Source organism: Schistocerca cancellata, chromosome 3 (assembly GCF_023864275.1).
Source record: "Schistocerca cancellata isolate TAMUIC-IGC-003103 chromosome 3, iqSchCanc2.1, whole genome shotgun sequence".
Classification (NCBI taxonomy): domain Eukaryota; kingdom Metazoa; phylum Arthropoda; class Insecta; order Orthoptera; family Acrididae; genus Schistocerca; species Schistocerca cancellata.
Genome location: NC_064628.1, coordinates 380,791,622 through 381,079,979, shown reverse-complemented (window position 1 = coordinate 381,079,979; position 288,358 = coordinate 380,791,622). Strand labels below are relative to the sequence as shown.

General features: G+C 41.7%; 2 protein-coding genes across 6 annotated transcripts; one reads left to right on the top strand and one right to left on the bottom strand.

Annotated features, from left to right (window-relative positions):
- Positions 1-5,947: 5,947 nt before the first annotated feature.
- Positions 5,948-91,774, bottom strand: LOC126175082 (uncharacterized). Of its 2 annotated transcripts, none has more exons than XM_049921617.1 (8): positions 91,547-91,774; positions 90,496-91,331; positions 70,475-70,548; positions 68,904-69,015; positions 68,754-68,816; positions 60,955-61,118; positions 45,901-46,076; positions 5,948-6,379 (listed from the first exon to the last, which is right to left on the bottom strand). In XM_049921617.1, exons 1-7 carry the CDS (start codon positions 91,749-91,751, stop codon positions 45,953-45,955), a joined length of 1,578 nt encoding a protein of 525 aa, XP_049777574.1. In that variant the 5' UTR covers positions 91,752-91,774; the 3' UTR covers positions 5,948-6,379; positions 45,901-45,952. The 2 variants fall into 2 exon arrangements, with proteins under 2 accessions (XP_049777574.1, XP_049777573.1); XM_049921616.1 differs by having other exon boundaries at positions 5,950-6,410.
- A 37,063-nt stretch (positions 91,775-128,837) lies between these two features.
- LOC126175080 (alanine--glyoxylate aminotransferase 2, mitochondrial-like) lies at positions 128,838-278,489 on the top strand. 4 transcript variants are annotated; one of them, XM_049921609.1, is made up of 10 exons: positions 128,838-128,927; positions 168,829-168,920; positions 173,976-174,160; positions 187,509-187,632; positions 214,984-215,172; positions 224,116-224,313; positions 233,317-233,409; positions 243,907-244,128; positions 264,042-264,290; positions 277,449-278,489. In XM_049921609.1, the coding sequence occupies exons 1-10, from the start codon at positions 128,909-128,911 to the stop codon at positions 277,572-277,574; spliced, it is 1,497 nt and encodes a 498-aa protein (XP_049777566.1). In that variant the 5' UTR covers positions 128,838-128,908; the 3' UTR covers positions 277,575-278,489. The 4 variants fall into 4 exon arrangements, with proteins under 4 accessions (XP_049777566.1, XP_049777567.1, XP_049777569.1 ...); XM_049921610.1 differs by lacking the exon at positions 128,838-128,927 and adding an exon at positions 161,943-162,097; XM_049921612.1 differs by lacking the exon at positions 128,838-128,927 and adding an exon at positions 162,054-162,097 and having other exon boundaries at positions 173,962-174,160.
- The last annotated feature ends 9,869 nt before the right edge of the window (positions 278,490-288,358 follow it).

The window sequence follows — 288,358 nt, the reverse complement described above, 5'->3', positions numbered from 1 at the left end:
GCAAACTATTAATGAGGCTTATCAAAAGTTAACCAATAGTGATCAGGCCATATTAACTGTGTAATACTGGGGGGTTGTGAACAGTGAAAGTAAAGAACTGTGAAACGCAGGTGTGCAACTGTCGGCTACATCATTTACAGTAGTCAGTGTTGAACTCCCCCCCCCCCCAAATTTTTAGCCAGGATAACAACGCAGTACGTCAATACCAAGGACTATCAACGAAGAAATAAAGCAGGTCAACATCACAAGATGTAGAAACATGCCTACCAGCGTTTGTTTATCTCATACAACTCCTTCTTGGTGTAGCAATTTTTTTTTCTGTCAGTGTATTTTAGCACTCTTGTTTGTTGTGCGTGTCTGCAACTCAGTGTCTCCTCTATGAGCTGAGTAGCAATCTATCTTTTCCTTATTGTTGTTCCATCCTGGACTTCCCACTGTTCTATCCTGTCACGGATTTCTTAATCATATTGGCCAGTGGCTTAGCAATAAAGTAAGTTAAAAAAAATTATTAATGTTTTTGAAATGCCATGTATCTCTGGGATTTTAGTGTTTTTCAATCAGCTTACGACTCTTGTAGTTACTTGGAATCAGATAAATGTCCTCTGTTAACTCATTTATAACATTAGCTGCTAGAGATGCGATAGTCCTTGTTAAGACTGTAATTAATAAATGCATTTGGTACTGAGTATGGTTTCCTTGGGGTTATTGTTTTTATGTTTTGCCTGTCTCAAGAGGATACTCAAGATGAGGGCAAGGGGGTTGTATACGTGGAAGAGGCCTGGAGACACTGGAAGATTTCAGATAGGTTATATAATGGTAATGCAGAGATTTTGGAACCAGGTTTTAAATTATAAGACATTTACAAGGGCAGATGTGGACTCTGACCACAATCTATTGGTTATGAACTCTATATTAAAACTGAAGAAAGTGCAAAAAGGTGGGAGGAGGAGGAGGAGGAGGGCAACTCATATTAATTTCTTGGCAAACCATGAAATAGTTTAGACATTTCATGATAAATGGATATGGGTATGCTTGCTACTAGTCACTATCCATCACATGGTCTGCCGTTCTTCAAACTGATACTGAATCAACACATCTGTTGGTGTGGTGGGGCAGTGTGTGAAGGTAGAGTGTGATAATGTTTTTCACTGTTGTGACTTACTTTCAACAGGAGAAGGGCTTTGCAATCAATGGAAATTACCAAATGTTTCCTTTCAGTGGTGGCACCCATCTTTTCTGAGGACAGGCCTCTGATCTTGAGAGCTGGCTGATGTGCCTTTCCTTTTTTAACACCTGCCCCCCTTCCAACCTATCCCTATCTCCTCTCTAAAGGAGTGTAACTAATAGTTTACTCAAGTCAAACCAGTTTCCTCTCTAAAGGAGTGTAACTAATAGTTTATTCAAGTCAAACCAGTTTTGTGTGTATTACCCATATTTGGTTGGCTTACACAGTTTCTTCAATGTCAGTAGCAATTGAAGCTTACAAAGTTGGTGCAGATGTACTTCTGTATCTACATACATATTTTGCATATGGTGTATGGAGAAGGCTACCATGAACCACTATTATTCATTTAATTTCCTTTCCTACTCTATTTGAAAATGTAGTGAAGGAAAAGCAACTGCCTATATGCCTCCGCACAAGCCCTAATTTCTCTGATCTTCATGGTTCTTACGTGAAATGAATATGGTGGCAGTAGAATCGTATGCAGTCAGCTAAAAATGCCTGTTCTCTAAATTTTCTCAATAGTAAAAAACCAAACAATGGAAAATCTAGGATGGAATGTAACAATAGTGTTTCACAAAAAGAAAGTAGTCTTCCCTCCAGTGATTCCCATTTGAGTTCACAAAAAATCTCTGTAACACTCACATGATGGTCAAATTTATTGGCAAAAAATTTAGTAGAATGCTCCTGAATTACTTTGAGGTCTTCCTTTAATCTGATCTGGTAGGCATCACAAACACTCTAGCAATCCTCAATAATGGGTAGCAAAAGTGTTCTTTATGCAGTCTCCTTTGCAGATGAGCTACACTTCCCTAACGCTCTCCCAATAAACTGAAGTCAACCATTCACCATTCAAATGTCATTTTCTCAAGCAGCACCCCAAGCATACTGTATTTGAATATTACAGAATTGTTTTGTTTTTCCTACTATATTAACTCACACTCTTCTACATTTAAAGCATGCTGCCATTCATCACACAAAATAGAAATTTTGTTAAGTCATCTTGTATCCTCCTATAGTCACTCAATTATGACACCTTCTGATTTGTCATCAGCAAAAAGCTATAAATTGCTGCTCATTCTGTCAGATAATTTATGTACATAAAAAAACGAGAGCAGTTCCATCACACTTCCTTGGGGCACTCCTGATAATACCCTTTGTCTCTGACTGACACTCGCTACTGAGGACAATGTACTCGGTTCTATTACTTAACAAGTCTTAGAGCCAATCACATATTGTGAACCTATTGTGTATGCTTGGATCATTGTTAGCAGTCTGCAGTGGGGCTCCATATCAAATGCTTTCTGGAAATCTAGAAATATGGGATCTGCCTGTTGTGCTTCACCCATTGTTTGCAGGATATCATGTGAGAAAAGGGTAAGCTGAGTTTCACTTGTGATTCTTTCTAAACCCACATGGATTTTTTTGACAAACTTTTCTGTCTCCGGAACATTCATTATATTTGAACTCAGAATACATTCAAAAGTTATGCAACATACCATTTTTAAGAATAAGGGTCTGTTTTTTCGCCCTTCTTACACAGGAATCACCTACGTATTTTTTCCAGTCACTTGGGACTTTGCACTGGGGCAGAGAGTCATGATAAATGCAAGCTAAGTAACGTGCCAGTGCCATAGAGAACACATTGTAAGAATGAATTGGGATGCTATCTGAAACTGGTGATTTGTTTGTTTTTAACTCTTTAATTTGTTTCTTAATGTCAGAGATACCTATTTCTACGCTCTCCGTATGAAAGTCTGTGCAATGGCAAACTATGGTGTGTCTGTATAACCCTTTTTGTGAATGATTTTTTAAATGCTAATTTGAAAGCTGTAGCTTTCATGTTGATGTCTTCTGTTGCCACACCAAACTAGTCGATGAGTGAGTGGATAGAGCCCTTTCACTCACTTAGTGATTTTATGAAGGAGTAGAATTTCCTCAGATTCTTGACAAGGTCCTCCACAAACATATGACAGTGAAACTTGTATGCTTTTCACAATGATCTTTTTATAGTTGCACAAATTTCTACTAACTTTTGCCTGCTGACATTTTCACATTCTCTTCTCATACTAGAGTGCAATCAATCTCTACTTCCTCAGCATTTTAAGAAGTCTGTTATTAACCACATTGGGTCATTTCCGTCCTTAATCCACTTACTTGGCCATACTTCTCCAGAGTGAAATTCACAATCAGAAAAAAAACATACTGACACTGAAACATGAATTGCAACTAAAAATGTTTTGGCCAGATACAATCCTCAACAGTTAGTGACTGGTTGCTGTCGTTAATAACACTGCACATTCAGTTACTAGTCACAGAGTTCTACTTATGAATTATGGAAAAAATGCAGGGATCTTCATATAAAAACTCCAATTTTGACTTTGTGTGGAAGTGTATTTCATGTCAGGCATTCTCTCAACAAAATACCATTGGAGCACGATGCTGATCTGTGATGTGGAAAGTAAGCACTGACAGAAAATAAGTGCTGCCCCCCACTGTCTTTACAATATGAATATACACTGATGAAAAAAATTGCAATGACAACAAATAATTAATGCTGGGTAATGAAATTTCAAGACTACATTTGTCTACATGATTAACACTGCAAGGTCACAGGTTAATGTAAGTGTGAGATAAGGTACTGTAAATGTGAAATACTAGTACATTAATAACTGATGTAACTGCCAAAATGTTGAATGCAAGCATGCAAACGTGCACGCATTGTTTTACTGGTGCTGGAAGTCGGTTTGTCGAATGGAGTTCTATGACTATAGCATTTGGCAGTCAATACAGGAATGGTTAATGCTGTTTGTGGATGACGCTGAAGTCATCTCTGATGAAGTTCCATATGGGCTCGACTGGAGACTTATCTGATGATTGCGCAGGGCAAGGGTTTGTGGCAACACCCTTATGGTAAGTCGGTAAAGGTAAATAGCTGAGATAGGATGTTTGGTGGCATAACCACCATGTGGAGTTTTAAACTGACCTCGTCCTAATTCTCATCCATATTTTTGTAAACTCAAGACTAAGTTCTCAAATCTATTTTTAATGTTGTTAAGGGTATACCAGTCAGAATTTTAGCCTGTATTCACATGAGAAAGAGGTTTGTAGTCCATACTAAACCTCTCCAAACTTTATCCCATTTTATTATGTAAAAATGCCCCTCTGTCTTGCTGGAGTGTTACATCCCTTTCATTAACTGCCTTGTGGCTCACAAGCAACCGGGTACATGCCATCTGCCACTAGCAGCTGTACTCTGACCTCTCTGCTGCAAGTGACTGCCTCGCCTTGCTGCTTCAACCTACCATGACCTCTGTTGCCTCAGGGTCAGTATGGCAACATTTATAAGATAAGACTAACTGAGATGCAAGAGAAAAAATATACAAGCCCCCTCTTGGCCCTTTGACCCCAACTCAATCAGGCAAAATGATTATTGCATACATATCCCTCGAAACACAAAATTATTTGCAAACATTTACTCTCCTTTAGCCTGTAACTTTTGTGAACATGAAACACAACTCCTGTGGGAAGGAAGATGAATGTGTGGTCGGTTACCTGTTAGGAGGGTATAAGGGGGAGGAGGGGAGAAGAAATTGTATTGTCCTGAGTTATTTAGTTGATGTTACTGCCTGTGGAGAGATAGCTCCCACAGCCACTGTCACAGCATGTGGTGGTGGTGGTTGGTTTTGATGGGCGCTCAACTGTGCGGTTATCAGTGCCCAGCTGCATTTGGTGCAAACACCATTCCCGGGGTGAGGGTTACTGATGAGAGGCAGCTATGAGAGCAATCCTCGACCAATAGGAGCTCACAGAGAACTGACATAGGCATTTGGACACTGGTGGCAGAGTGGCAAGCTGATATGAGGTCGCTCTCTGTTACAGACTCCTGACTCGACCAGAGATCTTTTCCTGCTCTCCTGAAAACATAAATATTTTTATGTTCCACACTATGGCTGCAATGAACATCTAGACATTCGGCACTTTGCCAGGTGGGCTTATGTACCAATTTTCAGGTTAATAAACATGTTTCTGTTGAACAAATTTTTTGTCTTTTATTTATGAAACATCACAATGGATGCTCACCAACCAGTCCTGACCACTCCCACCCTGCGCGTTGCTACAGTGGCAAGCCAAATTCCATCCATATTTACCACAAACCATAAAATCACAAGAGCACCACAGATGAATTTTAAATGTGATGTTTTCATCCTCCTCTGATTTATGAAGCAATTCAAAAGACAATTATTTATCAGCTGAAATCTTATTTCTGGCAAATTATTAGCTGTGTAGAATCTTCAAGGCATTTTAAAATTTTCTGCGTAAAGAAGGCACAAATCCTGCTTGGTGCTGGGATTGATTTTCCAACTAAACTATTCTAATACACTTAAAGAAATGACCTTCAAGGGCCAATCTGTTACTGCCTCTCTCCTGCTTACCTTAAAGCATTTACCCACACCTATAGACTGGTTTGCACATATAAACTGGGTGAAAAACTGCCAATATTTCCGTGTGTATATTAGTTAAAGCCTTTGAACTTTCATCGCTGGAATAAAAAGCACTGTTGAGTCATTACCAGATTATCCAAAACTGTGATAGTGGAACAGAACTTTTGGACTGTTAACTTGTTACTCATATGTCAATCAAGAAAACCTCTTACTGTTTCCATCAAGTAATTTTATTTACATTTTAATACATTATCAAAGTCTTAATTTTAAATACAATTACTACATTGGCCATAAAGTACAGCACACTTATGAAAACATATAAATAGAAAAAATAGAAAAGAGCTATATTACAAAAAATACACTCTCATTCATTCTAAAACACTAATAATGCAAGTGGGTGTTTTATTATTTTTGGATACAAAATTTTAAACCATAGTGTCACAAAAAATACAAGCAGAATAATCAGTTACATCAAAAGAATCCACTAAACTTGAATTAAAGCTTCTAAAAATATCTTTTACAAACTTTTGCGTATCTGCAGCTTACAAACAACAGTGCTTCACATTGTGTCAATGAAATGTAAGATGCCAGCAATTAACAAAATTCTGAAACTTTTATGAGATGCGAGGAACAGGCCACCTTGTTACATGTTTAGTTACTGGCCTAGAAATCTCAAAAATTTCAAATGATACTTTGTATGTATCTTTACCATCTGGAACAAACACATTTGATCAGCTGCTTATCTGAAAAAACAAAACAATTATATAATATACTGTAAAAACAACAAGTAGTCTGTGTTTCATTACTCTAGGAGGACTAGCAAACCACAAGGTTTTTCAATTATGCATCAGTGTTTTCATTCCTATAAATCAAAAAGCTGCCAAAGGAAAAAGAACACACATGAACTCACTCTTCATACAAAGTGTAACAAAATAATGTGCACATTCTTTGAAACATATAGCAATGCAATTTAATTAAGTAGTACTATGACAGTCTAACCCATACAGTCACAACACTTGTGTTCTTCCTTGTTATACTCTGTGACAGCAGTACTCCAAGCGGCTGGCAAGCTACACTTCTGAATACGACACTGGATGAGTGTAAATAGTATCATTTATACCAATTTGTAACATAGTTTTTACAATGGAGAGCGTATTTAGTGCCATAAAAATGGACAATAACTGAAAAAATGTAACCACATTGGTCTTTCCGTAGTTTCCATAGGACCCTGGGAGGTTGAAATGGTATTTTACAGGACAGCTTATTTATGATTCTCTTGCAACCTACAGACATCTATTGAATGTTTTCTCTTACGAACAAAAAAATTGAGTAGTAAACAGCAGGAAACTTGACCTTTTGGGGAAACATGTCATGTATCTACTCAACAAAACTGTTTCCCAACACAGAAGAAAGCAATTCCACTATTGTTGCTACATCTGAGTCACAAAAGGCACGAATCTTCAATACATTTACTTCTGAAGCAAAAGTAGTTAAATTATATATATATATATATTATACAGACATGAGCTGCTTGTGTCTGTGTGTGTGTGTGTGTGTGTGTGTGTGTGTTTCCGCTCCCGGGATTGGAATAATTCTTTACCCTCTCCCTTAAAACCCACATCCTTTCGTCTTTCCCTCTCCTTCCCTCTTTCCTGATGAAGCAACCGTGGGTTGCGAAAGCTTGAATTCTATGTGTGTCTATCAACATATCAACGCTTCCGTTTGGTACATTACATTATATATATATATACCTAAAAACAAAGATGATGTGACTTACCAAATGAAAGTGCTGGCAGGTCGACAGACACACAAACGAACACAAACATACACACAAAATTCAAGCTTTCGCAACAAACTGTTGCCTCATCAGGAAAGAGGGTAAGGAGTCATTCCAGTCCCGGGAGCGGAAAGACTTACCTTAGGGGGAAAAAGGGACGGGTATACACTCGCGCGCACACACACACATATCCATCCACACATCCCTAAGGTAAGTCTTTCCGCTCCCGGGACTGGAATGACTCCTTACCCTCTCCCTTAAAACCCACATCCTTTCGTCTTTCCCTCTTTCCTGATGAGGCAACAGTTTGTTGCGAAAGCTTGAATTTTGTGTGTATGTTTGTGTTCGTTTGTGTGTCTGTCGACCTGCCAGCACTTTCATTTGGTAAGTCACATCATCTTTGTTTTTAGGTACATTTTTCCTACGTGGAATGTCTCCTTCTATTATATATATACCTAAAAACAAAGATGATGTGACTTACCAAATGAAAGTGCTGGCAGGTCGACAGACACACAAACGAACACAAACATTTTGTGTGTATGTTTGTGTTCGTTTGTGTGTCTGTCGACCTGCCAGCACTTTCATTTGGTAAGTCACATCATCTTTGTTTTTAGGTATATTTTTCCTTCGTGGAGAGAGAGAGAGAGAGAGAGAGAGAGAGAGAGAGAGGGAAACATTCCACGTGGGAAAAATATATCTAAAAACAAAGATGATGAGACTTACCAAACAAAAGCGCTAGCAGGTCGATAGACACACAAACAAACACAGACAAACACAGACATACACACAAAATTCAAGCTTTCGCAACGAACGGTTGCTTCATCAGGAAAGAGGGAAGGACAGGGAAAGACGAAAGGATGTGGGTTTTAAGGGAGAGGGTAAGGAGTCATTCCAATCCCGGGAGCGGAAAGACTTACCTTAGGGGGAAAAAAGGACAGGTATACACTCGCGCACACACACACACACAACACACACACACACACACACACACACACACACACACACACACACACACACACATATATCCATCCGCACATACACAGACACAAGCAGACATTGAAAATGTCTGCTTGTGTCTGTGTATGTGCGGATGGATGTGTGTGTGTGTGTGTGTGTGTGTGTGTGTGTGTGTACCTGTCCTTTTTTCAACAGCAGCACACCCTGCCATTTTCAAGGAATAACTGGGCAATCATGCATTGCAAATGGTAGGATGTGTTCCTTTGGAAATATTGGCTGTTGTCGACATCATCATCCGCCTGCATTCCCGTAAGTTATTTGGACTCTCGTAGCATTCACCAGTGATGGCACAGGTAACAGGACCCGCAAGACTCCTCTACTAGAAAGAATACGGCCATACGATAAATGATGCTGTTAACCCACCCCATGCAGTCACCTTTGCTGCACTGGTTGATGTGTGTTCAGGTTTTCCATTGCCCATATCATGCAATTCTGTGTACTGACATGTCTTCTGGCATGGAAATGGGCTTTGTCTGTCTACAGAACGTTCTGCAACCATTCATTGTCCACTTCCCTACGAGCAAGAAATTGCAGAGTCTTTCTGACAGTTCAATAGGAAGCAACTGCTGAACCTGGGTGATTTTGTATCAATAGCAATGCAGGGTGGTTCATAGGATTTTATGCACCACGCTCACAGGCATGTCCAAAATTCGGGAAATTCCATGTGCACAGCATGTTTGCACACCACCACTCAACCCCTCCTGGAATGCTGCACTCACATCTTTAACAGACATCGGATCCTGCTTTCCAACCTCTGCTACACTGCATTTCAAAAGAAACTGTCTTTTCAAAATTTTTAATCATTTTCTCCAGATCGTTAACAGACTTTGGACCCACACCTTTTCTCATACCCCTGATCAGCCGAAGCTTCTGCAGGGCTACTAGCACACGGTTACCATTCTTGTAAAAGGTTTACCAGCAGCACGTGATCCTTCATGGAGAGTCACATTCGGCATCTTGAATGCAAACTGAGGAAAACCCATATGCTGTATGTATGGTGTGCATATTCCAACGCTTACAGCGCCACCTAAGAGTCAAATTTTCATTAATTTTATTTTTTTCTTTCCATGACATTTTCCCCGCACCAATAACATGTTGCTCAAATTTGACATCATTCTGAGCAGTGGTTTTCTTTTTCTTTCTACAGTATTTTGAAACTGGAACTTCAATTATGGACACCCTGTATATGATTCTCGTGGATGAAATGTGTGTTTATGTTCTCCTGATTTCAGCAGTATAAGCTACAGTTATACACACATTTGAAAGTATTTCTCCATGAATAAGTTGTAGCTTATGGAACTGAATCTGTGAGGTTTAGCTGTTTTTACATTTCTTTCACGATCATTCAAGTCTTGATAACTTGAAGCATTAGTAAATACAGAAACATAATAACTATTTCATTAATGAAGTAGCAAAAGATTAAAAATGAATGTTAATCTTAAGATTGCTTTCTAGGAGCACTAGTGCCATTTCAACGGTCAGATGGTAACAATTTTCACAGCAATGAGTGTCGCAACTGTATATACTAGACTGTGTTTACATAATTTCTTGTCTCAGAACAATGTGAACATTCTTTAAAATAGAATAATGTGTAAACTCTTTGTTATGGGACTGTAAACAAATACTGTGAAGGTATAGTTATCACTTGAACAACAGATCTCAGTAGTAAAGTGTTATTGAAAATAAAGAATGGGAGTGGGAGTCAGCTATATTTGAGAGTTGATGTTTGAACGTTAAAGAGTGGCAATCTGGCAATACTGCATCCACATGTATGGTGACTACCTCTGTCAGCCATATGGGTTGTACTGTGCAGTTGGTGCAATGTATAAAGTTTTGGCTTAGCATGCAGGAGATCAAGGGTTCAATCCTAGGTTGGGGTGCATATTCATGAGCAGCAACATCAGCCCGGTTATCAGATGCACCAAGGACCAGAGCATATCCACATATACATTGAAATTTCCTGGCAGATTAAAACTGTGTGCTGGACCGAGACTCGAACTCGGGACCTTTGCCTTTCGCAGGCAAGTGCTCTACCAACTGAGCTACCCAAGCACAGGTAACAGGCTAAGCCATGTCTCTGCAATATCCTTTCTTTCAGGAGTACTAGTTCTGCAAGGTTTGCAGGAGAGCTTCTGTGAAGTTTGGAAGGTAGGAGGCGAGGTACTGGCAGAAGTAAAGCTGTGAGGACAGGGTGTGAGCCGTGCTTGGGTAGCTCAGTTGGTAGAGCACTTGCCTGCGAAAGGCAAAGGTCCTGAGTTCGAGTCTTGGTCCGGCACACAGTTTTAATCTGCCAGGAAGTTTCATATCAGGGCACACTCCACTGCAGGGTGAAAAATCTCATTCATGTATACATTGTTTGTTCTATGCTGTATGTCTGCCACACTAGTCCCTGTCTGGTGGACAGTGCATACAGTATAAACACACCATCAGTCCTGTGTGCTGTTCCAACTAATGCACATTACCCTTCTGACAGATATTGTTCTGCTTGATTCATCCTGACACTGCTAATTGTCAAATGTTTGGCTTTGAATTACACTGTTTCTCTAATGGTAACAGATGTGATGTTTCCACAATCCTATTGATATAATAATAATAATAATAATAATAATAATAATAATAATAATGCATTGAGATATGCACTAAACAGCATGCAGTTACCAGACTCAGTGTTGAAAGGCATAATTAGTGGGACCATGGTGATAACACATACAAATAGTAATTGCATTTGGACATCATTCACAAAGCACGTTGCTAGTCCTACTGGTAACATAAGGCCCTAACGAATTGTAATGGAGGAAGGTACAAAGAAAACAGGTTTCACATCTAGTAGATGAAATGGTGTGATCAAATTCATGCCCACGATGTGGAAAGGGCTTCTTCCAAAGCTCACCAGTCTTCCATTTCTACGACTGTAGTATGTAAGTGCAAATGTTTTCTAGAGGACCCGCTGCAATCGGTGTTGACAATTAACGTGCCAGATACCATACCACTTGGACTACATTTACCAAATAAAAACGTATGCCTCAACTCAGGATTGAACCCTCGACTTCCTGCATGCTAACCCAAAACTTTATACACTGCACAGTACAACCAATATGTGCTGACAGAGGTAGTCATCATACATGTGGTTACAGTGTTGCCAGGTTGTCACTCTTTAACATCCTTTTTCTGCCAGATGTTTATCGCTGGCATGCGAGGTATCACACTGCGAAGCTCGAGTGCGCGCATTTTGCTTCACCCTGTATAATAAAGTGTGTGTGGGTACAGTTGACAATTCCTGCAAAACCAAACACCGTCAAACACAGGTTTTTGTGTCTGGTGGTGCCCTTGGTTCCCTCTCATGCATGTTATAATGCCTGTGCGGTGATAGTAGTACTGGTTGTGGAGGTATGAGTGTTCACATCATGGTGATCACCAGCAAATGTTATTTCTCTTTTAAATCAACATATTTTTCAGGGGGGGGGGGGGGGGGAGAATTCAAGATTATTCCATAAAGTTCTTAAGCTTTTATGAATATTCTCGAATGTTAACAAGTGTTTTAATGCACTAGAATATTCCCAGATGTTCTAGAATGAAACTTGCGCAACATGGTAAAGATAGAGGAACAACTAATCAAAAACCTGTATCCACTTACAGTGAGGAACTATGATAACAAAGAATGGTTGTCTGAGTGAACAATTTTAGCCACAAAAAATGTTTTAGTTCAACAAACTAATCAGCAAATACAGAATAAGATACCAGAGGATAAGAACAAAGATGAAAAAGCACACTTCCAAGATAATTCTTAAATTTGCTCAATGTACCCCGTATCCTCTCAGAAAAAAGCTTCTAACCAACTCCATAGAGCAGAAATGTTATTCAGAAAAGAAAAATCCATGTCAGTATTCACATCACACATTCCACCCTTTTCAACAAACTTACCGTTCAGCTCTAAAAGGCTCCACATCCAGTAAGATTAGTAAACCATATGACTGTGTATGAAGCAAAAAGGGCAAACATTCCAGTATTGTGGAGTGAATGTGAAAGGATTGTATTTTTTTTTTCACAGACAACTATAAGCAGCATCCAGAATGAGATTTTCACTCAGCAGCGGAGTGTGCGCTGATATGGAGACGAGATACTGGCAGAAATAAAGCTGTGAGGGCCGGGCGTGAGTCGTGCTTTGGTAGCTCAGTTGGTAGAGCACTTGCCCACGAAAGTCAAAGGTCCCGAGTTCGAGTCTCAGCCGGGCGCACAGTTTTAATTTGCCAGAAAGTTTTATAAGCAGCATGTTCGCAGGTTGGCAATCAAAAATCTCATTTGTCACTTCAAACACCACCACCACCACCACCACCACCACCACCACCACCACCACCAGTGTTCTGCCTAAAGGCAGGTTTTCACATGGTAGTTCTCCAGGCTGTCCGGTCTTCTGCCATCCTCTTCAGGTCTGCATAATTTCCTCTTCCCTTTATGTCGTCTATCACCTGGTATCTCCTTCTTCCTCTCAGTCTTCTCCCGCAAACCAATCCTTCCAAAGCATCTACTAGCAAGCACTCCCTTCTCAATGAATGTCCCAACCAGTTCTTTTTCCTTTCTCTTACAACATTCAGCAGACATCTCTCACCAACCCTTTCCAATACTCTTGCATTACTCACTCTTTCCATCCAGCTTATTCTCTCCATTCTCCTCCACATCCACATCTCAAATGCTTCTAACCTTTTTTCATCCTCTCGTCTCAGTGTCCATGTTTCTGCCCCATATAGCGCCACACTCCAGACAAAACATTTGCCAAGCCTTTTCCTTAGTCTTTTATCTAATTTGCCACATAAGTCTCCTCTTTCTGTTGAATGCCTCCTTCGCTATGGCAATTCGAGTTTTCACCTCCTGGTGACAACTCTAGTCTTCAGTTATTGTGCTTCCGAGACATTTAAATTCACTTACTTGGCTAATGGTAGAGTGTCCTATTTTAATATTGGACAGTCTGCGTCTTGCATTGATGACCACACTGTTTTTGCTGTGTTTATTTGCATCCCATATTCCACACAAGCTTCATTCAGATCTTTGGGCATGTTATTCACTGTCCTCCGCTCACTTTCTGCCACTAATACCATGTCATCAGCAAATCTTATACATTCTATTCTCTTTCCACCAATACATATTCCTCTTTTCCCATACAAACTATTCGCAATAATCTCTTCAAGGCATACGTTAAACAACAGTGGGGAAAGGCAACAATCTTGTCTAACGCCTCGTCCAATGCTGCTTCCTTCTGACATTTCATTTCCAATCCTTATCCTTACTTTCTGGTGTAAATATAGATTCTGTATCAGTCGTCTCTCTTTCCAATCTACTCCTTTCCTCTTCAATATATCCATCAGCTTGTTCCACTGAACTCTGTCAAAAGCCTTTTCTAAATCTATAAAAACAGCAAAGATTTCTCTACCCTTTTCCATATATCTTTCCCCTATAGTTCTTAGCAGGCCAATAGCATCTCTTGTTCCTTTTCCTCTTGTAAATCCGAACTGCTCTTCTGCAATCCCTCTATCCAGCTTGCCATATAACCTTCTATTCAACACTCTCAGCAAGACTTTGCCATTTTTCCATAAATCTGTTCTCCAAATCTGATGCCTTTCCTACCTCTGAGTCGTCTCTCTATGTTTAGTCTTTCCTTTGCTTTACCTCTCCAGACTTTTTTCAACTTCACTTGTATTTCTCCCATCACTAGGTTGTGGTCTGAATTTATATCCGTTCCTGGATAAGCTTTAGCATTCTTCAAACAGTTCCTAAACCTTTTTTGTATCAGGGTGTAGTCCAGCTGGTATCTTTCCCTATTCAAATTTGATATCCATGTGTAACGTCTCCTTTTCTGGTGTTCAAATAATGTGTTACCCACTACTAATGAATTTTCTTTACAGAAACTAATTAGTCATTCACCTCTCTCATTTCTTATTCCTAATCCAAATTTTCCTACTGTATCTTCATCTCTTCCTTCACTCACCACTGCATTCCAGTCCCCCATGATGATAATGCAGGCATTTCTATTTTCTTTCTCGATGAGTTCTTGTATTTTCTCATAATATTCTTCCACTTCCTCATCTCTGTGCTGGCTGGTTGGCACATATACCTGTATTAATACCAAATCTTTTGAACCACCCTTCAGTCGTATCATCATCAGTCTTCCATCAATATATTGTATCTTCATTACCTTATTTTTCAACTTTTGCCCTATCAATATTCCTACTCCGTTTTCACCACTCTTGATTTCTCCTGAGTAAAAGAGTTTATAATCTCCACTTTCTATCTCCCCATTCGCTCCCCATCTCATTTCACACAAACCGAGGGCATCTAATCTGTTCCTTTTCATATCCTGTTTTGCATTCCCTAGCTTTCCTGCTTGCAGAAGTGTCCTCACATTCCATGTTCCAATCTGTATCTTTCCTCCCTTCATTGTCCCTTTCTTCCTTTCAAATATGTCTACTCTCAATGTGTTCCCCTCCTGGAGATCCTAATGAGGGGAAGTTTTAACTCCGGAATCTTTCACATGGAGAGACATACCATGTACTGCTTGGGAATGTAATGTGCTAGTTTCAAACATAGTTTATAACAACAAGTTGGATGCTATAAAAATGAATTATTTAACCACAAATAATGGAAACTCCAGGTTGGAATACCAATAACGTAAGGAAAAGATGGGTTGATACTTAACGTAAAGATGACATGCTAAGTTCCAGATACACATGATTAAAATATACATGTAAGTTTTTAGCCACAGCCTTCGTTGGAAAATGAACGAGAAACACACACACATTTATTCAGACAAGCAAGCAATGGCATCCTGGCCCAAGCTGCCAGAGATGGCAGCCATGTGAGCATGAGGTGGGCTTACTTGTGTGAATGAATGTGTGTGTCCTCCTCTTTCATTTTCTAACAAAGGCTGTGGGTGATAGCTTGTATATAAGTGTCTTTCAATTGTGCCTGTCTTCAGCTTAACAGTCATCCTTATGGTAAGTAGCAATCTATCTTTTCCTTACATTGTTGACATTATTAAGCACACATTTTTTACAATTTAGAAAATCAAGGAAAAAAGGATCAAGCAAAGTGAATCATCAGATCTGAAATCTGCTCTCCACACACTGTCTGCTTTCTGGAAACTGATAATTTTTTAAATGCATAACAACATCATATTTCCGATGATGTGTGAAATGATGTAGGCAAAATCAGTTTTTTGAGTAAGATGAGATGTGAACAGTAGTAGCAACACTTCTGGTTTGCATCCAATTGCTGCAACAGCTACCAGAACATGAAGAACAAATAATATTTTTTTGTTTTCCTCCTTCCATTGGTCACAAATGAAAATGAGTGGATGCCAGAGTTATTTGTTCAAGTGAACATCTCATTGATATAAAAAGAAACACGAATGAAAAGATAATAAAGCAAATGCTACATTACAAGCATGAAACTAAACAGACTGTGTTATGCCAAAGCAAGTACTTAAAACCTAGAAAATGACAAACTGGGAATGGGAGCAGCAAAACCTGTGTACACTTACACAAAAACAAAGATTGTAAATATTATTTATGTTTCAGCTCCCAAAACCTGTTCTGCCATCCAATCTCAAAAACATCTGTATTCAGCAATGAATGCACTGCTACCCAATAGTGCGTGTCTAAGCACCAGAGATACATAAAATGGAACCAATTTTAATACAAAAGCGACAGATAAGGTTAATAAAATTAGCCTTAAAATACCTTTGTCAAATATTCGGAAACTATCATTTTAACAATGCATTTTTTGTGGGGAAATTGGTATTTGTATGGTAGTTACATATTATAATCTGATTATGAAGTACAGTTTTTTGCACAAAGAGTTTTATTGCTTTTAGACATAACAGCTAACTTAATCCATTTTTAGTTCAGATAAATATGTTGTACCTAAAGAAAACTAAAATCCTGATTTTTATGATAACAGAAACAACTTCTCTCTTCTTTTTGCCAGGCATCAACGACCTAAGTCCCTACTGCTCAAGCATTTCACTTTTTTGATCATTCTGGTTGAAATTGTTAATTCAGAAGACATCTGTGGTAACAACGACATTTTTGGAGCAAGTTTTAGCATTTGAAAATCTCAGCATCTGAATAAACACACAGTTTTTTGCTTCAACACTGTAGGCCACAGCATCAACAGAGCATCAGCATTGCTGATCATTAGATTTTTTTTGCTTCACAAATATGACTTTTTAATCTTCTGAATTTTATTATCAGACTTTCTGAAATTTTGGAGAAGAGTAGCCAAGAGTTTACAAATTCAAGTTGACATGACGAAGTATGGACGAAACAAATTTGATGTAAGCATTTCTGATGGCATGTTTACATATTCCAAATTCTGCAGTATCAACAAAGAACTGCTGCAATTCAGTAGAGGTGACAATAAGTAACCTTCCAACAGAAGTACTAAAGAACACTTGTATACTTTCTTCACAAAAAATTGCAATCACAAAATATGAGGGTGTGGTGAAAAGTAATGCTTCTGAATTTTTTATGTGAAAACTTTTAAAACTTTATAAATACAACAAATGCTATTAACATTCCACATTTTTATCCTTCATGTCTACATATTTGCATGTCTCTGCTGCTAGAGGGCTCCAAATTGTAGCATGTAACATAGCGGCGTGCAATGTATCTATGTTGGTGCATGGGAAACAGCATGCTGTAATCAAGTTTCGAATTCGAAGAGTTCGTCCACACATGAGGCATCTCTACCACACACGAGCGCTGTGACATCTTCAACAATCTGACACCTTGAGTTCACTGTCATCGACCTTTCACCATACAGTACTGACTTGGCCCAACCGATTTCCAACTGTTTCCAAAACTTAAGAAAACAATAGAGGACTTCATTTGGATAAAACGGCACAAGCAGAGGTGAGCTTGTGGCTTCCTCAACAGTCATACATTCTACTGTGATGGTATCATCCAACTCTTGTTTGGAGAAATGTGTTCATCGCCATGGTGCCTATGTTGATAAATAAATAAATATGTTGTGTGTCTATCGACCTGCCAGCGTTTTTGTTTGGTAAGTCTCATCATCTTTGTTTTTAGATATATTTTTCCCACGTGGAATGTTTCCCTCTATTATATTGATAAATAAATACGTAGACATGAAGTACAAAGATGTAGAATGTTAATAACAGCTGTTTTATTTAAAAAGCTTTAAGAGTTTTCACATAAACTCAAAGGCATTACTTTTCAACATGTCATTGATCCCCCCCAACGTTGCCCACACACTGCAGGGAAACAGTGAACGGATCAGCGTTTAAATTTTAACAGTGTGAAGAACATTAAATGTTGCATATCTCATACAACTATCTCACTTACATTACCACTAGCTTCAATTTTCATAAATGTGGCCAAAGCTGCCCTAAAGCTTGCACAACATTTTGCACTGAAATCCACGTAAAATCACGAAGTTTTTGCAAAAAAACTGGCCTTGGCAGCCAGAGACTTATGTGTGTGTGTGTGAGTTGCATTCATGCGTGCAAGTATGTGTTATTTGTCTAGTGTAGCCAAAAGCTTTTTTAAGTCTTTTTGTTGTACGTTATATTTGAAAGAAATGTACTTCCATACCGTGCTACTGACTGCAACGACAACCCACGTGTGTACTGACTTTTGATTCTCTTATTCACTTTGATAACAAGAAAAGTCATTTTGCCAGGGATCTAATCTGCTATCACCCTCTGCCCACATGTACAGCCACCTCTATGACAAAGATTCTGTGGAACATTGTACAATGGAACTTCTACTCTAAACTGCCGCCCTTCCAACCAGAACAACCAGCAACATGGATCACAATTACTGAATACAGAGCAATGGCATCTTTGACGGCATTTCCAAATTCATCGCTCTATTAAGCAACTTAAGAGAGCATGCCTGCACCATAAGTGACATTACACACGCGCGCACGTGCACGCGCACACGCACACTCTCTCTCTCTCTCTCTCTCTCTCTCTCTCTCTCTCTCTCTCTCTCTCTCCCTCTCCAGCTGACAGCAAATACACTCACTGCTGCCAAAGCAGCATTGCTTCGTTGGCTTGCTTGATACTGGACCAACAGTCACAAGAAATAATTTACAATGAACAATTAGGGAGCAGGACACCATCAACTCTGACAATGCCTTCAACTTGAATCTCATGCCCGATAATGTGGTATGGATGCTATGGCTCATCTCATCAAAATACCATTGCAGATACAACTGCCAATGATCTCACATGAGAGTGACATGATGGAATGCAGATTACTTCTGGCTGACAGACTGTTTGCTATTTGTCAACATCAATGATACCCAAATGTATCTGACAACAATGGTCACTGCCAGCACATTCCTGAAACAGGACACTGGCCACAACCATAAGCAGCTGACATGACTTAAGGAGTTCTGGACCCTTGTGGGATTGATGTCACTATAAGCCTCCACCACAAGGGTGGTGACCTCCGACCAGCCACAACAAACATGCTCCCAGCTGGCAGCAACATCTGGCTGGCAGGCAAAACAACAAGACCCCACCTGTGTTTGTTCCACACTTGTTTCGGTGGCTAAGTGGGCAACTGAACTACGCCATGCAATCACCCAAACATAAATCATGATCTGCGATAAATGCTCCGGATTGCCACAGTCGCTCAAGTCGCATACAATTTAAAACGTGGGGTCACACCAGTTTTGCCGAAGTTTTAACTGACAGTGGCAGACTATGTACAAGACCACTTAACAAATCAGTACAAACTGGTCAACTTCGGCTCAGCAGTGAGGACCATTCCAAGGGAGAATCCAGCAACACAGATTCCAACACTGGCCGTCCAACTGCATGCCACTATCAGCTCTCCTATCAAACTTTATTGGACTGTAACACACACCATAGATCTTGGTCTCCACAAAAAATTGTTGTGGCAGTTCTTGGTCGTGGATGTTCACGAACCAATCTTGGGCACGGATATGCTCTGTCACTTCAATCTCTCACTGGACATGACATGAGGAACCATTCACCAAACCAACAGTGGAGAATTTGTACAAGGGGTCATTGGTATTCACCACTACATGCACAAACGGCTTCAGAGGAGATCACTCGGCAAGCATTTTTCCAGTGTTTCACACATGACAATTGTGTAGAACTACTGAATGATTGCCAGACATTAGAATCAGAGATACAGAAGGTCACAGTGTCCATGAGTAAGTGAGAAAGGAGAAACACAGATTATTCAATGAGAATCTGAAACTGTGCACCATATTTCTTTTTTAGGAAGTGAGTTAGATGCCAGACGTTCCTATCTGCAACACCTAAAACATGAGAAGTGCCACTGTTCCAGCATAACTAACACAAATGAGACAGCAACAAGCAAAGCATTGGCAGCAGATGCCCATGCAGTTGAGGCAGAAGCAGAATGCTACTTATGACCCACTGCTCACACAGATCAGAACGATAATTTTTTCTTGCAGTACGCATGAGTCCTCAGTGTGTTTGTTACCCCTGCCTCCCAGGACTTGGGTGTGAAATTTCAGTAGAGAGGTATTCAGCATAAAACTGTGTATAAAATCAGTACTACAGCTGGCCCCCAGTCTGCCACAAAGTGCAAAGACTGCCCTCTGTTAGTCTGACAGCTCTTGGCCTTCGTCCATACATGTTGTTCCCAAAAGAGACAGAAATTATAGATTAGAGTATTTGGCAATTATCAGGCTCTCAATGCATGCACAATTCCTATTGCTGCCCAATATTGAACATTCAAGACCTTCATACCTTAGCAGGTGCTTCTGTATTCAGTGTTCTAGACTGCAGAAAAGTTTACCTGCAAAGTCCTATGACTATTGAGGCCATATCGAAGATAATAGTCATCATATTGTTTTGGTTCTATGATTTTTTGTTAATGCCTTACGGTTTGAGAAATGCAGCCCAAACATGGCAATGCTTCATCGACAGTATACTCTACAAGTTTTATTTCCGTTATCCACACTTGGATGATATTTTGCTTTTTTTCTGCCGCATCGCAGAAACACAAGGAACATAACTCTTTAACACTTTGGTGTAGTGATAAACGATGACAAATACCAACTTACAAAATCTGAAATAACGTTTCTGTGCCACTCTGTTAGACATAATGGCATTTGCCCCATGAACTACCACACCGAACTCATCTGAGAATTACACCAATTTCTCAGCATGATAAAATTTGTACAGGCATCACTTATCTCAACCAGCAGCATAGGCACCACTGACAAACGCATTGGCTGGCAAGCATAACCTCGAATGGACCCCTCAAATGTAACGAGCATTTAATCATATTAAACCCAGTTTATCACATGCTACAACATTACCGTATTTACTCGAATCTAAGCCGCACCTGAAAAATGAGACTTGAAATCAAGGGGGGGGGGGGGGGGGGGGGGGGGGGGGGGGGGGGGGGAAATTCCCGAATTTAAGCTGCACCTGAAATTTGAGACTCTAAATTCAAGGGGAGAGAAAAGTTTTAGGCCCCACCTCCAAATCGAAACAAAGTTGGTCCATTGTAATACGAGCCACAATTTAGGTCGAATGAATGACGATACAGCTACAGTACTTTGGTTCGAGTCGTAAGCTTAGCAGTTAAGCTTTACCAGGTAGCCATTGCTATGCGTCAGGCACTCTGTCCGTATTCATACGGGTACCCTTCCTTTTTCACGTGCTTCGTATGGTTCGCATTGATTGCTTATTTTTCTTTGATTTGATAAGTGCCGTTCTCTTTGTTATAGGTGTTTACGTCACTCGAAGCTGAGAATGCATTATTGTACTATGTCATGCATTGTATGTCGCATTCTGATAATGAGTGTTTATGACCTGTCGTCGCTCGTGGCATGGCTTGCTTTTGTGCACGCTACCGCCGCTTACAATTTTTTTTTAAAAAAAAAAAGAGGAATCGTCTCATTAGCGAAACAATGGCAAGAGACTGCTATCTGTTGTTACTTACACTGCTGCTTTCTTTGATAATGATCAACAAGAACCAAATAATAGACTGCGTATGATAGAAGATGTTCTGAACGAGAGTTTAGCGAAAATGTTTCTCCGTTTGAAAATCTTTGCAGACGCATCTTTAGTACATTACAGTCTGCACAGAAATTAGAGTCATCTTAGATTTAAAAATCTAGTCAATTGCTGTGCTTCATTTCTGACTGTATCACTATTAGGCATGAGAATAATACGAATATAAACATGACATGATATGAAATATTCTTCCACGTTTTCTGTTGTCTCACTCTAGTTTCGTAGTTTATCAGGCTGACAGGATTTAAATGAGATAGCAGCAAACAAGAAAAAATACATGGCAAAATGTTTATATTCGTATTATTCTTATGGTGAAGAGAAAACTGCACATGATTCACAATTCATAAAAGTTCCTATTAGCAACCATCTCTTCTCACAGGTAGGAAAAAATTCGGAACGTAGAGCTGGCCACACTGACAAACATTCCAAACAGTCTTGCCAGTCGGATTTTCGTAGTACATTGAAATGCTGCTACATTCAAAGATGAGCAATAAGGAATTTGTATTTACTTCGTTGGATAATGTATGAAAATGCAGTGGTCAAAACTCGGGGCGGAGAAAAAAGCTTGTCTTCCACCTTTTACTGATGCAGAGGTTTTGGCGTCAGTATTTATCTTTGTGCCTGCAAAGCATACCTGTGTAGCGCTACATATATTCAATGGCAGAAGTTACTTGTGGCGGCACCTACCTACATTTTTCAGAACTTTCGCTTAATTTGTACTCGATTCTAAGCCGCAGACAGTTTTTTGGATTACAAAAACCGGAAAAAAAGTGCGGCTTAGATTCGAATAAATACGATAACTCATCCACTCACAACAGCTCCCTCATCAATTACTTCCGACATAAGTGAAACTACAACTGGAGCAGCTTTTCAACAGATAGAAGAAGGTGACAACAACCATAATGTTTCTTCTCTCAACAGTTAACTGAATGTCAATGAAAATGGAGAGCTTATGATAGAGAATTACTTGCAGTATATGAAGCGGTGCAGTGTTTAGGAAGACAATATTTAGGGCAGCCTGCTTACTATTTATACTGAATACTGGTGGCTTCCATACGTAATCCAGCAAAGGACTGTTCTTCACATTATTTCTGACACCTAGATTACATTGCACAGTTTACGTCTGATGTACAACACCTCAATGATGTAAGATTGGACGGTACGCAAAGCAGCCACATGGTTGACACAATATACCTAATGGCCCGTTACATGTCCATCTTTATCTGGTCAGCCCCTCCAGAGTCAGAAGGCTTACAAGACGTTCTTTCTGCCATTGACCCTATCACCCGCAAGGTTGAAGCCAGTCCCTTGCCAAACATAATGGCACGAATGATGGTGAGAGCATTCATTCCATTGCGGGTATCATGGTTTGACTGCCCCGCCTCCATCACAAACAATCATGGTCGCCAAGTTGAAACTGCACTATTCTCCGAAATTTGTAACCTTTGGGGCATCCTGTGCTACCCTGCCACAACTTACCATGCACAAAGCAACAATTTAGTAAAATGCTGGCATTGGATGCTCAAGGCAGCACTTACATATCACAGCGGCTTGTGGACAGAATGGTTGCTCTGGGTGCTTTTAAGCTTACACCCTGCATGCAAGGAGGATCTCCATGCCTTTTTAGCAGAAATTCTGTACAGTAAACTGCTCACTCTGCCAGCAGACTTTGTTTCACTAGAGCAATGATAGTGACTCAGCAGAGTGAAACAACACATTGCACAGCTCACAATATCCCCACCACATGCACACAGCCCAACAAAAACTTCTGCACACAAAGAATGTGAATATATCATGTTGTGTGATGATACCAAGTGACCTGCATTGCAGCCACCACATATTCACACCCTCACTGGGTACTAAAATGAGGAAGTGAACCGCTTTAAACCTGCATGGATTTTCCGGGATACCACTGGCACACTGAACAAAGAAGCTGCATGGACTAACACCATTACTCACATCACTCTGGAGCATGACAGACCATCAGATATTTAAAGTCTGACCTACACATTCATACGACACCTGACATGCACCAATTTCAGCTGGAAGATATAAAAGTGAAACTGGTAGATGACTTCATCATGATCGAAGGACAACGCAAGGAACACGAACTTGACAATGGTTTTATTTCCCAACAGTTTACACACAGCTCCAAATTTTCCAGTGATGTCAACTGGCTATAGTTACATCAAGACCATCAGCTGACACGTTCTTAACAATCCCTACTCCTAGAAAATAACACTTAACTCCCAGCACTCAAGTGGATCTGGATGCCACTGCAGCTACTACCCTATCACCACCTCAGCCCACCACACTCCCACTGCCACTCAGTGAGCTCCACATGAGCCAACATTTCCACCACAGTTGCCCCCACTGACCTCCACCCTATCTCAGCCAACATAATGTGCACTGAGACAGGTCAAGGATCACAACTTCACATTATTTTTCTTTTCCCTCACCAAGAAACAGCCCAGTCGTGCCCTGTGTAGCAGTCAGCCACAGCATGGTCAGTCACGCTCACATGCGCGAAGACAATGTCAATATCTGTGCCCTCTGACATCATCTCTCTCAGTGCTCCGCACTCCTGAAGGGGGCACCTGCAGGGACTACACTACAGATAATGCAAGTGGGAGTGGATAAGAAGACTCTTTAGGCAGTGGGTTGTACTCCCACGTGGCAACTATCTTTTGACACTTTTAGTTTTTCAGTGAACAACTGTCTAGTATACAAGTGTTCAAGTTCCATCTCTGTGTAGTTAATACAGTGTATTACAATAGCATAAAATTGGTCTCTGCATTTCACTATGTGCTTCTCCTCAATGAAATTTCACACCTATAAAATACTCATGTAATGTGGGAAATTTATGAACATACTGCAACAGAGTGACAGCAAACAAACTATCACTTATAAATTCCTGATGCCAGTTGATGTTAATGGGATAAAAAGAGAGGGCTATTAATAAGAACAGTTTTACAACAAGAACACTTTAAGAATAAAGAAATAGGATGAAAATTCAGGAGAATGACTAAATTTAAGTAATTTTGGATGGTTTCATCATCGCTGTTGAATTATACTCTTACGTTTTTCTCTTCGAATTAAGATGCTGCACATTACTACTTCAAAATTTTGGTGGACATGACACGAAAAAATGATTTAGTCTGGCAATGAAAGACTAGTTTTAGCCAAAACATGAACTTTTTCTGACATAGTCCAGAAGATGAATGGGTACCTGTGAGACATAAGGCAGCGAAGACAGCAGAGGAAAAAAATTAGCAAAATGACAACATCCAATAGAAATTGTTTGACATCATATTAAGTTTCACATGGACACACAAACGAGGCTGACAGGACATAAAATATGAGACTCGCTATAGGAGAAATGCAAATCTGCAGAAGTTTGCATGATTATAAAAAAAAATTAATGATACTTTCGGAGAAAGCATAAGCAGCTGTAAGAACATCATGAGTTCAGATGAGAAGACAGTGTGAAGCAAAGAAGGAAAGGCTGATAGTTGGAAGGGATATTTAGAGGAAAGAAATTTGAAGACAATATTGTGAAAAAGGAAGAAATAGATGATGAGATGGTGATGTGATATTACAAGAAGAATTTGACAGAGCATTGAAAGATTTAAGTCTAAAAAGGCAACTGGAATACATGAAAATCCCCCAGTTCAGGAGGAAGAAATAAAATTTTCGGAATTGCTAATGACATTGTAATTCTAACAGTGATGTCAAAAGTGATGAAAGATCTGCTGAATGGAATGGATAATATCATGGAAAAGGATTATAACCTAAATATCAACAGAAGTAGGAGGAAGATAATGGAGTGAAGATGAATTAAAATGTGATCTTGAGGGAATTAGATTAGGAAATGAGACACTAAAAGTAGTACATGTGTTTAGCTATTTGTGTGGAAGTAATGAGGACATAAAGCACAGATGGGCAATAGCAAGAAAACATTTTCTGAATAAGAGGAGTATTTTAACATCTAATATAATTTTTAGTGACAGGAAGTCCTTTCCAAAACTATCTGTCTGGAATGCAGCCTTATACAAAAGTGAACATTGCTGATAAATAGCATAAACAAGAGAGTAGCAGATTTGTAAATGTAGTATTACAGAAGAATGTACGAGGGTCACTGCAAAAGAAATGCACACTATTTTTGTAAAAATAGTTTTCATTCTGCATGTGTGAAAGTTGTACAGTGTGTAGATACATCCTTCCTGCTTGTTTTCAAACTTAGTTCAACTTGTTCCTATGAGTGGCACTGCCACAGCATGTCTTCAAGGTGGCTGCTACATTTGATGTTCATCAGAAGCAACGTGCTGTCATAGAATTCCTGTGCTGTGAAGACGAGACAGTGGGAAACATCCACAAGAGGTTGAAAAACGTGTATGGAGATGCTGCTGTTGATCACAGTACAGTTAGTCAGTGGGCAAGCAGGTTATGTGATGAAAATTGGCACGGTGATATTGAGGATTGTCCTCGCAGTGGAAGGCCTCGTAATGCACACACTCAGACAATGTGCAGTGTTAACGAATTGGTGACTGCTGACAGACGCATCACAGTGAACAAATTGTCACGCGACATTGGGATAGGGGAAGGAAGTGTTTGCAGAATACTGAAAGTGTTGGCATTAAAAAAGGTTTGTGCCTAGTGGGTTCCCAGGATGTTGACAGTGGCTCACAAAGAAACAAGAAATCGGTATGCAGCGAACGTTTGGAACAGTATGAGAATGGTAGAGATGAGTTTCTTTGAAGAACTGTGACAGGTGATGAAACATGGCTCCATCATTTTTCACCAGAGACGAAGAGACTGTCAATGGAGTGGCATCATGCAAATTCACCCAAGAAATAAAAAAATTCAAAACCACACCTTCTGCTGGTGAAGTTATGGCTACGGTGTTTTTCGATTCCGAAGGACTCTTGCTTGTGGACATCATGCCAAGTGGAACCACCATAAATTCTGATACATATGTGATGACACTGAAGAAACTTCAAGCTCAACTGAGTCATGTTCGACCACATTGGCAAAAGCAGGATGTTCTGCTGTTGCACGACAATTCACGGCCACATGTCAGTCACAAAACCATGGAAGCGATCACAAAACTCAGATGGACAACACTGAAACACCCGCCTTACATTCCTCACCTGGCTCCATGTGACTATCATCTCTTTGGGAAACTGAAAGACACTCTTCGAGGAACAAGGTTTGAAGATGATGATTCCCTTGTGCACGCTGCCAAACAGTGGCTCCAACAGGTTGGTCCAGAATTTTACCGTCCGGGTATACAGGCGCTGGTTTCAAGATGGTGTAAGGCAATTGAGAGGGATGGAAATTACGTGGAGAAATGAAAATATTGTTCCTAAAGGATGTATCTACACACTGTAAAACTTACAAACACATAGAATAAAAGATGGATTTAAAAAAAATAGTGTGCATATCTTTTGGAGTGACCCTCATAGAAGCTTAGAAGGGCAGATCGAGTACCTAATGAAGAGGTATGACTATTCGATTCTTCCAGCATATTAGTTGATCACACAATCCACAGGAGTACTGTCAGCTCATAGCATCCAATGGGGACAATATTTCAGTGATCACACATGTTGCTATCATCATGTGCTCTTGCAAATACTGAACAAGTTCAATCCTTATAATCTCTTGAAGACTTTGGATGAATTTTTATTGCTGATTATCATTCCAAATAAATAGTTTAATGATGGTGTGGTATTCCAGTTCATTAGTTTCAACTAAACAGCTGATACTTAATTTACACTATTTCTGGTGTAAAACAAAATTCTACACTCCACAATACATTAAAGGATTCCGTAACTTTATTTTAATTACTTCTGAAATCTTGATATCTCCACGAAATGAACGTCCCTTAAACTTCAGAGAAATTACATAAAATTAAGAGTTTACAAAAACAACAACAAAGATTCTCTTTTTCATCTGTCATCCAAGTCTACCACACTACTTGTTCTCCTGTTTACATTGCCACAGAGCCCCCTCTGGCAGAGCTGAGTTCCTGGTTTATAGGAGTACTGAAGTCAAATTGTTCTGCCTGCATGCATTGGAAATGGTTCTGGTGGCATCACACACTGGTCTTCATCAGATTTGGGAGATCCTGAAGGCATTTGCACGTCTGTGGTGGTTGACACCATCAATGCAGTTGGTGAAGTAATAGCTGACTTAAGTGTTTGGTGCCATTGTTTCACTATGCCACTGCTGGCTAGATGGTAGCTGGTAGAATGATGATGAACGAAGTTGCACAGCTTCGCAAAAGCTCATTGAACAGGGCTGACTAAAAGGTCTACGTGCACATGTGAAAGATGACCTGCTGGCTTCCCACACAAATGAAACAGTTTATGAACATGACATCCTACTTTGGCTGCTTGACAAAGTAAGCATGTTTTAACCCATAAGCAGAAATCTTATTCTACCCTGGCCACACGTATCAGTCTGTCTCCCATGCTAATGGTTGCATTGGCTACTGAACTGGTAGCCCACAAACTTGGAGACACAAAGGAGTGAGGTTGGCTTTGAGACACGTCACACCAAATGAGAGTTTTGACCAGTGGTGGTCGTTTTAACTGCATCTCCATAATATGTATTGCCCAGAACCTCTGTAGTTCTCCATTTGTTTCCTGTGCCACAGCCATTTGTGTTTGATTCACATTTCCTGAGAGTGCATTGATTCTGGAGAAATAGTACATGCCCATGACCAATATAGGTTGTGAATTTTGCCACAAGCTCTAGTCACAAAACTGTCAAGAAGAAAGAAGTTTTGTGGGTTGTTAAATGCGAAGGAAACGGGTTTTTGATCTATGAAAATAGTGAACTGGCATGCCTCAACTTACGTTCGGAAATGCTTTATTGCTTCATAGACTGCCAAAAGTTCCTGGTCACATGTGCTCCATCTCATCTGTGCCTCAAACAACTTACGAGAGGGAAAAAAAAAAAAAACTGAGTGGCTGCCATAATCCATTTATCTTCTGCTGTAGCACTGCCCCTATAGCAGTCTGACTGGCATCGACATCCACTGCTAGCAGTGCTGAAGGCGTAGGATGAGCTAGAAATACCATTTCTCGCAAGAATGATTTAACTTTGAGAAATGCAGCTAACATCTCCGCAGCTGTGGCCTCGAAATGCAAGCTGTAAACACTGCGCTGGGCAGGGTCTGCACCTCAGCTGCCTGTGGTAGATCATATCTGTAAAAACTGGCCATTCCCGACAATTGGCATAACTGTTTGTGTGTTTCTGGAAGCAGTACTGCTTGCAATGAGTCTACTTTAGACTGTAAGGATTTAATTCCTTCCGGGGTTATTCAATGTCCTAATAAATCCACTACTTCTTTGCAAAGGACACACTTGCCTTTGTTTATCTGCAATCCATATTCAGCACATCTTACAAATATCATCTGTAAGTGGTTTTTGTGCTCAGAAGTAGAAGTAGAAAAGATCAGACTGTCTAAATATACAAAACAGAAGTTCAGGCCATATACGACCTCATCACATGGATAACGTTTTTCACAGCTGGTGCTACCGGAATCTGATGATATAACTTCTGAAAATCAATAATGCTGAAAAAAAGGTTTCTTGAAATACTGCAAACCAGTTTGTGTTTGTTTTGTTCACCCTGGAGCCTGCCACTGTGGTCATAAAATCATACAAGCACAGAACTGGACACCAATCTGGTGTGCTACATGCATCCAGGGCACAATAATCTCCACATGGACCCCATGACCCATTTTTCTTCTTTATTAGATTGAGAGGTGATGCCAAAGGGCTGTCAGAATGTCTGATAACCCCCACTGCAAGTAACTCCTCAAATTCTTTCTCTGCAGCTGCATACTTATCAGGGGCCAACTGATATGCCTTGTAAGCTACCAGGGGGCTCTGACATTGTAAGTATGTGGTGAACTGTATTATGCTGTACATGAACTTATGCTGTGGTATTTGTCAACAACGCAGCGTTTCGCTGCATCCTTCAATGTCCGTGTACCACTTCAGTGTCCCTATGCAACATAATGTCTTGTATAAACACAGTGATATGATAACAGTAAAAGAAATCAGCTCTGAGAATGGGTTCAGATATGTCAGCAATCAGGAAAGTCCATCTTAATTTTTGTGGAAAACCCAAACTCATAGTCAGTTCTTCATTGTCATGTATAGGAATCTTTAGTTCATTTGCTGCTGTTGGCCATGATTGTATGGAAAAGCAATTCATTATCATTGTCTGAAGGATGCTGACATCTGAGCCTGTATCAACTACACTCATGAGTTCATTGTACCTGTCTTTGAAGTAAAGCTGATGTGATGTGGAGGTACTGTGAAGTCAAAAGTGCTTGTTAGTCCATCTTGAGATAGATACATGCCCATGCTAGGCGCCACACGGTTGTGGCTTAATGGAGCGCTCTTATCATAACTCAGGTTATTTACGCACTGTCCACTGGAGGGATTGGCCATGTTTAAGTCCATTCACTGTATTCGTTTCAGTAAGCACATGGCTGATTATGTTTGTCTGCCAACTGCCCGAATCATACATACTGCCTGTTGGCTACCATCAACTTGTGTCCTGCATTGTCTTTCAGGCTGTGTGCCAATGAAAGTGCTTGGAACCACAGAGATTTGCCACTGCAGAGCGTCGAAGTTGCTTCGTAGCACACTCACCTGTTACTCTAGCAGGAGTTGCTAATCCTTATCGTCAACGTCTACACCTATACGCCTACCTATGTGCTGTCCAATTTGTGAAACTCTTCTCGTGTCTGAGATTGCTAGAGCTCGATGAATTTGGTCTGTGATTAGTAGCTGCGAGTCAAATGAAGAGTAAGTGCCAGAATCACTCCATTCTTGACCACGAAAGGTAACTAGCGCATCCAAACTTGCCCAAGTGCAGTGTCAGAAACCTCAGCTGCAGAAACCAGTGACCACAGGTATTGCCCCAAAAGACCAAAGCAACCTTGTCCCCCATTGTTTCTCCTTGCAGCACTAGCTGAATCCAAATGTCCACCTATTTGTGGACTTGTTGGAGTACATTGGTTTTGATGTGTGTATATTTCCTTTCTGGGAGCATATTGTAAACCACATCTGTTAGTAATAATAATGTTTGCGAGTTCAATGCTCCCACAGTGGTAATGAATTGCATGGTACTGTCCATGATCCAGCAGGCTTTGAAAGAGTGCTCAAGAAGATGGAATCCACGATCTGCCTGCTGCAGTACATAAGTGGCGCAATGAATTTACTACATGATGTGGAAGATGTGATGCAGCCAGTTGGTGAAATGTCCATGAATTGCTGGGACATAAACATTGTTTGTGGAACAGTTCCACAATCTTCTCCCACTCCTGACCTGCATTCCGCGAGTATAGAGCCTGCCCCATTAGCCGAACTGGTTCCACTATTAATTGATTTACCTTCTGCCATGGTTGAGGTCACTACTTGTGGGTACTACACTACACAATTGATTAAAAGGTTCCATAACTTTATTGTCTTTACAGTAATCACTTTTGAAATCTTGATATCTCCAAGAAATGCGCAAACTTCAAGGAAATTACATAAAATTACTAGTTTACAAAACAACAACAAAGATCCTCTTCTTTGTCCATTATCTAGATCCAGAGATGTTTTGCACAAATACTTACTCTCCTCTCTAAGTCGCAACACAGTGTTATCAGTTTAATCTTGACACAACTGAGATATTTTCTCCCTCCTTTATAGTACAGTCTGTTTTCATTTTTCACCTTCATATATATTGTTCATGATAAAATAGTCATTCAATGTATCTGGTATAAATTGCTCCCCTTTACATCACTATGCCAGAATTACAAATGATTTTAATTTTTTGCCATAGAAAAATAAATTTAACTGCACTTCATTCTGAACACAAGCTGATGATAAGATTATTTCTCCGATAGTGATAAAAAAAATTGTATCTGTGTAAGGCATATGATGATTTTATATGAAACATGGAACAGAATCTGCATATAAAAATTTAAATTTCCACTACAACTATTTTTTCCAGTTCAAGAGATGACGACGACGACGACGACGACAACGACAACAACAACAACAAAAGTGCCATTTTCACTTGATCAAGCAATGCAGAAAAAATTATCAAGAAAGACTTCCTTATGCAAGGCACAATCACACCACATGTTTTAAAGAAATGTCTACATTCTGATCTGAAATGAATTATCAGAAAGACATATCGACTGCTTCACGATCAGACACACCTTTCCTATTGTTATAGTTCATAAGATGCTATATCTTAAATTAAAAGAAATTTGTCTTCAAACTTGCTATATCTTCAGTTAATAATGGTTTATAGTGTAAAAAATGTGAATATACCGTGGATTTGGAGATTTTGTTATTGTTGTAAAACTATGTTCACAAACTATTTGTACTATGAGGGGCATTTGAAAAGTCTGTGCAAAAATAAAAACTACTTACATGTTTGGGGTAAACCTTTTTTATTTTTCAACAGGGTCTCCTTTTAGATTTGTACACTTCGTACAGAGCAGTTCTAATTTGTTTACCCCTTCTGAATAATAGGAATTGTCCAAGTCTGCAAAATAGCTATTAGTTGCTGCAATCACCTCCTTGGTTAAATAAAATGGTGGTGGTGGTTGTTGGGATGTTTAAGGGGACTAAACAGCGAAGGTCATCAGTCCCCCATTCCAAAATCAGGCGAGCCGAAAATCCACGGAGCAGGTAAAAACCAAAGGGGGAGGAGACGTCCCCCCAGGCACTAAAAGAGCACAAATGGAGCAACAAACATTACAGACAAGAACAGGACAGAGGAACACCAGACAGAAAGAAACAGAAGAAAGGAAGACGGCCGGAGACTGGTTGACTGACCACGAGAACAAAAAAGGGGAAAGAGCCAACCATCTCACGGCACACCAGAACAGCAACAGACACAAGGACAAAAGACACAGAAAAGGAAAGGTGCAGGACCTCCCTAAATCGAACCATAAAACGGACTACCACGGATAAAATTTAAAACGGCATCAGCCATGGAGGCATCGTCAGATAAAATCAAAGCCAAAGTGCCCGGGAGATTAAAAGATTGCCGGAGTGTGCGCAGTCGAGGACACTCCAGCAAAATGTGGCCGACCGTCAGCCGGGACCCACACCGACACAAGGGGGGATCCTCCTGACGCAACAGATGGCCGTGCGTCAGGTATGTATGGCCGATGCGCAGCCGACACAGGACTACCGAGTCCCTGCGAGAAGCCCGCAGGGAGGAACGCCACACATCGGTCGTCCCCTTGACAGCCCGCAGTTTATTCGGGGTTGTCATGCCACGCCACTCAGCAGCCCACACCCCAATCAGCTTACGGCGCAACACCATCTGCTGGTCGCGAGCCGTAAGGCCGACCTCCAAAGCCGGGGCGTCGATCGCCCCTTTGGCCAGCCTGTCTACACGTTCGTTCCCTGGGATGCCAACATGACCGGGCGTCCAAACCAGGACCACCGAACGACCAGAACGGGCAATGGCGGAAACACTCTCCTGAATGGAGGACACCAGAGGAGAGGAGGGATAACAGCGGTCGATGGCCTGAAGGCTGCTCAGGGAGTCACTGCAGATGACGACAGACCTACCTGAGCAGAAACGCATATGCTCAAGAGCGCGCAATATTGCCACCAGCTCTGCAGTAAAAACACTGCAGCCAGCCGGCAAGGAGCGCTGCTCAACATGAGCAGCATGAGCAAAAGAGTAGGCAGTGCGACCATCAACCAGGGAACCATCAGTGTAGACAGTCTCACAGTCCGAAAATGAGGCGAGGAGAGCAAGAAAACGGCGACGGAGGGCCACAGGCGGAACCGAGTCCTTGGGTCCCTGTGCCAAGTCCAGACGGACGGACGGCCGGGACAAACACCAGGGAGGCGTAGGTGCACAGACCCGGAAGGGAGGCGGAAGAGGGAATGAACCCAATTCCGACAGCAGGGACTGAACGCGGACAGCGACGGAAAGCCCAGACCTAGGTCGCCGTTCGGGCAGATGGAGGACCATAGCAGGGAAAAGCAGGCGACGATTGGGATGATCTGGCGAGCAATGAACGTGGACAGCATAGTCGACGAGCAGACGATGGCGGCGAATCCGCAGCGGGGGAACCCCGGCCTCCACCAGTAGACTATCCACGGGGCTGGTGCGAAAAGCGCCAGTGGCAAGCCTAACCCCACAGTGGTGTATGGGGTCTAACAACTTCAACACTGAGGGGGACGCAGACCCATAGGCCAGGCTCCCATAATCAAGCCGGGACTGCACAAGGGCTCGGTACAACCGCAGCAGCGTGCAGCGATCTGCACCCCAAGACGTGTGGCTAAGGCAGCGGAGGGCGTTGAGGTGCCGCCAGCATTTTTGCTTCAGCTGAGTAACATGAGGAACCCATGTGAGCCGGGCATCAAACACGAGTCCCAAGAAGCGGCAAGTGTCCACCACTTCAAGCAGGTGGCCGTCGAGGTAAAGTGCAGGATGAGGGTGGACCGTCCGACGCCTGCAGAAGTGCATAACTCGAGTCTTGGGTGCAGAGAACTGAAAACCGTGAGTCAGAGCCCATGATGCTGCCTTGCGAACGGCGACTTGCAGCCTGCGTTCGGCGACTCCCGTAGTCGTGGAGCTAAATGAGATGCAGAAGTCGTCGGCATACAAAGAAGGAGACACCGACGACCCCACTGCTGCTGCCAGACCATTAATGGCCACTAAAAATAAGGAGACGCTCAACACCGAGCCCTGCGGGACCCCATTTTCCTGTATGTAAGAGGAACTAGAGGTGGCACCGACTTGCACCCGGAAAGAGCGGTGCAATAGAAAGCTTTGAAGAAAAGCCGGGAGCCGACCACGAAGACCCCACTCATGCAATGTGGCGAGGATGTGATGCCTCCATGTGGTGTCATACGCCTTCCGCAGATCGAAAAACACGGCAACGAGATGCTGACGTCGGGCAAAGGCCGTACGGACAGCAGATTCCAGCCGTACCGAATTGTCCACTGCAGACCGGCCCCGGCGGAAGCCACCCTGGGATGGAGCGAGGAGACCGCGCGACTCAAGGACCCAACACAAACGCCGCCCCACCATACGTTCGAGTAATTTGCACAAAACGTTGGTGAGGGTAATGGGACGATAGCTGTCCACCGCCAGTGGGTCCGCACCGGGCTTCAAGATGGGGACAATAACACCCTCTCGCCATTGCGACGGGAACACGCCTTCGCTCCAAATGCGATTAAATATCGCGAGAATGTGTCTCTGGCAGTCCCTGGAGAGATGCTTCAGCATCTGTGCGTGGATGCAGTCCAGTCCTGGTGCTGTATCAGGGCAATCGGCGAGGGCAGCGAGGAATTCCGTCTCGCTGAAAGGAGCATTGTATGTTTCATAATGACGCGTGTGGAATGAGAACGGCGTCCGCTCGGCTCGCTCCTTTAGAGAGCGAAAGGCGGGGGGATAGGAAGCAGTCGCAGAGCTCTGAGCAAAGTGCGCGGCTAGCCGTTCAGCAATGGCGGCAGCGTCCGTGCAGACAGCGCCGTCCAAGGAGAGCCCAGGGACACCCATAGGGGTCTGGGAGCCATAAATCCGCCGGATCCGGGACCACACGTGCGAGGACGAGACACGGGAGCCCAGGGAGGAGACGTACCTCTCCCAGCACTCCTGCTTACGCCGTGCAATAAGACGGCGGGCGAAGGCACGGAGCCTCTTAAAGGCGATGAGGGTCTCCAGAGACGGGTGCCGCCTATGACGCTGGAGAGCCCGCCTACGGTCGCGAATAGCTTCAGCAATCTCCGGCGACCACCAGGGGACAGTCTTCCTCCGAGGGAGGCCAGAAGAACGGGGGATGGAAGCCTCGGCCGCTGAAATGATGGACGTGGTTAAAACACGAACCACCTCGTCAATGTCACCCTGTGGGGGAGACTCAATGGTTGCAGCGGAAGTAAAAGCTGGCCAGTCAGCCCTGTGGAGAGCCCAGCGGGGCAAGCGCCCAGAAGAATGACACTGGGGCAGTGACAAATAGATGGGAAAATGGTCACTACCACACAGGTCAGGGTGCACTCGCCAGTGGAGGGATGGGACAAGGCCAGGGCTGCAAATAGAGAGATCGATGGCCGAGAACGAGCCATGGGCCACACTGAAATGCGTGGGAGCACCGGTGTTCAAGAGGCTAAGGTCGAGCTGAGCCAACACATGCTCCACGGCCCGACCGCGAACATCGGAGACAGTCCCACCCCATAGAGGGTTGTGGGCATTGAAATCACCCAGCAGCAAAAAAGGTGGCGGCAGTTGGGCTATCAGAGCAGCCAAGACATGCTGTGCGACAGCACCATCAGGTGGAAGGTAAATACTGCAGACGGTGATAGCCTGTGGCGTCCACACCCGAACAGCGACAGCCTCTAAAGCTGTTTGTAGAGGTACAAACTCGCTGTGAAGAGAGTTAAGGACATAGATGCAGACGCCACCAGACACCCTTTCATAAGCTGCTCGGTTCTTAAAATAACCCCGATAGCCACGGAGGGCGGGGGTTCGCATTGCTGGAAACCAAGTTTCCTGCAGAGCAATGCAAAGGAAAGGATGACGGCTGAGAAGTTGGCGGAGCTCAGCTAGATGGTGGAAGAAACCGCTGCAGTTCCACTGAAGGATTGTATTAGCCATGGATGGGAAAGGCGTGAAGGGACTGGGGGGGCAGATTACGCCTCCGGGGCCCCTGCTGCTACTGAGTCACCACCTGGACAACAGCTATCCACTGCATCCGAGGGACTGGCGAGATCCATGTCCTCAGCGGACGCCAGGATCTCCACCTCATCCTCGGACGCAGAGGGAGAAGGTTGCGGTGGGACAGGTGCCACCGCAATTTCAGGATGCTTGGGAACCTTTTTCTTTGACTGCTTTGCGCGCTGAGCCTTAGGTGGTTCTGGCTGGGAGGGCCTCATTGGTCAGTCTCTGGGACTGAAGACGACCGTGACGCCCTACGACCAGCGACCGGTGGTTGTTTGACAACCTTGCGGGTGTCCACTTTGGCACTGGGCAAAGCCTGGGATGGGAGGGCCCCAAGGGACCCCTTCCGAGCGAGAGGAGCCGAAGAAGGCTCACGCTTCTCCGGCTGTGAAGGGGGAACAGATGTCCCCGGTGGTTGGGGTAGTGTTGCTCCTGAAGTAGATGGAGCAGGAGCAACAGGGAGTGAAGTGCCCCCCACAACCAAGGGGGCCGGTGAATGCTGACCGAGCTGAGATCGAACTGGTGTTGCAGCAGCGGCATAACTAGTTGGCATTGGCACAGGATGTAGCCGCTCAAATTTCCGCCTTGCCTCGGTGTAGGACAGGCGGTCCAGGGTCTTATATTCCATTATCTTCCTTTCTTTCTGGAAGATCCTACAGTCCGGCGAGCAGGGGGAATGGTGTTCTCCGCAGTTAACACAGATAGGAGGCGGGGCACATGGAGTATCAGGATGCGAAGGACGTCCACAATCCCGACACGTGATGCTGGAAGTACAGCGAGATGACATGTGCCCGAACTTCCAGCATTTAAAACACCGCATCGGAGGAGGGATATATGGCTTCACATCACAACGGTAAACCATCACCTTAACCTTTTCGGGTAAGACATCACCCTCAAAGGCCAAGATGAAGGCACCGGTGGCTACCTGATTATCCCTCGGACCCCGATGGACGCGCCGGACGAAGTGAACACCTCGTCGTTCGAGGTTGGCGCGTAATTCATCGTCGGACTGCAGAAGAAGATCCCTGTGGAATATTATACCCTGGACCATGTTCAGACTCTTATGCGGCGTGATGTTAACTGAAACATCCCCCAACTTGTCACAATTGAGCAACCTCCGTGACTGGGCAGAGGATGCCGTTTTGATGAGCACAGAACCAGAGCGCATCTTGGACAAGCCCTCCACCTCCCCGAACTTGTCCTCTAAATGCTCCACAAAAAACTGGGGCTTGGTTGACATAAACGATTCCCCATCAACTCGCGTACACACAAGGAACCGGGGTGAATAGTCTCCACTGCCTTCTTTTGCCATACGTTCCTCCCATGGAGTGGCCAGGGAGGGAAATGATCGTGGATCGTATTTCCTGCCGTTGAGGTTAGACCTCGATCGCTTAGAGACTGCTGGTGGTGGCCCACCAGCGAGAGATGATGTACCACGCTTCATTGCGGGTCATCCGCCCTGATGCCACCTACTCCGACCAAGGGCCCTCCCCACGGGCGCCACCCAGCCACAGCAAAGGCCACCTGGCAGGATGGCCATTGCCGGGAGTCCCGATGCCCCGGGGCGATGGGCATCTACTCCTTGGCATACGTGGGGAGTTAACGGCGCAGGCATCAGTAGAGCGATCCCTGTGTTGTCAGGGGGCTACAACCAAGAGGGTACATGGCGGCCCCACCACAACGGACTGGCTACCGTGCTGGATCTTAGGTGCAAAAAATGGCCAAGGTCGTCGTCGCAGTTAAAAGAAACGCTGCAGAGTGCAGTGTGGTAATCGCCCAAGAGATCGAAAACGAGCGGGACACCATTGCAACGACGAGAAAGACGGCTAAAGGTCTAATTGCACGACGGATACAGTGCACCATGTAAGGCGCCCTTCCCCAATTGGCTCGCTCTTCGGAATAATTTAGAAAGATGGAGGTCAAACCCGAGAGGGGACCATCACATAAGGCCGAAACATGTGAGACTCCTTTTAGTCGCCTCTTACGACAGGCAGGAATACCGCGGGCCTATTCTAACCCCCGAACCCGCAGGGGGGTGTTAAATAAAATCTTTGTCCTGCCGCCAATTTCTTCAATTTGGGGAACAAATAGTAATCCGAGGGAGCCAAGGTTGGAGAATAGGGGGGATGTGAAATGAGTTGGAATCCTATTTCCATTCATTTTGCAACCACAACTGCTGAGGTGTGTGCTGGTGCATTGTCATGATTGACAAGGACTTTTTTGTGGTCCAATCACCGGCATTTTTCTTGCAGCTTGGTTTTCATACGGTCCAATAATGGTGGTGGTTGTTGGGATGTTTAAGGGGGACGAAACAGCTAAGGCCATCAGTCCCCCATTCCAAAAACAGGTGAGACATACATTTGTGGAGCAGGTAAAAACCCCAAGGGGAAGGAGACTCCCCCCCAGGCACTGAAAGAACACAAATGCGGCAACGAACACTACAGACAAAAAGAGTACAGATGATCACCAGACAGAAAGAAACAGAAGAAAAGAAGATGGCCGGAGACTGGTTGACTGACCACGAGAACAAAAAAAGGGAAAGAGTCAACCATCCGACTACACACTAAAATCTGCAACCAAATATGAGAGACTCGAAGACAAGAGACACAGAAAGGGAAAGGTGCAGGACCTCCCTAAATGGAACCATACAAAGGACTACCACGGATAAAACTTAAAACGTCGTCAGCCATGGAGGCATCGTCGCATAAAACCGAAGGCAAAGTGCCCGGGAGATTAAAAGACTGCTGGAGGGTGCGCAGTCAGGAACACTCCAACAAAATGTGGGCGACCATCAGCCGGGACCCCACCGACACAGGGGGGGATCCTCCTGACGCAAAAGATGGCCGTGTGTCAGGTAGGTATGGCCGATGCGGAGCCGACACAGGATGACAGAGTCCCTGCGAGAAACCCGCAGGGAGGACCGCCACACATCGGTTGTCTCCTTAACAGCCTGCAGTTTATTCGGGGATGTCAGGCCACACCACTCATAAGCCCACATCCCAAGCACCTTACGGCGTAACACCAACTGCTGATCATGAGCCGGGAGGCCGATCTCCAAAGTTGGGGCGTCGATCGCCCCTTTGGCCAGCCTGTCGACACGTTCGTTCCCCGGGATGCCAACGTGACCTGGTGTCTAAACAAAGACCACCGAACGACCAGAGCGGGTAATGGCGGAAACAGACTTCTGAATAGAGGATACCAGAGGAGAAGAGGCATAGCAGCGGTCGATGGCCTGGAGGCTGCTCAGGGAGTCACTGCAGATGACGATGGACGTACCTGAGCAGGAACGCATATGCTCAAGAGCACGCAATATGGCCAACAGCTCTGCAGTAAAAATACTGCAGCCAGCCGACAAGGAGCGCTGTTCAACATGGGCAGCATGAGCAAAAGCATAGGCAGTGCGACCATCAACCAGGGAACCATCAGTGTAGACAGTCTCACAGCCCGAAAATGAGGCGAGGAGCGCAAGAAAACAGCGACGGAGGGCCACAGGCGGAACCGAGTCCTTGGGTCCCTGTGCCAAGTACAGACGGACGGACGGCCGGGGCAAACACCAGGGAGGCATAGGTGCACGGACCCGGAAGGGAGGCAGAAGAGGGAATGACCCCAGTTCAGACAGCAGGGACTGGACGCGGACAGCTATGGAAAGCCAAGACTGAGTTCGCCGTTCGGGCAGATGGAGGGCCATGGCAGGGAAAAGCAGGCGATGACTGGAATGGCCCGGCGAGCAATGAACGTGGACAGCATAGTCGGCGAGCAGTCGATGGCGGCGAATCCGCAGCGGGGGAACCCCGGCCTCCACCAGTAGACTATCCACGGGGCTCGTACGGAAAGCGCCAGTTGTAAGTCGAACCCCACAGTGGTGTATGGGGTCCAACAACGTCAACACTGAGGGTGATGCAGACCCATAGGCCAGGCTCCCATAATCAAGCCTGGACTGCACAAGGGCTCTGTACAATCGCAACAGCGTGCAGCGATCTGCACCCCAAGACGTGTGGCTCAGGCAGCGGAGGGCGATCAGGTGCCGCCAGCACTTTTGCTTCAGCTGAGTAATATGAGGAACCCACTTGAGCCGGGCATCAAAGACGAGTCCTAAGAAGCGGCAAGTGTCCACCACTTGAAGCAGGTGGCCGTCGAGGTAAAGTTCAGGATGAGGGTGGACCGTCTGATGCCTGCAGAAGTGCATAACTCAAGTCTTGGCTGCAGAGAACTGAAAATCATGAGTCAGAGCCCATGATGCTGCCTTGCGAATGGCTACTTGCAGCCTGCGTTCGGCGACTCCCGTAGTCGTGGAGCTAAAGGAGATGCAGAAGTCGTCGGCATACAAAGAAGGAGACACCAACGACCCCACGGCTGCAGCCAGACCATTAATGGCCACTAGAAATAAGGAGACGCTCAACACCGAGCCCTGCGGGACCCCATTTTCCTGTGTATAAGAGGAACTACAGGCGGCACCGACTTGCACCCAGAAAGAGCGGTGCAATAAAAAGGTTTGAAGAAAAGCCGGGAGCCGACCACCAAGACCCCACTCATGCAACGTAGCAAGGATGTGATGCTTCCATGTGGTGTCATACGCCTTCCGCAGATCAAAAAATACAGCAATGAGATGCTGACGAGGGCAAAGGCCGCACGGATAGCAGATTCCAGCCGCACCAAATTGTCCGCAGCAGATCGGCCCCGACGGAAGCCACCCTGGGATGGAGCGAGGAGACCGCGCAACTCAAGGACCCAGCACAAACGCCGCCCCACCATACGTTCGAGCAATTTGCACAAAACGTTGGTGAGGGTAATGGGACGATAGCTGTCCACCGCCAGTGGGTCCGCACCGGGCTTCAAGATGGGATCAATAACACCCTCTCGCCATTGCGACGGGAACACGCCCTCGCTCCAAATGTGGTTAAAGATGGTGAGGATGTGTCTCTGGCAGTCCGTGGAGAGATGCTTCAGCATCTGCGCGTGGATGCAGTCTGGTCCTGGTGCTGTATCAGGGCAATCGGCGAGGGCAGCGAGGAATTCCCTCTCGCTGAAAGGAGCATTGTATTTTTCAGAACGACGCGTGTGGAATGATAACGGCGTCTGCTCGACTTGCTTCTTGAGAGAGCGAAAGGCGCGGGGGGTGGGGGGGGGGGGGGGTGGGGGGGTAGTTGCAGTCAATGAGCGCTTAGCAAATGACCACACGAGTGAGGGGGAGACACGGGAGCCCAAGGATGAGACATACATCTCCCAGCACTCCTGCTTACGCCGGGCAATAAGACGACGGGCCAAAGCACGGAGCCTCTTAAAGGCGATGAGAGTCTCTAGAGACGGGTGCCGCCTATGACGCTGGAGAGCCCGCCTACGGTCGCGAATAGCCTCAGCAATCTCCGGCGACCACCAGGGTACAGCCTTCCTCCGAGGGAGTCCAGAAGAGCGGGGGATGGCAGCCTCGGCCGCCGAAATGATTGACGTGGTTAAGACATGGACCACCTCGTCAATGTTACCCTGTGGGGGAGACTCAATGGTTGCAGCGGAAGTAAAAGCCGGCCAGTCAGCCCTGTTGAGAGCCCAGCGGGGCAGACGCCCAGAAGAATGACACTGGGGCAGTGACAGATGGGAAAATGGTCACTACCACACAGGTCAGGATGCACTCTCCAGTGGAGGGATGGGACAAGTCCGGGGCTGCAAAGAGAGAGATCGATGGCCGAGAATGAGCCATGGGCCACACTGAAATGCGTGGGAGCACTGGTGTTCAAGAGGCTAAGGTCGAGCTGAGCCAACAAATGCTCCACGGCATGACCGCGGTCATCGGAGACAGTCCCACCCCATAGAGGGTTGTGGGCATTGAAATCGCCCAGTATCAAGAAAGGTGGCGGCAATTGGGCTATCAGTGCAGCCAGGACATGCAGCGTGACATCACCATCCGGTGGAAGGTGAAGACTGCAGACGGTAATAGCCTGTGGCGTCCACACCCTAACAGCGACAGCCTCTAAAGCTGTTTGTGGAGGGACAGACTCGCTGTGAAGAGAGTTAAGGACATAGATGCAGACGCCACCAGACACCCTTTCATATGCTGCTCGGTTCTTATAATAACCCCGATAGCCACGGAGGGCGCGGGTTCGGATTGCTGGAAACCAAGTTTCCTGCAGAGCAATGCAGAGGAAAGGATGAAGGCTGATAAGTTGGCGGAGCTCAGCTAGATGGTGGAAGAAACCGCTGCAGTTCCACTGGAGGATGGTGTTGTCCATGGCTGAGAAAGGCGTGAAGGGATGGGGAAGGCAATTTACGCCACTTGTTCACTCGCAGCCACCGATTCAGTACCTGTGCAAGTGACATCCATGGTGTCTGAGGGACCAGCGAGATCAAGGTCCTCAGCGGACACCAGAATCTCGACCTCATCCTCTCGAAAGGTGCGGTGCGGTCAGTGCCACCGCAAGTTCTTTGGCCTTAGAGGTCTTGCGCTTGGACTTCTCTTGCTGAACCTTAGGTTTCACCGGCTGGGAAGGCTTCACCGAATCAGTCTCCGGGACGGAGTTGGATTGCGAAGCCCTACGACCAGCCGCTGGTGGGGACTTATGCCAGTGTCGGGCGTCATTCTTCCCGCTGGTGGAAGCCTGGGAAGGGAGGGTCCCAAGGGAACCCTTACGGGCGAGAGCAGCCGAAGAAGTTAGACGCTTCTCCGGCTGAGAAATGGGGACGGACGTCCCCGATGGGTGGGAGGATGTTGCTCCTGAGGTAGGTGGTGCAGGAGCAATCGGTTGGGTAGAACCCCCCACGGGCAAGGGGGCAGGAGGAGTTGTACTGCTCATCGAGCTGGCTGGAATTCTCGAAACTGATGGGGCTAGCACAGTTGTTGTAGCAGCTGCGTAAGAAGATGTCAGTCTCACAGGATGGAGTCTGTCATATTTCCTTTTGGCCTCAGTATAGGTCAGTCGGTCCAGGGTCTTATATTCCATGATTTTTCGCTCTTTCTGAAAGACTTTGCAGTCCGGCGAGCAAGGTGAATGATGCTCCCCGCAGTTGACACAGATGGGAGGCGGGGCACATGGAGTATTGGGATGTGATGGGCATACGCAATCTCAACATGTGAGGCTGGAAGTGCAGCGAGAAGACATATGGCCGAACTTCCAGCACTTGAAGCACCGCATCAGGGGAGGGATATAGGGCTTGACGTCACAATGGTAGACCATCACCTTGACTTTCTCCGGTAATGTATCACCCTCGAAGGCCAAGATGAAGGCACCGGTAGCAACCTGATTGTCCCCCGGACCCCGATGAACGCGCCGGACGAAATGAACACCTCTACGCTCTAAGTTGGCGCGCAGCTCGTCATCAGACTGCAAAAGGAGGTCCCTATGGAAAATAACACCCTGGACCATATTCAAACTCTTATGTGGTGTAATGGTAACGTTAACATCCCCCAACTTGTCACAAGCAAGTAACCTGCGTGACTGGGCGGAGGATGCCATTTGTATCAGTACTGACCCAGAGAGCATTTTGGACAAGCCCTCCACCTCCCCAAACTTGTCCTCTAAATGCTCGACGAAGAACTGAGGCTTTGTGGATAGAAAAGACTCCCCATCAGCTCTCGTGCAAACTAAGAATCGGGGCGAATAACTGTGACCTCCATCCTAAGACTTACGCTCCTCCCACGGCGTGGCCAGTGAGGGGAACGTTTTCAGATCATACTTCTGAGCATTAAATTGAGCCCGAGAATGCTTAGAGACTGCTGGCGGCTGGCCGCCAGTGAGAGATGATGTACCATGCTTCATTGCGGGTCATCCGCCCTGATGCCACCTACTCCGACCAAGGGCCCTCCCCACGGGCACCACCCAGCCGCAGCAATAGCCAGCTGTCAGGATGGCCATTGCCGGGAGTCCTGATGCCCCAGGGAGATGGGCATCTACTCCTTGGCATACGTGGGAAGCTAACGGCGCAGTCATCAGTAGAGCAATCCCTGTGTTGTCAGGGGGCTACAACCAACAGGGTACATGGTGGCCCCACCACAACGAACTGGCTACCGTGCTGGATGTTAGGTGAATGTGGTCCATGGTCGCCGTCAGCGCAGAAAGTGGCACTGCACAGTGCAAGGTGGAAAGTGCACGCAGGAACATATCCATGCCCAAGAAATGGAGAGCGGGCAGGACTGCAATGCAACGACAAAGAAGCTGGCGAAAGGTCCGATCGCAAGATGGACACAATTCACCAAGTAAGGCGCCCTTCCCCAATCGGCTCGCTCTTCGGAAAAATTTTGAGACATGGAGTTCAAACCCAACAGGGGACCATCAAATACGGCCGAAAAGTTTGAGACTCCTTTTAGTCGCCTCTTACGGCAGGCAGGAATACCGCGGGCCTATTCTTACCCCCGAACCTGCAGGGGGCGGTCCAATAATGATGAATAATATGCACCTGTAATAATTTTACCTCTTTCCAGATAGTCGATGAGGATTATCCCTTGCAAATCACAAAAGACAGTCACCATAAACTTTCCGGCCGAAGGAATGGTCTTCGCCTTTTTTGGTGCAGATTCTCCCTTGGTAACCCATTGTTTAGATTGTTGTTTGGTCTCAGGAGTATAGTAATGTATTCATTTTTCATCCACAGTGACGAAACGATGCTTAGAGTCCTGCCAATTCTTCCTGAACAGCTGCAAACCATCCTTGCAGCACTTCACACGAATCTGGTTTTGGCCAAGCATGTGCAATCGTGGAACCCATCTTGCGGATAGCTTTCTCATGTCCAAATGTTTATGCAAAATATTATGTATCCATTCATTCGAGATGCCCACAGCACTAGCAATCTCACGCACCTTAACTCTTCTGTCATCCACCACCATATCATGGATTTTATCAACAATTTCTGGAGTTGTAACCTCCTCAGGGCGTCCACAACATTCAGCATCACTTGTGCTCATATGGCCACTCCAAAAATTTTGAAATCATTTATAAACTGTTCTAATTGAAGGTGCAGAGTCACTGTAATGTTTATCAAGCTTCTCTTTAGTCTCCTGAGGTGTTTTGCCTTTCATAAAATAATGTTTAATCACCACACGAAATTCTTTTTCATCCATTTTTTGACAATCACTCGACTTCCTTGATTCACACGAATGGCAAACACAAAGAAATAGACCAATACGGCTGAAACTTGGTGTGCGTTCTTTCCAAAGATGCTACTAACTAAGGATGACCTCGATACATGCTGGTGGTGCCATCTCTCGAACTTTGTAAGGACTTCTCAAACGTACCTCGTACATGGGGATAATGTTTACAATCCCCTTATGAAACATCTATTTAATGTCTTCACACTTTTATGGATTTTTGGCACTTAACTACACACCATTTATCATTACCAGCATTGTTAAGAGATTTATAAAAGCTAGGATTGAAAGATTATTTACACAAATGTCAAAATAATCAATTTAAATTACAATACATAAAATAGCTACTGTTTGTGTCCTTGTAAGCATGTAAATCAGAAAAGAGCTATAATATCCACAGTATTATTGTCAGACAGAACTTGCTTACTCTTTACAAATCAACTAAAAATAAAGCTAAAAGCTTCTGAAAGATACAATCGTTAGAACCCTACCACAAATAACTAACACTTTTTCTATTACAATATAAATAAATACACAAACACACTACTTGCTTTCAAATCCTGTCAAAACATACAATTAAAGTATTAACATAAAAATTAATTCTTGTCTTACCATTCAGCACAATCAGAGATAAATGATGTTGAGACTCTTCTGGTTCAGACAATTACAATGCTGGTCCAGATTCATCATCAATATCCAGGAAATCACCAGTACGGTCATGAATTCTGTGCATATTCTCAACCGTAGACGCAATCATTCGAAGATTGTTTACACCAGTCAATAGCTGCCTAGAAATTTACAAGAATAATAGTTACTCTTTGTCATGAGCATTAATGACGTATGGCAACACACAAAAATTACATATGGCAACACACAAAAATTAACAATAAATTAGGGATAGAAGATTAGGGTTTAATTTTTTTTATCAGTAGTGAGTCCATTAGACATTAAAAGTCATACTAAACAGTCTCCAATTCACATAGTCACTTGCCATGGTGTACTATCTTGCACCATGGGCACCTAGGGAGTCCAAGACAATGGGGCATTATGATGGCTGTTGGGAGAGGATGCTTTGTAGGAGGAGAGAGATGGGTGGATACATGGAAAGCACTGCTTTTAATTTCAGATGAAGGCCATTTACTCTGATTTTTTAGTGCCCAACGTATGTTAACTTTTAACAGTGAAGATTGTTGTATACTTATGCCAGGGATGGGAACTTGCTTCTCACATCTTTTGCATGCGATTGCTCTCTCATTATAAGGGTTTGGACTAAAGTCTAATAATTTACTAATTACTCAGTTCCAGTCATAAAGAAACAATCACAACATTAGAGACTTATCACAGGCTCAAATAGCACAAGGATACAACAAGAATCTAGTCACTTATTTACCAAAGAAAAATCACCAAACAGTTGTATATTTTCAAAGTTTGTTATTTTACTTAGACAACCAGTCTTGGCATCTCATTAATGCCTTCTTCAGGCCTCTATGCACTTCATATATAGAGGATCAGATAAATTGATGCACGCATAACCGGAGCCATCGATACCTGAATTCCGTGAATTTTTTATGCAATGTGTGTACTTCTAAAGGCTTGACAACAACTACACGCAAACTTCAAAGTATCTTCTATATATGGAGTGCTTAGGGGCCCGAAGATGGCGTTTATGAGACGCCAAACCTGATCGTGTAAATAAAATAACAACTGCCGGAAAAATACAGCTAATTTTTCTTTGGAAAATATCTGACTGGATCTTGTCCCATATCCACAATGGACCAACAGAAATAGACTCTGGTCATGTCCTTTTCACAGGAATCAAGAAACTAAATCTGGATTGACTGATGGAAAGTTTAATCTCATGCCCTACAAATGTGAGTCCGGCACCAACTTGCTTGAACAAAAACTAACACAGTACTTGGATTGAAAACATTTACATAAATACAGTATAAGGAGTAGGATAGATTGCTACTCACTGTAAAAATGATCCATAGAGATGCAGACAGGCACAATGAAAAAACTAAGAGACATGCAGCTATCGGCCAAACCCTTCCTCCCCTAAGAAAAAATATACACCTCCACTTAAGCAAGGGCACCTCATGCACACTCAGCAGCCACCACTGGCAGCACCGAACAGCATGCAACTGTCATGTGAATACCAATTTGGAGTGGGTAGGGGAAGGAAGAGGAATAGAAGGATACAGGTGGGGGTGAGAGAAGAGCACAGTCTGGCAGGGTGTGCTTGAGACTAGAGACTGCCATGTGCAGTGTCAGGAGGTGCCGAATATATATATAATAGAGGGAAACATTCCACGTGGGAAAAATTATAAGATGGTGTGACTTACCAAATGAAAGTGCTGGCAGGTCGACAGACACACAAACGAACACAAACGTACACACAAAATTCAAGCTTTCGCAACAAACTGTTGCCTCATCAGGAAAGAGGGAAGGAGAGGGAAAGACGAAAGGATGTGGGTTTTAAGGGAGAGGGTAAGGAGTCATTCCAATCCCAGTAGTGGAAAGACTTACCTTAGTGGGAAAAAAGGACAGGTATACACTCGCACACACACACATATCCATCCACACATATACAGACACAAGCAGACATATTTAAAGACAAAGAGTTTGGGCAGAGATGTCAGTCGAGGCAGAAGTGCAAAGATGTTGAATGACAGGTGAGGTATGAGTGGCGGCAACTTGAAATTAGCGGAGATTGAGGCCTGGTGGATAACGGGAAGAGAGGATATATTGAAGAGCAAGTTCCCATCTCCGGAGTTCGGATAGGTTGGTGTTAGTGGGAAGTATCCAGATAACCCGGACGGTGTAACACTGCGCCAAGATGTGCTGGCCGTGCACCAAGGCATGTTTAGCCACAGGGTGATCCTCATTACCAACAAACACTGTCTGCCTGTGTCCATTCATGCGAATGGACAGTTTGTTGCTGGTCATTCCCACATAGAATGCGTCACAGTGTAGGCAGGTCAGTTGGTAGATCACGTGGGTGCTTTCACACGTGGCTCTGCCTTTGATCGTGTACACCTTCTGGGTTACAGGACTGGAGTAGGTGGTGGTGGGAGGGTGCATGGGACAGGTTTTACACCAGGGGCGGTTACAAGGATAGGAGCCAGAGGGTAGGGAAGGTGGTTTGGGGATTTCATAGGGATGAACTAAGAGGTTACGAAGGTTAGGTGGACGGCGGGAAGACACTCTTGGTGGAGTGGGGAGGATTTCATGAAGGATGGATCTCATTTCAGGGCAGGGTTTGAGGAAGTCGTATCCCTGCTGGAGATCCACATTCAGAATCTGATCCAGTCCCGGAAAGTATCCTGTCACAAGTGGGGCACTTTTGTGGTTCTTCTGTGGGAGGTTCTGGGTTTGAGAGGATGAGGAAGTGGCTCTGGTTATTTGCTTCTGTACCAGGTCGGGAGGGTAGTTACGGGATGCAAAAGCTGTTGTCAGGTTGTTGGTGTAATGCTTCAAGGATTCCGGACTGGAGCAGATTCGTTTGCCACGAAGACCTAGGCTGTAGGGAAGGGACCGTTTGATGTGGAATGGGTGGCAGCTGTCACAATGGAGGTATTGTTGCTTGTTGGTGGGTTTGATGTGGACGGACGTGTGAAGCTGACCATTGGACAGGTGAAGGTCAACATCAAGGAAATTGGCATGGGATTTGGAGTAGGACCAGGTGAATCTGATGGAACCAAAGGAGTTGAGGTTGGAGAGGAAATTCTGGAGTTCTTCTTCACTGTGAGTCCAGATCATGAAGATGTCATCATATATATATATATATATATATATATATATATATATATATATATATATATATATATATCCCCCCCCCATGAACCATGGACCTTGCCGTTGGTGGGGAGGCTTGCGTGCCTCAGCGATACAGATGGCCGTACCGTAGGTACAACCACAACGGAGGGGTATCTGTTGAGAGGCCAGACAAACGTGTGGTTCCTGTGTCTGTATATGTGTGGATGGATATGTGTGTGTGTGCGCGAGTGTATACCCGTCCTTTTTTCCCCCTAAGGTAAGTCTTTCCGCTCCCGGGACTGGAATGACTCCTTACCCTCTCCCTTAAAACCCACATCCTTTCGTCTTTCCCTCTCCTTCCCTCTTTCCTGATGAGGCAACAGTTTGTTGCGAAAGCTTGAATTTTGTGTGTATGTTTGTGTTCGTTTGTGTGTCTGTCGATCTGCCAGCACTTTCATTTGGTAAGTCACATCATCTTTGTTTTTAGGTATATTTTTCCTTCATCGAATGTTTCCTTCTATTATAACCATATCATTAATTTATATATATATCTGTGTGTGTGTGTGTGTGTGTAGGGTGGGGCAGGGGGGGGGCATGGAACAAAAAAGGAAGAGGGTGGAAAAGAGGAGGAGAGGAAAATGAGGAAAGCGGAAAAGGAGGGGAGCAGGGAAGGAGAAAGGACGGAGAGGTACACCAGCTGAGGGAGGCACACAAAGAGGATGATGAACATAAGAGGGGAGGAGGTGACAGGATGAAGGGGTGGAAACTGTTGGGTGGAGGGAGTGGGGACAGTAGGTACCACAGGTTGAGGCTGGGATAATTTTGGGAGCAGAGAATATACTGTAAGTATCACTCCCATGTGCTCAGTTCAGAAAAGCTGGTGGTGGGAGGGAGAATCCAGATGGCCCAGGTAGTGAAGCAGCCATTGAAATCAGGTATTTAATGTTCAGCAACATGTTATGCCAAAGGGTGGTCTACTATGCTTTTGGCCACAGTTTGACAGTGGCCATTCCTCCTGGTGGACAGCTGGTTGGTAGTCACACCAACACAAAAAGCTGTGCAGTGCCTGCAGCAGAGCTGGTACACAATGTGGTTGCTTTCACAGGTGGCCTGGCCTTTAATGGGATAAGATAAGCCTGTGACACGATTGGAATAGGAAGTGCCTGTGTGTGGAATCGGCAGGTCCTGCACCTGGTTCTTCTACAGGAATATGATTCCTGTGGCAGGGGATTGGGGCTGGGAACGGCAAAGGGATGAACTAAGATTGATGTGAAGATTGGGTGAGTGATGTAACACCATTTTAGGAGGGTTGGGAAGGATCCTGGGTATGATGTCCCTCATTTCTGGGCATGATGAGAGATAATCAAAGCCCTGACGAGTGACATGGTTCAGTTGTTCCAGTCCAGGCTGGTACTGAGTGACAAAAATGGCACTGTTTTGTAGCTGGCCTATTTGGGGTTGTGGGAGAATTGTGTGTGTGTGTGTGTGTGTGTGTGTGTGTGTGTGTGTGTGTGTGTGTGGAAATGGCAAGAGAAATCTGTTTGTGGACTAGGTCTGAGGGGTAGTAGTGCCTGTCTGTGAGGGCCTCGGTGAGGCCTTCAGTATATTGGGAAATGGAGTTCTTGTCATTGCAGATATGACGTCCCCAGGTAGCAAGGCTGTATGGGAGGTACTTTTTCATGTGGAAGGGATGGCAGCTGTCACAGTGTAGGTTTAATGTGGACGGAGGTGTGGATGCAGCCATCATAAAAGAGGAGATCAATATCTAGGAAGATGGCACACTCGGTTGAAGAAGACTAGTAAAGTGGATGGGAGAGAAGGTGTTAAGGTTGTGCAGGAATGAGGATAGGCTGTATGGCCTTGAGTCCAGATCAGGAAGAGATCATCAATGAACCTGAACCAGACCAAGAGTTTGGAGTTTTAGAAGCCTAGGAAGGTTTCCTCTAGATGGCCCATAAACAGGTTGGCATACGAGGATGCCATGCTGGTGCCCATGGCTGTGCCATATCTTCTATTATCCAGCTCCTCCCAACCACCCAACTCCCTCATTTACACATTTCCTACATCATTTCCCATTATCCATCCCTGGCACAATGGACCCTGCTCTATCTTTCTGCACCAGTTCAGAACAGTATCCCTTTCCTTGGCTAAAACCAGTCCCACATCCTGTTCCTTTAAAATGCTGCATAAACCATGGAATCCCTCCCTATGGCTTAAGCATAAAAATTCCTTTCTCTGGATACCACCCCACAATGACCTCCAGCTTTTCAAATTTCGGCAAACCCTATCTGTCACAAATCTGGTACTGCAAAACCCATTTCCATGACTCAGGCTACCCAGAATCATCTCAGCTCACTCCACAAGATACTGCTACTGTGCAATCCCTACTACATACTTCACATTTCTGAAACTGCTTTGCTCTCCAACAACTGGAAAATAATTTCAGATACCATCTCCACACATTATCCAACCTGCTAACATCCTACTGGCACCTTGGGGCACCACTGTCCAATCCCTATCTGACCCACAGTGCTCCTCCTCATAAACCCCTCGTAACACCCAGATACTGACTAATGGATATTTTCAACTTGCCACATCACCTAAAACTCCCTACCAACACTCCAAATCCAGAGCCCAAACAAGCCTGGAATATTGTTGTTAACCTTTCCACCAAATTCCTCAGCCCCAAATAAGTTTCAGTCCTATCCAAAGGACTCACCTTGAGCTCCCACAGAAAGGATTTTGACCCTCATTGACCAACACCTCCAACCAACTGCCCCTAATTTAGCCTCGCACATCAAAGATACCAACCACTGCCTTCACAGACTATCCACCATCTGCACCCCCTTTACCTACTGGTCACTGTTGGTGCCACTTCCCTATACACCAACATCCCTCATTCCCATGGTCTTACCGTAATTTAACACTACTGTTCCTAATATCCTTTGGATTCCAAACCCACTACTTCATGCACCTAACTAATTTTAACCTAACATAAAACTACTACTTCGAGGGGAGTGTATACAAATAAAGCCACAGTACAGGCATGGGCACCCACATGGCACCTTCATATGCCAACCTGTTTTCGGGCCATCTAGAGCAAATCTTCCTAGACTCCCAGAAACCCAAACCCTCGGTCTGGTTCAGGTGCATTGATGATCTGGACTCTAGGCCGAGACACCCTACCATCATTCCTTCACAGTATCAACACCTCTCATTAATTTCACCTGGTTCTCCTCAACCCAGCTTGCCACCTGGCTGCACCCTCTCCGATGGCTGCATCCACACCTCTGTCACATTACACTCACCAACAGTACCTACATTTTGACAGCTGCCATCCTTCCCATACAGCCTTGCTATCCGGGCAGGGCTTATCTGCAATGACAAAAAACTCCCCTTCCCAGTATACTGAAGGTCTCACCAAGGCCTTCACAGCAGGCACTACCCCTTGGACCTCATCCACAAACAGAATTCTCATGCCATTTCCCTACATACCTCCAATCCTCCCATCACACCTAAGAGCCAACTACAAAACAGTGCCCCCTTTGTCACTCACTACATCCTCCATTAGGGCTTTGATTATCTCTCATCATGTCCTGAAATAGGGACATCCAACCCAAGATCTTTCCCACCCCTCCTAAAGTGGCGTAACATTGCTCACCCAACCTCCATAACATCCTAGTCCATCCCTATGCCATTCCCAATTGTAATCCCTTGCCACAGGAGTCATATCCCTGTGGAAGACCCAGGTGCACAACCTGCTGAACCCACATACCCAGCACTTCCTATTCCAGTCCTGTCACCAGCTTGTCCTACCGTATGAAAAGCCGGGCCACCTGTGAAAGCAGCCACGTTGTGTACCAGCTCTGCTGCAACCATTGCACAGCTTTTTGTATTGGTATGAATACCAACAAAATATCCACCAGGATGAATGGCCACCGCCAAACTGTGGCCAAAAGCCCAGTAGACCACACCGTGGCACAACTTGCTTGATTTTAATGGCTGCTTCATGACCCATGACATCTGGATCCTCCCCCCCACCACCAGTTTTTCCGAAATGCGCAGATTGGAGTATCATTACAATACATTTCCCACTCCCGAAATTATCAGAGCCTCAACCTCCGATAACCTACTGACACCACACCCTCCACCCAACAGTTTCTGCCCCCTCGTACTATCACCTGCTCTCCTCTTACTTTCCCCCACACTTTTTGTGTGCCACCCTCAGCGAATGTACCTGTCTGTCCTTTCCCCTTTCCTGTTCCCCTCTTTTTCCGCTCCTATCCTTTTCCTCTCTCCTCTTTTAACTCTCTTCTCCTTTTCCACTCTCCTCCTTTCTTGCTCCCTGTTATACATCTGCGTCTAGATACATACTTTGCAAGCCACCACATGATGTATGGAAGAGGATACCCTTCACCACAACTCGTCGTTTCTTCCCTGTTCCACTTGCAGGTACTGTGAGGGAAAAAAGACTGTCTGTATGCCTAGGGAAAAAATACTGTCTGTATGCCTCCATATGGGCCCTAATTTCTTTTATCTTTGTGGTTCCTACATGAAATGTATGTTGGCGGCAGTACGATTGTTCTTCAGTCGGCTTCAAATGCCAGTTTTCTAAACTTTCTCAGTAGTGTTCTTCAAAATTAATGTCTTCTTCTTCCCTAAAGGGATTCCCACTTAAGCTCCCATAGCATATTCGTAACACTTACATGCTGATTGAACCTACCGGTAACAAATCTAGCAGCTCGCCTCTGAGTTGCTTCAACGTCTTCTTTCAATTGGACCTGGTGCAGATCCCAAACACTTGACCAGTTCTCAAGAACAGGTCGCACTAGAATCCTATATGTAATTTCCTTTATAGATAAACCACACTTTCCTAAAATTCTCTCAATAAACAAAAGTCTATCATTTGCCTTTGCTACAACAATCCTCACATGCTCTTTCCATTTCATATTGCTTCATAACGTTATGCCCAGATATTTAAATGACATGACTGTGTCAAGCAGGACACTACTAATGCTGTACCTGAACATTACAGGTTTGTTATCCCTACTGAGCCACATTAACTCACATTTTTCTATCTCAAGAGCCAGCTGCCATTCATCACACCAACTAGAAATTTTGACTAAGCCATCTTGTATCAACCTAAAGATACTTATCTTTAACACCTCCCTGTACACCACAGCATCATCAGTGAACAATCAAAGATCACTGCCCAACTTGTCTGCCAGATCATTTATGTATGTAGTAAATAGCAACAGTCCTATCACACTTCCCTGTCTCTGACAACCCCTTGCTGTCGAGGACAACATACTGGGTTCTATTATTTAAGAAGTCTTTGAGCTACTCACATATTTCGGAAACTATTACGTATGCACATGCCTTCGTTAACAGTCAGCATTGAGGTACCGTGTTGACTGCTTTTAGGAAATCTAGAAATATGGACTCTGCCAGTTTCCCTTCATCCATAGTTTGCAATATATCATGTGAGAAAACATCAAGCATGATGATGAATTCTAAAGCCATGCTGATTTGTGAATATGGGCTTTTCACTCTCTACAAAATTTATTATATTCAAACTCAGAATATGCTCTAGAATTCTGCAGCAAACTGATGTTAAGGAAACTGGTCTGTAATTTTGTGGGTCCATTCTTTTACCCTTCTTAAACACTGGAGTCACCTGTGCTTTTCTCTGGTCACTTGGCACTCTGTCCTGGTCAAGAGATTCGTGATAAATGCAAACTAAGTAAGGGGCCAATGACGTAGAGTACTCTTTGTAAAACTGAATTGCAATCCCCCTCCATATACACCTCCTGATGCTGCACCTGGCAGTCTAGTACCTGCATGCCCTGACAAGCAGTGTGCTCTTCTCTCCCTCCACCCGTACTCTGCTATCCCTCCCCCTTTCCCATCCCACTCCAGATTCCTATTCCCGTGACAGCTGCATTGTGGTCGAGCTGCCGGAGGTGGCAGCCAAGTGTGCATGAGGTGTGCTTCCTTGTGTGAATGTGTACATGTTCTGTTTGCTGAGGAAGGTTTTGGCCGATAGCTGCAGTTGTATCAGTCTTTTCATTGTGCCTGTCTGCAACTCAAAGGGTCATCTTTACAATGAATAGCAATCTATCCTGCTCCTTATATTGTTTTTATTCCAACCTGGAGTTTCCAATGTTAGACATAAGCAATATTTAATGCGGCAAAAAGCAATTTATCAAGTTGCTGGCCATTACAGAATAATGAGCAGTGAATGGGAAGCCAAATGAGAAATGAGTGTCAGGATTCGAGGAAGTGTGGGCATCCATAGACAGACTGAATGGAAAAAACAAAGATTTGTCAGTAGAAGTGCAGTATATTCTTGATGATGAAATACAGAGGCAGTGCAATGTCATACTGATAAATGGGCTCAGACAGCCAAGTTCTTTGTTAATTTGACTGGATTTTGTAATATCTGAAGAAATACCAGATATCCTCTCAACATATGAACTTTTATTTCATTTTTTCCTCCCCTTCTGGGTGCTTCACCTTTTTCATCAGGCAGTGTGTATCATGAGCTCTGTGGCACAGTGCCAGACTACAGTTCCAAAGGTTTTGTTTGGGTTCAATCCCCAGTAAGTCCTAGGATTTTCATGTCTTACTTATAACTTCTTTCACATCTATAAATGTTTGCCCACGTGGAAAAGCATCGAGTTGTATAACTGACTGGGTCAATCACCTCAAAAGCCAATGGAAGGCAATGGCATACCAAGTCCAATAGGACCATGTCTAGTAAAGCACTTCTGTGTTCAAACCAACCATCAGGACACTGACAGCTTTACTTTTTTATACACATCATGACTGACTTATTTAACTCCGCCTATAACAATTTACCCCAAACAAAGTGGCAGCTATTATGCTCCTAAGTAATTGTTACCAAGCTCAATAATTTTGTTTTTACCACAAATCTGCTGCACAAGACAAAATATGTCATGAAAGAAAAATTATGAGGCATGTACTTCCTCCCACATACCTTGTGAAATGACCATGACTGTAAATTACAATTTAAAATGAGGCTCACCAATAGTAGTTCCTCCTGCATATCTACATTACTTTACACCCAAAACAGTCCATGGTACCAGTTGCAGGTTGCCTACCTAATGGCTTCCAGGGGCAATAAGAATTTGATTTGCAATATTTCATATAATTATTGACCAAATTTAATAATTTAAAGTGCTGCAATAATTTACCCATTAAGATGTACAAGCTTACATTAAACCTTTAACACAATACATCAAGTATTAAAGTTAAACAATGGAAAATCCAGGCTGAAATGTAACAATGTTAGAGAAGGAAAGTTGCTACTCACCATATAGTGGAGAAGCTTAGTCACAGACAGGACCACTGAACCTACACAATATACTTGTCCATCCTTACACAACCCCTGCTCCCAATCACTGCTCATGGGTCATACCCCTGTAATAGACCTAGATGCAAGACATGTCCCCATACATCCTCCCACCACCACCACCTACATCACCTATCCCATCAAAGACAGGGCTACCTGTGAAACCATTCATGTGGTCTACAAGCTAAACTGCAACCACTGTGCTGCATTCTATGTAGGCATGACAACCACCAAGCTGTCTGTCTGCAAGAATGGCCACCAATCACCAACAAACTGTGGCCAAGAAACAAGTGGACCACCCTGTTGCTGAAAACAGCTGCCAAACATATGCTTAATTTCAATGACTGCTTCACAGCCTGTGCCATATGGATTCTTCCCACCAACACCAGCTTTTCTAAATTGCGCAGGTGGGAACTTTCCCTGCAATTCGTCCTCCTTTCCCGTAACCCTCCTGTCCTCAAGCTTTGTAAGTCACTGTCCTCACCCGTCCAGCCACTTCCCTGTTCCCATTCCAGCACTACACAGCTGTCATTCCACCACCACACTCAGTCTTTTTATTTCTCTCCTTTTCCAGTAGATACCGGATTGAGCGATCTCACACTTTTACTTAATGGTTTCCGAACTGTACACCCTGTTAAGTTTTGTAAGTTAATCAGTTGTGCATCATGCTCTGACAATCCATTTTCCACAGGGAAAGCATGTATTTGTTTTACGTCCTCTTTCTGTACAAATACATTATCTATTAGCATGCAACTGTCTTGAGCTATATGTGTAGGGAAATTGATCACTGATTCTAAGTTATATATTGTTAATAACACTTCTAGTTCACTTTTCCTAGCAGAATTACTTTGAAAGTTTACACTGAAATCACCACAGAGTAGTAACTTCTTCTTTTTGTCTGACAGACAGCTTAATAGGGAGTCAAATTTTTTTATGAACAGCTCCCAGTCTCCTAATTGGGACCTGTACACTGTTGCTAATATCAATACAACATTATCTAGCTGGAGTTCACATGCACAAACCTCAAAGTGTTGATCAACACAAAATTTGCTTACTTAGTTTTGCATTTATACCCTTGTTTTATGAAAATGGCAACGCCTCCTTTATCCATCCTAGATCTGCAAGTGTAAGATGCTAAATTACACCCACTTATACTGACACTATCCATGCCCACAGTTACATGGTGTTCAGACAGAGTATATCAATCTCATTCTTATTTTTGATGTCATCTAAACACACTAATAGCTCATCTACTTTATTTTTTATTCCCCTGATATTTTGATGAAGAAAGTTGATACTGCCCTTAGCTTTACCCCTATTTACTGTACATGAAGTTTGATTGTCATCTATCTGGACTTTGGCTTTAACCTAAAAAACCTGTCTGCCTGGACCCATTTACCACAGGGCTGTGTGACTGTGGACCCCCTTACAGTTTTTGTTAATAGAGAAGCTAACTTATTTTTTCCCCATCCTATTCAGGTGCAGGCCATGTGTAGTGTATCCCCACGTACAAATAGCAGTTACTGGAACAACACTTATGTGAGATTTTGCCGGTGTCTGGAGCACCCTGTTTAGCTCAGTGTTAATATGCCTTACAGCAGTGTTTACCCAGTGCTGATCATGGTGCTGAAAGACCTCCACAAGCCCCACACAGTTCCTGCTCCTATTTTATCCAGGTCACTCCTAATACTGTATCTTGGATTCATAGCCAGGCTGTTTCCTGCTCCTCCAACTATAGTTAGCTGATCTTCCTTCTCAAAGTCCCTAAATTGCTGACGTACGTTTTCTGTGACCTGGCTAAGGCTAGCACTTGGTTTCACAAAACTTATGACCTGATACCCCGCACCTAATTTCTCCTGAAGGTGCTGGCCCACACCCCTCTCATGACTGCTGCCTATAAGCAGAACTCTTCTTTTCCTGTTCTGGTTTGATCCCAACCTGTTTTTTTCTTTAAGTTAATATTCTGCTTCAACCTACTTTCAACTACATCTGGATGAGGAGCTTCCTCCACTTCAGATAGCAAGCCAAACTGATTTACAAATTGAATTTCTGGAGTATTTTCAAGTGTTTCCCTTTTTTGCCCTTTGCTTGCTACCTTCTCCCAGTTCCCAGTCTCTTTTTCCTCCCCTAACCTAAATAATTCCAAGTTCATGTTTACTAATTCAGCCTTAAGGGCACAAATTTTTGCCTCCTGTTCAGTGAGTTTTCTGTCCTTTCTACATAACCTACACTGCCACGGAAGAGCCTCATTTTTTACACTCATTTCCTCGCCGCTACATTCGCCCCAATGAAACCATAACTTACAGTCTACAAGGAATACCCCCTCTTTCAAATTTTTACGGCAACCACCACATTTGTCGCACATGGTTTGATAGACAAACTTAACACAAAAGCAGAGAAGTTGTAGAATGAAGGCTTTCACGACCGGGTGACATGGCTGTTGATATACTTTCCGGGATGTGAGGTCGTGGTCAAAGAACTTTTCTGCTCCTTACGTTTCATCCAGGACTGCGCTGGACTTCCTCAGAGGCGCTGCTCCGCTGAGTCTTGCCGACTGACTGGTCGGGTGTCTGAGAGCGACTTATATATTGTGAGAAAGGGGGGCGTGGTTCAGGTGACACGTGATGAGCAGTGATAATCCATAGCAAAGATAAGGTTGACTCTCGATTACCACCTTGTCAAAGATAAAAATTGTTAGCAATTTTGTAGAGCCACTGTCCATATATCGCTAAGTTTCATAGCCTCCTCTTTCCTATTAAAATTATCATGATGTTTATAAATTTTGATAGCCTTCCTATATAGCCGTCGATAGTAAATTAATGTTGTAGATAAAACTTCGGTATCCGAAAACTTCACTTGGTGGTTGCCTGGTTGAAGAGCATGTTCCGCTACAGCTGACTTTTCTATTTTTCCAAGTCGACAAAGACTTTATGCTGACTACCAGTCAGTCGGCAAGACTCAGCGGAGCAGCGCCTCTGAGGAAGTCCAGCGCAGTCCTGGACAAAACGTAAGGAGCAGAAAAGTTCTTGGACCACGACCTCACATCCCGGAAAGTATATCAACAGCCAGAGAATAAGTTGGCACAAGACCACAGTACTTTCGTAACCTGTAGCCTACTAATCCATAAGTAAACACTAACGTAACAAAGTTTTAAACTTACTTCCAAAAGTTTTAACTACCTAAACTCTCTATGACCAACATGAATTAATTTGACTTTGAAGCGATAACTCTAGTCAAAAACGAAAATCTACACTCGCACGAAATTTATGCCTAAAAACGTAAACAAAAGTAGCGACTACCGGCCTTTTAGGAAATACGAGGGTAATCCCAAACGTAAGGTCTCCTATTATTTTTTTTTTATAAATACATACCTGTTTCTTTCTACAATGGTTTACATCAGTTTACAGCTTGAACATTTAGCTATTTTTTGACGTAATCACTATTTCTCTCAATGCATTTTTGTAGACGCTGTGGCAGTTTTTGTATGCTCATGTCATACCAGCTTGCTGCAAGTGTTGTTCAGAAAGTTATGAACCTCTTCTTTCACCTCGTCATCGGAGCTGAATCGCTTTGCGGCCAAATGTTCTTTTAACATAGGGAATAGGTTATAGACAATGGGCGCCAAGTCAGGACTATAGGGTGGGAGGGTGATTATGTTCCACTGAAACTGTTGCAGGAGAGCAACGGTTTGCCGAGCGATGTGTGTGCGAGCGTTGTCATGGAGAATGTGTATGCCCTTGCTCAACATTCCTCTTCTCTGGTTCTGAATTGCCCGTTTAAGTTTTTTCAGAGTCTCACAGTGCCTGTCAGTGTTATTTGTGGTCCCAGCGATTCAGCTCCGACGATGAGGTGAAAGAAGAGGTTCATAACTTTCTGAACAGCATGGCGGCGAGCTGGTATGACACGGGCATACAAAAACTGTCACAGTGTCTACAAAACTGCATCAACAGAAATTGTGATTATGTCAAAAAATTGCTAAATGTTCAAGCTGTAAACAGATATAAACCATTGTAGAAATAAACATGTCTATGTACTTCTAAGAAAATAGGAGACCTTACTTTTGGGGTTACCCTCGTACTTCCTTTTCGATCTAAACATGGTCAGAAAAGCGAAACCTTCAATAGATAGCCTACAGAAGAAGTATATACACTAGTCTACAATGTAATATTAACTAAATTAGCTCTTATTTCAATATTAATCACTTAACTTAGTGAGAGCTTCATATACGCGCATCTGCCTAGCTCCAGAGATCGTATATAACAATCATTGGGTGACACATAGTTAAGGAGATAGGCCTATGATGTTTTTTACATGAAAGTTTGATTCTTTACAGAATTAGAGGTAGTAGAGATGATTGGTCATTCACAAATGACAAAGGAAAAGGGCAAAATTATAATGGGACCTGAAATTCCCCCTGCCACAAACTTTTAAGCTGGCTTGCGGAATATAAATTTACACGTAACTCACAGATGATTAATTTTCTATTTACCTCTAAATTTAATTCAGCATATCCATAATTAATGGCCTAAACATACCGAAGTGATGCTTCAGCAGAACCTGCAGCAGATCGGAGTTCCTGCGCTAGCCTCTGTGCTTGTTCCTCCGTGCTGAGAAAACTAGAGCTGGCAGCACTGGCTGCTGCCGCACCACCACCGTACCTCAGCTCCCGGTTCTCTTGCCTCAACTGCAGAATCTCATCCTACAAAACACGATCAGTTTACTTCACTGAACTTCCTCACATAAAAGCAATAGTAGCCATTGAGATGACTGCATAAATAATGCATAGGAAAATATCATCAACTAATTTAAATATACTTATAAGAGGTAGGTATGCATTAAATGCAATTGTTAAGTCTAATAAGAACAACAGTGTCAAAAGAGACTGCTGATTTCACTATGTGGCTCAGAGAACTCCAGTGTTCACCAAAACCATGATGGGAACTATATAAATGGAACATTGTGGTCTAGCAAGCTGTTATTACTAAATCTCTTGTACGTGAGGTCTGTACAAATGAGAGGCTTCATCATAGTGGGCAGCACAAAACTTCAACTGTCCATGAATGAACATATGTAATTTAGTCTGACAGTTTCATTTGTACACTGTTCCTTATTGTATGATGAATCGAATATCAGGAAAAACATAGTATCTGGACCATGTTATTTCCAGTGTGAAGCTGTAGTAGTAGTAGTAGTAGTAGTAGTAGTAGTAGCAGCAGCAGCAGCAGCATAAAGGTGGCCCTGTACTGATTTGGGCATACGTATTACGCTCTTCCATTGGTGCCTATTTCCACTTTGAAGGAAATGATAAATAGGAAGGCACATTATCTTCTCCTCTATAACACCTCAGCAGCATCTTTGGATTCAAGAATTTCACATTTTTATCCCAAAAAGAGTCAGGATCTTTTGCTCACCATTTTAGGAAACCATCAATTATTTTGATTGAATGAAACAAGGAAAAACAGAAAAACGTATTGTACACTTACATACAATTATGACGCAGTATAAAAACAATATTTGTAAAGATCGTATAACATGATGTATGAAAAGAAATCAATCAGGAGTGATGTTCTTATGGCTAAAATTGAATACATGCAAACAGTAAATATAACAAAAAGCAACAAATGCCTATCTGTATATTACCCAGCACAATGCAATGTGGTTGGCATAATTTTGACCTCAGGTCATTTTCAAGTACCTACATACATTCATATGGTGTTTAGTGATAACAAAATTGAAACAGCAAATATTGCCATACTGATCTTTTGTACATGTTGTACATGCAGCACATCATTTAGTCTAGAACTTCCGAGTGCAGATACAATTAAAATGTCTCTATATTACTATGTGGCTATAATGGTGCGCAGCCGCAGCTGCCAGTCACTTATCTAATGGCTTCCAGGAGTAACAAGAATTTGACTGTCAGTATTTTGTATAACTATTGACTGAATTTAAAAATTCAAAATGCTGTCATAATCTGGACATTAAGAGGTATAATCTTGCAATAAAGGTTTAACACAATAAGACAAGTACTGAAGTAAGAAACAGTATAAGTCTTCAGGCAGCGTAACTATAGGTGCGTAAATTACCCAGACTGTATTCATCCAGCATTTGAGAATGGGAGCACCTAGTTTCCAACAAACACATAATTTCAACCCTTTCCAAAACATTCTCTCACTGATACCACCCACAAAACAATGAATGGAAAAAATAAAGTTTACCCCTTACAACATTTTCGCTATTCATGCAGTGAAACTTCGGCATGAGGCATGGCATTTTAATTTATAACTTCTTTACTACTAACTCTATTTACAACAAATTTTTCAGACAGTATCCACATTTACCATTGAATGTATCTGCAAAATTACGTCATCGTACAACACACAGTGCAGTAGACATGATGTCATAAACACTGAGATGCGCAGAAAACTTGCTTTTCTTATAAAGGGGTGCAAATTATCCAGATTATGCTCACCCAGTGTTTGATAAAGAGACCAATAAATGACTTCCAACATACTTTAAACATAACATCAAACCTTTTCTAAATATTTTAGTTAGTCTGTGGGTGAAAAATCTGAAACTAATAAAACTGTCATAATTAGTGTGTTGAATCTTCAGCCATAAAGGTTTTACATGTTTAATGTCAAATACTTAGTGGATTAACCACCAGTATGTAAAGTAATCAGGAAGGTGTTTTGTACATGGCAGTCTGATTCTTTAAAAAACTGGAGGTTAGGGTTAGTGGTTCCAACTGACAACATTGGTGTGATGGTGCACGAGGAGGTTAAAATTGAATTTAATAATGAAACACATACTCCCTGTTGAAAATAAACTACAAACTGAAAGTTAAAGATGGTATGGAGTCATTAATGAAATTCATGACACCTATGGGCTAGAGTTCAAAGAAAACCATCAGTTATTTGACTTTATTAATGAGAAGATTCAGTGCTTGAACATAATGTCCTGGTCAGTCTTTATATCTGAGCAAAGCTCCAGTATTCAGTTTTAAAGCTGATTTTAGGAAATGAAACAAAGAAAACTTTCTGACTCTATACAGGGTCCCCAACCTCGATTCACAAAGTAACTTAATAAGTGACCGTCCACTCAAAGTCAGCACTTCACCCTGCAACTAATAGGGCCCCAATCAAGACAAACAAACGAGATTAAAAATATAGAGACTTACATAGTTGTGAACATGTTGAACACCATAGTGAGGTGGAATCTGAGCTATGTCAGTTCATTTAGCAATTTTTTCAGTACTGCTAACAATAGTGGTCTCATAAGGAATGGGACACATGCACATTTTTCACAACAGTTGGTCAAAGATCTGACTCTGGAAGGAGTCACCTCATTATTCATCTGGACTGATACAGAAACCATACAATTTGAGATGAGCAATTGTAGAGGCTGCATGTAGTGGTTTTCAACTACTGCATTAATACAACTATTTCCTCATTTCCTGTTTTCTTGAGGAAGACATTCCTCCCTTTAGTGCGGGTTTTTATTTTTCTGATGTATGATGACTTGAAACGCTTCCCAGGTAATCAGCTGGGTGTTGCCATGTGGATGGAACGGTATTTCAGCAAGATCACTTGTTGCCATCCTCAGGACCGGCTCAAAGGTGGATGTAAGTCAACTTGCCAAAATATTGGTCCATCTCACAGACAAAATTTCACTCTCACTCTCCCCCCCCCCCCCCCCCCAAATCACTTTCTTCTTCTGCATGGGGGCACAGGCCACTCTACAGACATGTCTGCTTCTCAAGTGTTCCTCTATATGGTGAGTAGCTGTCTTTTCTCATACTATTGTTTCTAAATGTACCACAATTACATGCAACATGCTACACTGCATCAGGATTATAAGATTTGATAATAGAAGATTATGAGACACTGACTTGAGATTTGAGTAGGAGACCAGGTAATGATAGTTTAGGGAGGAGGCAACTGCCTGGCCAGCCAAGAATAGAGTATGAGGAGTGACTAGGATAAGCTAGATGCTGCAATCTCACACATAAATGTGGGATTTACTAAGGTTCCACAACAGCACAATCTACTCTGTATGGACAAAGCGGCGTAAGGTGTCACTCGCATTGATTCTGTGCCAGTTGCTGTTACTGGGAAATGAGAGACAGCTTACAACTTAGTAAGCAGAAAAATATAGTTAACTGAATGGATAGTTGAAAATACAAGGGAGGTATTGTCACCACTGGCAGAATCTCTGTTATTAAGGGCATGAGAGTAAGCCTTTCAAACATAGGTATCTCATTAAAACTGCTTTAAAATAGCTAAAGATGGATGAAGTGCCACACACAAAAGAAACTCATCTGAATAAGCTTATTGTGATATAGCACAATGTTAGAGAACTAAACAACACAGTTAAAACAGATTCAAAATCTGCTGAAACTCGTAGTTGATGCTCAGGTCAACAATTTTAAGCCTGGGCCTGTGAACTGCTGGCACTGGATTACAGTATACAGATCTCCACTGTGAAACTTCCAGATATTATCTCAAAAATTTGAGTTATTATTTGCCACCCAGCAGACAAAAGAAAGTAGACAATAAAGCAATAGACTAATAGACCACGTTTTTGTGGGGGAACACCTAATTTATGACATAAGTGCTTATCCAGTAGCGACTGACCTCTCTGATCATGAGGCACGCTTAGCCATAATAAGTAACTGATTACATGGATACCAGCAACCAGTTACAGTAATCAATGAGCATTCATCATAAAGTTTCCAGGCAGGCTTATGGGAAACTGACTGAAGCGATGTATGTAATGATAATGTGATATATCAGTTCCAAATTTAATGTTTTTATAGATGAGTTTCTATAATTCTTTAACAACTGGAATAAATCAAATATCATGTACAAGGAAAAGCAAATTGTTTGAAATGGTTAGAACAAACTGACACATAGGGCCAATTAAATATTTCAAGCAATGTTTTGCTGATGTCAGGAAATTGATTAAAATTTCCAAAAAGGTCTGTATAAAGTTGGGAATTAATAGTTCAGATAATAAAATGAAATCTATATGGGCAATATTTAAGAGAGAAATGAGGAATTCAGTTAAATGTTTTAAAGGAAACAACCAAACAGTAAATAACAGCAGCCATGTAGGTAACATATTTAATAATCACTTCCTTGAAGATTGGCATGAGAAGTTCTCATTTAACTGGACAGGAAAATAAATAAACACAAGAAAGAAATCTACTCACCAAGTGACGGCAGGAGAAGACACACATAAAAGGTATTACAGTTTGCTAGCTTTCAGAGCCCGTGGCTCATTCTGGCAGAAGAATTGATGGGGAAGGAAAAGGGGTGAAGGAAAAGGACAGGCGAGGTTTAGGAAAAGAGGTTGAGTTCGGAAAAAAATCACCCAGAACCCTGAGTCAGGGAAGACTTACTGGATGGGATGAGAACAAAAGACTGATTCATATGTGATTAACAAGCAGGAGTGAGATTATGAAATGAAAATTGTAAAAAATAGCCTGTCCTACGAGAGCCTATTATCACATTGTGGCTGTTTTTTGAAATTGCGTAATTGAGCTCTGCTGCTACAAAAGTAACAGAAATTAGATGTATGGCAACTGCTTATAGGATGGAAATAATAAATAAAAGAACTGTAATTTTAAAGTTCCATTAGAAAAGCAGATGTCTGGTGGTGAAAAATAAATTGGGCAGGCACTTTGCATCCCACTGTCACTTGACCTGAACAATCAAATGTGTTGGCACAGTGCAGCCTTATGTTATGTCAGTCAAACCTTACAGGATCACCAACCTCATATTCACAGCCACATCCAGAACGTGCTTCAGCAACTGCACTAAAGATATGGTCGCAGCAACACAAAGTTACTAAGTGTATGACCCTTGAGTACAGGTTACGTGGTCATCGCCAGAAGCTAAGGGCAGAAAGAGACTTCTGCCTTACCTGGATCTTGCAAATATTCAAGAATTCCCACAGATGGCAAGTTTTCAACTAACATTACAACAAATGTGCAGTGCCCATCTGTGAAGTTTCATTCACTGACCATAGGTAACAATTTTATAAAATGAGTTATAAAATCATTTTATAAAATGATAAAATCAACATTATCCTTTAATTTTTAACAACAGAACGCTTATTGGCGATCCGCAGATAATCCATGGATAGCCACAACCACGAATGCTTTTATCTGCTAATTATAGAAGTGTTGTAATCAGGCCTAACATTTTAAAATGGTAGTAATATCTTCTAGAAAATTAATGACTGATTCTCTGCAAATGGATGCTCACCGAATTTATATAAAACACTGTACATGCAATTCAGAACTGGTCAAGGACTGACCACATGGTTAGAAATAATGCACAAAGGGAAATCAATAAATGAAACAAAATAATATAAAGTGTAGTAGAAACATGTTTAGCTCTTAAACATGTTTGATAGATGCTTGGCACATATAAGACTGACATGTATTTGACAAACTAGGGCTTGGATACAAACAAGACGGGTCACTACATGCTTAGCAGCTGCAATCCATCCCACACATTAATTTTTGGTGGTGAATTTGAAAAATGTAGTACATCTATATTTTGGGCATCACTGAGAAGTCCATTCTAGATTATACATCTCATTGTGTTAATTATTAGAGCTTGAATAGGATCTGAACTGGAAATCATATTATTGATTTTCTTAAATGTTTAAACCTCGTAACTTTTCAGTTTTGGGTAATATGTGATACTGGAGATGAAAATATCAAAAATTTTGGTTACTTTTCGTATTTTCATTCACATATGTCTTGTGGTATTATATTATCGGTTAACATGACCCACCTGGACAGTCATGTGCATTAAAGGACTACTACTGGGATGAGGAGGTGTGCTGGGTCTGGATTGAACCCGCTCGGTAGATTAATGATGTGGGGGTTGGTGTGCTGACCAGCCTGGCTGTGGCTTTTAGACAGTTTCCCATGACCCACTAGGTGAATACCAGGCTGGTACCCAAGCCCACCTCAGTTACACAATTCGCAAACATTTAGAGAACTTTTGCTCATTTTCACATGAATAGCACTAGATGTAGACAGTTTGGGTACACATATTCCATTCAGTGGAGGTGAGGGGATAATGGGGTGGCGAAAGGAAGGGCATCTGACCACCTCTTAAATTAATCATGCCAAATCCGTTCATAGCCATGATGACCCTGTGCCAATGTGAGACAAAGGCACAAGAAAAAGAAGAAGAAATCTGGGACAACATGTCCCCGAAGAGAGAAGTGTTTTGCATGGCATTAATGTGTGGTAGTAAGTACTGATTCGTCATGTATTCCATCATTCAATACTCTGAATATTCAGAGTAATAAGCTTTTCACACACAACAGTTAACTCTAACTATTTATTGCACGTAACACTTACCAATGGCCACAAATGATATATATAAACATATGCCTTTTCTTCTTGTTCCTATATTTAGCACTAACTTACAGCAATCACAATACTCCATTCAGCACTCTAGTCTTGACTCACCATTAAGCAGAAAATGATTAATGTAAACTTATGCTTTCTTCTTATTTGCTTGATATTCAGGCTATTTTGATAGCTTCTGACCACAATCTATTTCATTACTCATGCTCTCTCCATTCAACTCCCTCTTAATATGCTCCAAAGAACTCTGAAGACACAGATATCTTACTATTTTAACATTACAGTTTGTTGCACAGAAGCATGTATAAGGATAATATGTGGTGTCCCCTGCAGAGTGTCTTGTAAACAGCTCTTTAAATGGTTGGGCACAATGACTTCAGCCTTACAGAACATTAACTTCCTTATGAAGTTTGTTGAAAACATCAAACACAGGTTGAAAACAACAGTAACATTTGTAAATATGAAGGAGAAATACTTCACATTATACACCCTCAGCCTTAGCATGGAAAAGAAATGAAAGATGTATTCAACAAAAAGCTTCAACCAACTATACCATGATGTAAAGAATTTACTGGATGGCAATATTAGAGAGAAATTTAAAATGGTAGATGTAAGTGGGGAAAAAACTTAACAAATCATGTAAGTGTTAATTATGTTCCAATATTAATTACCGATAAAGTTTACTATGATTGTAAAACAGACTCGTTATAGACTATAGCAAAAGATCACAACTAAAATAATAGAAAATGTAAATAACTAACCAATCAAAATGTATGCATAATACAACTTTTACAATTATATCTGATGATGCTTTGGAATTAAAAAAAAAAAAAAAAAAAACTTGTTATTGTTGCAAAAAATGTTGTTGACACCATCCATTTATTTGAAATACAATTTCTTACTAGAACGGTCAGTTTATCTTATGATATTGAAACTTACCTGTAGGGATTTATTTTCTTGTTTCAGTCTTGATACAGCATTCTCAGCAGCAACAGCTCTCCTCTAGAAGAAGATGGATTAAAAAGTATGTGAAGCATTGTCCAACAGTAATAATTTGTAACATCATCCAAAAAGAGAAAAATCTTGTACCGTAGTTCTTTTCAAGTCATCTTCCACCTGTTCAATAGCCTTTTCCAATGAAGCATTGCCTTCAGCTTCATTTGATTGCATAGCCTGCAGCTCCTTCTCCAATGTCTGAACCCTAACAATAAAAACATATATAGACATTATTTAAATTTGCCCACAGCCAGCATGGTAAAAAAAGGTATTATACTCTTAAAGTCAGTATCTTAGACATGATTATCAAAATATTATTAAAATCTGCAAAATCAGAAGACTTTCTTCACACTGTTTATCACAGACTCTCTCTTTGAACAGGGGTTTCTATTTTCCCAGATTTCATGAGCCTATATCTTCACCAACATTGAACACAAGTACACAATTTTACCACCACTTCAAAGAGTGGAGCTCCAATATCAAGCTGATTGTTTGCACACACTACCTTGTAGGAAATGGGTATACTATTGTTGAGGCTGGGGTTACTGCCAATGACTGTAACTGGAGTGTACTTCAACAAATGTGAAGAGAGAATGTAGTTTTAGTTCAACAGGCACTTATATGGCAATTTGGACATGATACCTCTATTTGTAATATGAACAACAAAATGATATGAACAATATCGCAACACCTGATACACATGTAACACGGAGACCTTGTGGGGCTTTGTTTTTAAACCATACCATGAATGAGATCAGTTCTAGAAACAAAACTACAACTTATAAATCAATAATGTGCTTCCTTCCTGTCACAGGATTCTCATGATAAAATTCAATAATACTCATATGAATTTAAATACCATTAGGTAAAATCATTGATATATACGTGTTGTTTACCACCTTCAGTGTATGCTTCTACACTACACACTAAAAAGTAACTGGCTGGTTCCTTGATTAAAAATGGATGAGCTTGTTACTTTATTACACACCAAATCTCCCTCACAACAGTGTTGTTGGATTTTGGATGAGGTCCAATGAAGTCAACTAAAGAACAGGGACTACAACAACGACAACAATAATAATAATTATGATGAAAACAATAATAATAATGAAATTTCAGAATACATGTTGCTGCATTTCAGATACCATTACTGACAAATGAAATCAATCTCCACAGATAGTCATCATTTAGCCAATGAAGGAAATAAATTCCACATATGAGTTCACACTTAGGTTTATGCTCTTAATTCAAATTTCTTTGTAAATCACAGTGTAACATATTTAACACTTTTACATAACTAAAATTAACATTAAAGGTACAATCCAGAGAGAAATAAATATGTCACAATTTTCTCATACTGAATAAACATGAGAATGTAGGAACTGTTGTGAAAGTAACCAGAATTTAGAAGCAGCAATGTTAATCAGAATTTATATCCTAAGCATTCCCTGTTCAAATGTAATGTACTGATTGCATTAACTGATCAAGGAAGGGATATTTAACTTCCACACAACCATCATTGCCTTCAACTTTAACAGTAGGATAACAAATTCAATAGATGCTCTCTGAAACAGAAAGTTCTTTTCTAGTGCACTAGCAAATGAATGTACAAGTTTGTTTACTTTTCACAAATGCAAGTCAGGTAAACATACATACATATTTACCTCCGTGTCTGTTCCAGGAGCTGTCTCCTTGATGCTTCTATTTCCCTCTGGAGCCTCTCATTTTCTAATTGCAACTGCAATTGAGACAAGTTTGAACATAAGTCAAATATATTCACATTGAAAGAGAAGATATAATGACTTTTATTAAACTAAACTATAATTTACCTGAAAAATGCAAAATAAATAAATAAATAAATTTGGCACACACAGAGGAACACAAAATTACGATTAGTAAGAAATTTCCAGAAAAGTATTTAATAACATACCACAAATTAAATTGAAACTTCTAAAATCTAATACTGTCACACCACTGGACAGAAGAAAGCTTTGCCAGAAGAAAAAAATTCTTGGCATATCCTAACACAGCTTTATTGCAGATGCATACCAACACAAATGGAGTGCCTCCTCTTTCTACACATTTTCCATCAGCACAAATACATTACCTCCAACAGTTAGGAATCCTTAATTGAAGGAAAAACTTGGCTGCCTGTGGTAGCCAAATACTCATGCACTGTCAACCATCTAAATCTACATCAGCATCTATACTCTGAAAACCACCTTGGGGTGCATGGCAGAGGGTACATCCCACTGTACCAGCTATTGGTGTTTCTTCCCGTTCCATTCGCGTATGGAGTGCGTGAAGAATGATTCATCAAATGTCTCTGTGTGCAGTAATTATTCTGATCTTATCCGCACAATCCCTGCATAAGCGATACATAGGGGTTTGTCATATATCCCTACAGTAATCATTTAAAGTCGGTTCTTGAAACTTTGTTAGCTAATAGATGGCTAGTTTACTTCTGTCTTTTAGAGTCTGCCAGTTCAGTTCCTTCAGTATCTCTGTGACACTCTCCCATGGATTAAACAAACCTGCAACCATTTGAGCTGCCTTTATTTGTATACACTCAATATCTCCTGTTAGTTCTATCTGGTATGGGTCCCAACACTTGAGCAATACTCTAGAACCAGTTGCATGAGTGATTGGTAAGCAATCTCTTTTGCAGACTGATTGCACTTCCCCAGTATTCTACCAATAAACCAAAGTCTACTAGTATACGTTGATCGATTTGAACAATGACTAAGTGATGTTATAGTCACAGGATACTACAATTTTTCATTTTGTGAAATACAAAATTTTACATTCCTGAACATTTAGAGCGAGCTGCCAATCTCTGCACCATGCTGAAATCTTATTAAGATCTGGCTGAATATTTATGCAGATCCTCTCAGCTAGTAGTTCATTATAGACAATGGCAACATCTGCAAAAAGTTTGATTTTACTGTTAAAACTGTTTGAGTTCAGAATATGTTCTAAGATTCAACAACAAATTGAGGTCAAGAATACTGGAAAGTAGTATTTGGGATCACTTCTACTACCCTTCTTATAGATGGGTGTGACCTGTGCCTTTTTCCAATGACTGGGCACGAGTTTATTTGTTCGAGGGATCTATGACAAATTATAGTTAGAAGAGGTGCTAACTCAACCGCAAATTTAGTATAGAATCTGAAATGGATTCCATCAGGGCCTCGAGCTTTGTTCAATTTTAACAATTTCAGCTGTTTCTCAACATCACTTACATAATACTTATTTCATTCACCTTTTCAGTGGCACAAGGATTAAATTGGGGCAATTTTCCCGGGTTTCCGTTTGTAAAGGATCATTTAAAAATGGAGTTAAGCATATCAGCTTTCACTTTGCTACCCTCAATTCTAGTTCATCTGCTAGGGACTGGTCACTAATTTTGGTGCCACTAACAGCCTTTACATACAACCAGAATTTCTTTGGGTTCTGTGAAAGATCACTTGACAATATTCTGCTATGGTAGTCATTAAAGGAGTCACACATTGCTCTTTTGACAGCCAAATGTGATTAATTCAGCATCTCTCTACCTATAGTCCTACACTTTATTTTACACCTATTCTCAGTAATCTCTGTTTCTTTAGAAGTTTCTTTACAATGACTGTGTATCAAGGAGGTTCCCTCCCATTATGAACTGTTCTACCAGGTACATGTCTATCCAGTGCATGGTCAACTATTCTTTTAAACTTGAGCCAGAGTTTCTCTACATGCTCCTGACCTGTGCTGAACATTTCGAGTTCTTCATTGACACATGACACTACTGATTTTTTTTCTCTAGTTCACTGAACATATACATCTTCCTGCTTGTTTGAGTAGTCTTTTCTACTTTGATAGTCACTGTTGCCACAACTGCATCATGGTCACTGATGTGTTTTGATCTGGACATCCTCAAAGATGTCGGGTCTATTTGTTGCCATTAGATCCAATGTATTTCCATCATGAGTGGGGTTCCTAACTATCTGTTCCAGGTAGTTTTTAGAGGAGGCATTTAGATGTAGATGTAGTAATGATTCACAGGATGTCTTATCATGCCCACCACTAACAAAACCGTAATTTTCCCAATTAATTGTTGGACGATTAAAGTCTCCATCGATGATTACAGTATGATTGGGGAAGTTGACATACAAGTGAATGAGGTTTTTTCTAAGGTTTTCAGTTTCATCAGGAGACAAGTCTGGTGGGTGATAGAAGGATCCAATTATCATTTTATGCCCACATCCGATACTAAGTCTTTCCCAAACAATCTCACATACAGCTTCAATTTCTATCTCAGTGGATTTAACTTTCTTGTCTACTGTGACAAATACATCATCTCCATTTCCCATTTGCTCATCCTTACGATATACACTTCAGTTTTACCCAAAAATCTCACTGATATCAATTTCAGGTTTCAACCAGCTTTCTGTACCTAGTATTCTGTGAGCTTTTCACGAGTGCTTCAAATTCTGGCACTTTGTGGTGAACACTTTGGCACTTTTCCATTAGGATTTTAAAACTCTGGCCTGTTGGAGGCATTTCTTTCGATCTTACATTAATACTTCTGGGTTTCCTACAGCTATTGTTATCTGGATTGGATGGAGAGTTGCGTAATATAAGAAACCCTTGTGTGCATCCCATACACAGTCAACTATCCGAGTAGCAGTCTCTAATGTGTAATGCACACCTGACCCATTTAGGGGGACCTTACAGTTCTCAACCTTATGGCCTAAGTCCAGGAAGACACAGCCTAGCTCATCACAGAACCTTCGAAGTCACTGGTTCAGTCCTTTCACTCGACTCAGAACCAAAGGGCCACAATCAGTTTTGGGGAAAATGCTGCAACTTATGAGCTTCATTGAAACCCCACATGCAAGGCCGGCCTTCACAACCTTCTCTGCCAGTTGCTGAAATGTGGACCAAACATTTAGTAATCACATGGGGACTAATTTGTACTATAAGGAGGGTGTTCAAGAGATTACAGCAAAGCTATATGAGGCCATGTTTGGTTGTAAACAATGGTAGGTCTGAGTACCTCAAATCTACTCAGAGAGGTTATGGATACCACAGTGACAGATGAAGAGCTTGAAAAATTTGAACAAGAACTGGAGGATGCTATAAATGCAGGAACTCCCCCCAATAACAAAGCTGTTGCTATGACAGCTATATACCAATTGTCTGACAATAACAGTGCAAAAATAACATGTGTAGTGTCTCAAAAACAGTGTAGAGCAGCACATTGTTGTGCATAATGCATCGACGATGTCCGTTTAATTTGTGGAATAAATAACAAAGTGGACAAAAGGTATGGAAAGAAATTACTAGCAGACTACATCAAAATAAACAAGAAAGCAGGAAAAAGGGGTCAGGATCTCCTGTCAGTTTGCAAATACAAGGTGCGAAAATACTTAACAATTCGGATGCAAAGTTCCCACCAGCAAAAGTTGGTGACAATATTCGAGTCTATATACAAGATGTTGACATAGGCACGGTGATTCCAGAACATTCTTACAGTTGTCATGAAAGTCGAGGGTGCTTTCTATGGGGTAGGAATGAAGAATCGTGTTCAAGAAGTGAGTTTTTCTTTCCGCACAGGAAACTGCTCATGCTGGAATTGGTGGTTACAGAAGTAATATCATTACAAACCATCTCTTCCTACAAATCACTGACTGGTGGCCAAGGGTACAAGGCTCTGTGCAAGGACTTCGAACTGCCTTCTCTAATCTGTGTACATAGTGTTCCTCTTGGTACTACTAAATGTGCACCAAATCACTGCAAATGTAGAAATAAGACACTATTGTACAGTTCCAAATGTCATGAAAGTTTATCTTTTTGTAATAAGTGATGACGAATTGTAACAAATCAGATTGATAACGTGAATGGATTGTATAAAGTTTGAAATCATATAAACTCATCCAATACTGAAATAGTTGTGCAATTCCCAAATGTCATAAAAGTTCATATTGTTGTTTAAGTGAAGACAGATTGTAATAAGTGAGATTAATCAAATAATAGATTGTATAAAGTTTGAAATTATACAGTTGCTCCAGATTGGCTCAACTTCTCCTTCTTCTTCTTCTTCTTCTTCTGACACTGGCCATCGGGTCCATGCCATTTCGCGAACTGGCTGGTCAAATCTCAAAATCAAGAAAAGACCAAACATTGGCCAGTCAATTTACAGTGATACTGGCCATTTCCTGACTTGGTCAGCCCCTTTCTGCTTGGTCAATTTCCCACTTTGGCAGTAACATATAGTTCTCATACCCCCTTACGAATTGGGCCAACCTTGTCAGTAACTTTCGATCCATTTGTGTAGATGCATTTCAAATTGGGGTGGTCATGGAGAACTGAATGGAACAGAGTTCTGAGAATGATGAGGTCTGTATTTTCCTTAGGGCCACAGAAGTGGATCATCAGAATCACTGGACTGAGTACACACCTTCAGCAGTACCTAGAGGAACACTATGTTCACAAATAAGAGAAGGCAGTTCGAAGTCTTTGCGCAGAGCCTCCACTCATACCCCAGCTGATCTACCTATTTTTGGACAATTTGTAAACAGTTTGAATTACTGGCTGTCAAGCCAATTCAACTAACATGCACCTGACAGAAAGTAACTGCATAGTTCACGAATAGTTTTTGGCGTCTGACACTCAGAGGTAGGATACCATCTCCACCCACAGGCTGTCTACAGGACTTGTACGGAAGGCTCCTACTGTCAAATGCACACCACTGTGGTGGGCAGGCTCTAACAAGTTCAGTACCCATGTGTTGCTTACAGGTTGGCAGCACTATCGATAGTCAAAGCAGGATAAGATCAAAGTTTCTGTACAACCGCAGAAGTACTGTGCAGTCTGCAGCCCACAAGAAGCTGCTGAGAAATCTGGTGGTGTTAAACTTCCTTACACAATTTGCCTTTGAACAAGGTAACATGCACTTTCGGCAAACATGTTAACTTATTGTCAAATAAAAGGCCAAACAATCTGAAATTTATCCAGATCCTGAAAATTGAGAGGGATAGGAAATTCTGGATAAATATGCGTAAGCTATCCTGCAGGCTCCACTCTTGCCGTATAAACAGGCTGTGATGGTGCCAGGTGGTATCTTACACCTTCTGCAGATCAAAGAACATAGTGATCATGTGTTGGCAATGCACAAAAGTATTGCACATTACGGAGTCTAGATGTACCAGTTCGTCTATGGTGAGCTGGAGTGCCCAAAAGCCACTTCGAAATTAGTTGCTAACTAGTCAAAATTTGTGGGTCTTTTCCCAGTTTCAAGATAGGAATAACAATACTCTCCCACCACTAGGATGCAAATTAATCTTCTCACCAAGAATGACAAAAACACCTGAGGATGTATTTTATCCTGTGGTTGGTACAGTGTTTAAGTACTTGACTGTGGATTTTATCAGGTCTTGACACAGTTTCTCAACACCCTGGCAAAGCACTGTGGAACTCCCATCCACTAAATGGAACATTGTACAATGTGAGACCTTTAGCACAGAAGGATATGTTGTTTTTCTCCATCAGAAATTTCCGGGTCAAGATATTAGGATGGTAGTTACTGCATGTGGACACTTCGGCAACGTGTGCTGCAAAACTTTCAGCAAGGGCATGGTGGTTGTTGTTGTGATCTTCAGTCCTGAGACTGGTTTGATGCAGCTCTCCATGCTACTCTATCCTGTGCAAGCTTCTTCATCTCCCAGTACCTACTGCAACCTATATCCTTCTGAATCTGCTTGGTGTATTCATCTCTTGGTCTCCCTCTATGATTTTTACCCTCCACGCTGCCCTCCAATGCTAAATTTGTGATCCCTTGCTGCCTCAGAACATGTCCTACCAACTGGTCCCTGGTGCCACAAACTCCTCTTCTCCCCAATTCTATTCAATACCTCCTCATTAGTTATGTAGTCTAACCATCTGATCTTCAGCATTCTTCTGTAGCACCACCACATTTTGAAAGCTTCTATTCTCTTCTTGCCCAAACTATTTATTGTCCATGTTTCACTTACATACATGGCTACACTCCATACAAATACTTTCAGAAACGACTTCCTCACACTTAAATCTATACTCGATGTTAACAAATTTCTCTTCTTCAGAAACGACTTCCTCACACTTAAATCTATACTCGATGTTAACAAATTTCTCTTCTTCAGAAACGCTTTCCTTGCCATTGCCAGTCTACATTTTATATCTTCTCTACTTCGACCATCATCAGTTATTTTGCTCCCCAAATAGCAAAACTCCTTTACTAGTTTAAGTGTCTCATTTCCTAATCTAATTCCCTCAGCATCACCCGACTTAATTTGATTACATTCCATTATCCTCGTTTTGCTTTTGTTGATGTTCATCTTATATCCTCCTTTCAAGATGCTATCCATTCCGTTCAATTGCTCTTCCAAGTCCTTTGCTGTCTCTGACAGAATTACAAGGTCATCGGTGAACCTCAAAGTTTTTATTTATTCTCCATGGATTTCAATACCTACTCAGAATTTTTGACATGGTATCAGTACAGATGTCACCACTGCAGGAGATGCCAGAAACTGCTATGGACAGTTGGTGGCCATAAATGTGGCAGAATTTAGTCCATACTCGAGATGGATGGGCATGGGTCTTCAAAGATGTTATGCACAGTTTCCAACATTCCTACTTTCTCCTTTTTATTAAACACCATGACTCCATTTGAAGTCTCTTGAATGTTATTGAACATTCTGTTGAAGGACAGCATTCATGTTGTTGAAGCACCCTTCTTTGCTCTCTGACTGCTGCAGCTGTTTCTTCAGACCACCATGGAACAGGTTTCCAGCAGGGGTAACGAAGTCTGATGACTAGGGTGTCATCACTTCTGGAGAGCATATAATCATTTTAAAGGTATCTCGTACCACTTCTTTGATATCTGGCTCTTGACTGGCTTCAAAAGAAGCTTTGGATGTGAAAAACAGCCAGCTGGCTTCCAAAAGTGACCGATGCAGTGTGTATTCCATTAGTCAGTGGTTTGAGAAAGCAAGAGTGAGCCAGAAGGGGTTTCTGTTGCAGAGGTTGTCATAGATGTTCCACTGGATAACAGTTCGATGTCTATGACAATATTTTTCATGGGCCTTACTGAAAGGTGTTGTAGCTCCAGCAGAATTCCAGTCCTGAAAGTAACTGCTCTTATATTTGGCATCTGCTTGAAGTGTTCTTGTGGGCGCGGAAGTCCCCTAGTAGGAGGAAGGGTAAAGGCAACCATTCCATTAGCTCTACCAGCCCCTAATACGCTATGTGTCTATCTTGGTGTACATAGATGTTACATACTGTTACCCTAATAGTCAGGTGGAATCAAACAGTCACAGCTTCTAATGCATTGTTTCATGGCACCTACTCATTTAAAGTGTGAGAATGTATGAGCACGCAGACCCGTCCAGATGCCTTATCGATGTTAATTTGGGTATTACAATAGGGTTTGTAATATTTAACAGTATGGAATTAGGTTTCTGAGAACCTTGTCTCCTGAAATTCCACAACAACTGGAGAGAAAATCAGAGTTAATTGCCACTAACTGACAGAGTTCAGCCAGGAGGCATTGGTAGCCATTACAAGCCCATTGCAGCAACATCAGATAGGGATGTGAGTAAGCAGTGAAGCAGAAATGGGAGTATGAATTACTCTGCTATTCAGTTGTGTTCCACCTGAATTTCAGAGCAATGGTGTGTTGGACCGAAATGTGATCAGCATCTCTGCAAACTCCTGTGTTTAATGTGTAACTGCTGGAAGATTCATTTCTGTATGTCTGTTAGTTATTGTTCAGTGCTGTATTGAGTGGAACACGTCTGCATTAAATTTTGTATGAAACTTGATAAAACGCTTACAGACGCACACCAAATGCTGCAGGAAGCCTATGGTGATGAGTACTTAAGGTGTACTTGGTGTTACAAATGGTTCATATGGTTTAAAAATGGCCATATGGAAGTTAAAGATGACTGTTGTTCAAGACGTCCTTCAACGTCTGCTGATCACGCTCATGTCAGGGATGTCAACGAAAATGTGCATGCCAATCAAAGACTGACAGACTGACTGAGATATTGCAGAAGAATGTAACACTTCAGTTGGATCACATAATGAAATCCTGACACAGCATTTTGCAATGCATTGTGTTGCTGCCAAGTTCGTCCCACGGCTCATGAGTCAAGACTAGAAAGACCTTTGCCTTGCAATCTGTGAAGAGCTTTTGGATCGCACAAATGAGAATGAAATGTTCCTTAAGAGACCATAATTGGTGAGGAGACATGAGTCTATGGTTATGATATTGAAACCAAGATTCAATCTTCACAATGGGTCAGGGAAAGGTTCATCAAAACCAAAAAATGCTCAACAGGTCAAATCAAATGCCAATGCATGCTGATAGTTTTCTTTGATTTTGGGAAAAAAAAAAAAAAAAGAAATCACTGTGCTGTCTCATCCTCCATATTCTCCAGACTGGCCCCTGTGGACCTTTTTTTATTTCCAAAGCTGAAAACCCTATTGAAAGGACGAAGATTTGCAGGGATAGACGAGATAAAAGAAAATTCGTGGACTGCATTTCAAGTGATCCAGTAAGAGATGTACCAAGGCTGCTTCAGGAACTAGAAATGGTGTTGGGAGGAGTGTATCAATTGCGGGGGAGAGTATTTGTATTTTGAGGGAGACCATACACATTAAGTACAAGGTAAGTGCAGAAAAGTCTTGTGGACAAAATTCTAGAATTTTTTGAACAGACCTTATATAGCAGAGATGATGAGTCACTGACAGCCACAACAGAAAGACTGCTAAACGAGTATGCTTTTGGCCAAAAGGCCTTTTTCTGGATTAGACAAAAACACACACACACACACACACACACACACACAAATGACCACTGCCTTCGGCAGCCAGAGACAAGAACTGAATAAGACACAGAGAAAATCCAAATAACAACATTGAAGGCAGCCAGAAACATTAGTGCCATGTGTGGGGATAATGCCATTGGACAGAGAAAGACAAAATGTTTTTTTCATTTTAAGGGGGATCGTTTTGACATTAGTGACTCTCCACTTTTAGGAATACCTTTAGAGTTGGATGAAGATCGTTCACAAACACATTAATCCAAAATGATCCATGTCAGTACACCAAGAACTGGCAACTGTAATCAACTGCGATCATTCCACCATTGCGCGGCATTTGCACGTAATGCGGAAAGTTAAAAAATTGGATGTGTGGGTATCACATGCTAGAGGCCAAAAATCACCAATATCAGTGGGTCACCATACGTGTATTTCTGCTTGCTCATCATCAATTGGCTTGTGAACAACACTGACCATTCCTATCCTGTGTCATTAATGATGGCAATAAAAGGGCTCTTTATGCTAACGTAAGGGAAAGAATAGAGTGGCTGAGCACAAACAAAGCAGCAACTCCCAATATGAAGACCTTCGCACATCCACGAAAGATAATGTTATGCACCTAATGGAACACCAACGGTGCAGTGTACTTGCAATTGCATCACCAAGCTGTAACCATCACTGCTGACATTTACTGTCAACAACAGACACATACTGCAGACGAAAACCAAGAACAATGACCAGGAAGACTGCGCTATGTAATGCTACTCCATGATAACACCTGCACACATTCTGCTAGGCTGTCAAAAAAACACTACTGGATTGGGAACACTAGCTGGATTGGGAACTCATTCTGCACCCACCTTATTCACCTGATCTATTACCCCCAGATTTTCAGCTTTTCCCCTCTCTAGTGAATAATCATCAAGGAACTTCCTTTCTGGATGAAAATGTGCTCCAAACATGTCTTGGTGAGTCCTTTGTCTCACAACCATGTGATTTCTACAGCTGTGGAATTGAAAAATTACCCCAGCATTGGCAGACTGTTGTAAATAGTGAAGTCTTTATTAAACTCACAGAAAAATGCTAAGAACGTATACACCAAACCAATATGTATAAAAATATTATGAAAAGGATAGTTGCTACTCACCATGCAGTAGAGATGCTAAGTTGCAGACAGGCACAACAAAAACACTGTCAGAAAGTGAGCTTTCAGCCAACTACGCCTTCATCGGAAAAAGACACACACACACACACACACACACACACACACACACACACAAAACCACAGTCTCTGGCTACTGAAGCTAGACTTAGTCCAGCCTAAATATCCAGAGAATATGACCATGCGTGTGCGAGTTGTGTGTGTGTGTGCGCGCATGTCTGCATCTTGTCTATTTCTGATGGAGGCCTAGTTGTCCAAAAGCTCACTTTCTGACAGTCATTTTGTTGTGCCTATAAGTGACTCACCATCTCCATTATATGGTGAGTAGCCAATATCCTTTTCCTAATACTGTTACATTCCATCCTGGATTTTCCAGTACATGTAAAACTCATAAACGTTCAGCATGTAGCCATAGTCCATGTTTACAAATTAATTTGTGATTTGAATGTAAAATGGTTTGTTCCACATCATGATGATTTAATGTGCAAAATTATCCATGGAACATAAAACTAACTAACTAACAACATACTGCCAACTGTAAAAGCATCCCAAATTTCTTTTCTAAGTGCAATTATTTTTAAAAGCTTTTTACAATGACATTCAAATTTTGTAGATGCTTGAGTAGTAGAAAATCTCTGGATGTTGCCTGTATTCAATACACTCACTGCATCTAAGTTTTAATGGAGCTTCTCTATGAAGAGAGATTTTCCTTTAAACCAATCCCTTTCTTCTGCACTCTGCTGTGATGCTCTCCATTAAAGCACTGTCTTCTAAAGCTCTATGCTGCTACTCCACCCCAACTGTGAATATTTCATTATTAAATATTTGCTTCCAGATTCTTAGGCAAACCCCAAATATAGTCGTAGGCTACCAAACTGCAGGTTTCAGAAAACATCTGATCATTTTGCGGCACCACAATGGTGCATGCCAAATGATTACACTAGAGAAAAAATACAGTTACTGAATAAACTAGGAATATAAGAGTAGCGACTAGGTTCTATCAGTCAACTCATCTGAATCCATCGTACCCGTACCAATGTTCCCACAGTCTCTTTAGATGCAAGACTGCTCCCAGTACACATTCAGCATTTGCTGTTGACCTCAGTTTTAATATATGTTTCACAGTTCTGTTGTCATTCATCTTCTTAGGTAGGCCCCTGGATTCCCTGTTTTCTTGGCACAACAGTTTGATAACAACTTGCAACTGTCAGCAGCAGCACCCAGAAAACTCAGTTTCTCATGGAGTCGCACCTCCCTTTCTGAAGTGTGAAAGAAGGGATCATCAGTGCAAATACAGGGAGTGGCAGCTCCTTGGAGGATTCGGTACTGCCAGGGAGTATCTGATGAGCACAATGGATTACTAAATCTGTTATGCCCAACTGAGAGATATACTTAGGTAGCACTTCTTTTCCTTCTAATATCTATAATGTTTCAGTTCCCTGAACTCCACAAAATATTGTTTCTTTATCTTTTGTTTCCAAGTGAACCTTACTATTTCTTTAGAATTAGCTCTCATCTTTGAGACGCAGATTACCAACAGCTATGTAATATATCTCCATAATTACAAACTTTACAACTAACGTATTATCCCTTCTGAATCATTTCCTGCATTATATCACTCCAAATAGTGTACCAAGAATGGCACTTCTATTCCCTGAGCTTGTTTATAGCTTATCTCTATATTTTCCTGATCAATCCCTTGCTGTAAAGAGGACATTCTGGGCCTAGAGAAATCTCCTCGTATCAAACATAAGCCTTAATTTAAGGGAAAAAAAATGTCTGAGGAAGGTAGTCAATTGTGGACAAATGAGCAGAAGGAAGGAACAAATGAGGAGGAGGAGGAGGAGGAGGAGGAGGAGGAGGAGGAGGAGGAGAAAAAGAAATATATTCAGACATCAGAGAATAATCTCCTTGGCATTAGAGGGGGTTGTAGAGGGTGAAAACTGAATGGGAAGACAGAAATTGGAATACATCCAGTAAATAATTGATGATTCAGGGTGCACGTGATACTCTGATGAAGAGGTTGGCACAGGAGAGGAATTTGTGGTGGGTCACATCAAACCAGTCAGGTGACTGTTGAAACAGAAACACCCTTTCTGCAGATGAACAAGTTTTCTGAAAAATCGAAAATGAAAGGTTTCACCCTGTATTTAAAATTGCATATCTGATACTCTTATTCCATCTGATCCTGCTTTGGTGGCTGATACTAATACTATTAGTCAAGAATCTTGTTAAGATATGTTTGGCCATATGTGATGATAACAGACATTGGAGGCTGCCTGCCACAATTAGGCATAATACCACACAATACACTGAGTCTAAATTAGGGGTTTAGGGGGCAAACAGAGAATCTGATCTGGGTGTCAGCTTTGACTCGCGATGAATATTGCGTATGATGTCACATATGCACAGTGTGTGACAAAACTGGTGTGTAAGAAGAGCACAAGCAAATATTTTGTCCAAGGTGGAGCTCTCATCTTAAGAAACCCAAATTTTCATCATAAATGAAATATAGAAGAGCTGTGGAGAATTCAGATGAACTGACAAAATTACAGTAGATCACAAATTGGTTGGATCACAAGAACTGAACAGTACAACCTTCAAAGAATACAAAGTTAAACGACTAATGGATCAATAGAGTTAATAGTAACTGAACAATGTTTTATTTTTTGTCTTTTTTTTGCACAATGGAATTTTTGTAGCTACTTATACTTTTAAGATATGTTGATTCACATTTAATAATACCAGATGCATGTTTATAATTGCCTGTTATTTTGTTTCTCTGCTAATATTATTGTTTTACTGTTAGAAGACACCACGAAGTTAATTTTAGTTACACAGATTAAGAGACTACATAGGTACCAGCACTTTATTTAGCTGCAGTTAACATTATTTCATTGATAGATAGTATCGTGGAGTTCATTGTAACGATATAGGTTAACTGAAGGTACTGATGCCAACTTTGTGGTGTCTTCTGGAAGATTTACATAATGAGAGGTTAATGGAATTTTTTAATTTTTTGATCTTTTTATATATGGGGGAGGGGGTTGTCCCTTCACAAAACCCCCAAATTCATGCAGCTGTTCCATTAGTTGCATATTGATTATTTTGAAAATATTTTAATGATAAAATTGGTATTTGTTTATTACTGCTGCACAAATCGCTTCACAGCTGCTGCACTGTATTTATGACAAGTTGCTCAAGTCAGTCACTTTGATAATGTCAGGGGTCACGCCTTAGCCATTATACTGAACGATTCAGCATTTCTTAAATCAGTGTTAATGATCCTTGACAACTACAATATAAGTAGTTTCATCTCTTCACACGAGTGCATTCATGCAGATTTAAGTATGAACTTAGATATTTAAAGCTTGTCGACCTGAACTACAAATATTCAATTGCTTACAAAAAGACGAGTTCTTATAAAAAACATGTTCACCAAATGTATGCACTTTCCATACTCTCCAGATGTGATTTGTAAATGGAGAACATAGTTAGGGGGGAAAAGAATTAACGGGCAAAGAGCACACACCACAATTTAATCATTGCTAATGCTTTATTTAAAAATCTGAAAGGAGGTTGTGTGCGCAGAAAAGGCGTGGAAACACCAAGTTTCAAACAACAACTGATTCAGAAACCAGATTTTACACTGCAAAAAGTTTCCAGATTCATATGTAGACTTCAACCGAAACTTATTGGTTTTTAAAAGCAGATTAAAGCTGACAAAATGTGCACCAGTAGGAAATTAGAGGTGGGGCAAGGATAAAATTTAACAACCAGATATTATTGATAGTTTCAAAAGGAACATTAGACAATGACTGACAGAAACAGCACAGGAGAAAGAAATGAAATAGAAGAGGACTCAATAGTTTAAGAGCTGAAGACAGTATAGAGGAACAACTAGGCACATAGAAAGTATGAACCCTTGCATAACGCAAGAGATAATTAAATTGATGAAAGGAGAAAACTTAAAAATCCAACAAATGAAGAGGATACAAATGGAGTACAAGGCAAATTTGCAAAACAGAAACGGCTGGAGGATAATTTATATGGAAGTGAACATGTACAATCAGCAGTATAGACAAGAAGAAGAGAGGTTTCTGCAATGTGCTCCTGCAGGAGAATGGTGAAGGATTGATGGGCATATATGTAATTAAGAGGTTCTACACAAAAGATTTTGAGAGAACAGAACTTGATGGCACAACTATACATGGCCTACACTTGAATAAGAAAGATACAGATAGATTGGCTGAGCATCTTGCAGAAAATGTATAAGGGACCACCATCACACAATGCAAAATCTCTATGGTTACAGAGGTATCTTTTTTAGGTTAGAATCAGTATTCACATATTCTGTAATGAAAGAAGTTAAAATAACACAAGAGTCACACAAAATTATTAAGAATGCACAGAAAAATAAGGTTAGCTTATGTCATCATAATATTAGAGGCCAGGGTAATAAGGTAGAAGAACTGCTTGTTTGTTTAGAAAATTCAGAGAACTCTGGAAAGAGGGACCTCATCTGCCTATCTGACTACAACATAACCACAGGGTTCAAGAAGCTAAAGATAGAAAATTATACACTCTAGCATCTTAATCACGCAGAACTAAATATGGGAAAAGGAGGAGTAGTTGTATATATTAAGACAGAACATAAGTTCAGAAACAGTGAGGCAGGTCAATTTTGTAGTCATCAACACACAGAAGTATTGGTTTGTGAATTAATACTGAGAAGTATCTCAGTTTTAATTGCAACTGTATATAGAGCCCCCACTAGGAAAATTTGAACTGATTATACAAAATTTAGATTCTCTACTACTACACTACCTGTCAGACAGCAGGAAACTGATAATCATCTATGGCGATTCCAATGTAAATTTTCTAAAGGGTTATGATAGGAAAAATGCTCTGGAAACTTTATTCAATTTAATATCAATAATTAACTTTCCAACAAGGAAAAAAAAAAAAGATAGCAGAACCCTAATAGATAATGTTTCCTTTGAAATGAAATGATTGCATGGCATTGTTGGCCGGGAGGCCAATTGCGGGGAAGTTCAGCCGCCATATTGCAAGTCATTTTTAGTTGACGCCACTTGGGTGACTTGCGAGTCAATGATGATGAAATGATGATGAACACACAACACCCAGTCATCATGAGGCAGAGAAAATCCCAGACCCCACCGGGAATTGAACCTGGGACTCCGTGCACGGGAAGCGAGAACGCTACCGCAAGACCACGAGCTGCGGACAATGTTCACTTTGATGAGGTTCAAAGCAAGGAAATAATTGTAATCCAGTTACAAATGCTTTCACTGATCTTGATACACGGTTAAGGTAAATGACATAGTGCCCTATAGTATAGATACGCCTCAGTGGAAATATGAAGAATTAGTGACTCCAGAACAAATGTTTTTAAGAATAGTTAACAAGAAGCGACCTGGGATGAAATTTATAACAAACAAGACACTGTCTTAAAATTTAATTTATTCCATCAAAAATTCATATCATTATTTGAAATAGCTTTCTGCACAAGATAATCACAAAGGCCACTAAACAGCCATGTAAAAAAACATGGATCGGGAGAGGAATGAAATATAAGTGAAGATCCTACAATAGCTGCAATCTACAAAAATTATTCAAAATCATTAAGAAGAGTTATTAATACATCAAACAACGCGCACATTATGTCAAAAATCAGTTAATTCCAACAACAGACTTAAGGCTATACGAAATGTAGTGAAACGAGAGACAGAACAACCGAGCAAAGAAAAGGAAAACATTCCTATTAACTTAAATGGCAGAGTTACAAATGATGAGTTGCAGGCAGCATATGTGTATAACAACAAGTTGTTAAATAGAACAAAATACAGGGACGAACAGTTCAAGAAAAATGGCAACTCCCATCAAATTCAGCGATATGAATTTATCACAAACTTCTACCTCTGAAATTAAGAAAATTATATGTTGCCTCAAAAATTAAAGCTCATAAGAATTTGATGGTGCCCCCAGCAGAGTACAAAAGGTTTGTTTCCATTTAATAAGCCCTGTCTTAGCTGAAATATATAATGCTTAACTTATTTGAAGCAATTTTCTGAGAGACTAAAATCTGTCATCATTAAACCCCTCCACAAGAAAGGTGATAGCCAAAGACGTCAATAACCACCAAACTGTTTCAACACTAACATCATTTTCCAAAATTTTTGAGAATGTGATGCAGTCTAGAACAGTTTCCCACCTAAGGAACAATAATATCCTTAGTAAATCACAGTTCAGATTTCAAAAATGTTGCTTGGCTGAGAATGTCATTTACACATTCACTCACCACATTTTGCAAGCATTAAGCAATAATATAGCACTGGTTGGTATTTTCAGTGACCTATCTAAGGCATATGACTGTGTGAAATACAATATCCTCCTAGACAAACAGAGATTTTATGGAACTGATGGTATAGTGAACCAACGGATTGTGGCATATCTCACCAAAAGAATGCAGAAAGTTGTATTTAGTAATTCTCCAATGTAATCAGGGGAGATGCCTCTGACTGGGATATATCACATATGGAGTTCCCTCCGGCTCAATCTTGGGTCCATCATTGTTACTCATATATGTAAATAATCTTCCATTTAATACGAAAGAAGAATTAGTTCCTTTTTCAGATGACACTTGAATCATAATCAATCGACACTAATATTGTAATCAATCCAAGCACACCAACAGAAACGAAAGACATCATAAAGTTCTTAAAAGTATCAGTGACTGTTTTTCTGCAAATAACCCCAGTCTCACTTTTAAAAAGATGAAACACAATCAGTTCCACACATTTTGAGGTACTGCACCAGTGATAAGAACACACGGTGAGGGAATAATAAACAGGGTGGCCTACATTTTGGAACTCCTAAAACAATTTAGTTCAGCCATATTTGCACTCAGCATCATTGCAAATATTGGTGAGAGGCAAATCCATAGGTTGAGATATTTTCATTCAATGAGGTCATATGGGTAATGTTCAGGGGCAACTCATCCTCAACACAAAAAGTCTTTGTTGCTCAAAAATGTGCTGTAAGAATAATACATGGTGCTCACTGATAATCATCTTGGAGATATTTGTATAAGGAGTTTGGCATTCTTACCACTGCTTCATAGTATATTTATTCTCTCAAGAAGTCTGTTGTAAATAATCCACTGCAGTTAAAAAGGAACAATGATGTACATGATTAAAATACCAGAAGGAAAAGTTACATTCATGTTGTCTTTAGCCCACAAAGGGGTGCACAATGCTGCAAAAAAAAGTTTTTGATCACTTACCCTGTGATATAAAATGTCTGAAAGACAGCAAAAGCAAAATAAAGTTTATAAACAAACTCAAGCATTTTCTCTTTGACAGCTCCCCCTATTCTATAGACAAATGTGTCAATGGAAGTGATTCCACCCGTCTGCTTTTATCTGTGACATAAGGGTGTTGTTGTGTGTGTTTACGGCATGGCATTTATGAGTTGGTTGTGTTTGTAGAAGTCGTCTTGTTTTTTTCATGGTGCCCTCTGGTAGTATGTGCGTATGTGATGAGTGTAATATGTTGTATTGGGTTTATGTGAGCCTTTGTGTTGGATGTGAGAAGCCACTGGTGGCAGTGTTTGTAATTCCAAATGTAAGGTTTGGATGCTTTTTCAATGAGTTTGGCATTTTTGTTACGTGTTATTGGTTTGTTGTTTGTATTGTGGTAAGATGTTTAATGTGTGTACGTTGGCGGGGGCTGGCCAATCTAATCTGCAGTGCCGGAATTTGCTCGTGGTAAGTTTTTTTTTGTCTATTCTTCTCAAGTTGTGATGTTTTGTGTATTTATGGTGTATTGACTGTGTTTTAATTTTTGTAGGGATGTATGATTTGTGGATTTTTGAGGTTGCGGTTTTGGTTTTATTTTTTGGAGTTGCAGGTGTTGGTTTTTTGGCATCAACAGTTGTGTTAGACATATATATAGCTCACCAGAAATGACCAATTTTCACAGTTGTAGATGTTGGTGTTTTGGTATAGTCACGTGTGGTTGACCTATATAGGTCAAGGGAAGTGTCCGATTCCAGCAGATTTTTGTTGGTGTAGCGGACTGCTGAAATTTTTTTTCCTTCTTTTTGTTCGTCATTTTGTGTTTTGGGATCATTGTGTTCTTTTTTTATATCATATTTAACTTGTCCTCACCCCAAAACCCCCAATTTCCCACGGTTGTCCCGTTAGTTTGATTGTATTTTTGGAGGGTGGTGGTGGTTGTTAGGATGTTTAAGGGAGATGTTATTGTCTTATTTATAGAGATGCTTAGAATAGCCATTTCCGCCATATTGATGATGACATGGGTCAAAGCAGACGGGTGGAATCTGACACTTCTGTAATCCCAGAAAAATTTCTGTTACTGTAATGCATACAAGGCGGTGGGCAGGAATTACTGACTCACATCTGTATATTTAATAATAATGATGATGATGACTCTTTCAACATCATTATTATCATGCAAATGATGCATGGAGTATGAAACTAACTACAGTAACTTCAATGAAATGTAAAGGTCAATACGACACATCCTGAGAAACAAGGGATAGTAAATCTGATAATGGAGAGAATTGGGGGGGGGGGGGACTGATACATGCCAACCAAGGATTAAGTACATCCAGCAGCTTCAAGTGGATGTAGGTTGCAGTAGTTACGCTGAGCTGAAGGGACTTGTGTGGCATGGAGAGCTGCATCAAACCGGTCTTTTGACCGAAGACAACAACAAAAAATATGCATAAACTACTTACAAGGGTTTCAGCCATAGTGACTTACACAAACTATTAACTGGCTAAAATTTTCATAGTGATCGCTAATTTGTGTGGTGTTGCATGTATACTGGCAATGTGGCATGGCAACCAGAAAGCCAATAACACATTGGTTTTTCGCCTGAGTAATAAACAAGTAATAATAATGTTGCTGTAGTACCTACAACTTGCTAACTGCTCTATTTAGAAAATGCACCACAGCTTGAGAAAGATAATAGCCTGTGGAGGTTAGTTTACATTCTTCATTATCAGACACATTGTTGTTTGCTCTATCTCAGTGATTCCTTTAAACTACCTACCAATAGGGCATATTGCATCCAAGCTGTACATAAAATATATGAGTAACATTATGCCCTTCTCCCATTGTTATTTTAGTTATTTACAATTAAAAGTACATCAAATATGGAGTGAATGTTGGCAATGATGAATTCTGTCTGAAACTTGAAACAGCTGAACCAATCACTAAGTAGGTTTCACATGTTGCTTCATGAACCTGTATTAAATGTCACAATGACAAATCTACTGACTTTGCTACAGATCACCCAGGGGAGTGGAGGGGAGGAAGGGAAACCCCTTCATACACAAGAACTACAAAGCAGCAGTTGGTATCTTCAGTCTTAAGTTACATAAGGTACCATCACAATCACACATGCTATTTTAATCATATCTGAAACATATTTAACAAAGGAAATTGTTAATTTTCATTTATTTTACACAACCTTCTACAGTTACTACAGGAATTGTTCTATTTTCAACGACAGCAAGCCTGAATTGGAGCAATAATAATTACATAACAAACTATTAATGCCACATGCAGTCTGCCAATAACAGAAATAATTTGTTTTATTGTCAATCAATAGTTTTGTCAGAGGCAACTTACCCTCTGCAGCTGTCCTTCAGGTGTATGTGGAGTTGAAATACTGTTTCTTGAAAACTCAGATGTCAAACTATCTGAAGCTTCTGTATCATTATGCCTACCACTGTGAATAGGACCATCAGAAAGGAAGTCTGGTAAACTTTTAGATACACCCACTTCAGCAACTGATGCACCATTTCTAGTAGATAATGAATCTGCTGCTACAGATGAATCGCCACTTGCTTCTCCAACCAGAGGTAAATCAAATGGTAACACATCACCAGGAACTAGGGGTCGACTTGTGCCATTCACTACATTCCGGCTAAAATTTGGCAAATCTAGAGGCACCGTACAAATTCTGGATTTTGCTTGTTCTGGTATACCAGTCAGGTCACACTGAATGTCTGATACCAAACTGGATTCATTAGTCTTTGGTTCTTCCCATTCTCTCTGTTCTCTACCTGCACTATCAGATATTATTGACTCTCTTGGTGAAGTATTCTTGAATGTAAAATCTGGAAAGCTCTCTAGATTAGCAGTAATGTGTGGTGAACTTATATTACTGCTGTGGTTAAGATAACATTGCTCCATGATCAAATGATCCTGAACAAAGTCAGGTAAAACTGATGACAGCTCAGGATTACCAACGCTTCTTGATGAAGCATTTCTATTATACGATGGTGAATCTCTTTCTGTCGAAACCCCCTCTTGGCCTCTATCTTCGAAGTTATTTGGTGGAGTTGTTCTATAAATCTTCGGTCTAGCTCCTGTGTTCTGGTAACTGGTACTTCCGCTGTCTCTTTTCAAGAAGTGCTTGAACGAAAATGGATTTTCCTCTCTCTTTGGTGTGTCGCTAGAACCTGAAAGCATTTAGAACGGTATATTAATACAATAGTAAACCTACGTGGGGGTTCCTAATAAAGATTAGACAGCTCCCGTCTTAAGCTTTTCATTATTGCTTAACACTCTCTTCACTAAACTAAATGTTAGTGGAGTGGTTAAAACATTGCGCGATATTGGTGACTATTTCGGAAACAAAATAAAACAAATCTTGGTGATAGTAGACACACTCAACCTGTTGTGGATGAATGATGTTCTGTCCCTCGAACTTGTTCCGAAACAGCTCTTTTGTCGACTTTATGTTCGTTACCTAAACCTAGGTCTAGTTTAATAGGGTTCTCTTCTTCTTCACTTTCCACCTCTCCTTCGATTTCTCCATTCTTACGAGGCAGATTGCTATGGGAAAACGGCTTTTCGTTCTCCCCATTTCCTTCCGCCATAATAACTTGTATTGCGGCCCGTTTCGTGCTTATTTCTGACGCCCTGCGACATTCATCTGTTCTGACCGCGCGGAAATATTAACAGTTCGCGCGACGAAAACATGCACGTAAGTCCCTTTTATATGAATTTTAGTTTTTTGTGACGGCCTTTCAAAATCCAGGCTATACCTTACCCAGAGCTCAAATCCTAGTCTACTTTATTATTTAGATCAGAAGATCAAAATTCGATTGTCTAGCATTCTTACGTCCGTCTTTCATGATTTCTGTACGACGCACAGTTTACATTTTCACGGAAAATGTACGAAAGTGTTGCTTATTTCAGTTATTCATAACCTGCATAATTTTCACTTTCATGTCTGGTAACGGATAATGGACTAAAATTCTTAAGAACGTATGATGTCGCTTAATAGTCCAACGGACTACTTTTAACGAAGCGCTACCTTTCTCGTTGAAGATTGATGATGTACACACATAAACAGGCACACATAGACTACAAAGCAAAACAGAGAAAGAAACTGTAACACTGCTATCGAAAGTAAATTAACGATCATCACATAAATACCATCATTATTGAAGGACAAAACGAGGCATATGCAATTGTATATGACAAGGAATAGTCGCGGGTAATGTGGCTAGAAAATGTCGTCTTTAAACACTGGAAAATCGCCCAATACAAAGAACAGCAAATAAAGAAACTTACCAACAAAATATTATTTCACAAAATATGACTCGTCAGCAAATCACAAGCAACAAGTCTCAGCTAGCGGCAATACTAATCACGCGTATGGCGCGTCGCTGGCAACTTAATCACAGCCAATTTGCAAATATATTACGTACTATCTCAGCGCCCGCTGCTTCGCTCGCGTAGACTGTATGACTTGCAGAGATTTTTGTTTTAGTTTAATTGAATTTTTATATTGATCACTAACTGCAACACCTTCCAAGCTTTTCACGCTAATTAAGGCCATGTAAGCATAGTCTTTCCCGAATGTACTTCTGACCGCAAAGTGACTCTGCTAGCTGAAGTCCACAGTCTTTGTTAATCATGCCTTTTGCGTTCTTGTGGAGATATTTGCATAGCAACTTTCATCCCCTAACAAATTTTACTTTGTATCTACCCGAGAAATGAAATAACAATTTTCATAAATTTAGTTTAATTTTTTTTTAATGTAACGAAATATTTTCTTAAAAATTTTCATCCCCTATTGCACTCCCTGAGGGATTGAATTTCCAGAAACACTGAAACACCTATTTTTTAATTTCTAACCGAGAAGTCAAATACCAGTTATCATAGATATAGTCTTAAAATTCCTTTAGTACTCCTTTAATAATTATTTATTTTCCAAAAAATCTTTCACCCACTATTTTATCCCCATAGTGGTTGAATTTCCAAAAAATCCTGAAACACATATTTTTTATTTCTGACGGAGAAAGCAAATACCAGTTTTCATAGTTCTAGCTTCAAAATTCTCTTAATAGTGACATACTTTCAAAAAGCCTTTCATTACCTATTAACCCCCTGTGGGGTTGAATTTCGCCCAATACCTTCTTAAACAATGCCTACAGTATAAGATCGTTACCGGTTTGGGCCGGGCGATGATAGGAGTCGAATTTCCAAAAACAGTGAAACACGTATTTCTTTATTTCTAACTGAGAAGCCAAATTTAAAATATTCATAGATTTAACTTTATAAATGGTTTCATAATAAAATATCTCATTCCCCATTTCGTCTCCTTGCGTGTTCAATTTCCAAAGACACTGAAACACGTATTTTATAATTTGTAACTTAGAAGTCAAATGCCATTGTTCATAGACACAGTTTTTAAAAATGCTTTAGTAGTTCTTCAATAATGATATATTAAAAAAAGCGTTCACCCACTATTTCATCCTCATGTTGTTGTTGTTGTCTTCAGTCCTGAGACTGGTTTGATGCAGCTTTCCATGCTACTCTATCCTGTGCAAGCTTCTTCATCTTCCAGTACTTACTGCAACCTACATCCTTCTGAATCTGCTTAGTGTATTCATCTCTTGGTCTCCCCCTACGATTTTTACCCTCCACGCTGCCCTCCAATGCTAAATTTGTGATCCCTTGATGCCTCCGAACATGTCCTACCAACCGGTCCTTTCTTCTTGTCAAGCTGTGCCACAAACTCCTCTTTTCCCCAATCCTGTTTAATACCTCCTCATTAGTTGTGTGATCTACCCATCTAATTTTCAGCATTCTTCTGTAGCACCACATTTCGAAAGCTTCTATTCTCTTCTTGTCCAAACTATTTATCGTCCATGTTTCACTTCCATACATGGCTACATTCCATACAAATACTTTCAGAAATGACTTCCTCACTCTTAAATCTATACCCGATGTTAACAAATTTCTCTTCTTCAGAAACGCTTTCCTTGCCATTGTCAGTCTACATTTTATATCCTCTCTACTTCGACCATCATCAGTTATTTTGCCCCCCAAATAGCAAAACTCCTTTACTACTTTAAGTGTCTCATTTCCTAATCTAATTCCCTCAGCATCACCCGACTTAATTGGACTACATTCCATTATCCTCGTTTTGCTTTTGTTGATGTTCATCTTACATCCTCCTTTAAACACACTGTCCATTCCGTTCAACTGCTCTTCCAAGTCCTTTGCTGTCTCTGACAGAATTACAATGTCATCGGCGAACCTCAAAGTTTTTATTTCTTTTCCATGGATTTTAATGCTTATTCCGAATTTTTCTTTTGTTTCCTTTACTGCTTGCTCAATATACAGATTGAATAACATCGGGGACAGGCTACAACCCTGTCTCACTCCCTTCCCAACCGCTACTTCCCTTTCATGCCCCTCGACTCTTATAACTGCCATCTGGTTTCTGTACAAATTGTAAATAGCCTATCGCTCCCTGTATTTTACCCATGCCACCTTTAGAATTTGAAAGAGAGTATCCTAGTCAACATTGCCAAAAGCTTTCTCTAAGTCTACAAATGCTAGTAATGTAGGTTTGCCTTTCTTCAATCTATTTTCTAAGATAAGTCGTATGGTCAGTATTGCCTCACGTGTTCCAACATTTCTGCAGAATCCAAACTGATCTTCGCCGAGGTCGGCTTCTACCAGTTTTTCCATTCGTCTGTAAAGAATTCGCGTTAGTATTTTGCAGCTGTGACTTATTAAACTGATAGTTCGGTAATTTTCACATCTGTCAACACCTGCTTTCTTTGGGATTGGAATTATAATATTCTTCTTGAAGTGTGAGGGTATTTCACCTGTCTAATACATCTTGCTCACCAGATGGTAGAGTTTTGTCAGGACTGGCTCTCCCAAGGCTGTCAGTAGTTCTAATGGAATGTTGTCTACTCCCGGGGCCTTGTTTCGACTCAGGTCTTTCAGTGCTCTGTCAAATTCTTCACGCAGTATCGTATCTCCCATTTCCATAATATGGTCCTCAAGAACACCGCCCTTGTATAGACCCTCTATGTACTCTTTCCACCTTTCTGCTTTCCCTTCTTTGCTTAAAACTGGGTTTCCATCTGAGCTCTTGATATTCGTACAAGTGGTTCTCCTTTCTCCAAAGGTCTCTTTAATTCTCCTGTAGGCAGTATCTATCTTACCCCTAGTGAGATAAGCGTCTACATCCTTATATTTGTCCTCTAGCCATCCCTGCTTAGCCATTTTGCACTTCCTGTCGATCTCATTTTTGAGACGTTTGTATTCTTTTTTGCCTGCTTCATTTACTGCATTTTTATATTTTCTCCTTTCATCAGTTAAATTCAGTATCTCTTCTGTTACCCAAGGATTTCTACTAGCCCTCGTCTTTTTACCTACTTGATCCTCTGCTGCCTTCATCCTCATAGGGTTAAACTTCCAGAAATACTGAAACACGTATTACTCGTCTTTTTACCTACTTGATCCTCTGCTGCCTTCATCCTCATAGGGTTAAATTTTCAGAAATGCTGAAACACGTATTACTTTATTTCTAACTGAGAAATCGAATACCAATTTTCGTAGGTCTAGCTCCAAAACTGCCTTAATAACGATGTTTTTTTTTTTAAAAAAAACTTCATCCACTATTTTACCCTCTTAGAGTTGGAATTTCGAAAAGTCCCTTCTTAGACGACACCTACAGTAAAATTTAGTTATTTCATTTATTTTCTGTAGACCCATTAGCGATAAATCGCTTGGGTGTAGAACGTGTCATTTACATAGATTTGAGACATTTGTTTATAATAATAGGTTGTACAATGAATGATATATTACATAGAAAAAATGTTTACAAGAATTGTTTTTTTTTGTAAAAAGTTACAAATTACATTGAACAGACTTACAATACATCAAAATCAATTCACATATTCTCATACATAAATTCGTCCAATGAGTAAATGGTTTTACTTAGAAGATATTGTTTAAGTTGATCTTTAAAAGTAGGTGGATCAGTAACTGACATTTTTATTGCCTGAGGGAGAGGATTAACTATTTTTGTGCAAGAGTAGTGTACTCCTTTTTGTACCATACTTAGATTCTTTTGTTCAAGATGTAGATCATTTCTTACCCTAGTGTCATAGTTATGATACATGCTGTTCATTTCAAAAAGGGAATGGTTTTTACACAAGAAACATATGAGAGAGAAAATGTACTATGATACTGTTGTGAGCATTCTCAGCTCTTGGAAGAGTTTCCTGCAGGAATGTCTGTAATTGACACCACACAGAATCCTAATGACTCTTTTCTGGGGTATGAGGATTTTGTTTGCTTTTTGCTAGTTTCCCCAGAATATAATTCCATAGGCCATCAGGGCACGAAATTAACAAAAATATGCAGCTTTCAAAGTATTTAAGTCACTGAAGGAAGCAATCATACGAATTTCGTAAATTGCTGAGCTTAGTTTTTTTTTATGTAGGTAAGGAATGTTTAAGGACTAGTTCAGATTGCTATTAACAAGTAGACCCAGGAACTTTGTTGACACCTTCAAATTTCAAGTTTCTGTCCTTAGCTGTTTGGACTGGGCGATGAAGAGTCACTTTGCCAGGACATTGCCTTTTAAATGTAGAGATTTACTCGAGACTGGAAAGAGGGGTGTCTGGCCTGCCAGCGTTAAAAGTATCTCGACCTTCATATGGCACGCAGCATTGTATGACCTAACATGCACCCGATATAACTGACCAGCGACTACGTTTTCAACTGCAAACTTGTCAAAATATGCACTGTGTTTTACTTAATTTCGAAGTAATTATAGACAACAGCGAAAAGAAAACCGGTTAATTATCAAGCTGTGATATCAGATTCTAAGATGTGAAAAATTGTCTTTTTTTGTCGAATAGTTTCCTCAAAATCGAATGAGAAAGAGTGCATAGCGGATAACATGCGCAAACGCCAAAATAGATATTTTATCATTTTTACATAAGCGCTAAACGTTTTATTGATAAACTAACTACAGAGGCGGATGTAGCACTGTTTCATTTACATAAAAGAATTTTCTTTGGGCACATTAGATGACCTGAAATTTCCCTCCACGTGTATCGTACGATGCATGGAACAACCAATGTCGGATCGAGCGAGGTGGCGCAGTGGTTAGCACACTGGACTCGCCTTCGGGATGACGACGGTTCAAACCCGCGTCCGGCCAACCTGATTTAGGTTTTCCGTGATTTTCCTACATCGCTTCAGGCAAATGTTGGGATGATTCCTTTGAAAGGCCACGGCCGACTTCCTTCCCCATCCTTCCCTAATCCGATGGCACCGATGACCTCGATGTTTGGTCCCCTCCCCCAAATTACACAACCAACCCCAACCAATCAGAGTATGGGCGCTCGAAGAGTCTCCAATCACATATTACGTGATTATTACTTCACGGTGCAGCGCATTATTTCCGAGCAATGACAGCTTGAAGTCAGTCACTTGCCCTTGTACATTTCCGAGAGCAGCCAGACGGATGTTCCCGCTTCTACAAAGTGCTAGTGACTTGAAAAACATATTACAGGAGTAAAAACCCTAAGCTGTCCGAAATCATTTATTATCATTCAGTTCCCATACTAGCAACTAAACGGAAGATAACAGAGAGAAGGTCAAAATACTGAATTCGGTCTTCCGAAATTGTTTCACCGCGGAAGATCGTGATACGGTCTGTGACGTCAATCATCGTACGAACGTCCAAATGGCAGGCACTGAGATACTCACTCACGGAATAGGAAAGCAATTACAATCGCTTGGTAGTGTAAATGCATCAGAACCAGATGATATACCTGTAAGATTCAACAAAGATTATGCGCAAGAACTTGCTCCGCTTCTAACAACAATTTATCATAGTTCGCTGGAGCAACGAAAGTAGTGGGACAACCTTCACGCCAACACACGCTGCATTGTTGCCAAATTTATTCAAGATGGCGGCGATGACGTCATCCAAGGTGGCGGCGTGTAGACTTGGCAACAGTGCATGACGTCATCCAAGATGGCGGCTTTTGGCGGGAAAATAGGCGGGAAGTTTGAATTGCAGCAGGATAATGCATGCAAAACCGTACCTGCCTTTTATTATTATTTATCATTTATTAACATTCGTTATCATTTATTATTATTTGTTATCATTTATTATTATTCATTATTATTGACCGGCCTCCACTAGAAAATTCCAGCACGATAATGGCTGCAAAACCTTACTTTTGTTTATTATTATTCATTATTATTTATTATCATTCGTTATCATTCATTATCATTTATTATAATTTATTATAATTTATGTTCATTTATTATCATTTATTATTATTTGTTGTTTGCCTACCTCCACTAACATAGAAAGATTTTGGTGGCAAGAAAGCCATTTCCGTTACAACCATAACAAAAAATAGGTCACAAGTTCAAATTCCAACATGATAATTGGTCACACATACTAAATAGGCCACCTCATCGTACTAAGTTTGAATTTTCTCGCTGTCACTTATTGTTTCACTCCCAAGTTATCAAAATCTCGTCAAATAATAATAATAATAAACTGCACTTCCACTATTCTAAGTCAAGTCCTGTGAATTCGTGGGAAATGGACTGACGTCTTTATTTCAAACAGTACGGTCATCACTAGTTCTCCAACATCACATCTTCGAGATCGCAGCAGCACCCACCGAGTCCAACTGTGTGTTAGTTCGTATCTCAGCCACCTGAGGACGTCGCCGTGACGTCATTTAAGATGGTGGCAAGAAAGCCAATTGGGTCATGTCCACCAAATTTGAATTTTCGTCGTCACTTATGCTTCCGCCGCTAAATTATTAAAATCGCGCACCTTGTACTATCCTAAGTCACCAGGTGGGGAAATGACTTTATTTCAGGCATTATGGTCATGCAGGTGTGTCCCAACTGACTTCGAGATGGTCAGAGCGCGAACTCCAGAACCCAAATGGTTTAGTTCACGTCGTTGCCAGCAGAGGTCAGTTGGCGATAGCCCACACGCTTCGCTGGTCCAGCCAGCAAGCCGCCGCTGACGTCACAGGCGCCACTCGGCCGGCGTAAACATCGGCCGGTCGGTTCGCGATCCACCACGCAGCTTTGTGGGACAAGCATCGCCCCGCCACACATTTGCCACCAAATTTGTTTGCTCGAAAGTGGAATCTGCCCCGACATCACACCCGTCGATAGGCCAGACGAATCTGGCCACGTATTTCTAAATCAGCACCCGCACGTACATTATTAAAAGCTCGTCACTTGTACTACCCAAAGTGACAAGGTGGGGAAAAGGACTCTTTATTTCAATCATCCCCCCCCCCCCCCCATGAACCATGGACCTTGCCGTTGGTGGGGAGGCTTGAGTGCCTCAGCGATACAGATGGCCGTACCGTAGGTACAACCACAACGGAGGGGTATCTGTTGAGAGGCCAGACAAACGTGTGGTTCCTGAAGAGGGGCAGCAGCCTTTTCAGTAGTTGCAAGGGAAACAGTCTGGATGATTGACTGATCTGGCCTTGTAACAATAACCAAAGCGGCCTTGCTGTGCTGGTACTGCGAATGGCTGAAAGCAAGGGGAAACTACGGCCATAATTTTTCCCAAGGGCATGCAGCTTTACTGTATGATTAAATGATGATAGCGTCCTCTTGGGTAAAATATTCCGGAGGTAAAATAGTCCCCCATTCGGATCTCCGGGCGGGGACTACCCAAGAGGATGTCGTTATCAGAAGAAAGAAAACTGGCGTCCTACGGATCGGAGCGTGGAATGTCAGATCCCTTAATCGGGCAGGTAGGTTAGAAAATTTAAAAAGGGAAATGGATAGGTTAAAGTTAGATATAGTGGGAATTAGTGAAGTTTGGTGGCAGGAGGAACAAGACTTCTGGTCAGGTGACTACAGGGTTATAAACACAAAGTCAAATAGGGGTAATGCAGGAGTAGGTTTCATAATGAATAGGAAAATAGGAATGCTGGTAAGCTACTACAAACAGCATAGTGAACGCATTATTGTGGCCAAGATAGACACGAAGCCCATGCCTACTACAGTAGTACAAGTTTATATGCCAACTAGCTCTGCAGATGACTAAGAAATTGAAGAAATGTATGATGATATAAAAGAAATTATTCAGATAGTGAAGGGAGACGAAAATTTAATAGTCATGGGTGACTGGAATTCGAGTGTAGGAAAAGGGAGAGAAGGAAACATAGTAGGTGAATATGGATTGGGACTAAGAAATGAAAGAGGAAGCCGCCTGGTAGAATTTTGCACAGAGCACAACTTAATTATAGCTAACACTTGATTTAAGAATCATGATAGAAGGTTGTATACATGGAAGAACCCTGGAGATACTAAAAGGTATCAGATAGATTATATAATGGTAAGACAGAGATTTAGGAACCAGGTTTAAATTGTAAGACATTTCCAGGGGCAGATGTGGACTCTGACCACAATCTATTGGTTATGACCTGTAGATTAAAACTGAAGAAACTGCAAAAAGGTGGGAATTTAAGGAGATGGGACCTGGATAAACTGAAAGAACCAGAGGTTGTACAGAGTTTCAGGGAGAGCATAAGGGAACAATTGACAGGAATGGGGGAAAGAAATACAGTAGAAGAAGAATGGGTAGCTTTGAGGGATGAAGTAGTGAAGGCAGCAGAGGATCAAGTAGATAAAAAGACCAGGACTCTTAGAAATCCTTGGGTAACAGAAGAAATATTGAATTTAATTGATGAAAGGAGAAAATATAAAAATGCAGTTAATGAAGCAGGCAAAAAGGAATACAAACGTCTCAAAAATGAGATCGACAGGAAGTGCAAAATGGCTAAGCAGGGATGGCTAGAGGACAAATGTAAGGATGCAGAGGCTTATCTCACTAGGGGTAAGATAGATACTGCCTACAGGAAAATTAAAGAGACCTTTGGAGATAAGAGAACCACTTGTATGAACTTCAAGAGCTTAGATGGAAACCCAGTTCTAAGCAAAGAAGGGAAAGCAGAAAGGTGGAAGGAGTATATAGAGGGTCTATACAAGGGCGATGTACTTGAGGACAATATTATGGAAATGGAAGAGGATGTAGATGAAGATGAAATGGGAGATACGATACTGCGTGAAGAGTTTGACAGAGTACTGAAAGACCTGAGTCGAAACAAGGCCCCCGGAGTAGACATCATTCCATTGGAACTACTGACGGCCTTGGGAGAGCCAGTCCTGACAAAACTCTACCATCTGGTGAGCAAGATGTATGAAACAGGCGAAATACCCTCAGACTTCAAGAAGAATATAATAACTCCAATCCCAAAGAAAGCAGGTGTTGACAGATGTGAAAATTACCGAACAATCTGTTTAATAAGCCACAGCTGCAAAATACTAACACGAATTCTTTACGGACGAATGGAAAAACTAGTAGAAGCCGACCTCGGGGAAGATCAGTTTGGATTCCGTAGAAATACTGGAACACGTGAGGCAATACTGACCTTACGACTTATCTTAGAAGAAAGATTAAGGAAAGGCAAACCTACATTTCTAGCATTTGTAGACTTAGAGAAAGCTTTTGACAATGTTGACTGGAATACTCTCTTTCAAATTCTAAAGGTGGCAGGGGTAAAATACAGGGAGCGATAGGCTATTTACAATTTGTACTGAAACCAGATGGCAGTTATAAGAGTCGAGGGGCATGAAAGGGAAGTAGCGGTTGGGAAGGGAGTGAGACAGGGTTGTAGCCTGTCCCCGATGTTATTCAATCTGTATATTGAGCAAGCAGTAAAGGAAACAAAAGAAAAATTCGGAGTAGGTATTAAAATCCATGGAGAAGAAATGAAAACCTTGAGGTTTGCCGATGACATTGTAATTCTGTCAGAGACAGCAAAGGACATGGAAGAGCAGTTGAACGGAATGGACAGTGTCTTGAAAGGAGGATATAAGATGAACATCAACAAAAGCAAAACGAGGATAATGGAATGTAGTCGAATTAAGTCGGGTGATGCTGAGGGAATTAGATTAGGAAATGAGACACTTAAAGTAGTAAAGGAGTTTTGCTATTTGGGGAGCAAAATAATTGATGATGGTCGAAGTAGAGAGGATATAAAATGTAGACTGGCAATGGCAAGGAAAGCGTTTCTGAAGAAGAGAAATTTGTTAACATCGAGTATAGATTTAAGAGTGAGGAAGTCATTTCTGAAAGTATTTGTATGGAGTGTAGCCATGTATGGAAGTGAAACATGGACGGTAAATAGTTTGGACAAGAAGAGAATAGAAGCTTTCGAAATGTGGTGCTACAGAAGAATGCTGAAGATTAGATGGGTAGATCACATAACTAATGAGGAAGTATTGAATAGGATTGGGGAGAAGAGAAGTTTGTGGCACAACTTGACCAGAAGAAGGGATCGGTTGGTAGGACATATTCTGAGGCATCAAGGGATCACCAATTTAGTATTGGAGGGCAGCGTGGAGGGTAAAAATCGTAGGGGGAGACCAAGAGATGAATACACTAAGCAGATTCAGAAGGATGTAGGTTGCAGTAGGTACTGGGAGATGAAGAAGCTTGCACAGGATAGAGTAGCATGGAGAGCTGCATCAAACCAGTCTCAGGACTGAAGACCACAACAACAACATTTCAATCATTACGTTCATGCAAGTGTGTCCCTACTGATTTCTCCACCCTCACACAACGAACTGCAGAGCGCGGCTGACGTACCCACATCCTACCCTGTTCGGCTGACGTGCGGGGCTCTCTCCGAAGGCCCTGGGCGGCAGGCGGGCGTCGACCGGCAGCCCAGCCCGCGCTAGCCTCTGCTCCACTCATCCTGCCACTGATCCTGCCGCGACCGCGAGCACTTAACGCCGGACACGATGGAACCTGTCGACCAGGTGCCGGACAAAGGATACGTTTGGCGCCAGAGTTTGACTGACGGTGGAATCCACCGTGACTGTATAACAGCGCGTTTGCTCATCGCGAGAACGCTCGCTAATTGACTCTCACCACCCCGCTATATTAAATATTTTACAATTTCATATACGTATGCAAATGTGTTCAGCTTCCTAATTTCAGCTACTTTTCAAGGACCAGACCGCCACCTCCTCCTAGCAACCAGCGCCAAGTTTGAAATCTGCCAGTAAACAAAGCTCACTTGCGCTTCTGCCAACAACCTCAGAAATTTGTTTCAAACTAAGCCACCACCACTCAACCTCTTCCTACACGTTTCTGGTAAAAGGACTCACCCTGCACTAGGTCCATGGATGGAGGAACGAATTTACTTTATTTAGGAATGGAGTATATGTATCACACTGACATGTCCCACATCATACAGACCTGCAAAACACTGCTACATAGCTCATTTATAATGCTCTAGACGAACGCTCATTAATTGTAAACAGTTAAAAATAACACATAGCACAGCCTACAGACATTACAAACGCTCGTAAATAATGCAAAACATTTACGTCCAAATAGCCAAACAAGTCCTAATTTTCCTAAATAATTTCAGTCCATAGGCTGATGGACGGAGTGTACATTATTTATTTGGGATATATATTTTTGAAACTTCTGCATCTCATAGGTTCCGATATGTAAGGCTGACATAAGGCAGGTTCTGAACTCCAGTAGTGCACTACACGCGGCAACAGAAGCACACCCATCAAGATATTCATTCCAATCCAGATATGTAACTCATCTACAGATAAATTTGTCCAGTTATTTGTTGACTCACTCACAGTCTGACCAGATTGCAGTTTTTGCGTAAAAACCGCTCAGACTGCGCTGTGCTGCTCGGGGAAGTAATGAAGGACTGCACTCTATTTATTTGGAGCCCCCTTTATTTAGTCGTGGAGTATATTTGTCACAAAACACCCACACTGATCCGACTGTGGTCATCTCACACAGGCCACAAAGATCTAAACAACTCCTAATTTCACCACACAATAGCAAACTGCTCTTAAATAATGCAGTACACAATATCGGCAGACGAGCTATCTACTCTTAAACTCTCCAAATAACGCACAGCACAGTGCACAGACATGCTCGCAAAAAAAAAAAAAAAAAAAAAAAAAAGGTCCAACAGACGCCCCCAAACAGCCCCAGCTGCTAAACCGACCTAAAAGTCTCTGCTCGGCCTCTCCCAAACATGACCTCAGCACAATCGCATTCGCGCCTAACACCGGAGAAATTGATATCGCCTATGCGCCTTAGCTTACGCTTCCAGACAGGCCCAGGCTGCGCGCTTGTGGTCGGCGGAGGAGGGCGTTCCGGAGCCTTCACTCAAGTTCAGCTTCCCAGCACTCCCTCCTCACAGCCGACCAGAAAGGGCACTCTCATCTGACACACGTGAAAGCTGCATTGTTCTTCTCATGTTTACTGAAGGCATCTCAGGTCTGGACCTGTCTCCACGTCTATTGTCAGAATAGTGCATAGCTCGTCGACACACACCAATAACGCCGCTGCGGTGTAATGATTGACAACACTCTATTTATTTTTTCAAACAACTTATTTAACCACTACTAATGACGGGTACCTAGCGTCTGGAAAAATGCGCAGGTCATTTGGAAAATAGGCAAGTCATTCTCGTTCTCAAGAAGGGTCGTAGGATAGATGTACGTAATTATAGACCTAAATCGTTGACATCAATCTAGTGTAGAATTATGGAACAGGTTTTATGCTCATGAATTACGACGTTTTTGGAAAACGAAATCTCCTCTATAGACATCAATATGGATCCTGCAAACAGAGATACTGGGAAACACAGCTCGCTCTGTTCCTCCATGAGATCCAAAGCACGTAAACAACTGATCATATTGTATCGGACCAGGTTCGCAAGTTGATTCAACACTTCCTTGTAGATAGGACTCAACACGTCACTCTTATCGGAGAAAAATAGATAGATGTAAAAGTAATTTCCGGAGTACCCAAGGGAGCGTGATAGGATCCTTAGTGCTTACAGTATATGTGGTGTGTCTAAAAAGTTCGGTGAATGGTGTCATATTTGAACGGCAACTTGGCATATGTGTGCGTGCATGTGCATGGGTCTTCAGAGATTTGAGGAGAATCGATACATGGCATGCACTGTATGTGACTGGCTGTGTAAACAGACTGCAACCAGTTGAACGTAGTCAGTGTCAGAGGACGTGTCACAGCGGAAATGAGCAATGTGTAAACATCAAGTTCTGCTACAAATTGTGGAAGCTGCCACGGAGAGTATTGGGGCAACCTGCGTTCTGGGACACACTGCATTGTTGCCAGATGTATCCAAGATGGCGGCGATGACGTCATCCAAGATGGCGTCGTGTAGACTTGGCAACAGCACATGACGTCATCTAAGATGGCGGCCATGACGTCAGCTGATGACTCAAGTACTGTTATCCACGATGGCAGATGTTGGCGGTAAGTTTGAATTTTGGTGGGAAGAAGGTAAATTGGGCTTCCTCCTCTAACCTAAACGTCGACATCAAAAGGAAGGGAATCAGGGAGGGAGTCAATTTTTTCCTGTTGAGGCAGTATTTTACTGTATTTCTGTTGAGGTATCAGTGATACACACGAGTTGACTACTGTATTTTATGTTTTTCTGGTGGACAGTGAACCATTCATCTCTAAACTTACTTGCATCTGCGTTAAAGGATAACAGAGAGTGGACGGGGCGATTGATTGAGATGGAGCTGTAACGAGGTACGATTTAATGGTTGACTGATGCAGTCTAGAGAAGGAGAAGTTGCTGCAGGTCAATTGTTTTCCGGTGTTCTGTACGGATGCATAAGTTGCGTGACATACCGCATGTTCTACTCATATACAGCCACATGTTCTGTATGTGGTTTAAAGCACTGTCTACTTACGATCATTAATGGTAAACCTGTCGGTCATCAGAGGACTCTTATATCATGTGTGGTGAAACTTGATACATTCCTCCAAACGAACTTTGATTTATGTGATGCAACTTGGGTGTAAAGTCGAGACTTCAGTGTCATAACTAAGTTAGCGATAGGACTTTGTGAGGCACTGCAATCCCCGTGTACACATTTGCCTGACTGATGTGCTGCTTACAGAGTTAGTGACGGAGTGACTTGTAATTTTCACATGTCGGACGCTGCTGCTATGCATTTATATGTTTCCTTGTAGGATGTATCCCCCACTACTAACGATCATTTTATATAGACCTCATGCAGGCATCGTATAATTTCTGAACCATGATCGGATGTGAACAGTGGACACTATACGTCTCTCGAAAGCTATATTGTGGTTGTATAATGCAGAGCAAGTGTTTTACAGAAGTATTTTGTTTTTCGTTTTACGATTCGATAACATAGTTTATCGTAGAGAAACGGGGAAGAAGGATATATGTCATGCTCTTGAAGTTTATTTCTCACACGGAATATTAACAGCACTACATTCCACACTTCTGAAGGTCGGAGACGCATGCGATCTCATATTATAGGCCCGTTTTAAGTGCAGAACGTTGTAGCCTTAGGAGCGCCTGTGTTTATGTTCTCTCTCTCTTACCAATACTTTCCAGCTACCGATCCTAGACTCTAGAACAATACTTTAGAGTTTGTAGCTTGGTTCATTTACGTAAAAATGCGTCGAACTCCATCCATCTGGAGCTCCATCGCATATAAAAATTAATCTTTTCTTGTTCTTCTTAAATGTCTGATATTGCATTATGGCACTTTGAAATCTGTTACTATACATCAATAAGGAGTGCTTAGGTCCTCGACATGCTTGCATCTCGAGCAATCTCGTGCACTTGGATAGGGAGTGTAGCGGTGTTCTTCTGATCGGATGTAGATTAATTCGGTAACGGTGCTGCAGGGCGGGTTGGTCAATGGCAGTGTGAGGAGGGTCTTTCACTCTCTAATTTTACCCTAAGACAGCGCGAATGCTCTGTGACTCTCATACGCAGAGAGAGAGATCGTAAATTAGGCACTATGCTCGAGGTGTTAGAAATATGTAGAGTGCTGTCTGGTATACTTTGATGATTTGTGTGGTTGAGAATAAACGCTGAATGGACGTACTGAGCAGCCATCTATTTGCATTCGCAATGATACTCTCAAAGTAGAGAAGGGGTGGTTTTGCTATGATATTGAAACTAGGGGAGACATGCTGTCACATCATTGGCCGTGTAGGAGCTACTGTAAAATTGCTAAAATTCTTCGCGCTATCAACTGTGTTGCTTATTATTACAGTACATCAGTGGTGTCTTTCCCACCCCATCTGTTCATTGGTGCGCTGTTGGTTACCACATTATGACTGACTGACAACGCTTGTTTGAGTTGGGGAATGAGTTTTGTTTATGGGTGACAACTTCTGGGGGTTGCTAGCAGCGAAACAGTGATCACGTACATGAGTGCAATACGAGGAATCAGTCGAAAGGGAACGCAGAGCTATCAGCTATTCTGTCAGTGTGAGAGAGGAGTTTAAATGTAGAACTCGTGAATCAACTTCGGACTGTAGTTTGGAAACCTATGCCAACGCCATAAACCTCTTCCAGTTTGCTTATGTTGTAACTATATTTTATTTAAAATCAGCTGATGTGTTGCATATTATGCTATCCGCTGTAAGAAAATGATTTACACCGTGCAGCGTCTAGTTTCCTGCGAAAGGCCGTGGATCAGAACTTCTTAATGTCAGTTTAGAACTTGACACAGGTCTCGAAGTCATGGCACGAAAAAGGAAATGTTTGGCATTGTACAAAAGTGTGTTAGAAAACAGTGTTCGAAACAACTAAACAGGACCAGAGGGAACGTCTGTTGCGACTTATTATAGTCTGTGGGATATGATCATTTGCTTAGAGTATAGGTGATCGAACTTTAAAGTGGACTCTGCAGTGCCTGTATATTTAATAGGATCGTGCCACACTGGCAGTAGTAGCAGCAGTTTGAGGTGTAAATTTGGTGAGGGACAGTGTATACCGTTAGGAATGCTTTGAGGGCTGCACGCTGGGCTATTCTGGGGAAGCATTGTGAAATCTCTTTCTCCGTGTTGGACCACACCGCAGCTTTGCATCTTCCTGCGAGCAATGGCGCCTAGGTGAGTTCTGTATCCAATGAGCTTTTATAGTTCGTAATTTTTCTCCGTTTGGGGGTAGAGAATAACGATGATAGCATGCTGGGGTGATAGATTTGAATGGACGCGGATCTGTAGTGTCTGTATCTAGGTTGGAGACGTACCACAGTGTGTGCATTTCCATCGATGGTCAAAACATGCTGCTGTTGCAGTAACGCAGATCGTTCTGTTTCTACACGGGTTGCAGAAGGTGGTGGATGTGTCTTTCTCCGACTTCTGCTCAATTCCGACTTAAAATGGAACAATCAGATGCGTGAAGCTGCAGAAATGGGCGTGGCTGCAAGATGCATGTGTTTTGTGTCAGTGTAATAAATATACTCCATCCGTAAATAAATTGTTTCAAAATAATTAGAGTGCAGTCCTTCCTTACTCTATACAGCAACCGAGAGCAGACTGACTCATTTTCGCTCCATTTTCGCCCTCCAGACCATCATCTGGGGTTCTATGACGTAGAATCACGTGACTAATGCAGTAGCCAATAGGAGGGCAGCATTCTAGGTGTGGGGGGGTCCTATGTCATAAATGAACACTGCGCTCCTAGTGGGAAAATTTGATAATTGAATATCCAAATAGTACATTCATGTATGGAATATCATTAAAATTGAATTGGAATTAAGTACTTAGGTAATTGATACGTCAGATGCGCGATATGGGAGTCACATGTGTTCAGTTACATTCGCTAGCACACTTCCAGAAGACTATCTGTGACGCCTGCAGGCCCTACACGCGCGGCACACTCCGTTATACACGCGTGAGAGAGAAACCATTACAGCATTTCTCTCTCTCTCTCTCTCACTGCTTGAGTACAGGGGTGACGTGCGTTTGATGTACTGCGAGCGACGATCTTGGATTACGTAATGGGATCGTGCAGAGGCTGTGTCCTAGAGCACATGGCGAACAAAATGTATGCAGCCATCTTGAATAACGGTACTTGCGTCATCAGCTGATGTCACGGTAGCGCCCTCTGGTGCTTGCAATTTGTACTAGGCCACATTGCTAACAAAACGCATGCAGCCATCTTGAATAACGGTACTTGCATTATCACCTGACGACACGGTAGCGCCCTCTGGCGGCGACGATATGTAGTAAGTCAGTTGGAGTCCCAATCTCGTGGTGAACACACTGGGTGCCACCGTCTTGGATTACCGTACTTGCGTCATCACCTGACATCATGAGAGTGCCCTCTGCTGGTAGCGATGTGTACTAAGGCAGTTGCGCTCTGGACTCAGTGGTGAACACACCTGCATGAAATTGTTTAAATAATAAAGAAAAGTCCTTTTTTCCCATGAATCCTTAGGAGGAGGTGGCGGTCAGGCGACTGAGGTTAGTACAAGTGTCCTTTCTGTCACTCCATTTTCTTAGCTTAATAGAGATACACGACTTTACTTTTGTTTACTGCCAAAATTCAAACTTGGCAGCAGTTCATAGGAAGAAGTGGGGGTCTGGTGACTTAGGTTAATGGAGGTAGCCCAAGTGACCTATGTTCCCGCGATTTTCTTTGCTTAGTAGATATAACCGGGGTGAGGTGCATTATTCTCTTGGAATTTGAACTTCGCTCCATTTTTCTGGGGAAGGGGAGTGTGGCACTTTCCCGCCAAAATTCGTACTTCTCGCCAAAATCCGCCATCTTGGATGACGTCATTGCCGCCATCTTGGATGACATCATCGTCGCCATCTTGGATAACGGTACTTCGCGTAGAACGCAAGTTGTCCCAATACTGCCATTATGTGGGGCCAACATACGCCGCTGGTGGTCATGGAAGGCATCGTAACGGCTCCATGTTACATGAATGCCATCCTCCAACTGATAGTGCAACCATATCGGCAGCATATTGACGAGGCATTCGTCATTATGGACGACAATTCGCGCCCCCATCATGCATATCTTGTCAATGACTTACTTCAGGGTAACGACATCGCCCGACTAGAGTGGCCAACGTGTTCTCCAGATATCAACCCTATTGAACATGCCTGGGATAGATTGGAAAGGGCTGTTATGGACGATGTGACCCACCAACCACTCTGAGGGATCTACGCCGAATCGCCATGGAGGAGTGGAACAATCTGGACCAACGGTGCCCTGATGAACTTGTGGATAGTGTGCCAAGACGAGTACAGGCATGCATCAGTGCAAGAGTAATGCTACTGGGTATTAGAGGTACCTCTGTATACAGCAGTCTGGACCACCCTTGAAGGTCTCACTGTATGGTGGTACAACATGCAATTTTCATCAGCAGTAAAAAGGGCGGAAATTATATTTGTGTTGATCTCTATTCAAATTTTCTGTACAGGTTCCGGAACTCTCAGAATTGAAGTGATGCAAAACTTTTTTTATGTGTGCATTAGAATAATGTTTGAAGTAGGTGATAGTTTGACACGAAAAGTAGTCTACTTTGCTTATGTCGTATGGTGTTATATTTTGGGACACCTCTCCCCATTCTCAAAGGGTATTTTTGGCTCAGAAACGGGCGGTTCGGGCAATAAGTGCTGTAAGTTCGCGAACCTCATGTCGACCCCTGTTTATTAGTGTGGGTATTAATACATTGGCCTCTCAGTATATATATATATAAAACGTTCTTTACTGTCGTTTCTTGTTGACAATATCAGCTTATTTCCAAGAATTAGCAGCTTTCACTTAGGTATAATACTCTGCAGAAATCCAATCTGCAGTTAGATCGCACGCCCTTGACACCGTGCAAAAAGGTGTGCAGTATTTTGCTGCATTCATTTTCAATAAGGTACCACACGAATTCAAAAATCTTAGCAGTAATCCACGCACTTTCAAATCTGAACTGATGAGTTTCCTTACAGCTCACGTCTTGTATTCTGTCGAGGAGTTCCTTGGAAAATTAAGCTAGTTCCTGTGATATATTGTTGATTACATTTACATAAACTTATAGTTTGTTATCTTTTTGGTATTCATAAACATTTTATTTTATCTGTTATTACTTTTCTGTTGTAGGTTCATGTACTGACACATTCTATGACCGTGGAGATTTACTCCTCTGTTTCGTCCTACAGAACTAGACATGTAAAATAAAAAAACAAAAAATGATTATGTAATAAATGACGCTGGACAAATAGCCTGAGGCAGCATGTAGCATATAGCTAAATAGACAAAGGTTTTCAAAGTTTTTCGACGACTTGTAGAAGAAAATGTTAAACATCGCCAACACAGAATTGATTTTTAATTTAGCACTTTCTTTCAACTGCTGCGTTATAGAACATAATTATTTTCAATCCTACGCTAAGTTGCAGTACAGTACATACAGCGCTAGAGACTTCGTGAGTGACTTTGTAAGACTGGGTGGATAGTGTAAATTCTTCCACGAGTTTTGCCTGTCTGTAAGGGGATAGACTGACATATTAAGAGCACGACTAAATTTACGTTGTTGACACGTAGATAAAATACAGTGAATAAAGTTATGAAATTACTCTGCAACACAAAAATTGTGATTCACACAAAGGCACACTTTCCGCGCGCCATTGCGAATGGTTCTAGCTGCAGGCGAAAAATAAATATGCTTGACGACTCACTGGAGTGACAAAGTGTATATCTGATCACTACAATAGCGAAACTAAAACGAGGGGAGTGTCATCTGCCAGATTTGGAGCTTCAGTTCATGTGCGATACATTCATCAACGATCATTCTGTCGGAATGACGGAAAAAATACCACAACTGTCAAACCATAACTGAACACGAGTTTTCTAAAACAAATGAAATTACATACCTCTGGAAACGTAGGCCTATACAAGCTCTCTGGAGGGATGCAAATACGCGCATACAGTCTGCTCGAGTACGTAGGGGAAAGGAAGTGGTGAAAGCAAATTTTTAAGCGTGCTACGTTGGTAGTATCTCACAGAGCCACTTTCTTCCACCATTTGGTGTGGCTTATTTTCGTCAGCATGACTTCCTTCAGTACAGCAGAATTATGGTGTAAACGCCATTTATCCTTCGTTATTTGTCCACGATATAAAGCAAGATTACAGGTCTACAGCCCAAAAAAGAGTCAGTCTAGCAATCTATTGTCGCAATCTTTTAAAAATAAGTGGGAATCACAGAGGACAAGGATGAGAACTCTCAATATGTAGTCACGTAACGGACAGATACCGCAAATTTGGTATGAAACAGCATTACTCAATCATGCAGAAGAATTTAAATAGGTAATTTACGATGGAAGAGCTAAAAATTACTCTGTTCGAGAGACGATATGTAAAGGATTCATTGTTCTGTAAATTGACAAAAATTTTGTGTGAAATATGCAGGCAGGAAATTTGTGATGGATTTGGTGCTGGAAATATTAAATTTTCTGAAGTCGCACACATTATTACATCATCAGTTGTAACAGTTTTTGATGTATCTGAATGAAGAGTATGGAGACGTTATAGAGTTCTGCAGAGAATGAAGTCAAAGTATGTGCCTGGGACGAGTTTCCGATTTAAGACCCACTATTGTCGAATTTCTGTAGGAAAAAGGAAAGCAAGAACGAATATCAGAAGGTCCAGAATGAACTGCAGATCTTTCATTTTAAATTGAGTTGACTACAGACTGCCCTGACGAAGAAATTGCAAGGAAAGCAGCATCTTATTTCTGATTTCATGGCGAACGTGGATGCATTCAAAAACAAAACCACGTGGTGGAAGGGACAACTTCTGACAAGAAACACCATCCATTTCCTTAAGCTCACTGGAGGCGAAGGAAACGCGAATTTCGAACAATCCATTGTGCCACTGAAAGAATTACAAGAACAGCTTTTTAAATGTTTGAAGACATTGCCAATCTTACATCTGTTTTTGAGCTGTTTTCGAGACCACTTGCCATTTGAGTTGGACGCTTCCGTACGCATCTGCAAATGGAACTGGCCGATCTGCTATGTAATTCCATTTAAAAGACAAATTATTTTACGTTAAAACTGTCCAGGAGATCTGAGCTGTTTTCATTCCAAAGATTTTCCACAGCTCTATAATGAGATTGCAGACGTGATATCAATGTCTGAATCATTATATGTGCATGAAAGGCTTTTTTTCGACTATGAAACTAAATAAGTCACGAATACATGGCAACCTGGGTGACGATAATCTGTGAAACTATCTGCGTCTGTCTATATGTCGACAGTTTGCACCGGATACACTGAAGAGCCAAAGAATCTGGTACACTTGCCTAACATCGTGTAGGGCCCCCGCGAACACCCAGAAGTGCCGCAACACGACGTGGTATGGACTCGACTAACGTCTGAAGTACTGCTGGAGGGAATTGACACCATGAATCCTGCAGGGCTGTCCATAAATCCGTAAGAGCACAAAGGGGTGGAGATCTCTTCTGTAAAGCACGTTGCAAGGCATCCCACACATGCTCAATAATGTTCATGTATCGGGAGTTTTGTGGCCGACGGAATTATTTAAACTCAGAGCAGATAACCTGGAACCACTCTCTAGCAATTTTGAATTTGTGGGATGTCGCACTGTCCCGCTGTAATCGCCTTGGTCAGTTGGAATGCACAATGGACATGAATGGTTGGAGGTGGTCACACAGTATTGGAGGTGGTCACACAGTATTCTTACTACGTACTTGTCACCTGTCAGAGTCGTATTTAGAAGTATCAGGGATCCCATGTCACTCCAGCTGCTCACGCCCCACGCCATTACAGAGCCTCCACCAGCCTGAACAGTCTCCTGCTGACATGGAGGGTTTATGGTTTCATGAGGTTGTCTCCAATAGATGCAATTTGAAACGAGACTCATCCGACCAGGCAACAAGTTTCCAGTCATCAACAGTCCAACGTCGGTGTTGACGGGTCCAGGCGAGGCATAAAACTTTGTGTACTGCAGTCGTCAGGAGTACACGAGTGGGCCTTCGTCTCCGAAAGCCCATCTCAATGATGTTTCGCTGAATGGTTCGCACACTGACACTTACTGATGTCCCAGCATTGAAATCTGAAGCAATTTACGGAAGGGTTGCACTTCTGTCACGCTGAACGATTCTCTTCAGTCGTCGTTGGTCTCGTTCTTGCAAGACCTATTTCAGGCCACAGCGATGTCGGAGATTTGATGTTTTACCGGATTCCTGATGATCATGGTACACTCGTAAAATGGTCGTACTGGAAAATCCCCGCTTCATCGCTACCTCGGAGATGCTGTGCCCCATCGCTCGTGCGCCGACTAGAACACCACGTTCACACTCACTTGAATCTTGATAATCTGGCACTGTAGCAGCAGTAACCGACCTGACAACTGCGCCAGACACTTATTGTCTTATATAGACGCTGCCGACCGCAGCGCCGTATGTTGCCTGTTTACATGTTTCCGTATTTGAATACGCACGACTATACCAGTTTATTTAGCGCTCCAGTGTGTAAATTTTATAATGTCTTCAGCACGAGAAGGATAATCAAATGATACTAAAAATTTGTATTGTTTGTGATCTATGTTGTTGAGAAATATGAAAACTGCAACAAAACCGCACGCCACAGTCGTGCTTTCACAATCCTCCCCCCCCCCCCCCCCCCCCGTCACCTTTCCGCTCTTTCCATTCAGACATTGAGGCGAGGCGAGGCAGAGGGGAAGTGTCCGCTCAGGCGAGAGAGATTTGCACGCGAGTATAAGTACTCCATGCGAGCAGACTGCTCGATCATTCCTGTGAGTGAAAACACACAAACCCAGAGTCTGAGCAAGAACATTCATAAAATTGATGGAACTGTCAAAGACTTGTGTCAGTCAGTTGTCTCACGTTGAGAGAGACCACTCAAATCCCTACAGTGAGTCAAAAAGATTCACTTAGATGACGTGGCGAGAGAGAATATCGTCGTCTGATTGTTTCATCTGACTGAAAAAAAACCTGCTGAACTAAAAAAAAAAGCAATTGGCTGCCAGTCGGTTGCTGGATCAAGTCGGTTGTCTATTACTACCTAGGGTGGCAAAAAGGTATGATACAGCGTAATACCACAAAAAAGTGTAAAACCAAGAAATTCCATATGCGATACCAAGGGTCTTATAAGGTCACTGAGATGACTTCAGCCATTAATGTTAAATTACAACTGCCGACTCACATCACGCTTGTACACGCAGGGCATGTGTGACCCTTCAGAGCCATGACAGAAGCACTTTCCTTACAGGAGTGAGTACTGGGATGAACAAAAATGTAGAGGTCGCAACAGAATGGGCAGCCTGTCCCAGAACGGTTCACACACGTGCCACTGTAAGTGTTAAGACCGAGGAGTAGGGCAGCAGAGCAAGGAGGAGAGGGTAATTCCTGCCTTTCCTCTTCTCTAGGTCGTGGCTGGGGCACCGCTACCCAGGGTAAGCCAGCGGCAGACGCCTGACATTATGTCTCCTGCGATGGAATATTCACGGGAGGTCTTCGCTCCCTGCATGGGCTTCCGGAAACATATCAGCGCCATACCCCACATTTGACTGAAAAAATGTCAAGGTCTACTACCGTTATTAGTGACAGAATTAATTCAGATTTATAATCTTAGCTACTGTTGTGATTATTGGGAGGGCCAACTGAGACATAGCTATTCCATCTGCTGTGTATGATGTACGAGACTTGCGAAATACCTCCAGACTTCAGGAAGAATATTACAATCTCAGTTCTCAAGAAAGTTGGGGTTGAAACTCCCTGGCAGATTAAAACTGTGTCGGACCGAGTCTCAAACTCGGCACCTTGACTTTCAGGCGCAAGTCCTGTACCGTCTGAGCTACCCAAGCACGACTCACGACCCGTCCTCACAGCTTTGATTCCATCAGTACCTCGTCTTCTACCTTCCAAATTTCACAGAAGATTTCCTGCAGACCTTGCAGAACTAGCACTCCTGGAACAAAGGATATTGCGGAGACGTGGCTTAGCCACAGCCTAGGGGATATCCCGGAACGAAATTTTCACCCTGAAGCGGAGTGTGCGCTGATATAAAAGTTCCGTGTGCCGGACCGAGACTCGAACTCTGGGCCTTTGCCTTTCACAGGCAACTGCTCTATTATCTGAGCTACCCACGCACGACTCACGACCCGTTTTCACAGCTTTAATTCCGCCAGATGGTAGAGCCCTTGCCCGCGAAAGGCAAAGGTCCCAAATTCGAGTCTCTGTCTGGCACACAGCTTTAATCTGCCGGGAAGTTTCATATCAGCGCACTCTCCGTTGCAGGGTGAAAATTTCATTCTGGAAACTAGGGGCTGATAGCGGTGAACACTACTGAACCATTAGTTTAATACGTCAGGATTGCAAAATTTACAGGAGAATGGACAAGCAGGTAGAAGCTAACCTCAGGAAGGATCAGTTTGGGTTTCGGGGGAATGTGGGACTATGCCAGACATTACCGACCTCACGATTCATCCTAGAAGACGGACTGAAGAAAGACAAACCTACTTTTTATAGCATTTGTAGATTTACATAAAGCTTTTACAGTGTTGACTGGACTGCTCTCTTTGAAATTCTGAAGGCAGCAGGGATAAAATACAAAGAGAGTAAGGTTATTTACAGCGTGTACAGGAAAGTTGAAAGCGGAGTGAGAGAGGGTTGTAACTTATCCTGATGTTGTTTCACCTGTAAACTGAGCACGCTGTAGAGGAAACAAAGGACGAATTTGGAAAGGAAATTAAAGTTCATATAGAAGAAATAGAAACTTTAAGATTTGCAGATGACATTGTAATTCTGTCCGAGTTGGAAAAAGGGATATAAGTTGGGCAACAAAAAATGTAAAACAAGGTTAATGCAGTGTCATTGAATTAAATCAGTGGATGCCGAGGCCATTAATTAGAAAATGAGGAAGTAAAAGTAGTAGATAAGATTTGTCGTTTAGGAAGTAAAATAAATGATGGTGGCTGAAGTAGGGTGGATATAAAATGCAGACTGTCAATGACAAGAAAAGTACGTTTGGAAAAGAGGAACTCGTTAACATCAAATATCAATTTAAGAGTTAGGAAGTCTTTTCCGAAGATATTTGTCGATAGTGAGGTTTTATGCGAAAGAGGACCTGGAAGAAAGGCAGTTCAGAAAAGAAGAGAGTGAAAGCTTTTGAAATATGACGCTGGAGAAGAATGCTACAGATAAGATGGGTATATCGGACAACAAATGAGGAGGTACTGAAACTAACTGGAGAAAAAAGGAATTTAAGGCACAATTTTACTAAAAGAAGGAATCAGTTGATAGGACACATCCTGAGGCATCAAGGAAATGTCAGATCGGAGATTCAAATGATTGTAGGTCGCAGTAGTTACGCAAAGGTGAAGAAGCACGCACAGGATATGCAAGCATTGCCAGCTTCATCAAACCAGTTTTTTGACAGAAGAATACAACAACAAAACATTGGTAACCCAGATTAAGAACAGATTGCGGGAAAAATGAAATTAAACTAGGAAAAAAAATGCACTATCTGTAGATTTCGCGCTAATTTCGGAGGGTCACGGTTAAATTAAATGTTCACACAGCCACATGCCACGTGCCCCGTCCATAACAGCGACCTTCTTCAGTTTTGCGTGAAAAATTAGTCTAGGTTAACAACACGCAACTGAAAAACGCTGAAAATGCGGTCCCTTCTGATTCCGCGCTTAGTTCGGTGGCCATAATTAAATCAATATCCTCTGGCGCCACACGCCACTTGCTGTATACATACCAGTGGTCTCCCTGAATCGTGTGTCCTCGTTGGCCAAAGGTCGTAAACACCTGAACTTCCTTCCCGCTCTATTCAGGCAGCCCTACACAAACCATTTACAGAGGAGTTTAGGAAATTATTGTTAATTCTGCGTCTCTGATATTCCTTACTATCGTAGTCATTTCACCTTCCACTCCGAAGCTTCTTGTAGAAATCTTAGGAAAATTGTGCTAGAAAGCCAATGGAATTTTCTTTACAAGTACAACCGACAAAAAACTCAGTTATCCTCAGCCATTGCATCATATTGTAGACTTGACTTGCGTATCACGACCTCTTCTTCTCTGTGCCATGTATTTGAAAGCTGAGCAACAGTCATCCACTTCATCAGTTATTGTTCCGATGCGTCTAGCTAGGTTATACAACATACAGGGTGAAAAGTATTTAAACCGACAAACTCTGGGAGGTTGTAGGGGGCATCAAAACAAATATTTTTCCCTAATATCATTTTTTCCTATGAGGAGTATTTAAACCAGTGGAGGTCATATTACGCTCGTCAGTTGTTAGAGGCCGTATTACGATCTTCAGTTGTCAGAGGGCGTATTACGCTCTTCAGTTGTAGGCAACTGGTGTCCACCAGTGTAGTAGTGCATTGTCTCTGTTTACTAATGGATCGATACACCTGGCGTGAGTACACTGATATGGTTGGTGCGTACTACGTAGCGCACCACAACGGACGAGCTGTACAGCGGGTTTATCAACAACAATATACTAATCGCCGCATCTCGCATCATCCGACCTCTGCTGCTGTGTACCAACGTCTGCGTGAGACCGGGTCATTTAGCAGGTTACTTGGACAGGGACGCCGTCGCACGGCAAGAACGCTGCAATTTGAGGAAGTTGCTGGAAGACGTTCCGCTCCCTACAAGACAACACACGTGGTTCCAACATGACGGGGCGCCGGCACATTTCAGTCGTGTGCGTCGATTCCTGGACCGATGGTTCCCAGAAACGTGGATTGGCAGAGGTGGTCCTGTATCATGGCCTGCTCGATCCCCAAATATGTCCCCTCTGGACTTTTTGTGTGGGGAGAGATGCGCAACCTTGTTCAGGCAACTCCTGTTGCATCAGAAGAGGATCTGGTTGCCCGGATAGTAGCAGCAGCAGGAACAATTCAGGATACTCCTGGGGTTTTTGCCCGTGTCAGACAGAATATGATACGGTGTAACCTTTGTTTACGTGTCAATGGAGGCATTTTTGAAAATCTACTGTAATTGAAATTGGGTTGTGTTAATGTGTTGTCTCTTGGTCATAAAGAAATGGAAAAGTGTTTGTTTGTTTAATTAGTCTGCCGCCAGATAAATCTTCCTCCACCGGTTTAAATACTCCTCATAGGAAAAAATGACATTAGGGAAAAATATTTGTTTTGATGCCCCCTACAACCTCCCAGAGTTTGTCGGTTTAAATACTTCTCACCCTGTATAATGATGTGGCATAATATCAGCAATGATCAATTCATCTCTTTATTCCTCCAGCAGAGGTGCACAGATCTAAGTGGGACAGTGTTGTAATAAGTCATACAACCTTTGATGATGCCAGCATCAATTTATTTTCAGTGGTATATGGAAGGCAAACCTACGTTTATAGCTTTTGTTTACGGAAAGAGCTTTTGACAATGTGGAGTGGAATACATTTGAAGGTTGAAATTCTGAAAGTAGCAGTGGTAAAACAGAGGGAGCGAAGATTATATACAACTTGTACAGAAACCAGACGGCAGTTATCAGAGTCGTGTGACATAAAAGAGAAGTAGTGACTGAGAAGGGAGAGAGACAAGGTTGTAGCCTACCCTGATGTTATTTAATCTGTACATTGAGCAAGCAGTAAAGGAAACCAATAAGCCGGCCGGTGTGGCCGTGCGGTTCTAAGAGCTTCAGTTTGGAACCGCGTGACCGCTACGGTCGCAGGTTCGAATCCTGCCTCGGGCATGGATGTGTGTCATGTCCTTAGGTTAGTTAGGTTTAAGTAGTTCTAAGTTCTAGGGGACTGATGACCTTAGAAGTTAAGTCCCATAGTGCTCAGAGCCATTTGAACTATTTTTGAAACCAATAAAAAAATTTGGAGAGGAACTAAAGTTCGGAGAGAAGAAATGAAACCTTTGTGGTTTGCCGATGACTTAATTGTGTCAGAGACAGCAAAGAACTTGGAAAAGCAGTTGAACAGAATGGACAGTGTCTTGAAAGGAGAATATGCGATGAACATCACAAAACCAAAAGAAGGGTAGTGGAATGTAGTCGAATGAAATCAGGTTTGTTGAGGGAATTAGGTTAGGAAACGAGACACTAAACGCAGCAGAGTTCTGCTATTTGGACAGTAAAATAACTGATGATCTCTGCAGTAGAGAGAATATAAAATGTAGGTTGGCAATGGGAACAAAAGCGTTTCCTTAGAAGACATACACATTAACTTCGAATTTAGATCTGAGTGTTAGGGAAGTCTCCTCTGAAGGTACTTCTCTGGAGTGTAGCCTCGTATGGAAGTGAAACGTGGACGATAAACAGTTCAGTCAAGAAGAGAATAGAAACTTTTGAAAATCAGTGCTACAGAAGAATGCTGAAACTTATTGTTATGTGAGTTGATCACGTAGCCATTCAGGAGGTGCTGAATAAAATTTGAGAGAATACAAATTTGTGGCGTAGTTTGAGAACGAAGTCTTTCTCGACGGCACTGTTGTATAAAACATTCTTGGACTTTTTGCAGCGTCAATTCAGGGTAAAACCTCGAGCTTTTTACGATTTCTACTGGAGCAACTGACTGTCAAAATTGCTGCTGTGTTGGCCGTATATAATCCAGCTCAAAGAAGGCTTCTGATTGGTCGATAGATATGTTATGCTGACGCAGATGGTGTCAACGTCTGCGCTGGTGGCGCCACCACTCCCAACATAGCGTAAACATCCCCTGTATGTGGAGCTCGCTTCCATGCACCGCTAAGATTACACTCCTGGAAATTGAAATAAGAACACCGTGAATTCATTGTCCCAGGAAGGGGAAACTTTATTGACACATTCCTGGGGTCAGATACATCACATGATCACACTGACAGAACCACAGGCACATAGACACAGGCAACAGATCATGCACAATGTCGGCACTAGTACAGTGTATATCCACCTTTCGCAGCAATGCAGGCTGCTATTCTCCCATGGAGACGATCGTAGAGATGCTGGATGTAGTCCTGTGGAACGGCTTGCCATGCCATTTCCACCTGGCGCCTCAGTTGGACCAGCGTTCGTGCTGGACGTGCAGACCGCGTGAGACGACGCTTCATCCAGTCCCAAACATGCTCAATGGGGGACAGATCCGGAGATCTTGCTGGCCAGGGTAGTTGACTTACACCTTCTAGAGCACGTTGGGTGGCACGGGATACATGCGGACGTGCATTGTCCTGTTGGAACAGCAAGTTCCCTTGCCGGTCTAGGAATGGTAGAACGATGGGTTCGATGACGGTTTGGATGTACCGTGCACTATTCAGTGTCCCCTCGACGATCACCAGTAGTGTACGGCCAGTGTAGGAGATCGCTCCCCACACCATGATGCCGGGTGTTGGCCCTGTGTGCCTCGGTCGTATGCAGTCCTGATTGTGGCGCTCACCTGCACGGCGCCAAACACGCATACGACCATCATTGGCACCAAGGCAGAAGCGACTCTCATCGCTGAAGACGACACGTCTCCATTCGTCCCTCCATTCACGCCTGTCGCGACACCACTGGAGGCGGGCTGCACGATGTTGGGGCGTGAGCGGAAGACGGCCTAACGGTGTGCGGGACCGTAGCCCAGCTTCATGGAGACGGTTGCGAATGGTCCTCGCCGATACCCCAGGAGCAACAGTGTCCCTAATTTGCTGGGAAGTGGCGGTGCGGTCCCCTACGGCACTGCGTAGGATCCTACGGTCTTGGCGTGCATCCGTGCGTCGCTGCGGTCCGGTCCCAGGTCGACGGGCACGTGCACCTTCCGCCGACCACTGGCGACAACATCGATGTACTGTGGAGACCTCACGCCCCACGTGTTGAGCAATTCGGCGGTACGTCCACCCGGCCTCCCGCATGCCCACTATACGCCCTCGCTCAAAGTCCGTCAACTGCACATACGGTTCACGTCCACGCTGTCGCGGCATGCTACCAGTGTTAAAGACTGCGATGGAGCTCCGTATGCCACGGCAAATTGGCTGACACTGACGGCGGCGGTGCACAAATGCTGCGCAGCTAGCGCCATTCGACGGCCAACACCGCGGTTCCTGGTGTGTCCGCTGTGCCGTGCGTGTGATCATTGCTTGTACAGCCCTCTCGCAGTGTCCGGAGCAAGTATGGTTGGTCTGACACACCGGTGTCAATGTGTTCTTTTTTCCATTTCCAGGAGTGTATATTCGCCGTCAAGGTTGAAGGTTTTCTCACATATTCTTATTTCTACAAGCTCTTCATTTATAGAATCCCAGTATGTAAAAATGGCTCTGAGCACTATGGGACTCAACTGCTGTGGTCATAAGTCCCCTAGAACTTAGAACTACTTAAACCTAACTAACCTAAGGACATCACACACATCCATGCCCGAGGCAGGATTCGAACCTGCGACCGTAGCGATCGTGCGGTTCCAGACTGTAGCGCCTTTAACCGCTCGGCCACCCGGCCGGCCCCAGTATGTATGGTATGAAGATTAGCATCTCCAAAACCCAAGTAATGTTAGTGGGAAGAGACGGCAACATAGTGAAAGAACTGGAAGCGAGGTGTAGCAAAGCTAATGCAGTGAGCGCTCAGCTACGATCTACTCTCTTCTGCAAGAAGGAAGTCAGTACCAAGACTAAGTTATCTGTGCACCGTTCAATCTTTCGACCAACTTTATTGTATGGTAGCGAAAGCTGGGTGGATTCAGGTTACCTTATCAATAAGGTTGAGGTTGCGGATATGAAAGTAGCTAGGATGATTGTAGGTACTAGAAGATGGGAACAATGGCAGGAGGGTGTCCACAATGAGGAAATCAAAGAAAAACTGGGAATGAACTCTATAGATGTAGCAGTCAGGGCGAACAGGCTTAGATGGTGGGGTCATGTTACACGCATGGGAGAAGCAAGGTTACCCAAGAGACTCATGGGTTCAGCAGTAGAGGGTAGGATGAGTCGGGGTAGACCAAGGAGAAGGTACCTGGATTCGGTTAAGAATGATTTTGAAGTAACAGGCTTAACATCAGAAGGGGCACCAACGTTAGCACTGAATAGGGGATGATGGAGGAATTTTATAAGGGGGACTATGCTCCAGACTGAACGCTGAAAGGCATAATCAGTCTTAAATGATGATGAGTATGTGGGAGCCTAGAACAAAACTTTTGTTTTGTCAAACAGTATTTTATGTCTGTGAGGCTGTGCTTTGTAACTGCGGATTTCTTCAACTCACGATTGTTAATATGCCGTTGATGTTCTGCACAGCTGTCGGAAACGGTGCGGAAGGACTGACCAGTGTAATTGTTTCCGTTCTCACAAAGGATGTTGCAAATACCAGGAATCCTGAGGCTGAGACTGTCCTTAACAGGGCGTGATATCTGTGTTATCTTCTTAGGAGGTCGGAAAATAGAACTGATACCTCGTCTTCTCGGGACTCTGCCTATTTTGCTGGGAGTATCGCCGCAGAAGGGAAGAAATGCTATCGCTGGCTCATTTCGTGACTGTCCATTTTCACGTTTCTTTTCTTGGAATACGCTGACTTGATATCATGTGACCTATAGCCGTTCTTTCGGAACACATACTTCAGACGAATGATTTTGGAATCCAAGTGGGCCACGTCATAAACAGTTTTTGCTCTGTTTACCAGTGTGTTTAAAGCTGCACTCTTCTGGACTGGCTGGTGAAACCTCTAGCCGCTAAAATATAAATCAGTGTGCGTCGGCTTGCGGTACACTGAATGGCCGAGACGTACATCCGTCTTTCGTTATAGCAAAGCATCTAAAAAGACAGCCTTCCCTCTTTCTCTCTCTCGACAGTGAACTGTTTGGGTGCATGCTATTCATGTGTTCCTGTAAATGCTCAAGAGCTTCTACGACTTGTGGCCAGAACATAGACATGTTGTTAGCATAGCGATATAATGAAGATGGACGAAGGGGAGCCAAATTTAATGTACGTTTCTCAAAATGTTCCATAAAAAAGTTGGTCCTTGCTGGAGACAATATCTATTCTAATAGACAATAGCCATTCCGTTCGTCATTTCGTTCAATTTACCGCCATAGGCGGCCGTCGTAAAATGTCAAAACAACTTAATCGTTTAAGGAGGAAAATGCTCCGCCATCAATTTCAGTGGGTCTTCCACAGGAACTTTTGTAAATAGTGAGACCACTTCAAGGCTGACTAAAATATCGTTTGGGCCATCTCTAGTCTGTTTAATTTTCTCAATAAACGTCTGAGAGTTTTCGACGTGATGCTTACAGCAGCCAGCTATCAGAGTCATCAACTAAGTTAAATATTTGGCCAGCCTGTAGGTAGAACGAATGGCGCTAACAATTGGCCTCAGTGGAATACCTTCCTTGTGAACTTTAGGTAATCCGTACAGCCTAGGAGGTCTAGGAGCTTGTGCTTTAAGATTTTTGATAACATCCTGTGGTAGACCAGAATTCTTCAGTAGCTCCACCGTTTTTCTGCTATATGACAAAGTTGTGTCCCGTTTTAGGCATTCGTATGGGACCCATTTTAGACATTCGTACCTGCTATCTTCTAACAACGAAGCCACTTTGGTGAGATATTCAGTAGTATTAGGAACAACCATGGCACTTTCCTTGTCAGCAGGAAGTACTACGAGATCATCTTTGTACAATGCACAGAGCCCCCCCCCCCCCCGTCTCCCTCTGCTCTATTGTTTTGGGCGGCTTGGCTGAGGCTAAAATGCGACTGTTGGTTAAGTCTTACGTCGTCGGCGTCCTCTTTTGAGAGATGCCACACCCACTGTTGCACTCCACTAATGAAGTCCGCGATAGGTGCAGCGTGTGGCGCAAGACCGAAATTCAATCCTTTATGAAGGGCTGACAAGAATCCGTCCACGTTCTTGTCCGGCAGGTTGATGACAGTGCGTGCCTTCCACGCGGTGACAACAATCTTTGCGTGGTTGCAAGTTCCTCAAATCTCTTTGTCCGTTTCGTCTTTGTATTGCTATGGTGAACTCTTTGATGAGTTGCCGTCGACATACTGACTCTCTCCCAGTCGAGAGATGAAAGGACTGCAGATAAAAAGAGACGACAATTATACAGGGTGTAACAAAAACGTACGGCACAAATTGCAGCACACACTCCTTACACGTCGTCCTAGAAATTATACTGTATGAACATGTGCCTGTAAACGCTTTGTTTCCGTGTTACATCTCATTTTCTCGAACTCATTAATCATGGGAAGCGCACAAATTTTCATACTCGGCATGTGTGGGCAGACGCCAATTCTCACGCAAATGTTGAAGCGAGTCATCAACAAAGATTTTCTATCAATGTCTTGGCCGGCATTGTTGGTGACTGTTTGGTAGGCCTCGCTTTCTTCCACCCAGGCTCAACGGACAAAGTTATCATAATGTAGCAGAGAATGTTCTACCCGATCTGTTCGCAGATGTGCCTTTAACTGTGCAATAAAACGCATACTTCATGCACGATGGAACACCTCTTCATTTTAGCGTTAATGTCCATCGGCTTTCAAATAACAGATTCGGTAACAGATGGATAGGTAGAGATGGACGAATTACCTGGTCTCCGAGCTCTCCGGACCTAAACCCACTGGATTTTTATTTGTGCGGGCATTCGAACGCTCTTGTGTATGGAACCCCAGTACACGACGTTCAGAGTCCCCGTGCCCATATTATGGAAGACTGGGAAACCATCGCAATACTCCAGGGACACATCAGCGCGTCCGAGATTTACCACGACGGTGGGTTGATGCCTGTATCAATGCCCACGGAGGGCATATTGACCATCTCTTGTGAGAAATAGTTGCATGTGGTACGATGATGCGTTCTGCTCGAGTATGTTTCCCATAATAAATGAGTTGTGGCAAGGAAACAAAGCGTTTCAAATGGTTCACACGGCTAAGAGCACTATGGGACTTAACATCTGAGATCATCAGTCCCCTAGAACTTAAAATTACTTAAACCTAACTAACCTAAGGACATCACACACATCCATGCCCAAGGCAGGATCCGAGTCTGCGACCGTAGCGGTCGCGTGGTTCCAGACTGAAGCGCCTAGAACAGCTCGGCCACAACGGCCGGCCAAAGTGTTTCCAGAGCCATGTTCATATAACATAATTTCTTGGTCTACGTGTGAGGAATGTGTCCTGCAATTTGTCCCGCACATTTTTCTTACATCCTGTGCAAACTGCGTGCATTAGTATCCACTGCGTACCTTGTATGTCGTGTCCTTTCTTTGACAATGACCACGCTGGTCTTCCGTAAAACATTATTCACTCCTGCCGACCTTATGTGATGTTGTACAACTGCAAACTTGGACATGAACTTCTTATCGCGCCAGCGATGCAGAAATGACAAATTACCACACAACTGTCAGTAACTTGACTAAAAGGAGGGATTGGTTGGTGGGACACATTCTGAGGCATCAAGGATCACAAATTTAGTACTGGAGGGAAGCTTGGTTCAAATGGCTCTGAGCACTATGAGACTCAACTTCTGAGGTCATTAGTCCCCTAGAACTTAGAACTAGTTAAACCTAACTAACCTAAGGACATCACACACATCCATGCCCGAGGCAGGATTCGAACCTGCGGCCGTAGCGGTCTCGCGGTTCCAGACTGCAGCGCCTAGAGCCGCACGGCCACTTCGGCCGGCTATTGGAGGGAAGCGTGGGGTGTAAAAATTGTAGAGGGAGGCCAAGAGATGAATACAGTAAGCAGGTTGAAAAGGATGTAGGTTGCAATGGCTATTCAGAGATGAAGAGACTTGCACAGGATAGAGTAGCACGGAGAGCTTCGTCAAACCAGTCTTCGGACTGAAGAGCTGAACAACAACATCTAAATCTACATACAAACTCTGCGAAACACTGTGAAGTGCATGGCAGACGGTACTTAGTGTTGCGCCAAATGTCAGGGCTTCGTCTCGTTCCATTCTCGTACGGATCGTGGAAAGTCTGGCTGCTTAGATGTTTCAGTGTCCGCTGCAATTACCCAAAGTTTTTATTTTCGGTCCATACGAGAGCGATACGTAGGGAGTTGAAGTATATTCCAAGATTCTTCAGATGGTACCGGTTCTTCAAATGTTGTAGGTAGGTTTTCGTTGGTTAATTAGCGTCTACCTTTAAACGGCAGCCAGTTCGGGTTTTCCTGCTTTTCGGTGATGCTCTCTCATGAGCTAAACAAATATGTAACCATTCATTTGTTCGATATCCTCTGTTAGTTGTATTTGGTACACTAAGTTGAGTCGCACGAGTGACATGTACACAATCTCATTTGTAGAATCATTACATTTCCCTAGAACCCATCAATAAACGGAAGCCTGCCACCTGTTTTGCCCACGACTGAGGCTATCTGATCATTCCACTTCATGTCCCTACAAACTGTTGCACCCAGGTATTTGTATGAGTTTACCAATTCTAAACGTGACTGATATTATAGTCATAGGATACTACGTTTCCTCGTTTAGTGAAGTGCATAATTTTACATTTCTGAACAATTAAAGCAAGTTGTCAGTCTTTGAACCAGTTAGAAATATTATCAAGACCTCACTGAATACTTGTGCAGTTTCTTCCAGACAGTACTTCAGCACAGATAACTGCATCATCTGTAAAAAGTCTGAGGTTACTACTAATATTGTCCGCAATAGTTTACGTTTGACAGCGTTGCTGCAGTGTACGTACAGCGAAGCGCGATTCCCATGCAGGCATACACGTACCGACGTGCAGACAAGGGATTAGTTGGCCTGTGAACGGAAACTTTTTGATCGCTCCTTTATATAATATGAATAGCAAGGGTCCCAACACACTTCCCTGAGCCACATTTGATGTTACTTCTACATCTGATGACTCTCCATCCAAGATAACATGCTGGTCTTCCCTACCAAAAACTTTTGATAATAAGCGTGCATGTGCTACTGAGTCAAATGCTTTTCATAAATCAAGGAATACTACATGTATCTGACTGCCTTCATCCAAAGCTTTCAGGATGTCATGTGAGAAAAGTGCAAGTTGATTTTCACAAGAGCGATGTTTTCGAAATGTTTGTTGGTTGGCAAGGCGGTCGTTCTGTTCGGGGTACCTCCTTGTGTTCGAGCTCAGAATTTGTTTTAAGAGTCTACAACACATGGATATCAAGGACATTGGTCGGAAGTCCCATGGATCACTTCTGCTACCCTTGTTGTATACGACTGTGAACTGAACTTTCTTCCAACTACTGGACACTGTTTTTTTTTCGAGGTGTCTAAGATAGGTTATTGTTAACATAGGAGCTAACTCTCCTTTGTAGACTGATTACATTTTTCCAGGATGCTTCCAATGAACCGAGGACTACCACTTGCTTTACCTACAATTGATTACATGTGATCAATACACTTCATTTCCACACATATTGTTACACCTTGATATCTGTATGAGTTAAATGATTCCAAATGTGACTTATTGATATTGTATTTATAAGACACTACCTTTGTGCTGCTTGTGATGTGTACAACTTTACATTTCTGTACATTTAAAGCAAGTAGCCAATCTTTACAAAATTTTGAAGACTTATAAGATCTGATTGGATATTTCTGCAGCATTTTTTCAGATAGCCCTTCGTTGTAGATAAGTACATCACATGCAAAAAGACCGAGGTTACTATTAAAGATCTGATAATTATTATTATCACTGCATTACCGACCCCTTACTACCTAAACGCGACCGAAGCTGGCTGTTTGTTACAGTGAGACTACCGAATCACAGTGGACTTGGGTCAGCAGAATCACCTTGGGGCAGTCTCATTTGCAATTCATAACGTGCGACGCCACATTTGACGTCACACTAGTAGGCGACCTCGGAAGCGCAGGTAAGTGTTTGTGTTTATGGTATAGCCCTTGTTGAAGTCGTAGAGGTTCTGTTCCAGTGAGTTAGCGGTATGCGAAGATGAACCGGATAACTGCAGGTTGGCTACTAATATAACCTTCTTTGACTGCTTTCATTTGTAATAGCATGCATAATTAAGTAATAATTGCCAAAGTAGCAAAAGCACAAGAAAGTAGCATATAATTGAAACTAGCATCTGAAGATTTCAGTCAGTCGTTGCTTTCTTAAAGACTACTATAGCATCTCCCACCCGTATCCACTGTGCAGTTAACTATCAGGCCGTAAAAAGAAAGTTCGAGTTAGCAATTCCATCATTAACCATTCATTATTGTAACGATCTTATTATCAAACAAATCTTCACCACATCATATGCAAGCATGCTTTCATGCTTTGAGCAGCGTTGTCGATTAACAGTATTGCTTTGCAGACCTATTATTTTTGTAATTTGTAGTTGGATATCTAAACATGCGGGTCCTCAGACACTCGTATCAACTTCACCACAACATTTGCCGTAAGCGATGTGCTAACTGTGTGCAACTGTTATTCCTACTCTAAAAGTATGACTACAAATTTTCTATGTCGACCTGCTAACCAGAAGGTAATTTTTGGGATCTCCATTCTGATGCTGATTGTTCCAATAAGCTACTATCACGTTCACAATTCAGAATCGTGTGTGTCTGTGTGTGTTAAAGTATTGAGCTGTTCTAAAAAATAAATTCAAAGCAGTGAAATTTAAGAAATACACTGATCAGCCAAAACATTATTACCACTGCCCACCGCAACATTGGATGGCGCCTGATGGCGTTGCGGGCACGTGACGCAATAGCAAAAGTATGTAAGCGGAGCAGACACAGACGGGGGGTGGGGGGGGGGGTCACCTTAGCGAAGATATGGGCTGCAAATGAGGAAATCCATTGGGATACGCAACTTTGACAAGGGCAGATTATTATTTCGCAGAGCCTGTGAACAAGTATCTCGAAAATGACGAAGCTAGTCGAATGTTCACATACTATTGTAGTAAGCATCTCAAGTGAAATTTGCAACTAGGCGCTAAATGGTTGGACGTCAACAACTCTTCATGAGAACGTGGGGTTCGGAGGCATGTCTGCTCTGTAAAGTAGGATAAAGTGAAATTTAAGAAATACACTGATCAGCCAAAACATTATTACCACTGCCCACCGCAACATTGGATGGCGCCTGATGGCGTTGCGGGCACGTGACGCAATAGCAAAAGTATGTAAGCGGAGCAGACACAGACGGGGGGTGGGGGGGGGGGGTCACCTTAGCGAAGATATGGGCTGCAAATGAGGAAATCCATTGGGATACGCAACTTTGACAAGGGCAGATTATTATTTCGCAGAGCCTGTGAACAAGTATCTCGAAAATGACGAAGCTAGTCGAATGTTCACATACTATTGTAGTAAGCATCTCAAGTGAAATTTGCAACTAGGCGCTAAATGGTTGGACGTCAACAACTCTTCATGAGAACGTGGGGTTCGGAGGCATGTCTGCTCTGTAAAGTAGGATAAATTGCGATCTGAGGCATCTCTGCCGAAAGAGCACAATGTTGGTGCAAGCGCAAGTGTTTCGGGCTCCATAGTAGACCTCCCTTACGTGTTCACATGTTGACTCAACAACATTGTCAATTACGATTGCAGTGGGCACTGGACCACCGAGATTCGACCGTCGATCAATGGAAACGTGTCGGTTCTTGGGATGCATCACATTTTTGCTCCTCTAGGACTATGGTCGTCCCCACAAACGCCGTCATCGAGGTGAATGGCGGCTCGAAACATGCAGCGCGTCACGGACGCGGGCTGGTGGGAGCAGTATTGTGTATGAGAGACATTCTCACGTGTTCGCATAGGATTTGGAGTAGTAAAGCCCGTCTTACTGGGAGTAAGATTCCCGCAAGTTTGCTAGATGGCGTGCATGGCTGGTGGCTTGCAGGTCGAGGTGACGGCTACTTCGCATTCTGAAGCTCTCACACGGTGTGTAGGCCCCCGTAAACAATCAAACATTTTCTCATACTTAACTATGCTTGCCAAATATTTGACCGTGTACAGTTCTGTTTGACGCGTTGCTCAAGCATCGACCGTGTTTGCGAAAAACTTTGATTGATGGAAAGTTTGACAACATGGCGGACGTTGTTTATGTCGATGATACGCCTCATATCTACATCTACATCTACATTTACACTCCGCAAGCCACCCAACGGTGTGTGGCAGAGGGCACTTTACGTGCGACTGTCATTACCTGCCTTTCCTGTTGCAGTCGCGCATGGTATGCGGGAAGAACGACTGCCGGAAAGCCTCCGTGCCCGCTCGAATCTTTCTAATTTTACATTTGTGATCTCCTCGGAAGTTATAAGTAGGGGGAAGCAATATATTCGATACCTCATCCAGAAACGCACCCTCTCGAAACCTGGACAGCAAGCTACACCGCGATGCAGAGCGCCTCTCTTGCAGAGTCTCCCACTTGAGTTTGTTAAACATCTCCGTAACGCTATCACGCTTACCAAACAACCCTGTGACGAAACGCGCCGCTCTTCTTTGGATCATCTCTATCAATTCTCAAGTATAGGTCGAACGAGTGTTTCGTAAGCCACCTCGTTTGTTGATGGACTACATTTTCTAAGGACTCTCCCAATGAATCTCAACCTGGCACCCGCCTTACCAAGAATTAATTTTATATGATCATTCCACTTCAAATCGTCCCGTACGCATACTCCCAGATATTTTACAGAAGTAACTGCTACCAGTGTTTGTTCCGCTATCATATAATCATACAATAAAGGATCCTTCTTTCTGTGTATTCGCAATACATTACATTTGTCTATGTTAAGGGTCAGTTGCCACTCCCTGCACCAAGTGCCTGTCCGCTGCAGATCTTCCTGCATTTCTTTAGTGAAATATCATTTTATTGCAGTTTATTTCATTGTATCGTGGGTTCGACAACTATGAAAAGTACAAGAAGGGATAAAACCAATATAGCACTGACGATTATCAACATGATAGAGATATTACATCTTTCGCAGCCATACATTACGCAGAAAGAGGTTATGAACAAAATCAATATTTTATCCATAAAATACAGACAGGAGTGCAATGAAAATAAATCTAAGGTCTCCTCTTCTTCCACGGACGATGTGGGCTATACTTTCCCATGTTGTGATATTTCAATGAACTGTCATTAGAGGTTCAAGTAGAAAAGAATAAATTTTCGCATAATTACTTGTGTCTTCTTTTTCAATGTGAGGGCGAAGTGATTGAACACTGTCCACCCAAACGAAGTTGATGCAGTCTTCGTCTTCTAAGTGTAACATTTCCGTTTACAGGTTTTCATGTGTATATTTCTCACTTTAAACCATTCCCTGGACAAGCTTCTTGTTTCCTTCTTTTTTAAACACAGCGCCAGACTCAGTGTTAGAAATACTTTATCTGCATTTGTAGCCATTCCCACCAGAACCAAAATGCAACATTTTGCTTCAAAAGTATGGTTAAATAGACAAGTTTTCTTGGTACGTGCGCCGGCCGTAGTGGCCGTGCGGTTCTAGGCGCTACATTCTGAAACCGAGCGACCGCTACGGTCGCAGGTTCGAATCCTGTCCCGGGCATGGATGTGTGTGATGTCCTTAGGTTAGTTAGGTTTAATTAGTTCTAAGTTCTAGGCGACTGATGACCTCAGAAGTTAAGTCGCATAGTGCTCAGAGCCATTTGAACCATTTTTGGTACGTGCACAGGCTTGTTTGACATATCTGTGGCTCGATAAGAGCGAATTTGACAGACAAGTTCCCTCTTTTTCGAGGGCCTTAATGAATTTTTGGCAGATTCATTGTGCATTTGAAGAAAGTTTATGTAATCAACTGGTTCTGAGAGTATTAGGCCTATTTCCTTTAGCGGAATTTCACGGGTAAATATCTCGTTTTAAGCCATTGCCTGGACCAACGTATTGTTTTCTCCATCTTCTTTAAACATGGCACTAAAGCCAATGCCAGGACTGCTTTGTCTGCGTTTGTGGCCATTCTCACTAGTGTCAAAATATTCACGAACACAAACAACGTCTGCTTCTAAAGTGAGGTTACACCGACAAACATTGTCTGTGCGTGTATGGGCTGGCTTCGCAAATCCTTGGCTAGATAAGAGCTATTTTGTCAAACAAGTTTGATCGTTTACGGAGGCCTTATCATTGGGTGCGGAGGCTAGGAAATTTGATTCTCGCACGTTTTATAGCTTCGTTTGTCAACTTCGTGATGAACTGCCTATCATTTCGCTAATGGTTACATTTATTGTGATATTTTAGGATTAAGTAACCTGTCGCAAAAACTTCGAAAAGTTTGCAGTGAAAAATAGGGGTTGCTATCAATTTGCGTTTGGTGCATGTAGCTAACACACTGAATTCTCCTTTAAACTTCATAGGATATTGCTGTCTATGAACAGTCTCGCGCGCCAGCAAAAAGGGCCGGGATAAAATATTCACAAAATTCCTCGTAGCTTGCAAACGGCTTCAGATATAGAAAGAAGATTTTGGCAAATGACAGTACGCAAAAAGGAGAGTATTCCGCCATATCAGTAATATACTAAACTTCCACATCTACCGCGATATTTAAGCGACTACAGATTTTTTCAATGAAATGACGTAATATTTAAACGCCATCGATAGCTGGTGAATCGAGAATTACTTTGAGTTTGGAACAACATTGGAGTAACGGCTAAAATGGTTCAAATGGCTCTGAGCACTATGGGACTCAACTGCTGAGGTCATTAGTCCCCTAGAACTTAGAACTAGTTAAACCTAACTAACCTAAGGACATCACAAACATCCATGCCCGAGGCAGGATTCGAACCTGCGACCGTAGCGGTCTTGCGGTTCCAGACTGCAGCGCCTTTAACCGCACGGCCACTTCGGCCGGCATTGGAGTAACGTTTCCCTTTATTTTTATACCGAGAACGAACATTTTCATAAACTATTGACTTGTCTTTCCATTAGTTGCAGTTTTATGGTTCTATCGCAGCTTCAACTGCATTAAAATATTAGTGACATGAATATTTCTAAACTCTCCTGTGTTTTTGGTGAAAGAAACAGTTGATTCGAACGCAGCAACAAGGGAACTTAACGATTACTCAAAACTCTCCACCGATAACACCTCTCCACACAAAATTAAAGGTAATAAGAAGTCTAACGAAAATAAATCGATACTTCTGTTGAAATTTTAATGGAATCCTATATACAGAGTGTCTTTAATAATAAATTATGTGGATTGACACTGGCCAAAGAATTTCATTTCTCTATCTCAAGGATATGACAGATATGAAAACATTTAAATTTGCAAAATTCAATCAACTATCCATCAAATGGTTCAAATGGCTCTGAGCACTATGTGACTTAACTTCTGTCATCAGTCGCCTAGAACTTAGAACTAATTAAACCTAACTAACCTAAGGACATCACACACATCCATGCCTGAGGCAGGATTCGAACCTGCGACCGTAGCGGTCGCTCGGTTCCAGACTGTAGCGCCCAGAACCGCACCGCCAATCCGGCCGGCAACTATCCATCAAGGTGTAAACAGATTGACTACATCTTTGACAAACTAAAATATGTTTGTAGTCAGAAATTACTATCCCTCACTCTGTATAGATGGCATGCTATGTGCTGTTAATTGTTTTCATATTTGTTAGGTTATCGCGATATAGAAATAAAGTCCATTGCCCAGGTTCAGTCCATATCATTCGCTATTAAAAATAGACTGGGACATAGGATTTCGCCGAAATTTCAACAGAAGTAGCGATTTATTTTCCCCAGACGTATAATCACTTTTATTTTTCTTCAGAGAAACGTTGTCAGTGACGAGTTTTGAGTAATACGTAAGAGCCCTTGTTGCCATATTAATCGGTTTCTTTCGCCAAAATACAGCTGACTTTGTAAGTATTCATCTCACTGACATTGTAATGCACCTGAAATTGCGATAGAATCATAAATCATAACTGATGTAAAGATGTGACAATATTTTATGAAAAATGCCCATTCTCGGTATAAAAATAAAGTGAAATTTCTTCACACATATTGTTCTAAACCCACAGTAATCCTCGTTTCACCAGCTATTGATGGCGCTAAAATGTTACATCATCTCACTGAACAAATCTTTAATCGCATGACTATCACGGTAGACATGGAAGTTCTGCATATTCATCATATGGCGAAACACACTCCTCATTGCACATTGCCATTTGCCAAAATCTTGTTTCGATATCTGAAACCGTTTGCAAGATACAAGGAATTTTGTGAACATTTCATTCTGGGTTTTTCGCTGGTGTGCGAGCTCGGGACAAAGCGCTTTACATACTATCCATTTCCTGAAGACAGGTGACAGATAGCAATACTTTTCAAAGTTTAAAGAACAATCTAATATGTTAGCTACATTTCATGCTCAGCAACATATGACCTAACATCCACCAAACACAAATTCATAGCGACCCCTATTTTCCACTGCAAACTTTCCGAAATTGTTGCAGTAGTTTGATTAACGCTAAAACTCACAGAAAATATTTCCATTAGCGAAATGATAAGCAGTTCATCAAGAATATGATGAACGAATCTATAAGATGTGCGAGAGTCAAATTTTGATACCTAACAGTTTCTTTACAATCGTTCGAGAAAGATCGCAGTTTGGCCGGCAGGTTCGTGACGCTCTATTTGGTCTCGAGTGTTAACTGGCGTTGCCTCAAGATTCCCCGTCCTACAGGCTGTGACGTCAGTCACAAAACAGGACTTCCGATTGGCCAGCGCAGGCAGCATGCAGGGAACCAGACTAGGCCTCACAAGAAAAGTAGCACAGGACCCATCACGAGAAACATGCACCGCTCCCTGCAGGGCAGCTGGCAAGCAGACGACAGAGCCCTCAAGGGGTTGTGGGATGGGCTTAATCGATGACACGCCGACAACTGTGAACCACCTACATACCTTCGTGCTTGATGTTTACCCCGACGGCTCAAAAAAATGGCTCTGAGCACTTTGGGAGTTAACATCTGAGGTCGTCAGTCCCCTAGACTTAGAACTACTTAAACCTAACTAACCTAAGAACATCACACACAGTCATGCCCGAGGCAGGATTCGAACCTGCGACCGTAGCAGTCGCACGGTTCCGGACTGAGGCGCCTAGAACCGCTCGGTCACCGCGGCCGGCTTACCCCGACGGCGATGTCATCTTTCAGCAGTATAACTGTCCGTGTCTCGAAGCCAGAACTATGCTGTAGTGGTTTGAGGAGCGTTGTAATGAACTCAACGTTGCTGTCTCTGGCGGCCAGATTCACCTGAGATAAATTGTATGGAACCCATATGGGTCGCTATCGGGCGCCACCACCACATACACAAGTCAGAGGCCCGTTATTTACGCGAATGACATGACCTGTGCGTAGACATCTAATGCCACATACCTCCACAAACCTACCAACAAACCGTTGGATACCCGATACACAGAGTCAACTGTGTACTTCGTTGTAAAGACGGACAACGAGCCATTAAGCAGGTAGTCATAATGTTTTGGGTCATCAGTCTAAGCTTAACTCATTCCCAAATTCTCAATGGTTTGTTCTATAGTATTAACTGTGACTGGTTTTGTTTATGGCACATGGACCATTGTTAGATACAAATATGATTCATGGATGTATAACTCCCTACCAGTTAATTGTCTGAGGTTTAAAACTAACGAATGCTAACAGTGTTATTGAGGGAGCTCGCAGGTGGTTTATGACATTAACTATAGTTAATCTGAAATTGTTTATTTGTGTGTTAATAACTTCGTCGGTAGCTTTTGAGACCACACAGACGGCAGTACTCCAGGAATATTATCTAACCAACCTCCGTCCGAAAAGGCCTTGGAAGACCCAACAGTTCCGATCATCCACCAATTCACAGTCAGCCGATAGGCATCACTGGATGCTGATATGGAGGAGCACATGGTCAGCACACCGTTCTACCGGCCGTTGTGTCTTCGTTACCAGAGCTGCCACTGCTCAGTCAAGTAGCTCCTCAATTGATCTCTCAAGGGCTGAGTGCATTCTGCTTGCCAACAGCACTCGGCAGCCTGGACGGTCACCCATCCAAGTGCTAGCCAAGTCCGACAGCACTTAACTTCGGTGATCTGCCAGGAACCGTTGCTACCACTGCGGCAAGGCCATTGGCAGGAACATTATATAGGTTATTTTTATTCCATGCTACAACGTTTAGACATCTATAAAATGCATGTTTGGCAATCAGCTGCTTTCATTTTAAACCCAAATATCAACCAGTTTCAGTCATGGACCATACTAATACCAAGTGTACACAGAGCAGTGTTTCTCTTCAGTACTGCTCTGTGTACACTTGGTATTAGTATGTTTGCATCTAAAAGTCCTGTGTCATATATTGATATTCATGACATGCTGTACACATCATTTAAGTAATGAGAAATGTAACGTTGTGGCTTAAACCCTTTTAACCTTTATCCGTGAAGATGGTCCGTGACTGAAACTGGTCGATATTTGGATTTACAATAAAAGCTGCTGATGGTCAAACACGCGTTTTATACATTACTTGACAACCATTGATAGTTACCTTCCAAAAATGAAATTTAGATACTCCGATAGGAACACATGGGGCCCTTCCACGCCCACACCAACGTGGTGACCAAACCAAAAGTTCTACTGTCACCTCCGTATAACGTGTTAGTTTTTGAATCAGGAGTCACAGGATGCGGGCTGTGATGTTATTTAGACTACTCATTAACATGGCCCATCAGGAGATAGAAAGTGGACGAAAGCGATCGAAGGGTAGCGATTGTAAGGGCAGAGGAAAAAAAGGGCCAAGGCAAGCGCCAAGGGAAAAAAACCTCTGTGACAGTAGGACGGGTAGTAAGGGCAGTAGCGGCTTGCTGTCTGCGACAGTGCTTGCAAGGTGTGGTTATGTTAGTGCGAGGTACCGTGCATCGTTACCTTTGTCGTTGTGGAAGCTCTTTGTGGGGCTTGCTGCAGTTGCTGCGTCCCTGTAACAGTTCAAGGTCGTCATACATTAATGGACGATCGGTCATAGATCGGCTCACAGTGTAGGGGGTGTGTGTGGATGGTTTGCGTGCTGTGTACAGTACGGTCTCCCTGCGGTTGCCTGTTTTTCGGCGGGTCGAGCATCTGGGGTTACCAGTAGTAGCTGTGTTGCAGGGGCTCGCCAGAACTGTCGTGTTAGCGTGCTATGGTCCATAGATGTTTAGTTCCTTGCCAATAGTCTCTTCGGTCTATTATTTTTCCGTCTAGGATTATGTACTGTATATACGAGGGCTTTTCGGAAAATATGTTCCGATCGTTGTAAAGTGAAAACCACTGTGGAAATGAAGTCTTCCAAAGATATGGTGGGTAGCGTCTCTAGTATGCCCATTGATCGCTGAACGTCACTCTTTTCAATTCTGAGCGCACAGTGAGGACATAAAGTTGCCTAGAAAATAGTGTGTTCCCTAAGTATGAGGACCTGGTGAGAGATTTCACCTGATGTCATGCAGCCCACATAACGTAACTGTCTCACGTTTCGTTCGTCACGACACGTTGCAGCTGCACTCTGCGGTAATGAAGATGCTCCTGCAGCCTTTCGGTAGGAATTGTTTGGTCACCCACAACACAGACCTTAATTGTCTCGTCCTGAGTTTCATTCCTGCTCACATGAAGCGCTGGCTATGAAGCCAAAGTTTTGGCACAGACAACGAGCTGTAGACGAGCGAGAATTGTCGGAAAGCACTGGTGGCTGCCTTCTATGACGAGGATACTGGAAAGTTGGTACAACGCTGTGACAAATGTCGAAGTCGGAGCGGCGATTATGTTGAGAGGTAGTTGTAAAGTGTAGCTAACTATTGCAAATAAAACAATTTTTATTTTCACAGTGGTTTCCATTTCGCGACCCATCGGAACTTTTCCGAATAGCCCTCGTGTAATGGAATGTAGAGAGATTTTACGGCTCATCGGCGACGAATTCAGTGAAGACGGAACAGTACCTCATACGGACACGAATGGACAAAGAAATTGGCGCGACGTTTTCAAGGAAATCATCCTGGCACGAGCCTTCAGTCGTTTAAGGAAGCAACGGATAACCTAAGGCTAGCGCGCACAGGTGATTTATTGGCTTGGCTTGGCTTGTTTAGGGAAGGAGACCAGACAGCGAGGTCATCGGTCTCATCGGATTAGGGAAGGACGGGCAAGGAAGTCGGCCGTGCCCTTTCAAAGGAACCGACATTTGCCTGGAGCGATTTAGGGAAATCACAGAAAACCTAAATCAGGATGGCCGGACGCGGGATTGAACCGTCGTCCTCCAGAATGCGAGTCCAGTGTGCTAACCACTGCGCGGTGATTTATTGTCACCGTTACTGTTTCATCAATCTTGTCCAGTCTATGGATGTATACGTAGATGTGCGCATGTTACGACGTGACAGTGGGGTGAGACTTTTGTCTGCCGACGCGTAAAAAAGCCCGAGACAAAACTGTTACTGTGCCACTAGGTTTTGATAGCTGCGTGCACACGGGTGACAAAATCGTCACTCCCCGTGCATTCTCCGCTTCGCATTGGCTTTACGGTTATAGACACAATGATACGGAAACATGGCATCAACGACTTCCCATACGTGACTGTGCACGTAGGCGATATCGATAATGGTATTCTTATAGAAGAAGTGGAGAAAAGACCAGCACCTTTCGGCAAAAAATTGAGGGATTATTCGGACATAAACATGAAAATCAAAGAATGGGAAGAAATTTGTGGAGTAATATTTTCAAATGTTTGCGACAGTTTGTGTTCAACTGGACAGACAATCTCATTAGAAGATATTTAAAAAGAAATGCTTTTGACGTCGGAGTTTATTACACATTGTGTAAAGCTTATTAGCCTGTCACTCCAGAGGGAGTGTATGTACTACTCTTTTTTATATTGTCTTTCACCTTTCATGTGTTCGCAAAATCAGTATCGACAAATGACCATTGGACTTCAAAAAACATTTTGTCATATTTCTTGAGTGCACGTCTCTTTTCTGGAGTAACGTGACAATGACCGAAACTTTAAATCACCCTGACATGAATCAACTGTGCTCGCTAGCCCTAAATGTGTATGATCAGGAGGAGATACGAACGCTCAGCAAGTGATGTACCTTAACCGGTGATTGGTAAACAAAGTAGAAACATGAAAGTAAGTAGCAGAATTTCTTTTCGACGTTAAGGCTCACAATACACTGATGAAAAAAACATAATGACAATTGTCCACCGCGAGGCTGAATGCCTCCTGGTGGTATTTCGGGCACATGACACAGTAAGGAAGGAATTCTAGCGGAAGAGAGGCGAATGGGCAGTCATTATAGCGAAGATACGGGCCGCAAATGTGGAAATCCATTGATATAAGCTGTTTTGACAGAGGGCACATTGTTGTGGCGCTGCGGCCGGAAACCGCTGGGTCCTGAGCAACGTATCTGGAAAACACTGATGGGTGCATCATCCATAGCTGGCTTACTGCTGGTTCGAAAGCTGTTTCTCTCTTGAATATACAGACCTTTGGAATGAAGAAGTGCTAGTATTTCGCTTCCCGTCCGAATAGGCGATGGTTTCTATGTTGCTTAATTGGAGCGATGGTGGTGTATATACACTCCTGGAAATGGAAAAAAGAACACATTGACACCGGTGTGTCAGACCCACCATACTTGCTCCTGACACTGCGAGAGGGCTGTACAAGCAATGATCACACGCACGGCACAGCGGACACACCAGGAACCGCGGTGTTGGCCGTCGAATGGCGCTAGCTGCGCAGCATTTGTGCACCGCCGCCGTCAGTGTCAGCCAGTTTGCCGTGGCATACGGAGCTCCATCGCAGTCTTTAACACTGGTAGCATGCCGCGACAGCGTGGACGTGAACCGTATGTGCAGTTGACGGACTTTGAGCGAGGGCGTATAGTGGGCATGCGGGAGGACGGGTGGACGTACCGCCGAATTGCTCAACACGTGGAGCGTGAGGTCTCCACAGTACATCGATGTTGTCGCCAGTGGTCGGCGGAAGGTGCACGTGCCCGTCGACCTGGGACCGGACCGCAGCGACGCACGGATGCACGCCAAGACCGTAGGATCCTACGCAGTGCCGTAGGGGACCGCACCGCCACTTCCCAGCAAATTAGGGACACTGTTGCTCCTGGGGTATCGGCGAGGACCATTCGCAACCGTCTCCATGAAGCTGGGCTACGGTCCCGTACACCGTTAGGCCGTCTTCCGCTCACGCCCCAACATCGTGCAGCCCGCCTCCAGTGGTGTCGCGACAGGCGTGAATGGAGGGACGAATGGAGACGTGTCGTCTTCAGCGATGAGAGTCGCTTCTGCCTTGGTGCCAATGATGGTCGTATGCGTGTTTGGAGTCGTGCAGGTGAGCGCCACAATCAGGACTGCATACGACCGAGGCACACAGGGCCAACACCCGACATCATGGTGTGGGGAGCGATCTCCTACACTGGCCGTACACTACTGGTGATCGTCGAGGGGACACTGAATAGTGCACGGTACATCCAAACCGTCATCGAACCCATCGTTCTACCATTCCTAGACCGGCAATGGAACTTGCTGTTCCAACAGGACAATGCACGTCCGCATGTATCCCGTGCCGCCCAACGTGCTCTAGAAGGTGTAAGTCAACTACCCTGGCCAGCAAGATCTCCGGATCTGTCCCCCATTGAGCATGTTTGGGACTGGATGAAGCGTCGTCTCACGCGGTCTGCACGTCCAGCACGAACGCTGGTCCAACTGAGGCGCCAGGTGGAAATGGCATGGCAAGCCGTTCCACAGGACTACATCCAGCATCTCTACGATCGTCTCCATGGGAGAATAGCAGCCTGCATTGCTGCGAAAGGTGGATATACACTGTACTAGTGCCGACATTGTGCATGCTCTGTTGCCTGTGTCTATGTGCCTGTGGTTCTGTCAGTGTGATCATGTGATGTATCTGACCCCAGGAATGTGTCAATAAAGTTTCCCCTTCCTGGGACAATGAATTCACGGTGTTCTTATTTCAATTTCCTGGAGTGTATTTTAAAGTACCCGGCGACCCCAACAAATAACGTCTCGTGTTGACTACAGTCAACTCTAAATTGGAGAGCAATGAAGTACAATACTTAGCACTGAAAGCACGATTATTAGTGATACCAACGTACAGATAGACTAGAACTGACTTGTTGGTCGAAGAGTGCTGCTGTTTATATTGTCGCAGAGGAAGCTGAGTAGCACAGTCACTGTAGGGTAGTGGTTGCATGGAGGGTTGAAGTAAAATTTTAATTTCTATATTTGGTTCGAGTACGTTCTAGAAGTACCCACAAATGTCAAGAATCATTATACTGGAATGTTCTGTAACTGTATATATACCGTGTGTGTTCTGACTGGAGGCAGTTCGCTCTGCACTCTTGTATGTGCAAGTGCTGAATAAACCTTCGTTAAGTGATGTTAGTGTTCGTCATTCATCTAATTACACTTTCTTCTACGTGACATTATGAACATCGAATATTCCAGAATACACAAGTATTAGAAACTTCGGGAACCTTCTAGAAATGATAAGTATTAAACAACAAATGTCTGCTGCTCATGGGATTTGAAGTGACAACCGGCAACACACTAGTCAGTAGCACTAACCGCTGCTCCACAAGGTGTGCAGCATAGTTCGCTGTACAATAGAGAAATGACGCGCTATTAATGGGCATTACCCGCTGTTGTTACACTCTATTTTTCTTATTTTTTCTCTCGATGAATTTCGTTATTGTTACCAAGCACTGTTTTTACGAAGTTTTGATAATTTATAAATGCAGAGACGCTTCTACGCCTTGTCCAACGATTTCTCATTTTCTACCGCCACAGACTGTACTTTGTTTCAGAAATTATCACAAAAATGCGTGAGTAAAATGTTCATTGTTTTTAGACGTATTCTCTGCTCGTGACACTTAAGTCCCGTGACCGATGTCTTTCCTTTCTTGCAACTCGTACTTCGGCGAAAATTGAGCCCATGTGCTACTTCTCCCATGTTTCTGACTGTGTTGCTTTTGGTATACTTTCCTCTTTTCTTCTACATCTACGTGACTACTATGAAATTCACAATTAAGTGCCTGCCAGTGGATTCATCCAACCACCTTCCTGATCTGAAACAAAATGAAATAATCAGATATTAGTGTATTGGAAATACAATCTGGACTCGCCAGTAAGTCTGATCACCTTGCAGTGTTGGGACGTAGTATCCTGATGTTCAGGATGGGGAAGTGCGGCTATGTGACATTCCAAACTTTCCTCGAAAATCACGAGCCAGTTGCTCGAATCTTCTCCCAGTGGTCAGGTATCTAGGTTACACGACAGAGTTATGCCGTCAGCAAATTCCTCTGTTGGGAACCAGAACCGGGGCGGCCAGGTGCGTGGAGTGTAGTGTAGGACCACGTCCTCACCTACGCGCCTGTCGGCGTTCGAGACTGTGACGCCAAGCGTCTGCGTGTGAATGCTGAAACACGCGCGCCAGTGCGCACGCAAGAGTGATGTGTAGAGTTTCCTCAGTTCTGAAGTCTTGCGTGCCGTGGGTGCGGCGAGTACGTTAGTTGTAGCCGCGTTCCGTGCGAAAACTGAACAAGCAAGCATTATTATCAGTACTATAGCAGCATGGGTGTTGCAGCTATGTTCATGGACATAAAAATTCCTCTGTTGGGAACCAGAATTCCTGAGTAGTCCCCGCCCGGAGATCCGAATGGGGGACTATTTTACCTCCGGAATATTTTACCCAAGAGGACGCCATCATCATTTAATCATACAGTAGAGCTGCATGTCCTCGGGAAAAATTACAGCTGTAGTTTCCCCTTGCTTTCAGCCGTTCGCAGTACCAGCACAGCAAGGCCGTTTTGGTTAATGTTACAAGGCCAGATCAGTCAATCATCCAGACTGTTGCCCCTGCAACTACTGAAAAGGCTGCTGCCCCTCTTCAGGAACCACATGTTTGTCTGGCCTCTCAACAGATACCCCTCCGTTGTGGTTGCACCTACGGTACGGCCATCTGTATCGGTGAGGCACGCAAGCCTCCCCACCAGCGGCAAGGTCCATGGTTCATGGGGGGGGACTTGGGTTAAGGAGCACAATTACCATCACAATTACATTTCTTTGACTATAGAACTGCGAGACTATTACCCAGTTATCGAAACTACACATATCAAAATAAGTTTTGCATCACCCAGGTTCCCAGAACCCCTGAAGACAGACGTTGACTTTGGATATTGTATAACAGACACAGTCCATTTGCCTGTTCAGAGATGTCACTAAACCCGCCCAAAGAAGTAAACAACCATGCATGAGCAGCGCCTGTTAGACGGAGGGGGTCCGACAGCCGATCAGTTCCAGTCATTCCACCAGGAAGGAGGCGCACGGCTCGTGTTGTCCGTAGTTCAACCATGCCTAGACGGTCAATACCGCGGTTCGATCGCGTTCGCATTGTTACTTTGTGCCAGGAAAGGCTCTCAACAAGGGAAGTGTCCAGGTGTTTCAGAGTGAACCAAAGCAATGTTGTTCGGATATGGAGGAGATACAGAGAGACAGGAACTGTCGTTGACATGCCTCGCTCAGGCCGTCCAAGGGCTACTATTGCACTGGATGACCACTACCTACGGATTATGGCTCAGAGGAACCCTGACAGCAAAGGCATGATGGTGAATAATGCTTTCCGTGCAGCCACAGGACGTCGTGTTACGACTCAAACTGTGCACAATAGGCTGCATGATGCGCAACTTCACTCCCGACGTACATGGCGAGGTCTACCTTTGCAGCCACGATACCATGCAGCGCGGTACAGATGGGCCCAACAACATGCCGAATGGACCGCTCAGGATTGGCATCAGGTTCTCTTCAGCGATGAGTGTCGCATATGCCTTCAACCAGACAATGGTCGGAGACGTGTTTGGAGGCAACCCTGTCAGGCTGAACACCTTAGACACACTGTCCAGCGAGTGCAGCAAGGTGGAGGTTTCCTGCGGTTCTGGGATGGCATTGTGTGGGGCCAACATACGCCGCTGGTGGTCATGAAAGGCACCGTAACGGCTGTACGATACGTGAATGCCATCCTCCGACCGATAGTGCAACCATATCAGCAACGTATTGGCGAGGCATTCGTCTTCATGGACGACAGTTCGTGTCCCTATCGTGCACATCTTATAAATGACTTCCTTCAGGAAAACTACATCGCTCGACTAGAGTGGCCAGCATATTCTCCAGACATGAACCCTATAGAACATGCCTGGAATAGATTGAAAAGGGCTATTTATGGATGACTTAACCCACCAACCACTCTGAGGATTCTACACCGAATCGCCGTTGAGGAGTGGAACAATCAGGACCAACAGTGCTTTAATGAACTTGTGGATAGTATGCCACGACGAGTACAGGCATGCATCAATGCAAGAGGGCGGTGCTACTGGGTATTAGAGGTACCGATGTGTACAACAATCTGGACCACCACCTCTGAAGCTGTCGCTGTATGGTGCTACAACATACAATTTGTGGTTTTCATGAGCAATAAAAAGGGCAGAAATGATGTTTATGTTGATATCTATTCCAGTTTTCTGTACAGGTTCCGGAACTCTCCTAACCGAAGTGATGCAAAACTTTTTTTGATGTGTGCATTTAAGAATGATTTATTGCCGGATATCATCAAGGAGAAAATCAGTTGGAACGACACAGTTATGAAGAAGAACATTTATTCAGTGGAACGTGTTACAATTGCTCTCAGATTTTAGGAACGGTCACTCGCTCAAAGGTTTAAATTTTACCACAGCCGATTTCACATCGTCGCTGTCTCATATAATTCCCAAGACATGCAAAGTACTTTGGGATGCATGCGGCCAAAGCTCATGAAGGTAAATAATTATAAGTATTGAGTATTGTATTAACATTTTTTGTTCAAGAGATTGTTAAAAATTATATGGAAGAAAATTCAGACAGGCGTCCAAGTAAATTTTTTAGTCACATCACTGCTTAAAAGCAAGTAGGAAGCCTCGCCATTGTTAATTCTCTGTGGTCAAATAATTACGATATTGGTCGTTAGATTCGTTAGGGGAAATCGAGCCTTGACCTGGAACAGAAGTGTGAGACCGCTGCAGATGTAAAAGGAGACGAAGAAGATCAAGGGTGATGAAGTATGGAACGGTGCTGGTAACAGACTTTACACATTGTATTGTCACACTGTTTAGTGAAAGTTTTCAGCAACCCTTGGAACCTTTTGATGCACGTTAAATAAAAGAAAGTTGTAGTACCACAAAGTTGGTACATAGATGTAATCGAGAGACCTGCCACTACGTTTACGGTTAAAAACTTGTTTCAGTTACTTTCTAAATGAGCGTCGTAAGCTTTCTATCACTTTTCCTTTTCTTTAATAAAATTACGGTTGGCTCCGAGGACAGTTTGCTTCCCATACGCGATCAGTTTATCATAAGCTCCAGTCTTTAAATTCTTATTTATAATGTCTCAGGATCTCACTTTCAACAAGTAGTGTTGCTCTTTGTACATATGGTATTTATAAATTCTGTCAAAAAGTCCTATGTCCAACAACGGGAATCGGCCACGATCGTGTCGCATACTGTAGCTTACTGACAGCAATCTGCAAAAGAGTACACCACTATCCCGTCGGGTATTGTAGGCAACTGACAGAAGAATCACCGAGCGCGCACACACAACAGCACGCGTGACAAGGTGACGCGGCTGGCGTGTTCTTCTAAAATGCGGTAGCTGGCAAAGGTAAGGGTAGTGAGAGGCAGATTCCTAAAAATAATGATATATATTGTATCGATATTTATTAAAAATATCGATATTATCGAGACTAAAATATCTATATTTCGGTGTAGCAGACGATATTTTCAGTATTTACAGGAATTTAAGAAAAGTCGATCGAAGTCACAGAAATGATTAATAAACATTTAAAAATTGACAAATACCTTACTACATCTAATATTAACCGGTAAAACACACACAGTGTACTATAAAATCACTTATTTAAAAAAACCAAATTAATGAAACCAGTAATCATCACTGATAACCACTGATAGAACTCTGTGTTTAATATGTACCCCTGCCAGTATGTTTCTGTTATCTAGCACAACCAAGCTACTGTTTTGGACGAAACATAAGAGGCTTGCCACATTAAGTGTTTTTGAGACATTTCTGGCAAAACAGGTATCTAATGACGACTAAACATTTCAGAAAACAGAGTCAATTATCCATTAAATACCAGTGCAGTAATTTGTGAGATTTTTGTGCCGAGAGTACGTTATTTTTACAGTGCGTCTATTTTTTCTTGATCCAGGCAGTCAGGGGTAAGAGAAGCGCACAAATGGCTCTGAGCACTATGCGACTTAACTTCTGAGGTCATCAGTCACCTAGAACTTAGAACTAATTAAACCTAACTAACTTAAGGACATCACACATATCCATGCCCGAGGCAGGATTCGAACCTGCTACCGTAGCGGTCGCTCAGTTCGAAACTGTGGCGCCTACAACCGCACGGCCACTCCGGCCGGCGAGAAGCGCACATTCTGTCTCATAGTTGGGAGCAGGGAGTGGATGACTTCCACCATCTCGTACAGTGCAGTCACGAAATGTGTGCATTTTTCACGTTGTACCTATCATTTGGAGTGGTAGAAATAACAAACAGGAGTAACAAGATTGCATGAATACGCAGTATAGTTGCATTTATATTCAGATCTGGAGCTCATTTGTTGTACTGAACATGAAATAGAATTAAGCCCATTGTAAGACATTTACTGACAGACTGCAAAGATTGGTTGCAGTTCGAATGGGTAAGAAACCTGCTGGTGAGAACTATAGTTCATGTGCATCAAGAGAAGACAGGCAATAAAAATATTGCTTCCGATATTCAGTATCAAATATCCATTAATCGTAATACCAGTAGTGTAAATATTGCCTTTTTGTATCGTTACTATTTTGAAGAAATATCGGTATTCTGATATATCGATATTTTTTGCCCATCCCTAGGTACGGGGCACATCTGACCGCACATCTGCATGCTTACCTGAGACTGCATTCAGACTGGCATTCTTGCGCTCGGATCTCTATGCTTTGTCTTAAAACACGCTGTTAGGAGTGTCCGTGTAAAGACCCCTAAACTGCATAATAGGTGTAAAACAAAGCGTAGGGCTATAGATAGAAAGACGTTGGATGAAACGCGTTTGGCTGTCAAAAGAGCAATGCGTGAAGCTTTCAGTGACTACCATAGCAGAATATTGTCAAATGGTCTTGCAGAAATTGCGTGGACGTCCGTTTCGGTCGTACACGGAAGGGCAAGAAGAATGGATGCGGTTGTGGATCCTTCAGCGGCCGATCCCGTTCTACGAAACAGGAATTGATCATCTCGTCTCCCAAGGGGAGACATGCGGTGGTTACTTTTGAGTCGAACCATTCGTCGTTCATTTGGGGGGGGGGGGGGGGAGGGTTCGGTTTTCATTTGGCTGTCCCTTATATTAACATTATCTGCCAGGTTGACAACATGAACAGCAAGGGTCCCAACACACATCCTGTGGCATACTCGAAATTAACTTTTCCTCCGCCAGTCGCTCTCCATGCACGATAACATGCAGAGCGCTCCCTCCAAGAACGACACAGTTCGTCACACTTCTGTTCACTAAGCTCGAGAACGTAACAGAGACGCCCGTCAATCTACAGTGGCAGATGCTATCAGACCATCGCCGTGGTCTGCGGTGAGGTTCACTGTTGACATTGCCAGACTTTACGTTCCAAGAAGAGTCTAGCCTCATATTACTTCCTGACACGTACGTCTAACGAAACGACCACGAGGAGAAAATGAGAGCTCTTTACTCACACGAAGTGTTGACTGCAATTGACAAAGGATTTCAAATTGATTCCGTATTTCTAGATGACTTTTGACACTGTGCAACGGAAGCCACTTGTAGTGAAATTGTGTGCTTATGGAATATCATCTCAGATATGTGACTGGATTCGTGATTTCCTATCAGAGAGGTCACAGCTCGTAGTAAATGACAAAGTCATCGAGTAAAACAGAAGTGTTCTCTGGCGTCCACCTAGTTAGTGTTATAGGCCCCCTGCTGTTCCTTATTTATATAAACCTTTTGGGAGAAAATCTGAGCAGCCGCCTTAGGTTGTTTGCAGATGATACTTGGGTTTATCGTCTTGTAAAATTACTGAAGATCAAAACAAATTGCAAAACGATTTAGAAAAGATATCTGATGGTGTGTAAACTGGCAATCGACCCTAAATAATGAAAAGTGCGAGGACATCCACATGACTGCTAAAAGGAACCCCTTAAACTTCGGTTACACGATGAATCAGTCTAATCTAAAGGTCATAAATTCAACTGAATACCTAGGAATTAAAATTACGAACCACTTAAATTGGAAAAAACACACAGTGTGCTCCCTGCCGCCGTTGGATAAGCAGCTGCAGCAGCAAGTCGTATACTCCTAGCTCATTCATTTGTTACATAGTTTAATTCTTAATTTCTTTGCGTGTTTTTGGTACTTGCATTGTTTAATTCATAAATTTCTGGCGTATTATAGTATTTGAGAGTTGTAGCACCGCGTTTTAGTACTCGAATAGTGTTAAATCGCGTAGTCTCCTTCCGCCGCCGAGCAGTGTGTCAGCAGTGCACAAGTGGCAGCATTACTGCATTTACTAGGCAATCTTGTATTTTAATAGCCGTTTCAATTTTGTGTCGTTTTGTTTGCGCTCTCTGTAGATTAGTTCAGACGTTCTTTGCACAACAGTTTTTAGCATGGATAGGGACTGCAACTGCTGTGTTCGGATGCAGGCTGAGTTGGCATCCCTTCGCTCCCAGCTTCAGGCAGTGTTGGCTTCGGTCACACAGCTTGAGGCTGTTGCCAATGGGCATCACTGTGGGGGTCCGGATGGGGGTTTGTCGGGGACGGCCAGCTCGTCCCACGCATCCCCCGATCGGACTACGACTGTGGTTGCCCGGGATACTGCCCGCATTGAGGCTGATCCCTCACCTGTGGTAGAGTGGGAGGTCGTCTCAAGGTGTGGCAGGGGGCGAAAGACATTCCGGAGGGCTGAACGGAAGGCCTCTCCAGTTTGTCTGACGAACCGGTTTCAGGCTCTGTCTCAGGCTGATACTGATCTTCGGCCTGACATGGCTGCTTGTCCTGTTCCAGAGGTTGCCCCTCAGTCTGCAAGATCCGGGCAGTCGCAGAGGGTGGGCTTACTGGTAGTTGGGAGCTCCAACGTCAGGCGCGTAATAGGGCCCCTTAGGGATATGGCAGCAAGGGAGGGGAAGAAAACCAAAGAGCACTCCGTGTGCATACCGGGGGGAGTCATTCCAGATGTGGAAAGGGTCCTTCCGGATGCCATGAAGGGTACAGGGTGCACACATCTGCAGGTGGTCGCTCATGTCGGCACCAATGATGTGTGTCGCTATGGATCGGAGGAAATCCTCTCTGGCTTCCGGCGGCTATCTGATTTGGTGAAGACTGCCAGTCTCGCTAGCGGGATGAAAGCAGAGCTCACCATCTGCAGCATCGTCGACAGGACTGACTGCGGACCTTTGGTACAGAGCCGAGTGGAGGGTCTGAATCAGAGGCTGAGACGGTTCTGCGACCGTGTGGGCTGCAGATTCCTCGACTTGCGCCATAGGGTGGTGGGGTTTCGGGTTCCGCTGGATAGGTCAGGAGTCCACTACACGCAACAAGCGGCTACACGGGTAGCAGGGGTTGTGTGGCGTGGGCTGGGCGGTTTTTTAGGTTAGATGGCCTCGGGCAAGTGCAGAAAGGGCAACAGCCTCAACGGGTGCGGGGCAAAGTCAGGACATGCGGGGACCAAGCAGCAATCGGTATTGTAATTGTAAACTGTCGAAGCTGCGTTGGTAAAGTACCGGAACTTCAAGCGCTGATAGAAAGCACCGAAGCTGAAATCGTTATAGGTACAGAAAGCTGGCTGAAGCCAGAGATAAATTCTGCCGAAATTTTTACAAAGGTAAAGACGGTGTTTAGAAAGGATAGATTGCATGCAACCGGTGGTGGAGTGTTCGTCGCTGTTAGTAGTAGTTTATCCTGTAGTGAAGTAGAAGTGGATAGTTCCTGTGAATTATTATGGGTGGAGGTTACACTCAACAACCGAGCTAGGTTAATAATTGGCTCCTTTTACCGACCCCCCGACTCAGCAGCATTAGTGGCAGAACAACTGAGAGAAAATTTGGAATACATTTCACATAAATTTTCTCAGCATGTTATGGTCTTAGGTGGAGATTTCAATTTACCAGATATAGACTGGGACACTCAGATGTTTAGGACGGGTGATAGGGACAGAGCATCGAGTGACATTATACTGAGTGCACTATCCGAAAATTACCTCGAGCAATTAAACAGAGAACCGACTCGTGGAGATAACATCTTGGACCTACTGATAACAAACAGACCCGAACTTTTCGACTCTGTAAGTGCAGAACAGGGAATCAGTGATCATAAGGCCGTTGCAGCATCCCTGAATATGGAAGTTAATAGGAATATAAAAAAAGGGAGGAAGGTTTATCTGTTTAGCAAGAGTAATAGAAGGCAGATTTCAGACTACCTAACAGATCAAAACGAAAATTTCTGTTCCGACACTGACAATGTTGAGTGTTTATGGAAAAAGTTCAAGGCAATCGTAAAATGCGTTTTAGACAGGTACGTACCGAGTAAAACTGTGAGGGACGGGAAAAACCCACCGTGGTACAACAACAAAGTTAGGAAACTACTGCGAAAGCAAAGAGAGCTTCACTCCAAGTTTAAACGCAGCCAAAACCTCTCAGGCAAACAGAAGCTAAACGATGTCAAAGTTAGCGTAAGGAGGGCTATGCGTGAAGCGTTCAGTGAATTCGAAAGTAAAATACTAGGTACCGACTTGACAGAAAATCCTAGGAAGTTCTGGTCTTACGTTAAATCAGTAAGTGGCTCGAAACATCATGTCCAGACACTCCGGGATGACGATGGCATTGAAACAGAGAATGACAAGCGTAAAGCTGAAATACTAAACACCTTTTTCCAAAGCTGTTTCACAGAGGAAGACCGCACTGCAGTTCCTTCTCTAAATCCTCGCACCAACGAAAAAATGGCTGACATCGAAATAAGTGTCCAAGGAATAGAAAAGCAACTGGAATCACTCAACAGAGGAAAGTCCACTGGACCTGACGGGATACCAATTCGATTCTACACAGAGTACGCGAAAGAACTTGCCCCCCTTCTAACAGCCGTGTACCGCAAGTCTCTAGAGGAACAGAAGGTCCCAAATGATTGGAAAAGAGCGCAGGTAGTCCCAGTCTTCAAGAAGGGTCGTCGAGCAGATGCGCAAAACTATAGACCTATATCTCTGACGTCGATCTGTTGTAGAATTTTAGAACATGTGTTTTGTTCGAGTATCATGTCGTTTTTGGAAACTCAGAATCTACTATGTAGGAATCAACATGGATTCCGGAAACAGCGATCGTGTGAAACCCAACTCGCTTTATTTGTTCATGAGACCCAGAAAATATTAGATACAGGCTCCCAGGTAGATGCTATTTTTCTTGACTTCCGGCAGGCGTTCGATACAGTTCCGCACTGTCGCCTGATAAACAAAGTAAGAGCCTACGGAATATCAGACCAGCTGTGTGGCTGGATTGAAGAGTTTTTAGTAAACAGAACACAGCATGTTGTTATCAACGGAGAGACGTCTGCAGACGTAAAGTAACCTCTGGCGTGCCACAGGGGAGTGTTATGGGACCATTGATTTTCACAAAATATATAAATGACCTAGTAGATAGTGTCGGAAGTTCCATGCGGCTTTTCGCGGATGATGCTGTAGTATACAGAGAAGTTGCAGCATTAGAAAATTGTAGCGAAATGCAGGAAGATCTACAGCGGATAGGCACTTGGTGCAGGGAGTGGCAACTGACCCTTAACATAGACAAATGTAATGTATTGCGAATACATAGAAAGAAGGATCCTTTATTGTATGATTATATGATAGCGGAACAAACACTGGTAGCAGTTACTTCTGTAAAATATCTGGGAGTATGCGTGCGGAACGATTTGAAGTGGAATGATCATATAAAATTAATTGTTGGTAAGGCGGGTACCAGGTTGAGATTCATTGGGAGAGTCCTTAGAAAATGTAGTCCATCAACAAAGGAGGTGGCTTACAAAACACTCGTTCGACCTATACTTGAGTATTGCTCATTAGTGTGGGATCCGTACCAGATCGGGTTGACGGAGGAGATAGAGAAGATCCAAAGAAGAGCGGCGCGTTTCGTCACAGGGTTATTTGGTAACCGTGATAGCGTTACGGAGATGTTTAACAAACTCAAGTGGCGGACTCTGCAAGAGAGGCGCTCTGCATCGCGGTGTAGCTTGCTCGCCAGGTTTCGAGAGAGTGCGTTTCTGGATGAGGTATCGAATATATTGCTTCCCCCTACTTATACCTCCCGAGGAGATCACAAATGTAAAATTAGAGAGATTAGAGCGCGCACAGAGGCTTTCAGACAGTCGTTCTTCCCGCGAACCATACGCGACTGGAACAGGAAAGGGAGATAATGACAGTGGCACGTAAAGTGCCCTCCGCCACACACCGTTGGGTGGCTTGGGGAGTATAAATGTAGATGTAGATGTAGATGTAAAATGTCGTGGAGAAGGCAAGCCAATGACTGCGTTTTATTGGCAGAACACTTGGAAGATGTAGCAATCTACTAAAGAGACAGCATACACTAAGCTTCTCCGCCCTCTTTTGGAGTACTGCTGCTCAGTGTGGGATCTTTACCAGACAGGATTAATGGGGTACAACGAGAAAGTACAGAGAAGGGCAGAGCGTTTTGTACTATCGCGAAATAGGAGACAGAGTGCAACTGAAATGCTACAGTAGTTGGAGTGGATCCTATTAAAACAAAGCCGTTTTTCTTTGCGGCGGAATCTTCTCACGAAATTTCAATCACCAATTTTCTCCTCCGAGTGAGAAAAATATTTTGTTGACGCCAACCTACAGAGAGAGAAAGGATCGTGATAGTAAAACAAGGAAAATCAGAGCTCGCACGGAAAGATATAGGTGTTCGTCTTTTTCCCCGGGCTGTACGAGATTGGAATAATAGAGAATTATTTTAAAGGTAGTTCGATGAACCCTCTGATAGGTCTTTAAGTGTGATGTGCAAAGTGTCCATCCATGTAGATGTAGATATCAGAGCTCACATGGAGGTTAACGGACGATTGACAAATACAGGGGAAAGAAATACAGTACAAGAAGAATGGGTAGCTTTGAGAGACGAAATAGTGTAGGTAGCAGAGGATCAGGTAAAAAGACGAGAGCTAGTAGAAATCCTTGGATAACAGAAGAGGTTGTTGTTGTGGTCTTCAGTTGTGAGACTGGTTTGATGCAGCTCTCCATGCTACTCTATCCTGTGAAAGCTGCTTTATCTCCCAGTACGTACAGTAGCCTGCATCCTTCTGAATCTGCTAAGTGTATTCATCTCTTGGTCTCCCTCTACGATTTTTACCCTCCACGCTGCCCTCCAGTACTAAATTGGTGATCCCTTGATGCCTCAGAACATGTCCTACCAACCGATCCCTTCTTCTAGTCAAGTTGTGCCACTTTGGACAAGAAGAGAATAGAAGCTTTCGAAATTCTGAAGATTAGATGGGTAGATCACATAACTAACAGAAGAGGTCTTGAATTTAATTAATGAAAGGAGAAAATATAAAAATCAGTAAATGAAACAGGCGAAAAGGAATACAAAAGTCTCAAAAATGAGATCTACAGGAAGTGCGAAGTAGCTAAGCAAGGATGGCTAGAGGACAAATGTTAAGATGTAGAGGGGTAAGATAGATACTGCCTACTGAGACCTTTCGAGAAAAGAGAACCACCTGTATGAATATCAAGAGATGGGAAACCAATCCTAAGCAAAGAAGGGAAGGCAGAAAGGTGGAAGGAGTATATAGAGGGTTATATAGGGAGTCTATACAAGGGCGATGTGCTTGTGGACAATATTATGGAAATGAAAGAGGACGTAGATGAAGATGAAATGGGAGATATGATACTGCATGAAGAGTTTGACAGAGCACTGAAAGAACTAAGTCAAAAAGGACGCGGAGTGTACACAATATGCCATTAGAACTACTGGTAGCCTTGGGAGAGCCAGCCATGACAAAAAATCTGGTGAGCAAGGTGAAATACCCTCAGATTACAAGAAGAATATAATAATTCCAATCTCAAAGAAAGCAGGTGTCGACAGGTGTGAAAATTACTAAACTATCAGTTTAACAAGTTGGAAAATTGGAAATTTGTGGTAAGGTCTTATGGGACCAAACTGCTGAGGTCATCAGTCCCTAAGCCTACACACAACTTAATCTAACTTAAACTAACTATGGACAACACACACCCATGCTCGAAGGAGGACTCGAACATCCGATGGGGGAAGCCGCATAACAGTGACAAGTTTAATAAGTCAGGACTACAAAATAGTAACACGTATTCTTTACAGACGAAGAAAATTATTCTTTGTAGAAGAAGAAAATGGTTGAAGCCGACTCCTGGGAAGATCAGTTTGGATTCCATAGAAATGTTGGAGCACGCGAGGCAATACTGACCCTACGACTTATAGTAGAAGGTAGGTTAAGGAAAAGCAAACCTACGTTTCTAGCATTCGTAGACTTAGAGGAAGCTTTTGACAATGTTCACTCGAATACTCTCTTTCAAATTCTAAAGGTGGCAGGGGCGAAATACAGGGAGCGAAAGGCACGACTACATGTTGCTGCACAAACACATGCCTTCTAGTGTCACAGGATGTCAGCCTTTTGCCCTAGCCTGCCAGGTCACAGTACTTCGCGCCAACGAAAATGTGTGGGATTTGGTAAAAGAATGGGCGCAGTGCTGTGACCAAATGCCAGCCGCCACAGATGAACTTCGGAACCAAGTGAATGCAACATGCATGGCTATACCAAAGGACGCCATTCGCGCCTTACACGTGTCGATGCCTTCAAATACGGGACGAGTTATTAGGGGCCCATGGAGGACCCCGTACCTGCTAGGCAACAAGACACATGCCGAATCGAGAAATCTGAAATGCTAATCATTTCTGCAGAACATACTAATGTACACTACTGGCCATTAAAATGGCTACACCACGAAGAGGACGTGCTACAGACGCGAAATTTAACCGACAGAAAGAAGATGCTGTGATATGCATACGATTAGCTTTTTAGAGCATTTACACAAGGGAGGCGCCGGTGGCGACACCTACAAGGTGCTGACATGAGGAAAATTTCCAACCGATTTCTCATACACAAACAGCAGCTGACCGGCGTTGCCTGGTGAAACGTTGTTGTGATGCCTCGTGTAAGGAGGAGAAATGCGTACCATCACGTTTCCGACTTTAATAAAGGTCGGTTTGTAGCCTATCGCGATTCTGGTTTATCGTATCGCGACATTTCTGCTCGCGTTGGCCGAGATCCGATGACTGTTAGCAGAATATGGAATCGGTGAGTTCAGGAGGGTAATACGGAACGCCGTGCTGGATCCCAAAGGCCTCGTATCACAAGCAGTCGAGATGACAGGCATCTTATCCACATGGCTGTAACGGATCGTGCAGCCACGTCTCGATCCCTGAGTCAACAGATGAGGACGTTTGCAAGACAACAACCATCTGCACGAACAGTTCGACGACGTTTGCAGCAGCATGGACTATCAGCTCGGAGACCATGGCTGCGGTTACCCTTGACGCTGCATCACAGACAGGAGCGCCTGCGATGGTGTACTCAACGACGAACCTGGGTGCACGAATGGCAAAACGTAATTTTTCCCGATAAATCCAGATTCTGTTTACAGCATCATGATGGTCGCATCCGTGTTTGCCGACATCGCGGTGAACGCACATTGGAAGCGTGTATTCGTCATCGCTATACTGGCATATCATGCGGCATGATGGTATGGGGTGCCATTAGTTACACGTCTCGGTCACCTCTTGTTCGCAGTAACGGCACTTTGAACAGTGGACCTTACATTTCAGATGTGTTACGACCCGTGGCTCTACCCTTCATTCGATCCCTGCGAAACCCTACATTTCAGCAGGATAATGCACGACCGCATGTTGCAGGTCCTGTACGGACATTTCTGGATGTTCGACTGCTGCCCTGGCCAGCACATTCTCCAGATCTCTAACCAATTGAAAACGTCTGGTCAATGGTGGCCGAGCAACTGGCTCGTCACAATACGCCAGTCACTACTCTTGATGAACTGTGGTATCGTGTTGAAGCTGCATGGGCAGCTGTACCTGTACACGCCATCCAATCTCTGTTTGACTCAATGCCCAGGCGTATCAAGGCCGAGAGGTGGTTGTTCTGGGTACTGATTTCTCAGGATCTATGCACCCAAATTGCGTGAAAACGTAATCACAAGTCAGTTCTAGTATAATATATTTGTCCAATGAATACCCGTTTATCATCGGCATTTCTTCTTGGTGTAGCAATTTTAATGGCCAGTAGTGTACATGTCCTGTCAACATGAGCGGTCTATCTCTAGTCTTTCAAGGTGTTCTCTTTTATTCTGAACATGAGTGTGTAGGGGATCATTCTAGGGACGATACAGGTCGAAAACGGCGACAGCCACTCGCACAGGCGACTTTGACAAAGCGCAGATTGTTATGGCCTGGCGCCAGGAAACTAACAAATGGTTCAAATGGCTCTGAGCACTATGGGACTCAACTGCCGAGGTCATTAGTCCCCTAGAACTTAGAACTAGTTAAACCTAACTAACCTAAGGACATCACAAACATCCATGCCCGAGGCAGGATTCGAACCTGCGACCGTAGCGGTCTTGCGGTTCCAGGCTGCAGCGCCTTTAACCGCACGGCCACTTCGGCCGGCCAGGAAACTAACGTCTGGGAATCGGCGAAGAGCAGTCGGGTATTGGCGTCCTACTGTTGTCAGCATTATGTAAAATGACGATGAAACCACCAGCAGTCGCCGAGGTGGTTTGGGATACCAGTTCGATTTTACCCTCCCCCCCCCCCCCCTTCTTTCAGCGGTGTACCGTAGGTCACTAGAAGAACGTAGCGTTCCAAAGGATTGGAGAAGGGCACAGGTCATCCCCGTTTTCAAGAAGGGACGTCGAACAGATGTGCAGAACTATAGACCTGTATCTCTAACGTCGATCAGTTGTAGAATTTTGAAACGCGTATTATGTTCGAGTGTAATGAGTTTTCTGGAGACTAGAAATCTATTCTGTAGGAATCAGCATGGGTTTAGAAAAAGACGATCGTATGAAAGGCAGCTCGCGCTATTCGTCCACGAGACTCAGAGGGCCATAGACACGGGTTCCCAGGTAGATGCCATGTTTCTTGACTTCCGCAAGGTGTTCGATACAGTTCCCCACAGTCGTTTAATGAACAAAGTAAGAGCATATGGACTATCAGACCAATTGTGTGATTGGATTGAGGAGTTCCTAGATAACAGGACGCAGCATGTTATTCTCAATGGAGAGAAGTCTTCCGAAGTAAGAGTGATTTCAGGTGTGCCGCAGGGGATTGTCATAGGACCGTTGCTATTCACAATATACATAAATGACCTGGTGGATGACATCGGAAGTTCACTGAGGCTTTTTGCAGATGATGCTGTGGTGTATCGAGAGGTTATAACAACGGAAAATTGTACTGAAGTGCAGGAGGATCTGCAGCGAATTGACGCATGGTGCAGGGAATGGCAATTGAATCTCAATGTAGACAAGTGTAATGTGCTGCGAATACATAAAAAGAAAGATCCCTTATCATTTAGCTACAATATAGCAGGTCAGCAACTGGAAGCAGTTAATTCCATAAATTATCTGGGAGTAGGCATTAGGAGTGATTTAAAATGGAATGATCATATGAAGTTGATCGTCGGTAAAGCAGATGCCAGACTGAGATTCATTGTAAGAATCCTAAGGAAATGCAATCCGAAAACAAAGGAACTAGGTTACAGTACACTTGTTCGCCCACTGCTTGAATACTGCTCACCAGTGTGGGATCCGTACCAGATAGGGTTGATAGAAGAAAGAGAGAAGGTCCAACGGAGAGCAGCGCGCTTCGTTACAGGATGATTTAGTAATCGCGAAAGCGTTACGGAGATGATAGATAAACTCCAGTGGAAGACTCTGCAGGAGAGCCGCTCAGTAGCTCGGTACGGGCTTTTGTTGAAGTTTCGAGAACATACCATCACCGAGGAGTCAAGCAGTATATTGCTCCCTCCTACGTATATCTCGCGAAGAGACCACGAGGATAAAATCAGAGAGATTGGAGCCCACACAGAGGAATACCGACAATCCTTCTTTCCACGAACAATACGAGACTGGAACAGAAGGGAGAACCGATAGAGGTACTCGAGGTACCCTCCGCCACACACCGTCAGGTGGCTTGCGGAGTATGGATGTAGATGTAGATGTACACGTTCGCGCCTCATCGCGGAAAGCAGATATTTGGCAGATCTGATGACGGAGAACAATGCCCGTGCAGGCACAAGTTTTTCGGTGCACGCCGTTCACCGCGTGTTTTAAATAACCTTGGTTGAACGTGGAGATCCGCTGCATACGACTCCTAGGTCCATACCCAACGATATCGTCAGTTACGAGTGCACCGAGACTGGACTCTGCAGCAATGGAAACGTGTTGTCTGATCGAATGAATCACGTTTCCTGTTACACCAGGTCGATGGTAGTGTCCGGTTACGCCGTCTTCAAGGCGAACAGCTGCCCGAAACATGCACCGGGTCTTGGATGCAGGCCGGTGAGGGCAGCATTATGTTATGGAGGACATTCATCTAGTCCGCCATGGGATCTGTGGTAGTAATCGAAGGCACCTGTGGACTTCGTGAACTTTATTGCGGACCGTCTGCATCCCTTCATGTTAGACGACAAAACTGTATGACTGTGATTACAATATTGTACACAAAATGTGCTGTAGCTTAAAAGATATTAAAAACAAATTTTGGCTTTTCTTTTGAAAAAAAAAAGAGAAAAAAGCTGTGGCATAGATTACCTTTCTAATACTGTGAAGCACAATTGTAATATAACACGCAAAACTAATGTGATATATACAATGTACACGTATAGTTTGTTTAGTGTTTACGAAGAGGACAAAGGCTCCCTAGTTCTGAATCGGCAAAAGTCGGTCGACTCCGGCCCGCCCATGTTTTGTGGTTGGCCGCTGCCAACTTCAGCGATCTAATAAAGAACTTTGTGTATGTAGCCACTGCGAGGTGATTGTTGTGCCGTGTTCTATTGCTTCGCACTTTAATACGTATCTGTTGATGAGTGACAAAGCGGTTACTGGCTCATCGCGGGCAGCGTTAGATAGCCTACACTTTCAACTCCTCGGTGAAGCGCAAGCGGTTGTTCTTTAGGGAGTGAAGCAAGAAAATATTGCTGAATGTTGCGACCCAGGAGAGCAAGAATAAAGAGCTACTCCACCCTCCCCCAGAGTCGATGTGACTAACAGCACGTACACACAGAAGTAAGCTTCAGCACTGTGAGAAGAATTAGGAAATTTTGCGGAGATAATACTGGGAAATCACCGAAAGCTTCCGGCAAAATGGATATAAAGTTCAATTTAAATTCAAGTTACCTTCCATTAGGAATGAGGCTACACTCAACGACTGTGTCTTTCAAATGATAGAGCGCAGCGATCCTTTTTTTCAGGTTTTATTTGGCAGATCTAGATTTCGGCTAGTGCTTAGCCATTATCAATGCACTATTTCATGTTCTCAATGCATATCCTGGTACTTCAGTCCCCTGCAGTGTGACAGAATCCCTTGATTTAACTGTCCACGCATGTGCGAGGGAACGGCCGTTGTCCATCGCGTTCTCATATGATGACTGTCACTTTGGACATACCCTAGATCAAGAAAAATATCATATCACAAGAGAGACTGATCTTTTTCAAAACATAGAAAAATGAAATAAGAAAAAAATTACGTACTTCGACTATCGAATATTTTGCAGTATTACAAAAGCAAAATTAGAAATGTTTTAGACATGTTTCGTATCGTTTCTTTAGCTCCGATATTTCCGTTATAAATGACTAACTTGAGTTGTCAAAATAAGTCACATAATCGGCACTCGTCGATGAGCGGTAAAGAGAATGAGAGAATCACGTATTTTTGTCCTGGTCAAGGTTCTAGTGAACAAGACTTGCCCGTTATCTTCCTCCGTTTTGTTGCGAAATGTCTTGTGTGTATTACAACTGCTGTATCTCGAAAAAGAATGCAGCAAATTACCTGTCTGAATAATCCAAGTGTTAATGCAGTTAGTGCGGTAGCGTTCTCGCTTCCCACGCCCGGTTTCCCGGGTTCGATTCCCGGCGGGGTTAGAGATTTTCTCTGCCTCGTGATGGCTGGGTGTTGTGTGCTGTCCTTAGGTTAGTTAGGTTTAAGTAGTTCTAAGTTCTAGGGGACTGATGACCATAGATGTTAAGTCCCATAGTGCTCAGAGCCATTTTTTTTTGTTAATGCAGTTGCGGTGCGCATATATAAAACATGCACATAAACAACAAATTGTTAACTATTGTAGCATTACGTACTTTTCTGTATTACTGATTTAAGTATTTACGACATTAAAATAAACTATCCATTATCTTTCCGTTTACTGATGTATCACGTCCTAATTCTACAAGTACAAAGTAAATATGTAATTACCACACCTTTTTCCCTCATATAAAATGACTCATAACCAGTTATAATAAATCAAAGACGATGTTTCGATAGATGTCCTGTTTACTTGTGGTACTGTAGATGGTTGTGTGTGAATATTAATTGGGTTGCTTTGTGGTAAAAATTGGAATCCATTAATTGTGATCGTGCAGTCTTCGATGTTTCACGAAACCTCCAAGACTCAAAGCATGCCGCGGTCACGGCAATTTGTTGTTCAGCAGGAATATCGAGAGCGTTCCGGAAATGGCGCGTGCGCCACGGCTGGCGCCCCAGTTTGATTGACACGCAGTTGTTTTATTTGACAATCGTCTGGCGGTCAGAGTTCAGGCGTGAGTCTCCCTTCCCCTCCCTTGGCGGGTCGTCTGGCGATTGATGTTAATGCGCGTCTAGTCTGCTGAGACCGGACGTCATTGTTCGCGAGGCAGACGAACCCGACCGAACCACTGGGTCGCGCACGAGTCACAGACGTACGGATTGTCGTCGTTGGCACACAACTTCACTACGCAGACATGAGGAAATTGGCAGGTGCGCCGTAAATGTGTTAACTAAAATAAAGTACACAGTAATTCAGGGGAGACAACAGAGCTAAAATTCAATTTGTTGTCAGCCCATCGTTCTAGCGTTTTTCACTCTCGGACATTTTTGACATTAAAAAGTTAGTAATGCAACAAAACAAATTGTTTCACATGTAATAAGGATATAAGATAACTCCACTTAAAAACTCTAGCATCTACTAGCTTTCTTATCTAATTAATGAAAATGCGAAGGTGCCGGTAGTTAGAAAATGCTGAAACTGAAAAGACCACTGGACCTCTTAGAACTTCTATTTATGTAAATTAGATTGAAAGGTATTTGATTTCGGCGAGTAGCGTATGTTCCCGTACTGCGAAAGAACTATTTGCTTTTGTCATTACCGTTATACTAAATATTTTAGTCTTTCAAATTTATTTATGTCTGAATAGCTTGCAGTCACATTTCCATATTAGTTGTGCAAAACAGCATGTAAGTTGATTCGTCCAGTATTATCACACAGTGTTGCACAACTAATCCACGAATGTATAATTAACTAGAGATTTCTGCCAAAATATCCATTATCGCAAAAATTCACGTACAGTGAACTGCGTCTGAAGCTGACGGAAATAAAAATTGCTGACATTGCGCCCATATCCTGCATCATATTATTAAATGATACCATGTTCCTACTTTGTTATGTTTGTTCGTTACACAAAAACCTATACATATAACACATCTAGATGGTTTCAGCCTCTATTCCAAATTGAAGTAATCCTAAAGATGCTTACTGATGCATGTTTTCATTACCATATCATGTAAAAAAATTACTGATTGCTCAACTGATGGAATATACATTGTATGGATGTTGTCAAATGTTTGTACAATATTTCCCATTAAAATATACATTCCACTTAAACTATTTATAGTTCCTATATTTATGTCTACTTTTCTAATGTCATAAATTGTTAGACAGTACAATGGTCATGAACATTAAGTTACCATCTGTAATTATTTTAAATATTTATAGTGTAATAACTGCTATTTTGTTATTTTTTATGCTTTGGCTAAAGGTGTGGGGATCATTTGCATCTTTTATTTCTTGTGGCAGTCTATTATAAAATTAATTCCATGGTATTATACACTGTTTTGAGTTTTTGACTTTATTTATTTATTTATTTATCCATCTTTAAGCATTTACATGCAATCGATGTCGTCATGAGTAATGTACAATTTACATATTAAGAAATATAACTATTGTGAGGTATCACACAAAGCTAAAGTATACATTTTAAAAGAACATACATAATAAAGGAATACATTTGATACATAAAGATAGCCCACATAACTAAAGTGTGCATTTTAAAGAATGTGCATAATAAAAGAATACATTTCATACCTAAAGATTTCTCCACATGTTTAACAGTTAAATGTGGAACTACAGAGACAAAAAAAGCTTAGGAAGAGGTACAAACAGAGTTGCAAGTTGTTTCGTAAGTCAGGTCTATTTTTGAAGAGTATTCAAATTCTTTAACACTGTAAAAAGCTTTGTCTTTCAGCCATTTTTTAGTCTTACTTTTAAAGGTATTAAAAGAGACACAATGTGCCTGCACAGGTAATGTGTTGAAAAGCCTTATTCCCGTGTATTCATAACTGTCTTGTGTTTTATTGACTCGAGTTGTTGGTATGTCTATCTTAAATGTTTGACGAGTGTTATGATTATGAACGGACTGCTTAAGGTTGTAACTGTTAAAGTTTTCTTTTATGTACAAAAGGCAGCTGTATATAAAAAGAGAAGGAACTGTCATTATCTGTAATTCTTTGAAGTATGACCTACATGATATGTTATTTTTGGTAATCCCAGAGATGCTCCTGATGGCTTTCTTCTGCCAAATAAAAATTTTCCTGGACCATGGAGAATTACCCCATAGAAGAATACCATAGCTAATATGGCAATGAAAGAATGCATAATAGGAATTAATCAGCAGGCTTTCAGAAACACATGTGCGTACTGTTTTCAGTAGATAGATAACTCATGAAAGCTTTCGAGATATGTTGTCTATGTGACTCTGCCAGGTTAATTTCGTATCTAAGTATATGCCAAGAAGTTTGGTAGAAGTGTACTCAATATCAGCATTTGATACGCTGAAGGATATATTTACAGTCTTTTCATAGTTAATAGCTAACTCGTTGGCTTCGAACCACATATTGGATAATCTGAGAAAATCTCTACTTTGCTCCTTCAGTTTATTTATGTCCTTCCCTGAATTGATGGCAGTTGTATCATCTGCTTAAAGCACAGATTTGCATGGCATATTGCTGGGCAGGTCATTTATAAATATTATAAACAGTAATGGCCCAAGCACTGATCCTTGGGGTACACCTCTAGTGACATTCAGTAACTGTGACTTTTGACCATTGTAGCTTACAGTTTGGTTTCTGTTACTGAGATATGATTTAATGTTTCTTCGGTTTGGATGTAAACACTGTCTGAATTTGGTTCTGTAGTCACATATTGTGCTGTTTGTGGTGTACAGATTAAGAATTTTTCTTATATATATTTTACACACACACACACACACACACACACACACACACACACACACACACACACACCAATATTCTACAAGCTGTGTGTTATTAAAAAATGTTTCAGTTCTACTTTGAATTTATGAACTTATTTCATTTTCTCAATGTTGAAAATTCCTTACAAGATTTCAAAAAGCACACACATTCAGAGCAAACTGCTAATATAATTATGCATAGGGCCTAGTAGATGCACTACAATGATGGAAGGCTGCAACAATCTCTAAGCCTTAGTACATAACAGTTACTTGGCCAGTAGAAACCTCCAACATAAAATAATATGAACTGGATAGATTGCTGCTCACCACACATAAGAGGCTTTTTTTGTGGTAGTAGTAGTAGTAGTAGTAGTAGTAGTAGTGTCTCTGTGCCCACAGAACAACAAGTACTGTTTGTGTGTGTGAATATATATCTTTGTGTATAATATTTGTTTGTTTGTTTGTGTTTGTATGTGGGGGGGGGGGGGGGGGGTGTAGTCTAGTTGTAAATGTGCCTGGCTGCTGCTCAGTGCCTCCTCTATGTAGTGAGTAGCAATTTGTCCAATTCACAACATTTAGTTTTATAATTCAGAATCTCTGTATGTTTTTCCCATCTCCAGTGTTCATCCAACAACGTGCTTTGAAATTTTGTTCAAATGGTTCAAATGGCTCTGAGCAATATGGGATTTAACATCTATGGTCATCAGTCCCCTAGAACTTAGAACTACGTAAACCTAACTAACCTAAGGACAGCACACAACACCCAGCCATCACAAGGCAGAGAAAATCCCTGACCCCGCCGGGAATCGGACCCGGGAACCCGGGAGTGGGAAGCGAGAATGCTACCGCACGACCACGAGATGCGGGCTGAAATTTTGTGTATGGGACTTTGGCAGTAAAGCACACACAGTTTCATGCTGCTTTCAACTTTACTTCTCTTATTACTAAAGCTCATCCATACTGTTTTTCTTTATTTATGACCAAAGTCATGTTCTTAAACCATTTTCCTGCATTATTTATTGTCTTGGAGACTTTTGCTGTAAATCATCATCAGTGCATCCTTTTGTAGGAATGCTTGTTTAATTGGCGAACTACACTGCAGGAATAAGAGGGATCTAACATGGAAACCTGGGCACTTACCCCTGGTTAATTTTTATTTTTACCATAATCTTAAAGATTTTCCTTCCCTTCATGGCACTTTGCACCCTACATTGTCTGCCAGAGAGAGAGAACGTGAGCCAAATGTAGGCCAGTCTTCAGACCCTATGACAGTGTAGTTCCATAAGCACCAAGTCACAACTGATTAGACAACTTCAATAAATCTATGAATATCTCACAATTAATTCATTCCTATCTGAAGCAGTTGGGACCACTCTCATGAATTTGGAGACTGCTATTCCTGATGATCTGTTCTTCTTAAACCCATTCTGAGTACTAGTCAATATTTTATTTTTATTTAGAAAATGAGCAAGTCTTTCATGCAAATCTACATCTATATTCTGCAAACCACTGTTAGGTGCATGGCAGAGGGTATGTCCCATTCTACCAGTTATTATGGTTTCTTCCTGTTCCATTTATGTATGGAGTGCAGGAAGAGAGATTGTATGAATGCCTCTATGTTCACAATAATGATCAAAATCTTACCCTTATGATCCCTACGTGAGTGATACGGAGGGGCTGTAGTATATTGTTAAAGTAATCATTTAAAGTCGATTCTTGAAACTTTAACAGACTTTTCAGGATAGTTTACGTCTATCTTAGAGTCTTCCAGTTCGTTTTCTAGTTCATTTACCTCAGTATATCTGTGACACTCTCCCATGGGTTAAACAAACCTGTTACCATTCATGGTGCCCTTCTCTGTGTATGTTCAATACGCCCTGTTAGTCCTATCTGATATGGGTCCCATTCACTTGAACAATATTCTAGAACCAGTCACACAAGTGATTTGTAAGTGATCTCCTTTGTAGATTGATTGCACTTCCTCTGTTTTCTACCAATAAGCTGAAGTCTACCACCTGCTTTACACATGAATTGAAGCTTTGTGGTCATTCCACTTCATATCGCTACAAAGTGTTACACCCAGGTGTATGTATAAATTGGCCAATTCCAACAGTGACTCATTGATATTGTAGTCATAGGATACTAGTTTTTTCATTTTGTGAAGTGCGAAATTTTACATTTCTGAACATTTAAAGCAAGTTGCCAATCTCTGCACCACTTCAAAATCTTATCAAGGTCTGACTGAATATTTACGTAGCTTCTTTCAGACAGCACTTCATTATAGATTACTGCATCATCTGCAAAAAACCTGACTTTACTGTTAATATTGTCTGCAAGGTCATTAATGTACAACATGAACAGCAAGGGTCCCAACACACTTTCCTGGGGCACACTCGAAGTTACTTCTACATCTAAGGATCTCTCTCCATCCGAGATAACTTGCTGCATGCTCCCTACCAAAAAGTCCTCAATCCAGTCACAAATTTCACTCGATACCTCATATGATTGAGCTTTTGACAATAAGCGTAGATAGGATACTGACTAAAAAGCTTTTTGGAAATCAAGAAATACAGCACCTAACTGATTGCCTTGATCCAAAGCTTTCAGTGTGTGAGTTGAGAAAAGTGAAAGTTAGGTTTCACGTGATCGATGTTTTCAAAATCCATGCTGGTTGGCATTGAGGTGGTCATTCTGTTCAAGATACCTCTTTTGATTATCTCAGAAAAACATTTCAATCGTGATGGTGGTCCAATTGCTAATGAGTACATGCATCAGTGTTAATTTTATTTTCTCTTTTGTTTTGTCTATCTGTAGGATCATTTAATATTAGCACATAGGCAAAAGTCAACTGATTGGACTAGATGTATATTTCATGCAACAAATGCAGCCTGAAAAAGGTGATTTAATTTAGCAATTACAGCAATAGCTATAACTGTAATATAAATACAAGAATAGAGCTGTTGACTGGAATTGAGTAACTGGCAGCATAAAGAAAGGATGGAAAAATGCTTTTGCTTTTGGATAAGGTCATCCTTCATATATATTTTCACACACAGAAACTTCAGCTTAAAAGTTAAAGCTTGGCACAACATTAGTTGTTGTGGGATCAGTGTCTCTTAGAATTTTTAAATGAAATCGTATCTGCCATTGACTAAGTTACTCATTACAATTTTTGCAGGTGGAAATAGTCCAGATGATGGTGAAAGTCATTTATAAAATTAAAGCTTGAGTTTTCCCTTTCAGCATACAATTTGTCTGGCTATTACAGGTACAAGTGAAAGGGTGAGTAGAGGACAATGAAACAATCCTAATAAACATAGGTCCAGAAACCAATGGTTTCTCTGATACAAGCACAAGTCGTGCCAATCTTACAACACTTTCAGTGTCTAAGGCTACATATATGCTGCAGCCCACAGCAGAATTATGTATATACAGTACATGCATGATGGGGTACCAGCATACTTTCAGGTGGCCCTTCAGGAATACGCAGTATGAATCTGTGACAACAAACAGTGTATCAGTTGTGGCTTGCCAGTACTACTGCCTCCCAAGTTCCGTGCCGTAATTTGATCCTTTTTGTTTGGCAGTATTTAAAAGCTCTGGTGTAGTCCAGCCATATTGATAGTGTTGATGAACTCTGGAGACACATTATGGATCATGGTAACTACATTTGGCCCATACCTGGCAATTTGCACATGTATTGCTACAGATGAGGTAGTGTGCTGAGATCTGCCTTCACACGAATGATAACCATGTGGAGCACTTGTTGTAATGTACTGGTATTTGTCCAAAAGTGCATATTTGCAGTTTGGCTCCTTGAGGACTCTGTTATAAGGTGTTCATATGCTGAATTGCAGTATGTTATATGTGGAAAACATTGGTTTCCGAACCTATGTTTATTGGGATTATTTGCTTATTTCATTACTCCTTACTCACTCCTTTGTCTTGTACCTATGATGGTCTAACATACTGTTTATAAAAGCAGTGTTAGATGATTACAAATGTGAATTCAAGCTACATGTGTTAATATCAAGTCATCATTATTAATTCAGAACTAAATATCACTTCTATTCTTTATTTTACCCATGCAATTTTCACAACGTACTTGACAAACTTCTGCTATGAATGTAGAATCGTCTTGTTAGAAGACAATAGCTATTATTCAGAATTTTACTTCCACAGGTTTACGTTTTCTGAAGTTTAGCCAGAAAGACTACCATGCTATGGCAGCACCTGAGATGCCTCCATGTGATTATCAGCCAAAAAAGTACACAGTGAGTATGGACTGTGATCAATGCACAAGAATTATCATAACTGTAAGAAATGTGCTGCTTGATTGTATCTTCAACCTCTATTGCTTTTGGGAGCAGAAAGTCTGAAGCATATCAGAAATGAGCAACAGAAAACGGAGATTCATAAGTTTCTTTGTGAATCCACAACAAAATACACAGGGCAACATTTGCAGATTAAATATGCTGTTAGGAGTTATTAGGCTGTTGGGACATAATTCAGATGTAGAATGTTATGTGTGTTGTTCAAATATTACAGTAAGAAAGTTCTGTATTTTGTAATACAACTCACAACCAAAAAAACATAGGCCAGAAGCTGGCTGATTTCGAACAGTTCATGTAAAATTTGAGCTTCCTGCATTGTATTTGTTCACAATAATCTAATGTAATACTTGCCATACTTTTTCATAACCACCATATATTTCTGGTAGAACAAAGAGAAGCTGTCACAATAGAAGATGGTTGAATTTATGCATCAATAGTGGGTATCTATTAATGTCACTAAGTAACAATGACATTGTGTACAGGAAAATATTGACATTGTGTACAGGAAAATATTTTCATAAGAAATACGACAAAAGCCTTTGAGAGGCTAGAGAGGTAGCAACTATACTAATACTCTGATTTTCAGTGCAGTTCACTCACTGTTTATTTGCATTTATTATAAATGGAAAAAACCACTTCTAGTTGTTAAAGGAAGTGGAAATCACAGTTTACATTGATAAACCCAATCTTTTATTGCAGTTTGTTTGTTTGGTGAAAGTCTGTGCATTAATTTTATGCTATGATTTGACTTTAAACAAATAACCAGTGACTGGAGCTATGAAACAGTAAAATACTCGATTTGTAATTGTACAGGTAACAACTGACCAAATAAAACATCCACTCATAAAATAGATGAGTATGAAGTCAAAATTTCACTTCAAAAATATTAATTATTTTCAGTATTCATATCACAATATCATGGTTCTTGCAGAAGGAGTTGAGTTTTGGAGCAGGAAAACATGTAAATTCTTTGTTACTTATCTGGTGGAATCATGGAATCAGAGGTGCTGATGACTGTTAGCTGTATTTAAATAGTAGTTATGTTCACAGCAGAAGTCATGAAGTGATTCTTTGGGTTTCTTCATGTTCTTATCTCATGTGAGGATTTTGCTTAATGAAAAGCCTTGAAACAACTCATTTTCTTTTCTTCATTTGTTGACACAAACCAAACTGAACCCAATTAGCACTCCTACAGACTGACTCACTCTGTACTTTCTCATTCTGGTTCTCTGTGCTTGCAGCAGGGATCCCCTTTATAATTTCAACATTGCTGGCTGCTTACAGCATTCTTATAATTAGAAAAGCTGTACCAAATTATTTAATCATGACCTTACACCCAGCAGAAAACACACAATTTTCATAATTAGTATCATAAAAAGAGACTCAAGTGTTAAATATTACATGATGAGTAACAGTTAATATTACAATATATATATTTTAATTGGAATTAAATTGATATTTCACTGCAATAGAGGCAATTCCATTGATTGACACTAATTTTTCTATGCAAAATGTACGATCCCATACTGTATTAAGAACTGGTAATTAACACGTGTACTTTGTGAAAAACTGTCTTTTTATAAGGCTTGAACAAACACTCTGCAACTGTTTCCTTTATTGTCTAAGTTGTCTTTGCTTAGTGTAAGTTGAAAATCAAGACTTGGCCATAAATATATAACAATGTAATAAAATTACAGTCAATAGGTGAACCTCTATTTGTTACCTTACACCAGACACATAAACAACACTGAAAACGTAACAATATTATGAAAAGGATAATTGTTGCACACCTTATAGCGGAGATGCTGAGTCACAGATAGGCACAAAAAAAAAAAACCTGTCAGATTGGCATCAGACACGAGAGGCTGTGATCATGTATGTGTGAGTTGTGTTTGCGTGGTGTGTATGTGTGTGTCTGTTGTTTTTGATGAAGGCCTTGTTAGCTGAAAGCTTATTGTGTGAAAGCCTTTTTGTTGAGCTTATCTATGACTCAGCATCTCTGCTATATGGTGAGTAGCAACTATCCTTTTCATAATATTGTTACATTCCATCCTGCAGTTTCTATTGTTTGAGAACTTAACAAGCTTTCTGATGAATCCTTTCTCAAGCTAGAGTATGTACACAAACACACACACACACCAGTGAGCTAGTTGAGGACACTATGTCAGTAATTCAATTCTGGGATGAGGGGTTGTCAGTTGGAGTGAGGGAATGGAGAAAGGAGGCAGCACAACCCCTTGTCCCAGTCAACCTGCAAACTGCAGTCCCTACACTGAGTATTCATCCAGCACAATGTGCCTGTATGCGCAGGTGTGTGTGTGTGTGTGTGTGTGTGTGTGTGTGTGTGTGTAAAATTTAACATAGGTATTTCATTTTTACTGAGTAATATGTTGTCATGCAAGATGTTTTTTCTTTGTGTGTCTATGGCATATGCATTGTTCCAGAGCACTACAAATTTTATATTTTATTTCACATTTTTGTATAAAAATACCTACTGATCAAGATTAAACAAACAATGGAAGATCCAGGATGGCATGCAGCAATATTGTGAAAAGGATAGTTGTTACTCACCATATAGTGGAGACAGTGAGTCACAGATAGGCACAACAAAAAGACTGTCAGAAAGTGATCTTTTGGCTAACAAGGCCTTCATCAAAAATAAACAGCATAAAAACACACACACACACACACACACACACACACACACACACACACGCACACACACACAAATGCAATTCACACACAAATGACCACAGTCTCTGGCTGCCGAGACCAAACTATGAGTGCACATTGGGAGAGGTATCTGAGTGGTGGGGATAAGGAAGCGGCAAGGGGTGAGAGGGGGAGGGGGAGGGATAGCAGGGTAGGGGACTGGGACAGTAAAGTGCTGCTCGTGGGAGCATACATGGATGAGATGGAGAGAGGGTAGGGTAGCTAGGTGCAGGAGGGAGGTCAGACAGAGGTTGGGGGGTAGTGGGAAAGGAGAGAAGTAAAAAGACAGAGTGTGTGTTGATGGAATAGAGAACTGTGTAGTGCTGGAATGGGAACAGGAAAGGGGCTAGATGGGTAGGGTATATTGTAGTAAGAGTTCCCACCTGCGCAATTTAGAAAAAAATGGCGTTGGTAGGAAGGATCCAGATGGCACAGGCTGTGAAGTAGTCATTGAAGTGAAGAATGTCATGTTGGGTAGCGTGCACAGCAAATAGATGATCTGGCTGTTTCTTGGTCACAGTTTGTCAGTGGCATTCATGTGGACAAACAGCTTTTTGGTTGTCATGCCCACATAGAATGCAGCACAGTGGTTGCATCTTAGCTTGTAGATCACATGACTGGTTTCATAGGTAGCCATGGCTTTGATGGCGTAGGTGATATCTGTGATTGGGACTGGAGTAGGTGATGGTGGGAGGATGTATGGGACAGGTATTGCATCTAGATCTATTACAGGGACATGAGCCACGAGGCAAGAGGTTTGGAGCTGGGGCTGTGTAGGGATTGACAAGGATATTTTGTTGGTTTGGTGGGTGGTGGAATACTACTGTGGGATGAGTGGAAGGACAGTGGGTAGGACATTCCTCATTTCAAGAAGCAATGAGAGATAGTCAAAACCCTGGTTGAGAATGTAATTCAGGTGCTCCAGTCCTGGATGGTACTGAGTCAGGGCAAATGCTCCTCTGTGGCTGAACGGTGGGACTTGGGGGGTGCTGGGTAACTGGAAAGATAAGGCACAGGAGTTGTGTTTTTGTACAAGATTGAGGGGAGGGGTTAATTACAATCTATGATGGCCTCAGTCAGAGGCCTGTGTATTTTGAGAGGGATTGCTTGTCACTACAGATTCAACAGGCATGGTTGTCTAGGCTGTATGGAAGGGACTTCTTGGTGTGGAAGGGGTGGCAGCTGTCGAAATGGAGGTATTACTGGTGGTTGGTAGGTTTGATATGGACAGAGGTACTGCTGTAGCTGTCTTTCAAAACCATCTCCTGTCCTACTCAACCCAACAGGCCATCTTCCTCAGTGTTGACCTCTACCTCAAAGACTGTTACATCAGTATCTCTGTCCATATCAAACCTACCAACCACCAGCAATACCTCCACTTCGGAAGCACCCACCAATTTCATACCAAGAAGTCCCTTCGTACAGCGTAGCAACCCATGCCCGTTACATCTATAGTGATGAGCAGTCCCTCTCGACATACACCAAGGGTCTCACTGAGGCCTTCCCAGACCATAATTACCCTCCAATTTTGTACAAAAAGCGCATCTCATGTGCCTTATATTTCATAAATTTCTGCAGCTTTTTTGTTGAGATTTATGCAGAATTCAGTCCCCCATTGTTGTTTGAAAGTATCCATGATGACATGGTCTCAAAATACGAGTGCACTAAATCAGTGATCCCGACACCACTGATGTTCAGAGCAGACTGACCTAGGGCATGCTGTGAAGTTAAGGGTCACCACCCACCTAACTTAAATGGCCTGAATGTGGTGCAACCTGTTGGGGTGTGGCAGAAAAGTATATTTAATGACTTTTGGGACACACTTTGTATACTTTTCAAAAGCAGCATCTGAATATGTCTCACAACCTGACTCCAAGCTTCAATCTGCCAGCACCTCTCTGCTACAGAAGTGCTTGTTTGTACCTTGCTGGACTATCTTTCTTGGGAGAAGGAACATAGTGATGCAGTGACTTAGCCAGTGCATAGAAGCTGTTCCTAATATGAATCATTCACCCTGCTGTGGAGTGTGTCCTGCAAAAAAACTTGTCTCAGATGTCTCACTTGTTAAGAGCATTGCCCATAAAACAGAGGTCAGGCATCAGTTATGATAATGTCAACAGTTTTAATCAGCCAAGATATTTCATTACATCATACATTCTGCTGCAAAGTGGTCAATTCTGCCATCTTTTTCTGTATTAAATTATAATAAATGTAATCATACTTGAAACAAAATTATGTTCACTTAATTAAGTGTTGTTTTACATTATAGGTTTGTTGTAACAGGGACTACATTATGACAAGATTCAAGAAATACGAGAAGATCACCTGGTTCCATGCATTGTATCCTACTATAAAAAGCCTCTGTTAATCCATGATGGATATATGCAGTGGCTCTTTGATCACACCGGCAAACGATATCTTGATATGTTTGGAGGAGTTGTAACTGTTAGTGTTGGACACTGTCACCCGTAAGTAGCTTATAATGTCTGTTTTACATAACAATTATATTTCTGATCAAAGAGAGAAGTCCACTTATCAGCTGATGTAGCAGGAGCCACTGTATTAGAGCTGACATGTACACAGAGTTGGGCAGAATCTGTTACTTTCACAATTCTGTAAAACTTGTTACACACAGACATATTCTAACACCAACAAATGAAATATGTAATTGACAGTTATGGATGCTATACAAACAAAACACTAATTTTAGTTAGGTTTGGTAATAGCTTATCTCTTTTTAAACGTCACTCCTGAATTTTGTTATTACATTTTTTTTCATTTGTAAAAAAAAATCAGATTTAGTGTAGAAACAATGATAAAAGAAGAAGGTTTTCAGATTTGTAGAAGACATTCACTGTGCCACAGGTGTGAGCATTTGGGCGTTTGCATAGTTTTGTGTGTGTGTGTGTGTGTGTGTGTGTGTGTGTGTGTGTGTGTGTGTGCACTTTTGCTAGGGAAAGAGCAAGAGTTCGAAAGCTAGTGTAAATTCTGTATTCTCTTGTCTGTTTCTGTATGTCACACAAGTCAGCCTTGGGCAAGTGATTGCCTTTATTTTACCTTTTATTCCATCTAGGAACTACCATTATTGTTAGACAGTGGTTTAGTGATTTTTGATTCTGTTGATGGGTTGCCTTTCTGTATACTTTGATGACACTGAGGAGGAAGTTCGGGTCGGTTACACCAAACAACACTCCCATTTTGCAGTAGTTTGTTTATTCACCTCTCTACACAAGCAAGGCTTACAAAGAACTGACATGGTGGAACTATTCACAGCTAATCTTAGCTTAGTTCAAACATGATACTCAGATCGATGCTGGTGTCGACCTCATGAGGGCCACATAGCTCCCCACCCCCACCCCCCCACCCCACCCCACAGTACGGAGTACTCTTGAGAGGCCGGGGGGTGACTATGGCATTGGCAGGGGTGTTCCTCGGGAGCCGGACCATGGTCAGCTCGACAGCATCATTGGTGAGCTGTGTGGGTAGGTGTCATGAAGGAAGGTTCGACCACTCAATCTGGAAGTTGTTGAAGCGAGTCGGACGTCATACTGGGCATGCTGGTCGTGCGGCGACAGGTAGGCCGGCGGTTTGTGAGTGCAACGGAGCGACAATGACAATGTCTAAGGTGGGCGTGGCGAACACACGAAGCATGTCCAGGTCGACATCGGGCGAGAGGGGAACACATTTCACCAGGTGGCAGGGAATGGCAGAGGTTGAGTCATGAGCACTGGATGAAGGGAAACACATGACGAACAGTGTATCATCACACAGTATTATTGAGATGTCGTGGATTATGTCCGGGGGGACAGGCACAAACACCTCGAGCAAGGGCACGTTCAAGATGGGGGGAGCGTGAGAAACCTCGACAGGGTGAGGCAGGTGACAGTGGAGATGTCGAAAAGACTGGCGAAGGGCCTGGCGGCAAGGGCGTGATCGTAGGTAAGCTCGACATTGGGAGCAGAGGTTGCTCGACGGAGTGTGTGAGACCGGAGTAGGGGGCGAGGTCGGAGGAGAGCTCGACGATTGGAGCTGGAAGTCACTCGATTGAGTGTGAAAGTCCAATGTGGAGGGAGTGGTCAGAGCGTCGTGAGCCACGACAGTGAGTGGCGTGGTCGTGGCCTGAGGGGGGGGGGGTAGAAGAAGGCTTGACATGAGCAGGCTTAAGTCTGTTGAGAGAGACTGTGACAGCTGAATCTTTCATCTGGATATCATAGGTGTCAGCTGAGCACCAGAGAACTCGGTACGGGCCGGTATATGGAGGTTGGAGGGGAGCATGGACAGTGTCATCTCAGAGCGTGATGTACTCGCAATTGTCCAGAGATTTCGGGACGTGAACCTTAGGGCGGGAATGGCTGGCGGGCTGGAGGTGGGAGGATGTGGAGGTTGATGTGCTTTTGAGGTCCACGAAGGAAGGTAAGTCAGACTGAGGGAGAGAAGCAGAAGGGCTCACGAGTTCGCCAGGGAGAACAATGTTCTGGCTGTATATGAACTCGGCTATTGTGCCTTTGAGATCTTCCTTATAGATCACACGAATGCCGAGTAGCACAAGAGGAAGGGCCTCCGTCCATAGAGAGTCGTGGCATCGAAGAGCCGCCTTGAAAGTGCGGTGCCAGTGCTCAACTAACCTGTTACTTTGCAGGTGATATGCTGTGGTATGGATGCGCCGGATGCCGCAAGTGTTACCAATCCCGTTGAACAGGGCCAACTCAAATTGTCTGCCCTGGTCAGTCGTGATGATAGCTGGACACTCGAAACGCGATACCCATGACTTGACGAAAGTTCGAGCAACAGTTTCTGCCGTAATATTGGGGAAGGGGACAGTCTTGACCCAGCGAGTTGTTCGGTTGATAGATGAGAGAACACAACGAAAGCCATTAGAGGGGGTGAGAGGGCCGACAATGTCAATATGAATATGCTGGAAACGCCCAGGAGGGATCGAAAAGGCGCTGAGGGTGGCGAAGTGTGCTTGTGTACTTTGCATCATTGACATGCGATGCAGGAGCGTGCCCATTGCTATCAATCCTTGTTGCCATTTCTCCACACAAAGCGCTCCACTACGAGGTGGGCAGACGCACGAATGCCGGGGTGGGCTAAATTATGCAGAGCGTTGAAGACAGCTCGACGGAGCATGGTTGGGATGTGGGAGCGTAACGTGTCCGTACTGTCGTCGCACCAGATGTCACCAGAAATGCCAGGGAAGGTGGTGCGGACGAAGTGTTGTGAAGAGGTAGAGTCTGAAATCAGGTTTTATGTGTCCTCGTTGGCGGGTATGAGGTTAGGCAGTTCAGAGAGGTCTAATAGTGAATGGATGGTGTCGACTCGTGAAAGGAAATCAGCAACTATATTGTCAGCACCCTTTATGTGTCTGACATCGGTGGTGAACTGAGATATGAAGTCCATGTATCTGAAGCAGCGAGGAGGCGGGTCAGCTGGCAGGTTTGTAATGGCCACAGCCAGGGGTTTGTGGTCCGTTAAAACATAGAAAGGGCATCCCTCAACATCAGTCTTAAAATGCTTGATTGCTTCGTAGACCACAAGCAACTCCCTGTCAAACGTGGAATATTTCCGTTATGCATTGGTGAGCTTGCGCGAGAAGAACTGAAGAGGCGGAGTCTGGCCATCGATTGTCTGGCTAAGGACAGTGCCGATGGCAGTATCACTCACGTCTGTGGTGATGAAAAGCTGCGCATTGGGATGAGGATGCGCAATGGTGCAGGCCTCGGCAAGAAGATTTTTCAGGGCAGTGAAAGAGTCAGTCATAGCAGGGGTCCATGCAACGGACCGAGATCCAGAAGTTTTGGTGCCTGCCAAAGCGTCCATCAGTGGAGCCCGAATCTCCGCAGCCCGAGGTAGATATCGGTGATAATAATTAACTGTCCCCAGAAAGCACCAGATCTCTTTGAATGACGAAGGTCTGGGTAGGTTTAGTATTTTTTGTAGTTTCTCAGGGGGCGGTGATATGCCATCGGCAGAGACCCGAAAACCAAGAAAAGTGACAGTGGATTGATGTAGCTGCAATTTGTCCTGGTTGGTCTAGATGCCTTCTGCCGTGAGAGTGAGTATAACAGTTTGCACATGTCAAATGTTGTCCTCGACGGAGGAGCTGAACACAAGAATGTCATCAAGATAGGCAAAGCAGAATTTTAGTTTGAATAGCACTTCGTTGACCGAAGGGCATGAATCGAAACTGAAATAACCCGATCGAGGTGGTGATTTCGGTCTTCTCGATGTCTTCAGGTGCCATGGGGATCTGGTGGTAGGCCCGTTTGCAATCAATGACAGAGAACGTGGTCGCAACTGCGAAGGAACTGGTAAAGTCGGCAATGTTGGGTATGGGGTAGGTGTCCATAATTGTTCGCGCATTTAGTCGATGGCAGTCTCCGCACATGCACCATGACCCGTCTTTCTTGGGTGTCATATGTATGGGTGTAGACCAGCTACTGGCAGAGGGTTCAATGATGCTGGAGCTTAGTAGTTCAGAAATCTGTTTTTTAAGGTCGGAGAGGCGCTCGGGACAAAGTCGACGTGATTTACTGGAGATCGGGGGACCTGGCGTGAGCTGAAGTTTGTGAACTGTGGCGTTGGTGATGACAGAAATGTTGCCGGTGGCACGGGAGGCGGTTTGTTTACAATGTGTGGCGGGCGGGGCGGGCGAGGCATGGTCGTGGTGTTTGGAGCCACTCTGCGGATCCGATGGGAGCTGAGGTGGCAAAGTGTCCCAGGAGTCAACGCAACAAGATGGCTGCCGTCCCGAAGCAGTGGCACCAAGGTCAGGTGAGGTCAGTAGAGCTTGTTAGCCATTAGTGAGTCCATTGTCCGAGGGCGTGGCCTGTGGCAGCACAGTCACGAGCACAGTGCTAGGCGTTAGTGCACTGTTTGTGTTGTCAGTGATGCTCGCACGGCGGCGCGCAGGAGCCGAAGTTGCATAGTTTGAGGTGCTGTCCACGAGGGGAGGGGTAGGAGCTATCAGTTTGGGAACACATGACGCTCATCGTGCATGTGCACTGGTGTCCGGCCAAGTGTGTGTGTGTGTGTGTGTGTGTGTGTGTGTGTGTGTGTGTGTGTGTGTGTGTGTGTGTGTGTGTGTGCTGTCTATTTTTGATGAAGGCCTTGCTGGCTGAAAGCTTATTTGTGACAGTCTTTTTGTTGTGCCTATCTGCAACTTAGCATCTCCAACGTAAGGTGAGTAGCAGCTTTCCATTTCATAATATTGTTACATTCCAGCCTGGATTTTCCATTGTTTGATCTTTTTCATTCTTCTGTATATTATTCTTGTCAGCAACATGGATGCGTGAGCTGTTAAGCTGATTGTCAGCTCCTTCGATCTCTGGAATTGTGTGGATGATTTTTTTCTGAAAGTCAGGTGGTATATCGCCAGACTCAAGCATTCTAGTCACCAACATAAATAGTCATTTTTGCAACCACTTCCCTAAATGGTTTTAAAAATTCAGATGGAATGCTCTTTATCCATTCTGCCTTATTTGATCTTAAGTCTTCCCCAAGTTCTTTCAAATTCTAATTCTAATACTGGATCCTCTATCTCTTCCATATTGAATCCTGTTTCTTGCTCTACCACATCTGACAAGTCTTCCCCTTCATAGAGGCCTTCAATGTGATCTTCCCATCCATCCACTTTCTCCTCTGCATTTAACAGTGGAATTCCCATTGCACACTTAATGTTACCATAATTGCATTTGAATTCATCAAAGGCTGTTTTGACTTTTCTATATGCTGTGTCAGTTCTTCTAACAATCATTTCTTTTTAGATTTCTTCACATTTTCCAATGCAGCCATTTCGCCTAGTATCTCTGCACTACTTCTGACACTGCATGCCCAGACTAATAGAACATTAACATTTTGTTGGTTACTCATTCTTCCTGTATGAATAGGAAGGTAGGGCAGCAAATGAGTTACAGTGATAGGGTTGTTCGTATCAGAATTGACAGGAAACCAACACTGACAGTGATAGTTCAGATACACATGTGGTTGTCTCGAGGTGAAGATGAAGAGACACAGAAGTGTATGAGAATATTGAACAGGTAATTCGGTATGTACAGGAAGATGAAAAGCAAATGGTCAGGAGGGACTGGAATATGGGAAGGAATAGAAGAAATGATTGCAAGAGGATATGGACTTGGTGCTACAAATGAAAGACTGAGTTCCGCAGTAAAGATGCTACCTCTAGACCACTGTGTATGCATGATGGTGAAAGATATAATACATGTGGCAGAGATATATGGTACCATGACCCCTCTGTGAAGGATGATATTTCACAAATTCTGGTTGACTGGGGAAAGTATCATTGTGCATGTAAGCTAACAATTACGTGCTGGATTCCCCATTTTGTCGATGTTGAAACCACCAACGCAATTTGCCGGATCCCACATTTTCTCAATCTTAAAACCATCAGCACAATTAATTAAATCATTCTTCAGCTGTATTTAAATAGCTGCCCTCATCATGCCCACAAAGAATTCTGCACAGTGTTGCAGCTAAGTTGGTATACCACATGACTGCTTTCACAGGTGGCCCTGCCATTGAGTGTTGTGGCAGGATGTATTGGAGAGTGGTGTCAAGGTTTTGAGAATTGGGGATGTTAGTGTAGAGGGAGGTGGCATCAGTAGTGATGATGACCCAGGTAAAGGAGCTGTGGACAGTTGATCCTAACACTAGTATTACTCCAGACTTACAGTCTCATTCCTGGTCACATCGATCAATTATATCCTCAGTCACAATTCAGTTTGTTTGTCATACATCGAACCCACTCTCTATACAGTTCAAAAATGTTGCACAGAGCATGAGTGTTACACTCATCTGCTACAACAGCATTATAAATCTGCAGTGGCTGAGAACTATATGCAGGCAAGCCATGCTTTGGACAATGAATAATGCCAGATATTAATATCTGTTTCATCCTTGTTGGATTCAGTTTTCAGGGTAGCTGTTGATACAGTTGCAAAAGGATGTAATTAATTGTGTTGATTATTTTAACTTTGACAAAATGTGGGATCCAGCACTGGCAATTGTTAGATCACATGGACAATGTTACACCCCAAGTCAACCAGAATTAGTGAAACAGCGACCTTCACAGAGGGGTCACAGTAGCATATTACATCTACATCTACAACTGTACTCTGCAAACCACCATGAGTATATTCCCAGTGTCATTACCCAAAGCCGGCTCTTCAAACTTTGTAAGTATTCTTTCTAGGCATAGTTTACACCTATCTTCAAGAGTCTTCCACTTCATTGTCTTTAGAATCTCTGAAACATTCTCCCACAGATCAAAGTAGTCTGTGGCTGTTCATGCTGCTCTTCTTTGCATGTGTTCAATATCCCCTGTTAGTCATACATGGTACAGGTCCCACACACTTGAGCAATATTCTACGCTGGGTCACACAGATGATTTGTAGTCAGTTGCCTTTTAGACTGATTGCATTTCCCCAGCATTCTATCAGAACACTTAAATCTACCACCTACTTTCCTCATGACTGAGCACACCTACAAAGTGTTGCATCCAGGTATGAGTTGGCCAATTCCAGCAGTGACTCTCTGATATTACAGTCATAGGATACTATGTTTTTTTCATTTTGTGAAGGGCACAATTTTACATTTCTGAACATTTAGAGCAAGTTGCCAATCTTTGCAGCACTTTGAAATCTTATCAAGGTCTGACTGAATATTTAGGCAGCTTCTCTCATACAATGCATCATTACAGATAACTGCATCATCTGCAAAAAGCCTGGTTCTACTATTAATATTGTCTTCAAGGTCAGTAATATGCAATATGAGCAACGACAACAGGTATGCTCCAGGGGCACACCCTAGGTTACTTCTACATTTGACAATGACTCTCCATCGAAGATAACATGCTGTGTCCTCCCTACCAAAGTCCTCAGTCCAGTCACAAATTTCACTTGATACCCCATACGTTGAAACTTTTGACAATAAGCGTAGATGTGGTACTGGGATTTTTGGAAATCAGTAAATACTGCATCTACCTGATTGCCATGACCCAAAGCTTTTTCATTTGAGAGAAAAGTGCTTGTTGGGTTTTACATTATCAATGTTTTCGGAATCCATCCTGGTTGGTATCAAGGTATTGTTCCACATGGTGCGCCCCAGCATGGCATGGGTAGCAGCCACGAAGACTTTGTCTTCCACAGCAATGCTACTCCTTCAACAAGATGCTGGGAGTACGGTTGGCATAAGTTTGTTTCTGCTGTAGGATTTTGGTGAATGACAGAGGATCTTTATACAGGATTGAATCATTGAATTAGGGTGTGTGACGGAAGGTGAAACCTCTATGAAAGACTGAAATTTGTGGGGTTTAAAGTTCATAGTGGATAAGTTGACAACTTTCTTCTGTGTTTGGTAGTACATTGGGAGAAATTTTTGCGGGGATGTGGCAGGTGGAAGAGGTCTGCAAGGGAGTATTTTGGTGGTAGGAAGACAGGATTTGGCATTCACGTGGAGTAGGATAGGTCTTGCTGGGTAGTGGTACTCTGAGGCAGGAACAGGAAGACTGTAGATTGGATAACATTTAGAAGTGGTAGTTGGAGTGCTGTTCCATTGTTAGAGATCAAGAGCTTGAATTTATAAGATTACTAGAAAATTGAGATCGCTTGATAGGATTATATTATGAAGAGAACAGAGATGACTCAGGGGTTCCTGTGTTATGGAAAATTCTTCTCCTTCCTCTCCAATTAGCAGTGGTCTCAGTTTTGTTTATGATCCTGTCAACCACTAAAATGTACAGTGAGTGGTCACCTTTACACCTCCCACTATTTTATATTGGGGGAGATAAAATGAATGTGGCTATCATGAAGGGTCAGGGAAGGCCAGGAGGGGTTTATTTATTTATTTATTTTATTTATCCATCCGTTGACAATAAATATTGTATGGATGTTGTCAAGGGTACATGTAAGCCATTTCAAAGAAATGGGACACAAACAATATATATGTAAAAAAGTACAAAACAAAATAATACAATGAAGTTAATAATAATACAATGAAATTAATATAGCCTATATACATCCCTGCTTGTTATTTTAAATGCATAGTCTGATTTTCATAAGGCTTTAGTTTTGTCCTCCCTAAATGGCAAGTCCTTATATACACAACACTGCTTAAGTATATATTTACATCACACAACAGCTGTCCTTTAAGTATGTAAATGTAATGAGTGATTAGGTAATGAGTGATTAGGTACATATAGAGTATTTTCCATTTTGCCTTTATAAATATCATCAGAAAAAATTTATTGAACTACATAGTCATTTACAGAATAAAAACATTGTTCTACTAGAAATTTTTTAAATTCTGTTTTAAATTTGTTATCATCTTCTAACTGCCTGATATTGACTGGCAGTGCGTCATACAGTTTTGCACCGATATGGCTCACATGCCTTTGTGTATTTGTTCTTTTTGTTTGCTGAGTATGGAATGCTGCGCTATTATGGGTATTGTAGTTATGAAAGTTGGCATTTGTCTGAAAATATGCAATGTGGGTCCTGACATACAATACACATTTGTATATGTATAATGATGGTATAGTAAGTATTCTAAGCTTTTTGAATATGGGTTTGCAGTGTGTCTGTGGATGACTGTGAGTTATTATTCGGATCGCCCTCTTCTGCAACAAAAAAATTTGTTTTAGGCGCCCTGTTGTGGAACCCCAAAATATTATTCCGTATGTGGCAAGAGATTGAAAATAGCCGAAATATGCCATTCTGGCACCCTCTGAGGTACAAACATTTGCAATAATTCTGAGGGCAAACCAGGCTGAATTAAGTTTCTGTGCAAGTTTTATTACATGGTCGTTAAAATTTAAGTTTTCATCCACATGAATCCCCAGCAATTTTGTGGATGTCACTCTGTCTAAGGCTTTATCACCCCACACCAGATCGAGATTTACATTTTGACATCTTTTCCCAAACTGCATATAATTTGTTTTATTTACATTCAATGTCAACCTGTTTACATTGAACCAAGAGTGGATGTAATTTAGTAGTTTATCAGCAGTTGTTGGTAGCAATTGCTTTGGTGCACTTATTATCACACTAGTATCATCTGCAAATATTATTGCTTTGGCTGCATCATCTGAGGTGTGAAAATCATTTATATAGACAAGAAACAATATGGGCCCTTGGATGCTGCCTTGTGGTACTCCTATTTCTACATTTTTTGCTCTGATACTGAATTTATTTTGTGGTTGGAGTAAGTTGAAGTCAGTCCTACAACCTGTGTTCTGTTATTTAGGTATGATTCAAACCATTTTTTTCCTATCCCATGTATACCCAATGCTTCCAATTTTTCTAAAAGAATGTCCTGGTTCACAGTGTCAAAAGCTTTGGAGAGGTCTAAATTTACTCCTACTACATTATAATCTTTTTCTAGATTTTTGATTATTTGTTCAGTGTAGCACATTACTGCTGTTTCGGTATTTTTACATGCTTGGAAGCCATGCTGATTTCTGTTTAGTAAATTATGGTCATATTTGTTGATTCAGTGCTTCATCAGTTTTTCTAATATTTTTGAAAATGCTGGGAGGAGAGATATTGGACGATAGTTTTTTACGTTATACTTGCCGCCGTTTTTAAATAATGGCTTCACTTTTGAAATTTTCAGCCTTTCTGGAAAAACTCCTTCACTGAATGATAAATTGGCTATGTGTGCAAAGGGCTTTGCGATTTGTGGTGCTGTCCTTGTTATGATTGACACAGGCACCTCATCTATGCCAGCCGACATTTTGGGTTTCAAGCTTTGCATCACTTTCAACATTTCACCCTCATTTGTTGGCTCTACCCTCATCCTACAAGCTGTTTTTGGATATTCAGGTTTTTCTTCGTTTGTAAATTTTAAGCTTAATGAAGTTGTTGCATTTATGAAATAACTGTTAATATAATTTGGCAAATCTTGTTTATTAATATTGACATTATTTAAATTTTTGAGGCTAATGTCCTGGTTTTCACAACTTTTCCCCATTTCAGTCTTCACAATACCCCATGTGGCTTTTGATTTGTTTTCAGACTGTCTTATAAAACTATCATTACTCATGAATTTTGCTATACCCTCTTGTAATTCCTGACATATTCTATGCATTGTGGGTCTGTGGATGTTTTCATTTTAGAAATTAGTATCTTTAGAGTTCCACAGGAAGTTTTGATGCCAGCTGTGATCCAAGAACTTGGCTTTGTATTGCCATGTGACCTGATTTTTGACAGCTTTTTTGGAAAACACATTTCAAAATATCCCATGAAAATGGAAGAAAATGTGTTATATGCATCATTTGTATTTGTTAGGGATAGTACTTCTGCCCAAGCCTCATTAGTTAGCATTTTTATGAATTCTACACAGTTTTCTGTAGGAAACTTTCTTTTATACATGAAGTGTGTGTTTTTTTTTCTCTTTCAGTGGCCTTGAAGGAATTTTGAGGACAAGAGCATTGTGGTCTGATAATCCCAAATCAGTATTTGTTACTTCAACTTCTGTGCATCCTACATTTGAAAATATATTATCAATAAGACTGACTGTATTATTTATATTTAAAAAGAAAGATGATGAGACTTACCAAACAAAAGCGCTGGCAGGTCGATAGACACACAAACAAACACAAACATACACACAAAATTCTAGCTTTCGCAACCAACGGTTGCCTCGTCAGGAAAGAGGGAAGGAGAAGGAAAGACAAAAGGATATGGGTTTTAAGGGAGAGGGTAAGGAGTCATTCCAATCCCGGGAGCGGAAAGACTTACCTTAGGGGGAAAAAGGACAGGTATACACTCGCGCACACACACACATATATCCATCCGCATATACACAGACACAGGCAGACATTTGTAAAGGCAAAGAGTTTGGGCAGAGATGTCAGTCGGGACGGAAGCACAGAAGCAAAGATGATGTTGAAAGACAGGTGAGGTATGAGCGGCGGCAGATTGAAATTAGAAATTAGCGGAGATTGAGGCCTGGCGGATAGCGAGAAGAGAGGATATGCTGAAGGGCAAGTTCCCATCTCCGGAGTTCTGACAGGTTGGTGTTAGTGGGAAGTATCCAGATAACCCGGACGGTGTAACACTGTGCCAAGATGTGCTGGCCGTGCACCAAGGCATGTTTAGCCACAGGGTGATCCTCATTACCAACAAACACTGTCTGCCTGTGTCCATTCATGCGAATGGACAGTTTGTTGAAGGTCATTCCCACATAGAACGCTTCACAGTGTAGGCAGGTCAGTTGGTAAATCACGTGGGTGCTTTCACACGTGGCTCTGCCTTTGATCGTGTAAACCTTCCGGGTTGCAGGACTGGAATAGGTGGTGGTGGGAGGGTGCATGGGACAGGTTTTACACCGGGGGCGGTTACAGGGGTAGGAGCCAGAGGGTAGGGAAGGTGGTTTGGGGATTTCATAGGGATGAACTAAGAGGTTACGAAGGTTAGGTGGACGGCGGAAAGACACTCTTGGTGGAGTGGGGAGGATTTCATGAAGGATGGATCTCATTTCAGGGCAGGATTTGAGGAAGTCGTATCCCTGCTGGAGAGCCACATTCAGAATCTGATCCAGTCCCGGAAAGTATCCTGTCACAAGTGGGGCACTTTTGGGGTTCTTCTGTGGAAGGTTCCGGGTTTGAGGAGATGAGGAAGTGGCTCTGGTTATTTGCTTCTGTACCAGGTCGGGAGGGTAGTTACGGGATGCAAAAGCTGTTTTCAGGTTGTTGGTGTAATGGTTCAAGGATTCCGGACTGGAGCAGATTCGTTTGCCACGAAGACCTAGGCTGTAGGGAAGGGACCGTTTGATGTGGAATGGGTGGCAGCTGTCATAATGGAGGTACTGTTGCTTGTTGGTGGGTTTGATGTGGACGAACGTGTGAAGCTGGCCACTGGACAGGTGGAGGTCAACGTCAAGGAAAGTGGCATGGGATTTAGAGTAGGACCAGGTGAATCTGATGGAACCAAAGGAGTTGAGGTTGGAGAGGAAATTCTGGAGTTGTTCTTCACTGTGTGACTGTATTATTTGTTATTCTTGTGGGTGTGTGTATGTGTGGAAGCAGGTTGAAACTACATAATAGATTTAGGAACTGGTCTTTTAGCCTACTTTCACTCATAAGATTAATATTGAAGTCACCACACACAACTACAGTGGCTCTATCGGTGAACACAGTGTTAAGCAATATTTCTAATTGGTTAAAGAATATGTCTGCATCACCAGTAGGTGGTCTGTATATTGCTATGACTATGACTTTTCCCTGTATTTCATTCAGCTGCACAGCTGCTGCTTCAGAATGATTTTCCACACTCAATCATTCAGCTTCACACCTTCTTTTATAGCTGATACTTGGTTTGGTAAATATACATGCACCTCCATTTTTGGTATTTTTTCTACAATATTGGCTTGCCAACTTAAACGGATGAATATTAATGCTACTTAGTTCAAAACTTCTGCACCAATGCTCCACAATGCACATGAATGAGACAGCTGGTTCTGAATGGCAACGATGAAAAGTGATTCTGGTGGCAATTGTAAAACTGAGGATATAATGTAAAAAGAGAAAGAAAGGGGACAAGTGAGTACAATAATAGAATAAGAGCAGACAAGAGCAGAAAAAGAAAAGATAGGAAGGACTGAGGGCAATGAAAGAAGTTATCTCCACTGGTGACTGGATGAACTTTTCTTCTTTTGTTATGTTATTATGTTTGTCTGCATTTACATATTTGTGGATCTTTGTTGTGTGTTTGCAGTTGTGTGCTTCAAGTATAATTTCATAACTTTGTTGACAAAGAAGTTACCTAATAAATGAAAGATAACTTCTTTCCTTTGCAGTACTGTAAATAAAGCAGCCAAAGAGCAGATGGAAACTTTGTGGCATACTACTAATATATACATGCACCCAAAAGTCCATGAATATGCAGAAAAATTGACAGCAAAACTTCCAGGAGATCTAAAGGTAAACATTCTAAAATAGTTCCTTGGAAATAATGGATTGACTTTAAGTGCAGAAATTTACAAGTATCTGTTCTTATAAGATAATAATTCTTTTGGAAATAAATAGTAAGTGTGCCTGTGTATGCTGCCACTTCAGGCTAAATATTTACTACAAATTGTTGGAACATGCAACTAACTGATCATATTATTTAGAAATCCTAAAAGCTGGTAGTGTAAGTTACAACAGTAACCAATAAAATTAAGATGACAGATTTTGTATGCAGGGTGTGTTGCTTGTAGTAGTTAGTTTTATTCACCCATGAATCACTTTTACAAGGACATTGCAGATCAAGAACAAAAAAATACATCAAATGTACAACTTGTATCTTCTGGTTTTAAAGAGACAGCAGACAGCAGTAACCTAAGTTTTAGGGGAAGGAGCACCACAAATGGAAAATTCCGCACTTCATCTTTAATGCTGCAAGAAGAAAAAGGAACATAGTTTTCATATTCACATTTAAACTGTATTGAAGTGGTGGTTACTTTTAAATTACACTTTATAAGTTATGGTACAAAAGATAAACTGTGGTCAAACCCATGTACAAGCAAAAGTCAGGAATATAACGCCACAACAGGAATCAGAAGAATGAACTAGAGATCAAAATCATTGTTAATAATGTAGTTACTTAATAAGAGATTTCATTGAGAAGTAGAACAGAGTGAGAAAGAGGCCAACTCTTGTCCATGTTAGTCTTACATCACATTACTAGCTAAAAGGGGAGGTCATATGGATGGTGGCCACAAGGTAATGGCAGTTGACTAAGCCTTCAAATGAGATGCTGCATACAAAATATTCTGTGATGAGCTGCATCTGCATAAACATGACTTCTCTGCAGTTCACACTAAAGTGCTTAGCAGGTGGTCCATCAAATCATCTTCAGACTATTTCTCTACTGTTCCACTCTCAAACAGCATATGGAAAAAACAAAACACTTACATTTTTCTATGAAAACTCTACTTTCTTTTATTTGAGGACAATGATAATTTCTCTATGTGTAAGTGATCAACAGAATATTTTTGCATTAGGAACAGAAAGATGATGACTGAAAGATCACAAAAAATCTTGCTGCAAAAACAGCCTTTGTTTTGATGATTTCCACCCCAACTCACATAACATGTGTGTGACACTTTCTCCTCTGTCTCATGATAATACAAAACAAGCTGGCCTTCTTTGAACTTTTTCAATGTCCTCCATCAATCCTGTCTGGTAAGGATCCATAATGTGTTGCAACACTGCAGGAGAGGACAGACGAGCGAAGTGTAGGCACTCTCTCTACTAGGTCTGTTGCATATTTTAAGTGTTCTGCTGATAAAATAAAGTCTTTGGTTCACCTTCCCCTGCATTATCTATGTGATTGTTCCAATTTAAGTTCTTCATAATTGTAATCTGTAGGTACTTAGTCCCCCCCCCCCCCCCCCATGAACCATGGACCTTGCCGCTGTTGGTGGGGAGGCTTGCGTGCCTCAGCGATACAGATAGCCGTACCGTAGGTGCAACCACAATGGACGGGTACCTGTTGAGAGGCCAGACAAACGTGAGGTTCCTGAAGAGGGGCAGCAGCCTTTTCAGTAGTTGCAGGGGCAACAGTCTGGATGATTGACTGATCTGGCCTTGTAACACTAACCAAAACGGGCTTGCTGTGCTGGTACTGCGAATGGTTGAAAGCAAGGGGAAACTACAGCCGTAATTTTTCCTGAGGGCATGCAGCTCTACTGTATGGTTAATGAAGATGGCGTCCTCTTGGGTAAAATATTCCGGAGGTAAAATAGTCCCCCATTCGGATCTCCGGGCGGGGACTACTCAAGAGGACGTCATTATCAGGAGAAAGAAAACTGGCATTCTACGGATCGGAACGTGGAATGTCAGATCCCTTAATTGGGCAGGTAGGTTAGAAAATTTAAAAAGGGAAATGGATAGGTTAAAGTTAGATATAGTGGGAATTAGTGAAGTTCGCTGGCAGGAGGAACAAGACTTTTGGTCAGGCGAATACAGGGTTATAAATACAAAGTCAAATAGGGGTAATGCAGGAGTAGGTTTAATAATGAATAAAAAAATAGGAATGTGGGTAAGCTACTACAAACAGCATAGTGACCGTATTATTGTGGCCAAGATAGAAACGAATCCCTCGCCTGCTATGGTATTACAAGTTTATATGCCAACTAGCTCTGCAGATGACGAAGAAATTGAAGAAATGTATGAGGAAATAAAAGAAATTATTCAGATAGTGAAGGGAGACGAAAATTTAATAGTCATGGGTGACTGGAATTCGGTAGTAGGAAAAGGGAGAGAAGGAAACGTAGTAGGTGCATATATATTGGTGGTAAGAAATGAAAGAGGAAGCCGCCTGGTAGAATTTTGCACAGAGCACAACTTAATCATAGCTAACACTTGGTTCAAGAATCATGAAAGAAGGTTGTATACATGGAAGAAGCCTGGAGATACTGACAGGTTTCAGATAGATTATATAATGGTAAGACAGAGATTTAGGAACCAGGTTTTAAATTGTAAGACATTTCCAAGGGGCAGATGTGGACTCTGACCACAATCTATTGGTTATGAACTGTAGATTAAAACTGAAGAAACTGCAAAAAGGTGGGAATTTTAGGAGATGGGACCTGGATAAACTGACTAAACCAGAGGTTGTACAGAGTTTCAGGGAGAGCATAAGGGAACAATTGACAGGAATGGGGGAAAGAAATACAGTAGAAGAAGAATGGGTAGTTTTGAGGAATGAAGTAGTGAAGGCAGCAGAGGATCAAGTAGGTAAAAAGACGAGGGCTAGTAGAAGTCCTTGGATAACAGAAGAAATATTGAATTTAATCAATGAAAGGAGAAAATATAAAAATGCAGTAAATGAAGCAGGCAAAAAGGAATACAAACGTCTCATAAATGAGATCGACAGGAAGTGCAAAATGGCTAAGCAGGGATGGCTAAAGGCCAAATGTAAGGATGTAGAGGCTTACCTCACTAGGGGTAAGATAGATACTGCCTACAGGAAAATTAGAGAGACCTTTGGAGGAAAGAGAACCACTTGTATGAATATCAAGAGCTCAGATGGAAACCCAGTTCTAAGCAAAGAAGGGAAAGCAGAAAGCTGGAAGGAGTGTATAGAGGGTCTATACAAGGGCGATGTATTTGAGGACAATATTATGGAAATGGAAGACGATGTAGATGAATATGAAATGGGAGATATGATACTGCGTGAAGAGTTTGACAAAGCACTGAAAGACCTGAGTCGAAACAAGGCCCCGGAAGTAGACAACATTCCATTAGAGCTACTGACAGCCTTGGGAGAACCAGTCCTGACAAAACTCTACCATCTGGTGAGCAAGATGTATGAGACAGGCGAAATACCCTCAGACTTCAAGAAGAATATAATAATTCCAATCCCAAAGAAAGCAGGTGTTGACAGATGTGAAAATTACCAAACTATCAGTTTAATAAGTCATGGCTGCAAAATACTAACGCGAATTCTTTACAGACGAATGGAAAAACTAGTAGAAGCCGACCTCGGGGAAGATCAGTTTGGATTCTGTAGAAATGTTGGAACACGTGAGGCAATACTGACCCTACGACTTATCTTAGAAGCTAGATTAAGGAAAGGCAAACCTACGTTTCTAGCATTTGTAGACTTAGAGAAAGCTTTTGACAATGTTGACTGGAATACTCTTTCAGATTCTGAAGGTGGCAGGGGTAAAATACAGGGAATGAAAGGCTATTTACAATTTGTACAGAAACCAAATGGCAGTTATAAGAGTTGAGGAACATGAAAGGGAAGCAGCGGTTGAGAAGGGAGTGAGACAGGGTTGTAGCTTCTGCCCGATGTTATTCAATCTGTATATTGAGCAAGCAGTGAAGGAAACAAAAGAAAAATTTGGAGTAGATATTAAAATCCATGGAGAAGAAATAAAAACCTTGAGGTTCGCCGATGACATTGTAATTCTGTCAGAGAGAGCAAAGGACTTGGAAGAGCAGTTGAATGGAATGGATAGCGTCTTGAAAGGAGGATATGAGATGAACATCAACAAAAGCAAAACGAGGATAATGGAATGTAGTCAAATTAAGTCGGGAGATGCTGAGGGTATTAGATTAGGAAATGACACTTAAAGTAGTAAAGGAGTTTTGCTATTTGGAGAGCAAAATAAATGATGATGGTCAAAGTAGAGAGGATATAAAATGTAGACTGGCAATGGCAAGGAAAGTGTTTCTGAAGAAGAGAAATTTGTTAACATCGAGTATAGATTTAAGTGTCAGGAAGTCATTTCTGAAAGTATTTGTATGGAGTGTAGCCATGTATGGAAGTGAAACATGGACGATAAATAGTTTGGACAAAAAGAGAATAGAGGCTTTCGAAATGTGGTACTACAGAAGAATGCTGCTGAAGATTAGATGGGTAGATCACATAACTAATGAGGAGATATTGATTAGAATTGGGGAGAAGAGAAATTTGTGGCACAACTTGACTAGAAGAAGGGATCGATTGGTAGGACATGTTCTGAGGCATCAAGGGATCACCAATTTAGCATTAGAGGGCAGTGTGGAGGGTAAAAATCGTAGAGGGAGACCAAGAGATGAAAACACCAAGCAGATTCAGAAGGATGTAGGTTGCAGCAGGTACTGGGAGATGGAGAAACTTGCACAGGATAGAGTAGCATGGAGAGCTGCATCAAACCAGTCTCAGGACTGAAGACCACAACAACAACAACAACAAGGTATTTAGTTGAATTGACAGCCTTAGATATGTGTGATTTATCGTGTAACTGAAATTTAGCAGATTCCTTTTACTGCTTGTGGGCCGGTGGGTTGCTTGTCATAATAATAATAATCATTAGGCATTGGAGGAAATTAAAATTGTTGTAAATATTGTTCATCGTCTTTTGCTAGAGCCTGGCAACTATTTCTGTGGTCAGCCAGAAAGCATAGAGAACATACTGACCATATTTCCCAGTCGGCAAGTCCACATTCTTGTTAAAGTTTCATATGCACAACAATGTAATACTCATTATGTTCATACTGACAGTAAATCTCTGTATCCTAAACAGCACTATGAGCAGTTCAGAGGCAACCACTACGGTAAGTGCCTACTAAAATGTCTTTCACCCCGACTACTGATAATCAAAATAAAAGCTTGCCACAAAAGTGGAAAACAATTATCACCACTTGCCACATGGTACAGTCCTTGCGAGTTCACTATCTGTTATTACTGAAAATAAGTGTTTTGTAACAGTGTGTCTCTGACACCACCCTAAACAGCACTATGAGCAGTTCAGAGGCAACCTCTATGGTAAGTTCCCACTAAAATGTCTTTCACCCTGACTACTGATAATCAAAATAAATGCTTGCCACAAAAGTGGAAAATAATTGTCACCACTTGCCACACGGTACAGTCCTTGTGAGCTCACTATCTATTATTACTGAAAATAAGTGTTTTGTAAAGTGTGTCTCTGATACCACCCGAGGCAGCATGCACTCTGGCATTTGACTGTCATGGATCTTACGGTGGCTGGGTGTGAAGTGAATCCTAGTCTTGCCTCTTGGGCTGTATTTATACATGTGGCGCAGCGGACGGCCAAGGGAACACCTTCTGTCATCGACCTCTGAAGTACAACTTTAAGAGACCTTGTATTGGTTGTTATTAACATGAAGGTCCTAAAATTTGTTATAGCTGTATTATTTAATAGGTTTCATCAAGTGCTTTAACCAGAACATTCTAGCATTAATATAACAGATACTTAATCTACTACAAATAAGGACATTTTTGTTCCAAATTTAGTTTTCATTAAATTACTCAAAAGCTATTAGAGATAGCTTAATGGAGTCATTTAGTTATTATTTTTATGTCAAACTGGAGTGTCATACAAATTTTCACATTTCTAAGTCTAATATTTAGTGCCTTCAGTTTTTCTTAAAAATGTGGATTCTGACCAAAATATTACTTTAATCACATTGAGACGTGAACCAGTTAATTTTGATTTACATCTGCACATTTTGACCAGTTTCTGGCTTCCCAGCTTTATTATTTGGCACCACTTACTTTTTTTCTTAAAACGATATACTTAGGTAAAATATTGACCAAATCAATCTGATACTTGACAGTTTAAATATTATTACACTAAAGCAAATGTTGACCAAGTTTGAAAAAGTAACTTTAACTTTTAATTTCATTCTTAATTGTGGTGAAATACTTGTGTGCTATGCACAGACGAATTATGGTGATGTGGCGCTACTAGCAGTGAACTGGGGTAAGTCCCGGCACTCTTGCTCACCTCTGTATCTCTGAAATGACACAGTGCTTGTTTCGCCAGATACTCATGTCGATGACTTCACACTTTCTATTGTCTAGAGTCAATTGCCACTTTTTTTTTTTTTTTTTTTTTTTTTTTTGCACCATACAGATATATTGTCTAAATCATTTTGCAATTGGTTTGGATCTTCTGATAACTTTATTGGGTGGTAAATGACAGAATTATCTACAAACAATCTAAGAGGGTTAGAGGGTTGCTCAGATTTTCTCCTAAATCATTGGTATATATTAGGAACAGCAGAAGGCCTTTCCACTTGCTTAGGAAATGACAGATATCGTATCTGTTTCACTCAGTGACTGTCAGTTACCTCAGACTGTGACCATTATGACAGGAAATCACAAAATAATGAAACATGCAGCATGCCCCCCCCCCCCTCCCACCTCCCACCATCAAGGAGCTGAATTGGATGGCAATGGTATCAGTTTTCAGCTGAGAGTCCTATTGAAGATGTGTATGAAAACCATCTTCATTACTTATTATGATTTCTAGCATCTGCAGGAAACAATGGCTTGGGTAGACCATAGAACCTCATCTCACAGTCTTGACACATATGGTGAGATAAGACTGAATATGTGGCAGCTTTAATGCAGGGGTTCCTGTGAGTGATATGTTGATTATGACAGCTGCCCAATGATATCACTGGATCAGGCCTGATGACATATTGTTAGGGAGGGGTGGTGGGTGTGTTTGTTGGACACATTTCTGCTTCATATAGGTGAGGCAAATTCTCTAATGTTCAACCTGTCCTGCCAGAGGGCCACCATTGTGTGTTTTCCTTGAATAAAAAGTGGTGCATTGGCACCGGGTGTCGAATCTCAGTGGTGACATCTTGTTGGCTCCAGCTGTAGGTTACTGATGTTGGTGGAAACAGCCTATTGTAGTTTCTGTTTGCTAACACACCTCCCCCACTAGATTACAAAGTCATCTATGTCCAAAAATAAGAGTACATTGTGTTAAAAATTTAATATAAATTAAAAATTTAATATATTAAAAATTTTATATTATTATTTTATATTATTATTATTTTATATTAAATATTTATATTTAATATATTAAAAATTTAATATATTGAAAATGGATCTTGGTTGACTTCAGATGTGGATCTTCAATGTTAAAGTGGAAATTTGCTATTATTCTGTTGAAGAATTCATGACAGTTCCACTGTTTGTATCAAAGAACTGTACAGGTTTTACACATTCTGAAAACTGAGTATTGTGTAGCTGTATTACAGTAATGTATGTAGAATAATTGAAACTTTTGTATTAACATTATAAAAAATGTTTCATTGTAAATCTTGACACATCTCCTATAAAAGAATTCAAGAAATCTACATACATTATGAGATGTACAAATCATATTATTAATAAAAGTTGTTTCCCTGGGGTCAAGGTCACTTGGCACTGAGATCATAGATATTTCCCTTTCATTTGGTTACATGCATTGTTACAGTTTAGTAACCGTTTGGAATGAGCACCCTTCTTTTAAAATTTATTCAATGGCCCTTCATTGCTGCTACTTAAGGGATAAACTACAAAATTCATTAACTCTTCCCGAAAAGTATTGTAGTTCCTTTAAATTTCATATTTTTAGTAGTTTCTCAAAGGCAGGTAGATGCTTTCTCATAGGTTTGCTGCTCTCTTTAAAAAGGGCATAGATTAAATATTCAGAGTCAGTTTAATATCCTGTCATGGGGAATACTCACTACAAAAAGAGATGTGCATCCAGTAGCCAAGAACAGTAAAACTTTATTGCTAACTCAGAGTATAGAAGTACACAATAATGTTTGGTTCTGGACAGCAACTGAAACAGATTCTGAATGAATGCAACTGAAAAGATCATCCTGATTTGATGATAATTAGTTTAATACAGTCTAACACCATCTAACACAATACAGTTCTTGAAGATAGAAGCTGAGAACACAGTATGTCACAGTAGGGAAACACTGCATAGTCAAAGCCCATATATGCTACACTAATGGGGCTTAGGTTCTGACTGGCATGCGCTGTGCCATAGTGAATAGACTCACAAAACTTCTGATGTCGAGTGTTGAGGCCAAGATGTCAAGGTCGAGGCTGGAACTTATACTGTCTAGCAAGGTGCCAGGTGGTGCCTTACAAGGCCATCTGGCAGAGGAATACTAGGGTGTTGGGCAAGTATCATGTGGCTCATGGAAGCAAGCTACTGATAGCAATATCTGGCAGATGTGGGCACCTCGTATACTACAGCAGCTGTCACAGGCAGGATAAGCTGTGGTTAAGTTGCAGGTGGCTTTTTGGGGTGGCAACCCACAGCACTCTGTTGTGTGGCTTGTGGCTGCAGTGTAAGAGGCCAGCCAAAACGCAATATCCCTCTTTCTTATGGAGGAAATGGTAGAGCCATCTCTCTGTGTACACAGCAGCTGTGATGTAGGCAACAATTGAGGATGCAGGAGTCAGCCTGGGAAAAAAGTTTCTTAGGACTTGAATTTAAAGCCTTCTACTTCATCTTAGTGAATGAGACCCTTAGGTTAGCTAAGCTTTTGAGACAGAAAGTACATGTTATGACATTTTTAGCTAGATAGTTTTTACACTGGTTGGAATCAGCTGATTCAGATTTTTTAAATACTAGTGAAAAATCACAAAAGCAACTGCTTTCAGGAAAGCTAGAGATATTCAGCAGAATAAGCAGAATCATGTGTTCATCATAACCCCTAGCTACTATGGACTGTCTCTCAGCCCGCTATGATTTTTTATTTCGTTTCGCGATATTTCACACACCCCTGCAAAGTGAAATGAACTCTTCTGTGTACCTTCCTATTGGTTGACAAACTACATGTGCCAGAACTCTTGCATAGTTGCTGCTCTTTGTTTCTTATTTATGCTCTGCTGAATGCTACCTTCCATGGAACATGTTTTATGTAAGACATGTGGTTGTTCAAGAACATCTCAGGGAATCCTCAGATGAAGACATTGAGATTTTGAGATCTTTAGTGATCACGACACTAATTCAGAGCAGGACACAGTAAATGATGAAGATGTGACAGCTGATGACAACGTAGAAGCTTACTTCATCAAAAATAACAGATCTTTTCACTGGAGAAAACATCAGCCGCCAGCTAATGTCTAATCTGAAAATAGAGCAAATGGTCACATATCCTAACTACAGGATATTGATATCACTGAACTGAAGCCACTAATTAGTGTATTCAGCAACTTTTAAAGTGGGAAAAAAATTGGTTTACATCGTGTTTGCAGCCAATGGCACAAACAGAGATGTTTTCGGATGCACTGTTAGTGAAGAAAGCTTTCTGTTTTTATTATCTGCATTATTCTTTGACAACTCAAATGATAAGCAGGAGAGAAGGAAAGTATTGCCTACTTTCAGCAACAATTTCACAAATTTTTCTGTGTTTCATCGAAAACGGTCAACTTCGCTACTCTGTAGGTGCAACAGTGTGTCGATGGAATGCTTGTACCCTTCCGTGGAAAGTGTGGGTTTAGAATGTATACGCCAAACAAACCAGCAAACTATGGCTTGAAAATTCAGTGCTAGACTGATGCTTGAACAAATTACTTGTGTAGCACGTATATGTATTCTGGAAAAGGAAGTGATGGTCACACCCTTTTAAACTACGAGAAAGGCCAGTCTTCCTAACCAGGCTGCACTTTGATTGGTGAAACCTATTGAAAACATATGGAGAAATATTATAGGTGACAACTGGAACTCATCAGTAGAACTAGTTAATGAACTTAGGAAAAAAGGTCTCACATACATTGGCACGCTGAAAAGAAATGAAGAGGAGATACCACCGCAGTTTCTGCCTAAGAAGAAATGAGGTGTGAAGACAACTGTTTATGGTTTCACAAAAGACATGACACTAGCTTCCTTTGTGCCCAAGAAGTCAGAAGCTGCAATTCTGATCTCTTCTAGGGACCATGCCGTAAATAATGAACCTGAATCAGGAAAACCTGAGAGCATCATGCTTTGTAATGTGGAGTGTCTCGACCAAAGATGTGCAGCATATTCATCAAGTTGCTTGACAAGAAGATGGGCTTTAGCCAGCAAGAGATCTTGCTGAGCCTCATATGAAGCATAGACTTTCTATAGGACACTTTCTGCGAGAGCTGAGTGACAACATCAGAAGAATACTTCACGTACAAGATGAGCCCCAGGCACGGAAAGAATGATTTGAAAAATGAGAAACATGTTGCGCACCTCAGGTGAGGAGGGAAACAAGATTTCCCTGTCAACAGTGTGGTGTTTCAATTACTTTTGAGTGTTCTAAGAGGGTCAGTGTGAAATACATGCAAGTTAAAAGTGAGTGAAATATGATTCAGGACCTCATAAAACTGAGCTAACTATGTATTGTTATTTTAGTTACACACAAATTAAAAATATACTGCAAATTTTGCTGTGTTTTATTTATCTAAATGTTTAAAATTCCGCATTGTTGAAAAACCATTGAAGTTTCCAAGAAGTCTACTCCTAAGAAGTGTAATGAATAACAGAAAATCATGAAAATATAAATTCAGCAAAACACTGGTTTTATACATAAAAAAAAATAGAAGGCAGTCTCATAGACCCCTCCGCAGTAACCATGTTCATAGTAGTTAAGACATAATTATGTTTTGGGATTCAACATCAAGTGATGGATGCAAATGTGCATTGCCATATCTTTTTTAGAGGAGCATTAATTCTGGCAAATTTAATGAGTAAATGCTTTGGTCAGGAAATCAATAATAGACTGGGCACTAATTTATAAGTCTTCATGTAAGCAAAGAACTTACAAAAGTTTAAATTACAGAAATGTGCATTGCCCACAGGCTGTATGAGCCACATTAAGTGACATTTGTGTCTGCAGACTAATTCTTCTGTGGTTAGCATGGAAGGTTAGTTGAGAGATAACACACTTAATATTGAATACACATTTATTGGTCACTCATGCATATAACAAATATGGCAGTTGAATATGTTACGCACCGAAAATTCACACAAGACTAACTAGTTCAAAGAAGGAATGTGCCAAAGATAGTGCACTCTGTACCAGAGATACCACACCTCGGGGAGCGAGGCATTAAGATCTCCTTTATGAGCCAAGCAAATACCAAGCATGACCCATGGTAGGGCCTCTGACCAGAGGCTTACGTGGCACATTAGGGCAGCCTTGAGTGTGTGGTGCCACAGCTTGATGAAGCCATTTGACTGCGGGTGGTATGCTGTGGTATGAAACTCAGTGACGCCACAGAGTTCACAGAATTGTGCAAAGAGTGCGGACTCAAATTGACGTCCCTGGTCGGTGGTGAGAGATAGGGGACAGTCGAAGTGAGCATCCCACGCCAAGATGAAGGAACGGGCGACAATCTTGGCCGTGATGTCAGTGAGTTTATCAATAAGATATATCTGTAGCCCTCGGGTGGGGAAAGGGGACCAATGACATCAATATGGATGTGCCAGAAACGCCCCTTTAGGACATCAAACTTGCCTAGAGGAGGTTGGGCATGCCTGCTGACCTTGCTGTGCTGACACAGAATGCACGCACGGCCAGGCCAGACAAAGTGCTCCGTAACCACCTGCATCGTGTCTCGAATCTTGGTGTGAGCTAAACCATGGAAGGTGGGAAAGACCCTATATCGAAGAGCAGTGGGGACCAGGAGATGAAGTGTGCCTGTAGAGGTTTCACAAAGGAAGGGGATTGCCGAACCAAGTAGTATATGGGACTAGACAGAGAGCGATGAGCTGTTGTCTCATTTTATTTGCTGTATATTGTTGTCATCAGCTTGTAGTCGAGCGAGCTCCTCCAGATTCAGTGGTGCAGTTAGCACGCATATGCAGGAAAGGTAGTCTGCCACAACATTCTCTGTGCCATGGATATAGCATGCATCAGAAGAGTGCTGACGGATGTAGTCCATATGGTGGAAACACATGGGCAGAAGGTCCTTAGCTGGATTACGAATAGCATCCACCAGTGGCTTGTGATCAGTGGAGATCGTGAAGGGTCACCCCTCGAGGTCACTATGAAAATGTTTAATTGCCTCATACACAGCGAGTAGCTCACGGTCAAATGCCGAACGCTTGCACTGGCTCCTAGTCAGTTTCTTGAAATAGAAGCAGAGGAGTTAGTTAGAGTCGGTAATGTGCTGCAGTAAAACAGTGCCCAGAGCTGAGTCACTGGCAACAGTTGTGATCAAGACATGGGCTTCAGGGTCAGGGTGAGTGAGTGTGACATCTTTGGTGAGGGCAGTTTCAAGGTTATCAAAAGCATCAAGCATCAGTTGGGTCCACTCCAACTTCCATTTTCCAGTGGAGTTTTGCCGGAAAGAGCATTGGTGAGGGCCATTTGGATGGAGGCAGCTTAAGGAATATGGCAGCAGTAAAAGTTTGCCGTACCCTGAAAACGATGGACCTGAGCATAATCCTCAGGGAGAGGAAGTTTAAGTATAGTTTCAACATGAGAACTCATCGGTTGGAAGCTGTCGGCAGAGACAGAATGGTCGAGGAAGGTAACTGATGTGGAACACTGTTGAGATTTATCATGGTTGATCACCACACTGTTGGCAGCGAGGGGCAAAAGGACTGCATTGAGGTGAACTTCATGCTCCTCAGCGGAGGAGGAAAACACAAAGATATCATCTAAATAAGCCTAGGCAAAAGGCAGAGGGAGGAAAATGGAATCTATGAATGCTACCATGTCCATGCAGCATTTTTCAATCCATAAAGCTTATGACAGAATTCAAATAGGCCGAAGGGTGTGATGATGGCCATCTTCGGAATATCCAGTGGATGACCATCTTTGGAATATCTGGTGGATGCATAGGAATCTGGTGATACGCTTTGGAACAATCTAATATGGAGAAAAGGTAGAACCATGAAGCAACTGCGTGAAATCTTGGATATGTGAAATGGGGTAGTTATCGATAATGGTGCAGGTATTAAGGGACCTGTAGTCCCCGTACATGCGCAAGGTGCCGTCCTTTTTGGAAACAAGGTGAATAGGGGAAGACCAGTTGTTGTCAGTGGGGCGGAGGACATCCAAAGCCAACAGATCCTGAACTATCTCCGTGGTACGCACAGGTTTGAAAGCATTAAGGCACATGACCATCAGTGGTGCGAATCTTATGGCAAGTGCCATTACTGATGGCCGATAACTGCCTAGGGAAGTCGACATGAGGGGTCAAGAAGGTATCCACAGGCAACGTCAGTTCACTGACCTTGATGAACTGGGATGACGTAGTTGGAGCATTGGCTGCAGTTGGCAATGGAAGGTGTGATGCAGGAGTTAAGCAGCATGAAGAATCTGGAGAGGTGCATGCAGGTGTGTCTAGGAAATTTGTCCATGGCAATGCGAAGAAACAGCAGATGGAGGAGCAGGTTGGTGAGAAGACTGTGTAGGGGCATGTGCGGGGCCACCTCGCTGTGGGGCTGCAGATAGGCGATGTATGGTACGCCATGTATGTGACAACTCATCAGAGGCAGAGGCGATATGGGTGCATGAGTGATCGTTCTGGGTGTGGAGTTTGTCGATCTGGGAGTGGACATACGACATATCAGACAGTCATGTGGTAGTGCACTCGACCAGGTAAGCAAACGTGGAAAGCGTAGCCGAGGTGGTGGAGAGCGAAATGGTGCTGAACTCAGGTGTGCACGGAACTGTAGAGCCAGATGCATGGTGGAGTGCGGTGGCCTGCAGGTCTGGTGAAAGCTCATAATGGTGTAGAAGATTCAACCCAATCACTGGTTCATCCACATCAGCATGGTGGAAGGTGTGAACCGGTGAGAGGTGAAGCAAGATCTTGATACAGCTGTGGACTGCAAGGGGGGAACAGTTGGCAGTGATCAAGGTGAGGGTAGAGGGGGTTAGCACATCAGTGGTAAGCTTGGCTGGAATGACACTAATGTCGGCGCCAGAGTTGATGAGGAAGTGGATGCCGGTCGAGATATCTGTGGTATAGAGGCATCACAACGCTGAAGCAGGAGGTGCAGTGTTGGAAGATAGGCATTGTGAAGGTGCGTGGCGGGATGTGGCACCTAAACATGCCCACCATTCTCGTTTGGGTAGGTGCAGGGCATGCGGTAGTTGCGGTCGGCATTCCCGTAAGTAGTGTGGAACCAGCACAGCAGGTGGGCCAGTTAGCAGGCCGGTGTGGTGTGGGCAGGGGTTGCGGCGGGCCCGGTAGCTGATCAGGCCATTGCTCAGGCGAGGTCGCCAGCTGTCGGGAGTCCACTGGCAGTACATCCTGTAGACCACTAGGTGGCTGCTCCTGACAGGCAGCTGAGGTGCTGAGGTGAGCATGCCGGCCTCTGCTGACTGTGTGCAGAACCAGAGGCGCAGGTATGCCAACTGAAGTTGTGGAGATGTTGTTCGTGGCAGGCGGTGTCAGTGACGAATGATGGCATAAGCCTGATCCACCATGCGTAATCGAACCTCAAGTGGGTCAGCAACATGAGACAGCAGATGAAGCTGCAGATCCAAAGGCAATTTGACCATCCACAATGACCAAAGGATGGTGTCAGGCAATATGTAGTCATTGTTTAAAGCACATAGACACTGCCAAAGTTGCAAAGGGGTGCGGTCATCAAGATGCTCCTCGTGAGTAATGTGATGGATAGCCTCCGCTGGAGTGTGGGAAAGGTGCTTGATAAGCAGCGATTTGGCTGTTGAATATTTGTGCAAGGCGGGCGGTGAGAGGAGCAAGTCACTGATGAGGTCCGTATATGCGTGGAGATGCCTCATCAGGCAGACAAAACAGGCGCCGTCATCAGAAATGCCGTGGATGTCCAGGATGGTTCACTAAGGTGAAAGAAGTTTTTGGGTTGTCTTTCTGCAATGCAGGTAGCTTAGGGAACCTGTCTGGTAACACATGTTGAGGCAGTACCGTCAGAGAAGATCGGTGTGGGCCTCCGACGCTGAAAGTGCGGTAGCGGTGAACAGTGCGTTGCCCGAGGTCTGGGTGGAGCGGTGGCCGCATGAAGCACATAATACGGAGTGGGTAGAGGAGGGTGTGCATAGCCAATTGACAAGCCTGACGAGGAACGCCACACAGGTGTAATGGCCAGTGCCATAACAACTGTGGGCAGGAAGAGGTTGTGGTGGAGCCATGGGGTGGTGGACTCGGTAACCAGCACTGGTGGAATGGCCAATGCCATTACAAAAGCAGAAAGCGGGTGTGGTGCAACCATGGTGCGACAGTTGCGGTAAGCGGTATGGGGGTGCTGCAATGCTATGTAAATGGGAATGTGCTACTCCATGCATAGAAATGTTAGATTCACAATCCTGGAATTTTGCTGGCATGTCAAGCCATCCTGAAGGTAATGATGCACATGAAGGATAAACCACAGTGTCATTAACTGGAAAGTCCTCTACGTTATGGTTATGCGGTGGTGGGCAATGACCATATTGTGGCTGTTGTGCTGCCACACTAGACGGCAGCCATGTTAAACCGGGTAAGGTTAGATGGCCGCCGGTGTGGCCAGGCATAAATAACTGTTCACTTTTAACCATGTTCGAAGCAGGTACACTAGTCCACACATGTTCACAATCGGCAGAGTTGATGGGGCCTGTTACACTTGCACCAAAAGTCACAGGTAGATCCATTATGGCCTAAACAATGCAGTCTGCCATGTAATGTGAGTGAATGATGAAAACAAGCATGAATAACACTGGATGAGGTGTTGACAGTGTCGGGGCACTGCTGGGATTATTACAGAAGTTTAGTTGAGAAATAAAACAGTTAATATTGAATATACATTTATTGGTCACTCATGAATATAACAAATATGGCAGCTGAACATGTTACACGTGCTGAAAATTCACACAAGATTAACTAGTTCAAATAAGGAAGGTGCCAAAGATAGCGCACTGTGTACCAGAGATGCCATACTTCTTTTGCTGAAAGTTTGTGTGAGCAACACTAGAGTTTAAGGTATTATTTAAGTGTAGCAGTCTATTTCAGTTCCTTTGTTCATTCCTGTCACATATTGCATTACCGTAATCCCTTCATGGAGGAGAATATTGAGGATACTGAATGAGTCAAGTGATACACCTAAAAGCAGATGTGGTCTCTGAAAGCTAAAACTGTAAAGCACACTAACAATGAGTTACAGTTAGTTTTAATCAACTCTAATAGTTAATTAGATTTAATTTTTGGATAAACAGTTACTTTGACAGAAGCCACTGCTTTTCCTCTTACACTGCCTAGCTGTTGTTTTCAACTGCTACTTCACACTATGGGTATATGTAACTTTACTAACTTCAGAGATGACTATCAAATGTTTACGAAATAGAAAAGTTAACTATATTTAATACAAACATTACTGTTACAAAAGTTTACATCAGTGTATCGAATTTGACATGCCATTTAAGTGTTAATTTGCTGCCTGCAGTACTTCAAATGTGTCTCCCTCTGGTGTGGTGTCTTCTAATTCTGATGTCTGATGATGAGCTTTTCTATTTGATTCACAATGGATAGTGAAATCGTTTGAGACCCCTCAAAGAACAGTTGACATTTGAAATTTGAACATGCAAAATGACACTTGTAAGATAGTGTGTGAAGTTCCATAGCCTAAGCCTGACAAGACTTCATTGGTTCCTTCTGCTAGTGGTGGAATTCACTACTCTCTGACGATGAAGCTTGTCTTATGATAACACGATTGTAGCTGCAAATTGCTTCAAAAGACTGTGACAATTGGTTGGTTAACGGAACCAACTTCGTCAACAGATAGATATTTTTCTGTCTTCATCCACAAGAAAGCTGCTTTGCTTAAGTTATGTATCTGTAATGGCTCAAAGTGCTGTTTCAAGTACTATGTATGAATCTGTGGAGAATTTCCTACCAAATGACAGGAAACATCCAATCAACAGTTGACATCAACATTCGATTATGACACAGAACACACTGAAGTATTTTCTCCACTCATAGATATACCTCTTCTTGTTGCCAGCAATGCACGTCACTATAGGTATCCCTAAGATATCCCTACAGCCCCCCCCCCCCCTTCCACCAGCACTGAAGGGAAGACATGAACTGTGTTGCTGTTTAGCTGGACTGACATGCCCATGTGTGCATGACCAGCTGTGTCATGGTCTGCAGGGTACAGCTGGATTGTTGTCATGTGCAGTGCTGGAGCTGTAGATCTGGTAGGGGAGCAGGTGGCATGGAACACAACTGGTGCTTCCACACCTGGGCACTGGCAGCGAAGGGAGTGGTGAGAGTGGAGTTGTCTCTGCAGTGGGATCGTCCTTATCCTGTGATCGTGAGAAGACCCTTTGGCAGGTGACACTGAGGACGCCGTCTGTTGAAAGGGGGAATGATACGGAAGTATAGCCAATGTCACTGGGGAGGGCAGTATATGTGTAAGCAAGGTGTCAGTATCAATGAGTTTGATGGTTATGTCACTGCGTTGAATTCACTAAGATTGATCCAAATGGGACAGGGTGCGATGTGTCAGGGTTGGCCATCTGCACTCTGGTTTTTGGTTGGTGGTTGTCACCACTCTTTGCCTACCATTCGGTTCCACTAACTACAGACTTTTTCAGTGAAATAATGTAGTTTTTAAGGGCCATTGGTAGCTGGTGAAATGAGATATGCTGTGGCTGCAACAACATAAGCAAAGACACTACATGTTTATTTTTCTGCCAAGTGTGTGGTTTTTCATAAGCTTTTGACTCTACTTGTACTCAGTTCCTGAGTTTTGGTGGCTAACTGAAGTGGTAAAGAGTGTCAGTCTTCCTTGTGAGATGAAGTTGGAGCTCACTAGAGCATCATCAACAGAACTGACTGTGGCACTTTGGTACAGAGCCAAGTGTAGGGTCTGAATCAGAGGCTCAGACAGTTCTGTGACCATGTAGGTTGCAGATTCCTCAACTACACAGATAGTGGGAGCTGTTTGGAGGGCATTGGGTGGTTTATGGTCCCAAGAAAGTGCAGAAAGGGCTTCAGTTTCGAAAGGTGCAGGACAATCACAGGAAAAGTATAGATATAGGACCAATCAATATTGTAGTAATAAATTGTCATAGCTGTGTTGGAAAAGAACCATAGGACCAAGTGCTAACAGAAAACAGTGAATCTCAAATCCTTCTAGGTACAGAAAGCAGGCTAAAGCTGGAAATGAGTTAACTCGAAATTTTTACAAAGGACCCAACTATGTTCAGAAAGGACAGATTAAATATGATTGGTGGTGGAGTGTTAATTGCTGTCAGAAATAGTTTACATTGTAGTGCACTTGAAGTAGATAGTTCCTACAAGCTAGATTGGGCAGAGGTTATACGGAATAAATTAATAATTGGTTCCTTTTACTGATCCTCCAACTCAGATGATACAGCTGCTGAACAATTCAAGGAAAACTTGAGTGTCATTTCAAATAGGTACCCCACTTGTACAATTATAGTTGGTGGTGACTTCAATCCTAGAAAATTATTTTGAACAACTAGTTCACACTCAAAAGTGTAAATGACTGCAAAAATGTACTTGACCTCTTAACAAAAAATAATCTTGACCAAATAAGGAGCATCATGACTGATGCGGGGATTAGTGAGCACAAGGTTGTTATGTCTAGATTGAATACCATTACATCCCACACACACACACACACACACACACACACACACACACACACAAAAAAAGAGGGAGGGGGGAGAGAGAGAGAAAAGAAAAAGGGGGGGGGGGGAAACAGATAAAAAATTCGCTTGACACTTTTCTAAGAGACAGTTTCACTCCTTCCAATCTGATTATGTAAGCATAGTCCAGAAGTGGTTTGAATTCAAAGAAATAGTACTGATAGCATTTGACAAATATATACCAAATAAATTAATAAGAGATGGTACTGATCCACAATGGTACACAAAACAGGTCATAATAATACTGCAAAATCAACAAAATCATATTTAAAAGAATGCAAAATTGCCAAGATTGATGAAGTTGTACAGAAGCTCAAAATGTAATGCAAATTTCGATGGGAGATGCTTTTAATAGTTTCCACAGTGAAACTCTGTCTTGAAATCTGGCAGAAAGCCAAAAGAGATTCTGGTCATATGTAAAGTACACCAATGGCAAGATTTAATCAATACCTTAACTGCACAATAACAATGGTGATGTTATTGATGACAGTGTCACTAAAGTAGAATTACTAAACACAGTTTTCTGAAATTCCTTCACAAAAGAAGATGAAGTTCATACTCAAGAATTCGAATCAAGAACAGCTGCCAACATGAGTAACTTAGAAGTAGATATCCTCAGTGCAGCGAAGCCACTTAGAACACTCAAGGCAAGACTTATGGTCCAGATTGTTTACCAGTGGGAAGTTGCATAAGCACACCAGTACCCAAGAAACAAAATAGGAGTAATCCATGAATTACAGACCTATATCACTAACGTTGATTTACAGAAGGCTTTTGGAACATATACTATGCTCAAACAGTATGAAACACCTTGAAGAAAATCAGTTATTGACAAACAGCCTACACAGATTGAGAAAATATCAATCTTTTGAAATACAACTAGCTTTTTATTCTCAGAAGTAATGAGTGCTATCGACAGGGACCATCAGATTGACTCCATATTTGTAGATTTCTAGAGGGCTTCTGACACCATTCATCACAAGCAACTTCTAATTAGACTGGTGCCTATGGAGTATCGTTTCAGTTGTGTGACTGGCTTTGTGATTTCCTGTAAGAAAAGCCATAGTTCATAATAATTGACAGAAAGTCATTGAGTAAAACAGAAGTAATATCTGGCATTCCCCGAGGAAGTGTTACAGGCACTCTGCTGTTCCTGATCTATATAAATGATTTAGGAGGTTATTTACAGATAATGCTGTCATTTATCATCATGTAATGTCATCATATGATCAAAATTATTTGCAAAATTATTTAAACAAGATATCTGTTTAGACCAAACAGTGGCAATTCATTCTAAATCATGAAAAGTGTGAAGTCATTCACATGAGCATTAGAAAGAATCCGCTAAATTTTAGCAGTACAATAAATTGCACAAATATAGAAGCTGTAAACTCAAGTAAATGTTTAGGGATAACAATTACGAATAGCTTAAGATGGAATGATCGCATAGATAATGTTGTGGTGAACGCAAACAAAAAATGCCAACTATTGGTAGAATGCTTAGAAAATGTAACAGGTCTACTAAAGAGACTGCTTCCACTATGATTGTCTGGCCTCTTCTGGAGTATCAATGTGTGGTGCGGGATCTGTGTCAGCTAGGATTAATGGAGGACGTCAAAGAAGTTCATAGGAGGGCAGTACATTTTGTATTCTTGCAAAATGAGGAAGAATGTGCCACGGATGTGATACATGGATTGGGGTGTCAGTCAATAAAACAAAGGCATTTTTTGCTGTGGTAGGACCTTCTCATGAAATTTTGATCACCAAATGTCTCCTCAGAGTGCGAAAATATTTTGTTTGCGCTCACCTACATATGGAAAAATGATCATCATAATAAAGTAAGAGAACTCAGAGCTTGCATGGAAAGACTTAAGTGTTCATTTTCCCTGCATTCTGTTCAAGAGTGGAATGGCAGAGAAGTAGCTCTCCCCACACTTGGCCGCTGACACTGCACCCACTGGCCACATTATTCTGCACATGCTCTATCTCATGGCTTTGTAAATGGCAAGAAGTTCTCGATCAAAAGCTGACCATTTCGACTGCCAGGAGGTAAGTTATCGCAAGTAGAATCAGGAAGGCTGTGCCTCTCCAACTACCAACTGTTGCAGTATGGTGGCAATGGCAGTGTCACTTCTCTGTGATGACAGTGTGTTGCGCATCTGGAATGGGATGGGCCAACATGACTGCATATGCGAGACAGTCTTTGATGACTTGAAATGCATCTTTCATCCTTGTGGTCCACTCCACCTTCCTCTCTCCATGTTAGATCTCACTAGCGCGTCAATGAGAGGTGCTTGTAAAGTTGCAGCTAGTGGTAGGTGGCACTAGTAAAAGTTCAAAATTCCTAGGGAAAAGATTGAGTCCTTGATAATTCTGGGGAATGGAAGCTGTATAATGGTGTTGGCCTGGTCTGGGTTTGGTCTGATTCCTGCAGTGCTAATTGTCTAAGGACTGTAACTTCTACTTTCGGTAGCTGAGACTGGGTTCTGGGTAGCTGCCAGGCACCATACAGGCAACGAGGACCCACAGCTGGGCCTCAACATTCAGTCTTTTCTTTTTGTACTAATTTGATTGGCAATGTCCACTGCCAGATAGGCAAAAGGTGCCTCCTCATAATATATCATCAGCTGCTGCATAAATTAGCCAGAGCCAGTTGGTGCACTTTTTGATATACAGATGGCCCAGCAGTTGTTAGTGTACAATGCACCGTACCATTACATATTGCAGATGCTTGTGCTGCTTTCGTGGTGGGGGTGAGGCCTACGTCCGAGGCACTGTGAGTCAAGATAGAGTACACAGTACTAACATTAATGTTGGTGTGTTCTGTGTGTGTTGTTGGCTGCACTGCAACAGGGACTGTGGACAGAGGGGCATAATCAATCAGTGAGGGTTGGTCACAGATACTTACTTGCCCACACTGGAGCAGCAAGTGTGTGAGATGGACTTCTGTATTGTGGTTAGGGGTGAGTGTTTTGAATGTCCAGTGAGAGGCAGAAGTGATGGAAGAAGAAGACTCCCATGACTAGTATTGTGATGTCAATGACATGGAAGGTCCATGTGAGATGTTGCTGAGGCAATAGTTGTAAGCTGCGTGTAATGCTTATGTGCATCTTGGTCTTTAAATTACTAGCCACATGAAGTTATAGCACTGACATTTTGTTGAATGTTGATGTGCTTTCCAGCAGTATTGTACTAATGCTGGATCCAGCACCCATCAAAAAGCACTATCTTGAATTGAGATTGAAGATGTACAGTCGGCCTCCCAGGTGTGTAGTTGAGAGGGAGTGTGCTTGAATCACCTGTAGGGGCTGTGTCAGTGGCTTGATTTCTCTGCTTGGGCTGATGTACCTGTGGTGGCCCATGTTTGCTGTTTGGGAACAAGCAGGGAGAACGACAGTTGCATGCAATGTTGCCAAATTGGGTGTGATACCAGCAGGATTGTGACCTTGAGGCAACAGTGGTAGTCAGCATAGTGTTGCTCACTGTTGGAGTGGTGCCGTGTGCAGCCTGTCCATCAGAGGCCATGTTTGAGACAGGGACATTGTTGGAGGCATTCATCAGCTCTGCTCGAGGTGATCTGGAGCAGGGGGCAGGTGGCAGGCGGTAGAATGGTAACATGCTGCAGTGATACTGTCTTTGTAATTTATGCAGTGTCTGTTGTAGAACTGAGCAAATTTTTTTCATGGGTTTCACCTCATGTGACATCACTGCAAATTTGGCTGTGGTGGAAGTTTAACAGCCAAGATGGTTCAAAGGGCAGCATCTGGTATGAGGTTAATGTCTAGTGTAGATCAGTTGTCACCAAAGTGAGATGGTATCCTATCATCCAACTGTTTGTCATAGATAGCCTGTTTTAACTGTTGCTCAGGTGTCTGAAAGCCATTGTAGCAGTGCTGATTTGGCTGCATCATACTTGTTGTGGAAAGTTGATGCTAAGATGACGTCGCTGATTAGGTCTGCGTGTTGTGACAGATGTCAAATGAGGGTGACGAATTGGGAGTTGTTATTAAGAATAATTAATGAACTAAACACACATTACTTGCTGGCGAATCATAACGTGGATTTTTAGAACAGAAAAAAACACTCTTTGGTTGTGCAAGATAGGTTTATTTAATATTTACATGTACCATGTTTCACCTGTTTCAAACAGTCTGGGAGCAGGTGAAATGTGTCACACATATTGTGCGACCAATGATTTTTTTCTGTCCTAAAACTCTATTATGGTTGCTGCACCAGTGCCACTATGGTAGTCATGGAGTGGAGCAATTTTAATCATAAAGTGGGCCGCTCAGATGTGGATAGCTGCAGTTTAGGTTGTGAGTTTTGAGTCCCTGAGGGAGGTAATGGGTGTGATGCGAAGCAGTTATGGTTAGCCAAGCTGGACTTATTGACAGAAGAATATGTTGCGATAGCAGCATGGTAAGAAATGTAGCACCCAGTACATCACTGTAACAGACTGACTATGTGGGTATGAGCAAATATCTGGTAATGTTACACTGAGTGGCTTGACTCATTAATCATATCACAGTTTGAAATAACTTCAGCTTATTGACTTTGTGCACACTGTTGTGAATTTTCTGTAGGATCCTGTTTGAATTCCAGTAAGAAGTTTTGTGTTGCATGCCACTGTTGTGGTGTAGCAGCCATTGTGTTGGCTGGTAACATTTCATTCAATGGTAAACTCATTGTGTACCACAGGTTGGTTGTCCTTACAATGATTGTGATGTCATTACACTTCACTCACTTTAATCCCAGATGCGATCTTCCATACAGCTGGAAGAGCTGTAGTCACAACAAAGGATGGCCGCATTGTTAATGCACAATGAGATGATTGTTATAAAAACCCGCATGATGTGTTTTGTGGTTGACAGGAAATGTCCCACTATTGCAGTTGGAGCAGTTGATCATATAAATGATTTATGAGATGCATTCCAAAACTAAGGTCCAGTGACCAATCTTTAACTGATGCTAGGCCTGACTGAAGTTTCACAAATGCAGCACTGTCCTCTGGCTCTTTATGAAACCACTGCAGTGCTGGTTTGATTCAGTAGTCATTTGATCATTCGTGAGAGCAGATCACAATGGCCAAGACAGTAATAGACTCCACTATTTGTGACGTGCATGGTGTGTTTAAGATTTTTGCTGACAAAAGGCTCTTCAGTTAGTGAAATCAATAGTGGGTTATGCCTAATGTATGGACATGAAATAATGAGTGACAAACAAGTTCAAAAACGGTGTCAAGAATTTCAGAATGGCCACACAAATGTTCACGATATACAGCAGAATAGCAGGCCCTGTATTCAGACTGAGACATCGTTGATCAAGTGAACCAAAACCTTTGAAGTGTTCAGTGGCTGAACCTCAATTTACAGGATTGTTACTGAACAGCTTGGATATCACAAACTGTGTGCGAGATATGTTCCAAAAATTGTTCAATATCACAAACTGTGTCTGCGTTAGGTTCCAAAGTTTCTCTCTGATCAGCACAAAGAGCAAAGAATGTGCAGTGCATGACAGTTTTGGAGCACTGTAGACAAGATGGACATGATTTGGTTTCCCACATTGCTATGGCAGTCCTGACCTTGCACCAAGTGACTATTTCCTCTTCTTACATTCGAAAAAGTAACTAGGTGAACAATGATTTCAAAATGACAACAAACTCAAGACCAGTGTTACCAACTGGTTCAATTCCTAGGCAGCAGACTTCTATGCAGAGGGGTTAAAGAAGCTGGAGCAGCATTACAGAAAACGTATAGAGGTGAACAGCAATTGTGTGGAAAAGCAAAGCAGATATGTAGTAAAATATTACTGTCAATAAAAACCTTTTCTCATGAGCTTATTTTTTCATGACCAAAAAGAGCTTAGTTTTGGAATACACTTCACAGGAAGTACAATATAACGACACAACATTTTACCATGACACGGATCACACTGAAGCCTTTGCTTCATCCACACATATACCACTCCTCAGTCACCAGTCATATGTATCCTTATAGACATCCCTACAAGTCCCACTCTTCCACTGCTTCCTGGTCTGCCTCGATAGCTGAGTTGTTAATGAGTTGGAATGCCATGCTAAGGGGCCCAGTTTCGATTCCCGGCTGGGCTAGAGATTTTCTCCACTCAGGGACTGGATGTTGTGTTGTCTTCATCATCATCATATCATCTCAATTAACACACAAGTCACTGAAGTGGTTTCAACTCGAAAGACTTGCACCAGGTCTACCTGACGGGGTGTCCTAGCTGCATGACATTTCATTTCACTGCTTCATGAAATCGTAAAGCAAAAGAAGTGTGATGGGCTACAGCCAGCTGTTGTGGGCTAACTGGCCCAGAGAGTGCCTGCACAGCAGCTGATAGAACAAATTCATTTGCTATTGCCATTGTTCTATGTGTAACCCATTTTGATCTATGAACATGTATGAAATACATTAATTTTGTATTATCACCAAATTCTTGGGATACAGTATTAATTTGAGCGTGACAAAGATAATGGCAAAACAAATTACTGTTGATTTCCAGATAAAGACAATGGAAAACCAAAAATTGAAAAACAAAAACAGTTATGTAGTTAGTTAATAAGGGGTAGTCCAGATGCACAGTAGGTATTTCATTGACACCTTAAATATTAAGCAGGTAAGGACAACTTTGGTTTGCATCATCCTTATGCCACTTCACTAGTCATAGGACACTTGGGGATGGTGGGCAGAACTGGCAGTGGTGTTGTCTGTAGTGCTGCAAAGAAAGCACAATCTGAATTGTTGTATACAGGGTGTTTCACAATTCCTATTACAGGCTTCTAAGAGTTGTAGTGGGGACTTGGCAGATAATTTCAGATCTAGAATAAGTTTGAAGATTGGATGACTTTCAAATCTCACACTTCATGCTGCGCACTCAGTGGAGACAATGAACTTTGTCCTGTGTGCTCTACAGGACACATGGCATGGACAGTCATAGCCAGTGTTTAAAGTACTCACTAGTCAGCTTCTCTTCTGCATGACACAGGACAACCTCTTCGAAGTCGAGTGTGTGGCACATCTATGGAGAACCATAATCAACCTCCTAGTTGTGAATGTATGAGTTTCTCACAGCCATTGTTGTAGTCTGACAAAAGTGGTATGTTGTGTCACAATTAGGACAGGGACCGATAACGGTGCCCTCTTCCCAGTTTGGGTGTACTGTGAAGTGGAAGATATGCAAGCGACCCAACCTTTCAAGCATACTTTAAATCCAAATGGTAAATTTCCAGACACGGATTCTACATCAGAACTTTTGTCTACAAGGACCCCTCTACAACCCTTAGAAGCCTAAAATAGGAATTTTTCAAACACCTTCTATATACTCTACATTATAGTGTGCCTTATGTAAATGTCATTTCACAATCAAAATGACAAGATCCATATTTGATGAGACAACATGTATCAATTATAATGCACTTAATGGCTGAAATAAATAATGTAATCACAACCATGCCCCTTTATTTGAAGCTTGGGCTACAGAATTTTCTGTGCTAGTGGCAGTTTGTGTTAATGTCACCACTATATTGGAGTTTGGAGTCATAATAATGTATCTATAAAATGCTTGTTTTGCGATAAAGGGAAAAGAAGTTTTGCCCAAGTGGAAACACTGTGGTACCACCTAAGTTTGAGTTACTGATAATTGAGGTACCTCATGGTACTTGGTGTGTTTACATTCATTCCCAGATTTAACCGAATACCGATTTAACCGAATACCGAAATTTGTAATTATGTCATTATGACTCTAAACCCCAGTATATATTGACTGTGTAAAATGTTTTCACTTGGTTATTAAGAGGAAAAGGTGTGGACTGTGAAAATTATCTCACTCATTCTGGATTTATTGTTTTAACCCTGTTGCAAGTTGCAGTTGATCTTTCTGCTGCCAAATCAGATTAATTTAAGTGAAAGAGCAAATGTGTATGCCATCCATCTCACAGATATGTTAGCTAGTTCCATATAGCTTCACATATTAACTATCTCTGAAGTACAGGTCAAATTGGTTGTTGCTTTCATGTAAAAAGTGTGACAAATCAAATAAAAATGTAATTATCTGTCTACCAAATCAATAGTAATTAATCCATTGTGCAAACTTGATTGCCATTCTGTGGTACAGGTATTCAAAAAAATTTTACAAATTATTTTATGATTGTATCTTATGCTCTTCTTTTAACTGTTAGTCATTACTGTCAATAATTGAGAATTATTGTTTGAGCTGATTGTCATGTGTTAGCTGCTCCTACATATAAGCAAGTTAGGTTATAAGAGCTTTCATTTCTCATTATTGCAATGATTAAGAGAAGTTCATGTTAGTCACCCTTCTTTCTTACATTCCAGTTTTTTGTGAACTGTACTCTCCATTAAAAAGTAACATAAATATATACCTTTGTTGTTGCAGTTTGCGTATTTTGTGAATACAGATTCTGAAGCTAATGATCTGGCACTCATTATGGCTCGACTTCATACCAAACACTTTGACATTATTTCATTTCGCAATGCATATCATGGAATGAGTACATACACCATGGGCCTTACTGCACTGTCCACATGGAGGATAAATGTTCCTATTGCTCAAGGAATTCATCATGTGAGTAATACTGTATTTAAAAGAAGCATGATAATTTTACAAACCTTCTTTTCAATTAAAATCAGCTCCCACAAACTTCAAACAGAAATATTTTCAATAACTGATGTCTTGTAAGTCCTGAAAGGTAACTGAGTGTTTGTGACAATAATTTACCAGAGGAGTAGATAACAGAATACCAACTCTGATACTGTATTTAGGTTAACTTGAGTTTACATGTGCCTTGAGAACATTGTCAGGGAAATCTAAGTGTGTAACACAGTGTTCCTATGATAATACATTATTTTAATTAATAATATTGTTAATATTTTTAAGCAAATTGTTAAAAACCTTTGACATTAAGACATTTTACAGTAAACAAAAAAATTCTCTCTCATTTGTAAAATTTGGCATGAATTTCTAAAGCCCAAATCCAGAAGACAGGACAATTACTGAACTCCGAGAAAGGTGAGTCATATTTCTTGAGCCAAAAGGACAGGAAAGTGTTTTCATTGTTAGACTATAATTTTGTTACAAGAAACATGAAAACTAGCTACAAGTTGCAAAAGTCGCATATTGATATAAGGGACCTTGACTTGCTTACTTTTTTATGACTTCAAAGCTCAAAAGAATGATGTACTTGATGATATCAGAAAGTTTTTAGAGGGAAGACAAATGTGCTCACTTAATTCTCCTTACACTGAGGCGAATGAGCAATATCAAACAAGAATTCTCTCTAGTGTAAACAGTAGGTGCACATGAGCTAACAGCTTTCAGTTGTGTCCAGTTCTCATTCGCTTGTGTTTGCTCATGTTCCATTCGTCAATCTTTTAGTGAACCATCAAAGCAAGTTGACATCCTCTGCATTTTGGTGCTAGCAGTACAATGTACAGAAAACTTTTGTCTGCAATCTCGTCTACTTTTGTTGTTGTAGACATGCTTTGTGTGAGTGCTGTAGTAGTCCAAAGAGAGTGTAATGTGAAGAGAATGTAATGTGGCCTATAGAAGAATGTAGATGTAATATATCTTCTGGGACCCAAGAATTCCAAAGCACAAATACAGAAGGAAAAGAAATATGATCACTAGAAAATTAGCATAGCATTCAAATATCCTACTGAGGACAAGAGCAAAATAATAGTTCATTAGATCAAATGGGAATGGAGTGGTAAGCATAAATTTTGTAATCCTTTCCACTAAACAGAAAAGCACAATAAATTTCCTTGAAAATAAAACTGTGTGAATGTGCAGCTATTAGGCTGATTAAAATTTGGAAATGCAAAACACTTGATCATTTTCATTGCTTAAATTCATGATATTTATAATCACATGGTCAATTTATCACTGTTAGACATTCATGATGATAAATAAAAATGGTTCACCCAGGCTCATGCCATTGCCCTCTAACAAACTGTATAGCATATTTCATAGTATAGGATACCAGGCAGGTCCTATGTATATTTCACATATCATTACTCATGTTTTATTGGGATTATCGTCCTTATGTGTACTTTAATAAAAGTCCTTGAAGTGCTGTGCAATGCAGACATCAGAAACTATATGATGTATAGCAAGTTCTGAAATGCAAAACAATCACAGACATAAATGTCTCTGGTCCCTGATAACCAGAGTATAAATGCTTGCCTTTCTTCAGGTTATGTTGGCCATCAATAACACTGTTCTACAAAAAAAACCTTTTTTTCTATTTCTGATAAAAAATATTGTGATCCTAGTTGTATTTTGAGTGCTGAATTGAAAACTGTTTTTGGTTTTTTTCTGTCAGGGATAGTTTATGAGTCATGGCAATTTTATTTCTCTTTTCAGTTTCTGATATAGTGCAGCAAACGTGAGGTGAAAATCGACAAACAAATGCACATCTTTATGATGTTATAAGTTCATCACATTAATGGGGGGTGGGATCTAACATATAACTCAGTAACCTTTGTGTATACACTTTGAAGGATTTATTTGACATGAGAAATTACAGAAAATTGACAAACAATGAGCCACTGCCTTGTAATGCACATCACTTTTTTCTCTTGTATTGTGAATCTTTCTTCTCTCGAATGATATTCCAGCAATAATCTGCTAACATAGAACGTACCTACTTCCCTTCATAGCGCCTTTCTATGGTAGAAATGTCTTTATGGAATCTTTCCCCATGTTCATCCGATACGTCACTACAACTCTCTGTGAAGTAGTCCAGATGAGAGTCCATCATATTTACCTTCAAAGACATATTGCACCCCAAATCCTGATATGCTTTGATCAAATCTTTCACCATTGCTTTGTAGTTAGTAGCTCTTCTTCTTCCGAGGAAGTTTTCCGACACCATGTTGAAACAGTCCCATGCGGTTTTTTCTTTATCAGTTAAACATGCTTCAAAATTTGCAACTTTCTGCAGCTCCCTGATTTGTAGGCCCACAAATACACCTTCCTTTATTTTTGCAGCTGAAAGACGGGGGAATCTGGTAGATAGATATGCAAACCCACAGCCTGTTGGATCCATGGCCTTCACAAATTGTTTCATCAGGCCAAGTTTGATGTGAAGCGGTGGAAATAGTATATATTCAGGAGCTACCAGACTTTCACGTTGTACATTCTTTTCGTGAACTTTCCATCTTCGCCTAGGCCATTTCTTTTTCACGTAGTGAGAATTTTGGTCTTGACTATTCCACTCGCAAAGAAAACAGGCATACTTTGTGTAGCCTTGTTGCATTCCCAGTACCATAGCAATTATCTTGAAATCTGCACATATTTTCCATTTGTGTTCATTGTATTTTAATGAATTTAGCATCCTTTGTACGAATTCGTAATTCTCTTTTGTCAAACTAGCGTAAGCTACTGGAACAGAGAGTATTTTATTTCCGTTATGGAGCAAAACACCCTTCAGACTTGTTTTCGATGCATCTATGAAAAGTCTCCACTCCTGTGAAATATAAGTGAAGTTCAGCACTTTCATCAGGCCAGCAATGTCATTGCAAAATGTCAGTGCTTTGTCAGTTGAAAAATAAGAAATAAAGGCATGTTCTCTGTGCCTGAACACAATGATTTTAGTACTTTGGTGCAGTAGATTATACTCTTGTAATCTTGAACCAAGCAGCTGCGCCTTTTGTTTACTTAGTCCTAGATCACATACTAAATCATTTAAATCTGCATGTGTTAACAAATGTGGCGATGACTCACTTGTGCAGTGATATAAAGAATCATCATCTGTGATTTCTTCGGTACTACTTATTTCACTGTCACTCGGAATTTGACCTCGAGCTCTTCAAGGTACTGGAAGGTTGTCGGAATGCTGCACTGGCATTCTCGCTGAAGGCAGATCTGGGTAAACACTGTGCCTCTTTGACTTTTTGTTTGTAAAACCCTAAATTTTTGTTAGACAGAAATAACAATCAGTAACATGGCCCTTAGGCTCCCTGCACACCATGGGAACAGCAAACAACGCCACATTCTCTTTACCTTTCCACCACTGAATTAGTTTGCAGTAACATGTAGCACAACAGAAATGTGGTGCCCATTCTTCATCTTGGTCTCCTACCTCTACTCCAAAGTAATGTTTGTATGCTTTCTTTATGATTGAAGAAATTTTCTTCCTATTTCTGGCAAAAGTGAACTTCCCACAGATGTAGCAGAAGTTGTCCGGCTTATATCGACATCCATGATGACGTGGCATTTCTGCAAATTTAAAAATACCACTTTGGTAATACACCTGTATTAAATTAATAGTAGGGAACTAGAGGAACGCTGATGTGTAAAAACAAGCAGTCATTTTACCTTCAGCACCAGGCTCAATCAGTTTACACACAGAAACTAAAATATTCAACTGTGCTCAGAAATATGACAGACAGTTACTTGTCAGCCAAAACACCCACTCGTTAAGACTGAAACAAATTGCGGCTAACACCACTGTTGTAAACTCGACGCTCCTGCCCCTAGGAGGCATGAAGCTTTACTGCCGAGGCAGCGACCGGCTGTTGCCGTTCCGAGTTAATGAGATGTTTCAGGTGCTCTTAATGACATAGGTGTGGCGGGGGATAATCTAATGATGTCTGATTCTTCCCACCTGCTGTTACACAAGAAATTATCATGTTCTATCACTACCGGATGCGGCAACATACCCGTATTTCTCTATAACGTCTCTGTGTTTGCCATGAATTGTGAATATACATATATGTACATATTACATAAAAACTATCCCTGAGAACGATATTTTGTTTACATATTTGAATTTCCCACAGTAAAATGGTCTAGAAGCACATACTTTAATATCAGAAATAGAACCCATGTCGAACAGTGATAATTAGTGTTCTGATTTTAAATTTCATTCACAGTTGTGACAAGAAACCAGCAAAAACCATCTACTGACATATATGCAAAGTTTTGTACTAGTACTATGGAAAGAAGGAGCTGTAATTCAGTTTTAAGTGCACAGCCTCCACGCACTTCATATTTACATACAAATTGTTGTTGAGTATGAAACACAAACTGAATCTTTCTTTAATTTAAGAGCCACATAATATTAATAATTTAATACAAAAAGCCTGCAGCTTTACAGTCATAAATCAGTAGATTACTGATGTATCATTGTTGCTTCCAACACTATTGGTTCTATTCAAAAATTATTCACTGATAGTGAATACTTTGAAATCTACTGTATTAGGTATAAATGTACCACCTATTAGTGACATTTGAAAATTTGTACTAGAACAGGATTTAGATCTGAATTTCTTGCTTATTGTGAGCGGTTGCCTTAACCACATTGGCTATGTGTGCATGTTCCCCAGACCAACTCAGACCTCATAGTCACATTATCTACATCCTTGTGCCATACAAGTAGTCCGCTATATTTATCACTAAGGCATAAGGAGGTAGACAGTGTGACATATGGAGATTTGGGTTGGTCAGGGAGCACGTACGGGTAGCCAGAGTGGTTAAGGTGATTGCTAGTGATAAGTGGGACATCAAGGTTCAAGTCCAAGTCCGGTGCAAATTTTCATATGTCACTAATAGGTGGCATATCTATATCTAATACAGCTGATTTCAAAGAATTCACAGTTAGCATCTTAGTGTCCATTGGTACTGTGATTACGTACATACAGAATTAAAATTTTGAAATTATCATTTATGATGTTGTAAAACCTTTATATAAGATGCATAACTGGCTGAAGTTAGCTGATGACCATGCATTCTGAAATATTTGTGAAATGAAGCTAATTCATATGCTGAATGTTTTTAATGTTGTTGTTATTGTTGTTATTTTATTTGAAATAACTTATACTGTCATTTTGCCAATAACTTTTCAGAAATACTGGACATGAACCACTATGTTCTGTTACCACATTTCATTGATACAGTGTCCAACTGAATTAAAATAAGTAAATTAAACAAGAACAGAGGAATAGTACACACAAAGGAGTCAAAATACACTGTAAGAAATTCTAAAATATGATTCTGTGTAATTAGGAAGGCCAAAAACATTTATTATGCACAGCAAATTCATAGGTCAAAAAATAAAACAAAAACCATATGAAAAATCATAAAATCTGAAATAAATAGGGACTAAACATTAGAATAATCAGGGATAGCTCAGTTCATAGAAAATGGAACTGACCAGAATAACCTGAAAAGGACAGCCTCTGAAATAAATTTTTTTTTTCTCTGTGGCCAAAAATATAGGAACAAAAACATTCACCCTCCCTCAGAAGCCATAAAGCTACTTAATCTTACCCAACATGCACCAACAATTACACTACACTTTAAGTTTACAGCACATAATGAAATTATAAAAATCATCAGGTCCCTAAGAAGCACCAGCTTTTCTGGTATGACAGTAACAGGGCACTAAAGGCATGTGGTCACTTAATCAGGATCATATTTTGCTATTTACGTAAGCAGTTTATGAAGAGTGGGCTATTTCTCTATAAATCACAACATGCTAAAGTGATGCCAATACACAAAGGCAGTGAGAGACATGTAGTATCTAACTATTAGCCTCTCTCTCTTATCCCATTTCTTATCCCCAGAGGCAGCAACATTCAGTCTCACAAAAGGAATTCTAGGTGAACTGAACTGTAGAAAGTATCCTGTGGGTATATTTTGTGATCTCACTGAAGCTTTTCATTGTGTAAAATGTAACACAATAGTATGTAACAAAAACTCCCACACTATGGCATCAAAGACTTTCCGCTAGCTTGGCAAAAATCTTACATAACAGGAAACAGAGTTGCCGGAACAGGTATAGGTGAATCAATACAATCAAAGTGGGGTACTGTTAAGTACAGTGTTCCCCAAGACTCTGTCCTTGGACCACTGATCTTCTTAGTGTATATTGATGACCTAATATAGGCAAATATAGTAATGTTTTCTGGATGCAAGTATCATGATCAAGAGTGTGAAATCTTCAGTGTGGATTACAAGTGAAACAAAAACATGCCAAGTACGCAAATGGCTTTTGACAAATAGTCTTATCATTAAACCTTTCTAAAACAAATCTAATGCAGTTTCAGACAGTAAATAACAAGCTAAAAGTGACGTATGGAAAATTGTGCCAGATTGGGACTTGAACGTGGATTTCCCACTTACTGCAAGTGGTTGCCAGAACCAATTTGGTTATTCATGTGTGCTTGTGTGCTCCCTGGTCCGACCCAAACCTCCATATGTCACATTGTTTATATCCTTATGCTATAGTGATAAATACAACAGATTACTCCTATGGCACAAGGCTGTAATAACGTGACTATGAAGTTTGTGCTGGTCTGGGGAGTGTGCACAGATAGCCAAAGTGGCTGCCGGCACGGTAGCTCAGCGTGTTCGGTCAGAGAGCTGGTTGGCCTCTGTAATAAAAAAAAACTGAGTGGAAGGATCAACCACTGAACTTTAACAGGATGTCTTGCAACGTCCGCAACGACCAAACACAACGATCAAAAGAAAAGAAAAAAAAAAAAAAAAAACAGGAATATGGGTTCAAATCTGGGTTCAAATCTGGGTCTGGCATAAATTTTCACTTGTCACTAATAGGTTTTACACCTACACCTAATGCAAAAGATTTTAGAGAATTTGTAGTGTGCAAATAAGTTTAGCTTTGAAGCAACAGAGTTGGAAACAACATTGATATGTCAGTAATCTACTGATTTATGACTGGGAAGCTGCAGGTGTTTTATGTTAAATTATTAATATCAGCAAAAAATAATGTGGTTCTTAAATTAAAGAAACATTCAGTTTGTGTTTCATACTTAATAAAAACACTTGAAGCATTTTTTGTTAAATAATAATTGAAAAATAAGCTGCTGAAGATAAAAAGTTATAAACCATTAAATCATGATGTGGATGATGGAATTTATATGGGTAGAGTGCAGGAGGGTTTGGGTTAATAATTCTTTTAATAGGTCATATTCAAATTTATCTACAGTCAAATAATTGGGCAAACTGTGTGGTGCCGATATGATAGTGGATTACATTCTGGAGTAGGCTATGTTCTCCCATGTGGCTGTATACATTTCTGCAATATCTCTAAATCACTTCAAAGGAGTACCAGATTGACTCCTTTAACAAGATAATAGCATAGGTTCTACCCCATCTTTTCAAATTGGAGATCTGCCCTATTAGTAGTGATCTCATCATCAGCAGTGGATTAAACTGTTGCCTTCCTTCCTTCTATAGCAATAAATTTCATGAAGTAGATCTGACATGAGTTCACTCATTAGCTGTCCAGAATTCTGGATAAGTAGGAAAACAAACCCATAATGTTTGGATACCACATTAGTAGTGTCCAGCTTGACACAGTCATCATCATTTCCTTGGGGCCTTTGTCCTGCTGCAACGCGGTGTCAGCCACGTTACTGTAGATTTGGCAGCGTTAGTTGCAGAGGGTGGCCGGATGCCCTTCCTGCCGCCACCCCGAACCCCCAGGACAGAATTTGTGTACCCCAGCTGTCTGCGTCTAGTGTAAGCCATGTAATAGCGTGAACATTTTCAAATGTCTGCGAGTTGCATAACTGAGGGACCAGCCCCGTATTCACCTAGCACGGTGTGGAAAACTGCCTAAAAATCACATTCAGGCTGGCCAGGATACCGGCCCTCATCATTAATTTGCAGGGCAGATTTGATCTGGGGCCGGTGTGCCTACCCGACTCCAGGAAGCAGTGCATTAGCGCTCTCGGCAACTGTGGCGGGTTTGACACACTCACATCATTTAAATATCTGGGCATATTGTTGTAAAGTGATAGAAAATGGAACAAGTATATGAGGATTGTGGAAAGGCAAATGGTCGACTTTGGTTCATTAGGAGAATTCTAGGAGAGTGTGGTTCATTTGTAAAGAAGATTGCATATAGGATGTTAGTGCGACCTGTTTTTGAGTACTGTCTGAGTGTGTGGGATCCGTACCAGGTCAGAAGGAAGATGGAGTAATTTGGAGATGTGCTGCCAGATTTGTTACTGGTAGGTTTGAACAACATGCAGGTGTTACAGAGATACTTTGGGAGCTCAAATGGGCATCCTTGGAGAGAAGGTGGCATTATTTTGAGAAATACTATTGAGAAAATTTAGAGAACTGGCATTTGAAACTGACTGCAGAACGATTCTGTTGTCTCCAACATGTATTGTGTGTAAGGATGTTGAAGATAATATATGAGAAATTAGGGCTCATAAGGAGGCATATAGATAGTCATTTTTGCCTCATTGTAATTGGGAGTGGGACAGGAAAGGAAATGATTAGTAGTGGTACGGGGCATCCTCCCCACATGCTGTAAGGTGGATTGTGGAGTATTGATGTAGATACAGATGTAGATGTAAATTCTTGGAAAGGTACGTGTGGTTTTTCCAGACATCAATACTGTTAATGTTTTTTTGTTGCACTCTGTCTATGTGCTATCAGTTATTTCTTGATTAGAAACAGTTTGTCTAAATTCCTTACTGGTTGATTATTCAGTGTTGCAGATAAAATTTAAATGGTTATTTATTGCAGGCAATGAATCCTGATGTGTATCAAGGGATATGGGGTGGTGCTCAGTGTCGGGATTCTCCAGCACAAACAACACGGACTTGTGATTGCCAGCCAAACAAGTGCCAAGCAAGTGATTTGTATTATGACCAGCTTGAAGCAATTTTCAAATACTCTTTGCCAAGAGGACAGGTGGCTGGATTATTTGCTGAAGCTGTACAAGTAAGAAACTTAATTGAAACAGTACTTTGGCAATTATCATACAGACACATAAAGAGACTTATCATTACAGTAAGTCTTTGTGAAAACTTTCATAGTATACTTGTAGTGACATCACCAGTCGACACACTGGGTGTGAGCAGTGAAATAGGATTTGGTGTGTGATATCTTTACAACTTAAGTTCTTTGTCTTGTTCTTGCTAAGGACAGAACTCTGTGGCATGTATTGTAAAATATAAGTGCAGTAAATGTGTTACGTGTACAGTGTAGAGTCGTAGCTTACCACTAAATGAAAATCATTTATAAGCATTTTCATTATGTCAGTTTTGAACTAAAAGTAAAATGAGAGAAGAATAAGCTTGGATTAATTGAAATACGCATAATATTCAGATGTATGGGATGCTAAATTGCAGAATTATTTGCTTCTAGATCACATGGACAGTCTTTAGCTGTTACATGTTTCGGCACACAAATGTTCAGATGCTGTAGTAGCAAAATGAAAAGAAATATGACTGAAGTGGTACAGTTTTAGTAACAGATTACATTTCTTTGTCATAACCTAATAGAACATTGAATGTCGATTGCAAATTCTTTACATAGCTTCCATACAGAACGTGAAGCAGCAGCTGATAACAGTAGCAAACTAAGTCAAAAAGGAAGAACGTGTGATTTAGGTGAGGTATGATGAATTTGCATGCCGTGAAAATTCTTGGCAAATTAAAACTAGGTGCTGGACTGGGACTCAAACACGGAACCCTGCCTTTTGTGGCCAATGCTCTTGCTGACAGCACAGAGTTAGATGCACTCTGGAATTTGTGTGCTTTCTAGTATATGTCTCAGCTCATAATGATGCACATCCAAATGAGCAGCAAGCACACTATATAACAAGGTAAATACTGCATCTTGTTCCTCACCAAATATGTTTGCTGATCTTTATGCCTCATACAGAACTTTTCTGTTGTTCACTTCTTAAATATATGTTCAAGTAAAATTTAGAATAAACAAGATAAAATGGCTGTTATTTAAGTCACAGTCAATGTAATTTTCTTTTCACACCCATGCACATCTTGCAGTTTACATTTTTTGCTTATCTTCACCAAATTGGCTCAGTACCTATATAAATGTATTGAAATCTAATGTATTTGTACAACCAGCAACTAATTATTGAAGACTAAGTAAAGATGAAGCCAACAGCCTTGTTGATTCCCATCAGATCACCAAAGTTAAGTGCTGTCAGGCTTGACTAGCACATGGATGGGTCGGTCAGTATCGTTGGGCATTCTGAGGCATGTTTGGATGCAGCAAGTAAAAAGATGACTGTGGATTAATATCGACTGACTGTGAATGTTAAAAGGCTCAACACATAGTGGTGCCTGTTACTTCTCAGTGACTTATGTTGACAATGGTTTAAAGGTGCTGGCTGTGATACTGTCGAATTTGTCTGTTCAAGAACTTGCAAAGGAAAGCTCTTGCAGAGTGCTAAAATTCAGTCTCCGAGTTGAGTTCACTTTTGGCAATAAAGTTAATTTGTTTAACCATTGACTGTACATTCTTTATATGGCATTAATATTAGGATCTAATTTATGGACCAGATTTTTAGACGTGCACATTTCATCTGCATTTTGCAATAGAGCCCACCAAGGTTATTGTAGAAACAAAATCTAGTGTTTGAGATATTTCATTAACCAACATACTTTCCTAGTAGTAGCATTTTAAAACACTGAAAAATCAGGGCTACAAAATGGTGATACTGGATCTTTGAACAGTTTATGTTCGGTAGTCTTATCAACTTTTCTTTCTTACAACCATGATATTTTTGAATAGTAATATTTCCTGAAATACAACATTTTTAAAGAATTGTAGTGTTCCTTACATAGAAGGAAAAACACTGAAAAATGAGATGTCATTTCTGAAACAAACACTGGTCATTTCTGAAACGAACACTGATTAGTGGGGTCAACTGAAAGAAATAGTTGGTTGTATTATCAGAGCAAGTGGAGATATTCTACTTTGCTATATTTCAGACTGTTTGACTCTTCCACTTATAAGCTCCATCATAGTAATCCAATACAGAAACCCAGTGTATCCTCCAGTGTGTACTCAAATCCCTACATCCATTCTAGAACCTCTCCCCTTTACTCATCAAGTCTCAACAATCTCATTACCACCTGGATCATTGGTAATCATTGTTGACGCCATGCCTCTGTACATCAACATCCCTCATATTCATACCCATGGCCTTACTGATGTTGAACACTATCTGTAACATAGTCCTATCAACTCCAAATTCATCATCTCATTCCTTGCACACCTGATCAATCATGTACTTACTTGAAACTATTACTCCTTCGAGGGGGAGATACAAATGAATTCAATCCAAGACATTGGTCATCTGGATGGCAGCTCAGATGCTAAAATTTTTATGGGACATCAAGTCACTTTACCCTCATTTATCACAGCCTTAATACCTAACATATCCACTTCACCTGGTCCTCCTCAGTCCAGCATGCCATCTTTTCAATTTGTCTTATGCTTCATAAAAGCTGATATGCAACTCAAGACCATTGTAAACAGTACTCCACTTTGATAGCTCCCGTCCTATATAAACTGGCCACCTGTGAATGATGGCTCTGCAATGATGAACAGTCCGTTGACCGGTATGATGAAGATCTTCACAGACAGGCAGTACCATCCAAATGTAGTCCACAAACAGATCTCCTGTTCCTTATCTGCCCATGCCCCTAATCCTCCAACCATGCCCATGAACCAATTCCAAAGGAACACTCTACTGACCTCCCAGTATCACCTCTGACCAGGATAACTTGACCGCAACCTTATACAGTGCTTTGTCAAACTATTGTTTTGCCCAGAAATGAGGAACATAGTTCCCAAAGTCCTTCCGACCCCTCCCAAAGTGTTATTCCACTGATCACACCCACTGATCACACAAGCTAAAAAATATTCTTATATTTCCTTATGCCACACCTACTTCAAACACCGTGCCACATGTGTCATATGCCTGTGGAGACTCAAGTGCAAGACCTGACCCATGCACTCTTCCAGTACATTCTATTCCAGTCTGGTCATATCAGAGGCAGGACCACCTGTGAAAGCAGTATACCACACCTTCTATAACTTTTTTATGGCCTTTTATATGTGTATGACACCAACCATGCGAATGAATGGCCATCACCAGTCTGTGGCTAAGAGCAGGTTGTCCACCCAGTGGGAGAACACGCTACTGAACACAACATGATTGACTTAAGTAGCTGTTTTACAGCCTATGCCATCTGGATCCCACCTTCTCTGAATTATGTAAATGACACATGTCCTTACAACACACCCTTTGATCCTGCAGATTTGGCATTAATCTCCAATAGTTACTGTTCCACATCCTGTTTTACCACTTACCATTGTCCTAATGCCTCCCACTGCATTTTATAGTCTAAACTTATGCTTTCCTCTCTGTAATCTACCTCTCTCTTGTCTCCCCCCCTCCCCCTCTCCCTCTCTCTTGCTCTGTCTGTCTGTCTGTCTGTCCCCTTTACAACCTGCTCATCCACTATATCATTTGCCACACCATCGACAACACCGACCTCTGATAGCATGAGCTCACTGACGCCACATTCCTTACTGTTCCCTTGCTGCCACTCTCTCCCCGTCCTCAACCACATTTCCCTTCACCACTTGGGCTGCCCTACCTGCCTCCTGTCACCTACTCCACCACCCAGTCCACCTCAACCCACTCCACCACCCACAACCCCTCACCCCATTCCAGACGCATTCCTGGGATACTGTAGTTGCAAAGACAATACTCAATGCTGTTTGAAAAATACAAAGTAATACAAAGAAGAAATGGCCTGAATCACTCCAAAATAGGGGATGTTTAGAACTCTGGAATCATAAAACTTCATTATGATTTCAGGTGGCATGTACATAGGCCCGACAACACCCCATTTTGTGTATCCAGACATTTCAGTATTACACCATGCTCAGTTCATGCAAAGCTGTCAAGTGAACTGTGCAAGCAAGTTCTGGCTTGCCTCATCAATCTGGAAGGGTGCAGTATCAGCATATTATGAGTTAAGTTCAAATGGGGCAAAATGATTGCCACTAGGAAATGGGTTTGTCGTACCATGACATTGTAGCTCATACAGGGCACGTCAGTCTGAGAGAGAGAGAGAGAGAGAGAGAGAGAGAGAGAGAGAGAGAGAGAGAGAGAGAGAGAGTGTTTTGAGAGTGAGATCAGTGGACAGAGAGGTTGGGGGATTGTACACAGTGACTGGTGGGTACTGGACCATGTAATGCAACCATAGTGCAGGATTTTCAATTCAATAAACTTTACCAACAGCCATACACTTTAAGATATTTTATTTTATTCTGAAAGCAACCACTTTCAGCAATTCATTTGGCCATCTTCAGGCCCCATACACTTTTTCAAATCAATAAAATTATCATATAGCACCATAAAACTGGACATCGTGAATTCCAATCGTTGTACAGCTGATACATACTACTGCAAAATGAATTGCCGAAACTGATTGCTTTCAGAATAAAATAGAATATCTTAAAGTGTATGGGTGTTGGTAAAGTTTATTGAATTTAAAAGTATGTACCAGCCGATGTCCACTGGCCGTAATGGACCAACAGAGATAGTGCAGGATGGCCACCTCCTTGTCCGTGTGCCCATAACTGACAAAATAGCTTCATCCATAGCATTGACTCAACGCTGGAGCATTGCAATGGGTGTAGACATGTATGTGTTGATGGTTAAACACCTGCTGCTGAAGACTGGACTGGTGGCATTATGCCATTGCATCATCTTCCATTGTCAGGAAACAACCAACACTTCAGACTGCTGCGGGCACGCAAACACAGTCATTGGTGTGTTGAGAAGCAAAATTTAGTGTTTTCAGGTGAGTCCCTCTTTGACTTGCCCTACAGTGATGGCAGCATATGTAGTAAATGCTACCATGGTGATAGCTATTTGGCAGACTGCTAAGTTGAGTGGCGTAGCTGACAAATGCCAAGAGTGAGGATTTGGGGTGCCATTGGCTGTAACATATGATCTTGTCTTCTAAGTACTGAGTACCCTCTAACAGCAACCTCTATATCATAGATGTTTTAGAGCCTGAAGCAATGTCCCTCCTGCAAGCAGATCCACATAAGATATTTCGAGAGGACAAAGCCTGGCCACAAGGCCACCTGTGGTGAGGAATGTGCAAACCTCCTTCGAAGAATGACATGTATGTTGATTCCCTGGCCTGCACATGCATTTAAGAAGTCATCCATCAAACCTGTCTGGGATCCTCTTGCAACTAGTGTCACTGCTTTATGGATGCTCCTACAAGGCACATGGCAGTTGCCCCTGCAGCGTATCCAGGCACTCTGATTCAGTGCCACATCTAGAGGCTCTGAGTATATCATATGGCAGTTTCACACCAAACTGAATTCTGGCAGTCATAGTGCATGTATGGTCGTGTACTTCTAATCATTAGAATATTGGCATGTTGCTAATGGTCATGGAATAAAATTCATTGTAATCACATGTCTCCTTCATGGTGTTGTAATTTTGATGAACAATAGTGTGTGTGTGTGTGTGTGTGTGTGTGTGTGTGTGTGTGTGAGTGAGTGAGAGAGAGAGAGAGAGAACACTGTTATTCATAAATTATTTACCCATGCCCTGAGTCCGAGAAAGATTGTTGTATTGCATTGGGGAAGTCTATCACAAACTGCCTCCAAATATCAGAAAGACAATAGGAGAAATGCATACCAAGAACTTAAAATTTCTTTCATCAGCTGGAATCATAAACAGTATTTATACCAACAATAACAATAACAATAATAATAATAATAATAATAATAATAATAAACTGTCCTAATGAAGATAAAATTTGTAGTTTAGTGTAAATAGTTCCACATATTATAAAATGACATGGAAGGGAGGCAGTAATAGATAAGGAATGAGAGAGGATTGGCACCTATATCTTACATCATTGAATCTGTACACTGAGCAAGCAGCAAATGAAATAGGAGAAATTTGGGAAAGGAATTACAGTTCAAAGTGTAGAAATAAAAATTTTAATGTAGGCAAGGAGTTGTAATTCTGTCACAGATGGCAAAGGACTTTGAATGCCAGGTGAATAAAATGGTTAGCATCTTGAAAAAAAGGCTATAACTTGAACAGCTATAACTTGAACATCAACAAAGGTAAGGCAAAGATAATGAAGTGCTTCTGAATTAAATAAGGTGCTACTGATGAAATTAGATCAGGAAATGAGACATTAAATGTAGTATATAACTTTTCCCATTTGGGAAGCAGAATAACAGGTGGTACAAACTGCAGTCTGAAAATAACATTCCTGAAAAAGAGAATGTAAATTTAAATGTGCAGAATATAAACTTAAATGTAAGAAAGCCTTTTCTGAAAGTATTGGTTGAGAACCTAGAGTAGTCTTATATGAAATTGAGATGTGAACAATAATAAGTGGTACAGACAAGAAGATAACAAAAGCTTCTAAAATGTGATGCTATTGAAGAACATTGAAGATGAGATGAGTTTACCAAGCAATTAATGAAGAGATACTGAACTGAACTGATGAGTACTGAAAACTGAGATATGGCCCAACTTGAATAAAAGTTGACAGGATACATCCTGAGGCATTATGGAATATTTAATATGAAGTAAGGAGAAGGAAAGTAGAACATATTAGTAAACAGATCTGAAATTCTGACTGTGACTCAAAGTCGTGCTGGGCAGTAGTTAATGATATGAGGAACACTGATTCAAAAACTAAAATTAATAATGTAGAGTTAAGTATACATAACGATAATTTTTCTGATCCTTATATAGTTAGCAATATATTTAATGATTACTTTATAGATGCTATTGAAAATGATACTTGCATGAAACAGGAGGGGCAGTTTAAATATGATAAGGAAAAGCAACAGGACTCTTGTATGCTACCTACAGTAACCATCAAGGACCTAATAGAGCTAATTGACAACCTAAAAAATAAAAGATCAGCTGGATGGGATGAATTCTCTCCTTTTCTACTGAAACAATGCAAGGGTGAGTTAGCCGGACCATTAGTCCATCTAATAAATTGTGTACTTGAAGGTGTGTTTCCGAAGAAACTGAAACTTGCTTTAGTTAAACCTTTATATAAAAAAGGGGAAAGAAAACAACCACAGAACTACAGACCAGTTGCCTTAACGTCAGTGTTTGGTAAATTAATTGAAAAAATAATGCTAGAAATCCTAACTGAGCACTATAATATGAATAACTTAGTAGGAGATTTCCAACACGGCTTTAGAAGTGGTCGGAGCACCATATCTGCAGCAGTACAGTTTGTACACTGTCTTATGGAGAAAATAAATGAGGGTTACGAAATGGCAGGAGTGTTTTTAGATCTTTCCAAAGCGTTTGACAGAGTCCATCATGGCGCTCTTTTAAGTAAACTTGCTTATAATGGTGTCAGTGGGAAACTGTTCCTTTTAATAGAATCTTACCTTAAAGACAGACAACAATGCACAGAAGTTGTGTATGATAATGGAGAGGTAATTGCAAAAAGAAGATCAAAGATAAGGAATATAAATTTTGGTGTGCCACAAGGCTCTATCATGGGCCCCTTCTTGTTTATTTGCTACATGAATGATTTCCCAAAAGTATTAGACACCAGTCATCGTATTACTATGTATGCTGATGACACCTCTGGGGTTTGCTGGGCACGTAGTAATGATGACCTAAATTCAGTGGTGCAGAATTTTGTTGAAAAAACCCAAACACATTTTGAAAAAGAAAACCTGAGGGTCAATATTAACAAAACTAATTTAATTTATTTTAAGACAAGTAGTTCAAATAAAAATACTGTTCTAAATGAGGACATTCAGGAAAATACCTGTTCAGAATGTAAATTTCTGGGGATATATATAGATGACAGACTTTCATGGAATCAGCAAATAGATCATGTCTGTGGTAAAATAACATCTAGTCTGTATTTACTAAGGAGATTAGTTCAATATTTAGATATCGAAGCAATAAAAATAGCTTATTTTGGGTTGGTGTATCCCCATCTATCTTATGGAATTGTATTGTGGGGTGGGTGTAGCCAATACAATATAAAAAGGGTATTTGTATTGCAGAAAAGAGTAATAAGAACTATGGCAAAAGTAAGTCCCAGAACTTCATGTAAAAACCAGTTTATTAAGTTTAATATTATGACTATCTATGCAGTATATATGTTTCAATCAATATTATTAGTGAAAAAAGACAAAAAAGTGACAAACAGGAATATGGAAATCCATGATTACAATACAAAACAAAAATCAGACTTTCATATGGTGAGCAGACGATTGAATCTAACAACAAATACCCCATTCATTAAGGGAGCAATATTTTATAATTCTCTGCCAAACAACCTGAAACAGTTTTCTGGTAGAATTTTTAAAAATGAGTTTAAAAAATGCCTTTATTGAAGTGCCCATACAGTATGGTGCTGACATGATTTGACCTCAGGAATGCTGTATTAAATATACTTAAATGATATTTTACTTAGTAGCATGTAATCTATTTATATTGTGTATCAATAATCTAAATGTAATTATTATAACATTGCCCATGCATGTTAAATACATGTTTCGAGCTGTAAGATAAATAAATAAATATGATAATGATGACAAGTGTGGGGAGTGAAAACTGCAGATGGAGAATGACATTTGATCACACTAATTAGGCTGAAGTGGATGTAGTTTGGAGTAGCTGTGCAAAAATAAAGAGGCTTGCACAGGATAGACTAGCACAGAGAGCTCCATCAAACTAGTCTTCATCCTGAAGATCGCAACATAAACACATCATCTTGCTCTTTTGAACACATACAATTTTCAACATAAAGCTCATACTTCTAAAATTTTATGTTTAACACGCAATAATGATTTATTGTGAGAAGTATCTGTATGAATTTGTATAAAATTGATATACATATCCAGTATCTTTTCTGTTTTCAGGGACTTGGAGGAATAGTTCAGTTTCCAAAGGGTTATTTAAAAAGAGCTTATGAATTGGTGAGGATAAATGGTGGTGTATGCATTGCAGATGAAGTAAGTAACACTTTTCAAGTTGTAAGATATAAAATAAAGAACTCACCATCAATAAGTCCTAGTTCTTTAAACTACAGTCATGTTTCTCTGATACACACTTTCCAAACCCTACAAAGTTGCTTCGTTAACTGTGGAAAAGTTGAAATCAGACGCACTGTGACCTCTAATACAGAACTGCATGGTGTCACCACGCACATTCCTCTGGGAATTTATGCCAGAATCTCAAAGAATATGAGTATCTTCCCTGTGCACAATATTGCCATGGAGATACAGAATCATGTTCTGAATGGACAAGAATATTATCATTTTTGATCAATAAAAGTCAGCACTTACTGCCAAGAGCATTATTCTGTGAAATTCTTCTGCATTACAATATGGCACAGTCAACAACTCAGAAGAATTTTGTAATCGAAATGGACATTAAATCTTGTGAACAAATGAGAGCATATTTAAACTGAATTGCATGCTGACTGGAGAACATGTTTATACAGGGCATCGAAGTTTTGTGGGATAAAAAACATGCTTTATGTTGACAACAAGAGCCCAGAATCACTTAGAATTCTCAAATATTAAATTACAAATGCTGGTAATAGGTGAGAATTGAACTTGCACATCACCAACCTCTTACTGTCATGACACATTGGTTGACAAACAGGCTGTAGCAAAATTGTTGAACAGTGACTCTCAGTACATTGATATGAAAAGGACTACGTCAAGGAGGGTTTGGCTAGCAATCACACTGGAAAAAAATTACTAGTTATCAGAGTAAGGCCTTCAGTAGACATAAACAAAACAAAGCACAAGTGTAACTCTCTCTCTCTCTCTCTCTCTCTCTCTCTCTCTCTCTCTCACACACACACACACACACACACACACACACACACACACACACACACATGGGTAAAGGAGGCAAATATAACTGGACTAAGTAAGAGGGACATGCCTTGTGTAGGTCTACTGGAAGGATATATGCCATAGGGGAAGAGGTTGGGAACACAGATGGAATAGGCCCCCCAGGGGGCTCATCAATCCTTGGTGAGTCCATGTTTGACTATCACAGAGCCCAGACTTTGCAGCACTTTTCCCATCTGTGCTGCATGTCTATCCTCCTGCTATTCTTTTCCCTTGGGGAACATGTCTGGAATATTTTTAGGAATGTATCCTGAATTTTCAGTAGCCTCGTGACAGAATAACCCCTCCCCTGCTTTTTGTTCTTTTTCTTTCTTCATTCCGCTTCTCCTATCCTTCCTCTGCTTCAGCATTTGAGGTACCATCTTGTCTCTTCTACTTTCTTGTAAGCTCCTGAAGGCCGGCCCATGCATCTGACATGTAACAGGTGACTGGGTAATGCATAATTCCCAGCCCCAAGTTGGGTTCGCACATACCCCCTGGTACAGGCCAGGCCCAGGGAGGTGTGATTGCCTGAGCTGTTACCTTTCCACATTGCCAATTGGTCACCTCTTTTAGGTGTTCAGGAGGTGTGAACAATCACCAAGGCAGGTGATCCCCACTCTTAGAGGGAAGGAGGGGGGTGGCACTTGAGGAGCATGCCAATGGAGATGCTGCAAATTATGGGGGATTTTCTCACAATGAGCCAGTCATCATCTTCTCAGTCAAAATCTACTAGACATAAATGGAATGAGGCTTACAACACAAAGGCCCTCCCAGCTGCACCTTGGTTCCTTGTTGTTTCATGTACTGAAGGTAGTCAGTCCTTTGCTATGGTTCATCCTTTTATTATTCAGAAAGGTGTTGATGCAACTGCCAGCCCTGTGAAATTCTGCTCTCATTCATACAGTGGCATTTTGCTTTTGGAGACTTACCTGTGTCTGTCAAGCACAGCTGCTTGCAGCTTCACTCCTCCACGGCTATCCTGTTTATGTCGAGTACCATCAAACGCTGAATTCTTCATGTGGTGTTATTTACACTAGGCTGCTCAATAGTCTGACCAAGGCAGAAATTCAAACTTACCTCTCTGATCAGAGTGTCACTGCAGTTCATCAGGCGACGAAAAAGGTAGACGCATCCTTAGTGCCCACACACACTCTTTTTCCCACTTTTGATAGAGTAGTGCTTCCATCAAAGATTGAAGCAGGCATGAAGTCATCACAGACTGACCGTACATTCCAAACACAATGTGATGCTACTAGTGTATTTGTTACAATCACACTCAAATGTCCTTTCGACACCTGTTCAAATGTGTAACCTCTGATAGGGATGTTCACAAGGGCAGTTTCCCACCTCATTCTCCCTGCTCCATCAATTGCAATGGCGACCATGCAGCCTCCTCCAGAGAATGTCCCACGTATCTTGATAAGTGGGCCATCCAGGAGATCCAGGTGAAGGAAAAGTGCCTTACCCTGTCGCTCTCAATTTGTTGGTTAGTTAGAACCCTGTGTTTTATCAACCGGCACTTACAGTACTGTTCTTACTACATCTCGCCCCATGAAGGACATGGCCACAAAGATTTGCAAGCTCAAATTCAGCAACATGGTTGTAAAATTGCCCAGTGTCAGGGTTGCATCCCTGTCTCCTTCTCCAGCTATGCAACAAGCCACCAAATTTTTGCCACACACAGCAAAATCACCTGCTACACTACCAGGAGGTCAGGCAGGACAGAAAGAATACTCCCGTGAAGACTTTTTATGACCCTCCAGCCAATGAACTTCTGAATCTTCATTTGCCAACTGCAAAGGCTCCAAGAAATCAAACAAAGGCAAATGGTCTTCTACTTCACCGAATTTGAGATCCTATTCAACAGCATCGCCACATGGTACCCTCCCCTGGCTGACCTCCTTGTTGCCAATGAACCACCATTTTTCTGTCCTGGACAACACAGACCAACCGAGGGAGGATGCTGACAACGCTTCAGATCTCATTGAGCAGGGTCCTCCAACCTCTGCGCCCTGTAGTAGAGAGTCTTCAAAGGCTGTCACTCGGCAGCTGCCGAGGTGAGACCCCTTCATTTTTTCCCTCCTCCCCTTTCTCTGTCATGATTCTCCTCCAGTGGGATGTTCTCAGCCTTAAATCCAACACGGAGGAGTTATGGCTGCTCTTGGAATCACAGAATCCACTTATTCTCTGCCTCCAGGAAACAAAATTGTGTGCTTACGACCACTTTGATATCTTACATTTCTTACCGGTCTGCTTTGTTTCCCCCCTCCCAAGCACAGCATTCCATCTCATGGAGGAGTCACGCTGATCATCCAGGATGGCGTTTATAGTCAAACCATCTCACTGACCACCCAGCTGCAAGCTGTTGCAGTCAGCATTTTCCTTCCTCACTTCACTTTTCCTCTTTGTACCGTTCACATTGCTCCATCATTCGGTGTCACCAGGGTAGACTTCCTCCAGCTTATTAGGCAATAACACAGGAGCACCCACGTTCCTTTCAGACTCCACTCACACCTATTCCCACTTGGACCTATCCTTCTGCAACGCCCAGCTTGCCCATCATCGTGAATGCTCCGTTCTCTCTGACACATACTTGAGTGGCCATTTCCCATGTGCTATCTGTTTGATGACTCCTACCCCACCTGCATGCACACTCAAATGGCAGCTTACTAAGGCTGACTGGAGGCTTGACTTCTCCCTGGTGACCCCCCCCCCCCCCCCCCCAAAAAAAAAAAAAAAAAAAAAAAAAGGTTCAAATGGCTCTGAGCACTATGGGACTTAACATCTGTGGTCATCAGTCCCCTAGAACTTAGAACTACTTAAACCTAACTAACCTAAGGACATCACACACATCCATGCCCAAGGCAGGATTTGAACCTGTGACTGTAGCGGTCACGCGGTTCCAGACTGAACCGCCTAGAACCGCACGGCCACACCGGCCGGCGGAGACCTGCAACAAACTACTGTTTCCCAGTTGTGATGACCAGACAGAATACCTTAAAAATGTTATCCTTACCACCACAGAATGTTCTGTTCCTTGAATTTCATCTTTACTGTGCTGTATCCCAGTCCCTTGGTGGACTGAAGAATGCCACAATGCGTTTTGTGCACAGAGACATGCTCTCCATATTTTGAATCATCAGCCTACAGCGACGAAATTCATTTACTATAAACAGTTGTGTGCACAGTGTCATAACAGTTGAGTGCACAGTGTCATTGTGTTCTTTAGGATAGCAAAAACACTAGCTGAATTTCGTTTACTAGTTCTTTTATCAGTTCCATGCCCTCTTCAGTCATGTGGGTCAACCTACAACGACTCTCTGGGACCAAGGTCCATTCCCCAATTTCCAGTATGACCATAGTAAAAGATCTCATAGTGGACTCTACTGCTATCTTCAACACCATGGGCCACTATTTTGTGGAGATTTTGAGGTCCACACACTGTCACCCTGCCTTCCTCCATTGGAAACGAGTTGAGGAGGCTCGGGCAATACCCTTCTCTTTTCAGAATCATGAGTGCTACAATGTTGCTTTTACTACAAGGGAGCTAGATAGGCTCTCACTTCATCCCAATCCTCTGCTCCAAAGCAGACGATGTTCACATGCAGATGTTGCAGCACATTTCACTCTTCCAGGCAAGCACTTTCTCCTTCATATGTACAATCGCATCTGGGCAGAAGACTCGTTTCCCAGACGCTGGCTTGAAGCCCAGTAAGGGTAAACACCTTCCTTCTACTACCACCCTATTTCACTCACCAGCTGTTTCCAAGGTGATGGAACGTATGATTCATGCCGAGGTGATATGGTGGCTCGAGTCTTGCAATTTACTAACACTGCACTGTGTGAATTTTGAGTGTGCCATTCTGCAGTTTACCATGTCATGAATGGTTTTCTGTGGAAATAAGAGACTGTGGCCATGTTTTTTTGATCTGGAGAAAGCATACAACCCCTGCTGGGGAACTGGTATCCTCCATATTCTCTGCATCTGGGGCTTCTGAGGCTGGCTGCCCTGTTTCCTTCAGGAATTTTTAAAAGAATGAGTTTTCAAGGTATGTGCAGCTTCTGCCTTCTTAGACACCTTTATCCAGGAAAACAGTGTGCCCCAGGGTTCTGTCCTGAGTGTCATCCCCTTTGCTATGACCATTAACCCTATTATGGCCTGTCTTCCACCAAGCATCTCCAGCTCCCTTTTTGTTGACAGTTTTGCACTCTATTCCAGATCTCCATGGACTTGTATTCTTTAGCAGCATCTTCAACATTGTCTCGATCGCTTTACTTGTGGAGCACCGACAATGGCTTTCACCTTTCTAATCACAAAAACATTTGTATGAATTTCTGGCGGCACAATGGGTTTCTTCCAGTCTCTTCACATCTTGGGTCTGTTGCTGAAACTACAAAATTCCCGGGGCTCATGCTCAAAATAAAATTTGCTAGGTCCTCCCATGTATCTTACATGGTTGCTTGCTGTAACTTGCCGCTCCATGTCCTACATGTCACTTCTTGGAGAGTGAGTTGGACCACCCTCCTCAGTTTCTACCGATCCCTTGTCCGTTCAAAACTAGACTATGGGTGTTTTGTTTATGCATCTGCACATCCAACCATCTTACACCATCTCAATACAATCCATCATCATGGCACTGGTGCCTTTTATAGTAGCCCAGTTAAGGCTGTATGCAGAAGCTGCAAAACTTCCAGCCCAGTTAAGACTGTATGCAGAAGCTGCAAAACTGCCACTATTACACTGACATGATGTTCTCCTCAGTGAATACACCTATTGTTTGTCTGCCATGCCTGGTCACCCATCCTATGCCTCCTTCTTCAATGACTCCTTTGACCTTCAGTATGGGGCACATCCCTCTTCTCTGTTACCTCCTGGATTTCACTTCCAACTATTGCTCCAGCAGCTTAACCTCATTTTACCTGCCACTTTCCTGATGGCGTGAACCCTTCACCACTTTGGCTTCATGTTGTGGCCCATGTTCACCTTGGACTTCATTCACTTCCTAAGGACACCACTCCAGACTTGCTTTATCCACACAAGTTTCTCAACCTACGCATGGAACTTTGTGATAGTACCTTTGTGTACACTGATGGCTCTTGGACTGACTGTGGTGTCGGGTGTGCCTTCGTCATTGGCTCTGACCATTTTCAGTATTGGCTTCATGAACCCTGCTCCGTATTACAGCAGAGCTCTTCGCCCTGTATCAGGCCACGCAGTACATCCAGCGACAAAGGCTTTTTGTTTTGTAGTCTGTCAGCAGATGGTGCCCGTTTGGCATCACCACTGATCTTTTCTATTCATGGGAACAAGCTCCTGGGTATTGAACCTCTCCCAGTGGCTTGGCTGATCTTCTCTCATCTTCTCTCACCATGAGGAGATCATTTTATCTAGGTTGCGTACTGAGCACTGTTGTTTTAGCCATTGTCATTTGTTAAGTGATGATCCCCTCCCACTTTGTGCTGATTGTCATCAACCTTTGAAGGTTCACCATTTCCTGAGTGAATACCCCTTTTTTAACCACTTACATTCTAATTTATGTTTGCTGTCTGAGTTATCGGCCTCAGTGAGACCTTCAGCATATTGGGAAAGCTAGTGCCCATCAGTACAGATGCGATGAACACAGATGAGTAGACTGTGTGATAGGGACTTCTTGGTGAGTAATAGGTGGCAGCTCCCAAAGTGGATTAAGAGTGCTTAGGATGGATTTCTCTATATGGCCCAGGAATAGGGTGGGTGGCCACTGCCACCAAATGAACAACATGTCACAACATCTGGTCAGTGCATGCTGGAAGTGGCCCAGTTTACCTCATTGAGCCTTCCTGCAAAAGCTCGTCTCTTTGCTCTTCCCCTCTACAGAGAATTTGACCTACAGAATTTTCCCAGTTTTTGAACCTGAAACTAATTAATTCATTACAGTTCATTGCAAACACACCGAGTTATTTGGCTCATTGCATCTGTAAGAATCCATGTGTAACACTTTAACAGTTAAGGCAGGTACCTAGACACATTTGAAATATCATCACAGTTTATGTGGTTGCAGTTACTAGTTGTTCCTAAAAACTAGGACTAGCCCTGAGAAGAAATACCAGAGATATGTGACCACACTTTCACTATAAATGCTTGATGCCCTTTCTGTGGTTCACTCACTGCTGCCTGCAGCACACTCCAAGTTGCCTCACTGATGAATCCATGACACACTTACAGCATAAATCTTTGCCTTGTCCATTCATCATCTGTGTCAGAGCATCTTGTAGGAACAACAACAGTAATCTAGCTAACATTACAAACTTTCATGCCCACCCTTTACCATGTATTATCCTCTTCAACTCTGTACTTACACTTAATAACAAATCATTCTTCTTCTTTGTTGTACTTATCTCATCCTTCACAAGATATCCTAAAGGCCTATTACTCCTTATCACTATGTCATAAAAAAATAAGCACACAAGTGCAGAAAGAAGAGATTAACATGAACTATTTAAAAAAGAAATAATCTGTGGTAAAGTCACTACAGTAGCAATTATGATCTAATGTCCAGAGAACAACTGCTTAAACCCTAAACTTCATCTCTCATCCTCAAGAAACCAAGTCAGTCTATTGTGCTTCACAAATCCTGAAATACTGCTAATGCGTTTATTTAACCAAAATCGCTTAACCAGCTACAACCTGTGTCCATTATACAACTCTATAATACTCAATAATTCTCTCTTCATTGTAATCCTCTGATATCTTGTAGGTTCTCCTATAGCACCCTACAGTGGTTCTAACATTTATTTTCTACTGCCATGCCCACTGTACCTCGAGCGACCACAAGTGGTATTACACTGTCATCACAGTCAATGACCCATCTCACAGTCATAGTATCTAAGCACACATCACATAAATACAAAAAATCCAAACCTAAGATACTGCTGCAACACTGATCTATATTTTACTTTGTCAGCTGTGTACCACAGTTTACAACTATCTTATTAGAAAATAGAACAATCAGGAGTGTGACACAAAAGTGGAAAGGAAGAGAAGAGCTCTTCACATCACTCGGGCATTCTGAGGATATCAAACCATTTACCTACAAGACTAGACACTTGGAGAACTCTTAAATTCCTAATTCAGATATCAACACTATTTACAACAAAGTAGGACTACTACCTACATTGACCTAAACTATCTTGGTACTCACGACCTTCCTCATCTCAGCAGAGCATTCTTTCTACACTGCCTGGTGTAATGCTGTTTCTACAAGCATAGCATTTCGTGGGATTTGGTGCATAGAGCCATATAACCTGTTAGCTTACATTGTGCATACACAACCATTGCCAATGGTTCATCCTTGGGCCTTCCCAGATAGCATAACAGAGTCCATACCTCTATACCTGACATAATGCAAAATAGGGCAGCAAGAAGAAGTCAAATCTAAAGAACAATGGATACAAGGACACACGAGCAGTTATAGAATGCACATGCTGCTACTTGCTTGTGGTGCCGACCACCATAGTGCTTTTACAATCCCACTTCTGACACCAGAATATTGGAGTTGGGAGTGCAAGAGTTGGGTGGAAGAGCCATTCTTCTATTTATTAGGAATGTGTTTAGCTTTTCAAACTGAGTGTTGTGGGTTTGATTGGTTGATGAGAGCTACAGAAGACCATCAGAGGAGTAAAGTGGCTACAGCAAGATAGGCCAGTGCACATGTGAACTCTTTATTGTTCCAACAAGCTCAAACAGCTGTAGGTACCTGTCCTCATCTGGTGTTGCAGCCTGCTATTGATCTACGGCATTTGCATTCTGCTGCATGGTCAAGCATCACTCTCACATTCCTTGATGCAGAAGCATTGTTCAGCAGTAGCTGTTAGACTCAGCATGGCACAAGTGTGGAATAACCTTCTGTAGTAAACATTCCACAGCAGTGCTGTGTTGGATACTGACACATTTGACTGGTGTTCTTGCACTGCTAGTGAGGCGACAGAGTACACAACTTGCCAATTCGACCAATGACCAGTTTGACCAGATGGCCAGAATTTATATGCGCCTTGTGATCACAATGGCACAACACTGAATCAGCGTATTGCTACACGTGGCCCACAATAGGGCATTGAGCCCCTCTCCTAAACCTGTGCCTTTTACCCTGGCATAAAGGCAGCCCTGGGTTGGCATAAATAAGTGTTGAGAAGAATGGCATACCAGTGTACATTTTTACAGCACTATTTGTAGTGAAGGTTTTAAAGGCTGATGACCTTGCTAACTTGACATGGAGTTTTATCTTTTTGCCTGGTCTCATGTTCATGTATATTAAAGTTTTTATTTCTCTCTTTTAAATTCTTTCTCACATATTTACATGTTTCTAGAATAAGAATGTAGGGGACCGGGTGGAAAGAAGACTTTTCAAAACAAGGCCCTGCAGGACTCTTGTTTGTCATGCATGGTATGTTGCTCTTATAGCTCTTTCTTGGCTCAAGACAATGACTGAGCTAGCAGTCATGCTACTGCAAAATATAATCCCATACTGTAGAAGTGCAGGACTGGGCAAAGTAGGCCTACACAGTTCAAACAGTGTAGAAGCTTCCTCTGTGTGCAAGTAAATGTAGGCTGTAGCATACTCTCTTCCGTGGCACATTTGGTTTTGTTGTTTGTGTCTGCCATTTAAAATTATATTGAAGCCACACGCCTAAAAATTTTGTTTTTAGAGAAGCTGTAAATCCGCTGGAGTTTGCCACAGTGGTATTGGATGCTTCCTCCTTTAAATGGAAGCTGGGGTTGGGATGTTTAGGGGGAGGAGACCAGACAGTGAGGTCATCAGTCTCATCGTATTAGGGAAGGATGGGGAAGGAAGACGGCCTTGCCCTTTCAAAGGAACCATCCCGGCATTTGCCTGGAGCGATTTAGGGAACTCACAGAAAACCTAAATCATGATGGCCGGACACGGGATTGAACCGTTGTCCTCACGAATGCAAGTCCAATGTGCCAGCCACTACACCACCTTGCTTGGTAAACCCAAGTTGAAAATCAGAAATGTTGTGGATGTATTTATTGTCAGTTTATTTCCATCAAACCAGTCATTTAGCTGGTCTGCAGCTTTATTAATGCTAGCTTGAAGGGGAGGGGGAGTGGCTTTTTTCTTAACATAAATAATAGTAATTACCACAATTATCAGTTTGAGTAGCTTAGTGCTTATCATAATTTGTTGCTACTATATTTTACGGAAGTAGCCAGGAGTGGTTGCTTGAATGAATAAACGGATGAACAAATGAACAAACTCTGCCTTTTTGAGAGACCGTCACTACAGGTGTGGAGTGATCTGATGTTGGAGCAGTGTGTTTGCTGTGGGTGTCCTGGCTGTGGGGAAGGGAATGTTTTATGTGACTTCAATAAAATGATTCCTTTTATTCAGATAGCAACTAAACATTTATTGGAAATATCTTTGCTCCAATACTTATTGAAGAAAGTAGATAAACTATCTCCAAAGGAAAAATTTACATGTTAGTGATGTACTTAATATAATTGCAAAGTTATTAAATCAAGAGTGTATCTGTAGTAAACCACATGTCTTCTCAAAAACTAAATCACATTTAATTTGTAATATCTGTCTTCATATTTTTCTCCAGGTACAGTCTGGATTTGGACGCACTGGAGAACATTTTTGGGGATTTGAAATGCATGGTGTGAAGCCTGACATTGTAACAATGGCAAGGGCAATTGGAAATGGTTTTCCAATGGCTGCTGTTGTAACAACACCTGAAATAGCTAAAACTATGGGACAGGTTTTGGACTTAAATACCTTCGGAGGAAATGCTCTTGGATCTGCTGTTGGACTTGCTGTTCTTAAAGTAAACATTTTCTTCATTTGTTTTCTTGTTTAATATTATTTTTTATAGTTACCCATATACAATGTGTCCATAATTACAGTACCAGTTTCAAAACTATGTAGAAAGAGAACCACTGCTCAGAATTTGGCAAATTTGAACAGCATATTATTGACACAGGGGGGAACTTCATGGGAAAAAAAAAAGAGAGAGAGAGAGAGAGAGAGAGAGAGAGAGAGAGAGAGAGAGAGAGAGAGTTTTACCAATAGTTGATACTGAAAAAAAAAAGAGAGTTTTACCAATAGTTGATACTGTAAGTGTAAGTGTCATAAATGGAGTTGGCTATGAATGTCAATGAATCGCAATACAATGGCTGTGGTTTGAGTTGCACATTACACCATCCATACTGTTCAATGTGTGTGACTGCACAAATTCAGCAATCAACAGTTGTGATACTGCTAGTTAGATAGGCCCATCCACCACGGCAAGGTCATACCACATCAGATGGGAAAAATTGGTTTCTGATTAATTCGTACTGAACTTGAATTAAGTGTACCTTACCAATACCAATTAGCTACATTTTACTATAGAACAAATTTGAAGCATGGTGGTGTTTTCATTTTTATCAAAGAAACAAATAATTTGGAATATGAAGTTATAAATGTAAGTTTTCTATGTGTGGAAGCAGTTTCTGAAGTTTCAGCAATAATGATACCAAGTCAAAAACTAATAGCTGTATCAGTATACCACCCCCCCCCCCCCCCACACCCCATAGCAATATTTGCTAATATTAACATAGACATTATGTATAATTCCAAACATATGAAGCACCCATTAGACATATTAAGATCATTAAATTTCTGCTGTCTAAATGACAAACCCACCAGGCTCACTGCATGCTTAGATAACAAAATCTGCAACTTTCAGCCAGATAAAACTGAATTTGATACTTTAAACCTTGGGATAGCAGATCATGCAGAGCTGTGGCTTAGGCCCCCTCTAAACAACAAGACAGACAGTTCAGCTGAACTAGGAAGAGTCATCATCCCAATCAATAAACATAAATTAATCAGTTAAAAACCAATCTTAATCGCATACACTGGGATATGGTACTCACTAATGTTATGTTTACCACTGATTCAACACAGAAATTTTTAGAATTATTAGTAGAAAACCTTGACTCATATTGTCCTAAATATCACAAAAAACACACACAGCAGAACCAGAGTAATAAACCTCAAGAACTGAGAAACCGGTACACACCACACCTGCAGAAACCTATGGAAGAAATGATGGTGCCCTATAACAGATTGCAACAGACTGAATCTGAGAAGGAAAATTACACAGCAAGAAAAATGTATAGATCAGAAATTATTGCAGCCAAGAAGAAAGCCAATAACAATTACATACTCAATTCGACAAATAAGTGTAAAGCAGCATGAAAGTTATCAAAAAGTAGATAAGCTGTGAAAATAAACACAACAACATTCCAATTAAGCCAGACATGCACATTTCTGGCTCAAATAAAAATCTCACTGAAGATGCAAATAAAGCTATAGCTTTGCTTCCAGCTCTAGATAGTAAGCAACATGACAACTTATGCTGGACTTGTGTATCCTACAGACAGGTTAGCAAAGAAATTGCCAAACTTAGCAACTCAAAAGCTGAAGCCTTCTGTAAACTTTCGGGTAATCCAAAAAACAAATAAAGAAATAAATTCTACTGCCGATAACCAAAACCATCTACCAAGTGCTAGATGAAGGAATCTTCCCTGATTGCTTAAAAAGTTACTATTGTAACATCTGTCCACAAGAAAGATGATAAAGCATCTCCTGATAACTATCGTCCCATCTCACTCATACCAATCATAACAAAAATTATAGATTATTGTATGCACAAACAGATGTACCAGCACTTCAAACAAAATAATCTACTTAGCTCCTCACAATATGGTATGAGACCTCATCTTTCCACTGTCAAAGCAATTGAAACTATCATCACAAGAATGTATAATTCTTTTAAAACTAAGAAAACAACCTAGTGAATCTTCTAGACTTGAGGAAATCTTTTGACACGATCTGCCACAGTATACTTATCAAAAAGCTACAATACTACGAAGTTGAAGAGAACGCTCTTCACCTTATTGAGTCATATCTAAGCAACAGAAAGCAGATGGTAACCATAAACAATCAAAGGTTAGACGCATTACCTATGCCAAAAGCGACTCCACAGGGCTCAATAAGGGTCAATTCCTGTTCAATGTATAAATAAACAATCTTACCCTCATTCTTGCTGTGTCAGGCAGTATTGTATGTGAGTGATACAACACTGATCACACAAGTTGACAATCTGCAGGAGCTGCAACATAGTGTAAATATAGCAATGGATCATTGCACTACATGGTTCCAGGCAAATTATTTACAAATTAAGAACAATAAAACTGAAGACATTGTTTCTATTTAAATATCTCCAATGAAGTTCAAAAATTAATCAAACTATCAGGTTTCCACATAGATCAGGAACTCAGCTGGTCGAGTCATACAGAAAAATTGTGATTGAAACTTTCTCGGGTGATTTATCTGCTTTACAAACTGAGGAACAATGTAAAAAAAACCGTACAAGTATATGCATATTTCTATTTTTCCACTCCCACCTTACCCATGGATCTCTTTGTGGGGTAACTGCCCCATTTTAAAAGCTGTATTCCGGTGGCAAAAAGGCTATCAGATGTATAGCAGCATTTACTCCAAGGGAAATTTGTAAAGATTTCTTCAAAGAGCTCAGTATTATGATAGTCCCAAGCCTCTATATGTATAGTTCCCTGCTCGGTGTTAAAGAGAATTTAAATAATCTTAACCTTAAGATGTCTGTGCATGATTGCAACTCAAGAATTGGACAATTAATTGATATACCCAACAGTAGGCTAGCTAAGGTTCACAACAGCCACAAATATCTAGGCCCCAGATTTTTCAATAGAGTCCCAAAAGCAGCCCATTCTGTTCACTGTAATACATTTAAGATTGTTCCAGTAGAGTGGTTTAAGAAGGAAGCATACTACTCTGTAAGAGTATGAGGAATCACTTTTTTAGTTCTGACCACTGTCATACTAAGTTGTAAAAAATCATTGGTTTAAAGGTTCCTGCATATATAATTTTTACATTATATGATGTAACAAATTGCTACCTGGTGAGCAAAAGACACTCACAGCATTCACCAGTGATGGTACAGGTAACAGGATCCACAGGACTCATCTCCTAATTACGGCCCCACAATAAACCCTTCACATACAAAACACAGTCACCTTTGCAGAATAAAGTAGTACCGGTTGATGTGCATGTGGAATTTCCATTGCCCATATTCCACAATTCTGTGTATTGAGACATCCTTGAAGATGGAAATGGACTTTGTCTGTCTATAAAATATTCCATGGCATTCATTGTCCATTTCCATGTGAGTAAGAAATTCAAGAGTGAAGTTTGATTTGCTGGCAGGTCAGCACAAAGCAACTCTTGAACATTGCTGATATTGTATGGACAGCAATGCAGGACATATAGTAGGATTTTATGCACCAGTTTGACAGCCATGTCCAACAATCTGGCAATTCCCCAAATACTGCATGTTCGTACACCAGCAGTCAACCCCTGCTGCAATGCTGTGGCCACGTTGTAAGCAGACATTAGTTCAACTGCTTTCCTCCCTCTGCTACACTGCACATCAAAAGAAACTGTTCTTTCCGACTGTTGTAATCATTTTCTCCAGATCTTTAGCAGACATCAGCCTTTTTCCACACCCTTGAGTGTCCAGAACTTCTGCAGGGTTACTGGCATACAGTCACCATTCTTGTAGAAGAGCTTTACCAGTAGTGTGCGATCCTTCATGGAGACAGTCATGTTGAGTGTCTCAGATGCAAACTGAGGAACAGCCATATGCTGCACTTCTGTTGGTGTGCATATTCCGATGCTTACAGTTCCATCTATTGGTTCTCTCTCTCTCTCTCTCTCTCTCTCTCTCTCTATCTATCTATCTATCTATCTATCTATCTATCTCTCTCATGCCATTTCTCCCCACATCAATAATATGGAGTGCAAATTTGACATCATTCTGAGCAGTGGTTATGTTTCTACAGCATTTTGAAATTGAAACTTTAAGTATGGACACCCTGGGCCAGGGGGTTATTTAAAAAGTTTAGATAAAATAAAGATACAATTTAAGTAAAACACAAAGAAAAGTTTCAATTTTGCAGAATGCAATGGTGCTGTTTTCTCCATTGTAGCACTGTTGTGGCCAAAAGGTAAGAAATAACTTTGTATGATGCATTGTGATGAGCAACGAAACATGGCTTGCTCAACACTCTTGAGGATGGGCAGTAATTAACACAGCAACAATTAACACTGAAAAATTGTGTATATCTCTTTTTGGTCAAGAAAGGACTAATCACAGTCTACTGACTCAAGTCGGAAGGCATGTCCACTGTTATAAATTAATTTCCTTATTTGTTTGATTCTGTTGCTGGCCTTGTCATCTTCTTTTCAGGGGTATATAATGGTCTTGGATACTTTCTGTACAAAGAAATCAAAATCTTCCAGAACTGCAAATGTTTATTGGGTCACGAGCTACAAAATTAATATCTATCAGCTTCGAAACTCTAACTCCATACAAATGTTTCCACAGAACTCTTCTCCACTACTACTCTAACCTGACTTTCTCTTAAAACTCTTCCCTCTAGCAAGAACAGTGATTACATTTGAGGTAAAGAAGTTGAAATGATTTACATCACTATCAAAGACACTGTTTTGATTAACTGATATATAATTAACAAAACTTAGTGAAAATAAATTTACGTATTTTCTGATTAAAACTTCAGAATCATCCTACTCACATAAAATATAAACAGCAACGCATGACTAATGAATTTGGTAAACATAGTTTTATGAACTGCTCCAGTTACAAATGAAAGTTCATATTGTGTATTAAGTTTGATTACATCGCAATCTACATCCATAATCTGCAAATTACTGTGAAGTTCATTGCAGAGGTACTTCCCATAATAATTAATATAGGGTGATAATTGGGCTAAACAATGTTCCAGGGCTTTTAGCATCTTCTGGAGTTAGAAATTATTGTATTAACAGAATAGGAATGTGTATACATGAAATTCCAGATTACTGTAATCTTGAAAATGAAATAGTATAACCAGCTTTATTTGTAGGACTTCCAAATATTCCAAATAGTGTTATGCAATGAATACAAAATGTGAAAGTAATAAGCACAAATGTAAACACACAATAACATAATAAAAGATACAGTGTAATGAGAAAGTTATTAAAGATCATGTATCATCTACTTCTGTATGAAATCCAAAGCTGCTACATTACACCTGTTAGTCCTATTTGATACAGTTCCCATGAATGTGAGCAATATTCTAGAATGGGTCAAACGAGTTTTTTTGGAAGCAGTCTTTTTTGTAGACTGACTGCATTTCTCTGATATTCTGCCAGTGAACTGAAGCCTGCCACCTGATTTACCTATGACTGAGCCTGTGTGACTAATACTTTTCATTCCATATATAACAAACTTAATAGAAAAAATATACAATTGCATGCAAACTGCAATAAATGCTGAAAGTACAAAGTAATGAATATGTAGACCCAACTGAAAATTTGTACCAGACTTAGATTCATATCCAGACAGATTTACTGATTATTGTGAATGGTGACTGTAACTATTTGACTATCTAAGCACGCTTCCAAAAAATTTTTGGTGACCATTATTATATATGAAACCTTATCTTTCCTTATAGCTATAGCGTATGTATATTAATTTAAATCATTAGTTTTTTGTATTTGTGTGTTTGTGCTGCTTAACAGTGATGTTGCTATTGCTTTAGTTCATCCATTACAAATGGATTGTAATAGTACATGTATCTATTTTGTGCAAGTGTATGCGGAGTGTACTGTAATTTTTGTGTTGGTTGGAGATGATGAGGATGAGGATGAGGAGGAGAGAAGGGAAATACTGAAACCTGGTGCCAGCACATAACCTCCTGCTTGCAAATAGCACCACAGGGCCACCAAGCTTAATGTCCCCATTTGACGTATCACCACAAACACTGTCACATTGCGGAAAGGTTTGGTATTTAACAATCATATTTCCACAAAGTACAGTGATCAGTACAATTAGCTCTCCTTCCTGTGCTGGCCAAATAATGGCACTGAAATTTTTTCGACTATCAGGATTCAAACCAACTTACCCTCAGGTTGAGTACAAGCGTGTGTTAGCGACCTCAGCCACTGAGGTGTGCTGATGTTATTGGATGACTACCTCACTGTGTACTTTGCTCTGATTATCTGCCGTCATAGGCTGGCAATCATGTGATATGAGCTATGATTGGCTCACAAAAATGCATCGCACAACATAATGTCAATTTTAGTGCTTCGGAAGCTACTGTGTTGTATTTTGTATTTGGTGAAATTTGTATTCATACTTTTATAATATGGAAATATCCAGTATACGCATTGCTGTTCATCCAAGATCTTTTCAAAATGCATTGATTTTGCCTAATTGAAAAGTTTTACAGCTCCAGTGAAAAGTATATTGGCACTTTAATATGGAGAAAATGTACTTTCACCTGGGGTGTAGTGTTTTTCCACCTGGGAAAAAGTGTATTTTCAGCTGGGAAATCCAGGAAAAATCTGAATTTTTTTTTATTGTTCATGTATACATCCTGAAAAAAGCAAGCTACTCACACAAACAACTGAGTTTATTCACAACAAGAGATATATGTACTAAGGCACTACTAGGAACAGCGAAAGCTACCCCTAAGTCCGTATTCCCAAGCAAAGTCCAGTTCAAGTCATAACAGAGTTCTGTATATTGAAAGTGGAGACCCCTAGAATAACACTGTAGCCAGTATGATAACAGGTTAAGTTGTTTGGGGGAGGATACCAGACAGCGAGGTCATCGGTCTTATCGGATTAGGGAAGGACGGGGAAGGAAGTTGGCCATGCCCTTTCAAAGGAACCATCCCAGCATTTGCCTGGAGCGATTTAGGGAAATCGTGGAAAACCTAAATCAGAATGGCCGGACGCGGGATTGAACCATCATCCTCCCGAATGTGAGTCCAGTGTGCTAGTCACTGTGCCATCTTGCTCGGTGGTATGATATCACTATTGGCGTGCACTCTACTGCTTGCATCATAACACACAGAATGCCAGCTTATACGAGTGTCTGGCATAATCCTGTCAGAGGGCATGTCTGTGGGGTCAGAGGCATCTAAGTAGTGACACCGCAGTGGTCAGTAGTCTTTTTGTGCCAGCTACTGGGTTTCCATTGTAGGCATTGATGGTGACACACTGCATCTCCATTAATTTTGTAAAGATAAGTAGTCACTTTTTCAGTATAGTGTTCACTGGAGCCTCGCGGAGCGGCTGCGTGGTTTGAGGCGCCATGTTACAGATTGCGCGGAACCTCCTGCCGGAGGTTCAAGTCCTCCCTCGGGCATGGGTGTGTGTGTTGTTCTTAGCATAAGTTAGTTTACATAGTTTATAAGTATAGGGACCGATGACCTCAGCAGTTTGGTCCCTTAGGATTTCACACAAATTTGAACATTTGTTCACAGGCTCGAGATCAGCCAGTCCATTACATTAATATTAATCATTCCACAATGTAAGTTAAGAAGAGCAATTATGATAATCCTCTGTCTAGCACACATGAATTTAATTGTTTTCAGAATGTTCATCTGTTTGTTTTCTACATCATGCCAGTCTCTCCCTTGACTTCGAGTACTTACCATACCCACTAGTTCCCGCTACACACACCCACACACACACACACACACACACACACAAATCTCTCTATAGGGAATGAGTCACATTCCCATCTCAAACAACAGCATGTATATGGGTGTTTCATATTTCTCCCTTCACTCATTCCACTTCACTGAAAGCTCCACAATTCCTTCTTGATATAATTTGTGATAAACTCTCTCTCTCTCTCTCTCTCTCTCTCTCTCTCTGTGTGGGTGTGTGTGTGTGTGTGTGTGTGTGTGTGTGTGAGGGGGTGGGGGTGGGGGGTGACAAGTGCATACGTTATGAGTGTTTCTTGATTATACGACAAAGTTTTTCCCAAATTCGTCATTTAAAGAATACATGGTAGTCTTGTATTAGCAGATTAAACTGTTGTTGCTGAGGTTCGTTTTTATATTGTTTAACTGATTAATATAGGGATTGTCTTACATTTACAGATGAAACTTTGGCTATTGAGGTTTCGTTCAAATTTATTTTGAACAGCCCCAAAGGATAGGGCATATTAGACAATATTTTTATTTGAATAGGCTTCAGATTTCCTGATAATCTGAAGTGCTAGAGACAGTATTGGCCTTGCTCAAATAATCATGTCATTTAACTTGTGGCACTAGTGCAAGGGATACATGAGAACTGTGAACTAGTCACTGCAACAACCTAATGCACTGTTTAAAACTCAACTATTTTGTGAAACAAATGAGGAAAAAACATTAAATTCTATCAGCTTACAAAGTTTTGTTGTATTTGAACAGGTTTGTAATAAAAGTTTTCATACATGTATGGCTGCGGTATACATAAATTTATGCTGCATTTTAAGTAAAGATGACATTCAAAGGCAAGAATCTTGTTATTCAAAAACCATTATTTATTTATTTATTGTCCTCTGAATCAATACTGTACATGACATGCACATGGTGATGCACAAACATACATTTGTTGTTGGACATTACGATAATTTGCTGGCATGAAGTAATATGCCAAAAGTTTACACAAACATGAGTTTACATACATATTTTCTGAGAAGTTATGAACACACAAATTACATACTTAGTTACACATTTGTATTTTAGAGCTGTATTCCTCTCACACATATACACAACAGTAACTGGTTGGATATTCTTTCTGCACTTAATTTGCTTAGTAGCAGATGGTATAGATGCAAGATTTTTGCACGTACTTGCATTAATGTTTTACTCTTTAGAAAATTCTTTGCTGCATTATTATTTTATTTTTATTTTTACCCATGTGGAGCAAAAATTCACTTGCACTGTAGAAACAATGATCAAGAAGAAATGATTTTAATTTTGTATTGAATACTTTCAGGTACTTACTGTTTTTTATTTCTGATGGCAGGATGTTGTATATTTTAATGCCTTTGTTGAGGGAGAGTTTTTTAGTGATCGCGAAAACGTTATGGAGATGATAGATAAACTCCAGTGGAAGACTTTGCAGGAGAGATGCTCAGTAGCTCGGTACGGGCTTTTGTTGAAGTTTCGAGAACATACCTTCACTGAGGAGTCAAGCAGTATATTGCTCCCTCCTTCGTATATCTTGTTAAGAGACCATGAGGATAAAATCAAAGAGATTAGAGCCCACACAGAGGCATACCGACAATCTTTCTTTCCATGAACAATACGAGACTGGAATAGAAGGGAGAACCGATAGAGGTACTCAGAGTACCCTCCACCACACACCGTCAGGTGGCTTGCAGAGTATGGATGTAGATGTAGAAGTACCATAGTCATGGACATTTACATTTTTATTAAATTTTGTAATATTACTTTTTACAAATTTGCATAGTTCTAGTGTATACAGGCTGCCAAGAGTGGGATGAGCAACTTTTGGAAGAGAGGTCTGTAGCTATCACTCTGCTTTGCCTTATTAATTATTCTTATAGAATGTTTGGGCTATGTGTAGAATCTCCCCAGAATATAATACCATAGTGCATTACACTGTGGAATGGTACATAGTAGTCTGTGTGAACAGTTTCTGGGCTTGTGCAGTATGCGAGGATTCGTAGGGCATAGCACACTTTGTTTAGCTTACTATTAGTTTTATTAATGTGTGTTTGCCATTTTAGATTATAGGCTTAGAAATCTTGTTTCTGTATTTGGCGATATTTGGGAACTGTGTAACTTCATATTAGGCATAATTTTATTTGTTCTTAGGTGAAAGTTTAGGTAAGTGGTTTTCTTTGTGTTAACTATGAGCTTGTTTTTCTCAAACCAATCACCAAGTTCGTCTGTATTTCCATTTATGGCCTCTTGGAGTTCATGTTCATTTTTGCTTATTACAAGGATCATATCATCTGCGAAGAGTGTACTGGTGCTGGCATTGATGTTTAGCGGTAGGTCGTTTATGTACACAAGGAAGAACACTGGTCCAAATATTGAGCCTTGGGGCACACCTTGTGTAATATTACAATAGCCAGAGTAGTATGTTTCGATATGTCCTTGATTGTTATGTTTTATTGACATTTTTTGTTTCCTATTTGTCAGGTATGAGCTGAACCAGTTTAGTGGGGTGCCTCTGATGCCATATGACTCCAGTTTGTTGAGAAGAATCTTGTGGTTTATGACATCAAATGCCTTGGACAAATCTAGGAAGATCCCCACTGCTTTTTGTTTTTTGTCTAGAGAATCTAGGGTGGAGTGTAAATACTTATATATGACAGTTGTCATGGATTTGTTTTCTCTGAAACAGTGCTGGGCATCAGATAGTGTCTGGTTCTTATCAAGAAAATTTATTAGTCTTTGGTGAACTAATCTCTCCAAAAGTTTACCAAACACAGGTAACAGTGGTATGGGTCTGTAATTTTCTGCATTGAGGTTTTCACCTTTCTTAAAGCTTGGGATGACTTTAGCCACTTTTATGCAGTTTGGAAATGTTCCTGCCATCAACGATCAGTTGTACACATTTGAGAGTGGGAGAGCTATTTTGTTTATGCAGTTTTTGATGGTAAAATCTGGGATGTCATAGATTCCAGATGAGAATTTATTCTTGAGGTACTTTGCACTTAGTACAATTTCTTCAGTAGTAGTTTTCCAGAATAGAATAGATCCTACAAGAGTTGTTATTTTGTTTTGTCTGTTGGGTGTGGGTTTGTTGATGCTTTGAAACAGATTTTTAACAATATTTTCATAGTAATTGTTGAAAATATTTGCAATTTCTTGTGGATTAGTAACCCTGGTGTTGTTGTGGATCAGAATAGTGTTTTCATGTTTACGTGGCTGTTGATTTGTTTTGTTCCTTATGATGTTCCACACTGCCTTCATTTTGTTTGAGGATGTTGCCACGTAGTTGTCATTTGCTATTCGCTTTGCTAGTGCTATGACTTTTTTAAGGATTTTGACATATTGCTTGATATACACTCCTGGAAATTGAAATAAGAACACCATGAATTCATTGTCCCAGGAAGGGGAAACTTTATTGACACATTCCTGGGGTCAGATACATCACATGATCACACTGACAGAACCACAGGCACATAGACACAAGCAACAGAGCATGCACAATGTCGGCACTAGTACAGTGTATATCCACCTTTCGCAGCAATGCAGGCTGCTATTCTCCCATGGAGACGATCGTAGAGATGCTGGATGTAGTCCTGTGGAACGGCTTGCCATGCCATTTCCACCTGGCGCCTCAGTTGGACCAGCGTTCGTGCAGACCGCGTGAGACGACGCTTCATCCAGTCCCAAACATGCTCAATGGGGGACAGATCCGGAGATCTTGCTGGCCAGGGTAGTTGACTTACACCTTCTAGAGCACATTGGGTGGCACGGGATACATGCGGACGTGCATTGTCCTGTTGGAACAGCAAGTTCCCTTGCCGGTCTAGGAATGGTAGAACGATGGGTTCGATGACGGTTTGGATGTACCGTGCACTATTCAGTGTCCCCTCGATGATCACCAGTGGTGTACGGCCAGTGTAGGAGATCGCTCCCCACACCATGATGCCGGGTGTTGGCCCTGTGTGCCTCGGTCGTATGCAGTCCTGATTGTGGCGCTCACCTGCACGGCGCCAAACACGCATACGACCATCATTGGCACCAAGGCAGAAGCGACTCTCATCGCTGAAGATGACACGTCTCCATTCGTCCCTCCATTCACGCCTGTCGCGACACCACTGGAGGCGGGCTGCACGATGTTGGGGCGTGAGCGGAAGACGGCCTAATGGTGTGCGGGACCGTAGCCCAGCTTCATGGAGATGGTTGCGAATGGTCCTCGCCGATACCCCAGGAGCAACAGTGTCCCTAATTTGCTGGTAAGTGGCGGTGCGGTCCCCTACGGCACTGCGTAGGATCCTACGGTCTTGGCGTGCATCCGTGCGTCGCTGCAGTCTGGTTCCAGGTCGACGGGCACGTGCACCTTCCGCCGACCACTGGCGACAACATCGATGTACTGTGGAGACCTCACGCCCCACGTGTTGAGAAATTCGGCGGTACGTCCACCCGGCCTCCCGCATGCCCACTATACGCCCTCGCTCAAAGTCCGTCAACTGCACATACGGTTCACGTCCACGCTGTCGCGGCATGCTACCAGTGTTAAAGACTGCGATGGAGCTCCGTATGCCACGGCAAACTGGCTGACACTGACGGCGGCGGTGCACAAATGCTGCGCAGCTAGCGCCATTCGACGGCCAACACCGCGGTTCCTGGTGTGCCCGCCGTGCCGTGCGTGTGATCATTGCTTGTACAGCCCTCTCGCAGTGTCCGGAGCAAGTATGGTGGGTCTGACACACCGGTGTCAATGTGTTCTTTTTTCCATTTCCAGGAGATGGGGATGGGGTTGTTATTTTTTAGATACTTAAACAGATCTCTCTTCCTTCTGCAGGAAATCTTTATACTAGTTGTTATCCATGGTTTCTTATTGGGTTCTTTGGTGTGGTGTGTTTGAGTTTAAGAGGAAAGGCAATATTGAAGTGATATAGAAATGTGTTTAGGAATGATTCGATTTTGTTGACTGTATCATCTGCTTCATATACTTTGTTCCATGTTTCTGCTGCTAAGGAATCATTGAAAATTTTCATGTTTTCATTGCTGTAATTTCTTACTTTAGTTGTGTATTTGTTGTTGCAGCCGAAGGGGAGAACATTTGTGAGGTATAGGACTTGGCCACAGTGATCACTATAGCATGTATCCAGAGGTTCATTTCCTGGTGGGGACAGTTTACAAATATCTGCTCAAGTGTGTTTTTGGTGTTGTTTTAGCACCTTGTGGGGAATGTTACTATAGGATTCAGACTGAATGAGTTAGTGAGATTCAGTAGGGATTCTTTCACACACCCTGTAGACTGGAAATCAACATTTAAATCACCACATAAATTTAGTACCTTTTTGTTTTGGTGAAGTTTGTTTAGTAGTATTTCAAGGTTTTTTAGGAAGACGCATACATTGCCTGTTGGAGAATGATAGATACATGTTATGATTATATTTGCTTCAAGAATTTTGATTACAGCTGCCTCAAAATCATTTTCTTTATTTAAGTGGTCAAACTGGTCAAAACTTCTATAGCTTATGGAATATTTTATAAATATGGCAGCACCTCCACCTTTCTGGCTCCTGGGAAGCGAATGTGTAACCAGGTATGCTAGCTGAACTAGTTTGGTCTGGTTTCAGCCAATGTTCTGTAATGCAAATGACGTTTGCATATTGTAGGTCTGTTGTGAATAGGAATTCGATTTCTGGAAGCTTGTTTGTTACTGAATGCACATTTTGGTCATATAGGGACTAGTTGTATGTATATGGACTCTGATGGCTCTTTATTGCCTCTGCGGAGGTAGGGGGCTTGGCCATGCAAAATTTTCTAGATTAAACATCCTACCCGCGTTGGCGTAACCTGTATGGTTTACACTGGTTTTGTCTTTGGGTGCAAGGTTTTTTACAGTTATGTTTTGTTTGTTAAATCTAAGAGGTATTATAGGACAGTTTCATCCTTTTTTTGCTCTACAGATTGTGATATGTGAATTGCGACTTCTCTTCTGCCAAGGTTGTTCAAGTGGAACCCATGTCGTGTGTAGTGTTCTCTGCGAAATTTGCTAGCTTCAATTATGGTCACATTTGTGAATTTTGAACAGAGTTTATAGATTTGTGAGTTTGTGTTTGTTACATCTGTGTTTACACGCAACCCTGTTTTGAAGGTCGTGTCTAAATGGTACATCCACTAGGAACACTTTCTTTGATGAAATGCACAGTAGTTTGTTTCTTAGTGTTTTTAGTACATTCTGGCTGTTGTTGCAGGTGACGTCATTTGCTTGGGGATAGACGTAACCAAAACTTAGAATGTGGTCAACTTCATTTAGAAATTCCAATATATTGCGGCCTTGGCTATTGCCCAAGATGATTGCCTTAAATTTTTGTTCACTCGTTTTTTTTGTTTTTCATGGACTTTCGTAACCATTTCCACTTTGTAAGACGTGTTTGCGTCGTTTTCTGACGTATGTTTGTCTTACCTGATATTGGACCTGGTTGCTCTTTACCTTTTGAGCTGCTGGTGCTACGTCCATCATTACTGGAGTGATACTTAATTCTGTATCTAGGTCAATATTTTATTTTCGTTATGAGAAGCTAATGATTTACCAAGTGAGTTGCAAATGAGAAATTTGGTCACTATATGTGTATTAGAATACCCCAAAAAAATTGTTCCCAGCTTTTAATCAGCTTTAGAACAGTATGATGACATTAGGACGAAATGAGGAGGAAAATTAATCCAGAATGAAAAGACTAAAAAATGAAATAAATCATATGAAGCTGACTGTAATTGTTCCACGAAAATAAATTACGACAGACAAACACTTTGTGAAGATTATCCATGATTCACTGTTGCTCAAATACAGTTACATGGAAAGTTTGAGGAGAACAATTACCCAGCTTGGCTGAAAACTACAAGGAGTGTGGGGAGGGGGGTGTTGAGCAGGCGGAAATTTCATTGTGCAGTCAACTGTCAACCATAGGAATGTAAACTGCATACCTTGTCTTTTTATGAACATTAATCATGTTTCACTGCAGTTTTCCTGAATTCATTTGCACTTTGAATCGAACTGATTTTAAAATTGGACAGATACTCAACCATAATATAAATGTGTGCAGAAAAAGCTAGAATTCTAGATGGGTGCCAGTGGCGTACTTAAACGTGTTTTGTGCAGCGGTGTTGTTGATGCTCACTGTGAGGTATGACGGGAACGATTGGGGGTGTGTCAGCTGCTGGTTGTACACAGCCAGTGAGAGAGCTGCGGGCAGATGATATGTTTGGAAGTAACATAAATTGTAACATTCTCGTGTCAGTGTAGAAGCAAAATCTGCAGTGCATCCACCAAAAAACAGCTGTGTTCTCAAGTCCCACAGTAACCACAACCACAGGAATAGCAACATATAAAGAAGAAACAGCCATATATTTGTGGTAATGGAGATATAAGTTTCACAGCTGTCCTGTTAGCATGATAATGATGACGATGATTAAAAATAGTGATACCACAGACAACAGTCTAAGTAAACTAAAAAGGCAGTGAAAATAAAAATTGATGTAAACAATTTCTTTTTTTGTTATTGTTATTTCTCCTTGTGTTATCACAGTATAGACAATCAATAAATGGCACGAATTTAAAATACATGTAACATCACCCTTCCAGACTAATCCCTTACATGAATAAAAGTTTGTAATTCTGATTAGTCAGAATATGTTAAAAAATACTTTTCTCAAGGAGACTCTTGAAATTTTGGGAGTCATCTTATATTCAAGGTCATTGTATAGTAGAGTAAATAAAGTATGTTTGTCATACTGCTTGAGGTGGTAAATCTTATTTATGCTAAAGAGAATCTTATTTAAGTCATATCAATTACTTTTAAACTTAGTTTACCATCCAATGTATCATTAAACAAAAAATTAGCCAACTAAGATCATTAGCAGGTTATTTTCTAATATGTGTGAAGTATTTATAAGTGGCTTTTTTTTTACTGAGAACACTGATGAAAAACTTTGATTCTAAAGTGAATAAATATCTTAATACTTTTCTGGTGGAACAAGCAATAGTGTTCTGTGTTGTATACAGCTATTGAGATCACAGTGGTTCTGAGAAGAAAATAAGTATTGTTGTACACATAAACAGAATTATATGTGCTAATTGAAACATACCAAAAGTCTAAAGAGAGTTAAGCAGCATGTTGAGCTTCTAAACACACACTCCATGTCTGTAGCATTAAGGCTTTATTACTTCAGGCAGCACTTTCCCTGAAGCTTAACATTGTTTTTTCAGCAACAGACCATTTTGTGAAAGCAATCTAAATTGATTGTCTACGGAGATTTATTTATTTAGTCCATTGATCATTATGCAAAATTATATTGAACTTGACCGAAACCTAGTGTTTGCAAAGGAACATAAAGGTTATTTGTAGGCCTACATTGTACAAATTACAAATATTGCACATTACATGCCACTACAGTACTGAGTTTTAAACATGATGCCTGGAGAATAGGCACCCCAAAGAACCTGGATGTCTCACAAGATGCCACATAACACGGAGTACCCTTTGCTTTTTGACCTGTCTTGTTGTTCCCAAGTGGTGGATTGTCAATTCAGTTTTGTATGTACAGGAACCTAACATATTTTGTCTCTAGTGATCTACTTGAGAAATGTCAGAACATCGTCAGCATTTGGTAGCAGTTGGTGTTCACCAACACTGCAATCTGTTCCATCTTGCATTCAGTTTGATTCGTTTGTGCCCAATCAGTGCACACATTATCTTCCAGGCTCTCTCCCCCTGTTAAAAACTTCAGTGCCTCATAAACACAACACTGTGCCTCAGTGTGTCATCGCCACAAACTTGCTGCTTCATCTGAAACGTTTTGGTATTGGTTTTGCCTTATTTGTGGCTTAACTTGATGTTTGTCAGTTGTTTCAACTATGACATACTCAGTTTCTGCTTACAGTGCATGCGCTAACTCTCTGTTTCTGGGACAAGAGACTACGTGTTCTAGTTCTAGTACACCACATTGCCACTGTGCACCCAATCTCTGAAAGTAATGATTGTACTACGTGTATTGAAGTTTGAATATTCACTTACTGAATAGAATCAGTGGTACTGTGAATATTCTCTAATAGATATTTCAAATGAATTTGTGTTTAGTATATATTTTACATCATTTGGCCATTTGTTGAACACATTTATGCTCACGTAGCTCAACTTTTTGTGACATTAACTCTTATTAGGTGGTACAATGTAAAAGTTTCCTTTTGGTCTAATGTGTTCCAGTTTTTTCTTGCTCTGCTCCCCGCAATAACCCTAACGGCTCGCTGTTGGATTCTGAAAGGTTTCATTATTCTTGTGTGTTTTGTAGTTGGCAGATATTGCATAATATTTGTTTGCAAAAGATTCAGAGCTAAACCATGAGGAGGGGAGTCAAATGAAAACCTTAATATTTTTTTTAAGAAGTGGAACACAAGTGTGCAATTTTTCAGTGTAATCTCCCTGTCGTTCAACGCACTTCCTCCATTGCGTAGGAAGTGCACGGATTCCTCTGGAAAGAAATTCTTTTAGTTGCCTACGCAGCCACTCATGCGCCACCTGCTGCACTACTTAATTGGAATTTCTTTCCTCCCATCACCCCTTTGAGTGGTCCAAACATTTGGTAATCATTCGCTGTGAGGTATGGTGAATGTGGCTTCTGATGTGGCACAGTATTAAAAGTGCAGGTCACCAATGCTACTGTGGCACTCATCTCGCGAGCACTCTGCACAACTTAAGCACTTCATGAATGATGTGATGTGTTGAGCCATGACTAATGTTCAGATCTGTGGTTATTTCATCCATTGGCACACAGCAATTTTCCATCCCAGTGGTTTAAACTGCTGCAGTAGACTCTGGGGACTGAGAATCTGTCACAGGAGTCACCAGTTTTGAACTTTCTACTCCACTCATACACTTGCTACAGTGATAGACATGCATCACCATACTTTATCTTCAATCACCAATAGATTTCAGTAGGTTTCATTCCTTCGCCACTCAGAAAATGTATGCCAGAATGCTGTTCTTTCTTGGTGCATGTCACATGCAGGGCAGGCGTTTTGAATTGATATTGCAGCCATGTTTTGCTTGTCTGTAGTATGTTGCTACCTGTAGGGCATTCCTTATATCATCGGTAACAGAACTGCCAGCTTACTGAATAAATGTTGATTTTTAGTTACACTTTTAAAGTTTTCATTTGACTCCTCACTTTGCATGTGCATCTTATTTTGTTACTGTTTTAGTAGCAGCCTGTTGATGGAATTAGAGTTTTGGATGAGTGATACTTTTATCACTGGCAAAAATTGTGCTCTGTACATGATAATATATTTATGTTCAAAGCTCATTAATGTAAACTGAAAAAAGCAGTTGGACCATATACTGCTGGGGTTGCTGTTGATGCCCCTTATTTTTCGCTGTAGCACTGTACTTGCATTTGTGTAGTCAACTATGTAAGATGCATTTTGTTGACACCATCTTCCACAAACATTTCCCAGTGACTTAATATTGTCTGCACAGTCAATAGCTTCCATGAGACAACATAAAACTTCCATGAGACAACATAAAATTGACTCGGGGTATTTTTTTAGTAGAAATTTCATTTAAGTTTTACTATGCTGATAATTTTGCTATTTCCCATTCTTCAGAGAGACATGAAGTCTCTTGTTTTTTATTTGATGATTCCCTACATTGTTTATTCTGTGGTGCATTTATTTGTTCTTCTTACTAACTTTCTTATCAGGTCAAAATTAATCAAATGCCTTTCTTTACTGTAGGATATTCTACCAGAAAAAGACACATTCTTTGCCCCATTTCTTTGACTGTCATAATTACATCTACATCTACATGGATACCCTGCAAAACACATTTAAGTGCCTGGCAGAGGGTTCATCAAACCACATTCACAATTCTCTATTATTCCAATCTCCTATAGTGTGTGGAAAGAATGAACAACTATATCTTTTCGTATGAACTCTGATTTCCCTTATTTTATCATTGTGAGAAGATTCTGTCCCAATGAAAAACACCTTTCTTTTAATGATGTTCAGCCCAAATCCTGTATCATTTCACTGACACTCTCTCCCATGTTTCATGATAATACAAAACATGCTGCCCTTCTATGAACTTTTTCTGATGTACTCTGTCAGTCCTATCTGGTAAGGATCCCACACTGCGTGGCAGTATTTTAAAATAGGACAGACAAGCATAGTGTAGGCAGTATCCTTAACAGATCTGTTACATTTTCTAAGTGTCCTGACAATAAAATGCAGTCTTTGGTTAGCCTTCCCAACAACTTTTTCTGTGTGTTCCTTCCAATTTAAGTTGTTCGTAATTGTAATTCCTAGGTATTTAGTTGAATTTACGGCCTTTATGTTTGACTGATTTATTGTTTAACTTGAATTTAACGGATTCCTTTTAGCACTTATGTGGATGACCTCACACTTTTCGTTATTTAGGGTCAACTGCCAATTTTCGCACCATTCAGATATCTTTTATAAATCGTTTGTCAGTTTGTTTTGATCTTCTGATGACTTTATTAGTTGATAAACAACAGAATCATCTGCAAACAACCTAAGGCAGGTGCTCAGATTGTCAACCACATTATTTATATAGATAAGGAACAGCAAAGGGCCTATAACACTACCTTGGAGAATGCCATAAATCACTTTTGTTTTACTCAATGACTTTCCATCAATTACTACCAACTGTGACCTCTCTGACAGGATGTAGCAAATCCAGTAACATAACTGAGACGATATTCCATAAGCACGCAATTTCACTATAAGCCGCTTGTGTGGTACAGTGTCAAAAGCCTTCTGGAAATCCAGAAATATGGAAATGACCGGAAATCCCTTGTCACTAGCTATCAACACTTAATGCAAATAAAGAGCTAGTTGTGTTTTCTAAACTCTTGTTGACTGTGTGCCCATAGACCATTCTCTTTGAGGTAATTCATAATGTTCGAACATAATATACGTTCCAGAATCCTGCTGCATATCGACGTAAATGATATGGGCCTGTAATTATGTGGATTACTCCTACTACCTTAATTTTGTTAATTTCTACAATATAATATAAATATTTGAAGAAATTAATAATCTTATGATTCTGTACATTGGTTATTTATATTTCAGGTTATAGAAGATGAACAGGCACAAAGAAACTGTCTGGAGGTTGGCACTCACTTAATAAAACAGCTTGCATTACTGAGAGATGAATTTGAATGTATTGGAGATGTGCGAGGCAAGGGATTAATGGTTGGTATTGAAATGGTGGCAGACAAGGACAAGAAAACTCCGATCTCGGCAAAACAATTCATGGAAATATGGGAGGACTGTAAAGACATGGGAGTACTGTTGGGGAGAGGTGGACTTTGTGGAAATGTAAGTAACTCAATACAATTATAGCTACATCACTTGAAGTAAATTTACCATGTATGTATTACAGAGATTATGTGTAGCTCATATCCTCAATGAGCTTTCTAGTATGGTAAAACAAGAACCTTATTGGTGACACATATGAAAAACAGGGGACAAGGAAGAGGAGTTAAAGAAAGAATGAGAACAGAGGTAAGAACAACCATTACTGTGAAGAATGCATAACATGACACTATCTAAGTGAGATGATAGTGTCAACATGCTTCTTTCATTTTATGAAAATTATTATACTAATTGCTGTCCTTCCATATGGTTAAATGATTTCCTTGATTTTTGAAATTAATTTAGTGATTTCTTACTCAAAGATATAATTTTAATTCTTGTATGAAATCACCAAATACTCTAATGTGATAGATGCCTAAAGGACAGTGTGTGGATGCAACAGGGAGATCAGCAACATCATTTTATGAGTAGTTGATACCCATGTTTCTGAAATTGCATCCATGAGAGAATGAGTTGATTTGCAGACATGCATAGTAACTTATGTTTAGGAGGTGTTTTTGGTATCTCATATCATTCTCTCGCAATCTCTCTTTTATGACAACTCTAGGGAATTGCAGTGTGGCATTAAGTAGGAACACCTTTCTCCTGATGCAAATATACTTCCTTCAAGCAATATCGTGATTCTGAACTTTTTATGTATGCTCATATGTGATAATAATATCACTGTGAAGACTTTGCTAAAAAAAGTGCAAGATTCACATAATATGTGGCTACATGTCATATCAGTAAACTAGCAACAGGACCATATTGCCAGCACAAAATCAGTACTTTGTCTCTGAATCAGAGCAGTTTGATGTAGCTGAGGAACTATTTTTATTAAGGCTGAATTGATCTGAATCTACTGCTCATTAGTAGTGACTGTTGGTAGATCACTTTCCAAATAACAATATCCAATAATATTTAACTGATGATATGACAGGTGACAGGTGACTGGGAAGGCTAGCAAAGATTCAGCAACTTTTGTTTTGTGCAGAATATTTGGGCAATAACTCTCATCTCATTGGGAATAATGGCAGGTATTTTCTTTAAGTGAGGAATCAGTTTTAAGCTTTTAGTTCCCTTCAGGCAGCAATATCCTGAAATCATTCCATTTCAGATCACCAATAATACCACATGGTGTCCATGTTGTACATTTGCTACAAAGCTTCAAAATAGGGTGGGAAGCGGCACCCAAGTAGCGTCTTGTAAAGGATTGTGCACTTGAAATCACACTCGCTTACAGGTTAGAAATTAGTTTTCAGACATGTGAATGCAAGTAACTTTTTTTGTTGAAGGGAGGGGAGATTATCAGTCTTCTGACTGAAGTGGCACACCATCATTTCCTCTCCTTTATCAACCTCTTCGTCTCACGGCAAAAATTATACCCAGCATAGTCAGTTATTTGTTGGGTTATAATCCAAGCCATGTCTTCTCATACAATTTTTGCGATCTCTCTCTCTCTCTCTCTCTCTCTCTCTCTCTCTCTCTCTCTCTCTCGCTCTCTAATACCATGGGAGTTATTCCCTTATGTTTTAGCACATGTCCTATGATCCTGTCCCTTCTTCTACTTATGTGTTTTCCACATATTCTTTTCCTCAACAATTCTGAAGAGAACCTCATCACCCACTTAATTTGAACCATTCATCCATAACCCTGCATCTCAAACACTTTGATGTTCTTTTCTGGTTTTCCCACAGTCTTCACTTCCACACAGTGCTCCAAGCCAGGCATACATCCTCAGAAATTTCTTTTTCAAATCAGGCCTATGTTTGCGATTAGAATAATTTTTTTGGTGAGGATTCTCTCTATTCATTTGTTAATCTGCTTCATATGCCCTCTTTCCTTTGTTCGACGTATATTACGAGGGCAGTTCAATAAGTAATGCAACACATTTTTTTTCTGAAACAGGGGTTGTTTTATTCAGCATTGAAATACACCAGGTTATTCCCCAATCTTTTAGCTACACAACACTATTTTTCAACGTAATCTCCATTCAATGCTACGGCCTTACGCCACCTTGAAATGAGGGCCTGTATGCCTGCACGGTACCATTCCACTGGTCGATGTCGGAGCCAACGTCGTACTGCATCAATAACTTCTTCATCATCCGCGTAGTGCCTCCCACGGATTGCGTCCTTCATTGGGCCAAACATATGGAAATCCGACGGTGCGAGATTGGGGCTGAAGGTTGCATGAGGAAGAACAGTCCACTGAAGTTTTGTGAGCTCCTCTCGGGTGCGAGGTCTTGTGTTGTCATGAAGAAGGAGAAGTTCGTTCTGATTTTTGTGCCTACGAACACGCTGAAGTCGTTTCTTCAATTTCTGAAGAGTAGCACAATACACTTCAGAGTTGGTCGTTTGACCATGGGGAAGGACTTTGAACAGAATAACCCCTTCAGCATCCCAGAAGACTGTAACCATGACTTTACCGGCTGACGGTATGGCTTTAAACTTTTTCTTGGTAGGGGAGTGGGTGTGGCGCCACTCCATTGATTGCCGTTTTGTTTCAGGTTCGAAGTGATGAACCCATGTTTCATCGCCTGTAACAATCTTTGACAAGAAATTGTCACCCTCAGCCACATGACGAGCAAGCAATTCCGCACAGATGGTTCTCCTTTGCTCTTTATGGTGTTCGGTTAGACAACGAGGGACCCAGCGGGAACAAACCTTTGAATATCCCAACTGGTGAACAATTGTGACAGCACTACCAACAGAGATGTCAAGTTGAGCACTGAGTTGTTTGATGGTGATCCGTCGATCACTCGAACGAGTGTGTTCGCACGCTCCGCCATTGCAGGAGTCACAGCTGTGCATGGCCGGCCCGCACGCGGGAGATCAGACAGTCTTGCTTGACCTTGCGGCGATGATGGCACACGCTTTGCCCAACGACGCACCGTGCTTTTGTCCACTGCCAGATCACCGTAGACATTCTGCAAGCGCCTATGAATATCTGAGATGCCCTGGTTTTCCGCCAAAAGAAACTCGATCACTGCCCGTTGTTTGCAACGCACATCCGTTACAGATGCCATTTTAACAGCTCCGTACAGCGCTGCCACCTGTCGGAAGTCAATGAAACTATACGAGACGAAGCGGGAATGTTTTAAAATATTCCACAAGAAATTTCAGGTTTTTTCAACCAAAATTTGCTTCCAAAGCAGGAGAATTCATTCACTTTATCTACAGTGTGGTCCCCAGTTTTAATTTTAAGTTTCTCACTAATCTCGTTTCTGCTGCTCCGCAAGGGTCAGACTTTATTTGATTTACTCTTGATCCATATTTTGCAGTCATTAGACTTTTCATTCCTGCAAATTTTCCTTTTCTTTTCAGAGAATAGTAATGTCATCAATGAATGCTATCATTGTTATTCTTTTGTCTTAAATTTTAATCTCACTTCACACACTCTTTTATTTTTTCATTGTTTTTTCAGTATTCAGGTTGAACATGTGGGTGGCAGGTTTAATTTGACAATGATTGTTGTTGGTGGTTCGCCATCTTTCTGACACAAGCCTGGCAAGTATTATTGTGGTCAGCCAGAAAGCGATGGAGAACATACTGACCTTAGTTTCCAGTCTGATAGAAATGTTTCTATTCTCCTTCTACTTAGGGGGATCAGAACTATGACTATAAATGAAGGAATAAAGCTCTAGTTCATACATATATTGAGTAAAGTATTTCACATACTACACTTTGAAAGTCACTATATTCACAGGGTGTATGCGACCCGAGACAACTGGGAGATCCGGGAAAGACATGGGAATTTTTTCACCCAGGAGAAAACCAGGAAAAACCCAGTAATTTTTTAGAATTCTGGGAATTTTTCATTGTTTTAGTTTTCAGTTAATTTTTTATAATTTTGACTGGTAAGAACCGATACTCTAACAAGGGATATTACTGTATCCCACTACCACAGATTAATACTGCAGCAACAAAACATGAATGAGAGAAAAAAACGTAAATTGCAAAGGAAATGCGCCATATATATAAAAAAAAAACAACACAGAGCTCATACAAGCGTCTGCCAACAGCAAAATGTGTGAAAGGCTTTAGGAAGACTATGTAATGCTTCATAACAACAAAATACCTCCGATGTGCGTGACATCACAACTGTTTGCATTAGATCCATTTAAGAAGTTACGAGTCGGCTCATGCGCATGCACATTTGAGTCGCATTTGAGTAGTACCTTCACCTGCTTCTGGCTACAGAAACATCGCTGTTGACTGTGTAAGCAGCAAACCGTGGTATCTGAACCAGGCGGAAATTTTGAGGGGTGTGGGGGGAATTCATATTCCTTAAGGAAGAAAACCTTGTGCCACCAAGCACCTAGCATCTAGCGCATGTTGGTCTATCGATTATTCAAATGATTTTGAAACACATCCCTGTTGGGTCTTGAAAATTTTTGAACGCATTCTAAGTTGATTTCTGAATGAATCATAAGTTGATTTTTGAATGCGTGCATAGTGTATGTGATGTCTCTGCCAGAGGAATCCTCGTTGCATCTAGAAATAAACTTTCCTGCAGACAAAAGGACGGGGGCTATAAGAGTTGATCAGAATAAAGCCAAATGGGTGAATGCTAACTGCTGTTTGTTTATGTGATTGATTGGGTATGTGAATGATCAGCATTGTTTTAATTACTAGCAAAGTCCATAGATTCTGACTACCAGAGTGGAAATAAGTGACTAACAGGAATAACAGGTAAGAAAGATTACATATTATCTTCTTGGTGCATCCAAGGAAATGAAATTTTGACAGAAAATTTTTGGTCAGATCGCTAAACTAGAAAGGGCAAGTTGTACAGTCCCCTGCTAGCAGCAGCTTAAGTTATATTGTGGAAGTAGCGCGTTGTACAAACGTGTAATAACACCTAACCGGAGAATAATTGCTGGATAACTAAACAGGTGATTTTGGTATGGTCGGTAGAGTTAACCGGAGAATGAGTTTTGACAATAGTAGGAATAGATATGGAATTAGTGATGAGAAGATTGTTAGAATGAGGAAGGAGAAGATACGGGGACATCACACAAATTATGAAAGACTATGACGATTCCAAATTTATCCAAAAATTTCGTACTACTGCTTTTCGATCTCATGCTTGAGAAACTGGAGCGTATGACTGAACTGTGAAACTATTACCTAACATAAAGCTTTCTGCTTGTAGTAGGTCAGATAGGCATTTGATATTGGTACTTCGCAAATTATATTCTGTCATATTATGAAATGACCATTATTACCAAAAGAGTTTCGCATATTTGGTGTGTGTTACAATTCCTGCAATATTAGAAAGGCCTATTTTCTTTTATCTAGCAGACAGTGACAAAACAGACATACTGTATTTACTCGAATCTAAGCCACACTCGAATCTAAGCTGCACCTGAAAAATGAGACTCGAAATAAAGCAAAAAAAAAATTCCCGAATCTAAGCCGCACCTGAAATTTGAGACTTGAAATTCAAGGGGAGAGAAAAGTTTTAGGCCGCACCTCCAAATTGAAACAAAGTTGGTCCATTGTAATATGAGACACAATTTAGGTCGAATGAATGACGGTACAGCTACATTAGTTTGGTTCGAGTTGTAAGCTTAGCAGTTAAGCTTTACCAGGTAGCCATTGCTATGCGTCAGGTGCCCTGTCCGTATTTATACGGGTGCCCTTCCTTTTTCACGTGCTTCGTCTGGTTTGAATTGATTGCTTATTTTTCTTTGATCTGATAAGTGCCGTTTTCTTTGTTATAGGTGTTTACGGCCTGTTGCCGCCCGCGGCATGGCTTGCTTTTGTGCGTGCTACATCTTACAATTTAAAAAAAGAGAGAGGAATCGTCTCATTAGCGAAACAATGGCAAGAGACTGCTATTTGTTGTTACTTACACTGCTGCTTTCTTTGATGATGATCAACAAGAACCAAATAATAGACTGCGTATGATAGAACATCTTCTGAGCAAGAGTCAGGCGAAAATGTTTCTCCATTTGAACATCTTTGCAGCCGCTTCTTTAGTACATCAAATTCTGCGCAGAAATTAGAGTCATCTTAGAATTAAAAATCTAGTCAGCTGCCATGGTTCATTTCTGATTGTATCACTATTAGACATAAGTATAATACGAATATAAGCATGACACAATACGTATATTCTTCCGCGTTTGCTGTTGTCTCACTCTACTTTCATAGTTTATTAGGCAAACGGGATTTAAATGAGATAGTAGCAAACACGAAAGAATACATGGCAAAATGTTAATATTCGTATTATTCTCATGGTGAAGAGAATACTGCATGTGAGTCACATTTCATCAGGTTCCTAGTAGCAACCATCTCTTCTCACAGGTAGGAAAAAATTCAGAAAGTAGAGTTGGCCATATTGACAAACATCCCAAAGAGTCTTGCCAGTTGAATTTTCATAGTACATTGAAATTCTGCTACATTCGAAGATGAACAAAACGGAATTTGTATTTACTTCGTTGGATAATGTATAAAAATGCAGTGGTCGAAACTTGGGGCGGAGAAAAAAAGCTCGTCTTCCACCTTTATTTTTAAATTTATTTACTGATGCAGAGGTTTTGGCGCCAGTATTTATCTTTGTGCCTACAAAGCATGCCTGTGTTGCTACATATATTAGACGGCAGAAGTTAGTTGTGGCGGCACATACCAACATTTTTCAGAACTTCCACTTGCTTTGCACTCGATTCTAAGCCGCAGGCGGCTTTTTGGATTACAAAAACCGGAAAAAAAAGTGCGGCTTAGATTCGAGTAAATACGGTAATCAGATCTAGAAACCACACCAGTCTTTGGTACTATTTGTATTAACAGCTTTTTCAGTATTAGACAACAACATTTCGATTTTTCATGTAACAAAACATTTGATGAATTTTGATGAAGCAACAGATTCTTTCACAGAAAGGAAAGCCCACCATGTAAAGCTGTAGCAAGATTAGAGAGAAAAAAATGCTAGGACCTAAGGATTCAAGAAATGTGTACTGTCTTGCTTGTCTCTTGTCTTTACTGGTTTTACACATCCTATATTTAATTTTATGTCACACAGAACAGCAAGTTATTAGCTAATATGCATTGAAGAATCCAAATTTTCTGAAGAGTTCTTGTTCTTCCGGTTACAAATAATCCCATCTAGTATTGCGAGGGATTCTTAAAAAAAGAGCAGGGCAGGATGTCAAACAGGCTGACTGGGAGCAGGAGAGGCACCACAGGACATTTTAATTTCCACTGCCCTGCTGGATCCATGGATGATGGCATCCATTACAAAATATACACATTTGAGTTCCACAATGCGAAACACAGTGATGTGTGGTAGAAGAATGCTGTGTGAAGAGGCGTGACACTGCACTTTGGCACACTTAAGACCAAATAACATGTCTTGCATTTCCTCGAAGTTATATGTTTTATGCGTCAGACTCTACGGAAAGATGTGCACTACAAAATGAACATATTTTTTAAAAGTAGTATTTTTTTTTTTTAATTTTTGGCATCCTACCTCAAACACTCAATGGAGGAGGTGGGGATATCATATATCTGGGACTGATGTGCAGAGGAGTCTCAAGTTATAGAGGGGGGTGGAGGTTGTCTCCATGTGATCCGTGTTTACATTTAGTGATTTTGCTGTTTCCTCTTTGTTTACTACTCTCACGTCAAATGAAAACAAAGTGATTTCTGTGGCTGGGAGCTATCAAGTGAATTAAAATACATTCACGCAATTACGGAAGGCTAAAATATGTTATTAGTTTCAGATTTTGTTTTATTTCCACCTTTATGACAGTCAAGCATTAATTGCCTTGAAGAATAATGAAGTTACTTTTGTCGCTTTGCTAAAGAAATTTGGCTTTTATCTATCTTTTCCACTGAGGCAGCCAATTTATTTGAAATGAAGTGTTTACCACACTAGTGGCTAGTTTCAACTGTTCGCTGCATTTCAAATGCACGTTTTCATCTTATAGTACGTATGGCATTATGCCATAATAAAGAACTCAACATGAGATAATACAGTACTGGTACTCCAAGAAAATTTACATCCCGAAAACCACTCTGATGAGCTTAATATCAGGTCGAGACCTACTTCGTTGGTAATCTGGACATACGAATGTGCAGTTTAAGGCAAATTATTCATTGCAGTATGGTTCACAAAATTCTGACACTCTTGGAGTATCCTCTGATGTCTTGTTTCTTTTATGACATAATGTAAGATCTTTTAATGTTTTACATGTACGGGCTTCCTACATCATCGCAGCTGCGCAAGTGCGAATTGTGGTTTGAAAAGTGTTATTTTCAAATTAAATTTCCTTTTACGCAAGATGAACTATGTGTGAGAATGTACGATGAATTTCTTAAATCACAGAGCGTTCGACTCTCATTTAAAAATCAACTCTTTGATGACAATCCATTTGGAAGAATTTCGAGCCCAGAACATCAGAGGTTTATGACGGTATTAAACATTTTACTAGCACACTTGTTTGATGTATTTTAAAGTGTAAAATATGCAAATAAAGATCAACATTATATGTGAAAGCTTAGCTTCTCTTGCAGCTTACTAATCTTAGAGACCATTACTATATCTGAAAGCTTTTCCTTTCTTGTAGCAACACTATGTATATTAACTTTTCCTATTTGTGTGTTCATGCTACTTAACAGTGATGTTACTATTGGCTGACTACATCATGTGTCCTATGCTCTGAATATCCGCTGTCATCGGCTGGCGAGATCACGTGACATGAACTACGACTGGTTTACAAAAGCACATCACAATCTCGATTTCAATGCTTCAGAGAGTAGCATGCGGTGTTTGGTGGAATGCAAATTTATACTTCCAAAATATGAAAATATGCAGCGTACATGTTGCTGCACATCAAAGAACTTTCCAAAACGTGTTTTTTTCCCCTGAGTTTCGTTTTCTTAAGTGCTGGGAAATCCTAAACCACTGTATAAAACCATAACCATTCAAATGATTCGTAAGTTTTACAGTTCCAAGGGAAAGTATACTGTCACTTAACATGGAAAAAATTATTTTCACCCGGGAGAAAGTGTATTTTTAACCATGAGGTCTGGGAAAAACCTGGGAATTTTCTTTCCTTGTCCACGTATACACCCTGAATTGAACCGACTGTAAATTTTTTAATCTTAAACAGCACTATTATCAGTTCAAAGGTGACCTCTATGGTACATTTCTGCCAAATAGTCCGTCGTCCTGACTACTAATACTCAAATAAATGTTCAAAATAAATGCCTGCCACAAAATTGGAAAGAACATTCACCACTTGCCACACGGATTTGTAATTATCACAGACGGCACACTAACAGTTACTTTAGCGAAATCTAAGCGATCCAGGATGGTGTACATCATCTGAGGCAGAGCGTAATCCAACGTTTAACAGACAGGGATGTTACAGTGGCTGAGTGGGAAGTGAACCTGTTTTCCCTGCCTCTTGGGCTGTATTTATATATGTGCCACAGCGGACAGCTGAGAACATCTGTTATCTGTCTTATGCACACTGAGCAGGCTCTGAACGACCACTTTCTCAGACACATATAATCTTTAATAACAAAGTTATGAATTAATTTAGAAACTTCTTAATTTTTGCGTGTATTCTGGTAGGTTGATTAAAAGCACAGAAAAAGTTTCAGCTCGCCTGGATAAAAACTTTGCCTTCTAGAATTTTTATAGTGGAACTAACAGTAGTTCGTTACCTCTGAACCATATCTTTACTAGAAATTGTATTGGATGTTATTACTATTGCTATTACAGTTCTAAAATTTGGTATAGCTCTGTTATTTAGTAGGTTTTATCATATGCTGAAACCAAAATATTCTGTCATTAAAATTACGGGTACTTAATCTACTGCAAATGGATATATTTTAGTTACAAATTTGGTTTTCATTAAATTACTCAAAAACTATAAGAGGTAGCTTAAAGCGGTCTCTTAGTTATTATTTTTAGGATGAAATGAAACAAATTTTTACATTTATAATTCCAATATTTAGCACCCTTAATTTTTCTTAAAACATGTGGATTCTTGTTGTAATTTTCATTCTTTTACTTTGAAACTTGCACCACTTATTTCTTACCTCCATAGGCACTTTCTGACCAAATTCTGGCCTTCTAGCTTTATTATTTAGCGCAACTTATTTTTTTCTTAAAACTGCATTTTTACGAAAACTATCAGTTTAATTACATTAAGACTTGATATTTAGAACATTATTACAATAAAATATATGTTGACAAAGTTTTAATATAAAATTTTGACTTAAAATTTTACAGTTAATTATGGTGCAATACTTGTGCACTACACACATATGCGTTAAGGTGACATGGCACTTCTAGCAGTGAACTGGGGTATGTCCTGGCACACTCGTTCGCCTCTGTATCACTCGCACAATACAGTGCTTGTTGCACTTCAAACAGATGTGGACGGACGTGTGAAGCTGGCCATTGGACAGGTGAAGGTCAACATCAAGGAAAGTGGCATGGGATTTGGAGTAGGACCAGGTGAATCTGATGGAACCAAAGGAGTTGAGGTTGGAGAGGAAATTCTGGAGTTCTTCACTGTGAGTCCAGATCATGAAGATGTCATCAATAAGTCTGTACCAAACTTTGGGTTGGCAGGCCTGGGTAACCAAGAAGGCTTCCTCTAAGCGACCCATGAATAGGTTGGCGTACGAGGGGGCCATCCTGGTACCCATGGCTGTTCCCTTTAATTGTTGGTATGTCTGGTTTTCAAAAGTGAAGAAGTTGTGGGTCAGGATGAAGCTGGCTAAGGTAATGAGGAAAGAGGTTTTAGGTAGGGTGGCAGGTGATCGGCGTGAAAGGAAGTGCTCCATCGCAGCGAGGCCCTGGACGTGCGGGATATTTGTGTATAAGGAAGTAGCATCAATGGTTACAAGGATGGTTTCTGGGGGTAACGGATTGGGTAAGGATTCCAGGCGTTCGAGAAAGTGGTTGGTGTCTTTGATGAAGGATGGCAGACTGCATGTAATGGGTTGAAGGTGCTGATCTACGTAGGCAGAGATACGTTCTGTGGGGGCTTGGTAACCAGCTACAATGGGGCGGCCGGGATGATTGGGTTTGTGAATTTTAGGAAGAAGGTAGAAGGTAGGGGTGCAGGGTGTCGGTGGGGTCAGGAGGTTGATGGAGTCAGGTGAAAGGTTTTGTAGGGGGCCTAAGGTTCTGAGGATTCCTTGAAGCTCTGCCTGGACATCAAGAATGGGATTACCTTGGCAAACTTTGTATGTGGTGTTGTCTGAAAGCTGACGCAGTCCCTCAGCCACATACTCCCGACGATCAAGTACCACGGTCGTGGAACCCTTGTCCGCCGGAAGAATGACGATGGACCGGTCAGCCTTCACATCACGGATAGCCTGGGCTTCAGCAGTGGTGATGTTGGGAGTAGGATTAAGGTTTTTTAAGAAGGATTGAGAGGCAAGGCTGGAAGTCAGAAATTCCTGGAAGGTTTGGAGAGGGTGATTTTGAGGAAGAGGAGGTGGGTCCCGCTGTGACGGAGGACGGAACTGTTCCAGGCAGGGTTCAATTTGGATAGTGTCTTGGGGAGTTGGATCATTAGGGGTAGGATTAGGATCATTTTTCTTCGTGGCAAAGTGATACTTCCAGCAGAGAGTACGAGTGTAGGACAGTAAATCTTTGACGAGGGCTGTTTGGTTGAATCTGGGAGTGGGGCTGAAGGTGAGGCCTTTGGATAGGACAGAGGTTTCGGATTGGGAGAGAGGTTTGGAGGAAAGGTTAACTACTGAATTCGGGTGTTGTGGCGCCAGATTGTGTTGATCGGAATTTTGAGGTTTTGGAGGGAGTGGAGCTGGAAGTGGGAGATTGAGTAGATGGGAGAGACTGGGTTTGTGTGCAATGAGAGGTGGTTGAGGTTTGCTGGAAAGGTTGTGAAGGGTGAGTGAGTTGCCTTTCCGGAGGTGGGAAACCAGGAGATTGGATAGTTTTTTAAGGTGGAGGGTGGCATGCTGTTCTAATTTGCGGTTGGCCTGTAGGAGGATGCTCTGAATAGCCGGTGTGGATGTGGGAGAGGAAAGATTGAGGACTTTTATTAAGGATAGGAGTTGACGGGTGTGTTCATTGGCGGAGTTGATGTGTAGGTGAAGGATTAGGTGGGTGAGGGCAATGGATTGTTCAGTTTGGAACTGGTATAGGGACTGATGGAAAGAAGGGTTGCAGCCAGAGATGGGAACTTTAAGTGTGAGGCCTTTGGGGGTTATGCCAAATGTCAGACAAGCCTGAGAAAATAAAATATGTGAGCGTAATCTGGCTAGGGTGAAAGCATGTTTGCGGAGGGAATGTAAATAAAACTTAATGGGGTCGTTGTGGGGGTGTTGTGAGGGTGACATGGTATTAGAAGGTGGAAAGTTTAACATGAGGTTGAAATGAAAGAGAAAGATAGAAATATATGGGGATAGATAACTAGAAGCAATTGGAGATCTGGTATGAAAAAAGGCGAAAAAGTGTTGGTTAAGTTGATCCTGTGGTGAACTTGGGTTGGTAGACAGTGATGTGCACAAAGAAAGATGATGAGACTTACCAAACAAAAGCGCTGGCAGGTCGGTAGACACACAAACAAACACAAACATACACACAAAATTCTAGCTTTCGCAACCAACGGTTGCCTCGTCAGGAAAGAGGGAAGGAGAAGGAAAGACAAAAGGATATGGGTTTCAAGGGAGAGGGTAAGGAGTCATTCCAATCCCGGGAGCGGAAAGACTTACCTTAGGGGGAAAAAAGGGCAGGTATACACTCGCGCACACACACACATATCCATCCGCATATACACAGACACAAGCAGACATTTGTAAAGGCAAAGAGTTTGGGCCCAAACTATATATATCCTTCCCTTCCCTTGTTTATTTCTGTGTTTGAGCTCCATCTCTAATTGTTTTGTTTTCATCAGGCTCTCCCTCTTCCCCTTCCCCTTTCCCTATGCCTCTCTTGCCCTTCTCCTCTGCATCTCCCCCCTTTCTCCTCTGCTTCTTCACCTTTCCCTGTGCCTCTCCCCTTCCGCTTTGACTCCCCTCCCCCCACCTCCACAGTATATCACACTGGGCATTTTGGACATGTTCCTGGATATGTATAATGAATTCAAGTAGATTTTTATTAATTGGTTCATGTGGTTATTTTCAGGTTCTGCGCATGCAGCCACCAATGTGTATTACCAAAGCAGATGCAGATTTTACTGTTGATGTTATTCGAAGGGTTCTTCTGAAACAAAGACTGAAAAACAAAAAGACCCAAGATAGACATAAATGATGTCTATTTCTTTGGTACAATAACTTATTTTAAAGGCAGTTTATCTGCAATGGCATGATACAGATGAAATTTTTCTGAAACTGCAATGTATTATGGGAAGAATCATATATTTAAAATGTGTAACTCTTTCCATGGCTGTTGATCATAAGAGCTTAATTAACATTAAATTAAACTTCAGATTCTATTTAAATATTTAAGCATAGATGAAATGGTAATAGCACTCTCAAAGCCAAGGTCTCTTTTCCAGAAGAAGGAAAAAAACAGAAGTGCTGAAAGTTTAACAGTGATGGAATTGGAAGTGAGACCTACACCTCAAGAGTTCACTAAGTTCACATTGCAAAACAGAATTTTGAACAGCAAGGAGTGAAGTACTCTGAAAACAAGACGAAAAGTGGAGAAAAATATGGATAACATGACATGACATTTTTCGTTCTCTTAAATTATTCTTCGGTCTTGTGAGAAAAGGTGCTTTCAGTTGAATTAGGCTTGAGACTGGTCATTAGGCATGTCTTTTTTTAACTTTACCAAAAGGAATATTTTCAGAATTGTGATCATTGTTACATTTTCAAGATAATTTTAGTAGCTACCTTTTATTTTGTTTTATTATAAGGATCCTGTCAACAGAATTCAAAATAAGAAGCTAGGAGAACACTGTGCTACTTGTTTTTCAATTTCTTAAATTCAAATTAGTCATTAGCCAAAGTATACATTTATATTTACTCAATTTTTCAATCCTAAAAGATGTAAATAAATTAATTTCTTGAGAGCTTATGTTTTGTACTTGTTTGAAGTGGTGCCCCATCTTTTGTACCTTGAACTAGTCAAGCAGTGTCAACTAGAATCAAACCCTTTTTCCTCAGGAGGATTGTGCCACATCATATTCTGTGAACAAGTAAAACTCTTTGTGCATGAGAAGACTGCCCAGTTTTGCAGTTATTTACTACCATTTTACCTACAGACTTTTTCAGCTATAAAATCAGGAGTTACACCTCTTACAACTTGATTCTCAGTATTATCAGGTACAGTGCCAAAGTTTATTTCTCTGGGAATTACATAAATGTTTCTGGAACAATGAGTGCATTTGTTGGTATTGTATGCATGACACCCAGTGGAGAGTAGAATGAATCCACACTTGCGGGGGAAATACAATTTTATCATGCATAACATGGAACAGAGTAACAGGCAGCACATACAAATACCGTATTTACTCGAATCTAAGCTGCACTCGAATCTAAGCTGCACCTGAAAAATGAGACTCAAAATCAAGAAAAAAAATTTTCCCGAGTCTAAGCCGCATCTGAAATTTGAGACTCGAAATTCAAGGGGAGAGAAAAGTTTTAGGCCACACCTCCAAATCGAAACAAAGTTGGTCCATTGTAATATGAGACACAATTTAGTTCGAATGAATGACGATACAGCTACAGTAGGTTCGAGTCGTAAGCTTAGCAGTTAAGCTTTACTAGGTAGCCATTGCTATGCGTCACGCGCTCCGTCCGTATTTATACGGGTACCTTCCCTTTTTCACGTGCTTCATCTGGTTTGAATCAATTGCTTATTTTGCTTTGATCTGGTAGTGCCGTTCTCTTTGTTATAGGTGTTTACATCACTCTAAGCTGAAAATGCATTACTGTACTGTGTCACGAGTTGTTTGTCGCATTCTGATCATGAGTGTTTACGGCCTGTACCCGCTCACGGAATGGCTTGTTTTCGTACGCGCTACCGCCGCTTACAATAAAAAAAGAGAGGAATCGATTCATAGCAAAACAATGGCAAGAGACTGCTATTTGTTGTTACTTACACTGCTGCTTTCTTTGATAATTATCAACAAGAACCAAATAATAGACTGCTTTTGATAGAAGGCGTTCTGAACGAGAATTTAGCGAAAATTTTTCTCTGTTTGAAAATATTTGCAGACGCCTCTTTAGTACATTAAATTCTGCACAGAAATTAGAGTCATCTTAGATTTAAAAATCGAGTCAATTGCCGTGCTTCATTTCTGACTGTATCACTATTAGGCATAAGAATAATACGAATATAAACGCGACATGATATGTATATTCTTCCGCGTTTGTTGTTGTCTCACCCTAGTTTCGTAGTTTATTAGGCAGACAGTATTTAAATGAGATAGCAGCAAACACGAAAGAATACACAGCAAAATATTTATATTCGTATTATTCTTATGGTGAAGAGAATACTGTATGTGATTCACAATCCATAAAAGTTTGTATTAGCAACCATCTCTTCTCACAGGTAGGAAAAAATTCAGAACGTAGGGTTGGCCATATTGACAAAACATCCCAGTCTTGCCAATCGGATTTTCGTAGTACATTCAACATTGAAATGCTGCTACATTCGAAGATGAACAATACAGAATTTGTATTTACTTCGTGGATAATGTATAAAATGCAGTGGTCGAAACTCGGGGCGGAGAAGAAGGCTCATCTTCCACCCATTTTTTTTTTTTTAATTTATTTAGTGACGCGGAGGTTTTGGCGCTAATATTTATCTTTGTGCCGGCAAAGCATGCCTATGCAGCGCTACATATATTCGACGGCAGAAGTCAGTTTTGGCGGCACCTACCAACATTTTTCAGAACTTCCACTTACTTTGCACTTGATTCTAAGCCGCAGGCGGTTTTTTGGATTACAAAAACCGGAAAAAAAGTGCGGCTTAGATTCGAGTAAATACGATAAGCAATATGGTCACTGATTAAGTTAGTCAAAGAATGTAGCTCGAAGAATGGATGGCTGTCAATGGTGTAGCTGTCGACAGTCACCACAGAACCCATCCCCCATTTCCCTGGTGGTGCAGAACACAGGGGAGAGTGAGCATGGTAGATAGATTGGGCAACAGTACGAGAATACAGTCGGTAAGAACCTAATAGCAATGTGACCAGTCACACTGTGCCTGGCCCCAGGGGGAGGCACTACTGGACCATTTCTTGTGGAGAGTAATGGCTCGATACTGATGGAGGAGATGATATAGTCTTGTAGCCAGTGTGACAGGTGAACTTGGTAACCTGCACAGGACAAGGGAATCAGCTGATCCTGAGAGGGTTGCTGGTTAATGGAAATGGAGATTTTGTCATCATTGGCAACAGTGGGAAGCTGGTAGGAACAGCGTTGGGTGACACAGCAGGTGGTCAGGACATCAAGAGAGCACAGGGGTGTGTAAAGCATTGTGGAGGGAGAGATCCTCTAAGCAATATGGCAAAATGTTGAACAAGGAAGTGACTGTGCTGGTAGGGGTGATGGGTGGTGACTTATTAGAAGACACCAGAGAAGGAAACACTTCACTTCACTTGTGGCACTTATAGTAGTTGGCACAAGCAGAGGGGGTGGGAGGGTGGGGTGGTTGTAGAAATCTGTGGGGGGCTGCAGTCCTAGGCATTCTGAGGAGTTGGCAGTTGTGAGAAGTTCCCTTGGGGTGGTGGGTGAGGGCAGTTAACCGTGTTGAGTGAAACAGTTTGGTATTCAGTTTGCAGATAAATGTCCATAGTATTGTCAGTCTAGAGGAGCATTCTCTGAGTGGTCCCAAGTACGGGGCTGCGAGGCCGTGCAAACAGTCACCATGGAGCATAACAAACTCAAGCTGGTGGAGGTCTTTGTGTAAGAATTTGTGAGGCCTGGAGTGGAGGCATGAGAAGTTGAGGTCAGCTTTGAAAGCAGTGTTGACACCAAGTAATATCCAAGGTAGTGTTTCGGCCCAGGACCAGGCATGGCACATCAGGGCAGCTTTCAAGGTTGTGGTGCCAATGCTCGACCAACCCGTTACCTTGAGCTGTGATGCAAAATTTGTTGGCACTGCAGAAAGTACACAACTTGGAAAAGAGAAAAGACTTGAACTGTCTGCCCTGATCAGTTGTGATGGAGGAGGAATAGCCGAAACAAGAGAGCCAGGTATTGATGAAGGCTAATTCAACTGAATCAGACAACGTCTTCATAAGAGTTACTTCTTCCACCCATCTGCTGGCATGGTAAAATGGTCAATCATTGAGAGAAAGTACTTAAATCTATCAGACAGATGGGGGGGGGGGGGGGGGGGGGGAGCTGAGGACCGATGAGATTGAGATGGATATGGCAGAACCTGCTTTTTGTGATCTCGAAATGCCCTAGAAAAGTTCAGCCATGACAGCTAACTTGACTGCACTGGCAAGGTAAACACAATTGAGCCTAAGTGTGACTGTCTCTTTGGATTAAAAGCCAGACAAAATGCTCAGTTAACAGGCAAGTGGTAGTCAAGATAGTGGGGTGTGCAAACTCATGTAAGGCTGAAAAAAACCTTAAATTGAAGAGACACAGGGACAACCAAACAGGGTGTACCTGTAGATGTCACACATCTACCAGTAAAGTAGATCCGGGAAGATGACATGGTTCAATGATCAAAGATGAAGAGGTCTCATATAATAAGTCATGGATGTCTGGGTCCTGCACCTGCAGGAGAGTCAGATCATTTATGTTGAGAGGGGAGGAATAAGAGTGCACATGGGACAGATAGTCAGCCATGATGCTGTTGGTGTCCCTAATGTACCAATGTAGCAGACGTCGGTGTTATATTGTCAGATAAGGTCCATGGTCCATGTGCAGGAAACGATGTGTGTGTGTGTGTGGGGGGGGGGGGGGGGGGGGGGGATGATGGCCGTGTGTTTATGGATGTCACCTGCTAGGAGCCAGTGGTTGGTAAAAGCTGACCGTGACCTTTCGCCTCTCTATGTCCTCACAGAAGTAATGGACAGCCTCATAGATAGCTAACAGTTCTCTATAAATACCAACCGTTTGAACTGTGAGAAACAAAATTCTTTGGAAAAGAAATGAAATAGTTGTGAGGTGTCACCAACATAATATTGCAGAACAGTGCTGATCAAAGATTCACTCATGTCCTTAGTGATGGAGTTGCGAGCTTACATGATTGGGTGCATGGGAGTGATGGCGTAAGTAAAAGCTGTCTTGAAGTCACTGAATGGATGTGTCATGCTCTCTGACTATTGTAACTTGCATATGCGGGAGAGTTTTACCCAAGAGGACATCTTTCAGGGGAGCCTGAAGAGAAGCAACATGAGGATTATGACGCCGGAAAAAGTTCACCATGCCAAGGAATCATCTGATCATGATATGTTTCAGGTAGAGGCAGTTCATTAATGAAAGTAACGTGGTCCAACATCAGACTGACTCTGTCAGGGGTGACCATGTGGTCAAGGAAGGTATGCTATGGTGTCAAAGTTGTGACTTGTCATGGTTGATATCTACACTGTCATCCAAAGGAATTTTAAACAGCTGGTATAAGTGTCGTTCCTGCTCCTCAGTGGAGTTGGAAGAGATGAGGATATTGTCTCAGTAAGCATAGCATAATGGTATTGAAAACAATATCCACATGAGACACACAGCTCGGCAGGTGCAGAAAGGGGGACAGAGGGGGGGGGGGGGGAGGTGATCCATGCAGAGACAATGCCAAAAGCCATTTGAAAACACAATTGCAAATGGTCTGAGCACTCTATAGAACAGTGGAAATCCAAGTCCTTGAGGTGAAGTGAATGTAGATCCGTAGTTGCCAGAGAAAGTAGCGAATGGTGTCAGGAGTCAGCAACATTGTGTGGCATTTGTGCCATGATGGCACTGCCTCACAAAGGTTAAGTTCATACACTGGCATGTTCGATGGCAAGACCAGATGATTTTGTGGCTGCACCTGCTCAGAGGAACACAGTTGTGTCACAAGCATTATATCTGGTGCAAACCGTGTCATTGGAATATTAGTATTAAGTTGGTCCATTGTTTGTAACTGTTTATGCTGATGGCTCACAAAGAGAAATGACACAGAAAAGTGACATAATGAAATCAACCAAAAAACAGTGTCACCATTGTGGATATTCATGCATTACATCCGGTGGGGAGTAGGATGAATCCACACTTAGTGCATTTTTATTACATATAACATGGATCAGAATGACAGAAAGCACATACATGGAAGCAACATGGCCACCAACTAAGTTAGTCAAAGAAGCTAGCTCGAAGAATGGGAGGCTACCAACAGTGTGGCTGTTGATAGTTGTCATACATTTGTTATCTGAACTAATGGCATTAATATAAAGTCAGAAAAAAGACACAATCATAAGCAAGGTAATTATTAACTAAAATGTTAGATTTAGGCAAGAGAATTAACATGCTGTCTAACTCATGAAGGAGGTAAAACACAAACTTACAAATGGGTAATATATAAATCAAAAGCCCCTTTTCACTAATTGAAAAACACCTGAAATCAATGGTAGTGATTTAGTCATATTGTCTCAAGAAAATCCCAATAAGGCCTCTGGCAATATTGAGTCCCATATCCATGGAAAAGTGTAGACCACTCTGATTTGTATGGATGGTAAAAGAACATATGTGAAGAGCTCAGAGCTATATCACTAATGTCTGTCTTTTGCACAGAATATACTTTAAGCTTGGACATATTGACATTCCTAATAGGAAAAGAGCTTCTTCCAAGATCCATCATGGTTTCATGAAACACCAATTGTGTGATGAGCAGCATCAACAAATAGCAGAAGCCTGGAATCCTCAAAAGGTGCACACAAAATAGAGAGAAAACTTTCCAGCTTTCAGAGTAATTCCTTTCTTGAGTTAAAGTGCACACACATATGCATGTGTCAGCTGGGATGCACAATGCTGTGACGGTAGTTCAGCAGTGGACTAGGTGTGATGGGGCAGGTAGAGGGAGTGAGACATGGGAGGCAGGAAGGGACGTTCAGGGTGGGTAGCTGGTAGTTCAGTGGGAGGCAGCTGGGTTTCCTGCTAGGAATGCAGGAGGGAGGGGTGGAAAGTGTACGGACTAGGTATGTGATGCAAGTGTGGCACACAATGAAGTTGATGTGGAGATGCAAATTAGGAGAGGATGATGGGACAGAGACAGAGGAAAGTGTTGCATGGAGGGTGTGGGGGCAGTGGGTTAATGGAGATTGAAGCCAGGAGGGTAACAGGGGCAAAGGATGTTTTGCAAGGATAGCGCCCATCTTCATAGTTCAAAAAAGCTGGTGGTGGAGGGAAGGATCCAGATGGGCTGGGTTATGAAGCAACCCTGAAATGAGGGACATCATATCCAAAATTCTTCCCACTACTCTTAAATTGGTATACCACTGCCTACACATCATCATATTCCATCCCCATGCCATTCTTACTCCCAATCCCACGCCACAGGGCTCATATCCGTGTGTATGCCAAGGTGCAAGAGCTGCCCAGTCCACACACCCACTACTTCCTGCTCCAGTCTGGTCACAGACTTATCCTGTGCAGTCAGAGGCCGAACCACCTGTGAAAGCAGCCATGTGATTCACCAATTTGGCTGCACAGCTTTTTATGTCACATGGAAACCAACCAGCTGTCTGCCAGTATGAATGGCCACTGTAAAATTGTGGCCAAAAACAAAGTTGACTACCAAGTGGCACAACATGCTGCTGAGCACAGCATGTCTGATTTCAATGGCTGGCTTCACAACCTGGACCATCTGCATCTTTCCCTCCACCATCAGCTTTTCTGAAATGTGCAGATAGGATTTGTACTCACAACACATCTTTCACTCTTGTCACCTTCCTGGCTTCAATCTCCATTAATCCACTGTGTCTCCACACTCCTCCCAAGAGCTTCTTGCATCACATACCTAGCCTGTACACCTGCCACCCGATCCTCCCACATTCCAAGCCAGAATACTTTCTGCCTCTCACTGAGCTGCTAACTACCAATCCCCAAGCTATCTTCCTGCCTCCTGCCTCTTTCTCCTTCTTCCCACCCCACCCGACACAACCTCCATCCCACCCTAATCGACCTGCAACTGTGTGTGTTTGGACACGCAAAAATGTGTGTGTGTGTCTGTCTGACTTCTAGCCCAAGAAAGGATTGATTCTGAAATGTAGCAAATCTTATTTCTCTTTTGTATGTGCCTTTCGACGACTCGAGGCTCCTGCTGTTCGGTGAGTTTTCCCCCTTCCTCCTAAATTATCTGCACAGAAAAGTAAGTAGCACTGTCTGCCTAATTTCTAAAAGGCATTTTACACTACAACACTATTGACTGATAACAACACAATGATATGAAGTACCTTCTAAAATACGTGTCTGTCTTGAAGAATTTTTGATTGATAAAATTCAGTACATCATATTTGATGGTGAAAGCGTGAAAGTAGCACAATTAACATTTGGTGTGCACCAAGGAAGCATAGCATTATCACTAATGTTCTTTTTCAAATAGGTTCAGATTGTTTGCCAACAGCTGTAACATATTAAGAAAAGCTGTAAAATAAAGCAAAAGTGTGCATATCATGTCTGTAATTGACAGATCAGGCACCAAAAGCAAATCAACATGGAATATCGTTAAAAGAGGGACATGGAAAGAAGACTTCGATGATATTATTTTTGCTAAAGAGAATTATAAAATACATTATATGTATAACAGATTTTGAATAATTTCTTTTTAAAACCAGGGGAGAAAGTCAGTTTGAGAAGTTTAGAAGTGAAAGTAAAACAGTACTCTGCAAATAAATATAGAAGGGATTTTGTGCAATGAAAATCTTTTTACACGTTGGGATGTTGAAGTTGAATGTTACTATTAATTCAGCCCAAACATCCATGATAGTAGGAAACTTGTTCCCTGCTACAGCTAATTAAAACAGGGGGAGGGGGGGGGGGGTACTTTGCACACTGTTTAAAAACTCTAAGTACACTTGACAGTGTGGCACAAGAACAGAAATGTGGCAGCGTGATAAGAAATAACGAATAACATTAATTAACAGTATGTTACAAAACTTTGCTCAACTTCTGGGTGACATTTTGGTGCATGGCACTTGATACAATAAAATCTAAATAACTTTGCTGTCTCTTGGCAGTCTGTGATATTGGTGTTATGACTGAAAGTAATTATGCAGACACTCATTTGAGTGTTCTGTTTCTCTGTAAATGGAAATTTCTAAGTTGGAATGTAGTCCTCAAAATGGAAGTGTGCTCCATAGTGTAATTGCAGCAACTGTCTGAACGGGCTGCAAAGATTTCCAGCTCTGCCACTACTACATGGAAGCAGCGTAGTCTCCAGTTGACAGCACCCTCTTTGGCAGCTGATTTGTGAGTGCCACCTGGGGGATGCTCTATTTAAAGGGCAGGTTGATACTCCCCATGCACAAAGAGTATGTGAGTGAGTAATTTTAAGATAAGCTGATTTGCAAGATTTTGTGCATGGTGGTGTAGCATTTACAGGAACCAAAGGATAAGAAATGGTGGAAATGATTGAATCACAGCTACATTAACACAATGCAAATTTATTAATAATCTCACAGTTTTAACAGTTTACAACCTGTGCTCTTTACAACAATTTGTTTTAAAATTCACAAAAATCAAACAGATAGCAAGTTAATGAAGCTGAACCATAATAATTATTCAGTGCAGGAATCCAGAAGTAAACTAACTTTCAATATTGCTCAAAACACTAAACCAAAGTGTTACTTACCTTGGCACCTAACAGGTCTACAAAAATTAAAATTTACTTAAATTACCTGGGGCATGAGAATGCAAGATTGAACTCTCATCTGAAACACTACAAGGATAACAATAAGTTAAACAGAGCTCTTCAGACTTCACTTAACTCAAAGAAAAATATTCAAAATGAGATGGTATAGCATTCTCTAGTGAATATATAAGCAACAGTTCCTTCCTCTTTCATGTAGCTTGCTTAGGTTTGGGGCACTCTGCCATTACATGCAGTACTTATATCATTAACCATAGAGTTCCTTCATATGGCACACAGAATACAATATCTCATAGTGTACCTGAAACAGACCAGACAAGGAGTACCAAGTTTCACTGATACATATGCTGTGAACAAGCATGTTACGAGCTAATAAATAGGCAAGCATAGACTGTACACATTTGAATGAAATTTCTATAACACCTCACATAGAAGACGGATGCCACAGAATAGTTTAAATTGGGCAAATTATTGTAATAAAGTGTGTACACAAAAGTGTTGAATCTCTACAGCTCACTTAGCACAAAAAAAGGTATATGAACAGTTTTGTAAAGAAGTAACAGTACACCATAAGAATGGAAAATCAGGAATAGTGAAACAACCATGAAGGAACTGAGTATCCAGCACAGTCCCAATGCACAATTTCTGTACATCCAGCTTATTCACATTCCATAAGTGCGCAGTTATTTGTAGTAAGCATACACAACAACAGTCTTGTGTGTGACAGATGCCGGCCCCCTCCGTAATACACAGCCACATAAAGACCCTGTCTGTCCATGTTGGGCATTCCTTCACAGTCTGTGACAACTCCCTGCTTACTTGCAGTCCTCTTTCCAACTCCATCTTCGCTGTCCCATTTCCACTCTCCACTTGCACAGGTACGCCCTTCTCTCTATCAGAGAGACCAAAAGGAGTGTTGTTAGGGAGTATGGCCAACCTAGAAAATAGTTTGGGTGTTGCCATAGTGCTAAACACAGCACAGTGTTCAGTCATTGTAGCCAAACCAGTTTATAAGGTGCCCTCTAGATAAATTCCAGTGATAATTATCATATGTATCACCTGTAAATGCTTCATAGCATGGTCTGGCCTACATGTGAGAAGAGGGAACTACAAATTTTTGCCAATATCTTTTTTTCTGGTGCTTAATCATGTAAGTCCCACACTTGCATCATATTAAAGTGATTAAATTATTAATGGAGTGTTTCTGGGTGAACAGTAGGATTTATTTATTTGTGGTCAAACATTTTGAGTTTTGAAATCATAAGTATAGCAATACACATACAAAG

Coding starts and splice junctions, on each gene's coding strand:
- LOC126175080 (XM_049921609.1), top strand. Junction 168,921..173,975: donor ATCAGCCAAAAAAGTACACA/GTGAGTATGGAC, acceptor TTGTTGTAACAG/GGACTACATTATGACAAGAT. Junction 244,129..264,041: donor TTGGACTTGCTGTTCTTAAA/GTAAACATTTTC, acceptor TTTATATTTCAG/GTTATAGAAGATGAACAGGC.
- LOC126175082 (XM_049921617.1), bottom strand. CDS start 91,751: ATGGCGGAAGGAAATGGGGAGAACGAAAAGCCGTTTTCCCATAGCAAT. Junction 91,332..91,546: donor ACATCATTCATCCACAACAG/GTTGAGTGTGTC, acceptor AAATGCTTTCAG/GTTCTAGCGACACACCAAAG. Junction 69,016..70,474: donor CTCCTGGAACAGACACGGAG/GTAAATATGTAT, acceptor TTTTATTGTTAG/GGTTCAGACATTGGAGAAGG.